At 41.1% G+C, this 218,127-nt stretch overlaps 6 protein-coding genes and 1 non-coding gene across 12 annotated transcripts; 5 read left to right on the top strand and 2 right to left on the bottom strand.

The window, feature by feature from the left end:
* Positions 1 to 9,047: 9,047 nt before the first annotated feature.
* On the bottom strand, positions 9,048 to 51,028 carry pth2ra (parathyroid hormone 2 receptor a). The gene is made up of 13 exons (XM_068734695.1): positions 50,970 to 51,028; positions 40,459 to 40,564; positions 37,820 to 37,930; positions 36,539 to 36,660; positions 35,090 to 35,187; positions 30,208 to 30,391; positions 26,807 to 26,960; positions 23,475 to 23,535; positions 19,390 to 19,456; positions 15,340 to 15,434; positions 12,104 to 12,242; positions 10,447 to 10,488; positions 9,048 to 9,425 (listed from the first exon to the last, which is right to left on the bottom strand). The coding sequence occupies exons 2-13, from the start codon at positions 40,562 to 40,564 to the stop codon at positions 9,048 to 9,050; spliced, it is 1,557 nt and encodes a 518-aa protein (XP_068590796.1). The 5' UTR covers positions 50,970 to 51,028.
* A 10,369-nt stretch (positions 51,029 to 61,397) lies between these two features.
* trnaq-uug (transfer RNA glutamine (anticodon UUG)) lies at positions 61,398 to 61,469 on the top strand. The gene has a single exon. It is a non-coding gene; the product is annotated as a tRNA-Gln (tRNA).
* A 6,136-nt stretch (positions 61,470 to 67,605) lies between these two features.
* mrasa (muscle RAS oncogene homolog a) lies at positions 67,606 to 84,137 on the bottom strand. 2 transcript variants are annotated; one of them, XM_068701778.1, is made up of 6 exons: positions 83,908 to 84,137; positions 76,753 to 77,009; positions 76,030 to 76,183; positions 74,699 to 74,798; positions 72,733 to 72,812; positions 67,606 to 71,168 (listed from the first exon to the last, which is right to left on the bottom strand). In XM_068701778.1, the coding sequence occupies exons 2-6, from the start codon at positions 76,943 to 76,945 to the stop codon at positions 71,069 to 71,071; spliced, it is 627 nt and encodes a 208-aa protein (XP_068557879.1). In that variant the 5' UTR covers positions 76,946 to 77,009; positions 83,908 to 84,137; the 3' UTR covers positions 67,606 to 71,068. The 2 variants fall into 2 exon arrangements, with proteins under 2 accessions (XP_068557879.1, XP_068557870.1); XM_068701769.1 differs by having other exon boundaries at positions 83,998 to 84,137.
* A 7,340-nt stretch (positions 84,138 to 91,477) lies between these two features.
* Positions 91,478 to 99,532, top strand: tmem177 (transmembrane protein 177). Of its 2 annotated transcripts, none has more exons than XM_068734682.1 (3): positions 91,478 to 91,547; positions 98,064 to 98,328; positions 98,611 to 99,532. In XM_068734682.1, exons 2-3 carry the CDS (start codon positions 98,128 to 98,130, stop codon positions 99,340 to 99,342), a joined length of 933 nt encoding a protein of 310 aa, XP_068590783.1. In that variant the 5' UTR covers positions 91,478 to 91,547; positions 98,064 to 98,127; the 3' UTR covers positions 99,343 to 99,532. The 2 variants fall into 2 exon arrangements, with proteins under 2 accessions (XP_068590783.1, XP_068590776.1); XM_068734675.1 differs by lacking the exon at positions 91,478 to 91,547 and adding an exon at positions 96,967 to 97,029.
* On the top strand, positions 93,800 to 96,738 carry LOC137890539 (zinc-binding protein A33-like). The gene has a single exon (XM_068734661.1). The coding sequence runs from the start codon at positions 94,087 to 94,089 to the stop codon at positions 95,503 to 95,505; it is 1,419 nt and encodes a 472-aa protein (XP_068590762.1). The 5' UTR covers positions 93,800 to 94,086; the 3' UTR covers positions 95,506 to 96,738.
* A 2,724-nt stretch (positions 99,533 to 102,256) lies between the features above and the next one.
* On the top strand, positions 102,257 to 162,317 carry ptpn4a (protein tyrosine phosphatase non-receptor type 4a). Of its 2 annotated transcripts, none has more exons than XM_068701759.1 (27): positions 102,257 to 102,770; positions 124,628 to 124,782; positions 132,219 to 132,326; positions 132,613 to 132,655; positions 133,298 to 133,376; positions 134,375 to 134,419; positions 134,700 to 134,752; positions 137,484 to 137,604; positions 138,264 to 138,351; positions 139,368 to 139,456; positions 143,196 to 143,259; positions 145,125 to 145,297; positions 146,104 to 146,172; positions 146,280 to 146,414; positions 147,104 to 147,268; positions 151,158 to 151,317; positions 151,875 to 151,958; positions 152,209 to 152,265; positions 152,815 to 152,971; positions 153,945 to 154,111; positions 154,469 to 154,559; positions 154,730 to 154,791; positions 155,503 to 155,649; positions 156,315 to 156,443; positions 157,892 to 158,040; positions 158,144 to 158,279; positions 158,375 to 162,317. In XM_068701759.1, exons 2-27 carry the CDS (start codon positions 124,645 to 124,647, stop codon positions 158,831 to 158,833), a joined length of 3,168 nt encoding a protein of 1,055 aa, XP_068557860.1. In that variant the 5' UTR covers positions 102,257 to 102,770; positions 124,628 to 124,644; the 3' UTR covers positions 158,834 to 162,317. The 2 variants fall into 2 exon arrangements, with proteins under 2 accessions (XP_068557860.1, XP_068557849.1); XM_068701748.1 differs by having other exon boundaries at positions 143,196 to 143,268.
* Positions 162,318 to 164,714: 2,397 nt separating this feature from the next.
* Positions 164,715 to 193,042, top strand: epb41l5 (erythrocyte membrane protein band 4.1 like 5). 3 transcript variants are annotated; one of them, XM_068701730.1, is made up of 26 exons: positions 164,715 to 164,888; positions 165,761 to 165,974; positions 171,219 to 171,323; positions 172,666 to 172,708; positions 172,898 to 172,976; positions 173,472 to 173,516; positions 173,998 to 174,050; positions 176,136 to 176,256; positions 176,411 to 176,498; positions 176,673 to 176,761; positions 176,925 to 176,994; positions 178,000 to 178,169; positions 178,887 to 178,993; positions 179,246 to 179,264; positions 179,947 to 179,992; positions 180,442 to 180,566; positions 185,733 to 185,884; positions 186,164 to 186,255; positions 186,396 to 186,530; positions 186,861 to 186,928; positions 187,779 to 187,901; positions 189,120 to 189,201; positions 189,437 to 189,517; positions 189,902 to 189,964; positions 190,183 to 190,322; positions 190,970 to 193,042. In XM_068701730.1, the coding sequence occupies exons 2-26, from the start codon at positions 165,792 to 165,794 to the stop codon at positions 191,037 to 191,039; spliced, it is 2,349 nt and encodes a 782-aa protein (XP_068557831.1). In that variant the 5' UTR covers positions 164,715 to 164,888; positions 165,761 to 165,791; the 3' UTR covers positions 191,040 to 193,042. The 3 variants fall into 3 exon arrangements, with proteins under 3 accessions (XP_068557831.1, XP_068557822.1, XP_068557840.1); XM_068701721.1 differs by having other exon boundaries at positions 186,161 to 186,255; XM_068701739.1 differs by lacking the exon at positions 190,183 to 190,322 and having other exon boundaries at positions 186,161 to 186,255.
* The last annotated feature ends 25,085 nt before the right edge of the window (positions 193,043 to 218,127 follow it).

The following is a 218,127-nucleotide window of genomic DNA, read 5'->3' as shown; positions in this document are numbered from 1 at the left end:
AGTGTCCGCTTTCTAAAATATCAAAACTATTAAAATACACCTTATATTTAGACGAAAAACACTCTTTTTACTATGGGTATGCAATAATCGAGGAGAGGCCTACAAATACGCTTAGGGCTTAATAGGTTTTAAAAGACAAAACTCACCCCAGCCACAATGTGTTCACTCTGCTGCCCTCTGGAAAGAGATAAAGTCAGCTGCTGTACCACCAGACTTCAAAATAGCTTCTGTCCTCTGGCTGTGAGACTCTTTAACTTATCCTCCACTTTCCATACATCATTTTTTATTATTTATTTTTCCTATGTAGCAAAGTGGGACAAAAATCTGAATTTCGTTGTGCAACCCTGTTGTACAATAACAAATTAAAAACCTTGTAACCTTGTAGCAATTAAAAGTATGGTCACTTCTTTGGTATACAAACCATTTAGCTTGCCTGTGGGGATCCTAAGGGATATTTAGAATCAACATGTATGAGGATTTGGTCTGATAAACTGACAAGATATGATGTATAGGTCTAATGTCTGGATATTTTGATTACACATCGTAAAGTATTAGACTTTTTGAGATATCGTCAGCATCCATACCCAAACGTGGTCGCTCTTCTTATCTTGGACATTAAGAGTATTTGCTATAAATGGGCTGTATGTCAACTTAGCATGAAAGTATCTAGCAAGTCCATTGTAGTTTGAGAATAAATACAGATTCTGTGTTTGGTTTCTGTGTGAGGTTTTGAAGAACTAATTTAAAAATGTTTAATCCTTATGTACTTACATAGAGAGAGAGAGAGAAAGAGATTGAGAAGATAAGAGTAGACGTGCTACCTGTTTTTGTGATATTAGGTTAAAACTTTCTTTGTTCATGAAGCCCAGTGTTACTCTACAGTTGATCTCTGGTTCATCACTGACTGGATTTCTCTACTAACAGTGACAGGGTGACGGCTGACTGGGTCCAACTTGCAGGTTTAATGCGCATTGGTAGAGCCGCTTTATATACAGTATATGTATGGTGTATGAAATGTATTTATCCTCAATGTGCTGCATTCTTATCAACAATGATAATCTGGTCTCATCTCTCATCTGCATTCAGGCGCTGTCTCACCGTCTCTCAATACATTACAACTAGCAAATAGCGATTAACCTCAAACACAAACTTTCCATAACAGACGCTTGATTTACTACGCCACTTGCTTTGACCAAATGCAAAAACGTCCACATTTAACGTATCCATGGTAGAAAAGATCGATGAAATTGACTGAGTATATTGAAAGGAAAGTGAACTTACTCATAGCTCATGACCTAAAGTGAAACACTGATGTCAAAGACAGAAGAATGGCATGCAAAAGAACATTAGGCCATTCATGTCTTTTTGGCACTTTTTATTGAATGGCAATGGAAGTCATTGCTCGACATACAAGCCAAAAGAGATCTTGTTTTCCACCTACAGTAGGTTTTGCTTCGGTGCTGGATGCTGATGTGTCATAAAAGATAGAAAGTAAACAACAGGAAAACTCTTAATTTCTTCAGAAACATTTCAAAGACTGAAATGCTGAATGAGAGATTGAATTGAGTTACAGAAGCTAGTGGTAGAGAGGCGAGCCCGACCATGACGTCAGATGTTGGTTTTCTATATGTTGGACTGTTCATGTTGGGTTTCCATATGTATTACTCAACCTGCAGCTAAATTGCTCAGTTTAATAAGTTCATTGCACCCACAAAAGCCATCTTGAGGGTCCTCATTGTTGGCTGGTTCACTTCTGAATTCTCACCATCATCCTGTTCCCTATTTCATCTCAGTTTGTCTTTTTATTGAAGCTCTCTATCTCCTACTCTTTTTGTCCCTGCCTCACTTTGTTTCACATCAATCGTATTAAGCATGGTGTATTTTTGCAGCTCCCTGCTGTTTCCAATTTTCCCCTCCAAGAATTGATCTGCATCTGTGTTTCCCCCCATTTGCTACCTCATCTGGCCTGAGGTACATGTCCACTTTTAAAGTAATTATCCTGAAGAGGTTCATCTCAAAAGCCACAAAAGTGAATAAATGATGGTAGAATATAAATTATATTTTCCTGATTAAATCATGTTTACTTTCATGAATAGGCAATGTTTTAATCAAAATGTACGAAAACAAGAAGTGATTAAAAAAAAAAAAAAAAATTCTGCCAGTGTGTGTGGGTGCTGCCTAATATCTACAAATTAAAATCTAGTCTATGAGTCTGTGTCACGTTGACTCTCAGAGAATAAAAAAGTCTCAAGGGAACTTGAGTTCAGAAATCAGCTTTGTTCTCACATTTCATCGCCACATTTAAAGTCCCATCCAAAGCAAAAGAATGCATATACTATGCACTCTGTGTTGTCCATGTAACATCACAAAATGTACCGTTAACTGCTCCCTACTTCTTTCAGTTTTGTCTGGCTCACTAAGGCAGAGCTACAAGTAGTGAAGGACAGTGTTCTAGGGTTGCGATTTATTAAAATCGGTATAATATCTGTGGTTCTTATTCTGACATATTTACTTGTCACTTGTTCTGAAGGGCTTTCATTCTGTTACTAATACGTTTTATGTTTGCACTGCTATACAATATATATATTAAAAAAGGAGTATTAGTGCTTTGGGCTTTTAGTGCAACAAGGTATTAAAATAACAAACAGTCTGGAAACTTGACTAGGCAACCATCCAAATTGAAATACCTTAGTCTTAAGTTTAAGTTAGTCTTAGTTCAGGCAGCACACATGAGTCTCACTTGTTTTGGATGATTGGCATCAGCTGTTTGCAATATGCGTTATAATGATCCAATCAAGCATCCAATCATGTTTTTATGTTTGTGTTCATTTTGGGGGATCAGCTCTCTCAGCAGACCTCTACGCTGTTTGGAATTATGGAGAGATCCCTTAAAGTTGAAATTCAACACCTTTTATGTGGATTTCCAATCAGGGCTGATGGTAAATGTAGTCCACCGAAGAAATAACTTCCCCAGTGTGTGTTATATTGACTGAGAATACTGAACACTGCTGCTGAGCAGCCGTACCGGATGGGCCTACGTGTACCAGGATGCATTGCTTACGAGCGCTGATAAATTAACAAAATGAACTTGCTAGACGTGAAGGAAATATTCTTACACATAATCTACAAAACAAAACTCTACTCCTTGAATTCAAGTTTCTCTCTTACACCGGCTTATTAGCTCATTGTAAAATACACCTCATTCACACATTGTTGGTCTTTCCACTGTTTCAACAATCAGCATTTTTGGTTTGATCAAAATAAATGCCTAATTCACAGAGTAAATTGAATAAATATGCCGGCTCTAAATGCTGTTCCCCCCCTCCACTGTATCTCTCTGCCTTGTCGGCTGTCCTGGCAGTCAAGTGCGTCACTGGGATGAGGAAGAACAAAATAATTTGCAGCTGCGCCCCAGAGACACAGAGAACGTCAGTAACATATGCAGGCTTTTCTTTTATTTTACAGTATATACTTATCTCAGATAGATATTTTTTTTAAATAGCAAAGTTAAGTGCCAAACGTAACCATTTGCTCTAAATGGTTAGTTCCTTCACATGTGATGAGGTTTGACAGGAGCCGTTTAAATTACGTATTCTCATTCTCTTCTTCTGCAATGGTTTAATGCATCAGAATGTATAATTAGCACCACCAACTATTCATCTATCGCAATACATCCAGCTCCTATAACAGTTATGGATGGAATTTGAATGGCATTCATCAGTTTTTCTTTTGTAGATTTTCTGGAAATGCTTTAAACATTCATGCTAAATTTGGATGCAAACTTGGTTTATGTAATTTGTGGATGAAGAAACAACCTGATCTGCATACAAATAAAGAGTTGACCCTCATACCCATTTCATAAAATGAGGAATTTGTAATTTATGGCAAGCAAACCTAAGATCACTATTGCTGACTTAAAGAATGTTCTTTGCCTATTCTGTTTTTACACATTTCAGAATATTGCACATTTAAATGCCGATATTTCAATTGAATGTTTCATATTACCAACCTAGAAGATGTTCACACATCTCATCTCACCAGGAGATTCCATTTGCTGTCAATCAGGTCACCTGATGATCATGTGCTTTAACTGCGCTGAGCTGCGATTGTTTTGTGTGTATGCCTAAGGGCCTGATCAGACTGTGCGCGTATTGCTGGTTGTCTGATAGTACAATATAAATTTATGGAAACAACCTACCTCCTAACTAATAGCCTCCTGCTATTATCAGCACCAACCACAATTAGAATAAACTCAAACAAAATTAGGCGGTTTTGAACTCTGAGTTGGTTATTTTTTATGCTAGGCGCTCAGAATAACAAATGCAGCGCACAAAACACTTCGCTCTCAATGAAAACAATTACCAAAACATGTCCTCATGTTTGTGTGTGATTGTGGGTGCTCTGCTTTTTCTTCTCAATGGCTGGGCTGCAAGTCTACAACAAACCACAAGGGAGGAGGACTATGTCTTTGAAATGAAAAAGACAACAAAGAGTGGAGGAGAAGGAGTAGTCATATTTACATACGGCATAACCTGCAGCAGTCAACAAACAAAGCATGGAGATCTGTTAGTTAACACAACAACTCTGCACACACTAAGTCAGATAGCAAACATACAATAAACCTTTGCCTCCTCTCTCTTACTGAGCAATAATTACACATGGAGAGAAGAGCAATGCACATGATTCCCCGATGGCTTTGTTTGGAGTCCAGATATGGCTGCAGACATAAATTTGTATGCAGGCATTTGATTTTCAGGAGCAAGCCCAATAACATTTTAGGCGTATTGATCAGGCTGATTATAGCTCACAATTATAAGCACAGCCTCCCTATTTATGTGCAATGTTCACAGATCTGGGAACAACACAGGTGAAGTCACTGACAGTTAATTTACCGGGTCAATAGAAAAGCACCCCACCTGGATTTTATTTTTCTTCTATTTTGATGCTTTTTTATGCACATAGTACCCTATTTACATAAATATATCTTAATCATGGAACAATGTAAGTGTGAAGCCTATCCTACTGCTAAAACTCTTTGTTACTTTCCAGATTTATGAATTTGTGATTTGAATTGTGATGGTTAAAACACACACACACACACATTTAGTTTAGAGACGGGCATTTATTTTGACAGGCTGTTGCGTATCTCAGGAGTCTCTTACAAACATTACTTTTTTCTTTCTTTTTTTAAAATATAGCTGCTCATTGGCCTACACTTAAAACCGTTCAGGAGCCCCGGCAAAATGAACTGCACGACACCGATGCCCGTAACCATAGTAACCCACTCTTGCCTTATTGTGCACGGCGAGATAGGAAAGGAAGGGAGAGAGCGGAATAAGTTTAGCTCTAGAAGTTACAGAAATATGCTGACAGTGATTCATGGGCACAGTATGACCCATGTCATCTACTTCAACACATGTCTCACTATAAGGGCCATTTATGACCTTATGACTGATATCTGGACCATTCTGTATATGACCCTGTTGTTTGAACTGAATAGTGACAGCACATACCATACAAAACTATATACATAACATTTAAAAACAACACTTTCTGAATGCATATTAACCATAGTATCTCTGTAAAATATTGGACTGTTTTTTACTTACATATTTATTTAATTGTATGCTTTTGCAATAACTTTGTTATTAATGACCAGTATGCATCAACGGATGAGGAAGTTATCTATCTATTGATCACATCATATTGATATATATATATATATATATATATATATATATATATATATATATATATATATATATCAAAATGTCTAAATAGTATAAATATTGTAAGTCAACAAGTACTACTCACCTGTCTTTTAAAGTGTCTCCAGTCTGATCTCCAGTACACAGCTTGTACGTGTAGTTACATGACGTTAAGAAACACTTGCTGTTAGGCCAAGGTGTCTCTCTGGGAACGAGTTCTCTTCCATCATTACAATTGTTGTTGAGATATTTCTCACTCAGCTTGACCTAATGTTATATTTCATTTAAAATTCAAATAAACTACTGTTTATTTAGTTGATTTAATGTTATTCTATTCACTGTGTATATAGTGTGCATTTTTTATATAACATCTTTACTCTATTATAATTGTATATATTGTGTATTGTGACATGTGTATTTTTCTTTTTCTTTTTTCTTTACATATAATATTAAGATTTTTATACCTGTAACCTATTGCTGCTCTGGAACCTATTGCTGCTTGTAACAAAATAATTTCCCCTCGCGGGATCAATAAAGTTAGTATCTATCGATCTATTTTCAATTCAATTTCAGGATTTTTTACAATTCAAATTTAGAATATCCGTTGACAGCCGTAAAGCATAAGGTACACCTCTGACTCCATTAGCCAACAACATGCTAGCTAAAAACAGCTAACAACATGCTAAGATGAAAACATCTTAAGCTAGCTAGCTTTCTTCATCAATTTAGTTAAAGATGAAATGCAGTCATTTTTAATAAACCAAACAAACCTCGTTCTGTTGCCTCATTCTAGCAAGAAGTATCTCATACACTTTTGTCAATATCATCACCAGTTGAGAGCATGTAAACAAGACAACTTTGGAGTAACCAGTACACAAAGTAAGATGCACACACACACACACGCACACACACACACACTTTAACATAGAACTCACACTATGCATATGGGAATATACAGTGGTGTGTATTATTCTAAGGGCTTCATAGAAACCATCAACATTTTTGGGGTCACTGACAAATACTGTTGAAAGCCACAAAAACAACATTTCAGTTTATGTTTTTTGACACACAGGTAACTTTGAATCAAATATTATATTTGCTAATGTTACACTGTGTGTGTGTGTGTTTTTTTTTTTTGAGGTGAATAGTAAAAAAACAATTTGTCCATTTCATTAATTGACAGCTGGAATACCAACGAGCAGATTGACAGGTTGTTGTTGCAAACATTCAACATTTATCATCACTGAATAGGGTAATTGGTAGGGAGGAAACAAAAGAGGGGGAAAGGAAATAAAGGAGAGAAAGACAAACAAATATCAAAAAGAAAACCAGCAATAGCATTTAGCACATAAACAAAGACATGATTCAAAAGACTCTACATTTTTTTTCAAGCTTCTGCTGGAGTAGGAGAGGCACATGCACAACAATGATCTTATTTTTGCACTGCATCTAATGCATTGACAAAAATGCATGCACAGACACAAAAACTTTAAGCAGCCTTAATGTAGCCCTTCACAGTCAGCAGGAAAGTTGACACAACAAACATCTGGATTTTACTGCAAAATACTTGTCTTAAGGGGACAGTTCACAGTACGTTGACATTAGATTTACATCAGATGGGGCTCGTGCTCGTGACAGCACAAGAGGTAAACATCAATGGTGTCCAGCTTGGCTGAGCTGTAATGTTAGCTAGCTCAGTTGTGCAAGGTGAGCTAGCAGTATCGAGTAGCTGTAAACTATAAACACAAGCATCTTGTCCATGAGTCAATGCACACTTCAGTCTGCATGGGGAAACAATTGATAAGTAGTGGGGTTTTTTTGGGGGGGGGTGAGGTGAGCCATCCCTTTAATGCCACATTTAATGTACCACAAATACTGTATGTGCTGCTGACTGTGACAGAAGGGTTAGAAACTGATGTAGATGGCTGTAAATTACATTTTGTATTTTAGCTTTGGACCATGTGGAGAAAATGACAAGTATGAAAACGTTCAAATTCAGTGAGCATTTTGGGAAGAAGAAATGGTCATCATGTCGACACATTCCAGGAGATGAGTTTCCTTCTACAGCTATCATGCTGCTGTTAACTTTTATTATAAAAGAACAAACAGCCTTTTTTCTTACCCCACGTTTCCCCTGTCCATATTATTTCTTTGTATTTTTCTCAAGTGTTTCTGTGCACTTTCTACTAAGTTTGGCTTATCACTTTCCTCAGTTGTGGTTCTCAAGGTCCCAGCAGGAGAAGTGCAGTTCACTGGAAACAGAATACATTTCCATAAAGTCAGACCAGCAAAATCCATGCAACAGCATGTTTTCTTTTATTGACAACAGAGAGCACTATGGCATTGCACTCCCTGAGAGCTTCTAAAGGTAGTAAATGATTGTCTTCAGTTAAAGGGACGGATGCAGCAACTACCAATACTGAAACATCAATTTAGATGTGTTTTGGTTGTTGAATAAGTTGTATTTCATCTTTTGGCACCTCACAGGTTCAAAAGACATATTAAACATGTCAGGTTCCATCTTTGTATTAAACTATCATCTGCATTGATGTTTTTTAGTTTCCAACCATTTATGTTATATTCTTTTTCATAAGAGGGTTCAAGACATGTTTTCCATTTTTGTACATACAGTCAAACATTTGTTTGCCCTCGTTACCTGCTTAAAGGAACACTGTGTAACATTTAGGGGGATTAATTGGTAGAAATGGAATATAATATTCATAACTATGTTTTAATCAGTGTATAATGATATGGAACTACGAATCATAGTGTTTCCGTTAGCTTAGGAAAAGGAATTTATATCTACGTGGAAGAGAACAGGTCCTCTTCCACGGAGTCCGTTATGTTGCACCACCATGTTTCTACAGCAGCCCGTAGTGGACAAACACTAACGGATACTATCACTAACGAGACCATTCTCGATTTTACGTTATCTGAAGGTAGGGATGAGTTCCGAAACTGGGTGACTTTGCTGTTGCTGCAGAGACAATATTTAGACATTTTAAAATTGTTCTAAATCTATTTGCAGATGGGTGTTTAGTTGGTTGCAATCTGCAACACCACTAGAATGTCACTAAATCTTACACACTGTTCCTTTAAGAATTTCAATGAGCGTGGGTTGTAGAGGATTCGGTTGGCACAGCTCCACCTACTCCACCTAGGAAATGGACTTATGACTTCTGGTGACTAGTAGATCTTTTGATTACCAATGTTGAATGCACTTATTGTAAGTCGCTTTGGATAAAAGTGTCTGCTAAATGACTGTAATGTAATGTAATGTAATGTAATGTACAAACGTTTTCATCGGTCTCTACCGCATGTTTTGACATTAGACGTCTGCTACAGTGTTTCCTCCTCATCCTCAGCTGTTGCACTTGTACTAAGAACAGGCACATTTTCCTTCAGCGAGATATCGTCCACCCGCTTGGGGCCGCTGTCCTCGGGTTCCTCAGGTATGGATGGGTCTGAGTTACTGATCACGTATCCTGGGAGGGTGCTGATCACAGGAGGACCTATGCTCCGATGAACACGGCTTGAAACGAGCGTGGTGGAGCGTGTGGAAGGACCAGCCCCTGCCAGGTGGGACTGGCTGCTGGTGCTGTTGTTGTTGATGCCAACAACGACAGAGCCATAACGGTAGCGGCCGCAGACCACCGGGCCCTCCCACTCAAAGGCCAGGTTCCAACGTGTCCATGTTTTCTTTATCTCTGTCTGGACCTGTGGGGATGGAAAGAACAAAGGATATAAATATCAATAATTATACTGCAAAATTATCTTGATTTGTTCCAGGCTAATTCTTTTAGTTTTAGGTTTCTACAAACCTTAAAACCTGGTTTATTTCTTTTGTTTCAGTGACGAGTGATGCTACTTTAGTTTGGACTGTAATTCAGCGTATTCAAAGTATAAAAACTTCTGCACTATGACAAATGTTAATACACGCAAACAATTGTCTGTTAGGAAACGCAGAGCAACAAAAGCATCCCAAAGGAGTCATGTTTTTGGCCATGTGACTAATGCAAGTAAAAGATTCACTCGCCTTTTAGCTCAGGTTTGGTTTCCACCAACTCCTGAGAAACATTAGTGCAGTTTTTAACTTGCTAAATCTTCAATCTTGCAAATCTCCCCGCTGTGGGACTAATAAAAGATTATTTTATCTAACCCTAACCATAACCCTTCCACATTATCTGAGTCATTTCTTCCAGTGTTAATAACAAAATGAAGTTGGCTCTAGCCAACTGAAAATAAAAATCATCAGATTGATTTTGAGCTGTTTGAATTGCAGTAACTCCTGGTAAATATCATGGAGGATGAAAGGAGTGCTGCCCAGGATACAATGTGGATCACAAAAGGCAAGCGAGAAAAGAACAGAGGAGGTTTTTGTGAAGCAAAAACTGGCAGAAATGTCTATTCTAGTTTTCAATTGAGAGTGCAAAGTGTATGAGAGAGAGAGATAAAGAGAGAATTACTGGTATCATCACAGCTCTTTTCATCACATTTCATTTGAGAAGGCAATAAACAAATAAAGTGAAAAAATGTCAAGTAGCTAATCGCTAATCTTCTTCAGCCAGACCCAGTGCCAGTGGATTAATTATGCCCGTGTTCAGTGGCTTCGGTTAATTTGAAATCAAACTACAGTTTATTTTAAGTGCTTGCCATTCTTTTTTTAATTTGCTTTAGATTTGCAGTGTTTGTGCTTCTTCTGTGCGATCAATGGCATTTGGAAAAGCGATCCACTCACCTCTCCGTTGCAGAAGCAATAGATAATGGACACAAAGAAGCCCTGAAAGGAAGATATTGACATACAAGTTGTGAGCTCAAATCTCTTGGAGCAAGTGAGAAAAAAAACGTCTCGAGAGCAATAATCACAATGATTCAAATGCCATTCTTATCTGAGTCCAATACAGACACAATCTATTAGCAAAGGAAGGATGTTCCAGGTCATCCATCTCTTGGCCTCATATAGTGCTTTTCTCATGAAAAAAAAGAAAGACAGAAATGGTAGACTCTCTGGGTGTTGCTGTTCTGACCTATTTCACCTCTTGTCTGTGCTTCTCACAACAATAAGAAGTTACAGGAGAGACACAGTGTCTTTGTGAAAATGGTGGGTTATGGGAAGATGTGAAGGTGTGTGTCTATGTATGTGTGTTTTTGCACACGTGTGTGTGTGTGAGTGCCTTGCTACATTTCTTTGCTGGTGAGAGACATCCAGACAGCGACTTCCTGAGAAGTATAAATCAACAGTGTATGCTGGTTCATCCTAATAATTGCTATTCAGTCCTCATTTAAGACCTGTGGGAGAAAAATGTATTTGTGTCTTGAAATATATTTGTGTAAAATTATATCCATAATTTGAAATGTATTGATGTATATTGACTATTAACTGTTCACACAATCTGATTTGTTCTAGAAGGTTCTAGTACAGTTTGAAATACGAAATCCAATATTCATATTCTATGAGCAAGATAAGAACTGTCTTATCTAACACCAATTCGACATTGCCTCAAAGGAATCACTTATGTCTTTTTTTTTTTTCATCAGTGTGCACATATGAGAGTGGGTACGTTAAATTATAATATTTTCATGAAGACGCATGCGGTTTTCATCTCTAAGTGTTTTGCATATGTTGGACAAAAGAGCTCAGATAAATATCCATCATGTGGCCGGTAGCAGAGTTGGGCACTGGATTCAATATAGCCCCAACATTTGGCTGTGATGGTGAAGAGAAGCATGTGAAGCAATTCACTCTTTGGTTTGCTTTTCATCACTATTAACATCTTTGCAAATGTTATGTATTCAAGTAACCCTGGCATCTGCCATTATATACAACCCACCAGCAGGATTTCAAGGCATCTTCATTTTCTATAGCCAGAAACTAAAAACAGAAATTATCTTTGTATTTTCAAGTTTATGAGTTTTTTGAATGAATCTTACAACATTCTTTGAAAAACATTATATTCTGCACTTGTCAGCGTAACAAGAAAGCAATGAATGTGACCAGAGACAGAAGTCCACACATGGTTGGAGTAGCTTAACAGTCCTCTGTTGGTAATGAAGGAATGTGTGTGTGTGTGTGTGTGTGTGTGTGTGTGTGTGTGTGTGTGTGTGTGTGTGTGTGTGTGTGTGTGTGTGTGTGTGTGTGATGGTGGTTGCTGTTGAATAGAGTTACTATGCTGACTTTGAGGTGTTGGGTTGTTTACACATTAATGAGTCAGCCACTACAGTAAAAAGACTGAACTGCTCTACCTGATCTGTGAATGTGAGGACCAACCTTGAGTTGGCTCATGCTTGTGGGAGTGCCTGCTGTAAAAGGGCATAGCGAGTTAAGTTTGAGGGAAGATTTTCACATAACTTATCAGCTCACTGCAGTGTGAAAATATGTGAAGAGAACTGCGTACCTGAAAGGAATTGAAGAACAGCTCACAGTACATGCGGACCTCCCAGCTCGATCCTTCAAATGTATGAGGCATCCCAACAAAGATGATGTAGTGGATGCCAAACACCAGCACTAACACAAGGGTGGACTTTGCCAGTTTCCTACGGAGACACAGACACATACAGAACGTAAATATGAAAGCAAAGAGCCTCGCATTGAAAAATGGAATATCAGCTGATTCTTTTACATTTGTATCCTGTGGCAGACTTTATTATTCATTAGATCATCGTAAGATAGATAAAGTTACTTTATTACTTTATATCTGTATACAGTACATCTCTCTCATGTTCAAACCAATGGCAGTGTCTGTGCCTCACAGCCATGAAATAATGGCAGGTAAAGCTCAGATGTGCATCCTGAGAAAATAATGCAAGGTTCGTCATTTCTTACATTTAATTCATGGAGAACATCGAGATTGTAGCAACAGCCCTGGGCTTGCAATCAACCTGACAGAAGTGAAGAGTCCTGATTGGAATTGTCTGCAAACAGAAAATTGAGATATCTACACTCCCTTAGAGTTCAGGTGAGGACTTCAGCTGCTTCTCTTCATGTAATGATCCATCCTGGAAATAAATGAAGTGCTTTGGAGTCTATTGCATCCATTCAAACTCTACTGGAGTCCAGGAAAATTTTCGCAAAGAAAATTCACTCCAAGAGGCTGACCATCCTCTTTACATGAGCAATTCTGACAACCATATCTGCAGGATAAACTGTAAATTACCTGAGAGTATGTGCATTCATTCACCATGCTGCTTCCAGTCACTGAACAGAACTGATTGCAGCAATTCTCTGCCTGCTGTTACCTTTGGTTGGGACAGGGGACGGATCTGTCTCCTACTCTGTAGCAGCTCTAAACTGTTTTACTATTAGCATGATGAGTGTTATCAGTTAATTATAATCAAAACATGATTTCAGCCAGGCCACAAAGCTAAATATGTAAACATTTAAATAATGCAAAATTAAAACTAATCATAATACTCTATGGGATACATATTCATGGTAATTTTGACTGCTTGCCCCAACAAACAAGAGGTAAAACAATGATCTCCTTCCCTGTCTCCTTCTCTTAGCAATTCTATCCTTACAGCTGAAAATGTGAAAATAAAGAATAAACAAGGTCCGGCCTGTGTAACAGAGGTGAATTGTCATGCAATCCAAAATGCAATTTTCAGTCAGCTTCAATACTTTTTAGAAATTGCATTTTTAAAATTGCTTCCAACGCATCCATGCTAAACAGGCTGCTTATTATTATTCGTCACCGGAACACATTTGGTTTGGCTTCTTATGAGTGACATATAAAATACTATTATACATATATATGTAAATTAAAAATTACTTAGAATATTTATAATACTGTGTGACGGCCCCAGGGCCTCCGCCGGGGGGGTGTGGTGTCTGTGTGTGTGTGGTGTCTGTCTTTCTTTCAGTGTCCCTGGTTTCGAGAGTGAAGCCATCAGGGAAATTGGAGGCAGCTGGCCACTGCCCTCGCCCTATAAGACCCACCCCATCCTGAGGGAGAGCTGGCTTCTTCCCACCTGACGTGCTGCACAGAGTGTTGGTAGCACTATTGCAGTAGTTGAACTGGCGGCACGTTGTGCCTACTGGCATTCATTACGAGAATGCTTATTTTTTGTTGCACATTTGAAATGTCCTGGCCTTTTGTTTATTAAAAGTATTTGTTTGGTTAACTCCTTGCCTGAGTTTGCATGACATTTGTTATGGTTTTGAGCCAAACCATGAAATATAAAGATGCAATGAAGTTCAGTTTTTGCTTTAATCTCCAGCAAGGTACGAGATATATCACATTGTTACTGGGTAAGTTTAATCAGCATTGAAATTCAGTCTTTGCAAGTTTTATTCACGTTCGCAGTTTTCTAAAGTCGGCAGTTATTATCCCTCACCTCTAACGTTATGTTTGGCTTACATTTATCTTCCAGCATGGATTCCAATTTGCTGCAACCAATCACTTTCATCTTTTCTGACAGTCTGCTTATCTACCCAAAGCAACCTCACATGCAGCATTCAATACAGTGCTCTTCTCAGATATTACACTTTCATTTTTTATCTGACACACTGATTCCTGCACCTGCGGAATAAAAGTGATAATTGCAGGTGTGTGTGTGTGTGTGTGTGTGTGTGTGTGTGTGTGTGTGTGTGTGTGTGTGTGTGTGTGTGTGTGTGTGTGTGTGTGTGTCCATGCCTTAAGCCTGTTTTGTTCACACTACACAACTTGCTATCTTGCACTTGGGAGTCTTGTGGTCGTTGTGGTTTTGACACTACAAGACTGACCAGCGACATTTGGACTAACAGTAATGTCTTTCAGCAGGAGGAATCCCTGATGAGTACGTCTGGTCTCCAAAATACATTTAGTCACAACCCGTGTCCCCTCAACCCATGTCTTGTGCTCTCATTGGCTGTAGCTCCACGACAGACTACCCTTTAGCTAGAACTTTGCATGTGTACTGCATGCTTAAGAGTCGGTGAGAAAAATGAACATTTTTATAAAACGTGGACACCACTGTGTATAATGTAATATAAAAATATAGAATAACACCATATCCTTTAAGTCTGAATACTACTTGCATCCCCACTATACAAAACTATCTGTTTATGAAAGTTTTTGGTTCACGCTGACCAGCTAAATCTCTTGTTTTCCTCTTCTTTCAGTGGGTAAACACAGTCCCATTGGCATGGAGGGTTGTGGTCTGCACACTGATTGCACACCATAAGCCCGAGTAAAATTGTATATGTGAGCCAATGTGAAGCTCGAATGTGAGATAGCTTGTAACATAAACAGCCTGTCAAAATAAATGCAGGTCTCTAAATGAGCTGTCTGGTGGTCAGCCCTGAGGGGAAACAGGTCACAACAGGAAGAGTAGAGGGGATTTGGTATAGAGCGTAATAGACATGCAGATGTAACAATGAAATGCATAAACACTCTACCAGTTGAGCTCGTACATTATGTTTACATTGAGCCCGCCCACGGAGTCATGTCTGCCGCCGGGTCATCTGGCAAAAACATATCCTGGTTTATCACCTTGGTCTCAAAAATGTAAACCTCACCTTTCTCAAATCACCACAATCACTTAACATCGTGTTGACTGAACATAACATTTTGTCCACAAATTTACGTCAAATTCCAACCCTGGACACAAAGTGGACCGCTGGTTTCGTAGAAACGTTCAGTTGAGAACAAACCTGTACTGTTTCCTGGTGTCGTATCTCCCTGCGTTTGTCTCTCGAATTTTGGTGGCCAACACTCGAACGATGTTCACAAACAAGATGAAATTCAGCTGAAACAGAAGAACAGAGATGGAAAAGCTCTTCATTTATGCAGTACATGTCAGTGTTCTTAATTGCTGTTACTATAATTGATATATCTGTAAAATAAATACGTTTTACTTGTTAATGACTTTAACCCTGTGGAATTAATCAAAGAGCATTCACGTTTTCAAGAGTGGATCCAAACATGTACAGTATACTTGTCATTCATTTCATATTCACAAAAGACACTTTTACTGCAATTCCATGAAAGTCAAGAAGAAGAAGAAGATCAAGATTTCCACATAGTCGACTGATGAATGAGGTAGGTTCAATGCAATCATTACCTGGTTCTACGTATCAAGTTACAGTATCTAGCAGAGTGAAATGTCACTAATCTGGTAACACAAAAACTTGTTTGTGAAAGCCAACAAACTGATCAAACATTTCTCACTAGAAAAATAAGAACTGCTTCCAATCACAAGCCAATTTTAGTGTTTTACTATCCTCCACTAAACAGATTGTAAACACACTTTTATCTCTACATTTGCCACAATATGTTCAATTATATTCATCACAAGGTAAGATGAAACAAATATTGAGTGGCTGAAGTTGAAATTTGTGGCTAACTATAGCAAAAAGTTTTATAGGCGTGCACATGTCCTAAAGTGACCTATTGGGAAGTTCTTTGGAGTCAATTATGTTTCACAATAGAAAAAACAAAAAAGTGTTGTTTTTTGTCAAGTGCTGGGATTTTGTTTTAGAGACGTTAACCCAGCGGAGGCAAAGTCATTTGAAAGATGCAAATTGAGGTTGACGTTTTCCACAGCCAGAGGCTTGAGCCCCTGAATCCACATCATCTTTTTAATCCTACCCTGGTTGAACCTGAATGAGAAGACGGTAACAAACAGAGCTCCAGAATACACATACAACGTGCCAACACTAACAATATCCAAACATGAAAGACTTTTCCTTAAACCCACAGCTCCTCTGCAGTTACATTTATGTTCTTCTCCTCATCTATCCTTTATTATTATCATACATTCATACACTGACAAAACTAAGAATTGACTGCAGTGAGTATGCTTGACAGTATCAAGGAGGACATGCTTCACTTATAATTATTATCCATCTAAGTGAGAAAGTGCAGTCTCACACTGAAAACTGATTTTGTGAGATCAGAGGAAAAAGCATTTAGACTGTGAACCCACCGACACCTCTGTAAATAAAATCAAACCATTTACTTGGTACACAGGGCTAATGGTATGTCTCTTCCGATATCTATGAAGATAACACTATGTGACAGGTTACATTTTAAATTGCCTGTCGATAAGTGCAAGTTTGTTTTCAGTGGTGGAAAACTGAAATAAAGATCTAAACATCTAGTTGTAAATAACTTGTAAATTTATGTTTTTCCATCCGTCACAACATCTTATCTTGAAGAGCTCGTCATGCAAACTTCACAGCAAAATATCAATTACAATTTTTGATACACACACACACACACACAGACAGCTACCCTTCAATATTATGTACAGGCTATCCACAGAAAATTAACCAAAATAAAGTATAAAGCATGTTTTTTATAAAGTTTTATAATGAGTAGGTTGGACTCCACTAGAATGCTTAATACAAATGTCAGTTTTAATTAAAACTTTTGAAAAATAAATAATAATTATATGTATAAATTTAATGAAGAAAAACATATTATGGTTTACAAATACAGAGCTATTGCTGAGCTGTGAATACTTGATAAATTATATTTAGTTTCATCTATTCCACACAAATTCCATTTTAGTCCATTCAAATATGCTGTAGGTCTGTAAGCATCCGCTAGTTCAATAAAAACAAGAGTCTACAGCTACGCTAGCGGCTCTGTAAAGTTGTACACAACAGGGCCTTGAGCAAAATTCTTACGCCAGCCTGCTAATATGCTAACATGTTATATGGCATTTGGTCATTGGAATAAAATTGTCAGCAGCTGGTGGTGCGGTAGGCAAAATCACTGGTCTGAAACTGGTTATGAAACAGAAAAACAGTGCCAATGTGAAAGAGCTGTTGACTAGCTAATCATACACAGCAGGGATTACTTATGATTTCAATCATCAAACTCCATGATTCATTGCAACTCCAATCAGAGGAAATGCATCATTTAACACAAATCTTAGCAGTAAAAGTGGACTGTCAGCCAAGAAACAAGAGCTCACTGGTCTGTCACTAATTTTGGCAAACTGCTCAGAATGTGGTTGAGACATGAAGAAAGTTCAATCCAAAGTCTCAGTTTGTTTTTGGAACAGATGATAACAGCACAGTCCAGAAAAGCTGTTCAAAGTTTATGTTTTGTAGATTATAACCTTTTTTCGTTATAACTATACTGGTGCCAGGGGATCTGCTAGACTGATTTCTAGACAAAAGCTACTTAAAGGTGAAATCCTTTGCATATTCATTCTCATACACAGGTTTACAAACAAAGTGGCAACACAGTGATGGCAGTGTGTCTACTTCTGTCTACGGCCTGGATTTGTCTGTATGGAAAGTTAATCACCAAATTTCATCACAATTCAACCTGAGGGAGACATAAATGTCTGAACCAACCCATGAATCAGAAGGATCCATCCTCTGAGGACCAAGAATGTCTGTACAAACATTTCATGGCAGTTGAAGTAGTTTTTGAGATATTTCAATCTGGACCAAAGTGGTGGTCCGACTGAGCGAGACCGATATTGAAGATCCTGAGTTGTTTAATGAGTTAAGGTGTTACAGCTCTGTCAGTTATTAGAAGCCCATTTCTCACCAATATTTTGCAAAGATGCAGATATAATAACTTTCCTGAAGTAAAGAGCTCTCAAAATATGTTGACCTATTAGAAGTGATTATAATTAATCCACCGCATTAGAGCATGAGGATTGTTGGATACCTACAACATAGCATGTGGTCTTATCTCAGCAGGTTGACACTTTCTGTAGCCTGAAGAGAATCGGTTACAGCGAGCAGTGCACTAGTCCTGATGAAGCAATGCTGTCTCATTAAAATCTGCAGGAGATTTTTCCAATCGCAGCTTGACAGCAACTTGACTCAATCAGCAGACAGGCCAAGACAACTCAAGGCAGTACATGTCAACAAAATAGTGTCATTTCTTTTAGTGGGTTCATTGTGGTGTCTTCACAGCGAGACGCTGCATGAACAAAACAAACTGCCTCTATCTTCTCTTTCCTTAATTTGTGCTTTTATGGCAGACTCCAATGCTAAAAGAATCCCCAGCCAGTAGAGGAGTTGTGCACATTAAAGAGAATAAAAGACAGAGCGAGACTGTGAATCCTTATTGATTTGCATGATATTCATTTGCAACAAATACTGTTGTTTCATGAAATAAAGCTCATTTGAATTTGAATTAGAGAACGATCAAGAAAAGGATGAGAAAAGCACTTTCTACATAATGAATATTTTAGTCAATCACTTGTGCTGCGCCTCTGTTTATAGAATAACTCAGAGATGATTAAAAACTTGCACCTTACTTTTTGTATTAGACTTAATTGTGCTCAGATGTTTGCTTTACTTGGTTATACCTTGTTTTGCAGCCTGTAGGTGTTGATTATTTCGTAATTGGTTCTTACTTACTCACAATGGCGTGGCAGGTCTTTTACTTTTGGCTCAGTATGCAATTGTAGTAGTGTTTGAAGTGGGTGAGCTGACTGTGGTCAGCAAACGTAAGCTAATGCAGGTCACAGAGATGACAAGAGTACACGCATTTATTTTTTACACAATATATACTTCAACTCTTGTTTGGAATACAGTGAAAAAGGGAAGTTCATACCAAGTGTAATGTCACAAGCTTAGAAAACTATCATTTGGATTTATACCCTAACTCAAACACACGCACACAAAATGCCTTACTTCATGCCTTAGTAAATTTCTTAACAACTTCTCAAGCTACAATCACACAAAGCGATAGCAACTGCAAACTGTATTTCACACTCACACTCTTACCCCGATGGCTGTCAGAATAGGAACCTGGTAGATCCACTTTATGTTACCAGCACTTAACTCCCAACACCTGCAATTAATACAAATACAGAGGTTAGATATTCAATTCTGAAGTAAGGAGTTATTCATATTACTTTGCAACCAGAAGGTACACAAGAGGGTGGAGCCAAGTACAACCCAATGCTGAATAAGATATTTTGAGTTGAACAAAATGTTACAATTACCTTTCATGAACTGAAAACACACTGTGAAAGGGTTAAAGCTGTAAGTCAAAAACACGGGCAAATCCCAGATCTTTGTAACACCATGGTAGTGACCTGTCAATCACAAGGTAGCCAGGCCCTAAAGCATACCCTGCTTTATGGTGAATTTTACTTTAAATAGACCATCATTTACTAAATGAGCATCATGCTGTATTGAGACCATAAACAAATGTTTACAATGTTTACGAAGAAGTAAGGTGTTTTTCTTATAGACTTCTATGCACTTTTTTTGTAGTCGCCCCCTGATGGCCATTAGAGAGAATGCAAGTTTAAGGCACTTCCTAATTGGAACTTTTCAGAATCGGAGGTTGCCTTGTAGGAGAGTCAAATTGTCTACTCTTTTCTCTTATTTACATTATCTCTTTACACATTACATCAAAAACATTTCATGTCGTCTCTATTCATCTTATTCAAAATTAAAACTAATACTGGTGTGACTATTCTATCGATACTATTGCAATGCTTGTTCAAAACTCGCCTGAATATGCCGATTGCTTTCTTGGATCCTGAGCAACACACCGGCTGTGACATAGTTGCATTCCCGAACAATGCAGCGAGAGCAAGCTGTACCCAACGTGCGGTCGGTAGTGCATCATATTCATATTGTTATTAACACATACATGTTAATATTGTAGTGAGCTCTTGTCTCATTCAGTTTCCGGTTATCCACAGACTGCACAATTAAAAATTAAAGCAAACACTTCCTCTCAGTGTGATGAATGCAAAATCTCTGAAGAATAGAGACACAATTCAATAAGATCTGGCTGCACATGATCTGTTTCATGTGAAACAAGCTAAATTTGACACTTCTTTTGTAGTCAAGCGTCCAAGTTATTTTTCATCGCATTTTTTGTTCATTTAATTTGGATACTATCTGTTGTATTTACTTTGTTTTTCTTAAATGCAAATGTAGACTGCAATCACATGTGCTTCATTTTGGAACCCTACTATAGTAAAACATACTTATCAAATAAAAAAAATGTAGCGAGCGACGGAGAGCGAGCTGTACCCAGCATGACATTTGTCGAACAGTTAATAGGGATCCCCTCTCATTAAACACAAAGTTCTCGATATATGTGAAGGACAGACAGAGATTTCTTGCTTTACAGTTAGATGTCATACTGAAAAGGGTGAAGGAGTTTGGCCCGGCATTGTCTTCATATGTGAACCATCACAAGGAAAACGTGCATCACAAACACAAACATATAGCTTCCCACAAAACGTCTGTTTCAGGGGATTATGCAAACATGATTATGCAAATATGTCGCAAATCTTGAGCAGGCGTCAAGTCTGCCAGAAAGTGTGCTTTGCATGGTGTCTAAACACAACCCAAATGTAATGGTGGTGGGGGGGGGGGGGGATTGCATGCAAGTAGAGTTGCTGTGCATTACACACAGAAACGTCCTAAACTGGAGTGTGGTGTCGTAGCCTGAACACTAGAGAATGTCAAATTGTTGTCGTCTCTACTGTCTCTTTCTTCAATGTATAAAGTTCCACTCTGGCAAAAGGCTGTGGATATCGTTAGGGATGATTCTCATCCAGAACCTCTCTTTGAAGACGATGCTAACTTGAAGGTTTTATGGACAGCTTTGCTTTAAATAGTGGTTCAAAACAAGTGCAGTATATTCCCTGAGGCTGTCAAGAGAGTTATGTGTGAAAGGTTGTTTTCACTGTTGCTCATTGTCTGTCTTGCTCCCTTGGGGACTGAGATAAAGAGATAAAGTTAACTCAATTTACCTAAACTCAGTATGCTAAGCATAGCTTATTGTGATTTACACAAACATGTATTATGATCACTTAGTTTCTGTAAGAGTCACTTAAAAGATCCACCATCAGGGAGCAACTACTCATCATATGTCACATTTGCTTCTAGTGTTCACTCACATACAAAATATAATTTAATAATATTTAGAAGTAGACCTTTTGCTGATGATCAACGACACTGTCTGGATGGCCTTTCAAGCTTAGAGAAAGAAAAATTGTTGGTGGAAATTATTTTTTGTAGAGCATTGACAGCTATGCTCCACTAAAACTGTGAAGGTCCATATTAAAGCTTCCCAAAATTCAAGAATATGGCACATTACGACTCAGCCCAAAGCCGTCTGTTCAACAGAAAAAACAGTCTCTAAAAGACAAAAGCTTAAATTTCAAAGTCATTTCTCATATCAACTCAATTGCCCTTTTTCAACTCTAGAATCAGCTTGAAAGGCTTCTTCTCAATCTTTGAACAGGAGTGAAATAATGAATGAATGTTATTGGCAGTTACTGAGAGGCATATTTGGCAGTAAATATTATCACATCAGAACTTATTGAAATCAGCGATGAACTCAACGGTCTAAACCTCTGATGATTTCACAGCAAATGGGGAATGGAGATGGACCTATGCAATAACACAAATGCAGTACAAATGAAACTATATTATTGTCCTGTCAAACTAATGGACTACACATACAATTTTATCTTTTGTGTTTCGGAATGACACTTTATGACCAAAAGTATGTATACATGAATACTTTTGTGTACATTTGGTCTGTTTTCATGGTTTGGTCTAGGCCCATCAGTTCAAGTTAGGGAAATGTCAATGCTACAACGTACAATGACATTACAGTGTGGTAACAGTTCTGGGAATGTCCTTTCCTTTTACAGCATGCAGGCATGTGATTGGCAAAGGTCCAAAAGCATTTTATACAGATACCGATGTCCTGTATATAGGTATATACCAGCCTTGTGTACTATTTAACTTTTTTGTTCTTGCAGAAAGCATTTCTACATCTCTAGCATCACACACTCAATATTAAGCTGTTAAAAGGTGTATTTGTATGTGTAGGGTAACTTTTGTCATAGACTTAAAACTATACAATTTCACATCATTTTGGACCACTATTATTGCTATAAATAACATCCAAAAAGTGTAAAGAGAAAACTTGCTATGGATCAATAATTATTTTATTATTTACACATCACAGCCTTTGTCTGAGCATTACATTTTTCTTGCAATGTTTTCCCTGTGAAATCATTTACTGTAAATCAAAAGAACGGATTCAGAAAACGTTTAAATTATTTGTTATTAAGTATATTATTCTCTAATAACAAAGTTATGATGAACAGTTCACTAATTCTTTTACAAAAAGGATCTTGCTAATGACAATTATAATAACTAGAAAATGCATTTTCTGCAGAAATGCAGTGTAAATGCAATTTTTATGCTTTGTCCAAAAAATGTCCAAATCAGTGGACTGCAAAACAGTCAGGAATCAAACCGCTGACTCTGCGATGTGTAGATGAGTAGACATGTTCTCTAATCACCCTGATTGTGTATGTTTTTGAGTTTTGATGTAGTAGAACGTCACTGCGCTTTACAGGGCCCTGACCTCAATCTCCATTAAAACCTCTGAGACAGCCGACTGGGAGTGGACCACACCAAAGGAGTGAAGGCTAATACAGCAGCATATTAATGTCCATGGTTTTGGAATGAGATATTTAATTATCACATACAGGTGTAAAGTCATTTTTAATATACCCATTTTTTCGGCCATAAAGTGTACTTGAAATGACACCTTTTAAATGTTAAGCTCCTCTAACTAAAATGTTTTCAGAGTTCTATTGCATATTAAATCATGCATATTTAACTAGATTTCACTGATGACTAAAATGTCACCACAATTATGCGATAATTATAACATCCTGAAATTCTCTTTGTGTCTCGTTTCATGTTTTTATTCAAACTTATTCTTCAGACTAGTTGACCTTTTTTATATTTTGGTGTCTTCTATTTTTTTGGGTTCAACAGAAGACATTTAGACACAGTACGACTTGCTTTCTCACCTTGCGTCTGCTAGCGTTGCCCTGACAATTGCCCACACTGCCACAAAAACAGCTGGAACACCTGGAATTAACAAAGCAAAAAACAAACAATAAGCTGTGCCATGATGTCACACCCTGTGTTTACCTGATTTATGGGGTCAGATTTCACATTCCCATTTCATTTCTAATAAATGGTATCAAGGAAAGAGGGGCATGATGTATGAAGACATCAAACAAGGAGAATCTGAAGGAGCATTGACTCCCTTAAGGATTGTATGGAAATCATTGGGGGGTGGAGAGATATATACAAAGACACAGACCCCATTATTGCCTCTGCCAAAGAGGTTATATCTTCATCTGTTTCTCAGCAGGATTAGAGAAAAACCTCTGACCCGCTCTTCATGAAAATTTGGTGGAAGGTTGCAGCATTAAATTTCAGGCGAAATGCCATGCGAGTGCCATTCCAGTTTTCTATGTTCTCACACACTGACAGCATTTACTGTACACAAACAAATCTGCTGTGCTATTCAACTGTATTCACACGTATTCCAGACAGCCACCATACAAAGACATGCATCGATTTGATCAGTCTTAATGTATCAATGTAGAATCAATTAACCCCTCTGGATCAATTCTGAACTTTTTAAGACTAAGTTTAGATTTCACTTATTTAGAGTGCACTTCAAAAAGCCAAAACATAGGCATATGGTGTTATTGATTATTTTAAAAGGCACGGTGGAGAAATGCTGTATCTGAAACGAAGAAAATAGAGCGTGACCCACTGTAACAACTATGAAGAGAGACTTCATATTTGCAAACATCTAAGATCATCAATAGTAAAAATGCACACATTCCACTTACTACTGGTGCAAGACCATCCAACCAGCTGAGTCAACGGACGGGGTACTAATGTTTTGACTGTTTTATAGTAGCTTGTTGAATTGTTCATTTTACATACGAATTCAGGTCAACGCCCAGGGAATGTGATAGATAATGCATGTGATTACTTATGTGGCTTCATGAATATATCTACAATCTTAAACAGAAGCGATTGCACAGGATCGGGATTGTGGCTGTGCAAGACCGACCTCTCTCCGATGAAATGTCCCTCTATCATCTGAATATGGCAGCTTTCTGAGAATCACCGTGATCAATCAGTGGAACTTAAACTGGATGAGACTTGTTCCCCCATCTTTCTTTCAATTGATAGTTTATTCCACCAGATAGACACATTTTAAATGAATGCTATACATTAAAAAAAAGAAGAAAAGAGAAAGAAGCAGAGGCTGAGAGAGCCTCATGTGAGTTTGAGAGTAAAGCGCAGAGATGTAACCATAGTCTTACGCTGATCTCTGAGCACAGCATGGAAACAGCAAGGAGTTATATTACTTGTTCCATGGGCACCTGATGACAGCTAATGATGATAATTAGAGCATTTTCATCGATATTACAGGCTAGTCCGAGGGTCTGGGCTTCTGCCATCCATGTTAACATCTATCAAAAAGTTAAAATCAAGTTTGCAAAGAAAAGCTATTGAAAACAGCCATGTCAGAGTGGCTACATTCATATTTTCAGCGGTTAGGGCGTGTTTATTATTGATTGGTGTCAGTTTTACATTACAGTGAAATCAATTGGCACAGTTTTTTTTTTCACCAGCTAGGAGATGATTCCCTTCTTACCACCAGATTAATTCACACTATCGAAGCCAAAGAAGCACATAATGTGTGCTGCAAAAATAGGTCGGTTCTTAGATCTCCAGGGAGTGGATGTATAGTTTAACAGAGCTGTTTTTAGACCTGTCAAGAAAAATGCATCCCATCCCAGAGTGTCTCGTGCTTATGAAAAGGAGATGATGACACAAAGCAGATTTAAGATACCTTGTGGATTTGTATGTCACTAATAGCCCTATGGTGCAATGTTTAATAAGAGGGTCTCCATTCTGAAAAAAATGTGTTTAATATGTATGTTGATTTGTCTGTAGAGCTCAAGAAAACACAAAATGTGCATTGGATAAAAAAAGAGACTCCACAGGGCCCCTTTAACAAACCTTTATCAGAATCCCCAGAACCAGACATTATGGAGATTGATAAAAGTCATAGTTGTTTCACTCCTGAAATTCTACATTCATAACTATTCAAGACAGCGATGTGCTAGCTAATGTCTTAAAAGGATATTGTTTTTTAATAAATTGTTGATGAAGATAGGGAATAAACAAATCACCTACTGCAGGCACTGAATCACTTCTCTTTTGTTCCCCCCTGTAGGTAACTTCAACCACACTGATCTAAAGCATATAGTCCATAAAAACAAGATGGAACATTCAGAGGAACAATTGTTGTATTAGACCATACGAAAGCACTGCAACTCATGCTGTTTATTTAGCCACAAAAACAAAGACATTGAGTTTAATTAACAGGACCTTGCCTCTGTCGGACATTAGACAATACTTCCCAAATGAGCAACCTGTTTTTCAACTATCATAAAATGGTAGACGTGGCACAGAAGGCTTGAAGATAAAGGAGGCAATAACCCTAAAACAATACTAACATAATATCTACTTGATGTTAGCAGTGTTTAAAATAGCTTTTCATTTAGAGAGTGTTGCAGATATCCAAAGTAAAAGGAAATCCTGTTACTCACAGCCCACTCACAGGCTACACAACTGCCCAGCATAAATTATATGCATCATTCATGTAAACCCGCAATCATGTTTCATTCTTGGTGCTTCTTTCTGTCATACAGAGCCGAGTGGGTTTTCTCAAATCTACATACAGCACAGTATAACACTTATTGAACACAGATCACACAAAGATCTGCCGTCGCTTTATTTTCCCCTTTGTGGGGATTCATAAACAAATCCTGATGGGGTCTGAAATCCTTTCATCTGTTGAAATAGTAACAGCTCTGTTGCTTCTGATCCCCAGCTAATTTCTTTTTATCCAAAATGCAAGTGTAGCACTTTGTAGAGACGGCCTTTAATTCCTCCAAAATATGCACCAAACATGAGCAGACAGTATTAATGACCACAGGGGAGTCACATGGGGGCCAGAAAGTGGTTTAATAAGTAGACTAGACTGCTGTGTAATATATTTACCTTCAAGTGTGGTTTGGTGCTGAGAGGATTATGCATTGTATAGAGTATGTTAATACATTGTATTTTCTGTATATTTAACCATATTGCTGATATGGCGATTATGACTGTATTGCAAGTTTACATCTGTATTAACTAAATCTTTCAGCATCGGCTATATTTAAGTTGGTGGAGAATTGTTTAGAATGAATGATTTAGTCGTGCTGCACCATGTCATTGGTGTTATGTGAGGTATTAGAATTATTACATTTTTTTTGCTTACCCCATCCGATAAGGGTGAAGCCCAAGAGGTATTTGGAGTCGGATCGGAAGGCCATGAAGATGAGACTGTGGAGGTAGAGGCCTTCTACCAGGATCCAGTAGTAGTTGGTGGCCAGAAAATAGATGAAGAGGAGCACTGTCACCTTGCAGCCAATCTGATAACGAAACATTATCACTTTTATCACATCCTATTTGTACCCGACACATAATTGTAATCACAGTACAAACTATTCTCACACCACAGCCGCCCCATAATAGAGTATATGATTTTAGCACCTTGCTGTATAAATTTGCACAACGATGAGGAAAAGTCCTCATCGTTGAATCTGTAATTACAAAGTTTATCAATAAAGGCCATCAAATCAGCTTCAATTTAACATTGTTAGCCCACACCTTTTACTAACTGACAACCATTCATTTAATCACTATAATTAATATGACTATAATTATTATTGATGACCAATTATACATTTGGCTGCACACTCATGATAATAAATGAATACATCTGCATTTCCTCTGATAATGTCTCAGTCATTCACAATTAATATCCTGATCACTATGAGGAATTAACTCAAGAAATTATGTTTATTTTAATGATTATTGTGTTTAATCTGCAAAGCTGTGATGTAGTCACGTTTTATACCTCACTTTGCCTTAGCTCACATTTCATAATCCATAAAGCAAGCATGAACAGCTATGTTTATTTCCAGAGGCACAGAACAAATGCAGTGAGGAGAGTATTTGCACTTGTGAGAACCCAGATAGTAAAATGGTTACTGTCTGCACATAATGAATGCAAGACCAACTAGTAACATGTAGTGACTCCATGCTCACTGCTCACTAGCAGTCCCCTAAAATTTTGCAATTCAAAGTCTAAATAGTTAAATGAAATACTTAATTATACATTTGTATTTTGTCTCCTAACTTTAAAATAACTAAGGGATGATGTGGACAAGGATTAAACAACATGGTTCAGTGCAAATCTAATTAATTGCTCTCACTCTTTGAGATTTGCAAATGTATTGGCAACCTGACACAATCATTTAGGACTCAAATCAGCTGAGTGAAAAAAGCAATCCTAACCTTTGATGCCAATTTGAGATGACTAGATTTATCTCTGAACTCGATTAAATAAGTACTTATTCTTCAAGAGCAACATTCAGATCCTCCCTGAATGTGAATGGGAGCGCTATTCCCTGTCTCAGTCAGACTCATGACTGGAGCTCACTGAGTCACTACTTCAATTATTTGTTTAATTAAATCTAACAAAGAACTACATTTTAGATACTGAAAATGTAATGTTTGTAATGTTCAATCAGAAAAGTCCCAGCAGACGATTTACTGTGGATTTGTGTGAATTCATAGGGATTTAGGAAAAGACATCGCTTAGAGAAGTCTGATGATTTTTTTTTTTTAGTAAGCAGTTTTATTTAGAACCATAGACTGTAAGAAGTCGTCATCATGACGTCACCTATTGGTTTGTGGACTGACGTTATGAATCCTCGAGTTTGGCGTTTTGGCCGTCGCTATCTTGGATTACAGCCATCGCCATCTTGCCTTATTGCAACCAATTAACGAAAGTGATTATATTTGGACGCAGTATACGGCTCTGGTAGGGTAGCAACTTGTCAGTCACAAGGTAGCCCCGCCCCAAAGCATACCCTGCTTTATGGTCTATTTTACTAAATGGGACCATAATTTAATGAATGAACATCATGCTGTATTGAAGAAGACTTGAAACTAGCGATTGAGACCAGAAACTCTTGTTTATAACGTTTACTGATCTAATAAATCAAGTGAGAAGTAGAGTCATTTTCCAATCGGACTTCCTTTTGCAACCGGAGGAGTCGCCTTCTGATATTTAGTAGAGAGAATGTTTAAGACACTTAACAAACTTGATGCAGTACAATTCAATCAAGGATTCCTGTCCAAAAGAGAATCACAGCTTCTAAGAAGGATGTTTTCAATTTATCCTGAATGTACAATTAAATTGCGACGGCGGATGTTATTGATGACTGAATGGTGCATCACTTTAAAGTAAGGAATTGTGGGACCGCATTATCTCATTTCCTTTCATAAAGGATGGTCCAATGTCCCCTATGCTAAAGGAGATGAGAAAGGAAGCACTGAATCACCTTCCCTTAGAATGTAGAGGATTTGACCAGCTCTCATGGTTGCTGCCACTTCGACACTTTGGGGTAATTTCACTCAAATGTAAAAAAAAAAAAATACTTTGTTGAGTAAGGGAGTTACAGTTAGTGTGATTTATGTAATTTGTTTTGCTCCAAATTGTCCAACATTTGTTTCTTATTCAAATAAAATGCAGAAGAAAAATGATTCACAAAATAACAGGATTTTATCCCATCTGGCTCTTACCTTTAAAAAAACACTGTCTCTTGCATCGACATCAAGTGTTGAGAGGACAAACAACCATAACAAACCATGTGCAATACAATACAGCTATTCTGTTTTTCGCAACTAATTTTATGGACTTTCAGCTACTGTCAATAATTCTAAAATGTTCCAAAGCAAGACGCTATAGACAGAGCACTGAAATAACTTAGAAAGAAAGAAAGTTCTTCAACAGCTTTAAAAAGTATCAGCAATAGCTCATCACTGTTGATGACAGTCATTCTTAAAGCGATATAAAAGTCGGTGGCGAGTTCTTTCTGATCTTTGCGAACCACTTGACCAAGTTGTGTTGTGGTCTTGTTCTAATTTTAAGTCTATATTCTCATTGTTACATTGGGGAAAGTTGTAACAATATAGGTCCTCGTATTTATCATCACTTAATTAATTATGCGATGTAGTTGGAGATGTTGTTATTTGTAGTAGACAAATAAGGGAACTTTCTGTTAAAATGTGAAAAAATTCAGGGAGTTTTGGTGCTCACACACAAAGTGTTACAACCATCCCTGGGCTCAGCCTATTTTGAGTGCTTCCTATTTTAGGTTGTTACTATTTGCCCAGCTGTCTTCATCTTTTTCCTCTCTCCCTGTGTTTCCTTTATGAGCTGGTCAGTAACCCTGTGTCTATACAATATAAGCTGACCTTCTAGTCCAAGTCACCTGTGTCTGCCCTTTCTCCAGCTTCCTTCTCTCCTCTGGTATCCCTCTTTGTCCACGGCGTGCAGCGTGGCGGTGCACAATCGAGCTCCGCGATGACTGGTGGAGTCAACGCGCAAGACTAGATTTGCATTATTTCCCAACTCGCATGGCTCACGCCAGGGACACTGCGTCCAGCATAAAGCTGCTCAGAGCAGCTCAGTGGGGTCATGGTTTGCAGTGACATGTGTCCTGGCGGAGTGAAAGTCTGACTTTACTCAGGTCTAATAGCCAAAGGTATAGTTGTTGACTCTGACAGGAAGAAAAACAGATTCAAACAAGTAGATCTGGTACTTACATACTGAGAATTGTCCAGTGGTGCCATGCTAACTGCCTTTAAGTTGTCCAACAGGGCAGAATCGAAGTCTTGCAATCCAGCACTGGAATGGACGACTTTGTCCTTCACAAAGATGCTGACTGCCCGTAGCATGAAGGACACAAACAGGTGCATGTGGATGTAGTTCCTGGTGCAGTGAAGACGCCTGCCGAGAAAACAAAAAGCATTTACTGGTATGAATTAATAATTAAGATTAAGCAATTAAGCAAAAATAGAAGTGATCGTTTAAATCTCAGAGCCTGAAACTCAGTTGTTTCTTTGGTTACATTTCTGCGCTCGCATTGCTTTCACTGACTCTGAAGCTCTCAGGGACTTTGTAACTCACATTATTGTACGTCTAAAGGTCTGGGAGCCACATTGTTGTCCCTGCAGAAGCCAGCACACCTCCCTCTTTCTGAGATGCGAAATGTAATTTATTGTTTTCAGTGGCTGCAGATGTATCCGAAATTGTAGTGGAGGTTGGCAGTTGCACTTCAGCTGAGGTTCCTCTGTACGAATCATACAAACATACAATATGTCTTCCTTCTAATCAGCACTAGTGTTGTTGTTGTTGCTGCTGCTCATAATTACTGTTTAAAAAATCCTCACAGCCTCCTTTTCAGTTAATGATGACACCATCTTCACCGTCATATGATTGTTTTATCCTTAATTGGGGCTTAAGCATCAGTTCATTATTGTTGACTGAACCTGAAAACATGTTTCTATATAATTTAGTGAAAAGCATTCATGTCCATACCATGGAAACCTTTTTTATTCATCTCATTATGCTGCATTAGGTATCCTGGACATCCCTTAGCTCAGCGCTGTAATAAGCTAATGGTTGACTGCGGTTTGCTACGGTAAATATGTTGTAGCTAAATGAAGTGTCATATTTGGTGATGCGCATTATTGTGACAGTATATTTAAAGACAATAGCAAAGAGAGAAGAAAGCTGAGGGAGGCTGAGGAATCAGAGATTTTTAAGCTGCTTTATGATGTCAAACACATAACAGATGCTGTATAAGACCTGTGTTTGTCAAAATGCATCTTGTCAGCTGCAACTGATCCAGAAAATATGCTCTGTTTGAAGTCCTCCTATTTAATCATGCAGCTGTGATCCCCTTTGGGACTTCTCCTGTCTGAGAGCAGATATTGTTGACTAACTTAGCTTTTGACTTACCTCTCTTCTAATGAAACCATGAAGCCTACTCTTGCTATGAAAATGTTGGGATTCAAAACGATAGACAGTTTCTTTTTACACTGAGTGCCAACAAGTCATTAACGGAGACACATTGTTTAGTATGATGGATTATCTTTATGTGGAATTTGGAAGAGATGCCTATAAAAGAAGTGAGAAACACTAGTGTGGCCCTAAAGGTATATATGGCCTCAAAATGAGTTTCTTGTGATCTCAAATCACAGTCATTAGTCTCTCCACAGCTGGACTCAACCTTCCCTCCCTGTAGCCAACACTTGCTTCTCAGGCTGTAGAGACAAGGAAGTCGTTTGTAAGGACCCATTAAGCTAGGTGTAATTGTGGTAAACATTGATTATATTTATTATATTTACATAAGCATCTGTGTTATGCAAAAACAACTGTTTTATTTTTGCTGAAAATCCTTTTTTTCCTCCTCTCAGTCTCCCGTCTTTCCCTGCCAGGTATTAAATACAGGGCCACTTCAGCTGAGTGGCCTGCACAGTTTCAAGTGGAAAGAGATTTCTGAAGCATTAATGGGATGATTACACCAACTGTAAAAAAAATCATAATAAACCTGGAGAGCCTTGCCAGTGGAATTACTAGATTATGCCAATAAAAAAGATCAGACTTTTCACAAATAAGGCTGTTTGTGGTGCCAGAGAGAAATTATGTTCTGTTTACTTCTCTCTAAGGAGCAACTGGATGGAAGTATTGCTTTTCTTCACATCAATACTTTTTTTCCCCTGATCTTTGAAGTATTTAAATTTGAAAATGTGGATTATCTTTACTCTTCTTTCACAGAATGGATATAAATTGATCTACTGGTATTGTTTTGTAATCCAGTTATGCACATAAAAAGTTGCTAGGTCAGAGGATTTGTAGAGAAACTGTACACAGTCTCGCAGCAACTTTAAGAATATTAAATTGAACCAAATATTTCAAATAAAACTGAACATAAATGCTCAACTCTTTTAAAAAACGGTCTATTTCCGTTTAAATCCTTACGCATTGGGTTTCTTCCCAACACTGAAAATTAAAGCAGCATTAAATTGCTTTCCTGATCCCAATGGGCAGCTCTGAGCAGTCACAGAGGTTCCCCCTGCATGTTGCCTTTGCTGTGTCCTGGCAATCACAAGTTGATTCATTAACTGGTTAGACTTGACAGAATGGCAACAGGCCAGTGAAGTTTTGGTATCAAGTATTAAATTAAGAGTAAACATGTGTTCCACTTGATGCTAGACACGTAGCACATTCATCAGCAACATGAATTATTTATTAAACAAAAAAGTTACAAGTCTTGGCAAAAAAGGTAATTATGGTGCAGGAAGTGGTTCCAATTTGTCATTCATTAATCATTGTGGTGTTGGATTAATTTTGAGCATGTAAAAAAGAAGTAATTTGTTTCTATCATATCTCAAATACACAACTAATTACACTGACATTTGGCGTACTGAGTATTTGTACTGTTTGAAACTGTTGACTCCACTGTTTGGTTCATTTACTCTACATGTTCCCAATTAATAGAATATTTAATAGACTTTTAAAACTTCTTTTTTTTAAATCCAATGCCAAATTTGTTACAGTTAATTAAAAAGTGAACCTTAATTGGAAGTCTGTGATAGAATGCAGAGTCCATACCCTTACTTATCTCTTTCCTGCACTGGCACTGAAATGATTGAGCTGCATAATTGTTGCTCAGTATTTCAATGAACTCCTCCATTAAACATTTTCTTCACTATTTCACAAGGACAGAGACATGGAAAAAATAATCCATGAAGCATGCAGCAGTGAAAAGGCCTGCCTGATGATGTGATGAACTGCAGCTCTATCTGCACTTTCAAAACAACGTAGAAAGTCTGTTAAAAGCTGCTCAGCTCTGTACTCACTGACATCTAATGCTTTTAATGACTTTCTTTTATCAGACAAGCATATATTTGTGATGCACTATTGTGTGTAGCTTTCTGATTGTGTCTCTTGTGTGTTCTTTCTTGCACAACATTGTATTATGTTTTTACACTGTACTGTTTGCTATTGCGTTCTCTTTGTGTTGACCTGCCAAGGGACTTTCCCTGAGCCATTACTTTTATACTGTGACTTAGCTTATGTGCCTTCCTGACTAACAAAACCATATATCTATGGGACATATGATTGTGTACTTAGCTGAATGGTAACAAGACCACATGGGGTATTTCTGCCGTTGCTTCCAGAAGAAGTAACTGAATGGGGGTGCAGTTAACCAGAGACTGTTCAGAAACAGAAACAGATGTCTTGGTGTGACAAGGTTCAGATTAGATAAGAGGAAGGGGCTGAATGGAGGCGTCACTGGTCAGCTAGAAACTGTTGACCAATTGTTTCACACCCTGTGCTCAGGCCCTTTATAAGCTATACAGATGCACCACTCTTGGCTTGTCCTCCTGCAGACTGCACTGCACTCTGTATGAGGATAGAGCCTTGGAACAACTATCTGTCCCTGAATGTCAACCAAACGAGAAAGATCATTCAGGGACAACCATCCAGATCACATGCCCACTCTACATCAATCAGAAGCACTAAGTTCCTGGTGGTGCACATCACTGACAACCTGACCTGGAGCCAAGAGAGCCCACCAGCGGTTGCAAGTCCTGTGACAGAGGAGGAGAGCACATTTCCCTCCGTCCCTCACCAAATTCTGCAGAGGCACCGTGTAGTGTTCTGACCAGCTACTTGTCTAGTATGGAAACTACCTCAGACCGGAAGACACACAGAGAGTGGTGAAACGCAGTTCTCCTTCACAAAATTGTGGAAAATGATCCGGTCTTCTCTCCCATCCATTCGGGACTTAGCTCACACACGGACCAAGGCCACGACAAAAGATATGGTAGTCTATGTGCAGAACTACCAGGTTCTTCAGTAGCTTCTTCCCTCATGTCATGAGACTCCATGACCCAACCATCCAACTGCTGTGACCGTCTATTATTACTCTGTCAGTTTGACCATGTGTGCAATACTCATGGTTTGTGTAAAGCATGTTTACATAAGTTGTTATTTTTATGACATTCATGAGCAGGATGCAACATGATTTAGTTTTGTTGTGCACTTCACCCTGTGAATAATATGAATGACAATAAAATGAATGTACAATGTTTGAAAAAAAGTTAAATAAAGGCTGAAAAGAGGAAAATGGTGCAGGTTTGACAATTAATATTTGAGTCTGTGTGCAAAATACAGGGGGTCTCGGAGGGTCCAAGACCCCTTGATTGTCACTTTAGTCCCCCTGAAAGCCTTTTGTGGGGTCTCCCAAATCCTAAGACAATTATTTGTCACTTGCGATTGTCAATAAAATGTCTTTTAAAAGCTTACTTAGTTGTCATTATTCAAACTGTATAACATTTGTTCAGAAATATGAAAAGACTATTTTTCGCCGTAAATGACAGCCAGCAAAAGCAGCAACAAATTGCCCGAAGAGAGCCTGTCTTCACGTCTGTTTGTGGACCTAAAGGGACCCCCTTTGGTGTCTAGTGTCTGGAATTAAACCATGCTGTTGTTTTGTCGTAACTGCAACAGAAACTTTTCAGGATAAAAGTTAGAATGTGAAAATGCATTTTATTAATCCACTGATGTGTGTGTTTGCTACGAGGACGACATTTTATTGTTGACTCATTTGAACATTAGACAATCCATTTTTACCTGAAGTATCCAATGATGAAGATGGCCACCAGCAGAGAGCTGAAGGACACAGCGTAGCCAGTGGTATACATGACATACAGCCGCTCGAAGAAGTCTTGCTGTGAACATAGAAATATTAGCTTTTCAGTCCACTCTTTCAAATGAAACAGCGTTGCAGAGGAAATAACACACCTGCTGGAATAAACAGGTTGTAATGAGAACAAGAAAGCAAGAGAACTCATTATTTTGAGGATGATGAGTATTAAAGCTAAGACTCATGCTAATGCTGCTATGTAGCCTGCACATAGCCTGTCATATTAAGAAATGGATCAGTAACTCATTCCCAGAGCTCTTACTAAGCCAGTCTAAGGTTATTTAAAAAAGACAGAAAAGGGTCGATTTATTACGTTTTAAAGTCTTAAATCCTTAATCTCTGAATGCTTACAAATTGGAGACAACAAACAAATCTGTTCAGGTTGGTTAGAGTAAGATAAAACCATAAACAAAATGGATTTGGAACATTTTTGTATTTCTATAAATCCCTGCTCCTGAGTTTTTATCTCAAAACATCCATGCACTCTGCAGAAAGACTTCATTTTCTAGACTGAAGAAAAGTTACACGTTGGAGGCTTCTAATTAAGAGATTGCAAATCAGCATGAGGATAGTATCCACTTCAGCCAGTCCTCCATCCTCTTTGGAGTCTCAAGTGAAGTTGAGCCCTCATGCACATCAAGTCCCAAAAAAGTCAACCCCATCGTGTCCAAGCCTCATGTCTAGTTCTAATAAACAAAAGATCAACTATCCACAGCAGGCAGCTGTGTTCAGTAACAAAGATCAAAGTTACAGTTTCCATAAAGTCTCAACAGTACGCAGATGATCATGGCTCCATGGCCAACTAAGACTTGATGAGTGTTTATTCTTAGTATCCTGCGATTGAGTACATTTCTTTAGAGCACTGGTTGAGGATAAAGATGCAAGAAAACTTTTGGGTCAGTTTGCTTCAGCAGAATGCGAGATTAGCAGCGGACAAGCACAGGCACACACTCACTCAGTCACGCACACGACCGAGCACATAACCTCTCTCCTGGCTTAACCCTGGCAGAGATAATAAGAAAAAACACAGTTCTCCTTCACAAAATTGTGTTAAATTTGATGGACAATTATATGGTAAGATGTGAGTTTGAACTTTTTGAACCACCAACAGACTCAAATGTGTTCGTACATGAGTTGAGGCACGCACACACAGTTGCCTAGCATCTGATTTCAGTCAAGTCTTCTGTCATCAAGTTCCCTGTCAGATTGTCGGCCTCCACATTAGCTTGTCTGAGAGTCCTGTGAGATTTAGAGCTTTGACGTCTACATAATGCTAATAACCTGTTTATCTATTCATGCGTTTACTATGGGAATGAAATCGGTTTCGCTAGTTAACCAAATCAGCTGCTGCCTGAATATTTTACAGTCATACTCACCCTCCCTTCCTCACCAGTGGGCTGAAGGAAACGCAGACACTCTGTGTAGTTGGTCCATGTTTTGTTCCAGTGGTCCACAAACACCCAGGAACCGTTGATGTCACACTTCCTGTAAGCATGTCCTGTAAACAAACGCTTTAACATGATTTTGGTCATTTACAACCCAAACAAAAAAATTGGTGATGATTAAAGCATTTCATGCAGGTTGATTTTATGGATTTTAGGCATTTGCCCACCAGTCTAGTAAAGTGAAGTTTTCACCAACCTTGATATATTAAAGAACCTGCACTCCCTAAACCTACACAGGTGAATTAAATTATTATCTTTTCAGAACTGTGTGTGAGCGTAGAGACAGGGCTTGATTGATATGTCTCTAACTCTACTGATAGCTTTGTTGCAACTGTTAGAGTGGAGCAAACTACCCCCTTCATCATCTCTATAGGCATTCTTTTACAAAAGACATTTTGACATAAGAGAAAAGGCCTTTACACACACAAAAATGCTAAATACTGAGCTGCAAATATTATATGTCTTGAGCTTTTATTGTGAAAGGTAAGAACAGAGGGAGTGGATCTGGTATGCGCTGCTTTTATTAAGGCTGAAAGGATTAAATGAATACAGTGTGCCGTCATGTTTGGGACCACGTAGCCTCCTTGTTGTTTTATAAATAAATGCACAACTCAACCCGTTTGCACACCGTTTGGTTGATGCCTATATTGGCATAACCTTGAAAAAAATGTTGCTTTTTTGTTGTGCAACATTCCTGTTTTGTGTGAAAGTATTCATGATAAAAACAACAGTTCAAAAATATATTGATGTGTAAATCTATTGCAAGAAAAAATATCCCCTCGGTGTGTAAAGGCCTTAATACAACACAGGTATAAATGGTCAAATGAATGACGGAGCCATCGTTTAATATGATTGGAAACACCTGTGCTTTTCCTACGGCAAGTCGAAATGTCTGTTGTGAAAAAGTCCTATCAGTGCACAAAGTCCAGTAACTTCACATAATTACCATCATAGCTCCACCCATCGTCACCCTAAGAAGTCTAATTAGCCAGAATCATTGAAAACACCTGTGTGAGAGTGTAAGACCTCAACAAAACAATGTATAAATATATGGTATTCATTTTTTATTGATTTTGAATTATTCAGGTAGTTGCAAGTAAGTCATGCAGAAACATACTCATATTACAATATATCACCAGCATAAACAGCCTGAATCTCTATATTTAAAGTCACTTGTATAATCTTATAGTAAAAAAAAACAAAAGTGTTCACCTTTGTGATTGAAGTCATAAATGTAAGCCGGGCAGGGGATCTTAGTAACCAGCCCAGGGGAGCCATTGGGCCAACAAATAAGACCGTCCCACTCTGGAGGGCACACCTCATCTACAGTGAGCAGTTAACAAGTAAGAGGAAGTCAACATACAATTCACAGACTGTCATCTGGTATCTGGTCAATATCTTTTTTCGTTGTAGCTGAAAAGCTGTTTTGTTATTCGTATTGACTATTCATAGATCCTGTGGCTCAATTGGCAATCAAAATACTTTACACATATATTTTTGAAACACAGTACAAGTGGTTATTTTTATGTGCATTCTTTTCAGATAATAGTTAATTCAAAAAACGGAAATAAGTTAACACAAATACTACTGCTACTACTATTATGGAAAGCAGGGGGCAACAGATCAGAGGTTGACCAGGCTGTGTCCATTCTGTCCATGTGAGAGAAAGACTGTGATGCATCATTTTGTTTGTTTGACAAAAAAGAAAGTCTGCAAAAGAATAAAAACATTAGTTTCTGTTACTCTTTTAAATTCCATGTTGATCGTATATCATTTTATTTAATTTTCATCTTTATCTGATGTCTAAATAACAGGTTCTGAAAGCTGATATAGCTATTCATAGTTTAAATATCACCTAATCAAGACTGGGGCCATTACAACAGTCTTAACTAGAGGGGGGGAGGAAACAGCTTACAGTCTGTTGTGAATCTCCCTGAAGATAAATCTTGTGTTATCAATCAATAAGATGTGAGGAAGTTTAGGATTTATTTGAAGCCACTGTCATTGGTCTTTAAATCATTTGAGCACTGATGTCTGAAAGGAAATTATACTTTTGTTATTTACATTGTGAATAACAAATAATAGTCACAATATTCCCTTCAATGAGTATTCTCCCATATACTAACACACTCAAATATCTTGATAACATATTGCATGTACTGAATCTTTGCTCTACATTGATGTTCTATAGGAAAAACATGTTCCTTTGCTTTTTGCCAACAAAAGCCATAAAGAGGTAAACAGAAACCAATGGATGTAGGTGGATTTCATTGTGTAGGATGGTTACAAAATCAAAAAAGATTAGTCTGGTGAAAACTGTGAGAGACAATTATGGACATCGAAATGGATGCCCCAAACATAAATGTGCACTTCTGCTGACTCATCTGCTCTCTGCTCTTACTGCAAAATTACTGTATGATTGTAAACATTACAAAGTGCAACTTTCAAAAGCAATGCTCTTTCTATTCTACCAAGTCACATATTTTAAAATGAACCGCTGAACTTTCTCTCGAGATAAACATGAATCACTGAAAAAAGGCTACATTTGAAAGTAGTGATTGTTCGGCTTCTGGCTGCCTCTGTGATTATTTTATGCTGCATCGTAAAGATTTATTAACAGTTGAAAACAATTTTAAGCTCACAGTGTTTTTGTTACAAAGTAACTGCAGCTTTGATGCCAAAGTCCCCCAATATTAATTGTACATCAGGTCAGATCACACTTCTTCAGCTGACCATCTTCTAAACGTCTCTCCGTGGGCGACGCGGGAAATGGAAGCAGCTAAAAGTGAGTGTGTCCATTAAAATGCAGCACAGGTGATGACGGAGAGCAGGACAGGACGGAGGTTTAACCAGCTGACACTGTCTCCTGCACTTCTTAACACACCATAGCTGCTATCAAAAACATTTTGTTTTAGTTTGCTGAACTAAAGTAGAACAAGAAAAAAAGATTGATAGTAGCCGTGGTTTTCCTGTGGTCGCTTCCCAGCGCTTCTGGCAGAATACGACCGACCAATAGAAGAGCAGTAGAGCCGCTCCACAAACTCTGCCCAGAGAATCTGTCCATTTACTGTAATCACCATATTTGCATATAGTAAGGTTTGCTCTTAGAAGTTCAAGTGACAGAGCTGCGGGACAACAAATGGAGCGCTAAGGTTAAAAATGGGGTTAATCGTTAACTCAGTAGGTTACAATATTTTGAGAAGTAACAGCTTCCACTAAAAAAGCCGCCTTCTAGCACATCCACTGTGCAGCGTTTCCCCAGTGTGTGGAAGTCAATCCTGGAAGCTATCAGCGATTAGGCTAACGATGACAGTTATGTCTTTTCCCATGGTGTTTTACTGGTGTTTGCCAAACACATTGGTTGATACTCATTCTAATAACCTTTTCTCTTGTAACATTAAAATTAAAAAAACATACTGTTTGATGATACAAATAATGATGTACACTAAGCAGCAAAGGGTTTTCAATCTGCTAATAGAGCTGACTTTAGCTCAATTAGCTAGCTGGGGACAATCAAGTGACAGTTGTTGTTTCAGCCAGCAAAATCAACAGTCAGCAGCTAGAAAAGAGAAGTCTGCTTAAGTCTGCTGTTATCAAGGATATTGATGTTAAAGAAAATACCAACAATTTTGAGTGATTGAACTGCCATGGTTGCTGGCGGAGCAACAGCAACTAAGGGGGGCAGGTTTGAGCAAACAGTCAATTGTTTACATACATCTTCTGATCATATATTTACTGTATATGTTGTATATTTGATGATCACTTGAAATTGCATTGCTTCCACATAAACATGAAGAAAACTCAGATTAATTGTGTAGCGTAGTATGACAATGTAACTGCGCGTTTTGTACCTGTGGACTCTGGCTCAGTGTTGGAGAGGTTCTGGTAGCACTGCAGTTTGATTTCATAAAGGATGTACATCTGCTCCTGTGCAGACAGAGGCCCATCAAACCCCATCTGTGGAGCACAACAAACAAGATCAGATCTGTTACCATCTATCTATATGTGTTTAAATTACCCTTTGCTTTTGGCTTCTCAATAACATTTGGGACATCTTTTCATATTCCATCTGCTGTGGGCCAGGCCAACATTTGTGGCCTCCAGTGGAGGAAAACGGAGGAAAGACGTGACAACAAAAAACAATGGAAGAAAGCAGAGAGAAAAAAAAACATGTTATTGCGCATTTTTAATTTGAATGTAAAATTCTTTATATTTTACCATTACAGAAGGTTATTTGTGGGTTAATTAATATTTTTTTCATCTAATCTTAATTGGATCCCTATCCATTAATCATGTAGTTTTACAAGTAACATTCAAAGCACTGCTCGGCCTGACACAAAGATAAACAGATGCGCCAAAATGCTGTTTTCTGCTTCGTAATGACTATTACATTTTCACGGGGCTGCCTGTGTGATTCAGGTTATTGCATAACAAATCAATCAGGAAACACCATATGAATTATTTAAGTAAATTGTTGGCCGGCAAAAACCCCATCGTCTGTTGACAGAAGCATTTATTGTACTAACAATCTTTTCAAACTACCATCAAGCCAAAGACACTTTTTGGCTTTGACTGTAACTTTTGAACCCTGTCAGGTAATGATCAACAGTTGTTGCTCTATTTAAGTTTTCTTTTTTTTTTTTACTTCAGCTAGGTAATATTGCCTGTTGGTCTGTTGGTTTGAAAATACAAACATAGATTCTTACAGTAGATGAATAAAGTAAAAGGTAACTGGATCTGCTGTTTGAGTATCAAAGACATGTTTGCTGCTCATCCAAGAGGCTGCTTCACTTTGCGGGGTGTCGTAGTCATTTAATCTTTGTGTTTTTACAACTTGATGTAATTTCTGTCACCATGCAGTGAGTTGGAGCCATATGATTTGAAACGTGAAAAAGCAGGGCATCTGTTTTCATGACAACTCCGTCTGTTAAATCTGACACTTTTAAAGAGGTGCAAAGGAGAAATGGCACCTGTACAGACAGTTTTCCTTTATTTCATATTGAACTAAGAGAAAACACAATGCGGTCTACGCGGTTGTATGTGAAAGACTTGATTATACAGCCGCAAACAGTGCTGTCATCCCTCCTTGATTACCTTTGTGTAACTAAAATTATGTCACTGAAGCCATAGTTAGAATCTCAAAACTAAAGAATACTTCCTCCATTTAACACCTGCACATTATGATGGAAAACTGTTCCTCACTTCCAGCTATAAATCAGCTGCTGTAAAGTGAAGGGCGACATTTCTGGAAGAGTGAATTACGTTTATTTTGACTTTTCAAACATTGTTCAAACGGAAATGTCCATTTTATTAACGGGCATTAAAAATGTGCGTGTATTTTTTTAAAGGAAATGGTGAGAACTAGTCCAGTTCTGATTATACAACTTCCTGAGAAATCCGTGTGCCAGACCTCCATCTAGAATGAGAACTTTTAATGTGAGGTCAAAAGAACCAATCTGCAGCCCCATTAGGAAGACAAAGTCAGTCACTTCTCCTCTTAACCACATTCTGACTCACCAGTACTGTTTCCTGTGTTTCCCAAAGATAACCAATATACTGTAATAAACTGAACTCTAAATTCAGGGATCTTTCCCAAACCTATTACAACAGTTACTGTATCGTGAAAACAAAAGTGCTGATGTAAGCCCTTAAAAAGCCAACAATGAAGCATCTGTTTTTCATCTCAGGAACACGGCTGAAGTTAGAGGTTTCCTACATGTATACTACCCTACTGTTGTTACAGGTGTAATGTGGAATGTTCACAAAATCCTTGTTATTACCGTTTTTCTCAATTGCTAAGACACATTTCTTGAAACTGTCACCCATTTTCTCAGAACTACAAACACAAAACCACATTGTCCAAATTACGTTCCCAAAACCCCTGACTCTTCTGGCAAAATTAAACACTCGCCCCTAAACCATTTAACCTGTGCTCAAAGTCAAGCAATGCTTTCAAATCACAAACACAGTACATAAATATTCAAACACAGTAGATCAATCATTAGATACAACACAAAAAAATGGAGAACACAGCAGCCAGGGCATGTAGTTAAAGAAAAAGTGTTTATTATACACAGTAAATGTGTTTTGGTAAAGAATAGAATACAGTACCCAACTGTCAAAAAATTGTATAGTAATGAAAAACAATTCTAAATGAAAAGCATATTACAATGAAGTCAATATCAGTGTTCACTCTGCCTCAGCGTCTTGTCTTCGTGCTGGGTCTGGCCAGAGGACTTCATCCACCTGACAGGCGATGTTCTCCCTTGCCAGGCAACGGGGGAAAAACCCTCTGGTGTGCCGGACCCAAGCTTGGCAAGACTCCACAGTGACGTCACCACAAGCCAATTCCATGGCTTGTATTAGATTCACCCTTGTGTATGGGTGTCTGTCATACACCTTCCACCGCCACGCAGAGAAAAATTCTTCAATGGGGTTTAGAAAAGGGCTGTACGGTGGAAGACTGACATTTAGGAAATTTGGGTTGATGTTGAACCACTCTCTAATTCGGATACTTCGGTGAAAGCTCACATTGTCCCAAACTACCACATAGACAGGTTGCACTGCCTGCTGGTGAACCTGGTGCTCACGTAAAGCATCCCGAAGACCATCCAGAAAGGCAAAAAGATGATCCATGTTATATGGCCCCAGGGTTACATGATGGTGAAGAACCCCATGGTTACTCATGGCTGCACAAAGGGTGATATTGCCACCACGCTGGCCGGGAACTTCCACAATGGCACGTTGGCCAATTATGTTCCTGCCTCTCCCTCTCCTCTTTGCCAGGTTGAACCCTGCTTCATCCACAAAAATGCATTCATGCGGCGTCTCCATGGAATCCAGTTCAAACATTCTCTACACGTGAAAAAAGATACATACACCAAGTAGTGTAGTACATAAGGTATACAGAAATACAGACTCCTGAGTGTTCTTTATGCACACTTTATGTGCAGTAAAGTACAGTAAAGAGTGTACACTTACTTGAACATACTGAAATCGTAGTTCTTTGACCCGTTCTGAGTTACGCTCGAAGGGTACTCTGTAAACTTGTTTCATGCGTACCCTGTTGCGTTTGAGCACACGATCAATAGTTGAAATGCTGACACTGTTGATTCCTTCAAAGTTGATATTGTCCTCAACAACTCTTTCCTGGATTTCACGGAGTCTGATGGCATTGTTCTCAAGAACCATATCTACAATCAGAGCCTCTTGCTGCTGTGAGAACATAGCAGCCCTTCCACCCGCATGTTGTATTCTTGTAGTTCTGCAAGAAGGGAAAATGCACAGTAATCTAAATCAAGTATACCGTAAATAGCAATGGACATCACAATACAGTTTTTCTATGCATGTTTCCCCCTAGTCTAGTTCCCCCGTTTTTCTGTTGACAAAAGGATGTGCTGACTTACAGTACACTGTAATTACTAGTTATTGTATTCAGTACTGTAGACAGTATGTACCAAAATGAAAATAAACATTTACCTGTTTTCTTGTCTGAATAACCTGATGATGGTGGCCACAGAGAACCTGCTCAAATTAGGTTGAACTCGGAGTCCTGCTTCCCGCATTGTCATTCCATGCACAAGAACATGGTCAATTATAGTTGCTCGAATTTCATCTGAAATGACTGTTCTTGGTCTTCCTCGTCGTCTTCCTCTACCTCTACCTCTACCTCCTCGTCCACCACCTCTAACTCAAACTCTTCCTCTGTCTCTTAGATTGTCTCTTTACATTCTTGCATCCATCAAACACACCTGTGCCACCAGTGCACTCTGACCTGGCTTATATTCAATCGGTTTAATCACATCATTGGAAACAAGTGTGAACAATTTTGAGGTGTTGTGTTTTATCAATGACAACTGTGTTGTAATTGTGGTTATTGTTTGCAGCATGTGTTTACCCTTTTGGAACACAAGTGCACATACAGTGCCTTATGTTTTTAGAGAATGAGATTGAGTCAAAAGAGTGCCTCATTCGTAAAATGAGTTTAGGTCACTGAAAATTTAGTTCAGAGAATGTGATTTAGTGTCTTAGCAATTGAGAAAAACTGTAATGACACCGGTGGCCTTTAAGTGAACTGCAGTCAGCATTCTTTTACTTGCACTTAAGTGTTTCCTGAGTGCTGGCGCTCAGTAGGCGCAAGCAAGCATCAGCCAAACCGTGACACAATACTACATTACAATTAAATATCATATTTAGAATAATGTTGTAACTCTAAGCTTCCTGTATTTAATTTAGACAATTAGTGCTATTATACCAATAAGCAACGAAGACAGTCAGGGAAAGTCTCAGTTATTAAGTTGCGTCACAATCCATTCACACTTGGCTATACGAAGTGATTAATACAATTAATAAGTTATTACATATAGCACCATTTAATTGCTGTGGCAGCCCTTTAGACCTATGAATGAGACTAAGCGTCTACAGCCATGCTAGCTGGTTTGTGAGGCTGTATTTCTAGGCACAATGGTGATTGGAGCTAAAAGCTAACAGCAAAATAATGCTAAATATGCTAATGTTCAACAGGTATAATGTTTACTATGTTCACCATCTTAGTTTAGTACGTTAGCATGCTAGCATTTGCTAACTAGCACTAAAGTACAGCTAAGACTGTAATTAGTTTTGCAAATATCTGGTCATGATCCAAAGTGTTAAACAAAGTAATGGTGGCGCTAGAGGAAAAGTCAAGGATTACCAAAGTCATTACCAATCGTTATCTGGGGACAATGAATCGTTGTTAGGAGATAACAGTCGGCCTACATTGTCCCAGTGCACTGCACTACATACATCTTTTGGAGAAAAAAAAGTAAAGTCCTTTGTCTGATATCAATTCTAAATAACTTCCTTATATGGTGTGAGAAATTTTAAGTTTTAAAGCATTTCTAGTGCTGGATATTATGTGTCACAGTGTGTTTACTTAGGACATGTTAAACCAAGGAGTGTGGTCATTGAATGTATATTGAGTGTCTGTGATGGGGGTTTGAGGAATGTCAGAAGGTGTAAATCTGCGGGGGAAGAGGGTAGTTAACAGAGGTGTCTGCCCAGGACAATGGGTCAGGATCCAAGGAGGAGCTCATTGGACTTCAGCCAATCCTGGAGCTGATCGATAGGTTGAGGAATGTAACTCTGGGGGGACAAAGGAGCTGTTTGTCCCTGAGAGAATCAGACTTCCTTCGTACCATGGGGCAGATACATCAATCTGTCCTGTGGTGTGAACGAGGTCTCATATTTCTTGAAATATTTTACTATCGATAGTGTAATTTGGTTTGTGATTGTTTTAGCTTCTGTTAACAATATTAAGTACTTTTGATTTTGACCTGGACCTGCTGACTCCTGCCCTGCTTGCTGATGGAACAAAGAGTGCAAAGGGGGGGGGGGCTGCTGCTTCTTCTCCTCAGTGGCCTTCTTCTCCTCTGTTTGAGAAATTTCTGAACATTACAATGGTATTTCATTTTAAGTCCCAGCAGATACAAACCTGCCTCTCCTTTCATTCACATTTTTTCACACAAGGCTACTTGGTGAAAGCTGTTAAGCCCTTCAAGTGTGGAACAACCCAAGACTGGATTGTTTGTTGTTTGTCAGTTTACTCTCTATCAAAAGAAGCAATTACACTCAAAATACTTGTTTGGAATAATGGGACTGCATGTCCATGGTTTTCATGTTTTATTCTCTGATTTATCAGTCTTTTATTTTTTGTTGATGTTTCCAAACTTTTTACTCACTGTTGCTGGCTTATTGTTCTAATATTCTGCTCAAGTCGTTGCACCTATTTACTTTTATTACTGGAAGCAGAAGACCAAAAACTATGTTGTCTTATCAAGATCTTCAAAAAGGTTATAAGGATATTGATGAAGTCAGTTCAAGCTGTAATACCGTGAGTCACCCTTGTGGGAGTGCATGAGCCCCCCCTCTGATGTCAGGTCAGATGTAGAAATGTTAACAAGCAAGATATTTTTGAATTAAGCACCACATTCAGAACTACTCAAAAAACTTCTTGTATGCATTGCCTCTAAGTTTTTACCATACTGTATTGACTTGTCTGTAGAGATGGAAATAATTCCAGACATTTTAATTCCATACATGCACTGAACATTTGAATAAAGACATCATTATGAATTCATACCGTCTCATAACCTGTCAGCCTATCGTGGAGAATGACATTGTGTTTATACTACCAAGTCAAGATTGCTGAACCGTGTAAATTGATCTCTGGCAGACCATTAAGCAGACCGATCAGGCATACTGAATATCCTCTAAAGATGTTAAGACATGCATGCTTATAAGTGTGGGTGCATTAGACTCAATGGAATAGGAGGTTGTCTGCCATTTGCTTGGACTGTTTATTGTAATAAGTGATGTCTAATGTCCCTCATTTCCATAAAACTGGGTCAAGTAAAATAGATCAGAGGTGAAAAATTTTACTGTTTACTTTCTCAAGCAACGTCTATTTCATGAAAAGGATGAAACAGTCAATGCAATAATACAATGCACTGATTGGACAGTACATGCACTTTAAAGGAAGCCATGTGTCGAGTGCCAACAAAGTGCTGAATATATCAACTCCTGTTCTGGCTGCCATTAGACGGCCACTGATGAACATCTCAGCATTCAGAGAGCTGACTGTGTTCAACAGATCGATAACTTTCAACACCTTTAGACTGTTGCCTAACAACATTATTTGACCCTATGTGTAGAATGATGGTTTTCACAGTTGAGTGTGTAGCCACAATAGGAAGGATCCTTTATAAAAAAAATCATAGACCATATCCTTTGGAAAACAGAGTATCTTGGTGTGTTTTTACTGCACATGGTTTTTTACATCTTTTACAGCAAAGTCACCCACAATCAGAGTTTGAGGACCAGTTGTTATCTTTCCATGCAGCCTTTAGCTTTCTGGGTTACTTTCAGTCCTTCACCTGCTGTGTGAGGATGAGAGGTTATCCAGGTCATCAGGGTCCTGCACGGTGGAGCTGTCTTCTAGCTGCACACTAGCTTTTTGGGGGAGGTTTGTCGCTAGAGCTCCTTTTCACAGCTGTCAGTTGAAGAGGCACTTTGCCTGCATGATAATGAAGGCCAGCAGGTCACATCACAAATCTCAGGGAGCTAGACTCTGTTACTCGTCCTCCCAATTCCCAGGTCTAGGATTTACTCTCAGGCTTTGCACCAACGGCGTTCCATGCAGGAATATCACTTTCATTCATTACGTGGTACACAGCCTTCCTGTTCCATGGTAATCTTGTTGATGCTAAAAAGACATGCGTTTGCGTGCTCTTGTCCACTGGTTTGAGTCAACGTTAAAGTGGTTTCGATCCCACATAGTTCCATGTTCACGTCTAACAGGTGAATTTTCGGTTCCGACACTACTATCTTTTTCAGAGGTTTGTGGTAGTAAACCTTGAAAAAGGGCAAAGGCAAACTTGCTGCTTATTAGCTTTAGCTAAGTACTACGTTTCCAGTCACTGCAGTTTAGGCTTGTCTTGTTGTTAGGCTATGCTTATATAGTGAGGTCCTCATAAAAATGTTGAAATATGTCAATAGCCTATCATATCCACAAAGAATTACAGTCCCACAGATTTATAAGTATCCAAGCGACCCTGCATATAGTTTCTCATTATTATTTAACTTTTACACTAGATTAATGGCTGAATATGTATATTGAAGAATGGCACTGACGTTTAAATGGGCACTCTTGGTTTGATCCCAAGTGCTATTAATATGCATATAGCAATCTGGCATTTCCCTTGCACTGCTGTACGTGTGAAAGTGGTATGGATTTACATTTCCCTGTTCTTGCTGTGTGATATATTGTGTCGGCGTGATGTTAAAGTTGTCTTTTGTATTCTGTTTAATATGAACCCTGGCTGCAACACAAATCCCACCTTAACCTTGAACCTTGCACAAGACAGGACATGTTTTGTTCTTCAATACAACTAACCACCATTTGTCCCTGAACATTTTTGTTAGCATAAACCTTACCACACATGCCCACTCCAGCCTCTGGGATCAAAGTTGTGTGCTGTGTACGCCCACCCTCCAACTCAACCGTCTCCCTGTGTCTTCTGTGCAACAGAACGCAACACCTAATTAACTGGAAAACGTGCTTCTGGTGGACATAATCCAAGCAGCAACAACATTTCCTCCAAAACATATAAATGTAATCTTTTAGGCGACAGGGCTGCATAATGAGGTATGGAGAGAGGAGGAGTCGATAGCGACGTTTTAATTACAGAGATGAAAGGCTATTATTTCTTTACAGTAATCTATGGTTGTGCTATCACGTACAGCAGTGGTACATTCCTTTTTTTTCCACAGCAATTCCCTTGTTTTGTTTTCTCAGAATGGACATAGATGTGTTGATCTGGCTTTCTAAATTACCCAACAGGTCGATGTTGACAAGCTGCCTAAGTTAAAGGGTCAAACTGTATTTGTTCACTCCACACATTTTAGCTTCTTTCACTATTAAAGACTCCCTCCATTTCAAAATACTTTGCATTAAAATGTTGTGCAATACGAATGTTTTGTTGTTGGTTTTGTGAAAAATGGTGACTTGAAAAAACGTAAAAGCATGTTTCTTCTCCCACACTGACAATTCGGCAACTATTGATGTGCAAACATGAAGATGTCTGGAGGCAAGTCCTGAATATCATTTTATAGAAGTAGTCAAGGTGTGTTTTCCAGATATGAGGCAAGGTTACGTCTAGCTTTAGAATCCTGCTCTTTCCTCAGAAAGCTAAATCAAACACGCATGCATGGTGTCTGCACAACACATCTAACCTTTTATCAGCGACACATCTAAGCCTGCCGCCCCTGCAACACGGCCTTGGATAAGCGGGAACAAAAACTGATGGATGGATCAGATTTCACGAGCCATCTATCAACAGGCAGCTACGTTTACCAATGACTGTCAATGGTAGCGGTATGTTAAGAAGCCAATTAGGATATTAGTTGCATGAAAAAAAAGACTTTCACACAGCAGCTGTTGCTGCTGCGAAACACGAATTACAAGTTGTCATATAGTCAGAAGCTTCGGAATCAGTTTGTTAAAAAAGAAACTATAAAACCTCTTAGCGCAAGGTTCCTTGGTAATATGAAGAAAGAAGCTTCCTTCTCTGGTTTGTAACTAAAGCTGCACAATCGATGGTGGCTTTTTTTTTTTTTAAATGTCACCACTCAACACAGACTTGTCACTCCACTGTAAAGTAAATTTTCTGTCAGCATACACCCATCTGGAAATGTCAGATTCCATTAAAATAAATATATATATATATATATATATATATATATATATATATATATATATATATATATATATATATATATATATATATATATATATCCACGTATATATTCGTATATATTCCAACAATACAAACTAACTAGTCATTATTCTGTCATTTACAATTGCATGGCAGCACAATGTTTTTTTACACTGAATCCTTTTCATTCAGTATGTTTAGTGGTCCTGGTGCTGAAGGCGCTGTCCATGGTGCTGATAATGAAAGAAAACTCTCCTTCCTTCAATTCAAAAGATAACACAACAACCATTTTACACTATTCCGAGCGACACACAGGATCATTCACAGTTCAGTGACAAAAAACTCTGCATGTCTGGTGATTCATTTGCCAGAATTGTACTCATTAAAAGGCTGATGGTGCACTCTTTCAGCTGCCTCAACCCTCTTCTGTTGCAGCTCATCACGGCCAACGTGTTAAATGAATCATTTGAAATCTAATGGTGTGAGAGTAAAGCACATTGACCATTTAGAGGGGCTGTTTTTTGGGATTGGACCCAGATCTCACTTATCTATTAAATTAGAAGCAAAATCAATATGGGTGTGTGAACAATTGGCAGATGATGACTATTGACACATCTCCTCAAATCAGGAACAAACAGCTCCTGAGATGTCAAGCTGATTATAAACGCAAAAAGACTTACTGCAGTACCGGTGTTGCACCGATTTTGTGACTGAAAAAAGGTCAGGTGTGATGAAAAATACATAAATGTTGGCCAGATATCAACAGGTCAGACTGTTACAAAGCTGATGAGAAACAATAATCTGTAAAGGCAGCCAGAATAAAGCCTTCTAGTGTACCTTTTGTGTATTAAGAGCAAATACCTCAGCAAATATTCAGGACATTTACAAAGCAGATGAGAAGTAGCCTACATGCTATAACTCCACAGAGAAATATTCTTTACAGTATCTGTATACTCAGAGTTAATGTGAGCCACGTTACAGCATGTTGTGGTCATGTTCTAATCCCAGCTTTAAATAGGTTTATATAGATCGTTGTTATAATGCAAAAAAACAGCGACTGTTATAGTGTCAAAGATTTTTGCTTAAGTGGGTACACAATGTGTCCTTACCTGTGCGTCCACAGAAGCCGAGCACAAGAAAAAGTTTAAGACTAATATCCACACAAGCAAGTTCATAGTTCGTCTTTCTGCCTTCATCTCCAACAATGTTTAAAAAAAAAATACATGAACTATGCGTTCATTTGAATTTAAGCAGCATTATACGCTCGAGATAAACACTTCCTTTGTCGCCGTCGCATCATTGAGTTAGAGCTTCACATTATTATAGAAAGTTCCATCGCAAGTTGTGGTCCAAAACTGAGCCGCCCGGCGCGGTGAGAGAGATCGCAGCAGTGGACTTCATCAGATCACAAATTCCACGTGTTGTTTTTTTTCCCCCATTCAGTTTTCATTGGGTTCTCGTGATTGAGTTCCGTGACATCGCTGCTCGCAGATCTCCGCTAGTCTGGGATGCGTGCCGGGTTGAGGAAAAGTGAGCCTCACGTCCAGTGTCGTCACAGTACGTCATGATGAACCCCCTTCATCCTGTGCGCGCTCCCCATCACGCATATGAATGGAGCCTCTACCTCGCGCTAGTCGTCACCATGTGATTGTGAGATTTCCTCTCTCCTCGCGCAGTACATCACGGGACAGGGGACGGGGCACCCTTTAGGCAGTGAAATGTTGGTGACGCACAGACACGCTTTTTAAAGATATAGGCCAACTGTAAATGAATATGTTATTAGTTTGTATTCATGGTTTTTCCCCCTTTTTTAATCAACTGAGCATGTAAAAACCTGCTAAAGTTACTGTAACAGTAATTATTCAACATATAACTATTACTTGGGGGACATGAATTCTAACAGTGAAATGTCATAACCTAAATGCTAAAGATTCATATTTAAATGTGAAAATTGCATATCAGACTGAATTCTCAGTATGCTTTGTAAGACAGCCAGACTTGTTCAGTTACATGATTTCATGTAAGAATAAACTTACAAATCAGAGTCAAAAAAGCACACAGGCAAACAAAAACTCCAGCAAAACTTCATATAGCAATGAAGACAAACTGACCAAGAAACAACAGAAGCACTCATGCACAATGGGAGCAGTGGGATTACCCACAGAACAAATCATGAAGGCGGGAAAACACACAAAGGCCAGAAGTAAAACCAGACACGACACAAAATAACAGGGAAATAAACAGGAAAGTCTAGACCATGACCGATTGAATATGAAAGGGAAATATATATATATATATATATATATATATATATATATATATATATATATATATATATATATATATATATGCAGCAGGAAATAATGACCTATATTGTTTTGGCTTTTTGCTTAATAGCATCGTGAACAAGTACATACCTGACAAAAAAATAGTAAATAATTGATATTCTGTATTACTTTATTTGTGGAGGATAACCATATCCATATACTTTGCAGAATACTACATTTGCTTGAATCAGGTGAAGCCGAGAGCACAGTAGTCTGTGACTGTGTTTGGCATGTTTAAGATGCTTCAACTGTGTGGATTTATTGCATCACTATGATTCATTTGGTAATTTTTGAAGAGTTTTTTTTTTTTACTAAAGTTTAAAACAAGAAGCAAGGACCTTTATAGACATGTCAACTATTAGGCTAAGTGTAAGTGGGTTTTTGAGACGGAGCCACACAAACAGTATTATAATAGTTAGAATGAATTAACGCTTTGATCCAATCATTTACAACATTCCATTCGACTTAATAAGCTTCATAGTGCTGACAAGGCACAATACGGCAGCAGCTCAATTCCAACGATGGAGCAAGCATTGGTGAGACACAAGCCTGTTTTCTAACAGTATCACATTCTCATCTCTTCTTCAGGTCTAACTGTTTAAGAAGCACATTGAGCATTCATTTCTACATGCCTGGACTGTAGCACAACACACATGTGGGCAGAGCCTGTCTAATGACTCAGTGGTGAACTAATGCATTCAGCGCATACACCACAGAGTCACACTATGCCACATTCCATTTAAATGGAAACTGTTGATGGCATGCAGCTGTTAAATTGACATTGGCAGGCCATCATTTACCCAGCATGTAATGGGTGTAAAATAAACCACTTTACAACCTCGTAGTAGCAGTGTAACAATGGAGGAGAGACAGAAGCCGACCGCGAACAAGAGAGAAAATCACTACATTTATAGTCAAAAACTTTCTGAATGCATTTTTGCAGAACTACAAAGAGATCCCGGTGCATGCACCCTCTCTCAACGAAAGCGGTTTGAATAGGCTGTGATTATTGTATGATTTCACATCCAAGCGCCTGTTGTTTCTCTGCCCAATTAGTGGGAAAAGGGCATCTGCTCATGCTTTCACATGATTTTATCAGCATCTCTTAAAGGCCTCCTCACAGAGTCAAAGGCCTGCTACGTTCCATCCATTCACCTTTATGAAACCTGAAGTGAAACCAGTACTCATCCTCATACGTAAACCCGCTGTTAAGGCTCATTTAGTTCAGACCGACTCAAACTGAACTCTATTGCCCATAGCTGCTTCCTCTCACCTTCGCTAAGCCCCTTCCTAGAACAGCCAATGTCCAATTCTTCTTTAGCAACTGTAACTAGGATCAGGAGGCCTGTCGAGCCTTTAGCGGTGTGTGTGGAACCTGTCAGTCAGTCAGTCAGCAGATATCCTCAAAGTTTAGATGAGTGTTTTTTCTCTTCCTGAAGCCAAAAGAGGAGAGAAGATGTCGGATATATGGATTGAACATTCAGGAAGACCAACATGAAAGCAAAAAAAAAAATGGCTTTGGAATATCCACAACTGATATAGTTGAAAACGGCAAATTGACATGTCAAGGGAGGAGGGGATAAGCAAACAGTCAGCTAAGCATAAAAAGGGCTTTTTGGACATCTGAAGCAATTCAATTTAATTTATACAGCGCATCATAACAGACGTTATCTCAGGGCACTTTTTCGCACTGACCAGATGTAGACCATACCGTGTAATATTATTCATAGAGACCCAACAATTCCCACACTGTTTCCCACCTTAACCCATGAGCAAAAGTGGAAAATAAAAACTCCCTTTTAAGACACAGAAACCTTCCTTAGTGAGAGAGTTAATATGTTTAAATATTTAATAAGATAAGGAAGTTACATTCACTTTTTCATGTAATTTCAATACTTTAATTGAGCTTAATGTCCCCTCAAAATGAATATACTCCTGCCCAATATGTTTTAACATGCCATAACCTGAGAGACAATGAATGACTCAGACACACAGAGAGATACCTGCAGAGAGGAGAGAGAGACTAGACAGCACAAAGCTATTTCAGAGAAAGAGAGAAATGTCAGTGTAGTTTTGTAACGCTGCAGGCACAAACAATTCAAGCAATGTAATGTTGTGACATTCTGACATGATTGGCAGGGCCGGGAAAACAATTTCACATGTTGAATGTATTCGTATAAAAAATGGCCGTCTGTATCATGCTTAATGAGCCTTCAGCAGTCGAAACCAGCAGCTAGTTAAAGAAAGGTTTTTAATTTACACTGAATTTTTTTTCCTATTCCCTGTGGTGATTATAGCGTGTCTTGAATAGGAAAGTGAATATGAATACGATGTTGTATTTCATCTGTGACTTCCTTTAAAGGTGCCCTCACTGGTTCATTATCTTCACCTCCCTCAGAAGCTTCAATCAAGTGTATTATCACCATGTTTCCAAAGCCGGGCCGTCTCAGAGGACACTGCTTCACTATGTTCATTTTGGACCATGAGTCCTTAAATGGAGATATAATGAGATGTTTCGAACATCGATGTTCAAAACATCGAGTATCAAAATTGTAAACAAGGACACGCGTGACTCAGTGTGTGAGTCAGTTCTAAACAGGGAAAGACAGTGTTGCATGTATAAGAGGCTCACATATGAAGGCTCAACCTGCTGTCGTGTTTGGTGCTGTGAGCTTTTGTTGAAGTTGTTTTGCTCTCCAACTGATTCATTCGTTCGCGGCTCCCGTAGAGGCTATTGACATTTCTACAGTGATTCGGTTTGCTCAGTGGAGCTGAACAGAAAAAAAGGTGAAGAACAGGCGTCTTAGCGTCTTATTTGATGGCCAAAAGAAAAAAAAGCCCATCAATCCATACCGTTTAAAAGTCTTATTTTAAAATAAGACACAACTGTATAGATGTTCTTCTCAAATTAGTCACGAAAAATGTGATCATTCATTTTAAGAAAGCTCAGTTTGATAGCTATATAGCATTGAACTGCATAGCTATAGTCAACAAATCTGTATTTGTATAGCATATTTAAAAACACCAGCAGTTGACAAAGTAATGAACAAGAATAAGATACAAATGAATACAAGGTAAACAACATTAGGAACAGAAAATCAAAAAAAGAATGTGCATATAATAGTAGAAAAAGAACTGCAACACCACAGAAGATGAAGTCAAGCTCACATCAATCAAACACCAATGAGAAGAGTCTTCATCAGCGACTTTAATGGTTCGTTACGGTTCTTTAATGGTTTAATGGGAGTCGGGGCAGCTTTTATATGAATAGGTAGGCTGTTCTAGAGAGAAGGGGCGGCTGGGTCACCACTGTATTTGTGTCTAGTTCTCAGGACCTCCAGGAGCACCTGATTGGTTGACCTCAGTGCTCTAACTGGAGTATGGAGATGCAAAAGTTCTGCTATATAAGGTGGCGCTCGTCCACCACAGCTATACGCTTCGATGACAAAGCTGTAAGTCGGGGCCAGCTGGTAATAAGGGATGGTTTTAACCTGTTTAACCTGTAAAGCTGGCTTTTGTTGTCTGTTAATGATCGTCAGAATCGGTCGGAAACTAAATTCACTTAGCATTCCTACAAGCAACCAGGGCACAGTATCACTTTGTTACCTTACCTTACATTTTACCTTTTTGTTTCCTCAGAAGTAAAGTGATACTGAAAGTGCAAAGGACTAAGACGTCAAAGCTGTGGTATGTGGTTATTACGTCACGGCTATGGACCAATCAGATTGCTTGATTTGAGCTACCGATTTTATAAACAGAAATGAACTTTAGCACATACCTTGCTTGGAGACATTACCTCAAAAAAGGGTCACGTTTCTCACCCATGTAGACTACTGCAGATGAACATCAAAAGGGTGTAGATGTGTTTTTCCTTACTGTAAGTAAAACGCCAAAGATTCACACAAAGTTCACACTGCCAGAAGGGTGTAGCTATCACAAAAAAATGCTCTTTGGCAAACTTGTGTTTAGTCTCTTAATAAATTGACAGTCAAAACACTCGAACACAAATGACAGACACCCAGAGAGTGTGGTTGCTCTGCTGCTTCTCTTCTGAGAGCCTGAGTTGAGGGGGAGCTGATTGAGGCAGTGACTGTTGCCATATTGCTTCCCAGCATGACGCTTGTGTCCCGATGATGCTGGTAAACACTCTTCAGTTCGTTCGCACGGTTGTTCGAATGTTCCGATGCGTGAATCATCCGTAATTCTAACACTCTAACCACTTTGTTACCGTTCTTGTCTAACTCTGTTAAACCAGCGTGTCGTAACAAGCCGAATAATCACACACGTGTGTTTTTAATTGGAGAAAAAACCCATGACCATGTGTACCGCTGATTGACTCAGAACAGACCCACAACAATGACTCAAGACAATAAGATTAAGAGCAAATCAAACATCTTCAAACAGGCCGGTCACATGCGAGTAGGCAAACTTAAGGGGCAGGCGGAGAATCAAAGTCCAGGAAATCAGGCAGGCGGGATCAGTCGGAGCAGGTGAGTTAGTGGGAGGAGCAGGTCAGGTGGTTAAACTAGTGGGGGAGGGGTTAATAGGAGGGCAGGAGGGAGTGGCTGGGTCTGAAACAAATCAGTTAGTGACCGTGTAAATCTGGTAGAATGATTGGATGAGTGTTGAGGTAAAATTTGTAACGCCATGACCTCATCTAAAGCCGTTAGATAAAATAATCTTTGTCGATCAAACGTATGTAATGCATTGTAACTGAAAAACAGATGTACTCACCGCTATAATAGGTAAACAACACACATGAATCAGACTCCTTTGTAAATATCCTTTCATCCCTACTGTTCTGTGTTGCACTGAAATCATGTCGCAACACTCACTGATGCATTGAAGATGTTCAAAGCACAATATAAAATTATCTTTATACATTTGCCAAAACCTTCAAATTAAAGTCCTAGTTCTTAAAAATAGTCACAAACACAGTGTCATGTTTGCACACATATAGTGTGTGGAGCATTTTCTTTGTATACAATCAAAGATTTGATAGTTACATCAGTGGTTCTAACAAAACAATAATTTTATTTTAAAAAAAAAAGACAGACATGCATTTTCCTCACTTTAAACCATGTGGTTTTAGTTGCCTAAACGGTGGATGAAATTGAGGGTTTTGTTCTAAACTGGCAGACACAGAGACATTTCAATTGGACTTGATACTGAACCCTGCTGGATACTGGAATAGCTATTACAAAATCTGCTGTGTTTAATTAAAAGTGAGTAAATATCTGCAGCCTTCGTCATTGACTTTCACTTATTATAACCCCATCACTCCAAAAGTGAAACTTTAGTATTATCAGGATGGACTATTAAACCCGGAGTAATGACTGGAGTTGGAGTAAGATTGTGTCATAATGTTTTTTGGGAATCATTTTCTGATGCTGTCTCTTTTTCCATCTTATCTTGTTGGGGTTTTTTTCGATTTGCAAACCCAGACTCTGGATCTTCTGAAAATGCATATTTCATTACGGTGTTCTGTGAAAATATTATGAAAAACACTATTTTAGCTGCCAGTCATCCCACTTGTATTTCAACCAATTATTCACAAGTTGCAACAGGGTGAAGGTGTCACAGTTCAGTCATCCAGCCATCAGTAATTTTCCATTGATCCTGCCTCTGCCCCACTCAACCTGTCAGCCACGCCCACCTCGTCAGTTCACTCCACTCACCTGTGCACACAGCTGCCTCTCATCACATGCAATCAGCCCAGCATATAGTCACCAGCTCCACACTCACTCCTTTGCCAGATTGTTCTTTGCCATGCGAGTCTTTCCAGCGTTCTCCTGCCTGTCTTCCCGGTACCGACCTCGCCTGTCCCTGATTCCCTGCTTCATCTGCCTCCTGGTTATTCGACCTAGCCTTCCGTCCCTGACCAAGAACTTTGCCTCTCCTCTCCTGATTCCTGTTTGCCGGTTTCTAAATCGTTTGCCTGTCTGCCGGAGTCTAAGTAAAACGTTGAACTTTCTACCTCTGTCTTCTGAGTCCTTTGTACTGCAATTGGGTCCATACACCACCCGTTACAGAAGGGAGGTAATCATTTGTTGACTTTTACAAAGGAGGAATGTCTGAATGCATGAGAGAGGAACGCCATAAACATCTTAATGCTTTGTATTCTGGGGACAGGTCAAGGTGAAAGACCACTTACTGTAACATTCACATAACTCTATTTCTGTTTTTAACAGGAATTTAAAAGTACAACAACTCAGGAGCATCATGACATTAAAAAAAACTAGAGGATTGCACTTCAAAGCATTACTAAAAACTCGATGGAAACAGCAAACAACACATGAAAACATTCAAACCAATGGAAAGAAAGTAATTACGACATAAACCTTGTCATTTCCCACAATTTATTGTCAAAATTGCCTTTATTTGGCTTTGCTCCATACGAAGCGGAAGGTTGTTCCTCACGGAGATCCCAGAATAGAGAAACTCACTATTTACTTTTAACAAGGAACACTGCATGACATGGTGCTGGCCATGTCACTTTGACATTTCATATAATCTGTGCCCCTTTTGTGAATTATATCAATCATATGATTACGTCACAGTTGTTTAACTCGATCCAGCGTGCTTCATTACTACTGGTCCAATATGAGTCCTGAGAGGAGCATTGAGCGTGTTTCTGATCACATTATTCATAGTCGAAGGGGCACTGGATTATTACGTTTCTTCACCTTGATATTCATAAATAAACAAGTGAGATATTTTTTAAAATTATGCAATAGAATGTTATTTGCAAGCTTTGTTGGATGCTATATGCTTTTGCACTACAAACAATGATTATAGTCTTAAAAATGAATGATGAATTAAAGCCTTTGAAAAGGTTTTCATTTTCTGTTCGTCTGTCACTCTTACAATTGTTAAAGCTTTTATTCTGATCGTGATCTCGAACAGAATACTGAGGGGTACTTTAGTTTTGTTCATTTTATGTTACTTAATACTTCTAATTCATTAAGGAAATTGCTGAACTTTTATCAACACCATTTATATAGGTTTAAATTACTGTGTGGATTCAGAGTTTACATGCCCAATAGTTAATCAGTTTACAGAATGCATTAGCATAGATTACACTACAATACTAAAAGGATATCAAGTTAGATCCACTCGACCACCTCTCTCTCTTAACATGAAAGACACTTGACTGTTCATCTATCCAGCGTGGGATTTAATCAGAGCTGAACGGAGTCAATTTCGAACATGTCTGGCTCCCTGAACATTAAACTAAACACAATGACGCCGTTAAAATCATGGTAATGAATGCAGGCCAGAGCGCCGCACTGTTTCTATGAATACAAAAAGCGTCCAGTTTGACGTGTGCTGGACGCTGTCCTTTTATTGTGTTGGACAGCATTCAGTTCCACTGTTTATTTTGCTTCCCATCACTCAACATAAATGTGGTCTGCAGCTAAAAGTCACTTCTTTAAGTGAACATGCAGAATGCTGCTCATGCATTATTGCGAGTAGGCCTGCTGCTCCTCTTGTTTTTGCGATGAGCAAGACTGTGCACTCTCCAGATAAGTTAAGTATTGAGTTGTACATGTTCTGCACTGGGAACACTACTGTGGAAATCAATATTTAATCAGCTCAGAACAAAGGCAAAAGGAGGGCTTCTATATGTGCGAATCCTCTCTGAACACTACGACACCATTCCCTTTGGAGGCGAAGAAGAGAAGAGCTCCTGCCGCATGCAATGCAATGATATCGTTATGCACATCTCTGTATGCCTCTCTTCTTATATGATTCCCCTTTTGTTGCTATTATGTATTGGCCGTGTCGTAACGTGGAACTGTTTTTATGTGAAACTGCCGCCTGCGAGCGTGCTTAAAATGTTGACATGCAAAATCAGATTTTCGAGTGTGTTGTGGGTGAACACTGTTGTCCCAAAATAACTCCAGCAGCAGAAAAACAAGTGGAAAACTAGCAGACGTACGTGGTCAGCCAGCTGCTCAGAAAACAAAAAATTATTATGTTCTAAAAGTTGCAATTAGTAAGAGGCCTCTGAGGTCACATCACACATCTAAAGTCCTGTTACTGTCAGCAGAAGATGCTTTAAAAGTTAATAGTTTTAAAATACCAACTGCCAAAAGAATGCAGTATAAGGACTTGTTGCTTGTACTGCTGGACTTAAGGCAGACGCTGCTTTTTATTTGCTACACTCGTGATGTCTCGGTTTACACTACATGATGCATGTCTCCTGAAGGAATGTGTTTAATCAAATTACCACAAACTAACTGGTTGGTTTCTGGAGCTTTAGGCAAAGCATGATTCAGTTGCCTCACCTTCAGGTGTCTGCTGTGTGCACTGGATTTGATGGGTACATGGAGGCGACAGCCCAGGAGGCGGAACAGCAGGGAGTCATTCAGGGACAACAGGTCTCTTGGAAAATGAATTTGACCATGGGGTGCCCTGGTTTAGAGCGTGTTCCAAGAAGAAGGCTGAGTCCTTACCTCAGGTTTGAGTCCAGCCCAGGGCCCTCTGCTGCATGTCATCCCCTCTCTCTACCTCAGTCGTTCCCTGTCTGTCTCTGTCACTATTAAACAAAGAAATGATCTAAAAGACAATTAATCTGACTATTGTTTTTACAGTTCACTGGTCCATTCTGCGTCTGTCTGTGTGCTGATAACACCTTCACTGACAGTTGAAGATGTATATGCTTTTATTGATATCATTAATATTTTATCTTGAAAGTATTACATACTGTCACTTTCTGTTCATTGAGTACGCCATGGACAACAGTAATTTTGGATTTCAGTGTTTACACGCACACACACACACACACACACGGCCAATAAAGCTGATTGCGATTTTGTATAACTCTGAAACATAAATGCATTTTGAGGCCCAAAATGTAATATCTAAAGAAATATTTCCCTAGTTTGTTAGCCGACATCGCTTTTTTGTTTTGTTTTGCATTTTTCATTTCTTATACTAAACTATAAGTACAAGACGTCCTGATCCACACTCCATACCAGTTGGTGGCGGTAATGCACCAATTTATTGTTTGCCAACCGCCAATAAACCTCAAAAAAGAAGAAGAAGAACAAGAGGCACCGCTTTCTGTACAGTAGACTTTCAGAACAATGGCTTGAGTGTCCGTTCATCAGTGTAAAGCCTGTCTGTTTGTAAAGCATTATCTAGGTGTGTTCAGCTGTGGTCACCACTTTGTTTTCTATGTAGTTGTGTTGTGATAACTTTAATGGTTTCATGGTGTAATGGTTAGCACTCTGGACTTTGAATCCAGTGATCTGAGATCAAATCTCAGTGAAACCTGAATTTCAGTGATGGCTAACAACTAGCTTGTTGGTAAATGACTTTATATCCAGTGATCCATGTTCACATCTTGGTGGGAACTTATTTTAAGCTTTAGTGCGGGTTAAAGAATGCAACCTTTCCACCTTCTTCATGTTAAAGACAGTAACATGTGCATTGTTGGAAAATCTGCTCTCTTGTCAACTGTGCACGCTTAGTTTACACCCAAGACCGAGACAGTGAACACTTTAGTTTGAGTTTCTAAAATACTCAATCTTACGTGTAAGCTACTTTTCTTGTCTGTTGAATACAGCATTAGCATTACAGCCTGTGGTCACTTGGTCATGATACTGTCCAGTAAGAAGTACTCAAATTACAGTGTGGAGTTCTCCTGGAAATAAACAGGAGTTCTGAATATTTGTCCTTACCAAAATTCACAAAACTCAGTTCAAAACTCCATAGAACCAGATTTAAAGCAGGGTTGCAGGTGACAGGCTTCTGTCTCAGAAAGATAAATATATTGGTTCACGGCAGTCAGGATGGCAGAGCGGTCCAACGAGATGCTCAAAGTGGTTGGAGTCCAATTGATCTCCTGGCGAGTTCCCACTTTGCCCATAGACTTAACATTGTGACGACGTGATCGCTTTTAAAAGAGCTTTCCTGTTCGGATAAAAAATTCATAATAGCAGACTCATAACTGACCAGGTTTGCAGTTTGATATATCTTAACCGTCTTACAGACGTTTCTTATATAATTTAATGGAAGCAAGGCAGAGTGGCAGTGCAGTATCCAGTTCTGATTATACACCCATGGTCCACTCCGGAGTGTCTAACCCCCTCCTGTGTTTGTACTCCCAAAATGCACCTCTCCATACAGCACGAGTCAATCAGAGTGCGTGGTAATTCAGACGTGGGAGTTGTTAGCTGTGACACGTTCGACTTACTGCTGCCTGTCTCTCTCTGTGAACACGCCAACAGAATGTCTGCACAGCAGTGCAGGTACAGAGTGAGGAGTTCAGGAATGGGATGTGTGTGTGTGTGTGTGTGTGTGTGTGTGTGTGTGTGTGTGTGTGTGTGTGTGTGTGTGTGTGTGTGTGTGTGTCTGCTACTTTATACTTCTACTCCACTCCATTTCAGAGGCAAAAAATGTACTTCTTACTTACTAGTTACTTAGCAGATTCAGATTAATAATGCAAAATATATTCGTAGTATAGAGTATTTCAACACTGTGGTATTAATACGTTTGCTTAAGTTCAAGATCTGAGTACTTCTTCCACCTCTCCCTTAAGTAAGACTACGGTGGAAATACATCATAATCTAAGTGTCAATTTTTGTTTTAATGCAGGAAAAATGTTTAATATGTGTGTCAGCATCTGCCTCAAAGATTCCCCTCCGGTCAGGCTCTAGTCACCAACAACTACTGTATGTCGTGGACTTCAGAACAATTTTGAAGTAAGGAAGTACTTCATGCTACTTTATTTCTCTGCATCACTACAGATATTACTTTCCTCTACTACATTTATTTGACAACATTCATGTCTTTGCAGATTTAGATTTTGAATACAAAATATAAATCAACTGATAGATTATGAACTTTTGTTGTATGTTAATTTACCCAGAGAAGCATAGAACGTAGTTGAAATGATGTATGTATGTGGTGATTGCAATAAAGTTTTGTTTAAAGTTTTTGAAATTTTTAAAAAACTTTTATAAACTAAGAATATTTTGATGCAAAATCTTTTGTACTTTTACATAAGTGAGATTTTTAAAAGAGTTTTAGTCTTTTAAGAGAGTGTTACCACTTTTACTGTGGACCTAAAGAGAGTGGAGGATAGACACACACACACACACACACACACACACACACACACACACACACACACACACACACTTGTAAAATTAGACAGTTTCCACAGAAAACAAACATCTTATCTTGTTAATGTGCTCCTGCACCAGAATATATTCCAATAAACAAACTGAAAATAACAAAATTAACTCTTTCATTCCCTCTTAAAACCCCGCACACATCTGTACAAAACCTCAATGAGATGAATACTGCAACAAAACTGGTTTTATTAACGTGGAGCGAGTTTCTCCTGTGTTCCATATGTGACAGCTATTTCAGTAGAAAGAGCGAAAATGTCATCAGTATCCTATTGTGTGGGAGGAAAATTGAGTTGTCTGTATGAGAGTGAGTTTTAATGTAGTTTTTGCAAGTCCAATACCCTGAAAAAGACTGTTGTGTCGAAACATTGGTAAATTATGAAATCATTTTTTTGCATTGTTGCTGTGATTGTGCGACTATCTTCGCTCACATGTGCTTTCTTTCATTGCTGGCAGCACCTCTCCTCCTCCTCTCTCTCCCTCTCATCATGGGTTTTTGCAAATGCCATTAGCTTTCCAACCCAGAACTCAAGTATTCCAGACAGGGACTTAAACGTCATACAAATCCACATTTACTCTGCTACCAGGATGTACCAGCAAAACCTGTGACAGAAGGACGTGCTTTGAATTTAACAACAATACCTGGATACTTCAGACTGTCAAAAGACTTCCTTTAAACACAATAAAGACCCTAATTAAGAATCCTGTCATCATGAGTTTTCCACATAAAATTACTTTCATTATGAGAAAATTGAGGTCAAGTCAAATAATGGAGCCACAGTTAATATATTAATTCAAATGAAAGTAACACTCCAAAAATTTAAATTGGGACTTTGCAGGTAATGAGACACTTTACGTGACAGACATGCGAGAGGAAGGCGACGACATGGCTCTCTAAAAATGCTCTTATCTCTGTCACAGGAGGGCGTGTTTGTCTGGGAACGGATAATTGTCATTCGACTTGGGGTCTTTTCTAAAGAGGATAATATGTTTTTGAGTTCATTCATTTTTATTTTCATCTGGTTTTCATTAGCAGCGTTAACTGGGTTGTATTGGAAACATTTCACCTTTGTTACAACACAGGCAGCTCATTCTGTCCAGTCTGCAACAGTTTCTAATTTAGGACATCGTCTGACTCGGCATCAGTTCTCAGAAATCAGATGAAAGACATCATTTCTTTTAAGGCCCAGTATTTTAAAGTTGCAAAGTAAATTGCTGTGAAAGGCAACATAGACCTGACAAACCCATGTAAATCTCATTCCATTTCTTTGGCCTCCGGGTTTGTTATTTCTCTGGCATGGAACCTTCCTATAACTTGACGTTTGTCAAATTAAAAATCAAATTAAAATGAATGACCCTCAAAGGCATCTTAACAGCCCAGTTTCATTTCTAGGGAATCCGATGCATGAATGAATTTAAACTTTAGACCAGAATTTAAGATCTTGGACAGGTGTTCTGTTCTGTTGCTGCAGGTCTTCAGGGACCAGGTTTCTCATCACACAAGCCAGTTGCCAGTAAGCTTCTGCAAACTACGGGGTGTGTTGAGTGTTGACGTTTCCAAACCAAAAATACATTTCATCAATACATATCAACCTTGAACCACGTGTGTAGGAACAGGCAAAGACAAGTGGTTAACGTTGTAAAATGGCGAGACAACGTGGCGAGACAACGTAGCGAGACATCGCAGCGAGACAACGCAGCGAGACATCGCTGCGAGACAACGCTGCGAGACATCGCAGCGAGACTGGGCTGCTCCACACTGCCTGTCTGCAAAGGGATGGCACTGAAAACATCAGCATTCAGAACCACCAGTATCTTACGGACCAATTAGCCCGTATCATCTGGTTGTTCTCACATAGAGCAGAATGCATTACCGTGTTCCAGAAATACATTTCATTACATGGAGGGAAAAAAAAGCAACACTGCCTCCCTATCGTGATCCATAATAAGAAAGAAATGACATGAAATAGCTACATGTGAATTATACTGCTGGCTGATAATAACCTTACGTAACATGGCTATATTCTTCATTAAGTTTTGAACCCTCTTCATAATACGATAAGATGAAGTAACAGAACAAACAGGAGTAAAAATACTTTGCTAAAAGGTTGTGCTTTTTAGATCGCTTGCAAATTTGCAGGCTTATAAAACTCATGAGAGGCCGAACATAACATATAACGCAAAATAAAAGGCTGTCTCCACGAGGAAATACATAAACAACTGGGTGTATTTGACCATGAACATGCACATGAGAAGAACGTGCACACATATCACACGACAGGTTCAAACTTCCCTTAAAGAATGAAATGGGGAAAATGAGTCGGTACTTTAAGGGATTAAAACAAACGTATCCTTAATAAATTAAAGGAAGCAACACAAAGACAACCAGGGACGTTTCCAGATAATTAAATTAATATTGTTTTACATTGGTAGAGTTACATAAATGCTGTTTCAATCCGGCATCATTAACTGCACATTAGATCAAGTCTGTCCAAGTTCACTTGTTTTATACCTTATAATACTTGTATTTGTTAACTTCAAAATGTGAGGTCATCTTCAAAACAACTGCTCTCTCCCTCCGTACTTTTTTGCATCAATATACCCATAACCCATTTAATCACACATGCATGCTCAATTAGGCGTAGCGGCTAATGGATCCGCTGTTGAGCTGCTTGAATGTTGTTCTGAATGACCCTCAAATTCTATAAAACTAAGCTCCCTCAAAATTATTTTAAAAAAGAAAGGCGGACTAATAAATAAGCATATACGGCTGCACTTAGTGGCCAGGTTCTGCTCCTGAAAAGCTTGTAAGAGATCGTGAAAGTGAGACTCCGACGGATGTCAATAGCACGTACAGCACAAGGTGTGAAATAAAATAATATATTGAAAAGAACCCTGATGTGGGTTGCTATGTAGTAAGAAATGAGAACAGTGGGTGTCTGCATTGTGGAGGTAGAGCCTGTAAAGAACACGAGGCGTGCGTCATGTGTGAGATGAATGCAGCGAGTCTACTGCACACTAATACTCTTTAGGGACGATGTCATTGAAAGCGCTGTAAGAGGTCGTGACAGCTGTGACGTGATCGTAGGAGTCATGAGCCGCTGATTTCACACGACATGCTGTAACGGCGATGCGACGTGTGGTGGTCAGAAACAGCTGGGGAACATCAGCGTTCATTTACATGCGTGGCCTAAAGCTCGTTAGCCAGTCTATTCTCCTCCAACAACAACAACAACAGCTGCTCCCGTCGAAATGCATTCACCGTGCTTCTTAGTTCTGATCAAGTCCTTTTCCACCTTCTGCTTATTTACATTTGAATGAGCCGTTTGTATTTAACAAACGATCTATTGCAGAAGACCTGCTGAACATTTTGTTTTGTTTTGTTTGGAATGCAAAATGACTAATCACTGAAATAGTTTCTCTGAAAATTGCATTGTATTAAGGAGACATTTACTTTTTTTTGTAAGGTAGTTTTTAGCACATCTGTTGTGTTTGTGTTTCTCTTCTCATTTGGTTTGATGAAAAGTGCAAACGTTTGTGTATTTGAGAGAGGATTAGTAATCAGCACAGTGCTGACCCCCAGTGGTAAGACCCTCAAATGGCACAGAAACCATTTGTTACGTCTCTGTCTACATCCTGGTACATCTTTTTCAAAAGGACTCTGGTTTGGCTCTGCTGACCCTCAGCTGCTTCACATTACTGACGATGATGCTAATGTGGCAACTTTCCCTGATCAACTAAAGGTTGAACTGAAGCGCTGCTTAATCTTTCAGCTGATTTACATGAAACATGAAGCTCTGACGACGGTCAGATGGTTTCCCTTGACTCACCGCTGGAGGGCAGACATTACATCCATCTTTTTAATAACCCTGACCACCATCTTGCACCTCTTTTGCTCCTGGTTTCATGTTGAGCACCTCTCCTGACCGTTTCCTCCTCTTAAAAGAACATGAATGTAAATCAATAGAGATGCAGACCCGGTCCGTGCGTCTGTCGGCCTTCCTCACGTCCCCCCTGAGGGCTTGAAATCAATGAGGCAAAATAGAGATTTCAGCATTCTCGGTGTTGAAATCAATGGACCTTGGCGGCTCTGAAGATTAATGAGCGGCGCTTCTGCTGAACAAGCAGGACGACTCTCAGAACACGTGTTGCCACGTTCACCTTTTGATCACGGGAAGCTCAGCAGCGAGTGCGCGGCTCGGCATTTTAATATCATGGATACGCATACCTACCATCCATCAAAAAAGAAAAAGAAAGCAGACAAACGCGTAAAGTCACAATACTTGTATCTCTTTATTGAAATATAATCGACCCCTGAGGCTAGATGGAAAAAGGCCACAGCTTGTTTTGTGCCTCGTCTAGCTCCTCAGTCTGACACCGCCAGTTAAAACACAACAGACCTGTCCAAAAACACACGTTACACAACTGGTGTGACTAGTCCAAAAGTCATTAAAACCTAAAGTTCACCCTCACTGCCACATACTGACAACGTTTCAGGACAAACAAGACTCAAATCAATTGCATAACGTCAACAATACTTGGTGTCTATCTGAAAAAAAGAAGGGTTCTACGTCTCCAATACATGAAAGAAAAGTGCTCAATTTAGCTCACATGTAATCCAGGGTCAAATAATTGATACATTATATTCACTCTCAGCATTTGTATTTGGTCTGCCTGAAATGTGAAGACGGTGCAATACATCAGCAGGTTTCTTTGTACCAGCCACAATGATTCTTTCAGGAAAGGGAACCTTCTCATTTCAAACGGTGCTTTGGACCTCAAACCAAAAAGTTAAAAAGAGTCAACTAGTGGACACCTGCCGGGAACGTAAACTCTGTCTGCTTTAAGGAATTGTGTGTGACAGTTCTTTGGAAATATGCTTATTCACTTTCTTACTAAAAGGTTAAATGAGAGGATCGATACCGCGCTAGTCTACGCTAAACATGAAGCTAGCCTGCATGCCTGTTGACTTAGACTGGCAGCATAAAAGTCTGGACACAGCTAGCCTGGCTTTGTCCAAAAGGTAAGAAATAATCCAGCACATAAAGCCACCGTTTGTATCGATTAAACAAACTAAACATGACATGTTCAGTGAGCTTCAGAGGCGCTGGTTGGCTGACATTGTTACCTAGCCAGACTAGCGGTCTTTACACGAAGGTGTAAGATAACGACCGATGTAACGCTCGGCAGCAAAGTGAAAAAGCATATTTTCCAAAGTGTCCATCTATCGTTTAAGAAATTTCACATTGAACAAAGAAACATTTCAAAGTTACATATTGGACGACAAACTTTCCTTGTTTTGACCCGTGTGTGATTTTCTCTTGTGAGGCTGTTCACACGAGAGAAGAGAGATCAAAGCGTTTCTTCTTCTTGGTCCACGACACATTAAACGTCTCTTCATGTGGAGGCTCAAAGGCAAACGGCCTCCGAGCCCCAAAGACATGAAGAAGAGAAGGAAAGGGGGGGGGGTTAGCTTTTTGTCCAGGTCTGGGACACGCTGAGGTAACAGAGACAGTAATAAATTATTCAGTTGTTTAAAAAACACTTTGCAAGAATCATATCAATAATACAAAATGGTATCAAACATACATGATGCAACATTTTCAAACACATTCAGGTTTTTTTTTTTTCTAGTTTTTGTTTTTCTTGGATCCAGAGTCTGTTGCTCATCGATCAGCACTTCTGTCCCTTCAAACAGGAGATGGAGATTCTTTCGCTGAGGTTGATGTTTTTCCACTTTCATGCTGAGGTGAATTTGTACGCCATTCAATAACTGAGAGTAACATGGAACTTTTCTTTCAATACCTTTCGAACGATTAAATTCAAATTCACTTAATCTCTCGTCACAATCGTCGCTGAGGCAACAGGCGTACACAGGCACACAGGGCTACAGCGCTAATTGCCTCTTTGCGTGTTTTGTTATTCGATTTTACATTCAAATCATGTTTTGACCGTGCCAGGTTTGAACAGAAAACAACATGCCAATAGGAAAGTCAGAAATCGTATTAAAAGTGCAAAAATGTATTCCTTCAAGAGACGGTATTCTTCCAGACAAAAGAAAAAGTTGTCCACCGAAACTTTAGTGCGTTAACAGTACAAGCCATTTCATAGGTTATTAAATTGTACATTCCTATCTACCTCCCGACTACAGACGTGAATGTACTGAATGTCTTGTTGCTTCGAGTGTTTCCTACAACTAGGCGGTCTGTAGCGAGGTTAACATGGCTTTGAGCCCCAGGAGCGTCACGCTGCCCGGTTCACACAGGCGGTCTAACTCGGATGTCTTCCCAGGGCTACAGTATGTATCCCCGAAACTAAAGGAGTGCTCTTCTTCACTGGGCACGATTCATTGTCCTGAATTCAGCGGTGCGGTCGGAAAAGCCCCTTGATTGAAATAAAGTGACATCACATTATTTTGGTTAGTGGCCAGTGCAAATCAGCTCCTCCAGCCGGCTTCAGATCTGAAACATGAAGCTCTCTTATTCCCTTATCTATTGTACTTCATCCTACGGATCTTTTGTAAAACAGCATTGAATTTGTTTACATTGCCTCCTATAATTAGATTATTTTTAATATCACAAATATAATTGTTTTGATATTTCTTTTCTTTTAGATAAAAAACAAACAAACATGGAAAGTAACTTGTTTTGAAGACAATCTGTTAAGACTACAAAGACACAGATTATATCAGGGCTATTGTCCATACAGTACTGGTGAAGCTCTCATTATGCCATTGACCATGACTGAGGAGGCAACCGAAATAAACCATCATTATTTCCAAACACTTGCTCCGTGTCGTTATTATGAGAAAATAATAAGAGTGTCCGTAAACATGGCCGCCGACACATCGGTGTTGGCAAAAACCCTGTTATGTTTACATGAAGTGTAACCACGTCTCACTCTCCTTTACAATTACTATATTTAAAACACTTATTCAACAAGCTGATGTGACCACAGCGCTCACCTGTCGACCGTTACGACACCTTTCCTCAGCGCCACGTCTCTCTCGCTTTCCCACGACACGTCCTCCCTTCCTTCCTCTCTGAACCGACACTTCAAAACCCGAGCGTCACATGACCACGAAGTTCACGCTACGCCCACCAAACCAAAGCACCGCGCAACTTCTACTTGCACTACCAAAATCACCGTCGCCCACTCTCGCATTCATCCGACACGCCTTTATGACGTCCGCTCTACAAAGAGAGAACACAGCACAACATTTTCTAAAAGATCACACAGGTTTCTTCTATTCCACAGATTGTGAGGAGCGCAAGGACAGAAAGGTGACGACCAGCAGGTTGCTGAAAAACGAGGCTCCATTTTGAGCCGGGTCCTCCTTTTTCCTCCCTTTTCTCAAGAAGACAAAAGTTCCAATGTCAAGGGGATTGTGATCTCCTTCCCCCCAGGGTCTCTCGTCTCGTGCCACATTTGAAATGAAACTGATGGACTTGATTGAGAGACAGTTGGGGGACGCTGTAGTTCTGTGTTGAATAGAGACGGGAGGGACGTTTGAAAAGGGACCATAAATTGAGGAGAGAGGGCTCAGCTCTCACTCAAAGGCATTGTGAAGGGTGAGGGGACGTCGGTCCAACGTTTCAGATTCACTTTGTCAGCCATTCATCAGCGACCCTTTTGTGCTCCAGTAGTTAACCACCGCTGGGGGGTTCCCTGACATCCAAAAGGTGTGTGGGTGTGCGAATGTGTGTATGTTACGAATGATAAACAGGACGAGGGAGGTCACAATATGGCGCAGTGGAACCTGTGGGAACCTGCCGAACGCTCTGCTCTCCACTTCATCTTCTTCTTCTTCTTCTGGTTTCGCTCTGGCACCTGTTGTCTGTGAGTGTGGAGAAGGAAAAAAACATGAAAGAAACACTTTTACTAAATAATCTTCACCAGGGTTTCTGCAGGTTACATTTGAGACTTTTTTTAAGACCACATAGAAAGAAATTTGTTTGTATTTTGCAGTCATTCTGGCAGAAGCATGAAGGAAAAGTATTATAAAAAGGAAAATAAGTCCTAAAATTACAGCGTTTAAAGTCAAGAGCACCTCTGGTTTCAGTGTTGATGTAAACGCTGTCTGGACAAACTAGCGGCGGGTTGCTGTGGGACTGAAGCTGCGGGACTGAAGCTGGGGGACTGAAGCTGCGGGACTGAAGCTGCGGGACTGAAGCTGAGGGACTGATGCTGCGGGACTGAAGCTGAGGGACTGAAGCTGAGGGACTGATGCGTCGACCCTCCTGATTATTGGCAGAGCATTAATTTTAAGATAAATCATCCTAAAGACAATTTTAGACCTTTTTAGGCCTACATTTCAGACAATTGAATTTGCAAAATTGTATGGTTTGCTTTCTTGTGAGCTGGACGAGCAGATTGAAACCTATCTGAAGCTTTACAGAGGGCTCATGTGCTGGACTGTGTGTTGGCCGGGCGCTGTGACTTACTGGAGTCCTGTCATCACCACAAGGCTGCAAAGCAAACTAGAGAAACTGCTGCTGATTTTAGCTTCACATTTGCCATTCAGACATGAGAGTGGTTTTGATCTTCTCATCCAACTCTTTAATGCTCGTCTCCTTTGTTTTGTGGTTTTTCCTTCTTTTCTCTTTACAACTACTGCAAATCACAATCACAAAGGCAGCTGTACAAGTGAGTCATACTAAGCTTAGAGCCAGTCAATAGTAAGCCTCACCTCTTAGAGATTTTATATTAAAACGTTATATAAGCAGCCATACACCAGTATGAAGATAATGGACACTTTCTGCCTGAACTGCTGATGCAGCAGTCTGAAAAAAGCACAACCATGACGTCTGGATCCACCTCCTGTATGACGTACCACAGTCTGACCACTAGAGGGCAATGTTGATTCATCAGTAGACTCCTCTTTTTTCCATAAAGAACTCTTGCTAATCTGGAGTCATTATTTTTTACAGTTGTGTATTTGTGGATCTGAGTTAAGGCCTTAAAACAAAGTGAAATGTCTGCTGGATGTTCGTTGGTCCTTGCAGCGAGAGAAGACCTTAAAACAGGATATGACCACATTCGAAACGTGGACACAAATCAAATTCTTCCGAAATGACACGTATCAAGACAGGAAATAGCTCTGGGATTTTTTTTTTTCTTCGCTTTTCCACTCTTCCTAAAAAACACTTTCACTGCCCTCACATACCAGGAGCACAACACTCTCTCTGTGCCACTCACCTCTGAAGAAGTGAAACACACACACTGGGGGGGGGGGGGGGGGGGGGGGGGTGACACTTCTATTAGATGTTTTATTGCTGTATTTATGTTTTGTAAAAAGGCCAATCACTACTGTCCTCACTCACTTTAACAGTAAATCTGTGAAAGATTTGTTAAATGCAAAGATGTGACATTAACATAAACAAAAGTTAACCTGGAGTTACCTTATGACACGAACCAGCTCGTGAAAGGCTTTGTCCACGTTCATCGGAGGATCCTTGGCACTGGTTTCAATATAAGTTATCTGTGGAAACAACAGAAATGTTCCCAAATTAAGCACAGATGGTATAAGAGTGGTAGGAGTCTTTTGCTGAAATATGAAATGACCACACATAAATATAATGTATAAAGTATAGAAATATGCAGTATAGAGAGACATAATATGACAGCATTGAACCCCAACCAAGTGCTACGTGGTTAAGAAACTATAAAGGTTAAAAAAGTTGCCCGATGAGATGAAACAGACAGATCCCGTATCCGTGACAACACCAATTAAAAACACGATTGCCCACTATTATTAAATGAACAGATGTTTCCTGACACATGCCTAGCAGCCATGGAAATGACTGATGAATCAACCGAGTGTGATGCTAGTCAGTGTGGAAACAGCCCCGAGTGTTGGACTCTTTGTCCAGGCTGCAGATGATCACTTCAGAAATGAAAAAAATGGAAAAAGGGGCCCTTGAATCCAAAATGGAAAAGAGAGAAAGAAAAAAAAAAAGCATGACATAAAAAGTCCCAAGATGTCATAACCCTGGAATAAATACTGTCTGTGACAGAGAATCCATCCGGACCAAACTCATTGGACATCACAGGGCGATTGAAGAAGTGCTCTCAGATCAGTCAACATGGTGCATTCTGTGTGGAAGTGATTCTATATAACAGATTACAGTGAGCACAGTCCTGTTTCAATGCTCATGCTGTGTTCACTGAGAGGACAGCCCCCATTACCAGTTCAACTTGTAAACACATATTTTTCTCTCCGTCCACACTAAAAACGGTGCTTTTTTTCCTGACAAGAGCTTTTTTCAAAACATCTTCCAGAGAGTGAAATCCTTAAACAGCAGCTGGATACATGGAGCTTTTGCAAAACCGTGACATAAACTCAGTGATGTTAGGTTTACGTTTGCTGTAACGAAGTCGCCACAAACATCATGTCACCTCAGCTTATCGTTGTTGAGACGCTTAGTCGTGCACCTCTGAGTTTTGTCACCAGGAGACACGACGGTCACAAATAGCTCACTGATGAAGACGCTATTAACATGTCTTTACAAAGACTTCCAATTCGTTTTTAAATGCTTAATAAACAAGATGCCAAAAAACATCCACATTTGTGTAAGTATTTGGCAGCCAAATCCAATAATTTAAAGGATATTCAACCTTTGTTTCATTCTAATGCATTTCATTCTTGACAGGGATTATATAAAGGTGATAAAGTAGGTTCATCAACCTGATATTTGAGTTTACAGTTCTCCTCCTCGACATTATGGAAGTGGGTTCACTCTTTGTCTTCTGGCTTCTTCTGTAACTTTTTGACAAAGCTTAAGGGTTGAGGGTCGTATGGCAGCAAAGTTAAGAAGACAACATTTAACGGCTTCTAACTTTCACTGCGATTCTTCATTTTAAATGCCAATATAGCTGAATATAGAGCAGAGCTGTTGTCAGCAACCTGGATTTATGTTACTTTCTGACGCATTTTAACTGCTGATCCAACCAATCACAGAGCATAACTGCTGTCATGTAATGATTTGGTCAGCTGGGCTGTCCCGCTCCCTACCAGATGTTAGCTGTGATGCCACAGTTTTAGAAGGCGAAGAAAGAGCCGTCTTCATGTAGACAGCTACATTTTTTAATTTAGACAGCTTAATGTAGTCATAGTGGTGAGTCTGTGTCTTCAAGGTGTTCTTTTTGTTCGCTTCAGAAGTGACAAAAGTCTATTTTTCAGCTGTGGAAACAGAATGAACCATTTGAAGTTGATTTAGTTTTATTGTGATTTTTGTTTGGATGGTTTCAGGTACAAGGACACACCTCTGTGAGCAACGATCTTTCCTCTCACCGTTGCTTCAAAGATGCCTCCATTGTCTTTAGTCTCTGTAGTGCACACAGGCACACGTAGACCTCACCACTTACGTTATGTTTTGCAGCCATCTCTTGGCCCTGGTCAGTGGTGATCTTTCTCAGATGGACCAAGTCCACTTTGTTAGCCACCAACACCATGGGGAAGGCCTCCCTGAAAAGAAACGGACAAACACACAATCTCAGGTATCTCTGTAAAACGGAACTGTGCATTTTCAAAGAGTGTTTCAAAGTGTGTCGTGGTCTAAAGACTATTTTAAGGAGCTGATAGGTTTAACGTCACATGCTTCACAAATTGTCTGAGAGGTGTCAGGTTTCTGCAGAAAAATGAGCTACAGTAGAGCACCACTAAATATGGACATACGGCAACTTGCTCAGTTCCAGTTTCTATTTTTGTAACATCTCAAGCTCAGTTTTATTGGCTACTGTCAGAGAACAGATGCGTCTCTTCTCTCACAGCTGACATTTCACAACACGACTGATTAGAATTTTAGAAACAAATCCGACGGTCCGCCAAATTCGTCTGCAGCTTGAGGAGAGTCAAGCGGGTACGAGATCCTGATCCTTAACCACTCTAATGCTGAAACAAGACAACCGAGTCAGCAAAACTCAAACTGCCCTGACTGAGGCGGACAAAGTTTGGCCTGATATGAGGATAAATATTCTTTTTTTAATTTGAGTGTGTGTGGCGTCCTTAAAGTTAAGATGAGGAACTGGTTATGAAACAGTCTCAATTAAGTGCCAATGCCTCTTTATGACCCACATAAGTAAACGAGATCAGTGAATCTTGATACGAACAACACAAGCAAATAAAGAAACCTCCTGCAGAAAGAGCTGCGAATACAGAAACGTGGTGCAAGAAGATCACAACACAATGGGAACTGTTTCCAGAGGACACTACAAAGTGATGCGCACGGCTGTTGACTTTTTTTAGGAATTACAAAGTTAGTGATGTCAGCCATCTGTCAGTGTTGGAATATAAAGAAAAGATTATTGTTTTTTGGCTCATTTTATCATTGTGATGACAAGATTCAGATATTATTGCAGATATCTGCTGTTAACTTAGCCTTTCGCTTATTATCATAATATCTGATTAATGCGATCACAATGACGGATAGCAGACTTCAATAAATTCATAAACCAAAAACAACAAGCGTGTCCCAGTCACGTGCATCACTTGCTTGTGTTGTATTTGCGTATAGTATTATGCGTTTTCTGAATTTGCAGGGCATTGGGCTATCAGGGCAATTTGGGAAGATAGTTTTTTTTTTTTTTCCCAAGAGGAAATATTGACCAGGCATTCTGTGATTTGATTTTCAGCAAGAGCGTAAACAAGAGGTTTACATCAAAATCACAACGATAACATTGCCATCATTCCCACCTACCTGTCTTTGACCCGTAGTATGAGTTGATGGAATCGGTCCACATGTTCGAAGCTGGCCTTGTCCGTCACGGAGAAGACGATGAGGAAGCCATCTCCTGTCCTCATGTACTGCTCCCTCATCGCACTGAACTCCTCCTGGCCGGCTGTGTCCAGCACTGGAGGGACACCACTGTATTACTCTCTTATACTGACCTTTTTATTTAGAAACACCCTGATGATGCACTTGACATGGACTTTGAGCATACTCTACTTTATATCTTGTCTGAATAAGTAAGTATACAATCTGACTACTTTTACAATTAAATATATAGACTAGGTTCTTTTAAATGTTCTTTTCAGCTACAGTCACAAATTGGCAATTAGGCATTTTATTTTAATTCTTGTTGCACCACCACACATCTGACTCATACTTTCCAAACTAAATTAAATACTTTATCGATGGAAGGATAAAATCATAAAATGACGCATAATAAGTCTCACACGCAACAGTGCCCTTTTTCTAAATGTCATTAATTCTTTCAACTATTTTATAGTTAGCTCCGTGGAGCAAACAGCGACCACTGGAATGCAGTTAAACGCTGAAACATCTTGTTAAGAACAAATACAAACGTTCCCTCATGAGTCAATGAAGGACGTGTTTCATTGAAATCAAAAAACACAAAATAAGACAGAAGATAAGAGAGAAGATGAGCATGGAGGGAGAGGATGTGACGTTTCTCCTCACCATCCAGTATGGCCCACTGTCCGTCTATCTCCGTGTGTTTGAGGTACGAGTCCTCTATCGTGGGATCATAGTCGGGCACAAAGATCTTCTGGAAAAACTGGATGGTGAGGGCGCTCTTCCCGACGCCACCGTCCCCCACCACCACCAGCTTGTACGTTGGCAGGTTGTCACTGGGCAGGGCGCTGGTCGCCATGGCTACCTCGACAGTGGTGGTGAAGGTGAAAAGTAGGCTAGGTAGGGCGGCTGAGGACACACACCTGGAAAGGGGGAATAGACAGAAAAAAGGGATTGACATTAGAGAGGGGAGGGGAAAACACAAACACACACACAGAGAGAGAGAGAGAGAGAGAGAGAGAGAGAGAGAGAGAGAGAGAGAGAGAGAGAGAGAGAGAGAGAGAGAGAGAGAGCGAAAGAGAAAGAGAAAGAGAGAGAGAAAGAGAAAGAGAGAGAGAAAGAGAGAGAAAGAGAAAGAGAAAGAGAGAGAGAAAGAGAAAGAGAGAGAGAAAGAGAGAGAAAGAGAAAGAGAGAGAGAGAGAAAGAGAGAGAGAATTTTATTTTTAAAATTGTAATAACTCAAAATTTAAATTAGGAGGAGATAGGAAGTATCTAGCTGAACAATATGTCTTAACATGCCACAACCTGAAGGACAGTGAGTGACCTACACACACTGTATATATAATTAATAATCAATCTAGATGTTATATTAATGATAATGTGTATTAATGTTATTGTATGTTTAATTTTGTTGATGCTTTGGCAATACTGTTTCTAAACTTTCATATGTGTGAGTGAGTGAGTGAGTGAGTGAGTGAGTCAAAAGAAATAGTGCAAAAATAGAGAGAGGGGGGCCAGCAGAGAGAGTCCAGCCCCCTGTAAGACCACCTAAAACATGTTGTCAGAGCTGGGCAACAGAAACCCAGATTCTAGGCTTCACCCACCAGAGAGAGACAGACAGCCCACTGAGTGACAGCTGGACATGGCTTTACAGTGAAGCAGAAAAGAGCTTCAGCAGAAACATGTTGAAGTGGAACAATTGACTTTTTTTTTTTTTTCCCCCTTCCAGAGAAGCTGATGTTTTTCCCCTTTAGGACAGTTAGTTGTCTTGGAGCCAACGTCGACCAGTTTTACAGGAACTGCATGTTATGGGACGACAGTATTGACGCGAGTATTTATGCTGAATGGGCAGAAATGAAACCACAGAACCGTGCAGAGTTCTGTGGTTGCCGTCAAGACTAGCTCACCTCTATTGTGGAAAGCATCGTCCTGTTTGTTTGTCAGCTGACGTGTTGTAAACAGAAGGACGAATAGTAAACCAAGCGGCAGCCACAATGAAACAGGTAGTTCAGACAAACACTTGCGCTGTCCTCGCGTCGTTGGACAGCGCCACTGAAAGCAGACTAATGACGTCGACTCTCAGGAAGCCAGTACAGAAGCAGCAGAGGAAGATGATGGCTTCCACAAAGATGGATAACCGTAGCTTGTAATTATGGCTTTTTGAAAACAAAAATAAACAACCATCTTGCTAAAATATGAGAGGTTTAACAGATTCTGTTTTTCCTTTTAAGTGAAGTACAGTAGAGGATAAAAAAAATAGATCTATTTAAAACATTTGCAAATGATTAAGATGCATTCACACCTCAAGGGAACAGTGTGTACAGTAGTTCTTTGTAACAGACTGGCCTTTCATAAGAGACTTACATTAATACGCTTATACTGCATAGTTCAAATCACTATGCGCAATCAGATGGCTTTCATTTGTTTGTATGTATGCACTCTTATGCTGTTGTTGCAAAAAGCTCACACCAAAGCTCACCACAAAGAGGGGGAGCTACAGAGGGGAGGAGTCAAGGGAGGGAAGCAAGAGAACAGAGCAGGAGAGGGGGGGGGGGCATAGGAACAAGAAGAGAGAGGGAGAGGAAGCGAGGGTACGCGAGGACAGAGTTGATGAAAACGTTACAATATGGTGGAGCCGACACAACGGACACCACTGCTTTACTGTGTGCGCCCACATTCTCCTTCTATGTGATATTGACAGTTCTGCTACAAGCCATACAATAAAAAGTAAAACTGTTATCATGAGCGGGAAAATGATTTAACACGGGAATGGTTCAACTTAGTCAAACCGCCACTGCAAAACATCTAGGTTTATGTCTAATTGTCGATCAAATCAAGATAACTTGTAGACTTTTGACCGAGCGGTGCTATTGGGCAATGTTTTTATGAGTCACCATTTTGTGCACGTGCCTTTGAGGACGCACGAGCACGTGAGCAAGCACTCGAACGACACAGAACACACTATTCTGCAAGACGACTGCAAGCTAGCATACGTGGATGTGCACTAATCAGGATTCATAATATGTTTATACAATGCTTTTGGAGGCAGGAAAATGCATTCAACACGTTTGTGAGACTGTGGTGGGAAACACTGAATTTAAATGTATGCCACTTACAGGAAAACTAGACAGGTACCTTTAAAAATCTACATACAAACAAAAAAAACTAAATAATAAACACATTTCATATCTCAAGCTAGTTTCTGCATTCTGTTAGGTAAGTGTTAAGCATATGCAATTTGTAGTGAATGGGTTAAAAACCACAAACCACTGACAACCATTTAAGTCAAACCACAGTGTTCATACACACTGTAAATTGGAATGTCTGAAATCAAACTAATCTGCTCCATCTTCCTGTGAATCCTTCAGCGAGCAAATTCCCATTAAAGTGTAGCAACAGTCAAAAGCAGAGAAAAAAAAGAAAAAGAAAAAAAAAAGCACATTCACAAACTACTAACACCACAACACCACCACCATCACCACCCACGCACCCATTCCTTCTTCATCCACCAGGAAACAGCTGTCAGCTGGCTACGGTCCATCCTTTCCTGCCGAGCACAATGGAGGGAAGGAAGATGTTTCCTTCCTTTCCAAAAAAACCAAGCCAGCCAGCCGGCCACTCAGGTTGGGCACAGAGGATCCGAGACAAATTTCCGATGTTGAAACGCCTCTTCGGCTGGCTGGCTGGCTGGCTGTCGGGAAGCCACAAAGTAAATGTCTACGCCATGATTTCACCACCTTAGACAGATTTGTCAGCGCTGTGCAGAAAGAAAACAAGACTTCGACAGCTTGAGAAGCCGCATGAAATCACAGTAGCTGCCACCAGGTGTGGTTCTCACACTCTCGCTGAAGCCAGGTCAGGTCCCAACCTTGTGTGGCGTGTCAGCATTTATCCGAGTCTCACTCGGCGGAGGCCGCGGTCCTCTGAAACACCGCTCACTGTTCCGTGAGACAAAAATAATCCACAGACACCAAGTTTAAAGCAAATTCCTTTGGGAGTGGAAGCTTGGTCGAGGAAACGTCATTATGTGCCCGACCAAAGTTAGTCATCTGCTCGATGTGGCCGTATGGCCCTGATGTTCCAGCCCTGATGTTTCAGAGGGTCGACCAGGGCTGCTTGAGGACACGCTTACAGTACACAACGCTCGCTGTGTTCACACGAATGCCAATGAATAGAAATCCTTTCCTCTCGGATTTGGCCTTTCATCCGCACTAAGCCAGCGTTTTCCACCCCTGACAACTGAGCTTTACGAACCCCCCCCCCCGAAGAGCTGAATCTGAAGACGTTTGTCGTGTGTTATACGGAGCTCCAAACACAACCAGCCTTCCTTTCAGAATAAACAAAACACACTTATTAATTTATTTTTATTTTGTTGCCTGAAACTGGTGTCAATGTTCTGCACTTTATATCCATAACCCAGCTGATAATGACACGTAAACGGTAAAAACTATCGAGTAATATATCAACGATTTCTAGGAGACAGGGTTGGAATAAGAGATGAGTGTAGGAGACAACAAACTGAGATGTAATATTCAAAATACTTTATCTGGCCGTCAACACATAAACGGCAATTATCCACATTAGGACGTAAACTTTATTAAAGTATTGAAATGTTCATTAATCAGAGAAACCTAGATTTCAGATCTAGATGTCTCAGCGAAACATTGCATCACAGCAGATGAAGCTATTGGACGCCCTGTTGCACACACCGGATGTGCAGCAGTGTGGCACAGCGACAAACTGCAAAGCATGTAAATAATGATAGGATGCTTCTTTTGTATGTTGGTTCACTTTCACAATCTCTACAGCTGTGGCACAAGAATACGTTTATCCTCATCCATTGTGATAGCTAGAGGACCGGTGACATAGTTTATGCTTTAGCTCCACTACAGGTGTGTGGTTTCACATGTAGAATAACAGAAGCAGCCGGTGTGTTTTGGACTTCACCGTGACTCCGTAACGTCTCTCTGGGCTCTTGAGAAGCGGTGAGTCGCTGCCTTGGGAAAGGATGAAGGGACTTCCCTCTTCACATGGGAACAAAGCAGCAACACGTCTCACAGAGCAGGAACACAGCGGCGCACACCCCGGCCTGAACTGTAGCACCGATATCAACACTCATCCATCACTCCAGAGAGGTGTTAAGGCACAGGTCGCCGAGTTCACACAACTCTAGTCAAACTCCAAACCTTTGTTTCTTTGTTTGAGAGACTTTTTTTTTTATTTTACCTATGACTTATGAGCCATTTAAGAAATGGACAATTACAATTTGGTTAACCAGAATACAAACACTTCTTAAAAACTGAAACCCTGAGTTTGTTGTCACCAGGACAGCTGAAGTAAAAGCGATGATTAGCTTGCGGGCTCTTTGTCTGTGAGCTGGCAGATGCTAAAAAGGACCCCACCGCTTCTTTAATATTGTCAATATTCTCCAGTTATTAATGTGGTCAAAAATCAGATGCACATCGATATATTATTACTCATACAATGATTCAATTATCCTGGCCAAAATGATTGCGATTCACAATATTATTCGATCAAAATATGGTCGAACAAAATCTAACAATTTTTAAAAAGGTGGTTCATAAAATCATACGTAAACAAAGCACATTTCTGACATCATTTCTATATTTCCATTCTTCACTTCTCTACCATGATAGTGATCGCTCGTGTGACGATATTCACGATTATCCCGATAATGGAAATTCACCATGATTAACTTGAGTGGGTTCCTATATCGTCCCATCCCTAACTCATACAGCTCTTAATTATCCCACCATACCATTAAATGTACGTAAAAGATGTTTTCCTCACAAAATAATATGGCTCCCTGGATGAAGGTGCACATCTGCTTCCCACAAGTACAAACTCAGTGTGCACTGCAGTAACATGCACTCTGCACAACTGAGCCACTGTCTTAATGTACAGAGTAGTTTCCTTCCTGGGACAGTGTTTCAAACCAATAGTCATTTGAGCAACAGTAAGCTACGCTAATAAAACTGTGTACAAAGATGTCTTTCACCTTATTTCAACAAAGTAGTGTGCTGTGTACTGACTGTGTACTGACTGTGTACTGGCTGTGTACTGGCTGTGTACTGGCTGTGTACTGGCTGTGTACTGGCTGTGTACTGGCTGTGTACTGACGTCATTTCTGTTGATCTATTTCAGAAAATGAGGTGAGCCGAGTCAGCTGCCCTCCTCATCACATTTCCCCCAGTGAAATGATGGACTTCATGCTCCCATCTTTTAGACCTTGTGCAACATTTTGGCTGAGAGAACAAAGTGCAAAGAGCCTAATGGAGGCCTTTATAGCGGCTCACATGATGGTGGGTCATCACCAATGACTAACTTGCCACAGTCTGTGGCTGAGATTTGTGGAGGCATTTCCTACACTGACCTTTCCATTCATTCATTCTAAAGATGTGTCCATCTCAACCAGGACTCAGGATGTGTGGATGAGTGAACCAGTGACACTAAATAGACGTTGAAGTACTCGATTTCATCACGTTACTAGTGCACTGAAACACGATGAATTATCATAATGAATTATCGCCATGCCCCATGTGAAACTTGAATACAACACACTCTATTTCAGCTGTTGTTTGCTTGTCTATTCATCCAGGTCTGGAACGCGCTCTGGTTAACACCTTGTAATCACAATCACCACAACGGGCCAAGCTTTGGCCTCACTTTGAAATATCAGAGGTGTCACCTACAGTAGGTTAGACTTCATTTACATGCAAGTGAGAATTTGAATGTCACGGGAATCAATATTTAATAACGAGTAGGAGAATATTACCAGGCCTCGTACACACACACACACACACACACACACACACACACACACACACACACACACACACACACACACACACACACACACACACACACACACACACACACACACACGCCTGGGTGGGAAACCCAGCGTCTAACATTTACAAATCCTAAAGAAGGTGATTTCTTCTGGTCAAAGCTCCAAATTAAACTTAAGGAGAAATTGTCATGCAAAAGTCAGCTCACCATTACTCCTCTCACAGGCAACGTGCAGCTTCAGCAGCAGCAGGGACTGACATTTCCATTGAGTTATGATGGAAGGATAAAGGGGTGTCTGTCTTCAGACAACCAAATTATCTGGTGATTTCACTTCGCTATTAATAGTGATTAACGTGTGTGTGTGTGTGTGTGTGTGTGTGTGTGTGTGTGTGTGTGTGTGTGTGTGTGTGTGTGTGTGTGTGTCTCGCTCTCTCTCTCTGCAGACTGGGGTGCTTCTGAATGATCTCATCCTATGATTTGATACATGAAGAATCTCTCTGTTCTCTCCGTCCAGCGGTTCAATCTGCACACCGTGTCTGCTTCAGAGCCCCGGACACCACTGTGTGGTCAAATACAGTGGAAGTGAGCATTTCTGACATATGAAAGAAAAGCCAAGCACTGTGTATTTTGGGACATTTTTGACACACAGAGGCAGGGCCCGTCTGTGTGTGTGTGTGTGTGTGTGTGTGTGTGTGTGTGTGTGTGTGTGTGTGTGTGTGTGTGTGTGTGTGTGTGTGCGTGTGTGCGTGTGTAAGCGGCCGTGTGGAAAACCGACAGAAGCCGCCCCTGAAAAATAACGGATTTCGGTTGCTTCATCCTTCTCTTTAAGTTTGCAGCAAAAAAAAAAAAAAAAAAAGAAGGAATTTCCGCCAACTGACGCCAGTCGTCGGTTTACTTAATTAAAGCGAAGCTAACTTCCCTCGACTGTTTACCGTGCTGTCATTGTGACAATGTAGCAAAGGCTGCAGTGTAATTGTTGATAGACTGAGTGGTCGGTTTTACACTCACGGTAGGTGTTGCCTTCACTGTCCGTGAACACAGACGCCCGCATTCACGACCTCTTCTTCCCTTTCTCTTGTCAGCAGGAAAGCCACTTACCGAGATGAGTTTTTAGCTGTCGTGGACACAAAGAAACGTCCTCACGCCGACATATTCCTCCTCATCTCTCTCTCTCTTCCTCGGCTTCTTCAAACCGCCGCCGCCCTTTCGCCACAGACGGGAGAGCGCTGCCCACATCAGCGAAACAATACGTTGAATAGCTAATCTTTGTATTGCAACAGCTGATGCTATAAATAGAAAAGCCCCAAAGGGGTGAACGCGGTGTTTTGTGTGAAGACGTTGAACCGTTAAATGTCGGTTTTCAGTGTAATATGATATTCATGTGTGAGAGCAATCTGAACCTAACGTGTTCGTTTCCCTTCATAGTGGATTTTTTTCGTGGAATTTTTTAAAAATCTCACGAAGCAGAGACAGAGTTCCCCTTTTAAGTGAAATGGACTCTTCCTTTTTTTTTTTTTTTATACAGCGGACTTCTTTAAAGGGATAGTCCTGTCAAATTAGTCGTACCTAATTTAAGAGGAGGTAAACGGATTAATTGAAGAAAATGTGCATTTTTATATATTAGTTGAATCGTGGACAACAACTCATTATAATCAAATGATTGACCCATTATGTCTAAATCAGCAATAGCATGAATCAGGTTATGATGTTTCATACTTTTCAGATGTTTTTGACTCCTGTTTGCTTTATTATGAGCAAAACCTGATACAACCTCTCATCAAATCAGTTAGAGCCATTAGTGCAACGACTAGCGACAAAGAGACCCACACATCTGTTTACGTTTGTAATGTACTCTCAGCAACAGGTGAAGGTTATCAAGCATTCAAAGAAGTCAAATTTTCATTTGTGCTTCTGGTTCACTGTTGTATCCTTTTGTAATCATTTATTTAAGAGGTTCTTTAGTGATCCTCCCCACAGCTAAAACAAAACCGTTTTTCTTTCATTTCTTTGTTTAAATAGTTCATACTTTTATTGAAATAAATACATAAATCAGTACAACCACAACATGTCCAATGTACTGACATGTATTTACAATTATTATATATGTATACACCCAGTGATACAAACAGAAAAAGAGACTGAGAAATAAAAGAGGAAAAAAAAATTATATATATATATATATATATATATATATATATATATATATATATATATATATATATATATATATTGTTCTTTCTCTCTCTCCAGTATGTTTGTCTGGTTATCTTTAGTTTGCATAAATAACACCCTTTCATTCATGTATGTGGATGTAGGTTTATCGCATGCATGAATGTATGCACATATAAATGCAACCATTTTCATTCGCTGACAATAGGAGTTGATAAGTTAAGCAGGCCTTAAGGATGCACTAAAAAGACTGATGTGCGAGAGAAAACAATAGGCCTTTTTTCACAACTGACATTTTGACTTGTGTGGTGGAAAAAAAATCCTATACCCGCTTTGCGTGAGTCTTCTAATGCTGAAATACATAATACCAAAAACCAGGTTGTCTTTTAAGTATTTATTCTCTGCGCAGAGAAGGTTCAATCATCACAACAGAATGCGTTCAGTCTCAGGGAGGAAGAACCAAGAACAAAGTGAACAAGCTTTCTTTATACAGAATGAGCAAAGGTGGGGGCCGATGGCCAACCTTACAGACATTTTGGTCTCAGACTTTTGGTCTCAGACTGATAGGAACAACAAGTGAAAACAAACGGCCAGCAACCAAAACAAGCAGCCCAAAGGCCTTGGCATGGAACATTCTCATACAACACAGTTAGTTATCTATGTGAACAGAGAGGGAGAATTCTTCTTCTGCACAACAGAGACACAGTGAAGTTCAACAAAGTCCAGAGCAAAATTACTTATGCATGAATACAATATACTGAGTAGAAATATATATTACGTAAAAAATTACCATTACACTTGTCATAGTAGGAAAAGCACAGGTGTTACTTCATAACATCAACGCTGGCTCTGTTCTAATCGAGTGTCCCACTAAGTCGTAGTGACAGCGATCCAGCGCGCGCAGTAGGACCCTGAAACTGAAGCAGCTAAATGGAATTCAGCCATCGTTATTTTACACCTGTGATTTTCCTACTGTGGCGTTCAAGAAAAAAGCTGTGATTAAATTCATCTGAAATGAACACATTAGATGTTTATATGTGAAATGTAGAATGAATTGCATGTGAAAATGACAACCCCACATATACGATCATATGTTAAGCACATGTGGTTTGTAGAGAGGCACATTCGTTCATCACAATGAATAAATTGGAGACCTTTTCACACAAGTATCTCATTATTGCAAAATCTGTAGCTCGTAATTGTGACTCATGATTATGAGATAAGATCTCATAATTACAAGATCTCATAACTGTATGGTTTGCTTGTAATTATTGGAGTTTTTGTTCTCTTACATAGTGAGATACGTCTTGTAATCATGAGAACGAGTACACAAGTCTTATTTACAGTCGAACAACTCCATTTTTCACATAGGCACACGTGTTATTTTAGCATTTTACGTGTAAAAACATGAATTTCACATATTTTTTGGGAGATAAAAGGACAATCATTTCACATAGAGTGAATGAATCAACCAAGAAATAAGGATAAGATGATACTGCACCCTTGGTTTGTTTTAGCTATAGGTCAAAGAGACAGATACGTGTGTGATCAATCAAGAGCAAAAAGGGAGGTGTGTGTGTGTATGTGTGTGTGTGTGTGTGTGTGTGTGTGTGTGTGTGTGTGTGTGTGTGCGTGTATATGTGTGTGTGTGTGATACAAAATGATTGAGAGCAAAAGGGCTTGGTGATACTGAGAATAGATTAGGGAAGATGCTGTAGGCTACAATTTGATTTTGGTTAGCAGTAAATCTGCATGTACCGGACTGCATTCTAACAGATCTGTGAAGAAGGAATAAAGAAGGTGTTGAAGTATTTATTGTTGTACAGATTAAAAACTGATGATAAATCACTGCCGAGCAATCGGGTTCCTTTTTTTTCTTAACTTATTCAGTAACAGGTCGACAAATAACTTGAATATCTGAAACACTGCAACTCCAAGGCCTGATGGTCCCAAATTCAACCAGAGGCCTTCTGACTGACTTATTCATTTGTCACACTGGCAAGTAGCTAAAGAACTGCTTCCCAGAAACCTTTGTTTGCGATCATGATGAGTACATTCTGGATTTCAGCTCGAAGCCACAGAGGGCCGGGTGCAAACGCTAACGCTAAGGAATGCTGATATCTCATGAGATGTGATATATTATTTAAAGAGAGATTTGACTTAGTGTAGTTAATAAGTGCACACATGCTCAAAAAGAAAGAAATCACACACACACACATTTTCCACATTACCGGCAAGACTGTTTATGATGTAGCAGTCCATTAACGGTAAGAGGTGCGTGTGTGTGTACACGCATGTGTGTGTGTGTGAGAGTGTGTGCGTGTGTGTGAGAGAGAGGGGGTGAAAGATGTGAATAATTCAATTGAAATGCGGAAGCGGGAGCTTGCTATGAGTTTTACCTCTGTAAATAATCCAGACATTAGGCGTTTAGAACTCACGTTACAGTAAGTGATATAGGAGATGAAGTGCTCCCTCATCTCTGTGGGTTTGTCCAGTATTTCCGGGAAAATCTTCTTTTATTTAATAGCGTTTGCAAATGCACACACTTATCCATACTCTGTAATTCTTTCCATACATTTTGTGTGGCCTTAACATGTCTTTCTCTTGATTCTCAGCACAAAAAAACTGATTTGGGAAGACAGAAACAAATAAAAGAACACAAATATGTCACATTTAACATTATATACATTGTGCCACAATAGGAGGTTGTGATTGTTGACTCCAGTGGCCAAAAATAGAGGTACAAATAGAGATTACATTTTGATCCACAATAATGGAGCTACAGATTAGGGTACTGTCCAGTAGTTAAAGGTGCACATGCACCAAAAGTACAGTAGCATCCTTTTAGCATATAGCCTCGCTATTCGTAATGACGATTCAACTTTTAGTTATCGGAATGGTTAAATTGTAATAACTTTGGTGATCCCTTTACTTTTCCTCCTTTGCCACCATTAGCACCATTTTTTAATTTGCTAATTAGCAAATGTTAGCACGCTAATGCGATTATGACAGTGAACATGGCAAACATTTCCATCTTCACATCATCATATTGACAATGTCATTGTGAGTGTTAGTATGCTGACATTAGCCTTTAGCTAAAAGCGAAGAAGCACAACCTCACAAAGTCGCCAGCAACAGCACTACAATACTATAATGTCTGACATAAATATCATAGCAGTGCATCCAACAAGACATTTAACTCAAAAACCACAAATGCCATTTTGCTAGAGATAGAGTCAGGGGATCACCAAAATCATGAGGATACATTCTTTTGGAATCAGAGATATCTGCACAAAATTTCAGATATTTCAGGCTGGTCCAAAAATCGGTCATCTGACCGACTGACATTGGTGGGTCATGAAATAGTCCAGAAGTGTGTTTACATGGACACGAGTTGTCCGTTTTTTTCATGTTGCACAGGACGAATACAATGCTAATGGAAAGTCAATTAGGAACCTATTTTTGTGGTGGACACATGAATTAAATGCATCCATGTGACTATGCAACGGTCGGAGTATTAAATATTGAGAAAGACCACTTAAGGTGGGTGGGAGGGGAGGGGAGGGGGAAGAGTCCAACAACCAGGACTTTCAACCACGAGACCGATGTTCAACACCCCGTTTCTCAAAGTGTTGTTGTAGTTGTGTTGCCTAAACCTAACTGTACATAGTTAAAGATTTAAAGACCACGCTCCCTACTGGACTGTGCCAATGTGATGTTATTATCAGAATCTAATTTGACATTTTTTAACTATTCTTCAGGAATGGGAGAGATTGTAAATCAAAGGTGAACAGGATGGATACAGTTTTTAACAACTCACCAATGACTCATTTGTTTCTCCTGTACGTCCATCTGGGATGCCAAAGCTTGCTCCGTTTGACGTAAGAACATATTGATTTCTGCTTTGGAAGACTTGTAGGAAGCAATCAAGAGGTGGTGAATTGATTGACTGGGTTACTGATTTATTCATCCATTGAGAGGTCACTCCACTGGATTGGACGACAAGTTGATGGGATCTTAATTTGAGCATTGATTGCTTTGTGTCTCTTGCGTAAGTCCTCATTTTTCTCCAGATGCTGCAGGCGTTTGGAGGGCAGGGTCGGTTAGGGTGAGCCTTTCTGATGGCAGCTCTGCACCTACAGTCACAGGAGGGCCACTGTCCGTAAACACAATAATAATACACCAAATCATTTGCTCAAAATTGTTTTTCTCAGGAATTTTTTTGTAGCATTCTTACAAATTCTTAAAGGGACATCAAAAAGCCCACAGTGTTCATCACGTCCATGTTGAAAAGTGGAATCTTCATTCGTTGTCAAGGATCATTAACACCAGTGACTTATGTGTGTTTGTCAGTACGGATGCACTGACACTGAATGCTCAACAATGTCCAGCCTCCTTGAACTCTACGTACAGGACGCTGCCCTCCAAAACATCCGACTCTTTTGCCACTTGACTTCGACACATGGACGCACCAACATGTCACGCAAGGCTGTTTTATATCCAGCATGCATCGTGTAGAAGGCAGAGAGGAACATTCGGAAATGCTTCCAGTCCATCACAGGACTGACATATCTCTGACACATGACTGTCATGAGCACCCAATGCTCCCCTGTAGTTGTGCACATTTTTATTTGTGATTTACAGCTAAGAATAGAATAGAATAGAAAAGAATAGAATTGAATAGAATAGAATAGAATAGAATAGGGGATTTTTTTCTGTCTCTTTCCCTTCAGAAACACACATATTGCACACACACACACACACACACACACACACACACACACACACACACACACACTTCCATCGCCTCTTGCCTGTTTCCATGGCGACAGTAGTGAGCTGTTTCTTCACTTGAATCACACCGTCTGACTTGATCACAATACATATGCACACACACATGCGTGCACTCAAATACACTGCAAAGTGATGAATTGTTCTTTTTTTACCCTAAAATGACCGTGTGGCCTACATAGGCCGCATCACTACATGTACACGGTTGCATTAGTGATGCATCATCACTCTACAGGTGTTATGTAGACGACCATATGAATCTAGTCCTCTCTGTGGAAGGCTCTAACTTGCATAGTTTCCCTTTTTCCAGGTTGTGCAGAATCCATTTTTTATGTGATAAAAGTATAAATATTTGTGCATGTTAAATGAAGAGCATCAGTTTTTAATATTTATATTTGTTATGCTGTTGTACAATACTATACGTTATACTATATTACTAGCTTTCACCTCATACTATATCTCATATCCCAAATTACAGTATTATAATTTACAGTTTTACACTATATTGTGTTAATGCGTTACACAGATTTTTGTATCATTAATTTCACTATTTGTCATTTTAAACACATCACCGTCACTTTACTTTGTAATTTCTGTCTCCAAATGCTCTTGTATTGTGCTACTTTGTTTTATTTTGGTGAGACATACCTCTCACTATATATTTATTTGACTTTCTCTATTTATCTGCATTGCTGTCCTTGTGTGTCCACAACTGGATATCCCCGCTGGGGATCAATAAAGGTTTATCTTATGAAGACTTTTTATTAAGAACTAGTCAGTGAAGCAAGAGTGAATTGCCTAAATAAATAAAATAAAATGAATAAAAACACTGGCATTCAAAAATGGGTCTGAGTGATCACTTGATCACAGTCAGTGGGTTTAAAAAACTAAAAAGTACACCCACTCCTAATGTGCTCCATGTGTTGCTGGGCCTGTAATCTACAAGTCACACATTCTCTTAAAAGGGTGTTAGGTCACCCGACCCCATCACACCTCCTGCTCAAAACCAGCACCATACTAATTTGGCATTTCAATACCAACGTTCATCTACGGCCCCATGCTGATGAAAACCCTCAGAACACAAAAACATCTTTACTGTTCCAGCAGTTGCAATCTTACATATTGTAGTTAGAAGTTCAGACAGTATAATGCAAGAAGATGCTCTAAAATACTGACAGTTTTCTCACTGCTGTCTTACTGCACAACTTTCACTTCCTCCTCTACCACGACACCACCACCATGTGTGCAGCCAGTCAGCACATTGAAATCAGCTGTTTTGTACCCGGTTCCACCGTTCATTTGCATCCTGTGCATAAGCACCAAGCTCGGCTACACTATTACAATTTTACAGCAGCTCACGGGCATGTATGCACGTCTCAGAGCTCCTCAAAGAAAACACACATCGGTACAGATCAGCAGCAACCACACATACAGTATGGACTCGCCCCCTTCCCCTTTTTTCTAATTTGCATGGGATTGCGTGCATGTTTGACTTGATCTAGAGAAATGTGGCGCTTTGAATATATGCATGTGTGCAACAACACACAGTAATTGCAGCAGTCTCTTGTAAAATACCAATAGGGCTGTAATGAACCATTCCCATGTATTCATCACACCCGCAGATGACAGCGGCAGCTCGAGAAAAAAAGAAAAAAGATGTGAGGGAGACCGGCTTTAATGTTATTCTGGTGAGTTCCACCTGATTTGTTCCTCATTTTTCTGTTAGAATAATTCAGTTTGTTTTCCACCAATTGATACTCATGGATGGATTACTGAACGAGCCTTCAGAGCACAGGCCCAGGAGCCCAAAGTGTTGGGTGTCAGCTTGTTCGGGAACATCAGGGGAGGGAAGAATAATCCCAACCCTCCATCCTGGATTTCCTGATAAAAAGCACATTCACACTTGTCTCCGCAAATGTTCACTCCATCCCTCATTCACTTCAACTGAATCCTGTTTGACCAACAAAGTCAAGTGTGCGTTTCCTGCTTGAAAGTTAACCTTTGTTCAACTGTGACCTGAAAAAATGGGGGTTTTGATGCAACTCACTTTTAAAAATTGAGAAGTAAAATCTTGCAGTGTGCCATTACCATATTTAGTTTTTTTTTACAGTATCTAGGAGAGTGCATTATTGGTCTCATAAACAGTTTACATGTCATGGTTTCACTATTTTTATTCGTTTCATTGGATGGAAGGAAAATGATGATGTTGAGAGGAACAACAGAAAAACGTCATGCAGCACAAATGCATGACTGAGCAAAGCTTTGAACAGTTGCAGCAACATCCTCTTCCTGTCCTTCTTGAAGTGAAACTAATACTTAAAATAGTTTGTTCAACATAAATGTAAAGCAGTTGCAGCTAATGGGAACTCTTGGACATTCAGACTGCAGTGGAGAATCGATGCTCTGGTGCTGAACGTTACAGTGAAGACTGTCACAAAGAGTAACTCTCCATTCTCCTCTCCTTCATATACGGGATTCAGAGCACCCACCCTTCAGCTCCCCCTCAGGTAAACACTGTTAGCTCCGTCAGCACTTAGTGCTGTTAACGCTGTTAGCGGCAACCCGTTGCCTCAGCTGTCGCCATGTTGAGCTGTTGAGAGGAATTAGAAATGCTCCCAGGGGCAACACTTTATTTTCCAATAAACCTACAGCAGGAAACATGAGCACAAAGAAGAAGTCAGATAAATAGAGTACTTTATTAATCCCAGAGGGAAACTGCAGCCATGACATAAGGTCCCCTAACTAGTTAGATAAGAGAAGAAAAGCTGAAACTCAACACTAACAGTAGGGACCATAGCTAATATATAATAACAGCACCTGTAATATGCCTTGTGTATAGTGTAAGGCCACTGTCCCTGTATGGCAAGGTGCTGCTTTGGAGTTTCATTTCAGATGAGTTCAAATACAGTGGGTTTATACTATGCAAAGATAATATGCAGGTAGCCTATATTGAGAAGAAATCCCCACAAATGCACAAGGAGACTGCAAAATACACACAAATGGTGGATGTTTTATATTTCTGTATTTACATATTCATCAGTGGCAGAATGAGCACTTTGATATCACTGGTTCAGCAGAGGTCAAAGCAGCTCAAGTTGTCAAAAGTCGGGTGAACTCGAGCTACACATGTCATCAACTGAATAGCATTGCGTCTATTTTCACCACAGCCAATGGGATTATAAGACTCGCTTCCCGGCTGATAAAAAGATTTGCTGGATAAAACCATAGACTGTAGGTTAAAAAAAATAATAATTAGCATTGATACTTAAATCGGCCAGATATACAATGAATTTTGATTGCGTTTTTAATGTTAATGTTTCTTATTGTGCTGCCATAGTGACACAGTTGATAAAAAAATTTAAAAGTTTGGTAGCTATGGCTAGCAACCGCTGTAATGGCCGTATTGGTGACGTAGTCGTGCGAGACGAGAGATGTAGTTCACCGATCGGTTTCACACAAAACTAATGATACTTCAACAGATCTAAGACAAACTGGGACTTTCTTGTGTCGCAAAATTATCATTTAAATCTTATGTGTGATTCAAACGGGATGAAAAAAGTATTTGGTCCAATCTCAATCTCCACACTCACAGACTCACAGACTTTGAGGCGCGCTCACGCAAAGTTCCGTGAGGGTTTAGGGCTGTCCCACTGTGATATTAAACACATGGAAGCATGGAGACGTAAAAAAAAAAAAGGTAAACAAAGAGGACGACACATTTGTGTTCAACCTTGTACTCAAAAACATTAAGGATCAAAGATCATTTTGTCATTGAAGCTGTTTTGACGAAAACAAGTAAATTGATTATTTGAAATGATCTTGTGAGGAAAGAGCCTGGCCGACATTCAAATCAGGGAGTAAAAAGGATAAAATAAATACCCACAATTGTACATTGTACAATATTTTATGTTGTTTTCACGGTAACGTGATATGTTGTCCCTTTCTTATTTACATCATTTAAAGCCCTCACAGTCTCTCACACTCAACCATTTACCAGGTGACGTCAGGAAGTCCCTGAGGGTTCAGGGTTTAAGGCCTTAAGGGGGACATTGGGATTGGGCAATTTTTTTTTTTATCAAAATAAGATCCCGTGGGACACCGGAAGAGGCGTGACTTCACCTCACTTTACATCCTCGAAGTTGTTGTTTACGGCAGCAAACTTCAAGTGTGTCACGAGGAGTCTTAAAAAAAGAAAAGTGAAAGAAAAGAAGCGACACAAAGAAGAACATGGCTCCAGCTTGGTCAGCGCCCAGGGAAGAGCTCTCCTGTCCGATCTGCCAGGACATCTTTAAAGACCCGATTCTCCTCCGCTGCAGCCACAGCTTCTGCAACGTCTGCGTGCAGAAATGGTGGGGGACCAAATCGAATCGCCCTTGTCCCGTTTGCAACACAGTGTCTTTCACCAAAGCGCCGCCTCGCAACCTCGTGCTGAAGAACCTGTGCGAGGCGTTCCTGCTGGAGGTGGAATCCGGGCACGTGTGCCGCCTGCACGCGGAGCCGCTCAAGCTCTTCTGCCTGGACCACCGGGCGCCCGTCTGCGTCGTCTGCAGAGACTCGAGACTGCACACGAACCACAGTTTTACCCCCGTGGACGAAGCCGCGGAGACGTACAGAAACGACCTGCGGGAATACGTGGGTCAGTCACGGGAGAAAGTGAAACTCTTCACTGACTTGAAACTTGAGTTGGAAAAATCGGATGAAGCCATTCACAACCAAGCTGTTGACACAGAGATGGAGATAAAACAAGAGTTCAGCGTGCTTCAGGACTTTCTAAATCTGGAAAAGGAGCTCAGGATCCACGCACTGAAGGAAGAAGAGACGCGTAAAAGGAACGTGATCAAGGACAAGATTGAAGGTCTGACCGGTGAGGTAATCGCCATGGAAAGTACCATCAAAACCATTGAGGACGGGCTGAGAGATGACGACACGTCACTCCTCCTTAACGTCAACGCGTTAACGAGAGCAGCTGAGCGCCCCCTGCCTGACGACCCGGAGCGGGTCACGGTGGCCCGGTTCGACGTGGCCAAACACCTGGGGAACATGACCTTCGACGTGTGGTGCAAGATGAAACAGATCGTGTCGTACACCCCTGTGATCCTGAACCCCGACACTGCCCACCCTCAGCTGCTGCTGTCTGAAGGTTTGACCAGTGCGAGGTGTAGACCAAAACCGCCTCTCTTTGCGACCCTGGAGAAGATGGAGGGCCACCGCAGCGTCCTGGGCTCTGAGGGCTTCACCTCGGGGAGCCACAGCTGGGACGTGGAGGTCGGGAGCAACCGCGTGTGGGCTCTGGGGGTCATGGCACAGGATGCCCGGAAGACGGGAGACATCACGTCTGGGTTGTGGATGGTGAGGTTCTGTAAAGGTAAATTGTCTGCGTTCTCCCCGTCATGCCCGGTGTCTGTCCTCCCACTGAAGAAACCCCTGAAGAGGGTCAGAGTGCAGCTGGACTGGGACAGAGGGACGCTGTCCGTCCTCGATCGAGACGCGAACGCACCCATTCATACCTTCACGCACACGTTCACCGACAGGCTGTTCCCGTACATCAACACCTGGGATGCCCACCCGCTGAAGATACTGCCGGCGGATCTCACCGTGACGTTAACTCGGCCGGTGGACAATTACCAGATCAAAGCGGTTTGGTGAGGAAGCTGCTCGCCATCCAGCTGTCAAAAGAAAGAGGAGACTGTCACTTCATTTATTTATTATTTGCTTTTCTTATTTTTCTCAAGACAGGGAACTTGTTGTTTTGTTGTCTCTGTGGGGATCACCGTTGAAGCAACCAAAGTAAAGGGATACAATTTAAAGAATAGTCAAATTAATGAAGATTGTAAAAACCAGAAAGCTGAACACAACCTGAATGCACACCTGCAAATATGGGTCTAGATTGAAGCAATACTGGGAACAATGAGTAATATACATTGTATGTTTATTTATGTAGATTTGTGCAATGTAAAATATAGTGGTCTTAACGATGATCATGATTGTGTGCTGAACTGGGGACCTTTTCTAGCTGACCACATGGTAGCAGGGCTTTACTTCATTTTCAAGTTACGTATTTGGCAACTTTGTTGCTGTTTTTGTGTTTGTATTTTTCGTTGTCTTGCACTTTGCTAAGGTAGCGTCAGGGCGGTGGCACCTCTGTGGTCACATACTGCTGCGTTGAACAGTGAAGTTTTGATTGATCGTATTTTCTTTTGTTGCATTTATCTGCCACACGTTTGGAGTGCCTTTGTTGTAGCACTCTGTCAAAAAAGAACAGATGTCTTTTGATTTGTTTTTCTTCTCTTTTTTTTATCAAACACAAGATATCGTTGTTTTTATCTAGGTGGGGTCATCACTGCAGCAACACAAGTAAAGATAAATACAGTATATGCAACATGGGCACAACAGAATGTACACATGGGAATGATAAATACATTTAGGTCTAGACTGCAGCAGTAATGGGAACAATTAATGATAGAAATGTGTATGTTCAGAGATGTGTGCAATGTAAAAAGTACTAAAAACTAAAAAAAATGTGTCAGTAACTGAGAATGTTATGCAAAACTGCATGAATACAAGTGGTTTTAAACATGATCATGATGGTGAACTGAACCAAGCGGTCACAGAGAGTTACTCAAATTTGAATGTACACAGTTTTGTGTTTGTATTTTCTTAGTCTTTTCTTAGCACTTTGTTGATGTACCATCAGGGCGGTGGTACCGTGGTGGTCACATATTGTTGTATTGAACAGTTACGTTTTTCATTTCTCTGCCACACTGTTGAAGTGCCTTTTGTTATAAACACTGCCTTTATATGCAACTTTGTAAGTGTGTAAAAGGAATACACGTTTTTGTTTTTTTTGTAAACAAAAACAATAAAACACTTTGAAACTCTGAAAAAGATGTGCACATTTATAATACATTTCATCAGGATGTGTGACGGTGGAATCTGCTATTGTTCATTATATTTAGTTTCTGTATTATATTATTACATCTCACGAATGCTGCCTTTTGTATTAATATTCCGTGCTCCTATATTCAACATGCTCTCTTTCTGAATACAGCTGCTCTTCAAAAGCTTCTGTCGTAAAACTGTCGTGCAACACCGTGACGACAGCTGATCGCTTTACGGACAGGACTTTCTGTCACGTAAGAACGGCTGTCCTTGCAGGGATGTGGAGAGCATGTGAGTGTAGTTTAATGGGTTTTATGGCTTTAAAGACAACAATTCCTCTTGTTTTTAGCCCCAACGTGTTTGCATTCAGTGAGCTAACCGCTAAACCGTTTGGAGCATTTCTGGTTGCTTTACGACGTAGCGATAGATAAGGTGGAGTAAACTAAACAACACACGGTACAAACCCGGTGTGTCAGTGTTCATCAGTACAGCTCGTTAACGGAACTTTGGAGGCATTTTACTGTTTTCTGGTGTTTTTTTTAGCGACGTTGAATGCCTCGAGATAGCGATTGGCATGCTATGTTAATAATAATAATACATTTTATTTGTATAACGCTTTAAAAGGTACTCAAATACACGTTTACATGGTAAAAACAGAAACAATGGAAGAAATTACAATAAAAAACAACTTTTAAGTGCCGTTTTGAAACTATTACTGGGAGGCTAATTTAAATTCAGCATTAGTAATGACCTGGTCTTAAATGTCATCTGGACTTCAAACAGGAGATTCATTGGCCTTTTCACTCCGAATATAAAATCAAATAAGTTCAGAAAGTTGTGGTGAACTGAACTTTTCAAGACCATGAAAACACAACTGAAGCCAAACCACGATGTTCTGTCTCTTATCCTCTGTTGTTATGAGGCTACATCTCTGCAGGCTTCGTCTGTGGACTGGAACAAACAGTAATATATATATATATATATATATATATATATATATATATATATATATATATATATATATATATATATATATATATATATATATATATATATATAACACACATTAGTTGTGTCTGCTGTTATCTCCTCCGTCTGTCAGTTAATCTTTTTTGTTAACCTTCAAACACAATGACCAGGGGCTGTTATGTACACCTGTTAGCTGGGGCCATCTGAATATGTGTGCTGAAGGTGGTGTTACCGAGGCCGAGTGGTTAAAGAGAAGATTCCTTCAACAGGACAACAAAGGTTCAAATCCCCGCCTGAAGGGTCCTTGAGAGAGACACTTAACACGCTCTACCTAACCTTTTATGCCTCCTTCACAGATGCCTCCTGTTGAAGCCTGAGGCGCCCGACGGACACAAAGTCAATCAAAAACAAAGACGCGTCATGGCGTCTCGCTTCCTCAAGTACTCCGTGCTTCTTCAGAAGTACAGGACTCCGCTGCTTGTGGCGAGCTGCGGCGGGGTCTTCGCGGCCAACATGTTCTACCACGTTTTCCCCGACATCTCCTACCGTCAGCTCTATCAGGCCTGGTCCAAAGGAGAGCCGGTCACGCTGTCTGAGAAGCTGGAGAAGGTTTTCCAGCAGGTAGTGTTGTCCAATCTACCTCTATGGTTACATTTAATAACAGTGGTTTAGCTAAAATAGATTTGTACATTTGCTTGCAGATGGTTCAGATGAGTTAAAAGCAATATATTCCAGCAATAACGGTTATGACGTCAGGGTTACTGGCATTATATATGGATGCACAACCTTTTCACAATAGTTGAAGTAAGAAGAATAGTCAAATTCAATAAATCACAGCACTCACAAAGCATACCTTCCATTCACAAAACAATAAAATCTAAATTCCCATGTTGTCATTCGTAGGTGTTGAAGGACAGTGGTATCGGCTCACCTAAGAACTTCTCTGCCTTCGCCTCCTTTGGGTTTCATCCGGTTGGTGCTGGTGTCCCTTGGCTTTCTACCGGGGCCCAAATTGGCATCCCAGCAAACTTTAACAGCACGCCCGGCGACCCGAGCGGAATCACCAACCGCAACATCTTCATCAACGGCAAATTGGTGGACTGGAGCAGCGACACCGGCTCGGCTCTGCAGGAGGCCCTGGTGTTTTCCCTTGATGCGCAGAAGTTCGCCATAGCGCGGGAAGTGGCCCGCTTGCAGTCCGGAGGACCTGTAATGAGTGCTGCTGTGGCCCCGTTCTGCCTGGGTGGGGTCTGGGTGTACAGCGTGCTGATGAAGCAGTTGTTTGGGATCCACGCTGGGCCTCCACTGCTTCGCGGCGGCGTGAACGTTGTGGCGCTGGGGCTCGGAGCCGTGTCCTACTTCCTCACCTCGGATGCCGTCAGCCAGTGGATCGACTACAACTCAGACCGGCGTGCGGCGGGGCTGTCCCGCGACTACGCCAAAGGAGGGGTGGAGTTTTACGACAAGATTCTGTCCAGAAACAAGACACTGCGCTCCCTGATGGGGCAGAAGGGAGAAGAGATGTATGCTCTGAGTGGCAACTTGTTTCCCGCTCACCTCCTTCAGCTGAAACACACACCGTACACATCCAGGAGGGAAGGCATCCTCACTCTGCTGAGAGAGGAAAAAGCTTGAGAAGAAGTGGGAGGAAGTCACCTGAACCTGAAGTTTATCGTTTTAGGAATCCTGAAGTAGAACAATAGAAATGACAAGACAAGAATTTCAAATATTTTGTGACCAGTATGACTGGTGACTTATTTATACAACTAAAGACATGATTTAGTTGATTACTCAATGTAAAAGAATAAACATTTTTGAAACCTAATTCATATTTGTGATAAAATATATGTTGTTGAATAGACGTGAGTGAACAGTCTTTGTCACGCAGAATAAGATGTCATTGTTCTTTGTCTCTAGATATTACAATTAGAACCTGTTTGATGAAACAGGTCGGGTCACCCACATGACAACATCTTTCCGTACATATATTTATTGGTGTCTAGCCACGTGTGGTTCTGTTTGGTTTTATTTGGCCAGATGTTGAGATGTCCAACAACCCCATTACAAGCAGGGTGAAAGGAATTGTGTCATTTAATCACAGCACTGAAAATGAACAAACAATGTTCCGGTTACTCGATTATGCGCACATCTTGGACCTTGGTGAATTATCCAGAGTGACGGGCACATTGTTTCCAGCCATGCACTTGTTCTCCCTGTAGAATCTGTTGACGGGCTCTTAGGGATGGAAAGGGAAGCACAGATCAGGATAATGATCACGCAGCCGAATGATATCTCAAACCTTGTGTGCAGTATCCTCAGGTGTGGGACCACTCAATGAAAGTCAGGTAAATCCATCACGGAGGGAAATATTTTGGATTGTCATGAAATGGACTAGCGCTTATAATATCTCCAAGTCTTAGTGTGTAAATATGGAAGCAATGAACTCAACATAGTTGTATGTACTGTACGTATGTCCACACTTACAGTTGTCATGATATGGAACTGGTTAATGCAGCATGTTCCCAGTAGATCTATATAAAAGCTCTTCCCCTGGTTTATTTACCTATAGCGGCCCACTTGTCCTTATATGAAAAAACATTTAATTGTGTTCATTATAATGAACATCAGCAATATTTTATTCCTCTCAGGTCAGGTCTCAAATAACCTTTAAGTAGAGTAACACTCTCTGTACCCACACATCATTTGCATGACCCTAACTAATTTATTTAGCGATAATAATCTTAATATGCAGCTTATTGTGGCTCAGAACTCATCATATAGTTCCCTTAGGTCGTCTTTCTGCATATTAACAAGGTGCAGTGTTTTAATTACAGTTCCAATCTTTACCCTGCGGACTGATCTAAATATAGACGCATATAATTAATAGTGTTGTAGACATACAGCGACTTTTTACATCATTGTCCTCAGCTAGACCGTGCCGTAGAAGTACACACTAAGTGGAATCTACAACCCGCTGTGTTTTCCTTCAATGGATCAATGGAATCAGAAGAAAAATGTTCAGATCAAATCTGGACGTAAAAAGCACTCAGACAGCAGCACTGGTGGGGTGGAGGGACTGCTCTTAATCAGGACAGCTTGGGTTCAGTGTTCGCTGACAGCAAGTCAGACTGCCCTAGAGCAAGATGCAGAATTTGTTCCAGATCCACGATCATGCAGCAGATTGTGGGCTTTGACGCCCTGCACCCTTCATCAAGAAATGCTCAGTGTGTGAACTAAATATATATATTTTTTGTTTCCAAAATAACCCCCTTATAATATTATACTGACAACAGAAAACATCAATGAATACATCGCGAAATAAGGATGTTAAAAAAAGGTGAGCGCTCTGAGTGTTTTTAGGTCTCCATCTATTCCCCGATTATAAAGTGGCTTTTGGGATATGCATATCAACAACACTGGGCTTATTGTCTCGCTCTCACTACTCCGCTTCATCTGCTCACTTCATTGTATGCCAAACAGAGTTACTGCACAATGGCCCATTGTTAGTTGCATTGTAGGCTGTTTCTTTTTCAAGCCACTTGAGGTCAGTACAGCCCACAACAGCACTCTCACAGCGCATTACTCTCTTTCCTTTACGGTGTCTCATGAATGACAGGGCTGCACATTCATTCGGTCTGAATGGACAGGCTTGGACTTGAAGTGAATGAGAACAAGAAAGAAAGGGTTGAATGTCACTTTCATTATTATATTAATTTGAAAAGTTACACAATGATATTCATGCTGAGATTAAGACTCCCGTAGGGACAGGGCTCTTTAAAAAAAAGAGAAGGAAATTCAAGTTAAAAATACATTCCAATTAAGATAGGAATCCAAGTGTGTGTGTGTGTGTGTGTGTGTGTGTGTGTGTGTGTGTGTGTGTGTGTGTGTGTGTGTGTGTGCAAGTAACAGTATCAGCCATAATATGAATGACATCAATTCCCGCTGCCAATGCCATCTGCTAACACTAGAAAAGACAGTTGAGAACATTTATTCTAATATATTTTATTCCGGTCGCCTTTAAAAAAAAAAGGAAATCAAATTCTATATTATTATATAGACATGACATATCGTTATGCAATGTGTTTGACCTGTAAACAAAAAATAGAGCGTTCAAACATATTCAAGGTACACAGAAGGATTATTATTATTATTATTAGAATACACATGCAAACTGCATTTTCAATACAGCACCTAATGTTCTACTAGTCAGATTATTACTGTATGTGCACTAGCAAATAACTGCCTAAAAACATGGCAATATTTAATTTTGTTTACAGAATGTGAACATAATTGCATACTTAATACATTCTGCAATATATTATACATGTTCTACACGAGCTGCAACATAACTGTCGTTGTGCTCTTCATAAGAGTTACAATGCAACTACATGTGGGATTATATTTCAGATCATATTTTGGAGAAACTCTACCTGGGTGTGCTCACAAAAAGAAACCAAACAGCGCGCCTCACGCTCGGTGGCCCCGCCCCTCTGCGCTCGGTTTGCGCCATTACGTCGCTATGCTGATCGCTGCTGTGCTGCAAGGCAGGCAGGCAAAGCAGCTGCGGAGAGACCACGGAACGCTGACAACAACGGAGAGGCTCACGTTAGGAAAGTCACAAACGCAACATTTGCCTATTTTTGTGATTCGGTGTCCAAAGATTTTCACGCGTAACCGTTTCGCCGATCAACATCTCCTTCATTTTTACGCATGCGTGGGGATATATTTTTCATTCTCTCGACCTGAAATGACTGCTTAGTCGCCGCGTCTAGCCAATGGTTACCGCGGGGGCTCCTGTCTTGTGGATTATCCGTCGTCGCCGAGCCAGTCGCATGGTCGAGCCCGGAGGAGGCCCCGCTCTGCTGGATGGACGTGTGTGAGCGCAGCGCCGGACTCCGAGTACCGATGAAGACGGTGATAGTGATGATGCTCGGGTTTCATCGGCAGCGGGTGAACTGATCTTTGGATGTTCGGGCTACGTCGCCCCTACTCAAAACATTTCCTCATACGGCAAAACAATTATATTCCTTAAAAACTGGACGCCCCTGGAGCAGTTTATGACGGTAAGAAAAGACTCGATCGCAGGCCACCAGCTGACGTTAGCTCGCTAGCTAGCTAGCGTAGCGCTGTCACTTTTATCCAAGTTGGCTAAAATGCTAATATTGCGAAATAACACCGGGATAACGCTTCTCCAAACGGTCCGTGTTGTTGTCACACGTGTGTGTGTGTGAGAGAGCGAAGCCTCGCATAAATACACAGAGAGCCGTTATTTACATGTTATTCCATAACCTTAATAAACCAGTGGGTTGTGTGTAGCTCGCTTCTTAGCTAGCTGCTCCTCAGCCCATTCAAATGTCTTTGCAGCTTACTTTAAAGCCAGTGTGCGCAGTTTTGCTGTGCAGTTCAGTCTGTTGAATTAATACAGCTCCGGTCGAGCTTCTTTAAGTCTGAGGTATTTATATTGGAGTTAAATAGGCCGTTAACAGCTCATTCACCATCACAGTGCACAATAAGCCCTTTAATGACAAGAGTCCAGTTGGCGTTCAATGGAAGCGCTGCGTAAAGATGACATTCCTTTCATCGTGTAACCGAAAAGCGATTAATTTGTGGTTATTGAGTTATTTCGGGGGAAGTGTTGTTTGACTGAGCCCGTTGTGTTTCTTTTCTATCGCCGTCAGCGGTAAATAGACACAGCGAGCACAGACCCCTTCAGGATCGAATGGATGTAAAGGTTTTGCCATTCATTGGTACATGTTTGGGTGAACCACCGTTTTGTTACAACATGCTCTCATGTACGTGTCACATTCTAGAAATGTCACACGAGAGGCCCCCATGTGTCCGGGATCAGAGCCTGCTCTTTAGTCGCCCCGTGCATCCAAAAAATAGCATCTTTTTTTTTTGTTGTTGTGTGTGAAGTAGATGGTAGAAAAGGTGCCGTTAACTATTGTGGTGCCAAGTCATAAATGTGAGGGTTCGCTGTGATGAGCCGTCCTCCTTTTCTGTCGATGACGTAATCCCCCACCATCCTGTGTGCCACATCTTTTGGGTCGCAGTCGGTTCCTCTCGCTGCCTGCTGCTGAGATGGTATGGGCCTCTGGCTCCGTCCGGTTTGTCTGGTCTCCATCTCTCCTCTCCTCGGTCCCTTTTTCTCTGTCTTAACCGCACAGAGTCGTAGCTTTTTGTTTTTACAGTCACAGTTGGTTCTGAATGGGATCTCAGGAATTGTGAATGAAACTCAGTAGTTTGGGGTTATCTAAAAACCAGCAGCCCCCCCAAAAACTGTGGTTTGGGGGTCCTCCAGGGGCACACCCCAACCCACAACATACTGTGTACATCAGGTGTCATTTTATTTTTAGACTGTAGCCATTTAAAAAAAGAAAGAAAAAAAAGAAGCTTTTTCTGCAGTACTTCTGAAGGAATCTGCATAAACAAAAAACCTGAGCAGATGGGGGTCCAAAAAAATGGTGTCTTTGACCTCATGTTGGTTTTGACCTGAATACGTTTGGGAATCCTTGTCTGAGGCTGAAGCTGAACTACTTATCTTGGGAATTAGGCCCGTCGTGTTGCACTTTTAAACATTTTTTTTTTATTTGGGACACCATAGGCTGTTTATTACCATTATATATTAAAGCTGTGGTAGCGAGGATTATTTTTGCAACAGTGGATTTTTAGCTCAGCTAAAGTTAAGAGTTCTTTTAAGGCACAATCCCATCTCTGATATCAGAAGTAGGATTGGAGGCTGTGCTGTTGGCACTGAAACGCGACTAAATAGTTTCTTTTCATGATTTTTGTTTTAAGTGCAGTGTAACCATTTTTATTTACATGCACATCATAAATTCCCAAATGGTGTGCTGAGGAGAGTCCTCGAATGAGCCGCTTCGCTTTTGCCGTCTCCAAACCTGGAAGAAGCCTCGAGTTTTCGGAGTGGATGGACTCAGCTGGTGAGGATTAAATTGCCTGTGGCAATGGCCCTGGTTCACTCGAGCTGCGCACCTGAACCTGCCATCCCCATGGTGTACAGCAGAAGTGTGTGTGTGTGTGTGTGTGTGTGTGTGTGTGTGTGTGTGTGGAACATGGAGAGAGAACAGATAGTAAAAAGTGAGGGGAGGATATGGAGACACTGGGAGACAGAGGAGGCCCAGGTGTGGCAGGGTTAATGGGGACAATCTGCACCTGGTAGCAAGGGGCAGGGGATCCTATGGGAGCAAATTGGGAGTTTGGTAGTATCATCAGATCCCAAAGCAACTTCTTCAACTTGTACTACAGTATATGCACTACAGTTTGAGAAACTGTTGGTCAACATTGCCTGTAGCTTGACAACAAAGACATACATTAGGTTTTTGCGAGGAATTTCTTCTTTCTTCCTTCCTCTCCGGGCGCTTCTCAGGGGCAGCCCACTGCTCCCTGTATATACCAGGGATGGGTCGAAAGCAGAGGACAAATGTCCCCACTGCGGGACTAATAAGGGATTGTTTAATCTTTTATCCATCACTTGATGATATTACTGGAACTGTAGAAGCTATTAAGTGAGGAATGTTGAATAATTCAGTTTTACTGCTAGCACTATACCTTCAATACTGTGGTTGAGAGGTGTATTAGACTGTTTCATGTGTGTTTATTTGGTATGTTAAGTAAGGGCAGCAAATTCATGTCCACTTTGATGTCCATTTATTTTATTTTTTTTTACAGATGTGTCAGCCCAGGTTTTTCTGGTGCCTGTAGAGAAGATGCGTTAAGATGCCGGCCTTCGGTTAAACCCCATAAACCAGCCTACATAGCGAAGTAGTCAAAGGTCGACCATTGTTCTCGTCTGCTTGAAGGGCTGAGATGTGTACACACTGTGGGATGGGCTCAGAGGAGCGCAGAACAGTAGAACGTAGGACATTATGTGCCAAAAAGATCAAACAAGAAGTCAGTGTTTTGTGTCTCTGTTGTCTCATAACTGTGCCGGTCCAGGTGGAGGTCGTCTTTTATGCTCCCTGAGCTTCACTTTCTGTCTCTCTGATGTTCTGTCTCTCCGTCACTTCCTCCTTTCTCTCGCTTGCGTCTCACCTCTTTGCTTTTTTGAGTTTTCTGCTCTTCCTTTTTTTTCTCTATCTTATGCCGACACCTTACGTCTGGTTAGTTGGAAGGACACACCCTCCCTTTCAGCGTGGGTCCGTACCGCTGACGGCTTAGTATTGGTGCTAATTGAAAGTGTTGGTAAGAAGGCGACCGGCTGGGAGGGCTGCAGGCGAGATATATATTATCAGACTTCAAAGATATGCATATCTTACAATATTAGGCTTGGATCCATTGCCAAAAGAGCTATGCAAAAAAAAACCTGTTCATTCACTTTAACTTGTATCATCTTAAATGTAGGTTTTTAATTTTTGTCAATGTAACACAAACAAAGTAGCTTTTTTTTCCCTCCTCATGAACAAGTTTATGACTTTAATATTAAGGCTCACTCTTGTGTATGTTTCAAACTGAGTGGTACTTACCTTTTTTTAAGATCCCCGATTAGATCGTCCTCTTTATTTGAGTGAGACCAGGCTCGCTGTGACCCACGCTGACTGCTGGTGACAGGCCTGTCAAAGAGCAGCCTGTTCATGTTTAACCAAGAGGACCAGCTGCCTGCTCATTCTATTATAACCCTTTGGAAAGCTCGCTGTCCTATTTGCAGTTGGGAAGCGCAGTAAGCGGAGCCATTGACAGACTAAAGTTTGGCCACTTGCAGTTAACAGCGGCTGCACAAGCGACCCGTTGCCAAGTTACTGGTGATTTTCATTTTTTGCCAGCTTATTCCTTGAATGTTGTGCATCTTGAAATGAAATTACTGCCATTAGGTCATTCTGAAAAAAAAATAGCAGAATGTGCCTAATTTGGTAAAGAATGGAACAAATCCAATTGACCTAACGTGGCACATGCCGGAAGCGGCCTCAGCTCGTCATCATTGTCCTGAGCTACGGCCGGCGGTCCTCAAGTGAACCAGCCAAACAGCCCTGCGTTCACATAAACATCCAGCCAGATAGCTCTCAGAAAGGCAGCTAGTTAGCGGTCTGTTGCTGGGGCGGATATGGCGCGACTCTTTAGCGAAGAAACCCCGTTTCCCAAGCCCCAAACACAGCTGTGTTTATTCTGTGTAAGATACCACACGCTGCAGAATGCCAGGACCAAGGTGCCTCCACAGATTCAGGCTCCCGGAAATAAAAAGCCAGTAGTGCTATTTTTAATGGCGACATGTACGTTTTGATTGGTCGTAAGGAATAATCGCATAATGGGGTTGCTCCTTTTAAGCCTTTAGCATCGGGCTGAGTGATACGGCCCAAATGTTCTGTCACGATGCAGCTCATTTCATATCTCCATGGATATATATCACGACATAAGTAGTCTATGTGAAATAACCACGTGGTTTTGTATACTCTGGTGACAAGTAATGAGTATTTTCTCATTTAATTAAGAAGTTATGTGCAAAATAATTTGATTATCTGAGAAATTTGAGTTAGAATGTTCTTGTTATTAATTTAGGCGATGTCATCGTGTATGACGGTGACTCGGTATATAACTTCATTAAAAGACGATAAATTATTATTTTGGATTTGGCCCAGCCTTCCATAAGCATCATTCAGAAATAACACTCACACAAACATTACAGAGGCTCTCTGAATTGGGTGTAGATGAGTTCAGTTCTAGCAGGAAAAAAGCTGTTATTATATTTATTAACAACATTTATCCATAGTTGGACAGTGGTAGTATTGTATTGAATCACAGTAATTCTTCATATGTAACAATGTTCTGAGGAGTCTTGAAAAAATTGAGTTTTTAGTGGTTGTAGCTGTTCAATTTTAAGATTTCATGTTAGACGCATGTTTTTTATCAGATCAGGGTCTCTCTTTCTCTCTCTGTCTCTCTGTCTCTCTCTCTCTCTCTCTCTCTCTCTCTCTCTCTCTCTCTACCCAGTGTTGGCGTATCTGGATCATGCATAACTAATCAGATGAAACTGCACATTATGGTAATGGTGTAATGGTGTTCTCCGTTAGTGGGCAGTAATAATGGTTTGATTAGCTGAGACAGCATGTTCTCCAGCCAGAGAGAGGAGCTAGAGACGTACCCCTTACTTCTTACTCTCTCACACAAACACACAGAATAAATGATTTGAAACCATCAGTTACATTCAAGTTCTAATTTTGCCACCCTTATTATTAAGTATAGCAGAAATCATGTCTTGTGGTCCCGTATTGCTGTGTCGGCCAGAACAAATTCTACAGGTTTGTAGAGCACGTCGCATTCAAATGAACTCTACTTTCTTTTAATCTACTGATACTGATAGCGTGGACTATGGTGGTCCGTCTTAATTCTTTTCTCGGACTTTCACCTTTTAAAACAACTCAAAACATACTGGCCTTTAGGCCTTGGCAACATAAGCAGTGGTTCTAGATATTTTTTGCAATTCATCACCGGTGTCTGCCCCGTAATAAGTCACTGGTGTGTTCTAACCCAGTTTCTGAAAAATGCAGAGCTAGATTATACCAGCAAGAGCCAAGTGGTAAAGCTTGCTAGATTATAGTGTGTGAGATGGATTTAGCTAGCCTTGCACAGGTTGGATTAAGACAGCGCAACATAAAGACATTAAAAGATTAACGTGATCATTGATTAGTACTGGATATGACATGGGTAGACGCAGAGGTGGCCTTCGGATAAATGGAGGATTGGGAGACGACTGTGGCGAGACCGGTGGGCAAACAGCAGGGGACGTGGGGTAACTGATTGGCATCAATGCGTGGATGGAACATACAAAGCAGTAGTAGATGTTTGGCTGCAATAATACAAAATAATAAATGCAGGTTTAGTTGAAATGCAACCGATGCCATTCATTTGTGGTGTTTTGGATATTCTTAGCAAAATGGCTGCTGCTCCACTGTCAGCGTGTCCGCTCCCTTCAGCTCAAGTATGTTAGCAAGTACCTCACAAAGTGATGATCATATGCGACTTTTTGAAGAAGTCCCCTGTTGGATTTGGACTCAGGGAATAGGGTTTTAATGCACAAGTGTTGGGAATTAATGCATTAAACCTGCGTTACGCGTCTAAAACCAGAGCAAGTCATTCAGATGCAAACTGAAGGGGCAAGATGATGAGATCAGTCCTTTCCAGACCATCACTGCGCCGTGTCTTATTGTTATAGAACAACCACTGGATGATTATACCTGAACATTTCTCATCTGAAAGGGAGGACTCCTCTCCACTGCGGCCCCACCCCCCACATTTACCCTCCTCAGGTATGTGAGTACAGCTGGCTCCCGACTCTTTACTCAAGAGTTATGCTCCGGTGCGTGTTTTGGCTTGTCCTTTCCTTCGCTAACATCCTCGCCACTATCCCCAAAAGGCACACAGCAACACATGCCCTTCTCTGTACATTTACACACCATTTCCTAAAAGGTGTATTCTGATTTTCCTCAGCAAAGAGTTGGGGACCTATAGCCATGTGCCCTTTTATAACCTGCTGCTTGTGCAACCTGAGCTTAGCGTGTGTGTGTGTGTGTGTGTGTGTGTGTGTGTGTGTGTGTGTGTGTGTGTGTGTGTGTGTGTGTGTGTGTGTGTGTGTGTGTGTGTGTGTGTGTGTGTGTGTGTGTCAGCTTCAGATCCTCAGGTCTGCCTTTTGAAACAGCTGCTTAAAAAGCCTTGAATACCTCCGGAGGTCAAAGGACACAGTTGCTTAAGAACGGTGGGTCAGGGACAAAAATGGATGCGTTCCTTTTCCTGCTGTCGCCCCCTCATGAGAATCAGCTCAGCTTCATTGTTTTTTGATCTCCGGCTGAGATGTGACCAGTTTAATTCGATGAAATTACCCACAATCGTGTGTCTACAAAGTGGTGACCTTAGAGGTAATAGAACCTGTTTCCATCTTAAAATAATTCCTCTCTCCAAGTCAGAAATAGGCAATTTAGCAGCACTTAAGAGAGACTCTTACATTGGTTACCATGTCTCTAAACCTTTAGTTTCCTGCCTTCTTTTTCAGACTTGCAGACATTTTTGTGTGACATTTGATGGGGTTATTTCTGGAACATCAACAGTTTACATGGTATAACCTTGTTTTATCCGCTGCCTGTTTTGCTTGGAGATGTGTGGAGGAAGCGCAAAAGGATTCCATATCCAACTCAAACAAGGACATAAAAACACAGGACATTAGTGCTGCTGTTTTTATTTCATACTGCTTCCAATTTCTCCACTTTCAGGCTTGTTTTCTATCCATCCGTCCTTCTCCCCTTTTTTTTTTACCCTTACTTGTCTTGAATTTTAGTCTACATGACCAGCTGTTTCAGGACAAAGGTGTTTTATAGTTTCAGTTTCTCCGTAACTTTCTCTTGTTTAGTTTTAGACTGTCGTCACAGTGCATGTGAGATGATGCAGTGGAAAAAGCAAGAGGGAAATGATTGACAACATGCGTAGAGATATCTGGTTACAAAGGCTGATGGGCATGCTTTTTTGGAGGGTGTGTCCGCCCATGTGAGCTTGGAACACTCTCACAAACACACACAAACACACACGCACACACACGGACCTCCCTGTGCTCTGTTGTTGACATCAGGGCCTAACCTTTCTCAACTGTAACTCAAAGCCTGAGGATAGGTAAGATCCTCTCGTCAAGCTAACTCACAAAGTCCCCTTTAGTTGCATTTAACAACCATGTACAGAAACACTGCAACAACATTTTATAACAGGCTAATGTATGTTAGAATAGAACCATTACAGAACATTCTTATGCTCTATAATAAAAAATCAGCTAAACTTAGCAAGCTAACGCTCGTTGACCATTGTTAAATTTATCATTATAAGTAACTTAACCTTTGCAAGCTAACGTTAGTTTTCCATTGTTAACTGTAGCATGAAAAGTCATCTTACTATAGCGAGCTAACTTTAGTTGTCCATTGTAAACTGTAGCATGAAGATTCAGCTAACGTTAGTTTTCCAGTGTTAACTGTAGCATAAGAAGTCAGCTAACCATAGCAAGCTAACGTTAGTTTTCCAGTGTTAACTGTAGCATAAGAAGTCAGCTAACCATAGCAAGCTAACGTTAGTTTTCCAGTGTTAACTGTAGCATAAGAAGTCAGCTAACCATAGCAAGCTAACATTAGTTTTCCAGTGTTAACTGTAGCATAAGAAGTCAGCTAACCATAGCAAGCTAACTTTAGTTTTCCAGTGTTAACTGTAGCATAAGAAGTCAGCTTACCATAGCAAGCTAACTTTAGTTTTCCAGTGTTAACTGTAGCATAAGAAGTCAGCTAACCATAGCAAGCTAACATTAGTTTTCCAGTGTTAACTGTAGCATAAGAAGTCAGCTAACCATAGCAAGCTAACTTTAGTTTTCCAGTGTTAACTGTAGCATAAGAAGTCATCTTACCATATCAAGCTAACTTTAGTTTTCCAGTGTTAACTGTAGCATACAAAGTCGAATTGTTGCAATATATGCTAAATATGACTGTAGCTAATAGGGGTGTAAGGATACAGCAATTTGGATCAATATATCTATTCAGTGATCAACGATTCAATAACATCAATGCAAAGTGATCGTGACGTACACCCTTAGTATCTAATTGTTGTGGTGAGTTAAACAGGGACTCGTGTAAGCTTACTGTATGATGGTAATTGGGTAAGATGGATAGATCTTGTAGCTATAGATGGCTAAAGTGACATGTAACATGATTTAGATTAAAACATGTTTGGCCTACTAGCTAATAAGTTAATTTGTTATAGTTATTTCTACAACAACCTCTGTCCCTGTCCATTCAGCCTTCTGTAACTCATAAATGTACAGCGTTGAACATCACATACGCAACTATCTGCAGCTTCCTTTTGATGCAAGAAGGTCTTGTGAAATGCACTTGTTGTACGTTGCTTTGTGCAAAGTTATGGGAAAACAAATATTTTAAAGCATTGATCAGCAAGACAAGTTGCTGAATCTCAATATGTTGGACAGTGTATCAGTGGGTCAATCTTTTTCATATATTGATCTATTTTACTGTGTGTCTGCCGGTTAGTTATGTTCTGTATCAGCTAGTTTTTTTTCTGTGGGCCATGGTCCAGATGTTTCTACGTGTCTGACAGCTCTGGGTTTGCAGCAATTCTCAGTTGGAAAAACAAATTGCAGTCTATGTGATTTCGCACTGTCAGGTTGTGTGTGTGTGTGTGTGTGTGTGTGTGTGTGTGTGTGTGTGAGTGAGAGAGCTTATACAGGACTACGGTATCTGTGTGTGCAGAAAGAAAGCGCGCAAAATGGACAACCATACCCTGAGAGAATCTGTGTGTGTGTGTGTGTGTGTGTCAGAAATGAGAACCTGAGAACAGGAGTGTGTGTGAGAGGGAGAAACAGGCTGCCTTGCTGCTGTTTTCTGGGGCAGGCTATCAGACAGCGAGACAGCAGGGAGGGATAATAACAGAAGCTGTTACATTCTTGTGGTTTCTCTGATTTCAGCATGAGGCAGGGGGCTGGCTCTGGCTGACTCTCTCTCTCTCTCAGCCTATTTGCCAGCATGGAAGCTACCAGCTAGAGTACAATACATGACATTTCTTGGACACTTTAATCTATGACACATTAATTAAAGGACTATGAATCTTTTGCATATTTTAGCACCTCTTGCTCAGGCATTAACCTAGCAACTGAGTAATACAAGCTAAGCTAGTACTGTGAGCAGTGGCAATCATTTTACTTTATAGTTTGCTAGGTTTGTTATTCAGGCCATTCTGGGGCCAGTTCCTGATGCTCCAGCTGAGGACTGGCCTTCAGTCAATACATTGTTTGTCATAGCTATCTGAAAGCAACACAAGAAGTCTAAGATATGATAACTCCAACACTAACAACAACAACAACCACAACTATAATACAGCTCTAGAGAAAAACACACCTTGAGCAAGGTGACAAAACAAACACTATTAAGAGTAATTTCACAGAACAAGTTTTATGTCAATAAGCAAGTATTTGTTCATCTAGTACTTAAACTGTAACTTTAACTGTCCAAGCTGGTCCAGTGATTTCTGGACATTGGAGTCCGGAACATTAAGACCTGACAAACATTGTGGTGTCTTTAGTAGTTTGCATGTTTAGTGGAATGAAAAAAAGGGAAACTTAACTATTAGACATAAAAATATGTTGCACAAATACACGTTGCTCCACAGCCAAACATTACAACATCACCAATGAAGACACGCCCAGTCGGTGTGCATTACTAATATATGACATACTACTATATAACAGCGTTACTCAGGAGTTGAAACTGTTTCATCGGATCATTTAAGCCTCCACTTAGGTCTGGGGTTGCACTAATCTTCTTTTGTAAAATCAGATTAATGGGCTGAATCAAGCACTGTTTAACCCGTGTTTGTGAAACCCGGTTTGAGGTTGCTGCATAATATCAGGTCAACGCTGCAGATGAAATGCCATCTGCTTGGTAACACTTCCACAAACATCAACTGTGCTGGCCTACATATGTAACCTTACAAAGCTTCAAAGAACGTGTTATGCATCTACATTACCAATGAAATTTAAACACGCTAAATGCTACAGAATAAACAAAATCATCCCAATAGCAATAGCTTTCCAAATTCCATCAATGAAACGGTTTTGATCAAGTATTTGTACATGCAGATATACTCGTGTTGATGTTTTGGTATGTTTTGAACATGTAATAATTATTAATATTAATATTAGTTTTTTTTAAAACATTACTGTCTGCACTAACGGCAATGTTTAACCTCATGCTCAGTAAGAGGAGACATGCACAGTTAGGCATGCTGGAGTTCTAGTTTGGTGAACTGCACCATGTTATTGTCTCACTGACTGTATTGTGTATCAAAGATGATTCAGCTCTGTGAGAACAGGACATGAACAGTGCACTGTGATGCTAGCAGAAATATATATATATATATATACGTAAAAAAGCCCGGTGATGCTGGGAGATTTGTATCAGCTGTTTTGAGTTTCACACCTGAGCATGCACCTTTTTGGTATTTTTGTATGAAGCAAACTGTGGCCTTGAATGGGATTAAGGGATTCTGCCTTCATACCTCAGGACATGCACAAAAGCAGCTAATTAGTGTCTCAAGTCTTTCTTTTCACCGGCAGCTTAACTTATTTTTAACAGCGTGGAAACATCGAGGTGATTGTCAGGAGGGCCCACGCTTTCCTGTTTTGGCCCTGTTTACCAACCACAATGTGTTCCACCCACATCCATCTCTTCATCTTCACCTCTTCATACAACCGGCGGTGCAGAGCTATCCCCTAACGCCTCTCCCACACACATGCTTCTTGTTACATGAGCTACTTAATGCATTCAATCAAACTGTTTAATCATCAGCTCCGCTCTCCAAATCTTCCTCCTTTTGAGTTGCCTGTGTTGCAGCAGGGCCTGCGGCTGTTCAGCTTTGCGGTTTTATAGTTTGCAGTTAATCCACCTTAAGGTTATTAGGGTTATTGATTTATTGATTTTTATATTTGGATAGTTTATAGGTCTTCTATCTTGAGTATTCACAGTGCTGCTAACCACACATTTTTTCTTCGCAACACAAAAAATGTAAAAATGACTCCCCAACTGCAGAAACTTCTAGGTTTGAACCACAGCGGGTCAAAACCTAGACCCGCCTGACGCGTAAACGTGACATAAAAAGCACCGCGGTAGACCAAACGCACGTCGAGCTGCAGCCACCCTTACATTAAAGCGTGGGGTTTTCTGAAATAAGTCACAAGCAGACGACCATGTCTGTTTTTTGAGAGATTACTGTTGAAGTCATTTTGACTTAAAAAGACGGCGATAATCACAAAATACCAAAGAGGGAGAGAGTGCTGTAAAACATAGTGTAGAACGTACGCAGGGCTGCAAGTTTCCTGAATTGTGCATCATGCAGAAATCCTTTTATAAGCAAAATAGAGCAGATTATGAGCCTGCAGTGTGTCCCATCCGTGGACACACACACACACACACACACACACACACACACACACACACACACACACACACACACACACACACACACACACACACACACACACACACACACACAGGATTTCTCTCAGAAGTGAACATTTGTGCTGAAGACACCTGGAAAATTCATTTTCAGATGTTTTAAAGCAGCAGATGTTGTGCGTGAGTGTGTTTTAGCACCTCGTACTGCGTGTATATACTGATCTGTATTTATGTTTTTGTATTTTTGGTTGTAAATGACCAAAGTTTGAAGCGGTTTGTCCTCACAGCGTTGCTAGAAGTTGTGGGTTTATACCACTCGGCTTTCAATTGACACTTGCATGAAGGACGGGGTTAGGCAGTTGCGTAATAATGCAAATGTGTGTTTGCATACGTAGCATTAACATAACACACTGTACATTTCTAGCCAGAGGTAAGAATCCTCTGGATGCATCCAGGCAGGGAATTAAAGCACCTCTTTTCTTTCCCGTCGGTTGCGGTGTTTGCATATATTTCTTTTGTTTCATTGGTATATCATATCGTGTTACTCTCTCTTCATCATTTCGTTAGTTTTTAAATGTTTATAGTATAAATAGGCCTGCAGGCTGGTGGCGAAAAATGAATCGGGCATCTATTTTCAGTGCCTGAGCAAGCGACCTCTCGCAGAGTGCACAGCATTGATAATATGGACACATTACAGTAAAGCCCCAGAGTTTCCTGGAAAACGACTGTTGTATTACCTCTGAAGGATTAGGCTGATGGGGAAAAAAAGCCTTTTCCGAGTACTCTGTCCTCAACTACTCGCTGCCGATATCTCATTTTAAATGTCAGCCGCGGTCTAATTCTATTTCTCTTCAAAGAAGAAGAATAGAAAATCTAAGGCTTCTTCGAAAAAAAAAAAGTCTCGGATAGTGTTGGGGGAGATGAGTAATGAACGAGGCGGGTTGAAATTTGATGAGACGAGTTCTGATTGGTTTAGTGTTTGAGTATCACGGCCTGAACATCTATAGCTTCTAAGAATAGCAATGCAAGGTTATCCTGAGGGTGCAGGGGATTAAGTAAGTCATGTAGTCATCATGACTTTGTCACATGATGCGATCCTCTCTGTTTCTAAGACGCCTGACAGATTTTGTTACTTCAATGTTGACAACAATCATGATAGTCACACTTATCTTTATTAATATTGAGATCATGGTTATATATCACGATTATTCATTGATTTTTATGTCAAAATGTTTATTTCAACGGAAGTTATTTTGTCTAAAATCAAATGATTCTGTCTTCTTCTCCCCAAAACTCTGTGACGTTGCCCCCCTGGATTAGGCAGACAAGTGCAAAGTTCCATACTTCATGACAATCGGGCTCTTTCACCGTGAGCCCTGTGTGCTGCATTCAGGCTAGAGCCGCTTTCACATGATCGGCATCAAAGCGCTTAAGGCTGCGTAGCTCCTTTGTTATATTTAATGTTTGGATCGTTGACGCCCGACTCAGCAACCGCTCACGAAAATCACTCGGACTTAAAACTTTGACCTAGTTTGACAAAGTACACAGGGGGGAAATTTTATGTGAAACCCTTTTAGTTAAAGTACATCATACGCCTGCAAAAACTAATCGAAATATCATAATTTCAAACCAGATATTGATTTATTTTTGAGCTTTCACCAGACAGAGAATTCTTGTTAGCTTAAACAATTAAGACGCAAAAGAGCCGAGATCAGCTCTCCCACACACACACACACACACACACACACACACACACACATTCTTACGTGCGCGCGCACATAAGTATGCATGTGTGTGTTGTTTGTTCTTTACGGCGAGTTGTGTCAAGGGAGCTTTTACACTCCGGTGATGAAAGGCTGATTAACTCACTGCTTGTATTGATCGTACACACCGTTAAACACACAGTTGCTGAGAGCCGGTGGTTAAAGAATTGATACCACATGGATAGATCGTTTATCATGAGAACACCACCGGGTACAAAGAGATGGCTAAAGTAGTGGTGAAAGAGAGCAAATTGATTAATCTCACATCACCTCAACTAGTCACTGTAGTTACCCAGAAATGGTCCACGGTCTACATGCATGTTACTAGAAACAATGGTCATAATTCACTTGTTTCTGTCAGGTGTCAGTGTGGCTGTAGACCTCAGCCATGTAGCCGAGATGTAACGCAGCTAACCTAGCCTTTAGCAGCAGTGTGTGTGTGCACAGAACACCTGGCCTCCCTGCTGGTGGGGCAGGAATGTGCAGGGTTGAGGTGGATGCAAGGGGGGGGGGGGAATTTGCAGCGTGCTCAGAACACGACCCCGGGTAACATTGAAAGGTGCTGGCATCAGCAGAAAAAGGAAAAATCAGGGGAATGTGCTGCTTTAATCAAACCTGCATCTCTGTTTCTCTGCTTGCTGTTTTTCCGTGTGTGTGTGTGTGTGTGTGTGTGTGTGTGTGTGTGTGTGTGTGTGTGTGTGTGTGTGTGTGTGTGTGTGTGTGTGTACATTACTGTAGAGAGGGCCTCTTGTTGTATAAATGAGGTAACACTGTCCCACCCCTCTCATGTTTCCAATCTGTGTGTTCAGTTGAAATTCCTTTACATTCTTTCCCTCTTCTTTGCTGTAAATAATTGGGTAAAGTTAACACTTAGGTTACGTTGCTTTTTCTTATTAAGGACACTCTTGCAAATGAAGCCGTGTAACAGATGCATGGAGACTGTCACATCAGCACGCTGCTGTCTGCACACGTGTCTACAGGTTTCTTGCCTGTGTGCTAGAATAAAGCTCTGTGAGATGATTCAGAGAAACACAAACTCAGTAGACAGTCAGCTGTGAATTAAATCAATGATTGAACCGGCTTGTGTGCCGCAGACGGTCGGTTGAATGTTCTAAGGATTCTCGTCGCACAGCACAGCTTGATCACTGAATGAATCATTTTATACGTTAGCGTTGGATGGCTCATGAAGCTGCTGCTGGACGATGGGAAACCGATCGTAATCTGATAACGCCCTATAACGGATGAATACCTTAAGTAGCGTAAAAAGAATGTTATTTTATATTTATTGCATTTGTTATGTTTTGTGCTGGTGAATTTACGGAGGATGTTCGGAAGGAAAACCTTTTTTAAAATGTGTGTTTTCTCCACCGCTGCTAAGCAGTTTCTAAGGGGAAACATGACGTGAAGCCAACCTGTGCGTTTACGTGGCCTGAGGGGAAGAAGCTGGGCGTGTGTTCACTGTGTTCACCGTGGTTACTGTGGTGCTTGCAGCACTTATGATCATAATGCTGTTGATGTAATCGGACGCGAAGGTTTCCACAGCTGGATTGTTTTCTATTCTAGGATGCATCTAAAGGATGTGAGTCCAGGAGTGATATTAGACCAGAATGAGCTGAAAATCTCCATTATCTGCATCTTTGATTCAGTGGGAATCTCTGTGACAGGTGCTACGTTTTTATCAATGGCTCTGTTTTGTGTGTGTGTGTGTGTGAGTAAGTAAGTAGATGGCTTCTGCCTGCCGCTGATGACTATAATTTGCATAATGGCCTCACACAGGCCGTACTGACAGTTAAAGGCAGGAGGAGATGAGGGAGGGCAAGCGAGGATAAAGGAAAGGTGTTATCAGGAGAAGTCTCGTGGAGTTTCTCTGTTTTGTTTTGTTTTCGATCAGTTGTTTTTTTTAATCCTAGAAATTCATAAGCTCAGGATGACGCTCCGGTAGGGTTACAAACATGTCGTTGTGCTGGAGCGTTTCTGTCGTTTAACGTCTGTGGCTGTGTCACACGCTGCCTTGTCGAGCACAGCTGTAACTAATCACATGACGAGTCGCTGCGTGACACTACAGTAGTTGATGAGCCAGAGGAATGTTATTCCACCGGTGCTTTATCCGCCATGACAAGTCAAAGAATACTCTGACGATACCAAAGTCATGGGTGTAAAGAAACACGCCGTTCATTTTTGTTATATGTATTATGTTTTCCCTGATGTATCAGAGGAAAAAAACACCCTCGTATTGGAAGTAAAGGGCTTTTTTCTCCCCAACATGATAGAGAAAGTTTTGAGAACCACTTAGCCTCCCTGTAAATCCTTTAACCTTCCAGCTTACTGATTGACTCACCTAGTCTGACCCTCGTGGCGTTCGATTGGATAATGTCTACTGTTTACTTGTTCTGGCGTCAGCCCTCTAAACGCCACAGGAAGCCTAATGGATCAACCCTGGTATACAGTAGAACTGTCCATCTGAAGCTTCACCACCATCACCAGCATACATACATCACCAGCATATATACATCACCAGCATATACATCACCAGTCACACTGGTTCTGGATTTAAGTTCACTCTTTTGTATGATCGGTTGGAAGAAGAAGTTGTGCTACATCTAAACGACAGTCAGAAGCTGCAGGAACAAGTTTATCAGACAACAAAGTTGCAAAGCAGAAAGAAATGCGCTAAAGTACACCAGCTAGAACGCTCACGTGGTTTTGTGTCTCAGGCTGTTAATCAGTGAAAGTTGCTGCTTTTCCATTCACTGTGTTGAATTGTGATTACGTTGAAATGAAAAGGTCTGTAAGCAGCTGGGAGCTGAATGACCGTCTAGTTTCTCTGATCGATGCCGTCGGACATGCTGACTCAGGCTTTTCATTGAAGAGGCTCACTCCACGAGGAGTCGATGTTCAAGTTCACGCAGACGTTTGCGACTCTGTATAGCTGAGTTATGATGAGTGTAACACCGTGAGAAACCTGACTTGATATTCTCTTTTCATAATAATCAGTCGTTTTAGTTATTTACACTAAACGTGTTTTACACTGGCTCTTTTTAAAACTTCGTCCGTGCTGTCAAAACCAGTTATTCACAAAGACTGGGTCTGGACCCACAGGAGGGTTGGCAGGAGATTTTGTTAGGCTCACCAAATAAAATGTGCAGAATTTCTTCTGTAATATTTAACATTTATACCTGCATTACACTTTTGAGCTCCATTGGGGATGAGTATTTGTGTTTTTCTGATAATTGTGGTAAATTTCTAACATTGCATCAAAGAAAAGGTCAGCGTACGTTCAGTTTGTTTTACTGACGACAGGACAAAACGAGAGTCGTCATTTATTAAGTATTCAACATGTTTATGTTTTTAATAACGCATGCATGAAACAAAGTTGTGATTCATCAAACGTATTTCTCTTCAACATATCTGGTTTATCTATTCAACATAATGTAAGGTGATGTGGAAACAATAACGTTCATTTACTCACAAATTCAAATATTACGAATTTACCACATTTTTAAAAAGTGGGTCCCAAGAAGAAACACAAAGCACTGGAATTCAAACTTGAACTTGAAGTATTAGAAATACAATGCAAAGTTTGAGTACTGACTCTACTGTATGTCTGCTGTTGTTTTCTTACACACATGCTGGCGGCATGAAATCTGAATTTTCTTACTCAAGAGACAATCAGATACTCAGCTGCACTGTATGACTCTACCGTCGGCCAGGTCCACATATGGCTCACCCTAAAAGAGGTCAGGGGTCATTCGCTGCCCACATTCCTTAAGCTGCAACCCCCCCCCCCCCAATGCTTTGTTTGAATCTGTCAGCCACACACACACAAGCACAGACATGAAACAGCACTCTGTCTGCTGCTGTTGTTGCCCTACATAGAATAAGTAGAATTAAAGGGATGATGGGGGGAGTGGTCGGGGTGGGAGGAGGGAAGAGTGTAGGTGGAGGAAAAAAAGGGTGCAACACCGAGCACTGGGAGGGAAAGGGGGGGAGAAAACCGGGTGAAGTCCAATGAGGGCGGGTGTAGGGGTCTGAAGAGGGAGAGATAGACGGAAGGATTGGTGGGCGCAGAAAGAAAGAAAGATCTGGAACAGGAAGTCTTATTTTTCTTCCAGGTTCAGACGAGATCCTGGGCTTCCCATTCCTCTGAAGATCGCATGTTTCATTTATAGGTTCCTTTTTGAAATGTCACACGCAAAAAGAGAGATCTATGACGCTTTTAAAGTAGTTTTTTTCAATCATTTATTATGAAAACCCACAGCATTCACAAGCTGTCTGCACACACACACACACACACACACACACACACACACACACACACACACACACACACACACACACTGGCACACATTTGTAATTGACCACCTGTTTGTCTGTGGCCTAGTTTCCGCTGTATGAGACGCTGTGGAGCGCTGCTGTATATAATTCCTTTGGGATCCTAACTGTGAGCCTCTTATTTCAGTTGTTTTAAAGCAGCACAAAGGGACACGCATACATAGCATGTATTTTGGGGTTTCTTTTGAAGAAAACTCACAGTATAAATAGAAATGTATGGGGCAAATGAAGTTCATTAGTCGTCCCTTATACAAACTGGGAAAAGACGTTTCCTGTCGTGTAGTATTTTCCTTTGAAGACTTTTATTCTGTTGGTATAAATAAGACATATTGGGAGAATCATAGTTCAGTAGGAAATGTTTGGATAACTTTTTTTTTTTTGTTTGCAAGTATGTATCCGGATTCAGTGGAGCTATACACGACCTGATTTGGATTAGATGTGAGATGACATATTTGCATGTATGTGTGTGTTGAATGTAGTTGCAGCGGATGTGTGTGTGCGTGTGTGCGTGTGTGCGTGCGTGTGTGTGTGTGTGTGTGTGTGTGTGTGTGTGTGTGTGTGTGTGTGTGTGCGCATATGAAGGGTGTGTGTTCCTGCGTACAGACGGGAAGGCTCCAGGACCGTCTGTGTTTGCAATAAGCCGAGAGAGCCAGAGGAGCCCACCACTGAGGGGAAGCTTTAGGGGTCAAGACACACACACACACACACACACACACACACACACACTCTCACTCTCCTGCCTGTTTGTAAGCTCTGCTGACTACAGGAAGCAATAATGGTAGCGTGCTTCCGGAGTTCCGGAGGCTTCTCTCAGGGGAGTGTAGCTGTCCTGTCCAGCTCAGCAGAGCACAACTGAAAAGGAACACAGCCGAGCAGAAAATGATAGAATGTTTGTGATGGAACACGACAATGATACAATAGAATGAGAATACAAATAGGAATACAGCAGAGCAGAGCAGGACCGAGGACAATGTAATGGATTGAAAACAAAATGCAGCGAAACTGAGAGTAATACATGACGTCATGATGTAGAAGAGCAGCACAGACGATACATCACACTGAAGCAGACTGTATAGCTGAGTGATCTCTGTGTGTTTTATAGAACACTTTGACTATATTTACCATTAGTGCTGTTTTTAACGTCACGTACAGACGTTTTATTTCGGGGGGTGAAATTATGATTTATGTGGTTGAGCACGGCAGAGACGATCCGGCACTGTCTTTAAATCGTCTTTAGCTGGACGGCCGACAAATGTTAGGAACAGGAGGAGAGCAGGGAATCCTGTGGAGAGAGAGTCTGTGTCAGACCTCATCATCTGTGTAGCCTGTAGCGGTTCCACAGTGCGAGCCAGTGATAGCGTCCCTCCCTCTGTCTGTCCTCCCTCCCTCCCTTCCTTCCTTCCTTCCTTCCTTCCCTCCTTCTGCGTGGCTTGATCTCGGCGCTCCTCTCTGCTCATCTCGCTGGTCCGTTCGCTCCGTTTCCCCCGAGCTGACAGTGTGTGTGTGTGTGTGTGTGTGTGTGTGTGTGTGTGTGTGTGTGTGTGTGTGTGTGGTCGTTCTGTCGGAAAACCTTTCTCTCAGGGTGACCTACAGCGCGACCACCATCACGCCCGGTTGGATTTCACCTGCTAGCTGTCAGCCACTAGATCCCACACTTCCTGTAGTGCGGCTCACTAGCCTCTCCCTGTGAGAGCCTCTGAATGTACGAGCTCCACGGCCCCCGGTGCGCCACACAGGCCGGGGTTTCCTCCCGCGGAAGGCGTCGATAGAGGTGGAGATCGCTGACACCTGCCGATCTGAATCAGACGGACGGATGCAGCTCTTGGTTCAGTTACGAAATGACGACATCGTCCATGCCGTCTCTCTCATGATACGCTATACGCTGTGTGATGTAACCTGTGTCGGTTAATGCTGTATTTCAGACACCGTCAGAGCATCGGATTATAGTGTATAAGTGTTTTCACAGGCTAAGAAGTATTCCCCTCAGTCATGAAACTTATCTTGATGTTTAAAACCGGTTGAGTGCTCTTTTTTTTTTTTTAATATATGTCATGTCATCACGTACCCCAATATTTAAGAATTATGAGTGTTAATCTAAGATATTTTCAAATATCCGTCATGGATGTTTTCCCCCCAAATCCTATGAGCCCGCCTCACAATTGTGACTCTTTCTGAAGTATCTGTACTTTCATGTGCTTGAGAATCCCCCTTCATATGTTGCTGAGTGAGAATAACATGTTTAAGACGCAATCACACAACACACAGAGTGAATATGCGCTTATTGAAACCACCTGTTGAGGATGTGAGTGGAGCTCGAGTGTGCTGGAGGTGACGAGGCGTTTTGCTGCCGTTAGTCGTGGCCTCCTCAACTATACATTTGTGTGTGTGTGTGTGTGTGTGTGTGTGTGTGTGTGTGTGTGTGTGCGCACGGTCACAGGGGGTTTGTGCTGATGTGTAGTGACAAGCAGCTCAGACATGCAGAGGGCCCTCCATATATACTATACACACACACACACACACACACACACACACATATACGCTCACACAGAGCCGTCGTTGCAGATACAGCAGCTCCTGATGACGGGGCCGTGACCCTTGTGGGGTTATTATGTCTCCTGTCAGGACAGATCACCAAGGAATAAAAAAAAAAAAGAACACAAATCCCAGCGCAGCGGCATATGTTACCCAACAACATAACAGCAGAATGCAAACACTGCTGAGACAACAGAAAAACAGAAAGAGCTAGCTGGCATGTGAAGCACACGGTCGCTCAGATCGGAGCATGTCAGCCACTATAATCAAATAACATGAACATGTTAGTTGCCGTTGAGGGCGGTGCGCTTATTTGCTTTCTTGCTGAGAAATAGATGATAAGACTTATAATGTGCAGCATGTTAGCTTAGCTTAGCCTGAAGGATGAAAAATGGGAATCTCAGCTAGCGCCTGTTCAAAGCTAACAAAGTCCGCCTACCAGCACCTCTGAAACCCAATAATGAACACTTTATATCTCATTTGTTTAATCTGTACTAGAAGCAGCGTGTAAACACAGCACAGCGTGGCGTTACGGTGGGTTGTGTGCTGGACTATTTCTTCAGGCGCAGTAACTTCCTGCAGTTTTTGTCATCATTGTGAAGCAACCAGTGAAAACATTTCCCAAAATGTTGAATTATTCCTTTAAGGAATAGATCAGATGTGTACAAAAATAAATAAAAGCACCCTATTGAGTGTTTGTACACAGTATATTCCAATACCAATATAACTATAATAATACTAAGATTGTTATTCACTGTTCTGCTGCAGAGTGAAGATGTACTTCTCCGTGTCACATGAAGGAGTAGATCTCCTGATTGTTGGTTCTGCTGACTTTTCACATGCCGTATTCCCTCCTGTCGAATAATAAACACAGTCACGTTGTGTCATAATGAAACGTGGAGGAGGATTGCACACATTTGAAGCTCTTTTCCCCTTCTCGTCGAATTTTATAGTAGCTCGTGAGTGATTTAGTGCCGGGCTGCTGTATAGTTTCCACATCCCCTGCTTGCCTACTCATTGACATTCTTTTCTCATGAAGCAGTCGCTCTCCGCTGCCTCGCCGTGCTTGTACAGGCTTGCCTTGCTGCGTGGCTTCCAATTCTTTGAGGCAGTGGGGAGAAAAATACATTATGTTGTACTGTACAGTACTTATTGTGTTCTTTACAGACAGATTGAGTCCATTTCTTCCTCCTCTAGCTCACCTACGTTGTCTTTAAGTACGTGTACACTACAAGCATCGACGCAGTGACGCTCTGTTTATATTCCTGCTTTACTCTTTTTTATGTTTTCAGTTTCACCTCTCGTTTCCCCTCACTCATCCTCTGCTCCTCTCCGCTGTGTGTTTGCTTGCTGCAGACCCTGGTAGGAGCGTGATGAGCGCGCGCTTCCACTTGCCTGCTGGCAGATCCTACAATGTCCGGGCGACGGAGCTGGAGCGAGACAGGCAGCACACACAGGTTGTGTGCAACATACTGCTGCTGGACAACACCTTCCAGGCGTTCAAAGTCTGCGTAAGTATCCCGCTCTCCCCGGTCTACTACTATCTCGCTTCATTGTTAATTTAAGATATTGCAAACGTGAGAATCCACAGTACCCATGTACTGTGGGTTTGGCATGACTCACATGATACATACTGTGTTTTTTAAAGGAACAGATGCTTTCAAACTGTGAAGCGCACCTCCCCAGGGGGGCGCGGGAGCACCGGGAGCCACAGTTTGCTTCAAAATCCGTACTTCTTTTTGGAGTCTTATACTTTTCAGTCAAACCTGAACACACAGGCATGATACACACACTTTTATATTCAATAATATAAATATATATATATATATATATAAATATATAAATATATATATATATATATACACTTCCCAGGAATATATAATTTCCTCTGATGTCAATCATCAATAAACCTTACAGTAAAGATGCTCCTTATAAATCTAGAACTTGCCTAAGAATCTTCCTGTTTTTAAGTTTTCTTTTCTTTTACTTTAGTTTTAAAGTAACCCAGTGATAGATGTCTGTACATTCATGGGTACATTATCAACAGGAACTGACAATAGCAACTTCGGCTTGCTTTTAATTGTGCCAATTTACCAGAATGTGAACAAATATAGGCAAAAAAACCCACAGGGCTCATGTTGTAACCCACAGCTAACTGACTCCACAGCAACATTATACTTCCTGTGTACATCCCCCTAAACCCCACATGATGCACTAAAGGTTACAGCGCGATTGTGCCCCAGATCAAGGTATTAATAATAATAATAATAGTGAGATGGAGGGATGGAGGGAGGGGGAATGCTCAGTGTCAGACTTGTAATATATTATATGAATTTACCCAATAATTATTAACACTGACTTCTGTGATACATAACATAATATAGGGACGCTCATTAAGCCATGAAGTGAGCAGGAAATGAGCCCTCAAATAATCGGAGATTAACCCAAAAAATAAAAACCCTTTCAAAACCTCTGCGTGTCCCTCCGTTGTTTGCAGACATTCAATAAGCACAATATCATTTTTCCTGTAATATTGTGATGACACTTTTCTCACACTGGCTTCCATCAGCAGCCGATCAGGCGGTCGCTCTTTATCTCGTTTTACAATCACACGCAGTCGCACCTTGAGGGGTGAGGAGGACAGAATGCGTCTTTTATGTTTTGCTCAAAGCCGGATGACGAGCCGGCTTGTGACCGACGTCTGTCGCCTCGCGTGATAACACATCTCTGTCTTCACGTCTCTCTCTCTGTCACCGTGTGTTGGATCAGACTTCTGACGGTACGAGTAGAAGGGAAATTCCTTTTTGTGAGTCAGAAAATATAATTCCTCTAATAACTTCCCGTCTCTGACAGATCACATCCTGTTGCTGTTCAAATCTGTGTGTGTGTGAATGTATGTGAACACATATATATAGAGAGAGAGAGAGAGAGAGAGAGAAATACACAAATATGCACACTATGACTTCTGTCATTCAGATATTTGATTTTTGAGAGATTTGTTTTTGTCACAAGCTAGCTTGTAGCTGGTGTTTTCATTTCACTTCCCGTCATTCTTCTGCTCTTTCTGCGGTTCCCACCAAATTTGTGTGTGAACCGTGTGTGTGTGTGTGTGTGTGTATGTGTATATATATATATATATATATATATATATATATATATATATATATATATAAAAAATATATATTTTTTGGAGGAATTCTCAGTGATTCAATCAAACGACCAGTGAACTTCAACTTGCATCATACATCCTGTTCTCCTCATGGACGGATAATCACTTGAGCCATTATTGCGACTCGCCATCCTACACACTCTTATTTTATATAAACTTTCTCCTCTCCATTTTCTTTCTTTACATTTATTCTTGCGCTTCTCTCTCCCTCTCTGCTTCCTGCCCCCCCCCTCCCCCCGCCTCTTGAATGAATGGATGAATGAATGAGTCGGTCTCTGTCAGCGTCATTGATCAGAACCCCGGCAGCAGCAGCAGCAGCAGCAGCAGCAGCAGCAGCACTCACTTCCTGGAAAGACAAGCCACCCTGAGCGCAACAATACTTCTATTGATCCTCTCTCTCTCTCTCTCTCTCTCTCTCTCTCTCTCTCTCTCTCTCTCTCTCTCTCTCTCTCTCTCTCTCTCTCTCTCTCTCTCTCTCTCTCTCTCTCTCTCTCTCTCTCTCTCTCTCTCTCTCTCTCTCTCTCTCTCTGGCCCCGACCAGCCTTGATTCTAGCGGAGAGTGAAAATCCAGAAGCGGTCACTTATTGTCATGGGAACCGAAGCGCTTGTGGTGCAGGAAGGGGGGGCGGGGTGTGTGTGTGTGTGTGTGTGTGTGTGTGTGTGTTGGGGGGGGGGCTTCTGCTGATGATCTTTATAGATGGGAAGCCTTGGGCTGAAAGGAGAATCTAGTGTAGCATTAAGGCTTGATAGATGATGAGAAATTTAAAAAAAAAGTAGCCCCAGCCCACTACTGACCCACCTCTCTACTGGCACAAAAGCGAGGTCAGAAGCAGGATTTATTTGGAGTAAAGTGACGTGCATCTGTAACGATGGTAACCGCTAAACACCACGTAAACATCCAGCTCTTTGGTAGTGGAGTAGCTCTTAATAATGAGCAGCAAGAGGCGGAGGATAAATGATTCTGCTGTAATTTACTGCTGATTCAGACCTCGGCAAGTTACGTGGTAGAAATGATTTAAAAGTATACTTCTTCTAAATAATTACACTTCTGCTTGTAACACTTAACTTTAACCGGTGACCTTGAAGGCCAGGCTTTCTTTAAGATAGCTTACCTAAAAGAATACGAGCTGTACAGTCATGTGAAGCTTTCTCCAGAAGCTAGCTGCATATTCTTTCCACTCCATATATTACTCTCCCTTCAGCTGACCAATGACCCATCATCCCATTATCTCATTATTCTTTTAGTGCAGTCCTGATATTAAATGCTCCAATAGTTAGCACTGGGTGAGCCAAAAATACAGACTTTTGCTGCTCCGCGTGTTTCTGTAAAATGATTTCATTTTAATTATGTGTTCGGCTTTGTGTGAAAACTGGAGAATGTCTCAGCGAGTTATTTGTGTCGTGGGATAGAGATCTCTCGCTCTCTCTCTGTCCCTCTCCCTCTCCCTCTCCCTCCAGAAGTGGGTAGTAGTTCAGGTGGAATATGCTGAATGTGCTCTACTCAAGTTATTTCCTCTGTACATTTTTTTTGTATCCATAAATATATCGATGAAGATGATGTTTTCTGTTTCATGTGACATGTGTCTGTCAACACGTACGTACGTTCGGTCCATTCTTGTGAACGTGGTGTGTCAGGAGCACCTTGTCACAAACGTCCACCTGGACCTGAGGATGAACTTATTCGATTTTGGTGGTCAGAGGTCAGAGGTTAAGGTCTTTTTTTTTTTTTTTTTTAACATCACGTCCGTCGTGATCTATTTTCTGTTGTTGTGAAAACATCCTCTATCAGCTGCATTTATTCAAGTTTACATAGTAACGTTATTTACTTTTGTCCAATAATAAGACTTTTTACTGCACAGAGCCTGAACACGTCGTAATGTAACTGAATGGAACCTCTGGATGTTAGCTGTTAGCCGTTAGCTACGGTGCTGCCGGCGTCACTAGCTCTCCTGCTGCTGATTTCAACGCAGATCTTGTTCTTCAAAATGATCAGTGATCGTTGACTGAAAAGCATTTATGCCATTCTCCTGCAATCATATTTGTTACTGAATATCGTCCGATATGACATTTTGTGAGTTTTTGGACACACACTTGGGGAGAGAGAGAGAGAGAGAGAGAGAGAGAGAGAGAGAGAGAGAGAGAGAGAGAGAGAGAGAGAGAGAGAGAGAGAGAGAGAGAGAGAGAGAGAGACTCTTCCTGTCTGAACAAGCTGCCTCACGCATTCCTGAATTTCCATCATTGCTTAACAGGAACACGTACATGCAGCACATTCAGCTGTTTCCAGTGGAAGGAAATGAACATGGAGGGAAATAAAAGTGACACATTGTTGTGGCTTTTGTTATCCTGCTGTAAATAAAATAAATAAAAGAACACTGTGATTTTTCCCCTCAAGCACCACTTTGGATCCCTCCAGTGTGATTGATGTTCGGGACTCTTTTCCCCTCTAACACTTTAGATAAACCCTCAGGGTGAACAACTTATCAGAGCATTCCCCCCCCCCCCCTCTCTCTCTCTTTGACTCTGATTGCACTCAGTCACCAAGTCTCCCCCTCTTCACTCTCTCCTCCTCTCCTCTCTCTTCCCTCTCCTCTCTCTCTCGCTTCCCTCTCTTCCCTCTTCTCTTTCTTCTTTCTCTTCCCTCTCTCCTCTCTCTTCCTTCTCCTCTCTCTCTCTCTCTCTCTCTCTCTCCCTCTCTCTTCCCTCTCCTCCCTTTCTTCTCTCTCTCCTCGCTCTCAGGCACACAGACACTATTTCAGTCAGTGGTGCTGCTGGACTGATGAAGATCAACACAAAGAGCGTTTGTGTCGCACAAACGCATCATCAATCACTCCCTTTCTCTCTCTCTCTCTCTCTCTCTCTCTCTCTCTCTCTCTCTCTCTCTCTCTGTCTCTGTGTTGGTTTCTCCTTCGGTCTGTGTTCAGTTACTCTTTCTATCTTTGAGTGTGATAGTCCGTGAACCAGCCGCAGTGTTGAGCTTGCTGCTCTAATTTGTTGTGCAAAAGTTCAGAGACAGAATGAAAGTGTGTGTGTGTGTGTGTGTGTGTGTGTGTGTGTGTGTGTGTGTGTGTGTGTGTGTGTGTGTGGACATGGACATGCCCCCCCTGTGTGCATGTTGAGTTTTAACAATGGATTGCTGTTTGCTCCTGCACTGGCACCGATCACACACTTGGCTGGCATGCTTTAAGAATACCAGAAGAGACACACACACACACACACACACACACACACACACACACACACACACACGTATATAAACGGACACACAGAGTGGCGATGGGTTTCCTGGGAGCACAGTATGAGAAGTGCACAGAGGGCTCCCACATTCAACTTGAAAAGCTGCTTCATACAAAGGAAAAGCAGTGGACACACACACACACACACACACACACGCACACACACATATGAATAGCTTTACATGGGGAACATCATATTAGGCTTTTTTCCCTTCCTCATTTAGTCTACAAACCGGTCAGCTGGTTGAGTCGTTACACTTTTCCGTCACTTTTTTTTAAAGGTATTCCCAATTTAAAAGCTTGGTTGGTTTTGACTCCATTTTAAAAGCGAGGGCAGTGAGTCTGGTTGTCCATTTCATAAGATTTAGTCAAATTCCTTCGCTTAACACTTCCAAAATACAGAAGTATGAGATCATTCCAACTACAATCATTCAAACATAGTTATTGGAAAGCTGTAGGGAAGTGAGCAAGAAGGGGGGAAGGAGCACAGAGGAGATCAGGGTTGAGTCACTCTTAACTTAACTAAGGCTTTGACAGCAGCTGATTGCTAGCAGACACACACACACACACACACACACACACACACACACACACACACACTGCGTTAAAAGACTGCCGGTGATCCTAGAGGGCTGCCATGTCAACATGTCTACTATCATTCCGTACACACACACACACACACACACACACACACACACACACACACACACACTTTACTCACACATGCTGGGCTGTAAAAGTGTGTCACCAGGGTAAAGGGAAGAGGTGGACGAGAGCTGTGTGTGTGTGTGTGTGTGTGTGTGTGTGTGTGTGTGTGTGTGTGTGTCTGTCTGTTCTCCCATGGGAGCTCTGATGGAGTTAGACACCAACACCCCCCCCCTCAAAGTGGCGGGCAGGATCAGGTGTGAATTTCTGCTCCACTTGTGGTCCCACAGTTTATCCTCTCGTCCGTCCTTCTCTCTCATGAAACGATCTGATATTAATGATCCATTTCATAAATGATTCCTCACCCTCTTTCAGCCTTTCATCCCTCTTTTCCCCTCTGTCCTGTTTTTCTCAGCTGGTCCGGGAAATTCCTTTTTCTTTCTCTTTACAAGCTCGGTTGGTGTGAAGCCTACTGATTCCATTTCAATGATATACAACAACAATCCTATTGTTTTTAAAGTAAAAAATAAAGAGTAAGACATCCATAATGTACATGATAGTCATTCATTATACTGTAAGACTTATTAGTATTGTTGTATAAACAGTCCTCATCAGTTATTAAGTGAATAACCTAAAGCAGGAAGCAGCACTGAGCACTTCCTGTCCGAAACCTTTGAAAGCAGAACTTCACCGTGTTGAAGCACATGGTCATTGATTTACTTTAATTACGTCGGCGAGCTCTCAGCCTCTCGCTCTAGATGTTCCTCTTCTTCATGTCTCTCTTTATGAAAGAGTTAAGACAGAACAGTGGAACCACTGTTCTGTCTTAACTCTTTCATAGCAGTGCTTCCTCCTCACTAAACGTCTGACTGTTCCGTCTCTAATCTCGTGGCGGTTTTCATCAAACAGTTGCCCACAGCCTCTCACGTCTGTGTTTATCGATCCGTTTCAGCAAAAAAGTTGAATTGTGAGGATTTAACAATAAATCTTCACTTCATTGCGTCTCCATGTTTCTGTGTGGATGTAAGACGATATATTACGATCAGATGCTCGTCCAACGAGCCGTGTCACGAAATGTTACTGTTTCTTTAAGACAGCTGGTGAATGTGGCAGCTGACATATGGATCTGTATCCATATGTTAACGGATTTAAAAGTCATTGCGGCTCCACTCGTCTCTGTACGTACATTTTTAATGTACAATTTTCATGCTAACAGTGTTTTATATGTTGTTTTTTTGGGGCTGTGTAAGTTGATGTCAGATGGCGTTACACGGTCACTGAGCAAACCATGTAGCGAGATAGATGAATATGCGACAATAGCCCAAAGCCACTCATCAAATGAATTTGTTGTACACGTTCCTCCCTACGTGGTTAGAACGATAGAAAATAAGGCTTAACGTGGATTTATTTTATTTAACCAGAATAAAACCATTGAGATATTGAATCTCTTTTTTAAAGAGGTTCTGGGCAAGAAAGCAGTCTAAACCACAGATAACAACAGAAAGTTAAAAACCAAATAAAACAATTAAAATCATATAAAAGAGACGACAGACTTAAAACAAGCCAGCAAATTGCATCAATTAAATCATTTTCATTCAGTCTAAGAACGGTTACGTTCAGAGCTCAAATGATCCTTAATCCTGTTTTTAAAATCTTGTACGCTTATTAAATAATCTAGTTCCACGGTTCTAGGAATAACAGCTGCTGATAGTTTTTGTCGTCGGTAGGGAACAAGGGCAGAATCTTGGTGACATATTTCTGTAGAAATGTGAGCATTTCAATTATTTACACGTGTATTCACTGTGACTTTCACTGTGACTTTTCACCGTCTCCGAGGAGTCCAGAAGCCGCAAAGAGGCGAGGATTTGATCGATTGTGTGTTTTCTGTCCCTCTGTGCAGAAGTCGGATCATGGCCAGGTGTTGCTGGATGCTGTCTTTAAGCACCTGGAGCTGACTGAGAGAGACTACTTTGGCCTGCACTTGGCTGATGACTCCTTAGATGCGCCGGTCAGTCTGATGTTTTTGATCTATAGGAGTGTGTTTATGAGTGAAACACATCTATTGTGTGGGTGCATTGATCTCAAACCTGTGTACATTTACTGCATGTCAGTGTGTATAGTATATGGAAGTGTTTGTACCCATATGAACCGTGTTTGAGTACTTCTGTCAGGTGCGTGTGTGTGTGTGTGTGTGTGTGTGTGTGTGTGTGTGTGTGTCCTGTGGTGAATAATTTAGGATGTGTAACCATGCTATGGAAGGTGTCTCTAAGTGTCTCTCTATCAATATTTTACAGCGCTGGCTCGATCCCAACAAGCCCGTCAGGAAACAGTTAAAAAGTAGGTGAAATCCGCCTTAACTAACAAGTCCAGGTCATTTTCCAGGAACCAACAGAAAGCCGTGAAGCCAAAGCGAGTTCACTCGAGTCCAAGTCGTTGCTTAAATCTCGCTATTTACCAGCTGGTTGAGGCGCTAGTGTGCCGTCCAGCCCCCGAGGTTAAACATCCACAAGCAAAAGTCTCCCGTCTACACTGCGATTTAAAATTCTGAATCCGCTGTGAGCAATTATTAAACTTCATTTCAACTCGGCTCTGTTTTTTGGATAATGAGTAATAGAATGTTGTAACGTGTAGAGGAATTAAGAAGTAGACCGAGTGAGAAACGCAGTCGTCCTCCAGCGACGATTGAACTGTGTCTCAACTGTGTTTCTGTGCTGAGTGATCGATTCATTGAGGAATAACCACAGGATGTTATGTATGACATTATGTTACAGTACATGGAGCTACACCGACGGATGTGTTTGTACACATTTTACGCTTTGAGTCATTAAGTCCGCTTTGTTTATGTCCTGTAACAGTTTAAAAATGAAATATAAATCCGGTCTTCCAGTAGAAAAGTGTACAGTTCTCTTACAGTTTGTGTCCTCTCACAGATCTGCCGCGTTGTGTTTTCCTCTAACTGTTTGTCATCGTTTCTTCCAGGAGGCTCTCCCTATAGCTTGAGCTTCAGAGTCAAATTCTTTGTGACAGACCCCAGTAAACTTCAGGAAGAATACACACGGTAAGAGTCTACCGACTGGTAAACACTGACTATCACTGACGTGAAGGGTGGGATTTTTGGAAAGGTGTTTATGAAGAAGGATGTATTCTTGACACAAGCGGTGAACGGGGGTCCAGCCATAGATACCTGTGGCGTGGATTATGCTTTATAGTTAGCAACACCACACCGGTGTATCATGATGAGGATCTTATCGCGCTTTGATGTCGAGGTTATTCAAAAACGGACGAGATCATGTCCATGAAGTGTACGATAACGATAATGGAGAACGGTGATCTCCATGAGCATGAAGTTGTTTTTCCTCTTTGTTTCCTGTCGTATCGACTCTAAATGAGCCAGAGTAGAGAAAAATACTAATTGTTGAGTTGAATTAAACGGGTTTATTGAGATTAGTTTACTGTCCTAAGTGCCACATCATGATGCAAATAGGATACATAATGTCTCTAAGCTCATCATGCAAGAAGGAGCATATTGTACAGCTATAAAATGTAAAGGTATTTCTATTCTGGGAATCTTAAGTAAACAAGGTGATTATATAAACGACGGTTATGAAAAGAGCTTTTGGGATCTAATCATCATCAGGACCAGAGCTTTGTTCTCTCGCTCATTAACGGAAAAATTAGAAACCAGCGTGTGGTGCATCGAGGCTGTGATGTGGACTCCAACCCACACTCCTGCAAACATACGGTCTGACAACACTGCGCTCTGCATCAACAACATGCAGAGGAGGCGTCACAGCGCCATGTCGCCTTTTCCGCCTGGTGTTTATTTCAGCCTCTCAGCCGTGGCCTCGCTCTCTCTCTCTCTCTCAGCCTTGTCAACACTTTCTATGCATTTCATAACTGTGAACCGGGGGGGGGGGGGGGGTCCGTTAACATCTGACCAGCAGGCTTCTGTTGGCTGCTTGTCTTTACGTAATATTGTACACGATTTAAACAGAGTTAACGGTGCACTGGTGTCTTTTCTTAATGCGCCGTGTTGTCTCCCTCCTACATCCTCAGGTACCAATTTTATCTTCAGATCAAGCAGGATATAATAACTGGAAGGTGAGTCTTCACTTGTGTTTTAAATGTCTGTAAATCTTGCTACAGATGTATTATCCTTAGCATTGGTTGCAGCGGAGTGAGTTAGTTCTCACTACCAAGAGTTGCATGACTGGAGGAGATATGAGTTTATGTACACACCCATCATTGTTGTTTTTGTCAGTGACGATCACCGTTACATCTTTATATCTCATTTTTTTTCTTCTATATTTCCACGATTATCAAAGATGAGTAATTGCTCTTTTTGCATTGATCCAACACGTGTTGTCCCTGTGCTTCGCAGACTGCCCTGTCCACACAACACAGCCGCTCTGCTGGCGTCCTACTCCGTTCAGTGTAAGTAGCTCCCTGGACACATCCGCTCTCTGCAGCGATTCATTAGGCCTCTCTTTAGCTACACTCTCTGTTAAATGTAATGGCTGCGGTTGCTCCAGTGCATTCATTGCTGGTGCTCTGAAGCCATTATGATTCAATTAAGATCCAAGTGTGCTGATATTTGATAGCATTTGCAGCGATGTAAATATGCAATGTTATTGTGGTTTGTTTGTTTGTTTTTTTACAGTCGGGGTTTAGTAACAAAACAAAATCCTTTCTTATTGGTCAAATATGGTACAGCGGCGAATGGAAATGTGCTGTTGTGATTGAGTGTTTGTGCTAAAGGCTGACTGAGCCCCTCTGTCATCAGAATAATGACACACTGGTCCATCTGTGTCACTCGCTCTTTCTCTTTTACTGCTGCTCATTGTTTTCACGCAGCCTGTTTAGCCCTCTGTCTGTTTCTTTCTTTTATCTCTGTTTAGTCTGTCTCATCCCTTTCTGCTTATCCCTTCTTTTTTTTCACACTCACAAACCTCCCCCCCTCTCTCTCCCCTCCTCTCCGCTCTCTCTCTCTCCCTCCTCTTTCTGTCCTCCACCCCCTCTGGCATATTTCGTAGGGAATTTGCACTGCTGCAGTATATAGGTCAGAGAAGAGATTTGGCCCAGACTAGCTCCACCGTCATGACACCGCTGCTTTTAACCCACGCAGACACACACACACACACACACACACACACACACACACACACACACACAGACACACACACAGACACACACACACGCACACTCTGTTGCTAGGTCCATGTTGTCACTCTGCTCGGTGCCAGCCCAGATTATGAAGATAAATGTTTGCTTTGGGGGGAAATAAAACTGCTTGAAGCAGCTGCTATGCTGCTAATTCAGTTAGCTTGGCCCGAGTGCCGGCACAGATCATTGTAAATCCCACATTAAAGCTTGCATTCTCAAAACACCACAAATCCCACCCAGTAGATATAAATTATTCCTCGGAAATAAGGCATTTTGATTAAAAAAAAAAAGAAAAATCTTGTAATAACAGATTTTTGTTTGTTTAATTTAAAGGCGCAGATGTGAGCTTTTGTAATGTAGCTTTTCATATATTCAAAAATATTGCATCACCACACGTTTACATTAAAATCTGGGTTTCATTGAGTTGTCCAGTGTTGCTTTTGTTGTTGTATTCATATTGACAATGGTGGATGTTGGATACAATCAGGCTTTTTGTCACAGGCGCACACACACAAACACACGCATGCACGCACACAAATGCACGCATACACACACACACGCTTGCGCACACACTTGGACTAAATTACCCACAATGCATGTTAATCCATCATCACAAATGGCGAGTTGAATGTCTCGTTTGTGCCTCGTTGGTCAATAGCATCATTATAGGGAGCCTGAGCTCGAGCTAGTATGGATTTCACATCAATAGATGAATATATAAAGAGAGATCAGGTTGTCGGCTCGCCTTTGAGCCTCATGTGTGTGAACATCGGACCTTGTTACAGTAATAACTGCAGCATAAAGTAAAACCGACCTTGGCCTACTGTTCTGAAACGTGAGCTATTGACTGTACATAAATTTCTCCCTGGAGCCGTGGGCACGTCAATAAGCGGGTGAGCTTGGATTGATTGGTTGGTCAATATGTTTAAGCTACCGGCTAGTAGGTTAGTCCAGGGACTACTTGAGTAAATTGATGCTTTTGAGCTCTAACCACGAGCTAGTGAGCCACCGGCTTTGAGCTCCTTCTCTCTGAGGGCTCTGAAAGCTTTTAGAGATCTAAGAGTCATTTCACTCTGTGTCTTCCTGTTCTAACAATCACTTCTTTCTTCATCTTTGAGAGAAAACAGCTGTGTTTTTGATGCTGCTGTCTTTTGTTATTTTGAGCCACTTGTAATTACCTCTGGCCATCTGCTTTATGAAATGCATTCATTAGGAAAGAAAAAGAAAAAGATCTATACTTGCCAGTTTTTCGACATGTTCCTTAAGATGGTATTATGTGTTCACACAGTCTCACCACGTCTTTGGCCTGTGTTGAGGATATCATGTATCGGATCAGCTCGGAATATGTTCACACACTGAGGACTGGTCTGTTAGTATGATTATATGAAAGGGTCGCATTGCCTGTTAGCTCTGTTGAAAATCTGCAAAGAAGCACAAACACGTGTGTACAACAGCACGCTCAAAAATAATGTGATTGCATAATACACACTCTCTTAATACAAGAGGTTTGTCAGTGGCTGTGAGCATTTTGTAGATGAGGTGTGAAAAGTCATTAGTTGTTTTTTTTCCACCATTGTGAGTGTGATTGTTCCTTTGCCGTCCTGTGTAAACAGATGTTCATAATGAAATAAGATGAGTGTGCGATAAATCACAAGTCAGTTAACAAGTGTCAATTTAAATGAAAGGTTTGGTTTTCCTAGTTTTAATAATCAGCCAAAGCCTACAAATGTTCATTTCTGGGAGATGTTTGTCAATGAAGATGATTATAGTTTTCTTTAATATGCCACATTGGCAATTGAAATATATTATTATATGTACATCTGCCACAAGTAAGCTTTCAGATCAAGGACAGACTATGCGTTTGTGTAAAACTATTTGGCTCTTCCAGTATATGTTTATTAATTACATGTTGCGAGCTCTTTATTTGATGACTCTCTATCGGCCTGGTCGTCGTCTCGTTAGCTGTGTGCCGTTGACATTAAATGGATCTCTCCCTCTGTAGCTGAGCTGGGGGACTACAGCGAGACGGAGCATACGGCGGGCTATCTGTCGGAGTTCTGCTTCATGCCCAACCCTCCGCAAGACTTCCACAAAGAGGTCGCCAAACACCACCAGCAGCACAGGTACGCACGAGCGCATCGGTGATCCCACGCACATTCAAATGCAATGTAAAGACTCACAGGAACTGACGCATTCAGCCGTGCGCGTGGCAGGAAAATCACTCAAAAATGAATTGGATTCCAGGCCTTGAAGAGATTACTCTATGTCCAGATAAGGGCTGCACAATATATCTTTTTTTTATCGCGATGTCAACGACTGCTTTATTGCACTCTGGGATTTTTTTGAGTTAGTATTTTTTTATTGCTGCCTTTTGTATTCAGTTCAATGTTCATTCAATGCTTCCATTTTTTTAATTCAACATGCATTTTGTTGTGTGATAGTGTATATTGTGTTGCAGTAAACTATATACTGTATATGCCACAGTTGATCTGACCTTTTCCCTGCTGTTACTTTCATGTCTCTGATCGCCCATTTCTTTTGTTCCTTTTTGTGCCCTTCTCGTCCTCTCTTCCTCCTCCATATGCCTCTCTACCACACACACACACACACACACACACACACACACACACACACACACACACACACACACACACACACGCACACACACACATACACACTCTCTTTCTTCTTCCCACCCCGTCATCATCACTCCCTTTGCTCCGACACACAACCTCCCGTCCCCATCTGTCTTTGTACCTGTCCCTTCCTCTCTCGCTCTCAGCGGCCTATCTCCTGCCCAGTCAGAGTTTAATTATCTGAACACAGCACGCTCGCTGGAGCTCTACGGGATAGAGCTGCACTATGCAAGGGTAAGTAAGGTGTTATTCTTGTTTACACTCGAGTCTGTTTTCGATGCGTTGCTGTGTGTACGTTTTGAGTCTCTCGTGCCTCATAGTTTTTTTCCCCCAGCAAAAAGCAGACGCGGCCTGTTAGACGTATCTGTGATCTCACGCCGGCCTTTTTTCGTTCCATCTTCTCCCTAAGCGGTACAAGATAATTTAGTCCCTAACCTCGTACAACTGGTGGTATCAGAATTTGTATCAAAAGAATCCCAATCTGCACCCCACTGTCACAACATGGCTGATTCAAAGCTGTGTTCGTTCCCTCAGCAGCTGAGGAGGATAGAGAAGCGGTTGGAGGAGCTGCAGTGTGTACGGTGGATGTTGATGCCCACACCCTGCAGAAATGCCACACATTGGCATTCAGCTGTCACTGAAGTGGCAACAGATAGTAGGAGAGCAGCCAAGTCACCATTTAGATTTCTTTCATACGAAGTATTTCTATTGGATAGTCGTGTGGAAAAACATCACATGAATCTCAATCATTACCGATCTAATCTACTCTGCTGTCTACCGTGCTACAATAAAAGCTGCTCTGCATCATTTGGTTGCGGAGCATCCGTGCTTACATCTATAAACCTGGTTTTCCAGGTTTATAGATTCATGATTATTGATCAAAAGTTTATATAAAGCAGCACAAGACAAATCAAACATGTTTCAGCACTCATCATCATCAGTATCACATTGCACATACAGGATGTCCAGTGCAGTACAGTATAACATCACATTTCTTAATTAGATAATCAATTAGGACTAAAGTCTATCGGATGCTGACCTGTGGTTTTTCCTCAGTGTCTCATTAACCTCTCCTCTTAGTTTCAGTCTGTTTTCATCAACTGCTCTTTTAATATGTCGTACTCCTGTTGTGTCTCTGCCTCATTACAAACTCTCTCACACACACACACACACACACACACACACACACACACACACACACACACACACACACACACTCTTTCACACACTCCCTGTTCTCCTCTCTTCAGGACCAGAGCAACACAGAGATTCTTCTCGGGGTGATGTCCGCCGGCATTGTGATTTACAAAAACAGGGTACGGATCAACTATTTCCCATGGTGAGTGACACACACACACACACACACACACACGTCTCTACTGATGAGGCAGAAGTTGTGGGTGGTTTTGGTGAGAACTTTAGGGCCAGTGATGATGGTCTCAGCTTTGAACCAGTCCGGTTTTAGAAAGTTGGCTCGCTTCCATGATTAACTTTCAGTGAGGCAGTTTTGGAGGGAGTTTTAGTGCTGATGGATTTAGCGGATATGTAATCATCGGCGCAGCAGTGGAAGATGAGACCACGAAAACCAAATGAATCTCAGAGGGGAAGCCGGTAGAGGATGAATAGGAGGAAACCAAGTACTGAACCTTGTGGGACGCCCTGGAACTCTGGGGCAGTGGGAGAGTTGTTAAGGCTTGGTTCGATTTTTAACACATTTCCACCAGTAGTTTCTGTTCTGTGTGTCGGTTTGAGGGCAAAGTATAAAAGAGATGAAACATAAAGCGTACATGTTTTTTGGAACAAGCATATAACTAAAGCGTGTAAGTGCGAGACGTGAAAGAAGCTTGTGGTCAGAAGTTGAACAGCTTCAGTTGCACCTGCTGGAAGCCTACGAGCAGGGCAGCTGGAGACCAACCGTTTCAGTGAAGCTGAACCCTGGCAGCTTTTAGATGTGAACGAGCAGAACACAAGACAACATAAAGCTTTCTCCATGGATACTTTTGGTCTAAAAAAACATTCAGTATTAGCAGTTGAAACTTTGCTGCCTTGTTTTCGGTGGCCTAAGACGGCGCGTTTCTGTCATTTCCAAAGCCAGATTTCCCCTGAGCCGGGGAATCAAAGTGTGGATGTTCTTGTCACAAACCTCTCTGTCCATCAAACGCCAGCCAGCTTCACTTGAATGGCCTCCAGGAAGCCTTTTTGCTGAGAAATGTGCTGTGTAATGTTGTGGTAACCTCACACATGGTGATTATTGACACAGCATGTAAACGTTTAAGCCTCAGTTGATCTTTGCTGGAATTATGCAGATGATTCCACCAGATATTTCTAGGGGGAGGGCTTTGAGTTGAACTAGGTTTCCTGGAAATATTATAGGCATCAAATCCGCTCACTCTCCTTCTCTCTTTTTTTTTTTTTACCTCTCTGTTTAATTCACTTACTCTCATCGCTCTATGTCTCTCGCTCTCGTTCTCTCCAAAGCATCGATTCTTGGAAATCTCCCATCCTCTGCTGCTGCACTGTGGGAGGCTAAATGTTAATGGGTGCCGGGGGTGGGGTAATAACAACTCAAATCCCTGTAACTCCGGAAGATAATTCACTCGTGTGTAGGCTTAACACACACACACACACACACACACACACATACACCAGCTGCTATGTGCATTTGGTCAGGGTGTGTGTGTGTGTGTGTGTGTGTGTGTGTGTATGTCTAATACAGTAAGATGTTTGTGATAAGATGAGTTAGTGTGTGCTCATGAAGGGATTCCAGAATGAAGGGTTTTGTGTTACTGACATTGTGGGGAGCTGAAGTCATAAATCTGGGGACCCGCATCCCATTTAGGGCCAAACCATGACATTTTTAGGGTAAAGACTTTGGTTTTTTTAGTTCGGGTTAGGATAAGTCTCCTTGGAATCGGTGCAAAATCCTCCTAAGTGGAGGAAAAAAAAAAGTTTGCGTGCGTGTGTGTGTGTATGTGTGTCTTCATATCCTGTCAGCTGAGCTAAATTTAGAGACCAACAGTGGTGTCCACAACAGCTGTCCGCGGCCATGTGTGAGAAGGAGAGAGCGACACAATAGTCCACAGTGTCTCTCAAAACCTATGCTCACGGATTTCCTTCTCTCTCCTTTTCATGTTTTCTTTCTTCATCCTCTCTTAAACAAAGGCTCACAATGTCCTACATGGCCTACAGTCCTGTCACATCTCCCGGTCTCTCTCCTCTCTACTTGTCTTTATTCCCCTTAAGCGAATAATAACTGGAACTGTACGATACAGTAAGGAAGGGTCAAGAGAAAGAGAGGCATTTTCCCCCCTCTTTTCCTATTTCTGTTCACAGCAGCCTGACAAATGAGCCACACTTCGATGGGGCATGACTCACACTCTGCCTAAGCATGTGTGTGTACGTGTGTTTGTCCATGCGAGAGTGTGTGAGTAAGTATGTAAAATATATTTAGCAGCGAGCGATGAGTCACAGCAGCAACAGAGCTCTCGGAAGGGATTATGTTACTCCGTCAGCAGACCTCGTACTGTGTGTGGTCTTCTGATTCCAATATTATTTCATACCGTTTCTGCCTCTTTGGAAGCATGACTCGATATTACGCGGATCGATGAGAAAAGATTGGCAATCGTTGAACCGCTGGGAGGCTCCAGTGTGGTCACGTTCCCGCCCTCCAGCTATGGAAGGAGGAGCGGGTCGGAGGTTAAATGAACAGTTGGGACATGACTCATGGGTCGGCTTACTTGAAGAACAGGCGATTCATGGAGGAGTGTGCTTTTTCAATTCTATTTATCGGTTCCTGAACGGGAAGTTTGGAATGCAGTACTTCCATCTACATTGCCAGTTATGAATGTTTTAAGTCACCTGTGTATTGCTTAGAATATGGCTGAGTATGGCTTCAACTTGTGCATGGTAAAATTAAAAGTTATCTTTACTTCAACCTCCCAAATACCACTGATATGAGCGAGTGAGAGTCGATCATTACAAAGTGATGCTGTGCATCCAAACATTGTTCAGGCTCTTAATCTCAAATTCCAGTTTCTTTCTTCGTGTTTTGCTTATTGGCGGCTCTTTCTGTATGTTTGAGATACAGTCGACCAATTAGAGCTTTGTAGGCGGGATAAGGAACGTCAACGTTATCTCCCTGCACACCCAGCTAGCTACCTTGTTACATCCATGAGAAATAGTGACAGAAAAACATCCTTAAAAATAGCGAGAAAGGTGGACAAGAATGATAGAACTGTACAGGATATAGGTTATCTTCCAGATATAGCAACTGTTATATTCAGCCATAAAGAGGTTGGGATTTTAATATTTCACTCGCATCATAAAGCTTCAATGGATGATGTAATATCCACAACTTTAAGATGACTTAATGGGGGGAGAGAGGGATAATTAGATGTTGAGGAGGAAGAATCACAATAGTGTGACAAATGACTGTTCACATCAACCTGAACCTTTCAGTGCATTTGGTTTCTTTTCCTACTCAGACAATATGACAAGTAATCAAACACGAATCAGTGCTACTTTCTTCTTGTTAAATTATTGTATTCAACTAACAGAATTCAATGAGGCTTTATATCTAAATATACCGTATCAATGATTATATTTGTGCTAAAAGAAACATTGAATAATATCACAATAGCTGGCCATGGCCACCAGGAGCAAACACAATGAAATTAAGAAGCAGTGATCATAATGTGAAACATTAAGTATGACATTTAATCGCACAACAACTTTTAGTAATATACATTAACAAACAATATTAGTAGATTTTGTTACTGTATTTTTATTTGGCTGTTGGCATGACCAAAAGACATTTGTTATCTACATTCCAGTAAAACAAATGTAATACACGTTTTAAAAAAAATCTAAGAACTGTTAGTACTATACAACATACTATAGTCATTTTGTTGGAAGATTATTACCTTGTTTTGTATTGGGGCATGTCCACTAATGATACTTACCAAAGCACAATGACTGACCTTTTTTAAAAAGTGTAAACATTTAACGCCAGTGTCCCTAAACAGCTGATTGGCTCATTAACTGTAGAGACACTAACTTTGTTTTTTTTCTGCTTCCAGGTTGAAAATAGTAAAAATCTCCTTCAAGTGCAAACAATTTTTCATCCAGCTGAGAAGAGAGGCGGTAAGTACAGTACGTACACACACAAGCACAAGCACGCACTTCTTAACCGCTACCTACCTCCCACATTTGTGACGTTTGAACAGATTACCCTGTGTGTGTGTGTGTTTCTGTATATACTGAATGTTAAATGTGTGTATACTGTACATGTTATCTGAGCTGTGTCTGCATGTGTGTGTAATCAGTGTCAGATTAACCCCCTGCCGTCTGTGACCTCGTTGACTCTGCTCTCATCCCCCACTGTGTCCTGCATTTCTTGTTTGACACGTGGATCTTTTCTCATTCATAATGTAACACACAATTACACAGACAACTGACCTGTCTGTACAAAATGTGTGTAAAAAAAGTGAATTACTGCTGTTCCGTTAGTTTAATTTGTAATTCTTTCTATTGCATTTCCTGTCTCGTACACCTCCCTGAATGCATCTGGAGCACTGCACTGGCCTTAAACATATATATGTGTATCTGCACACAACCTGCTTTCTTCTGTTACACTAACCTATTTAAATAAATGGCATCAACAGCATCGCCAGCAGTTTAAAATTCTGCGATTTCCAACCCTGGCTACCTCTGCAGCTGCCAGGGTTTAAGCAAATATTGTAGAGTAGCTCAACGGATTATATAGCTGGAAGTTATGATTTGATTTGGAAGATATATCCACAAATTGAGTCAGCTGCAACACCCTAAATGAAAGGAAAAGGAAATGGTTGTAGTAGATAACTAAAAGTAATGTTTAAACAGTTGAAATGTTAGCTAAAAGTAATGTATAAACAGTTGAAATGTAAGCTAAAAGTAATGTATAAACAGTTGAAATGTTAGCTAAAAGTAATGTATAAACAGTTGAAATGTTAGCTAAAAGTAATGTACAAACAGTTTAAATGTTAGCTAAAAGTAATGTATAAACAGTTGAAATGTTAGCTAAAAGTAATGTACAAACAGTTTAAATGTTAGCTAAAAGTAATGTATAAACAGTTGAAATGTTAGCTAAAAGTAATGTACAAACAGTTTAAATGTTAGCTAAAAGTAATGTATAAACAGTTGAAATGTTAGCTAAAAGTAATGTACAAACAGTTTAAATGTTAGCTAAAAGTAATGTATAAACAGTTTAAATGTTAGCTAAAGTAATGTATAAACAGTTTAAATGTTAGCTAAAAGTACTGTATAAACAGTTGAAATGTTAGCTAAAAGTACTGTATAACAGTTGAAATGTTAGCTAAAGTAATGTATAAACAGTTGAAATGTTAGCTAAAAGTAATGTACAAACAGTTTAAATGTTAGCTAAAAGTAATGTACAAACAGTTTAAATGTTAGCTAAAAGTAATGTATAAACAGTTGAAATGTTAGCTAAAAGTAATGTATAAACAGTTTAAATGTTAGCTAAAGTAATGTATAAACAGTTTAAATGTTAGCTAAAAGTACTGTATAAACAGTTGAAATGTTAGCTAAAAGTACTGTATAACAGTTGAAATGTTAGCTAAAGTAATGTATAAACAGTTTAAATGTTAGCTAAAAGTAATGGCTTTACAGTTGAAACACTTAGCTAACAGTTATGGATGAACAGTGGAAATAGTTAGCTAAAAGTAATGGTAAACCATTCATATATTAAGTAGCTAAAATGAATGTATAAACAGTTGAAACAGTTAGCGAAAAGTAACAGATAAACAGCTTAACGGTGAACTAAAAGAAATGGATAAACAGTTAAATGGTTAGCCACACGCTGCCTGTCTTTAATGTATCTTTACTTGCACTATGCCCACCGTTGGACTCGGATAAACTGAATTCTGGTCACCCACTGTCACTTCACATGCTGAATGCCAAAGTCTTATTCAAAGGCCCGCTAACCATTCTCTCTACCTCCCTGCACACAGACTGAGACCCGGGAAACGCTGCTGGGTTTCAACATGGTGAACTACCGGGCCTGTAAAAACCTGTGGAAGGCCTGCGTGGAGCACCACACCTTCTTCAGGCTGGATCGGCCCATCCCACCACAGAAGAACTTCTTCGCTCACTACTTCACCCTGGGCTCCAAGTTCAGATACTGGTCAGAACAAGATGACACACACACACACACAGACACACATATCTACAAAGCAAGACAGTGAATTTCCGAACGGCCTTACCCTGAAAGCCACACTTTGATAGATTGACTTGTACACACACAAATACATGGACCAGGCTTGTTGATGCTTGGTCTACATTTCACTCTGTCTGACTCTCAGTAAACATCAACAGAAGTACATGTTTGTTTGGAGGCTGGTGCAGTTGCTTCCCTGTGGGTTAAGAGGCTGAAACACTGGAAGGCCAGTGCCTCTCATGCTATCTTCCCCCAGAAAACCACAACTTAATTATTCATGGAGTCCATGTGCACCTCTCCAACAAACTTCTACTTCACATATTGGTGATGTTCTATACATTTTGGGGAATTTTAAGTTGGAAAGGAGGAAATAATAAAATCACTTTAACAAACATTTTACTATATTGTGCCTTGTGACATCTTAGTTTCCCTTCATTGGCTATTTCCCTTTTCCATGAAATGAGAGTGAGGGGTGAACGGAGAGTTTGAGGTCTTGTGATGCATTATTGAGCAGCAGTGATGCAACCCCAGCAGGCTTTGCTCTGATGTTTGGCTTGACGGTGTGTCTGTGTGTTTTTGCTCTTCAGATATTGACTGACTGTCCAGCATGATACACCTTTGAATTGAGCATTTGCATTCTTAACATGTTATTAACAGTGTATCATGTATTAATTTTAAGGCAAATATACATCAATATCTAAGTTGTTTTTTTTACTCCAGTTAAAGATGAATTTGTCAAGTCCACTGACAGTTGTTCTTGTTTGTGTCTCTAGCGGGCGGACAGAGGTGCAGTCTGTGCAGTATGGAAAGGAGAAAGGCATCAAAGACAGAGTGTTTGCCAGGTAATAGACATCTGTTTTTTTGATTAGTTCAATGAACTACATGGACGTGTTTCATTATTATTGTTTTTCTTTTGGACACAACCAAATAAATGCCTCGGTCTGCGCAGATCACCCAGCAAGCCGTTGGCCAGGAAGCTGGTGGGCGGAACTGACTGGGAGTCGGTCAGCAGGAACAGCCTATCGGATGAGAGACTGGAGACCCAGAGCCTGCCCACTCGCTCGCCACCTGGGACGCCCAATCAGTGAGTCCCAGATTCAGGCTTCACGTTGGACAGCTGTGGCAGTGGAAATATACATGTTATAATTTTCATCGTGGGGAATGTTTCAAATTACTGTTTTACAGGAATTTAATTAGACAAATTAAGTTCACGGAGTTAAGAGGGAAGCCAAGTATAGTTTGAGATTTTAGTTAAGATGTTTTTATTAATGTTTCTAGAAAAGTAAAAACATTGTGATTTGTACTTCACGTTATTTTGAAACCAGATCTGAAAAGTTGACTTCTCTTTGTCTGCCAGCTGCAGAAGAGACCAGGGAGTCATTTCTTGACTGTGTTGGCAAACATTTCTGCTGCAGAAGTGTCCTTGAGCAAGTCTCTGAAGGCCAACCATGACCTCTGACCTATGACTTGATTATCATTTCTCCCCAAAAATATTAAGAAAACATTGCACAAGTTCATATCTATTGATACGCTTTACGAGTCCTTTGTCTAATCAAAATACAATCTAAAATTGTGATTTAAATCAGAAACCTGAAGAACAAGTTAGAGTAGGGCTCTGAGCATGTATTGAATGCCAGCTTTCCGTTACTTCAGTGTTTAATAGCCGAAGCAAAGAACACATTTTGGTCGGTGCAAAAAAAAAGAGAAGGTTTTGAGGTTTTGTGTTCTCAGCGCTTTAACGCCGTGTGTCTTTGCATGCGTTTGTTTCGTCAGGAACTCACTGTTTGTACAGGAGGGTACACGACTACGCCCTTCGTCCGTCGGCCACCTGGTCGATCATGTGATCCACGCTTCACCCAGCCTGCCTGTCTTCTCCTCCTGCAATCACAGGTCGGCGTCGTCCACGCAGGCCAACAGCATCAGCTTAGACTCCACACCGTAAGTCTCCAGTCTCAATCAACTTGTCACTGTCGTTTTTCTTTCACCCGCTTTCTTTCATGCTGTTTGTCTTTAGGTTAAAAAAACAACAAAAACCAACCTTTGACTTTGTGGCAGGGAAATACTTTTTAATTTAAATGAACTGCCACATAAATAAAGCACAACCCCTCCTTTAATTTTGAAGTTTAATTTTGCTCATCGGTGTTAGTGCCACCCTGTCTGACTGTGCTGCTGAGTTGACTGGTTTTTAAATGTCTGTCTGTGCCTGTGGCTTCTCCAAACAGTTCACACCCTCTCCCAGTGTCACTTAGCTGGTCCCATTGAAAGATGAACCCTTTGAAACCCAGCTTGTAAAATGTGTTTATAGCGGGTAGCAGGGCGGAGAGGTTAGACAGGGCTGAACTAGGAATTAATGCGTGTTTGTTTTCGGCATGCCTTTATTGTGCTCCCACGTTATAAAATGTCTGCCAAAATCCTTGAAGTTCCACATTTCTGTTTGCCTAACAGCCTGTGAGTAAACGTTAAATGAGTTATGAGTGACTTTTGTATAGATCTCCACTGAATATATCTTATTCAGGCCTTCCAAAAGAACGGCGGGATATCAGAAAAGGAAAGAAAGCAAGTATATTTACACAGTATGAGAACAGTTATGTGTTTCGTTAACTTCAAAGCATGCACACATGTTCTAGCAGAAACCCAAAATACAAGTATGAACCTAAAAAAATGAGTACATTCTTAAAACGTCACGTTAATATGTTCAATACTCCAGATGGATCATTTTGCTATACTGAGCTGGAAATGAGCCACGATTGTAAGCTGCACATATGTGCTGCTGAGTGAGGCTGTAGGTGCGGCAGGCTTTTTTCAGTTGCCACAGTAGGAGTGTGTGTGTGTGTGTGTGTGTGTGTGTGTGTGTGTGTGTGTGTGTGTGTGTGTGTGTGTGTGTGTGTGTGTGTGTGTGTGTGTGTGTGAGTGAGGTGAGAGAATACGGATGGAACATTTCTCAGCTGGACATCAGAGTGGTTAAGTAACATTACAGCGGTAGTTCCGCTGCCTACAAAGCTAAACACTCGCCAAGCTGTTGTCTCAAACCTCTGTCACAGAGCCAAGCGATGACGTAATCACCTGCTCTCTCCTCCTCACACAGCACACGTTAGCCGTGCATATGCTGTTGAATTGCCTTTGATTTGTCCACTGTGATGCTCATTCAAGTGTTCAATGCCCACACCAGCTTTACTTTCTCAGAACATGATTCCTCGAATTTCTGTTGAAACATAAAGTTCACTTCTCTTTGTCTGCCCCCTGCAGAAGAGACGAGGGAGTCATTTCTGCTGCAGAAGTGTCCATGAGCAAATCATTAATAATAATCGTTCACTTTGAAGCAAAACTACTTGGATTCATATTTGACTAGTCAGATGTTTCAACATCTTTTGTCTTTCAGTTTGTTGACAGATGTGCTTATAGCACCGTCGTCATCCTCCTGTATTCATGCTTTTATTGTACATAAGCAGCCTGATGATGTTATGACTAAGTTGTTTACATAACTCCTTGACTTGATAACTTTTAGTAAATATAGTTCATTTGGACAAGCACATTATTGCAGGAAGAGGGAACTTGGTGAGCAGTTTTAGCATCAGAAGTTTACAATCTCCCAATTTTTAGTCTTTAGTGAGAGTCAGGCATCCCTAATCTTAAAGAATCATATTTACAATAACTGTATATCGTCAATCACGTTTTTACGTCTGTCACTTCGCTCAGACCCATAATCCAAATTTCCCAAATGTTCCTCCCAAGTATTTCCTCCAATAAAAACTCATTTAGAATCTGGTTTCTTTCCCACGGGCCAAAGTTATACGCCGTGTCAGCGCCACACATCAGCAGTACTACAAAGCCATAACCCTCAGACACTCTCTCCATAATGTTCTGTTTTTAGTCAAAAGTATCTGTTCGGCTAAACCACGGCACATTACAGTGATGGGGTTTCAAAATGCACTGTTTGTTTTCTTCACGGTGTCGGGGAACAAAAAGGGACAATTGTATCATATATTGTACCACGACATTGCATGCAGCTGTTTAGTATGTCACGATCACTTACTTTGTATTCTCAGACATCTTTCTTCACAGATGAGAAGCAAAGGTTGGCTTCAGAAAAACAGTTTTTAAATGTGTTTTTTGGTTTTGAATGCAACTGCTTTACAGCAGCTTGTTTAAGCCTTGGTCACTGTGCACATTCATGTCGGGCTATCCTAACTCGATTTAGTCTTCATCTTAAACTTTAGACAAAAATGTTAGTACTTTTTAGCCTTCATAGTTTTAGTCTAATTTTAGTCGAAGAAAAGTCATTCCATTTAAATCAACTTTGAGTCATTACTGCTGACAACATGTTTTCTCTCTTCATTTTGTCAGCTATTTATTTTTGATCTACTCTTAGTCATCAGTTTCTATTATTATTATTATTAGTAAAATTTCAGTCAATCCAGTCTAGCCAAAACCAATTATTTAGTCATTTTAGTTTAGCTTATTTGACATGAGAACATTTGATTCCTTGCAGTGACAGTGACAGGCTGAGGGCAGCTGCTGCTGTGTGTTAGTGTGTGTTTGAAAGAGACAGAGAAAGGGAGAGAAGGTGGACGGTGGCGTAACTAAAGAGAGAATTTGGTTACGTTTTTATTCTTTAAACTACAATTTATTCTAACGACATTGCGTTTAATGACGGCGCAGTCCCGTCATCGTCTCGACAAATGAAATGAACTCTGCCTCTCTTAAGCTTTCAAAGCAGAAGGAAAACATTCTGTCACCTTCAAAGCATTTGACAGAAGGAAAACTCAAAAGCAGGGCTCAGTTATGTCCCGTGTAGAAAAGGGTTAAATGTCCTTATCTCGGGGCCTTGGCTACGTTGAAGACCCCTTAATATCCATTTCACCCGTCTGTGTCGTGTTGAGCAAAGTAATGCAGGAGGATGCTCCGTCTTGGCTCCGGCCTGCTGTGTGCACTGCCCCCCTTCTGAGAGCCTGACCTGCTTTTGACCCATAATACATGTTTGTTTCCCTGTGTGTGTTTAAGACACAAAGTGGCACCAGTAGCAGCAGCCAAAACAAAGGCAATGCTCTTTGACTGGTGCTCTCGTCTCATGAGTGCCTGCACACACACACACACACACACACACACACACACACACACACACACACACACACACACACACACACACACACATTTACGGACTCCGAATGAAATGACTTGCTGTTACCCCCCAGAGAGTGAGCCATGGTGCTGTTGAAAGCCTTACCTGGCTGCTTGTGTTGTTCCATCGTACACACTGACTGCCTTTTACTGTCTGGATGATGGAGGGGGGTGTTTTCCTTCCTCTTGCAGCTCTTTTATTGAGGTTAATGCATTGTGACTAACACAGTGCTATTAAGCCTCTCTGTCTCTTGCAATCTCTTTCTCTCTCTCTCTCTCTCTCTCTCTCTCTCTCTCTCTCCCCCTTTTATCTGTTTTTCTACCATTGTCTCCGTTTCTTCTTCTACTGAAGCGCTCGCCTCGTTAACAAACGGCACAATCTGTAGCTCGACCATTAGTCTTGTCTTTTCCTGTGCCTGCATGTTTTTTGTCTTTGGTTTCCCACCGTGTTTAAAATGCCAGGCTGTGGTTTCATCAGCAGTTGTGTGATTCATTTTGAGTGTGACAGTTGTAATCAAGTAATGTGTGAGCATGTACAGTAGTGATGCAAAAGAGAATCCTCACCACAGCTGGAACACGTGTTCGCCCAGGTCTTAGGAGAAATATTTGCGTCATTGAAAACTAAACTGATCACTTTTCTCTCTCCCTCTTCTTCATTTCCGTCCCCCCCCCCCCCCCCCCCCCCCCCCTCTGTCTTTACCTCCCTCAGGTCTCCAGAGGGGCTAGACGGCCAACCTCCAGCTCTGCCCCCCAAGCAGCTGAGCAGGAAGACCTTGAGCCAGATCATCCAGGCCCACTCCCAGCAGAGCCTCCTGGACAACCACCTTAACGAGATGTACGATGTCCCCGTCAACGCCGACAAGACCACGGTCAGTATGTCAAAACGAGACTGCAGCACGCTTTGCATATTTATTTTGAGCGATACCCGGTTCCATAAAGCATTTTATACTCAACCTAGTAGTCCTTTTCTGTGTCTTTGACAAAATGTGTTGCACAAGTTCTAACGCATGTCCTCAGGCAATTTTATTAAATAGATTTTTTTTAATATTGATTTGCATTTTGAGGTTCTAAGCATATTTTTTATTCAGATCATTAGCCATGAAAATAAATTACAACCTAAGCTGCCTTCAGTTAAAGCAGTTCTTTATTCTGCTAACAAATTTGCAATGTTTTGATGTTTTTTTTCTGCCCCCTAGTGGCCAACAGTTTTTATTTGCCGCTTTAAATCTTGATCTTATATTAGTCTGTAGTCGAGTGCAAATGTACTCTTAATTCAACAGTAGAATAGGGTAAAAAGTTTACCAACTCTATCCACAAGTAAAATTGCAGAGCGTTAGAGCTGGAGCCAATCATCCAGTGCCCCAGAGGTGGATGTTGTGGAGGAAAGTAGTCTGTCAATTTGATTAATCTGTGTCCAACTTTGCAGCTAAATGGAGTTGTCCCTCATGATAATCTGGTCCTGATCAAGATGAGACCTGACGAACATGGACGTTTTGGCTTCAATGTCAAGGTGAGAGCTGATAGTAGTTTGAAAAAAAAGTCTGTTCATTGTCCCTCTCTCTTATTCACCACTTCTTTTTCACTCCAAGTAGTCAAAACCTCTATCACAGATTGTACGTGTGCACCATGACCAATTCCTAGAAAGCTGTTAACTGATCTTACCTGTGTGTGTGTGTGTGTGTGTGTGTGTGTGTGTGTGTGTGTGTGTGTGTGTGTGTGTGTGTGTGTGTGTGTGTGTGTGTGTGTGTGTGTGTGTTCAGGGTGGAGCTGACCAGAAGATGCCCATCATTGTGTCTCGAGTGGCTCCCGGAACATCAGTAAGTCAACAGCCACCGCATACTGTTCTACCGATTAGGCCAAAATGTAGCGTGCGGTATGCCCAGAATACCCAGATGTCATACTGATTTGGAAAAAGCCTCCAGTATGCATCAGACCAGTCTGCCTTGCTGGTTGTATCCCATAATGAAAGGCCTGTAACGGCGCAGTCACAGGCATGTTTTATGTAATTTTTTTACAATGTTTGTCTGCTATTTCATCTTTAAATTAATTTCTGAGAGTTTGTGAGACGAGAAATCAACCGTGTGGATTTAGAAAATTGATTGCAAATCGAAAATTTGTTCCAAAGTCTTCGAAGTTGCAGAGCTGTTGAGGGAACACAAACGCATGTTAAAATGAAGGGCGACCTTTGGTAATCTGCCTTTTTGGAGGTGTGCGACCAGTTAGAGTGCAAATTATTTAGCATTCTCATATCTGAAGGTTTTCTCCCCTATTAGTAACATTTTATCAAACTAAACAAGTTGCAATTCTACTAATGATGCTATCTCACCATTCTCATTGTGTGTCTCTTCCCCCCCCCCTCCTTTCAGGCCGACCTGTGTGTGCCTCGCCTTAACGAGGGCGACCAGGTGGTCTTAATTAATGGACGGGACATCTCTGACCACACCCACGACCAGGTGGTCATGTTCATCAAAGCCAGCTGTGAGAGCCATTCCGGAGAGCTTATCCTATTGGTCAGACCAAATGGTGAGTTGTTCCCATTGGTTGGATCTACTGTGTCACTTTTATCTGACTTAAATTTAATTTTTTCTTCTTTCCTTCAATAATGGGTATTTAAACAAGATAAAAAAAAAAGTATAATTTAGACATTAAATATTTTATTTACTTTTTAAATTGTTTTCCCCCCAAATGATTCAAACTTCCGTTTAGTTGAAGTCCCCACAGTGTTTAACGTGGATTTGTTATGCAGCCATCTGACTGGACCCAATCAAGCTCATCAAGCTGGGGGGTGGGCAAACATGTGGTGCAACCCATTTTAATGTAGCAACGCATTAATCTCCACTTGTTCAACGCTTATAAGTGATAACCAGGCAAAGTGTAACACACGGACAGCTGCGGCCCACTCTTGAAGATTAACAGCTACACATCTGGTCACCGGCCTTGATTCTTCTTCCGGTGTTTTCTGGACTGCTCAATCTCACTCTTGTTATTTTCGAAGGAGATGTGTGAAGTCACATCTCAGCCTTATATATTCACCGTGTAGAAAAGATGGCAAATCATTTCCTTTAATCGGCATCAGTGAAGCAGCAGGGGAGCTTTTAAAGATGAGGGCAATTCTTGGTATTTTAACTGGGTCAAAGAGGGTTTTATGGATTCTATCCATGTATTAAATTCCTGTCAATTCATTCTTTTTTTTGCTGTTTTCTTAAATGTAGGCGTATAGATATTTGCCGATAGATGAACTATATGTTCCTATCGTGCAGTGCTTTGGTTGAGACTTGAAGCGTTTCTCTATCTTGCATGTTTTCTTTCGTCATGTACTTAAAGGTAAATAAACTTCTCCGGGCCACAACCTACATAAACAACTGTGTGTGTGTGTGTGTGTGTGTGTGTGTGTGTGTGTGTGTGTGTGTGTGTGTGTGTGTGTGTGTGTGTGTGTGTGTGTGCGTGTGTGTGTGTGTGTGTAAACTGTGACATATTTCCTCTCTGTCCCACTCAGCCATCTATGACGTGGTGGAGGAGAAGGTGGACTCGGAGCCAGATTTTCAGTATATCCCTGAGAAGTCCCCTCAGGACCCCACCCAGCTAGACCAGCATGCTTTGAGGGACTCCATGGTCACGCTGAAGGAAGGCCTGATCAGTGGAGCCATACTCGCTCAGTTTGACGTAAGGAGAAAGTGTTACAAAATAAACGCACCTAAATAGGTACTGTGCATGTATGCTTACACAGACACAAGCTTGGGAAATACTTTGAAGCCTTTGTCACACGTTTCTTTCCTCCTTCACATTCCCGTAGCTTCCTGTCCTTTGTCATAATCACTTCACAGCTTCCTGTTTAAGCCCTGTGTTGTGCTTTTTTACTGAGGAGGAATGTTTGATGCAAAATGAACCTAAAGATAATGTACGCAAGTTGCTCATGTACACAAAGTCAAAGAAGTTTGCGCATATTTACATACACGAACGGCGCCAACGAATATTTGGAGGTTACAACGTTAATATGGATTTGTGTTCCTTTTCTTACAGCAACTGTACAGGAAGAGGCCCGGGATGACCATGCTGTGTGCCAAATTACCTCAGAACGTTTCCAAAAATCGCTACAGAGACATCTCTCCTTGTACGTGACTGCACACGGTCGTCTATTTCTGCCGGCTTGTGTGTTTACATATGAACTGATACTCTCTCTCTCTTCTCCATGTTTTCCCCTCCTGAAATCTTTTCTTTCAACGTTTGTCACTTGTTTGTCTGTCTCTAATCTCACCCCCTGTTCTTGTCCCTTTCTCCCAGATGATGCCACGCGGGTCATTCTGAAAAGCACAGATGACTACATCAATGCAAACTACATCAACGTGAGTTTGTTTCTCTTTTATCTCTCCTTCACTATCTCTGCGTTTTGCCTGAGACGTGGTGGGTGGTCTGCTTGGCTAACCATCAGAACACATGTTGAAACACTACGGTTGCCGTACTGGTGAATGAATTAACCACATGAGCTTTACAAGCCAATAACATTGTGAGTTCCTGTTTTGCACGTTTTTTTTTATTTTTTTTAAGTCAGCCATTTAAACTATCATCAGGTCATGGATGTTATTGATTTAAGCCTCTTTCAAATATATCTTTAGGTAATGCATGTTTGGAAGTCAGTCTTAGGCCTTGTAAATGCCCTGTAATGACTGTACTGAACGTGATACAACCTCTACGGATGTAATAGCACAGCAAACTGGAATGAGGTGGAAAGTAAAGATACAGCAGAAGAAGTGTTCTCAGTTTTCTCACAGGCTGCATCAAATTAAAGATTAAACACTTATTATTTATCTATCCATTTATTGAAACTTGTGCTGCTGTATTTTTGGCGTTATGGGATGGCTGTTATTCAAACAGAAGACCAAACGCTGCTAACTTGCCGGCACGTTAAAGTATTGAAGAGCATGTCTTGATTTAAAGTGGTTCTACCTTTTTTTTTAAGAGTAACCTGAGAACGTTTAGCTCTCTGCACTGCTGAAAACAAGCTCTAAAGGGAAATCCTTGCAACCGAATATCTCCGCGTCTCTCTCTCTCTGTAGATGGAGATTCCAGCCTCGAGTCTTATAAACCGCTACATAGCGTGCCAAGGCCCGCTGCCCAACACCTGCCCCGACTTCTGGCAAATGACATGGGAGCAGGGCTCGTCTATGGTGGTCATGCTGACTACGCAGGTCGAGAGAGGACGGGTACGTAGAGGAATTCTTCAAAGACGAGGACTGGAAACCACATATGGACTGCAGCATGTTCGAAAAATTTTTTGGGGGTTTTTGCTGTCAGTGAGTCCACTGCAAAAAAATATATAATCTCAAACCTTTTACTGTACGTGTGGCAATGCTTTGAATTCTGCTCACCAAGTTTCCCATTTGTAGATGAAATACTTATTGTTTTAATTCTTCTGTCAAAATATTTCATCATTTACAACATACTGCTTTCGGGTAAATTGTGTCTTTTGTTCATTTGAACATTTTTCATTAAAAACACAAAGTAAGTGAAATTGGTGTTACTGTGAAAAAATAAAAAAAAAAGAACCAAAATTAATTAATCATCAAACTAGGTGGAATTTTTTTAATTCATTTTCATTGTTTGCTAATTTCTCTTGACATTAAAAAGAAGTGTTTAGTTGCAGAAGGGAAGGTCTGTGACGGGACATTTTAAGATCAAGATCTATACACACCACTGCAGGTTTTATGTATTTATGAATGTCTATGCTATATGTTGGTGTATTAAACAGAGCAGTGAAGATAAATAGCCCAGGTGAGATGCTCTTCTGTAGCAGAGCATGGCTTCTAGTGACATGTTAAGTGTATTATCTGTTCAGTTGTAAACAGAATACTTCTGTCTGTGTTTATAGGTGAAGTGTCACCAGTACTGGCCCAATCCAGACAGCAGCGCCACCTACGGAGACTTTACAGTAACGTGCCACAATGAAGAAGGCAACACCGCCTTCCTGGTCCGGGAGATGACTCTCACACACACACAGGTAAACACACACACACACACACACACACACTCACACAGGTAACCACAAACACACAGACATAGGTAACCACAAACACACAGACATAGGTAACCACAAACACACAGACAGGTTTGCTTCGGTCACTTTTAGGGACATCATATGAACTTACATTCACTTCCTGGAGAGTAACTGTAACCCTCACCTTAACCCCGCTGACCCAGAAATCAGCTTTTCTTTCCCAAATTACCTGGTCTTCATTCTGATATGTGTCATCAAAGATAGCCTAAGTCAGGAACACACACACACACACACACACACACACACACACACACACACACACACACACACACACACACACACACACGAGAGGACCTTGGGAGTGAAGGGGAGCAGGATAGAGAGGAGGCCGAAGGGTCCAAATCAAAGCAAAGGGACCAGCGACCCCCCCCCCCCCCCCCCCCCCCCCCCCCCCCCCCCGAAGGTGTGTTGCCATGGTGACCAGTGTGGGCTGTTCTTTTTCTGGCTCCCGCTGCTAGTTACCATGACAACCCAACCACCCTCAGTCAGTCACATCGCTGCCGAAATAAGAGAGAGAGAGAGAGAAACCAAACGGAGGGAGAGCGGAGCAGAGAGTGGGACGAGGGTAGTTTGAAAAACAGAAAAATGGAAAATGTAAGTCTTATTTTCCATGTTGAAGCCCTTTGACGCTCACAGAGTTAAATGTCACCGTGTCATGTGATGTATGTGACACAACATGCCGGTATTTAGGACAAAATGAACTTTCAATGGAGGATCGTGTGTTCCTGCTGTTTCCTCATCGCGTCCTGCCGTCTGTGTGTTTTCCTGGTTTAGTTATCTGTGTGATGCCCGTGCATCCATCGTGACCTTTTGAGATATACGGCTGTAGGAGGAGGAGGAGGAGGAGGAGGAGGAGGAGGAGGCGGCGGCAATTAGCATTCTCCTCTGCCTGTGATTGTTGCTATGGCGATAGATGTGTTACCATGGCGATGCAGCGGGGCAGTATAAAAGAGGAACACGGGGGCTCTGAGTCGAAACATGAAACAGTGTCGTGTGTGTGTGTGTGTGTGTGTGTGTGTGTGTGTGTGGTGTGTACATGTCTTCTTCTCACTTACTCTTTATTTTCTGAATGAACAAAAGAGAAAGTGTGACATATATTTATTCATAGTTCACATGTACATTTGGTCTTAAAATCTTGTCTTTAATATCTGTTGTTTTGATGTGAAAGAACAACATGAATCACCAAGTGGTCCGGCGGAGTGGAGGAAATAAAACCCACTGTTTGTTATTCACACACACACACACACACACACACAATTTGTCTTCTTCTTTTCCCTGTGTGTGTGTGTGTGTGTGTGTGTGTGTGTGTGTGTGTGTGTGTGTGTGTGTGTGTGTGTGTGTGTGTGTGTGTGTGTGTGTGTGTGTGTGTGTGTGTGTGTGTGTGTGTTCAGAGTGAGCAGCAGAGAGAGCTCACCCAGATTCAGTACCTGGCCTGGCCAGACCACGGCGTACCGGATGACTCCACTGACTTCCTGGACTTCGTGGCTCTGGTACGGACCAAACGCGCTGGACAGGACCAGCCCATGGTGGTACACTGCAGGTACAGTCGCCCCCTTTTTTGTGAATTGTGTGGTTCGATGTCGATAGACTGACACGGTCGACTCACTTCAACTGTAATTCTCTGTGGTCTCTATGCTTTACAGTGCGGGGATCGGTCGGACAGGGGTTCTGATCACCATGGAGTCGGCATTGTGTCTGATGGAGTGCGGTCAGCCAGTGTATCCTCTAGAGATCGTCAGGACCATGAGAGACCAGAGGGCCATGATGATACAAACACCTGTACGTAGACGCATCCCTTTGTCCGTCTAGCTGCTCTCATCCTCTTGAATCCATCGGCCAAAATATCTCTCTCTCTCTCTTTATCTCTCCATCAGAGCCAGTACAGATTCGTGTGTGAGGCCATCCTGAAGGTCTTCGAGGAGGGCCTGGTCCAACCATTCAGGACCGTCGTCTACCAGCTGAGAGACAGAGTGGACGAGGAGAGGGAGGACGAGACCATGGAGCAGCAGAAGGCCGGAGAGGGAGCCGAGACGGCAGCGCTGGAAGAGGGGGAGGCGGCCGTGGTGGAGTTGCTGGAAGGAGGTCTGGATGAAGAGGACGACGACGATGAAGAGGTGGAGGTGCTGGATGTGGGGGAAGTGAAAGAGGAGGAGGAGTATGAAGATGAGGAGGAAGGGGAGGAGCCAAGTGTTGCAAGTGTCACGAGCGTCGCAAGCATCGCAAGCATCGCAAGTGCTGCAAGTGCTGCAAGTGCTGCAAGTGCTACGAGCGCCATCAGCGAGACCAGCGTGAACCCTGACCCGGACCCTGATCCTGATCCTGCTGACCCGTGACGTTTGACCTTTGGTTGTCATGAGGGTTTCCAGGAGGAGGCCAGGTGGGCCGGAGGAGAGAACAAAAGCACTGTTGCACTTTATGCTGACAAAAAAACGGGAAAAAAAGACACACAAACGAACATACGTGGAAGTCATGGACGAGCTAGAATAAAAAAAAGAAGCCCAGCTGTGTTGAATAGGTACCATTAGTGGATATTGTATGTTCAGGGTAAAGAAAAAAGTCATGAAAAGCGAAATGAAAAGTTAAACGTACGAGAGAATAAAACGTGGATGGGGAATTGCTGTAGTGCCATAAGTACGGAGGAGAAGGGCTGCCCCCATGGATGGAAAGGTGTTGTTTCTGCGGAGGGTCGCCCTGTCCCCTTCTGAGCGAGTCTGCCAGACGGACCTGCCTTTTTTTAGTGTCCTTTTAGCTGATAAAGAGATAAACCTTCTCTTTTGTTCCTCAGAAAGAGTATTTATTGTGTTTTAGTTTGTGTCAAACCCTGTCCACTGAACAAAACAAAAAAAGACTTGTATGTTTGTTTGTATGAATCTAGAGCTTCATGCTTTCCTGATTAAACCCTAGGTAGTGAAGTAGTGCGATTCCTCTTCTAACTACTTCTTTATTTCTTTTGCTTTTCGTGAAAAAAAAAAAAGGAAAAAAAAGAACTGATTTAATTTATTGTACTTGGTTTTTTATCTTTCTCAGCTTTCTCGTCTAAGTTTCTGACAGCACAGACTGACAGATGGACAGCTGAAAGCACTTTGTGTCTCACCTCTTGTTCAATGCTGTGGCAAGTAGTGCTCTGGATCCTTCTTTGTGCTGTGTTTTTGAGCTCTACAGACACGCACGCTCTGAGGCGAGCCATCGTTTGGCGTGGTGAAGAACATATCCGGTTTACAAGCCTCCGTGTTTGGCTGGGCACCTCTCTTTCTCTTTCACTTCCTGCTTCTCTACGACCGCAGAGTCAGACTTCCCACTGGAAAGACATAATGAACTTTCAGCGGTGATCCATTATTCAAATTCTGGTCACTTTGCGTGATGCTCAACATTATGAAGACGGTGTCATAAAGAGAGGCGACCAGTAGACGCACGGCCTCGCTGAGTTACAATCAAACAAGGCTGAGGTCAGTTCATTTCTTTAATCCACACGCAGTCAAGTTGATATTTAAATCAAACCCCTGCTGAAGTGTCCTTGAGCCAGACACTGACAACAAATCCTCATCGTGAGCTCTGTGGCTTCACTCTGATTGGTGTCAATCACTCAAAGACACCGGTATCATTAACTAGTTCTTGAAAGCTGCTCTGGCGATCAGCATCTGCTTTTTAGAATTGCGTTGACAGTGAACTGATCTCAGCCTTAGTGTGACTGAAAACGTGACTTCGAAAGCTTCCTCCACTGACCTCCTTTCTTTTTACACAAACATTTAAACATCAGAAACAGGAGCACACCTGGATCTCTCCCTACACATTTGCAGCTGTGACCGGTGCGTCGTAGACTAGTCAAGTGGTCACTGGAGCGAGGCTTTAATCCAACCGTTGCTGTTTCATTTAAGTTGCTCAATCTGCTCGCCTGCCAGAGAACAGTTGTTCAAAGAAGCAGCACAAACAGAACATTCAGCCCATACGTTCCCATTGGTACTTCATTTTAAGGCACATGTTTGTTTCTGTTTTCAAGCCGAGACGATGACGTGTTCATGAGAGAGAGAGTGTTAATGAGACTAAGTGATGACTTGTATTTTTAAATTCACAAAACCCAGCATCAAGTTGCCTGTTGAGTCTTCTTTTGTGTCAAAGTACAGGCTAAGCTGCCGTTGTACTTTACATAGTGGTATGGAATGAAGTGTAGCCTCTTCACCATTTTAGATATTTTTCTTATCGGATGCTTCTAGTACCTGCTGTTAAAGAAAAAAAACAAAACAAACACCTACTGCTGTGAGTGTGTGAGAGTGTGTGTGTGTGTGTGTGTGTGTGTCTTTCTCTTTCTCTGTTCCTCTCCCTCCTCCGTTATTTCTAACGTATAGTTTGTTAGCTGTCTGGTCTAAGCCTGCTTGTCCGTCAACTGGAACGAAGGGTTGTGCCATAAAGCCACAAACCTCATCTAACCTGATCTCAAGTGTTTGTTTTCTGAAGAAACTCAGATAGAGCTTTCTTGGAGAGCTTTTTTTTTTTTTTTTTTTGAAAGTCTGTCGTTAGAACCAGGCTGAATCTTTGCTTGTGAAACATTTCAAACCATGCTCGTACCTTCCTTTGAAACAGCCGAATCACACTTTTGACACACAGAGAGGTGGGATGAAGAAGAGTATAGCTTTCCTCTTCTCTCTCTCTCTCCCTCTCCCAAAAATCTGCCCAGCTCCTTCTCTCAGGCAACATCAGTGATTTCTGCAGAGCCCACGCAACATCCACAGTCCATTCTTCTCATCGTTCTTCCCCAGATGCCTCTCTTTTGGATCGTTTTACATGGAACCCACTCTCTCTGCATGGCCTCAAGGCAAATGACACATCTGAGCAGAATGCCACGGGTACAGTGGACACACTGTGGGCAGCCGGTGAATGAGCGAATAACTGGCTTTATTGGCAGACCCCACATGTATGAGCTTTTAATCAAAAGAACAACCGTTCAGCACTTCAGTGGCTTTTTCTCCTCACATCAGGGCCAACCACATCCAATTGAATTAACTGTAAAGGCCTCGTGACAAAGTGGCATCAATAACAAGTTACCCCCCCCAAAAAAAACAAAAAAACATGGACCCCTGCAGTGCAAAGTTAATAATTGATAAATCAGGGCTGCCAGTTTCCATCTGCACAAACGATCCAGCGACGAGCTTTCTGTGTTCAAAGTGTTTTGTTGTGTTGACACATAATTGGTACACTCTGTGCGTTTAGGGTACTGATCAAAGGTAGTTTGGAGGGGACCAGACGTGGGGGGGGGGGGGGGGGCTCGGGCTCGGGTTAGTTGTATTTTTGTAAAGATGAAAACGGCTCTAGTTGGATAGGGAAAGGACAGCACTTTGTAGAAGGCTGAGTGGCAGGTAGTGCTACGGGGGGGGTAATGACGCATTGTTAAAATGAGTTTTATGGGGGGGGATTTGACTTTTTAGTTTGTTTAAAAATAAGATATGTAGGGAAAAAAAGAAAGAAAAGAACTCCTAACTACACAGTGCCACTTGTTAATTTTGTGTAAATAATACTAGACCATGTAAATACAATGTTGTATATGAAAAAAAATCTTTAAAATAAAAGGGAAAATCATTTGTGAGCAGAAAGATTTTGTTTTTATTTTCCTTTTTTTGGATTTTATTTTCTCTTTTGGATGATTCAAATGTGACACAATTGGTGTGTATTTCAAGACTGCTATTTCAAAATTCTTTTGTTTTATTTGAGACGTTATCTATTACAGCGAGTGTATATACAATGAACCACAAAACAATGAGAAATGTTTTACCGTATTATACCCTTGGTTAACTCCTACCTGTGTCATAAAAACCTTTGTCCTCAGTTGCTTGTTTCTTTCTGGTTTTATGGTTTATGGTGCTTTGTCTAAAAGCTTGATTGTGAACAATTAAAGCTTGTGTGTCGAAGCATGGAGACGTGGCCTCAGATCACCTTGCTTTTCCACACTGTGAGGTTGGGCAATGAGCAGCCAGCGGATGAAAAAGAAGACACCAGTGATGAAGACCGTGGTCAGAATCACCTATTTTATATTTTTGATGTTTGAGGTTTAACCATAGAGTGAAGCCATCAGTCACATGAGGTAGCAAAAGTGCTAAATCTCCGTTATCCCAGACTTGCATTGACGGAAGAAGACTTTCCAAGAGGAAAGAACATAAGTTCTGAGTTGTGAGGAAAATACTGTAAAAGTAGGTTTTCTAGGGAAAACAATCTGCTAAACAAACATCATCTGGAAATAAGCCAACCTTAAAGATTTATGATGTTGTCAGATGATTTGATGGAATGAGGTAGCTTGGATCTTACCATCTCTTTTTCTAATGGTATTAATAAGTCAACTATGGGAGCTATTACTGCACATTAAAGCCCTCAAGCAGGAAGAGAAAAGATAAATTACTGAATTTTCTGTAATGAATTCCAAACGCACACAGTTTTAAAAGTGGTGTAAATGCATTTTTAAAAGCGGTGTAGTCTTGCAATAATTCAAGGAGGCCTACTTAAATGCAAAGACCACAGCTGGGTTAAATACCAGCGTGTTACTGCATTAGTATTGTGTGGCAGAGCTTGGGCAGTATAACTAGACCAAGCCAAATATCTGTGCGGTTTATACACCATCCACATACATTTTAGTGATCATAGTATTTTTTTTTTATTTATTTGCACAATTTAAAAATACACAAACATAATAGTGATAAACAATATCACTGCAGGAAGAGGCACTGGGCTTATTTAAAGCCTCCTGAATAATATATATATATATATATATATATCTATATATATATATATCTATATATATATATCTATATATATATACTGTATGCAATAATAATTTTACAATATTGTAGAGAACACAAAATATATACATAAGATATAACTATGTAATATTGATGACAAAGAATTTGAACAAGATATAGAATATATAATAAGAATAATCATCATGGCATAGTGTTGCATCACATTTAATTCAGCTTTATTTCAGACACAGGTCCATGTCACATACAAAAGTAATAATACAAAACTAGGACAACACAGAGGTATTATCATTGCAGTTCATAAGTCCTCAGTGATTAGAAGACATACAAACATTTGTACTAACAATTCTTCAACACAACATTAACATTACTCGTCACAAACGTGGATTGCAATTGTCCTTCTTGGGAGCTTGAGCAAGATTCTGAATGAGTCATTTTAAATGCCACCTGAATCTTTTTACCGCTTTACTGTAACTGCACAATACGTGGGCTCTAAAGAGAGCTGGTTAACATCCTCTCGAGTGGAATTTCATGGCATACTGCACACTCAATTTGAGCAGACTGAGCAGTTGCTGTAAGCCAGCCATATAAGAAGACAGGACGACTAAGTCATCAGTCGCATTAGATGCTTAATAAGACTGTCCACCGCCATACATCCAGTCTTACAATCTTTTAACTTTTTAGAAAGATCATTCATGTACAGATTGAAGAGAACAGGTGACAGCATTCTACCTTGTCAAACCCCAGTGGTCACTAAGAAGGGTGCAGATACACTCTTACCCCGTCTAGCTTGGGATAAACTTGAAAGCAGTGTCCCTGTTCCTGGCACTGATTCCGTTTCATCAAAAAAGACACTTAAAACATTAAAATGCTTGTTGGCAGGGGCAAGATACTAATGTCTTTGTCCACACAATGCTACCCTTCTATGATAACCTCCAAACCCTAACCAAACAGGTCCTATCGTCTCTGGTCACATGTTCTAAACCATTATTCCCAAACTAACCAGAAGGGGATGCTGCTGTCTAATGGCAACACCGTATGGCAACCGTATGGCAACACCGTATGGCTCAAATTAAGAAATTGAATAACGAGGCGTTTTAAATGGCATGCCAACTATTTTATGAATATTATAAATATACGTTACTGTTTATATAACACTATTATGTGTATAATCGATTATAAACCGTATTTTCTCTGGCCTTGTATTAACAAAGTTCATCATAACTGAAAATATTAAATGTACAACTCGCATGGGCAACAATACTTTAAGTGTGTGTGTGTGTGTGTGTGTGTGTGTGTGTGTGTGTGGGGGGGGGGGGGGGGGGGGGGGGGGGGGGGTTTAGGGAGGGAAACCCCACAAAATAATATTTAATTAACTCTGCCAGCTCAAATAAAAACGACTTGTCGCTTTAAATATGCTAATTACGTTTTTTTGTGCAGGGATTTATCGTGACGTCACATCCGGAGGAAAGCTTTGCCTCCTACTTTTTGTTGGGACCTGGGAGAGAAAATTATCCCGCAGAGGGAACGAGGAGGGGAGAAAAAGGAAGAAAAGAGGAACAAGTTACAAACCGCAGACATGGACAAGGTTGCTGTTTAGTCGTCTACGATGCAAGCGGACGTCCTTTCGCCGTGAATTAATTATTTTGTAAGTGTGCCTTCTTTATCCACAAGTGACTGCGGAGCAAGTGTACGTCGGATACAGCTTTTCCGAGCAAACGGCGGCGTTTGTTTTGCTGTGCGGGGACACCCTCGTGCGGGCGGAGTCTCGTGTGTCGCGTACGTTAACTACTAACGGTTAGCTCTTGGTAATAAAAACAAGCGCACACCTGTTGCTTTTGCTTACATCAGTTAACGTTACACTTGGGCCTCAAAAATGAGTACAATTGTGAAGCTATGGGTTAAATTGTTCATTTGTTTGGTTCATTAATATTATTTTAGCAGAAGAATGTTGTAGTTTTCTAGCCTGTCTTTGTAAGGGGTTTTGTAGTTTGCACATCTTTGAAGTCGACTCGTTAGCTAGCCTAAGATTGTAAATTAATGTTCTTTGTACTTTGTTATTGTTGTATTCGTTGAATAGAGTAACACAGTAACGTTAAAAGCAATGCTAAAATTGTAATTCATATTTTATTATTATACTATTATTTTTTTTATTTTGATCCTCGCTAGTTTTACGAACATATACACATTATATATAATATATATCATTATTATAATGTATACATTATTAAATATATATATATATATATATATATTATTATAATATAACTTTATTATATATATATAATTTATATTATTATGATGATATCTGAAAGTTAATACAAAGACATGGGTGCACCTGTTAGTTGGTAGTTTGTCAGGTATCCATGATGGAGATCTAACTAGCTGCCAGCTGACATTACAACAGCCAACTAAAAACAATACATCTCATGTATGTTTCTGTGGTCATAGTAAACAACTGTTGTCCACCTTACATACTTGTATGTTTCACTTATTCACATCTTCTCTCCTCTCCCACAGGTGTGGCCGTGTAACCCTCCCTCTCTCTCCCATGATGCTGAGTTTCCTGCGCAGGACGCTGGGCCGACGTTCCATCCGGAAACATGCAGAGAAAACTCGGTTACGGGAGGCCCAGCGCGCCACGACGCACATCCCCGCTGCTGGGGATGCAAAGTCTGTCATCACCTGCCGCGTGTCCCTACTGGACGGGACGGACGTCAGCGTTGACCTGCCGGTGAGGAGGGTTGAGGGTGTTCATTATGCCGCAACAGTGATCACCACCCGGGTGGTTGTTGATCTACAGGCATCATTTTGTTTGTGTGCATTCTTGTGTACTTAATTGTAGTGAGCAGCTGTGTGTCACACAATTTGGAAGGACTTTTTAAACAACATTTCACTTAACAGCGCTTAAGAAACCCGTAGGAACTTTTAGTGGCTGCATAAGAATGTTTAGTATATATACTGTGTGTGTGTGTGTGTGTGTGTGTGTGTGTGTGTGTGTGTGTGTGTGTGTGTGAGATCACCTGTAATTCCATTATCCTCTCTTGGGAACCAAGTTGATCACATGACATGTAAGACTGATCACCAAGTGGACACACAGCAGAACTTCTCTCTCTCTCTCTCTCTCTCTCTCTCTCTCTCTCTCTCTCTCTCTCTCTCTCTCTCTCTCTCTCCTGTCTTTCTTCTCCTATTCCTCCCTCCTTTTCTCCCTCCTTTTCTTTATTCTCGTGTTAGGTTAATTGTTGCTTTGTATCGACATTTCCAAACAAACACACAGAGATGCCCATGTGTGATTGTAATGTATCATTTAAGAACTGAGGGTATGCATATATGGGTGTTTTTCCCTCATGCGATCTTTATTTTTGCGTGGCTCACAGAGTTTTGCTACTTTGTATTTCCTCTGGCATTCCATGTGTTGAATGCAGCATTCCTGAGAGGCCAGTCTGGTATCTAACTGTCCTGTATCAATCTTATCTGGAAATTTAGCCATTTGGAGTAAATTACAAGAAAGAAGTCTTGAATATCTTGTCTCATTATTATTATTACTATTAGTTAGACTCCAAATGTTGTTGGTTTCACTCTTCTTTTTTATTTATCCTCTCATATTCTGAATCAAATGAGATTATTCTCTACATATAGGTCGTTATGCACGAGACCAAGCAGTGATACTTGGTAGTGGTAAATGAAACCAGGATCAAACAATACAATTCGTTAGCAGCTTATTGGGCAAGAATGCATGAACGTCTTCTATTCAGCTCGTCTCACAAGTGAAGTCACACATTTTTGAGTCCGTCATAGTCTAAGAGCTGCCAAATCATTAACTTGTAATCCTTCCTGTCAGCTCAGTTTGTGTGCGTAGAGAAGTTACACTTATTCTCTCTCTCTCTCTCGCTCTCACTCTGTCTCTGTCTCTGTCTCTCTCTGTCCCTGGCTCTCTCTGGCTCTCTTTGTCTCTTTATCTGTCTCCGTCTCTGTCTGTCTCTGTCTCTCTCTCAGTCTCTTTCTCTTGTCTCTGCACAGACACGATTACTAGAATTTGTACAAAGCTATTTCACCAGCGTCAGTTATTTATTGGGAGTTTTCGTGTTTCCTCTTTCCTTGATGGAGTTAATTGTCTGTGAACTAGAAAGTGTGCTTTCATGCCTTTTTTTTTTTTTTTTAAAACTCTCCAGCATGTTTTGCTGTGTGTGCCTGAAGGAAGTTTTAAAAATGTGATTGGATATCTGAATGCATTCCAGCAGAGTCCTGGCCTTAAGTTGTGTTTAGGTTTCAAAATGAGCTTTTATTCGTGCTTCCCGTCCCCCAGGTACAGGTAGCCTCTGCACACCCTGCTGTCTTATAATCAGTCGCTCTATCTCTACGTGATAGGATAATGACAAAAACCCAGTTAGGAGCATTGCTCCGTTTGCCTTCTAGACATGCTTTGCACTAACGACAGCATCGCAATCGCATTTCAACACAACCGGGGAAGAAGTACTGTAGAAGAGAAGACGTCAACCTATGTTTTAGTCAACCTCCGTCATTTAGTTATGCTGTAGCATCTCTTTCCTTAACAACTTGATCAAAAGGTTCTGCTCTCCGTTGTGTCAGTGTTCTTGCCCTTTATTACACGAGAGCCTGCGTGTGTTAACAGATACTGTAGTGCTACTGGAACTGGAGGCTTCACTTTGTTGCAGCACCATTGAAAACGTTGTAATGCTCAGTGTTTTCGGCTCTACTGAGGTTGTAAGGGAGAATCTGCCAAAGCTGTAAGAAGCGGAGTTTTAACATGTTTAGAAGATCCAGATGGAGATCAGTTTTCTTCCCTGCAGCAGACCTCGGCTGGGGGAAATGTCAGCTAGACCAATGGTGCTGTGAACTGATTCAAAGTAACTTGTAGCACCCTTGGGGGCATTGCTAGCTTATATTGTTGTTGTTGTTGTTGTTGTTGTTGTTGTGCTATTCTGTCTGAACTGCTCCTAAATGCTCTGGATTCGATGGACGAACAGTTCAGACTCTGGCTGTAGAGCAACTTTGCACAAAGCAGTTGCAGCTCTCCACTATCAGTGTTTTGGCCATGCTTATCATTTAGGTAAACTTAACACACTACTGTCTATTGCTGGGAGTCTTTTCTTTGCTTAAGCACATGGTGTAAAAGGGTTGGAGCGTTCATATCCGGAGGTGTAATCCAGTCTGCTTGTCAATTACAAAGACTTTTGTTTCCTCTGTTGTAGTTTGGATTCATGTTTTAGTGTTCTGCAAAATACTTGAACAAATCTCAATGTTGTTGTTTGTTTTGGGTTTAACAAAACTTCTGTTACACAGTAAAGAATGTAGCTCCATCAAAGGGTTCATGTAGTAGTGGGTGTCAGCTAAATGCTTAATTCAACTCACGCTTGCATACATTTGGGGGACCCCCTGCCAAATGGTGCCGTTTTTCTTGTTTCTTTTTAGATGTTCATGCGGTTATAAATAGAGGACTACGATCCAAAACTGAAAAGGACTCTTTTACTTGCTTAACTGGCATTCCAGCTCTGTGTGTGTGTGTGTGTGTGTGTGTGTGTGTGTGTGTGTGTGTGTGTGTGTGTGTGTGTGTGTGTGTGTGTGTGTGTGTGTGTGTGTAACTAGTATGTAAGGCCACCCAAAGTTGACTCCTAGGGATACCTTTGTTCTGCCGCATCCATGTCCAAACATAATTCCTACACAGCCTTATGATTCACATTCCTCCCTGTTACATTTATTTACTTCCTTGTCTTTTCCCTTTATCTCCCCCCCCCCCCATTCCCCACTCTGTTGCCACCCACCCTGTCACCTCCTCCAACTTCCTTTTCTCTCGCTGTAGATTTAAAGCTCAGAGCAAAAGTTAAGCACATGCAAGCTTCATTTATTGTTACACAAAACAGGTCATTCTGTTGCTGTTGGTACATCATTGGGAATGATATGCAACAAAACAACATTCTTAAAGCCACATCGGTTAAGTGGTTTAAACTAGCCCTCTACATCTCAAATAGTTTTAATGTACGCAAGTATTTAGGTTAACTTTGAATCTGTACGCTTACATTATCCTGAAATCTAGAGTCTACCAAAAACAGCATCTACTCGATGTTATCACCGAGTGTGTGTGTGTGTGTGTGTGTGTGTGTGTGTGTGTGTGTGTGTGTGTGTGTGTGTGTGTGTGTGTGTGTGTCGTCTTCAGGGTACTGCAGGTTGACTTTGCAGTGGTTGAGCGACTTTGGCTCGGATGACTGCAGCCGTGTTTAGATACCTTATCAATTGTTTAACATCGGCATGTGAATTGATGGTCATTGAGGACAAACGGAATCTTTTTTTAAATCTTATCTCTTGCAGTGTAATGGGTAAACAATTTCCCCAAAATGATAGGTTAAGGTGTGTTGTTGTCATTCTTTGACAGCCATACTGTAAATGAAACACAAACCACACGGTTTACCTCCTTGAAGTGCCCTAGTCCTCCTCCTGCTCTAGACACGGTGTCTTGGCCGTTTCTAATGGGTGCATTACTACGCTGCTTGGTTTTTAGCGGACTTGTAAATTGCAGTAGATAAGAGCATCAGCTAAATACCTCAATGTAACCGAGACGCAGAGCTGGATGCTCACAGGCGGAGAGACTGCAAACAGCCGAACAATACCGCAGGCAGTGTAACAAGGCCTTGGGTGCAGCACACATGCACAATGAGCCCTTTGTGCTCTCTCTCCCTGGGTACTGTATGCCTTGTCAACTATGCCAGCTAGCATGGGGCCATAGCCCCCCTGAGCTGCCCAGGAGATCTCTTGGGGTCGGGGGGGGGGTGAGAATGTGTGTGTCTGTAGGACCACTGTAGAGCACCCTCGCCCCTCTGCTCACCTCATGCAATTCTGGCATGTTTCTTTTTTTATATATCGTGTGAATTGTTCCCGTTTCCTGTGGGTAAAATGTTGCACATTGTTTACAAAGTTTACCTTAAGAGTTGCTGTTGGAACTCGTGCTGCAAATGGAAAAGATGTGCTAACTTCCTGTTTCCAAGAACATGAAAATGAAGACTCGTCTTTACTGGGAGAACACATTTTGGATTTAGAATTTATTGATTTAGAATTTATTGATTTTAAAGTGAAAAGTGAAGTGCAGCTGCAACCTGATGTTAGATGGCCGGATCTTTTCCTGACGCAGTGAAGCGCCCACAGAGCCAGATGATCACATGACGTGTCCAGCCACCACACTTCCCTCAGCTCCTCGCTGTCTGGGGCACCTCTCTCTGTGTGTGTGTGTGTGTGTGTGTGTGTGTGTGTGTGTGTGTGTGTGTGTGTGTGTGTGTGTGTGTGTGTGTGTGTGTGTGTGTGTGTGTGTGTGTGTGTGTGTGTGCGCGCGCGCGCGCATGTGAGGGAGAGATATCCCAGACAGAACACAGGCAGTAACTGGTACGGCCTGGTCAGAAAGGGAAACACCTGTTACAACTTACTTTATGAGTACTTTTAGGTTCATATTTTCTCATATCTCTGCATGTACACTTAAACTTAATCTGCTCAGAACAATAGTTTTGAGAGGTACAAAAAAGAGTAACAACCATTCTTCTTGGGCCAGAGTAAAGTTGGCCCAAAGTGTTTGGTATCTCTCTTGATTTACTTACACAGAAATAGAAGCTAGGAACAAGGACAACAAAGCTAGAAAGATAAAGGTAAGAATAGACAGGACTGTTATGTTCACAACTAATCAATAAAATAGTCGTTATATATATATTTTAATATTGACAGTGACCGATGGTATTCACATACTAAAGACCCCTACATACTATGAGCGTACAAATTGTTAATATAAGAAGCACAGCTATATTGGAGTTTCCTGTATTATAATGTAACGTGAGGTTTCAGATGACAGTTTCTTCACGACTCTTAATGTATTAACCATCCTGAGACTCTGCATCGCCTCCTTACCTAGTGTTCGTGTCGAATGACACTCAGATATTTGTGTGTGTGTGTGTGTGTGTGTGTGTTTTTTCCTGATCAGAAAAAAGCAAAAGGAGAGGAGCTGTTTGACCAGATCATGTACCATCTGGACATCGTAGAGAAAGACTACTTCGGACTGCGCTTCATGGACTCGGCACAAGTGCCGGTAAGAATGGAGACACACAATAATCTCTGTTCTCTCTCTTTTGCTTTTTTTATGTTTTTGCATCTTTGCCATACTGTGTGTCGCCTAATTTGTTTGTTTGTTTTGTGTAACCATGTCTCAAGATGTTTCTTTCATCACAATATTTACTGTACTGAACTCATCAGAATTGTATCCAACTGTCGTTTTACACTTCACCATGCCGTCAGTCTTCTCAGCTGCTGTTCACAGCCAGACTTAAGATTTCAGTGGAGATCACCAGTCACCCATTTGAAGGAAGGCTGTAGGCGGGGACTTCCCCTCCCAGTGAATGGGCTAAAGGGATTGGTTATGGGACTCTTGTCAGCTCTGGGAGTCAGGCTGAGGTCTGAGACAAACCGTTTTAAGCCACTGGTCTGCCAGTGACCCTGTTCCTTCACGCTGATGCACGGTGAAGGCCGTGGAAGGAGGGAAAGCCGGTGTGAGGATGTAACTGAAGGAAGCGGCACCAAGGAGAGGGGCGGAGGTAGAGGTAGAGGTAGAGGTAGAGGTAGAGAGAGAGAGGTAGAGAGAGAGGTAGAGAGAGAGAGAGAGAGAGAGAGAGAGAGAGAGAGAGAGAGAGAGAGAGAGAGAGAGAGAGCTGTGATAAGGAATGTGGGGGAGAGGAGACTGGAGAGGCTACGAGTCCCTCTGTTATCTCTCTTTACGTCAGACACAAACACCACCACTACCGCCTCTCCTTGACATTTTTCATGCCTCATAGAGCCTGAACTTCCAAGAAGAATTACAGCACAGAACACTGACTTTAGTCTGTGTGTGTGTGTGTGTGTGTGTGTGTGTGTGTGTGTGTGTATATGTGCTTTAAGCTTTAATACCTTCAGAATGAGGACATTTTGGTTGGTCCACACTTTGGGACAGACCTTCAAAAAGGCCGGTTTGAGGGTTCAGACTTGGTTTAGGGTTTGGGTTAGAATGAGATTTAGGTTAGGCTGAGTGTTTGGGGTCGGGCACTTTGTTGTGATTGGTTAGGGGCTAGGTAATGCATTATGTCATTAAGTATCCTCACAAAGACAAGCACAGGGTTGTGTGTTTGTGTCATTTTGTCTGTGTTGCATTTTTGACGAAGGAACTCCCAGAATTCAACTTTTCATGAACGTAACTCAGCACTCAGCTTTTGTGCATTCATTCAGTTGCGTATATAAATATTTAATGTTTGTAAATTGAATAAAGGCAAGTATAATAGTTGATTATACTTGAGAGCTCAAATTGCCATTGGTATTGATTTTTTTTACTACACCTAACCTCTTCTCTACATTGTTGAAGCTGCTGTGTTTTTAAAAATGTCATCACCTTCATGTTGTTTCAGCACTGGCTTGATGTTACAAAAAGTATCAAAAAACAAGTGAAAAGTAAGTATACCTCCACAAACATGCATACTTACTTGCCATGTTCATTTTTAAGTAAAACCCTGTTTGTTTGAGTGAGTGTAAATGAATGTGGTGCATCTGGTCTTTAAGACAGTTTATTAAAATAAAATGTCACCCTGGTATTTATGTGATCACATTAATGTCCATAATATTTACTCGGCTGTCTTCTAGTTGGCCCACCATACTGCCTTCACCTGAGAGTTAAGTTTTACTCTTCAGAACCAAACAACCTGCACGAGGAGCTCACCAGGCGAGTTGAGCCACAAACACTTGAACTAATCGTCTTTCTTTTTAACTCACATTTTAAAAAAAGAGGTGAAATGGGTCATTTGAGATTGTTTGTTTTGTCGAGCTGTTAATCTCATTCACCTCAAAGACAGTCAGCTATGTCCTCTGCTCTAACAGATATACAAGTAGGTTGCTTTGTTGTGTGTGTGTGTGTGTGTGTGTGTGTGTGTGTGTGTGTGTGTGTGTGTGTGTGTGTGTGTGTGTGTGTGTGTGTGCGCGTGGAGAGAGAGAGAGCTAAAAATAGAAATGAAGTGAAGTGCTGTTTGTTTATATACAAAAATCATAAATGTAGGTTTGCTACAGAGAAAGTACTTTGTAGGAAGTACCTTTTGGATATTTCTCCTTTTGATTAACAAAATGTCATTTACTTTGATGTTCCATGCTGCCAGTTTTGCGTAGATGATTATTATCATTCATTCACATTTCATCACCATATCTAACTGTGTTTTTCTTTCAGATACCTATTTGTGCTACAGTTGAAGCAAGACATCCTCAGTGGCAAGTAAGTAGTTTCCTGTGTTTTAACTTTTGACTGCCATCCATCTAAATGAAGAACTATGCACAGAATATTGTGTTTATGGTTCTCTAAATAAATGTTCAGTGAGACAGACGAAGAGATGGTTAACTTTCCATTAAACAGACCTGGCAGCAGCACGTCAGTCCACACAACCAGTTATTTCACACAACTTTTAAATCAGTTCTCCAAGACAATGCACTGTGTTGCCTTTCTTCATCAGTGTCTATCAGAGGCATACAGGATTACATGTTGGGGAACAGAAGTTAATTATTAACTGTAGTCAGTAAGTGGACTGGGAATGCTGTGAGTGTGAGGTTTTACTACAAAGGAACAGCTTTTGAATTGTTTGGCTGATTAATAATAGGAGCCGTAGGCCTCGGTGAAGATCATAAGGGAGTTGTAATGCCCTATGGCCGTGTTTCAGCTTCATTGATGTTGCTGACTCTCACCATGTCTGTACTTTCAGGCTAGAATGCCCGTTTGACACCGTGGTGGAGCTGGCTGCCTTCTCGATACAGGGTAAGCACAGCAGGTATCCAGGATTCTCTCCAACTCTGCCTTTTGTTAATTGGGATCACATTTGTAATGGCTGCCATTATTTTGTGCGTTGCGGTGCACACTCCTTTTTGGAGGGTTGAGATATGTACTGTGTTCACAGCACAGAGTCCCAAAAGGCCTGTGTTGCAAATATCCAGCATGTGCTTATACCAGTTAGAGTGGTTAAGTCAGACAAGCGTTTGTCAGCTTCAGGCTGGAGCGCGGTACACTCGCATACCAAGAAGCCTGGTATGTTTGCAATCTGCAGCGACTGAGTCCCTCTCCTAGGATCTACTTTCTGTTTGTCCACACAGCTCGAATCCGTTTCAACCTCGACACATGCCCAGCAGACATTGCACCAAACCTCTACACTTACTTTAAACTGGTTGAACCCATAAAGTAATGACCCCACATCTCAGTTGAGCTGTGTCTCAGTAAGGTGCTCACCAGAGCCATGTACTCTCAAGCCCAGCCGCTGGAGTGGACCTGGGTCCTTGTTCCACAACAGCTTCCTCCAGATCTTTTTGAAGCGGTCATGGCTGTCTTCGTGAATCACCGTCCTCTTTGACGGACCCTCCTGGAACCACAGCTGCCATGTGCTCTGAAGCCAGAGAAAGCCCTCCACTACAATGCGACTGCAAAACAGGGAGTGGCGTAGCTTCGGGTAACGGCGGAAATAATTAGATGGCCGACACATGTGGCTGAGACGAATTGAATGAATTTATTTGAGGACAAATATGTTTTAATTATCCTCAACCCAAGGACAACACGGTTTTTTTTTCTTACTACTTTGGCTAGAAAACTAAATGGGGAAAAAAAAAACCTTTTTGTAGGACATTTAAATTCTACCAAGGCGTTTCTTCTTCTACCGTTCCTCTCACCTCTATTAATTCAGTAGTATTGTCAGTCAAAAGTCTACATGCAGCAGCAATATTATCTCCAGTTTCCTGCCAATATTTGCTTATCAAACCTTCAGTTGGAACGTTTAAAATAGGCCAGCCTGGTGTCCATTTCAGGCAAATTTCCATTGCTACATACAGTACATTTAATAATGCACTGATGGAGCAGAAAGTGGTCTCCTACCACAAGTTGAACAGTAAAGGGCCCATACCTTTTAAACTACACATAAATACTGTTTGTAATAGTTACAAATGCAGCATTTGATTCCAAGAGCAATGGAAAGAGTGCTGCTTCAGAGGAACACAGTGTGGATCATTAGAGACGTTTATTGAATGGGATAGCGTGCACAAACTCTTGAACACACACACACACACACACACACACACACACACACACACACACACACACAGTCACTGTGGGGTAAATGCCAGCTCATTAGTGCTCCATCCTCTCCGGAGGCCCCCTAATCCTGCACCCTTTCTGTCTTCTCTCTTTCCTTCGGTTGAGCTTCCTCCCTTCATTTTCCCTGATTCAAAATTATGTTTTGGTCCACTGACAATTGATGGGGTAGGAATGGAGTAAAATAATCTTTTCTCTTCTCTATATCCTGAGGCTATCCTCACAGCTGGACTAGCTAAACAGTGAGGTCCTAATTGCTCCTATCTACCCGAATGCAATCAGAACCAAGGCTTTTCAGTCTCTGTCCTATTTCTCTACACCACAGTACCAGAGATTAGGTTTTCCTCTTTTTCTACTTTGTCCTCTTTTCAACACACTATTCTCATTTTTATTTGGTGAGGATTTATGTTTTTTCTTGCCTCCGTCTCTTTTTTCACCCGATTAAAATCTATGACCTCTTGCCCAGAGAGAGATCAGATACCATATCAGTCATTGTTGTGTGCGGGGACATTGAGTGCGGGTTTGTTTATTATATTGTACATTAGGAATACCTACTACCACAGTATTAGACACACCTTTCGGGCTCCTCTTCCAGGGGTTGTGAACACAAAAGGATTATTTCAAGAATGTTGCTAGTCTTCACTTTATTCTACACTGAATTACCAGTTAGTATTGGATACATCTGTACAGTCCACAACCACAGCGCCTCAATGTAATGTGTCTTGTGAGGCTATGTTGCTCACAGTGTGTGCACACCTGTGTTTTCAGCTGAGTTAGGTGATTGCGACCCATTAGAACATCATCGGGACCTGGTGTCAGAATTTCGCTTCATCCCCAACCAGACAGAGGACATGGAGCTAGAGATATTCAACAAATGGAAGGAGTGCAGGTAAGATATCTAATAATAATAATAATAATAATAAAAGGAAGTACTGCGGTCTGTAGACTGTATGCCGGCCTTCTGTTTGGCTTGGAGCTGCAGTTATGTTTTTCATCATGCAGACATTTCTTTCTGTTTTGTTTCACCTCCTCCTGTCTGTCAGAGGTCAGATGCCAGCCCAAGCTGAAATTAACTACCTGAATAAAGCCAAGTGGCTAGAGATGTATGGGGTGGACATGCATATGGTCAAGGTAACTGACACACACTCTTTCTCACTAGCATGTACCGTATACCCTGAATAGGAAGTGTCCTTCATGATTGAGAGAGATTGGTGAGAATGTGCATATAAATATGTGAAAAAATCATAATCTTACCTCTTTTGCTGTCTCTTCTTTACCTTCTTTTATTCTATATCTGCTATGCAGGCAAGAGATGGTAATGAGTACAGTCTGGGTTTGACACCCACTGGAGTTCTGGTGTTTGAAGGAGAAACCAAGATCGGGCTCTTCTTCTGGTATGTTTGGTTGTGTCACAATTTACTGAAATATTTACTTCAATGATTTATAGAAACATCTTTGAGTTTTCAGTGTTCTTCCCTTTGTGTGTGTGTGTGTGTGTGTGTGTGTGTGTGTGTGTGTGTGTGTGTGTGTGTGTGTGTGTGTGTGTGTGCTTTGTAGGCCCAAGATCACTTGTCTGGATTTCAAGAAGAGCAAACTGACGCTTGTGGTAGTGGAGGATGATGACCAGGTGAACATGAGCACAAACACACTCAAGATACTTGTGCATAAAGTGGAATGTTAAAAATGCACAACATGCATTCAGTCTCCCATAGTAATCCCTCCTGATAACAGTTTATCAATGACCCAATCTCAATACTGACTACAAAGAATGTACTGCACCTGCCACACTTTGCTCCTGTTGCAAGGACAAAACAATACCTCACCGAAGTGTGTTACCAGTTCATTGTTAATTATTAGTTAGTTAGTTAATGGTGGTATCATAACACTTCATGCAGGTGTGGGCTTGTGAATGACATATTCACGTATAATATACAAACAACTGTTCCTATCGCTTCTGTCCTCTTACAAAATAGGAAACAATTAAAACTTTAAGGTAAATCTCAACATTTTACCAAATATCATAAAGTAATAACATTTGCTGACAGAACGAAGACAAAATCATTTACAAACCATGCAAGATGCATTTTTCTCACTTAAAAGAAATGGTCAAACAATGACTATTGCTCATAAAGCTTTTGTTAGAAGCGGAGCCTGAGCCCCAAAAGAGGCTGCTTCCAAGTCAAAATGAAACAAGGCTTAGTATTGTCCTACCCAGAGGCTAGTGTACATGAGAGGGAAGGAGAGCCTGTTTGTGGCCATCCTGGAGGTCTGTGAGTGAGGTTAATAAAGAAGCCTGCCCCCTCTGGTATTTCTGGTATGCACCATTCTCCAACTCCTACACACACACACACACACACACACACACACACACACACACACACACACACACACACACACACACACAAATCTGTCCTAAACAGTTATATGCTGCATGCTAGTCTTTTCACCACAGGCATTTACTGTATGTACTATAATTCTCAGCTCTCTATTGAGATGCTTGTTTGACACAAATCACTTATTACTGGTGGTTACGCTTACTGGAGATATCCATTATGCAAGGTAGACGTACGTACTGTGAACTGGTCCTCTCCTCTGACTCGCTCTAATCTAACCTCACACCTGTCCTCCGCAGGGCAAAGAACAGGAGCACACCTTTGTCTTCCGGATGGACCACCCCAAGGCCTGTAAGCACCTCTGGAAGTGTGCTGTGGAGCACCATGCTTTCTTTAGGCTGAGAGGGCCGGTACAAAAGAACTCCGCGAGCTCTGGATTCATACGCATGGGATCCCGCTTCAGATACAGGTAACGGGCCGATGCACTGGTTAAAAGATGCTTTTCAATGAGGCACCTTTTTCATGGCAGACTTTAAGCTCCTTTAAAATAACACACCGAAATCATCACTGGGGACGTCAACCTAAGTCGTATTATAAATTGAATCGAGAACAACTTTGCACAGAAGTTCTACAAGCAGTTCTAGTAAATTGTGTGTCAAACTGTTCTCTTAAACTGTTGATCTGTACCAAAAACTTCTGGTGTGGTCCAAATGAGTCCTCCAGTGAGTGACTTCTATCTGAAAGAGAAACGGGGGGGGGGGGGGGTTGTTTCTGTACGATCTGTTGGAACATATCAACAGAGATAGTCCTAGTTTGCTGCACAGTATCATTCTCTGCACATGTGAGTACACACAGATACTTTAGTGGCACAAGACAGGCACTCAATGTCAACATGCCGCAGCAGCCAGCTAGTTCCCTTCTGTGTGTGTTTAAACATTAACCAGTTGGATAAGCACTGGCAGTATTGTTGGTTTTACGCAGAGGTTACAGGGTTTGTTGTTAATAGAAGGTTATCGCTTGGATGAGTCCAGAGTTCAGCTGGGGTCACCGCTGTGACTTTTGATTTATACAAGAATCATTAGGAAACGTCTCTTTTGTGTTTCATGGTTTGGCCTGCGTTGATCTGTCTGGGAGCAAACGGAAGTCCTCGCATGTGTGAAATGTATTTTTGTGTTTTTGTGGCCAGTGGAAAGACAGAGTACCAGACAACCAAGGCCAATAAAGCCAGGCGGTCCGCCTCCTTCGAGAGAAGGCCCAGTCGACGTTACTCCAGGAGAACCATGCAGAACAGAGGCGAGGACAACTCTCTCCCAGTCACACAGCAACACAGCATACATACACTGCCTAAATACACAACAATCAATATCACAACTTTAAATACATAGCAAAGGAATATACAAATGCATGCACAGAGTGTATATACACATGAGGAATGCATGCAGAAATGGAAATATCCTACGTGATGTAAACATGCACAAACCCATATTTTTGTATTTTAGGATCAGTCTGAACTTAACAGTGACTCTCTGTTCTGTGTTTTTACAGGAGCGTTCCATCCCCAGGAGTGAGTACACTGATATTTAAACAGTGTGATTGTGCCTTTGCCTGATTCAATTACTTTTATCTAGCCTTTATTTTTAGGGTGAAATTTTATATTGTCATAGCGCCGCTGCTGTGTGATCCTGTTTGATAAATAACAACAATGGAAAGGCTCGCACTGGAAATGTCTTATTTTAACGCCACTTAGAGTTCTCAAGTAGCGTTTCTTAAAGTGCTGTGACTCACACTCTGTGAATTCTCTCGGTTCCACCATGAGCCTTGACTTGTAATCTCGTTGCAGAAGTAGCCTTTTGTTTGTGTGTGTGTGTGTGTGTGTGTGTGTGTGTGTGTGTGTGTGTGTGTGTGTGTGTGTGTGTGTGTGTGTGTGTGTGTGTGTGTGTGTGTGTGTGTGTGTGTGTGTGTGCGCGCGCTAAATACATGATGTCAATGGTAGTTTTAATCTGTCATGGGACCAGTTGACTCAAAGCATTGTGATGATTATTGTGTGATTTGCCCCCCATGGTGGCTGCTCAGCCACATTAACACGAGCAACGTGCTCTGTGAAAAGCATTATGGGAGACGTTAAGAGTCCCTGGTTTATTTCTTTAGTGTCCTTAAGTGTTCAGACGACACAGAAAACCAGTTGAGTTAAAAGTGTTTGCTATTTTTTTTATTTTTTTTAATAATTACTTTCTTTCTCTGCTCAGACTTCTTTCCTCAGGCAACGGAGTCAGCTCCAGCAGAGGCAACAAGGTGAGGAGAAGAAGTGTGTGTGTGTGAGAGAGTGAGAGAATGAGAGAGTGAGAGTGTGTGAGAGAGAGTGTGTGTGTGAGAGAGAGAGAGAGTGTGAGAGTGTGTGAGAGAGTGTATCCCTCCTCCATTATACAGGAGAACAAAACAGAGTAGAGCAACAGACTGATGCTTACTTGATGCTTTGGGTGTCATTGACTCAAACGACAGGGAAGGATGAGTCAATGGTAACTGTTTTCACACAAAACAAATAGTTCATTTATATGACTAGATGCAGCTTAGAATATTACAATGCATTGACAATGACAATAAGCTTTATTGATGGAGAGATTGCAACTTTTATTTCCTTCATTCCTTCTTCCTTTTCTCAACATTCTCAATACCTTCCGATCTCATCCATCTGTGCCGACCATATATGGTCTCTCTCTCTCTCTCTCTCTTTGCGCCTCCAGGCTTCTCCCGGTAGAAGTGCCTGGTCAGCAGTGCCCGTGGTCAGCCCGGTGGCTGCTGCTGCTGCTGCCTGTGCACCGATGGAAATCGAAGCTCTACCCAGGAGTCCTGGAGGAGAAAAGAGGAGGTTGGTACCTGAGTGAATTCTTCTGGAACATCTGCCCATTTATTTAATTTTCATGGATGGATGTTTTTAAGTTAAATGCCAATTAATCTGTCATGCCAGTGGCAGCTTACTACAGTGTTCACTGATGAGATCCCTGTGGGGTGCTGAAAGACGTGGGTGGATAGCTAGGTGTGTTTTTCATGGTCTAGTGCCACAAGAGTGGGTTGAAATGGCTCATCCACTGACCCTGTTCTGCTGTGACCAGGGATGGCAGGAAAGAGTAAATCTTTGAATGCAGTTGTGTGACGCTTTTGTGTGTGTATGAACAAGCAAATGTACATGCAAATATGTCTGCTCCCTCCTCTGTTATAAACCTGCCATGTTCCCCTGTGTGTTCCAGTATTAAAATGTACTGAGGACATAGTGGTCTTTGTCTGGAGGCAGACCAGGTAGGTACGTCAAACACTGAACCCCGCCATCGCTCTGGCTTTAACCAATCAGTCGCTGTGCAGTGGCGGGCTCTCTGATTCTGGCTTTGGAGAAGGGTTTTCTTCTGACCAAACGGTTTCCTGTGATTTGCTATTTGTCCACTTGTAATCAGCATGAAAAGCCAACCTAATCGGTGCAGTTGATGTGATGATTTGGGGTGCGGTGCTGGGATCTATTACGCGACACGATTTCAGCTTTGGAAGTTTTTCTGTTCGAGACTTTTGGTGCGCTCCAGTGTGTGTGTAGACGTCTTTACTTTCAGTCCTCTAATGTCATGTTGTGCATCTTGTCAACCACCTTAAACCCTTATTTATCTTCCAAACTGTAGAAGGGTTCACAAGATATTTGAGGATGAGTGGAAGTTAATAATTCTAATTAGTGATGCTAAGGACTTACCAAAAAGATCTCAGGTGTTTGGTGGTGAAACCAAAATAATACATTTCCTGCCTACGTGTGATTTTTTTTTTTTTCCCAGTGTAAAGTAAGGCTGGCTTCTGTGGAACAAAGCTCAGAGCTGATCCCGTTTCTAGTAAAGTAAATTTCTGGTAAGTTGTACTAAGAGGATTGCCTGGCTTTAGAGCAGACGCCTTTATTCTTCATTTATTACCCTGAAAAACAGGATGCACAGACATGACCGAGCGATGGCCTATCACAGCCATCATGCTGTATACTCCTCTTCTAAACCTTGTTGCTCAAAGGGTTGACGGTATGTCCTCAAGGCTGTAAATACTTTCTACCAGGTACGGGCCCACGTTACTCTGCAGTAGGCCAGTGTTGTCAAGCTTTTAGAAACTTATCCAATGATATAAAAAAAAAACATGCTTTATCAGCAATCCCAAAAACCCACGCCCTGCAAGTTATTGTGTATTTTGATAAGACATTACGCTGAGTTCTGGTTCATGCTATCAGCCCATGGCAACAGTTTACAACTGACTCAGTGGACCGGAGGAGGATGCTTTGAAAGAGACGATGCCACTAATACTTCACACTAATCCCTTTCTCCTCCCACTCCTTTCTCCCTTTCTTTTAGCACTTAGCACTTTTAATTTAGCATGGAGCACTCGAGCGATCAATCTCCTCTGTTTGTCATCCTCCGACTTCACTCGGCACAAAAGAGAATAAACACTAATTTGCTTAAGCCTAATGCTCATACATGTAACGGTGTGATATGATGCCTTCATACTGATGATATAATTCAATTTATATGTGAAACATAATGACAGATCATTCAGAAAATAGTCAGTGAGAGGAGCTACATTTGTTTAAGAGAAAACAGTTCTGAAGTGTTAACCAATAAGAATGAATTAATGGTAATTGGTAATGTAAATGGCCTGTATGCTCTCTCGTTGTTTGTATCTGTTGCCTTCTCTTCTTTACACTTTCCTCTCGTTTCCTCTCCCCTTCTCTGCTTCTCTCCTCTGTAACGTCATCATAAGTGAGATTAGATAGCTTGAAGATTAATGCCATTTAAATACATTCATTGCATTTTATTCTTCCATCGCTATCAAGAGAGTATATGGGAAATAATGAAAGGTCAGTAGGAGTTCAGTCTGCTGTAAATCTAGTCGCATCATCGAGTCGGTCACTGTTTTACAGCAGCAGAGGGAAACTGTGCGCTCCCTCGCCTCCTATGCTCCCAGAGGAGCTGTCATCATGAATAACGGCTTCCGGCTCGCAGCCTCCAGCGCTGGGAAAAAAAAAACGAAAAAGAAAAAAAAAAAAAAAAACTATACATACATACATACATATATATATACACACACACACACACACACACACACACACACAGATTTGACATAACCCATCAGACCTCAGCCGCTAGAGGTGCAAAGCCAGGTCAAGGAAGCTCCAGAGACACCCAGTCCACTTCACTCAGCTCAAGTGTGCAAGTCACAACACTTGTCACAGCATGTGTACAGTGTACCAGAAGCAATGCGCCATAAGTTGCATGGCATGTTCAGTATCCTGACACCGCCAGGCTTATCACAACCACGGACGCCTTATTATTTATTCATGTTGTTCAATGTTCACTGAAACAACTTTTAATCAGCAGCAGGATTTCTCTTGCCAAGCGCCTGATTTAAAATGACATCATTTCCTGTGACGATATAAAATGGAGCTCTTAGCACGACTAGAACGTCCTCAAGGAATCCTGTTTCTCATACATGAGGACAGACTGCATGTTAACCTGCACGTCAGTCCATATGCAATGAATTACACTTCAAAGGATGCTCCTCCTCTTTCAGACTCATGTTATCAGCTCCCTCAAATTCTCTCCTGCTCCTCCCCTCTTCTTTAAACCTGTCAAACTAGTGGTTTCTCCTTCTCTCTCTCTCTCTCTCTCTCTCTCTCTCTCTCTCTCTCTCTCTCTCTCTCTCTCTCTCTCTGTGTGTTTTTCATACAATGCTTCCCTTCCTCTCCCGCCGGTCTTGCTTGTGGTTTACCTACACTCCCCCCTCACTCACTCACCCCTCCCCGTCTCTTTACATCCCCTTCCCCTTTGTCCTTGTCCTCCACCCTGTTTTCCTCAGGTCTCCTCTCCTCCACCCTTCATGCTCATGTCTCATCAAAGCTCCCCACAAGGAGCCGGACAGATCCGAGGAACTGCCAACGGTCGTGCCCTCTGTACTGTCATGAATCGGACGGAACGCTAGTAAAATGCGACCGGCTCGGCAGTGACTCGCCCATGAAAGACTTCTGTGGTGGTGGCTGCACCACATGGAAGGACACATTTGGTGTGAATGCAGTCATGTCCTTTTTTTTAACCGAAACGTTCCTCGACACAAAACCACTCAAAGTATCACACATTCCGTCACAGACTGACGCCTCTCCAAGCGTGCCATCACACTTGATACCGCCCTTCTCAATGTTTCACTCAACTCCCTCCACTTGTCCTCGACCCTTCCTCCGAAGACAATCCTGAAAGTTGTTTTTGCTTCTTTCCTCCACTTTCCCCCTGTCACCTTCTACACTTTCTTTGTCTCTCTCATTCTGTCTCTCCTCGCCCCCTTTCTTTCCTCCGTCCTTCACTTTTAACCTCGTGGTGAAACTGGCTGGCTGGGGGGGAGATGGTATCAACGTGAGGCTTAGGAATTCAACTCCACTCTCGACTCCGTCAGGAAACAATAAGTCACATAGTTCCTGCCTGGAGGGTTTCACCAAGTCCTCTTCTGTTCCCAGTGTCAGTCTCTCAAAATTAGTATTTCAAACGCTGTTGCTGCATTAGTTCCATCAAATGATTTTTAAAATGTGATTTTCTCTATTTTGTATTTAATCTGCACATTTTATGGATCTGCTGCTGTTTTTAAAAGGTATTTGGATAAGAAGGTCGATATCTTTCTCGTCTGTCGTGTAGAGATGTTGTTAACTTGGCACAAGAAAGTAGAAGCAGGAGAAGAGAGTGACTAGCTTCTTGTTCCTGGACTCTTAACTTAAATTCAAAATGACCTTCTCATCCAACAGTAGGCGAGAAATCCAACAAGCACGATCCCATTAAAATGTCCAAAAGTGAATCAAAATGTAATGTAAGTTGTTTAGCTCCACAGCTGCAGTAGTGTGGAGACAGTTGGGAGGGTTTTTATGAAATGACGCAGCCACCAAGCTAATGGTGGGTTTGACTGATGTGTGTGATTTCTTACCTACACCGCTGTAACAATGTGTTCTTGCACAGTTCAACCAATGAAGATGATTTCATAATATGATTGCTTAGTTAAGTGTTTACAACATAGCTCCGACCAAAGGATGTATATCTTTCTGAACTGCGTTTAAAATCATTCCAGAGAATAAAGACAGGATTACTCTTGATTGAGAAGACGATGTAGTTTTCTGTGTGTTTGATCAATATGAAGCAGAGTAACAAAGGAGGTCTAGACACTACTTTTAGGATTGACAAGAATTACTTTAATGCTCAGAACCTTTTGTGTTGTAAAGATTTATCATCTCTCAACTACATGTGTTGCATTTATTCTAAATACACAATACAATGCATTGTGTTTACTGCCCACGTAAGGGTTGGATATGGATTACTTAACATATGGGAGTGTTTATGTACATTTGGTTAGTGAGTCCTCTGGAAAAGCGTTGTACTTTTCTTCACATCTGTGTGTGTGTGATGTGCCTAAGCTGCTGTGTTCTCAGGCAGTATAAGTAATAATAAGTAATATATACTTCTCATGTTTCACTGTGTCTTCAGGCTACAGAAATATGAGGTAATTACTCGGCTGCTAGAAGAGCTTCCACCAAAATCCACGTATCAAATGTTCTGCTTCAAGTCGCTTCAAGTCCTCTCAATATTACACCACATTTTTTCCCCTCAAAGGTTATTGTCTGCTTTGCTGACGTATTTGCATTGACTGAATCATGCTTCTTTACCTTTTTATTTAAAGAGCTTCCCTCTTAAACACACGGGTCCTTTATCTTTCTGGTAGAAGGAACAGTTGTTATCAGGAACTCAAGAAAGTTACATTTTTTGTAATGTTTGTCGGAAGTTATTCCAAAAATCTTCTGATGTATCATCATGGGCCAGTTTTGACATCTTTGCAGAGTCCATTCATGTCTTATGGATGTCGCAGGTAAGTTGCACAGCTGTATAATTTAACACTTGCATTATCTCCTCCGATGTTTCTGTTTTTGTTTCAATTTAAACATGATCATGCCGCTTCTTTTACATCCTCCTCCTCTGCTGTTTCCTGTCTCTAGTATGCCCACGGTTGCTGACCTGATGGAGACGTGCATCGATGATGTCCTCAGGGCTCCTGTTGCTTCCCCGGAGACCGCTGCAGACGAGGCCGGACCCAGCTACGCCTACGCTGCCACCGGTGCCACCGGGGAAGATCCTCTCAGCCTCGCTGGTGAGGCCGCAGAAAACCTAGAATACCACACAGTGAAGAACAATGAACAATGATATGGAAAATAAACCACTGTAATCCTATGAATATCCCTATAGTGTATATGAACATGTACTTGTTAGGATAATACGGTATAGTGATAATGTGTCCGAATATGAGACACTGGCACCACCACTTAGACTCTCTCCCGTCTTATTCCCGTCTTTATTTTGCATGTACTGAATGATTAAAACGCAGTTATTTGGGTGTGTGTTTAAGTTTGACGCTGTGTCTCTCCAGAAGCAGCAGCTCGTCTGAAGCAGCTGGAGTTGGAGAGCAGTCCGCTTCTTGGTACTCCAAAAAATGTCAATATTAATATGGCCATGAATAATCAGGTGAGTAATTGTTAATATAGTTTTATTTGCTTCAAGCCCCAGCATAGAGACGTTACAGCAGGGACAGCATCGCTATGTTGTCTGGTTTGCTCAGACGTATCAACCATATTTTGTGTGTGTGTGTGTGTGTGCTCCATCAGGAGGACGTGGTGAAGCTCACAGAGAAGTGTGGTCTGAGCAGCACAGGAAGTAGTCCAGCTGTCACTCCACTGTGCACCCCAGAGGACCTGAAGAGTAACATCCTGAAAGCACAAGTTGAGGCTGCTGCCCTCAAGGTGAGGAACAGACCCCACACAACTGGATGCATTTTGTTCTTTACTGATCGCACTTTGACGCGTCTAATTTGTGTATCTGAAATAATGGCATTCAGCCAGGGCCTTTCTGACTTTCACAACAGCCTTCTCGAGCTCTAACAATGAGGGCTTCAGTGTCTGTGTCGCAGCGGAATGACAGTATGTCAGTAATGTGCAAAACATCCATGTGAATGTCACAGTGGCGATGTCATTCTGCTGTCCTGTGAGTCAGAGATGCATGGCTGTATGAGTCCCCCCCCCCCCCCCCCCCCCCCACCTGATTAATGTCTCCCTCCCTGCTCCGCTGTGTAGGGCTCTTTGGAGGAACATGTCCTAACTGTCGGAGATAAAAACTGTAACTTGCAGGAGGCTTCAGCCAGGTATGACCACACACTGGAATAATTCATTTTTAGAAGTACAGTCTGTAGATACATCATTATAATGAATGTGTGAATTTCATTTTTTTTTTATATATATTTCTTAAACTTAGCTCCCTTATGTCATTGAAATTATGAATATAACAATATGTTTCTGCTCAGGCTCCCAACTTAGTTTTGTTTATTTAGAACTTTGAGCTTCAAATCCTCTGTCCTTCAGAAACAGTCGGTCAGTGCAGAGGAAGCATGGACAGGAGAGCAGCTATTGTCGCTTGTGCTCTATTGTCTTGAAATGTGGGCCTTCTTCCCTCCTCCTCCGTCTGCCTGAGTCATGCCAACTGTCAACGCATTGTCTCAGCCAATCTGGGCACTGCCTGCTGCTAGAGCTGATCGACCGCTTGAATATTCATGAGGATTATTAGCGTTGCTCAGAAAACATTACATCACCTTCAGCTCGTTCTTACAAGCACGGCTCCACAGCTTGTCAAGCAAATCCCTGCTTTGTATCAGAGGCAGTAAGTGGCTCAGGATGATGATGGGGGGATGAGCCACGCAAGATTTGTTAAATGCAGTGTGTGTGTATTTATATATATATATCCATCCTCCAGTTCTTATTTTAAAAAAGCCATTTAAATGTTCTTCCCTGTACCCCTTTCAAATATAGATTCTTGATGAATTTGCTTATTTTACTGTGATAATATTTAACTTTTCTGTAAAAGGATTGGTTTGATTCAATCTTGAGGGTTTCATTTTGTTCTTTTTGTTGAGTAGTTTATGCTGAAATTGCGCATCGAGTAGAAACACAAAATCTCTGGCAGAAAACATGCGCATCAAATGTTCCGTCTCTCTTCAGGTTGAAAGTGCGCACGGGGCGGATGGGCAGTAACTCGTCTCTGTCCGTCAGCACTCGCCCTGAAATCCAAGACTCCTGGGACCTGCTCAAGTCGGCCTCACTGGTCTCATCAGCAGGAGCCAGGTCAGTCTGTGTGTCGATATGGACTAAATGCTTTAAAAAAAAAATATATATATATATTTGTGTGTGTGTGTATATATATTTGCGTATATATTTGTATACGCAAAGCTAAAAACTACACACTGGGATTTGTCTACCTGGTATATTCTGAATATATGTGTTCATTATTCGCCCTGTGGCTGAAGAAAATGAGAGAGAGAGAGAAACTGTGAGAGAAGCTCAGCTAAGGAGTCTTTGACACGGCAGATTCCTAATCCTTCTAAACAAGGACGCACGCATTATATCAGTTTTCTCCTCCCATTTATCCAACTTTAAATCAAACAATGGATTTAGTGATTACTACACTGTCCAGATTAAGATGTAGTACATTGATATTGCTCACTGTGCCTCTAACTTTAAACACATCTTATGTAACGATCATTGCCATTTAACCTACTTCAGCTGTTAGGACTTGAGAGTAGGAAGAAACAAAAGGCTTGGACCACTCGGATGTTAACGAGGAATGAATAAAGGAGAATAGAAAACCGTTGAAAGTAAGGGTATAAAGATTGTATTTGGAGAGTAAAAACCAGGGTGCATTCAGATTACGGTGCAAACCTGGTTTTCCTTCAATAACATCGACTTAGCCGCACAATTCCTGCACCCTCACTGTACTGTTTATGCAGACCTGCGCCCTGACGGAGCAGACAACAAATATAATACTCACAACATCAGTCGAAGACAGAAGGGTTGCTCCTTCTTAGTGGTCTTTGCTGACATCTGTTGGCATGTTTTAGCAGTGTGTGTGTGCGTGCGTGCGTGTGTGTGTGTGTGTGTGTGTGCGTGATCACATGACTTGAGTTCTGCCTGGATACTTCTGGCGTTTAAGCGTCTGCTCAATAAGTGTTTACAGTAGGATGACACAAAATGCAGACGCTTGACCAGACGATTGACAGAGGCTGCATGGCCTCAGGCTCACTGATGCAGTTTGTCTCCTACTGTCTGCTGAATGTACACTCATGCTGGGCTGAAACAATACATCGATCAATCAATTAGTCAATCATAGGACATCTATCAAGAACAATTTTCATAATCAATCAAGAGATTTCTTTAGCCATGTGAACATGAAATATGTGTTTATAAATGTACCAATGAAATATGCTTTAAATTACTATTATAGCAAGGAGGAGGAACTTGAAATGCATTTCTGTAATTGTTTCTTTCTCTTTCTCTGCTCGTCAGTGTCGAGAGGCTAGCTGAAGATGTAAACCCCTCTGCTCCCAAGATGCCCTCTGAGTCGGCCGGCGAAGGCACGGCGCCAAAGGTGACTCATAACGTTGAATGTATCACACGTCATGAGGGCACTCATAACTGTTTTACTGTGACAGCTCTTAAAGTGGCACAAGATAACTTTTCAACTTCTCTCCCGTCACGTTTCCAAGTGACACCATTGTTTGTGCCGCTGTTGCAACGACAATCGCATGCATGCTGCTTTAATGTGTCACGTTTGTATAGGTTTCTTCTTTTATAAGTTGTGGTGCGTTTGTGTCCGTCTGCAGGTTAAAGCAGAGGAGGTTGACCTGCAAATCGTCGCCCCACTGTCTGACAACCTGATTGATTTCACTGATCCAACTCCTATGGTCAGTCCCAGTCCTATTTGTGTGTCAGCACCTTTTGTAAAAGGACAGGATTCATTGACTTGCTGAAGAACATTAGTCACTGCAGGGAGTAAACCACTGACCTTCAACTCAAGACAAACTCCGTCTCACCTCCCACCTGGACTGTAACAATACAACAATCACAACATTGTTTTAAGGCTGGTTTGTGCATAACAGTCCTGCATTCAACATATTTCCGTGTCGCATTTCTACCCCTTGTGACTCTGAGGGGTAAGAATACAACAAGAAATGTGATTGGCCCGAAGTGTGAGAGTTAGCAGTTATCTATTGAAGTGATAGAATGCACCACCTTAAATTAGTATGGTCAATATAGTGTGACATCGGTCTGATCCTTCTGTCTCACAGCTACCGGCAGTGCAGCAGCCCAAACCTCCCATCACCCCTCGCTGGATCATTCCTTCAACCGCTGTGAGTGATCTCTGTCTTCACCTAACAACGTTTCCTCACGGAGGTTTTCATGTGCATTTGATGACTTTAATTTGTCTCCGTTGTCCTGAAACGGATGATGCAAGCCTCACTGTTTATTTTCCCACATGCACTTGCATAGCTGCTGTTCACACTGGCTGATGTAGAAGCTATGTAGCGATTGACCTCCTTTCCTTCTCCCTCATCCCCGTCTAATGCAGCCTCCTGGCGTCTTTACTAACGGCCTCCTCGACCTCGACCCCCCTGCTAAGATCAACCCTCTTCTCCCTGCAGACGGGGGAGCCGCTCTCACCCCGGTCCTTTCCCGCCTCACTCACACACGTAACGCCATCTCCGCCAGGTGAGACTCTTCACATTCGCCTGAAGCTTGTTTTTAAAGCAAGCTTGGTAGTATGCTGACCCCTGCTGGTCACGCAGGACAATGCCTCCCTTTTTAGCTGAAATCCAGACGCAAAAGAGTTCCAAGTGGACCGAATCACTTGCGATCCTTGCTTGGTTTTGCTATTTAGAGAAATCATGAGCTCACTTTGAGGCTTCAACATCTGTCTGTAGTCACTGCAGAGGCTTCAACATCTGTCTGTAACACACAGCTAGTCACTGCAGAGGCTTCTTATCCTGGAGGAGTTTCAGCTAGAGAAGTCTGTTTACTGAAGAAGTTTTAGGTACTTACATTTTATGCAACTTTATACTTCTACTCCACTACAAGTCAGAGGGAATGTTGTACTTTTTACTCCGATACATAAGTAGAATTAGTTAAGCACTTCACCATGTGATGGATACCTTTCCTCTGTTCCTTATCTTAGCTGTATTTCTGTGTGTTCTATGAATGCATGAATGGAATTCATTCCTCTTAAAGCATAATGTTTCAGGACCCATATGCTCATAACTTCTCAGTCAACACGATCGTGAATGTTTTAATGCTTTTACCGGCAAAGTAGTCTCCATCTGTGATGCGGTCGTTCTGCCATCTATCACTGTGTCGCGCAGCACTGTGGGTCAGCAGCCAGCCTCGGAGGATGGAGCCAAACCCAGAGGTCTCCTAACCACTGAGCTCTGATGGAGAAAAGAGGAGCGGCCATCGCCACATTCCCCCCCCACCTACCCCCCCACCCCCACCCCCACCTCACCCCCCCCCCCCCCCCCCCCCACACACACACACACACAGTGCTGAACACTGAGGGCTCAGAGGGAAGTTGGACCAGGGAAGAGGCAGCTTACAAACACCACAGAACCGATTGCACCCAAAAACAGATTGGACAAACGGAACACAGTACTCATGAAAATTATAGGTAACGGCAAGATAACATGCGTATTTTTTGTAAAACAGTTAAAACAAACAGTTAGCGCCAGTATTAACATCTTAAGAACACCTAACCTGTGACTCTCCTGTATGAGTTCACTGACAGGGACATGCAGTTTGCTTAATCCATCCAGTCAGCCAAACCTCTGTCTCTCATAACGGACACCACTGTTGATAAAACATGATGAAACGTCTTTTTATTCAACTTGTTTGCTACAGAGGCTAAGTTGGGGCTGACGCACTAAGATCTCTCGACGCTGTAAGGTACGATGCGTAAAAGCATCCGGCTTCTGACTCCAAGAGAAGTTTGTGTCTCTTGTTTTATTCCCGGTCATTCACACCACTGGATCACTGCTACACTGAGCTCGTCTGGACACGCACAGGTCACAGAATGTAGCGCTGCTGTGCTGAAGTACACTGGATGAAGGACTAAAAGAAATCTATAAAAAGAAAAAAAGACGGTGACTTTAAATGTTGACACTGAGAGATGAAAACCTGGACTCTGAACATGAAGTATCGGTGTGACACTGTCCTTGTATCACACGTGAAACTCGTCTGTTGGCAGCCACTGGATATGAAAACTTCACTGGATTATTTTTGCAACACTGGACCTTGAAATTGACATTTTGCATCGGATGACAATTTAGTTGGCCACTTTAATGTTTTTTTTTTATTTTTCATCCTGCTCTATCGTTTCCTTTTTGACGTTTTAATTTGCTCATAGCAGGACTTTTGAATTCACACATCGTCGTAGCAGCGTGATGAGGGATTGACCGTCACTGATGAAAGTTAGCTCTGTTACTTTGTAAACTGAAGTTGAAGATGAAGTTTTAACATTTTGTGTAAAATGTGATCCTATACTTTTGTTTTCTTTTGAAATCGCTGCCTCTACGCGCGGCCATTTTTTTTAAATTTTATTTACAGCAATTTTAAATTGTCAATGTGAATGCAAGAGGCCGCTCAGTAGCTTTTGAAAGGTTTTTGTACATCTGAATTCATTTACGACCGTAATCTCCCCCCATTAGAGAACATGGCTCCTGGACTTAACATGCTGTAGCTACTACCCTGCCTTATGGAAATGAATGTATTCACATAGTCTCATCTGAGAATGCTGGAGACGCCACACTATGAAAACTGTTTTACGACTTGTTGAATTCTCAAATGCTGATATGGTTTATGACTGGAGGAAATTTGTGACGTATGTTAAAAGCTGATTTTATACGTGTTAAATTGAGGCCTAATTCTACATTTATCTACAGTTATTAATGAAATGTATCACATTGACTCTTAAAAGATGGGCTTTTTTTAAAGTCTCAAATCATCATAATCACTCAGTCTAGACTCACTGAAGTTATGTCTGTAGGTTTTTCATTGTGACGGTGATTCATGAACAAGGGAAGCTGACTGTTTTACGTCTTCTTAGCCGCGGCGGTTATTTATGCTACTACTCGCTGTTCAAATATTACATGTTGTCCAAAAGTGTTGTAGCGTACAGTTTTAATGTATTGTCGGTGTAATGGCATCAGCTGGCTGTAGATATGAAGTAGATTTATATATATTTTTTTGAAAACGATGTTGGCAGTATTGTTACTACACACTGAGAAGATGTTCTCTGACTACAAAAAGACGTATTACTGCTCGAGCTGAATGGAAGAACACAGATTGTGACCTTTTTCAAATGCAATTTTATATAAACTTTTATTTTTTTTTCTGGAATACCTGATCATGATTCAGTAAAGCTTTGCTACAGTAGGAGTCAATTGTTTTTCATTCATTTTTACTCTTTATTATTTACTTACAGCTTGATTTACTACTGTGCTGTGGACCACATGGGATGTTTGTCTCGTTAAACCAGCGATGGAACAATGACCTGGTTCACTCTGAGGTCAAAAACACAACAAAAAACAGCTTCAGTCCTGTTTGAATGAGAAGTACCTCTTGTATCTTTATCAGAAATGTAGCAGTAACCACTGACTCAGTAGAAGTGTATTCAAAGTGATGGACCGGATCTGAGGGTATTTACTTATGTCATCTAATGAAGTGCAATACTTCAGTGACATATTTTTTTTTAAGGGGCCAACTTTTTAAGTGCATCATCCGAAAAAACATCCATATGGTCTTCTTAGATCTTGTTAGAAGAAGGGATAGTTTGGATGTTTTAAAGTGGGGTTGAATGAAGTAAGCCTACTTATCCACAGTCGGTGTTTTACTGCATACACTAGATGACAGTCGGCACGACCCCAGTTTGGAGAAGCAGACGGGTGTTCAAGCTCGGAAGCAAAGCAATGGTCCGCTGAGGACGGCGGCAGCAGCAGAATGTGTTTTACACACTTAAAGGAAAATTTAAGTGTACGCTTTATTTATTTAAGATAGTTTACATTGCCAGGAGATTGCTGTTTCCAACGGGGAACTGAAGCCGTCTGCATGTAGTGATGTTTGTTCTGAAACAGAAAATGGACCCATGTACTCAAAAACATACTTGTGTCATCCATAACATTACCAATGTATTGTCTATAGAGAGCAGTTCCACGATTTATTACAAATGAAACTATTTTGTTTCACATTTACTAATATTTCTGGACCGTCTTCCTCTAAAGGACATTCAGCCTGGTGAGCGGACCAACTGTTTTGTTAACGTAAAAAACGTTAACCGTGAAAAAATTCAAAGTCTCAGTGATTCACGTTTCATACAGATTTCAACAGTCTATATGTATGTTAGCCAAATCACCACTGGATGGCAGCACAGCACTATTTTTATGTACTATTTTCCTCTTAACATCTCACCTCATAACTGCTACGTCTCATGAAAAACTGATATCTAAAGCTACTGCAACACAAAAGTTGGTACTATGAAAGTAGACTCTTCCAAGAAGCTATTCTGCCCATGAATGTCATCAAGCTGAATGAATACCCTTTAAAGATGGCACGGTTGATTGTGTTTTACATTAATAATCAAGGGGCAACATTTCCCCATTATACTATCACACTGCAGCACATTGTAAACCATGACGTTCTGAGCCCACACTCTGTCTTTGTGTTTCATTTTCAACTGGTAAAGGTTGTGTTTGCTCATTTATTTGGGCTTAGGCTGTTGTACTAAATAAGTCTGATCTCAGCTTATTGAAAAAGACCAGAAGTTACGGCGGCGTGTGGTTTATCTTCTGGTGAGATAAAATAGCTTATATACAGAACTAGATTGCTAACCTCTATTTGAATGTACTGGCTCAGCAGAAGTGGATCTTTTTTTTTTTTTTTAAATCAACAAATCATCTTCTTATCTGATAGATTAGAAAAAAATCTACACAAATGGAAGCGAGTAGTGTAAGTAAACAGGTTTTCACTGAATATTTCCCCCTGCAGGTACTTTGCTGTGACTATAAATCACAGTCTTAATACCTCCAGGTCCAAGATTAGTGTCTCGTTTGCACAGAGAAGTCTATTAATCAGATTCGAGATGAGCGATGCTTTAGTGTGATAGTGGATTGGTATAAGAGGGGTGAACAAGAAAAAAAACCCCAGTAATGTTTACACACGCTTCTCATTATCTGAGAAGTTTAAGACGCTTGTTTGTTTTTTTTACAAATGAACTGCCCGTCATCTCTTCAGCTGCTTCATTTAAAGAACCAAACACATCATCTGCTTTTGAAGTAAGATGAATAAACTTTTAATGACTCGTTGTACTGAACCACAGTTCAGTGGCTGTTGCCTTGTTCTTTCAGCTAGAACATCCTCAATAAGTACCAGAATAAAAGCAAAGACGTTTGCTGTTATTTGTCAATTGCCATATTGGTTTACATTTCAAACTGCAGTGATTTGAAATTGATTGACTGCGACTGGTCCATGCTACAGAGCAATACATAGTTGGACCATTATTAAACAGCAGACAGCATACAGCTCAATAACTCAGCCAGGACTGCTCCCCTCAGCAGATGGGCCGACCCCCCCCCCCCCCCCCTCCAAATGAATAATTGATTACGTACATGGACCTTATGCCAGGTCATGATTGCTTAAGCATGCTCAAAGCTCTGGGTGGATTCATGGAGATTTGGCGCGGGGCCCGTGCCCTGATGTCACCGGTTCAGATCCAACTAAAGCAAAGATAAAGTCCTCTCTTAAATTTTAATATTCTTTCAGGATGGATATCAGTGCTGCTTTTTTAATTATCAGCCTTGTTTATAGTTTGATGACCAGCTGTTAAAGATGGATTTATTAAATTTGAGGTTATAACAGAAGAACTTCAATGTAATGGGTGTCAAGGTTTTAACCCAACAGGCTTAAAAATCTTAATAAAAAGGTAAGATGTTAGCATAGCACCAATACCAGTGTATCTGTTATCTTAGTAATTCAGTGTGGCTTTGTGGCTCAAGGCAGTAAAACTGCCTGTGCCAAAGCACACTGACTGTAACCCTGCAGGCTTATTGTTAAGTATTGTTCTTCAAATCTTTATTCAACTTCTTCCGGCTAAATGATGGGAGCGTTAGCTCCAAAGGCTTCTCAAACAAAGATGTATATCTCCAATACAGAAATGACGGTAGCCATTTGTGGACTGTCCATGACGAACACAAGATTCAATCCAAGAGTATGAATCTAAAATGCAGAAAAGACTTTATGCAAATTATTCTGTGCCAACGCACTTGTGTGTTATCCAGACTTTATGTCTTTAGTCTCTGTCTGTCTGTCTGTGGTTTCACTTTTTCAAGAGTATGAATCTAAAATGCAGAAAAGAGAGAAGCGATATCTCAATCTAACCTCAACGATACTACCGGTAATATCGGCGTGTATATATACACATTGCAACGTCTTCGGGCAGTAGAAGCCACACTGTCAAAATTTTCTAGTTCCACTTTGTTGTAGGTTCATTGTTGGTTATTTACTTGAGACAAGGTATTTGGTGCTATCAAGTAAATGCCATTGCTTGTTATACTTTCTACCCATATACATATTAATATCGGTTTTGTGTTTCCAAATTGTAATTCCTCAAAATGGTTATTACTTATAGTCAGTATAATCTATTTTTGTTCCCAATACTTGAACACCTTGAATAATGTGTATTTGATCCTCCATCTCTAAGATATTATGCACAGATTACAGCAGCGGGACCGCTAACCTGAGCGATAAAGATCCACCCTGCAGCAAGTGAAAGAAATTACCAATATCCACAATTACAACTATGATTGTATTGATTATGTATCTTAACATGTTTGGCTAGCTAGCAATGTAATGTGATTTACCATGCTTAACGGTTCACGTTTCTGTAGCATAAATCAACCGCTAGCAGTAAGTTCATTATTTAACTGGACCTTTCCCGTAACCCATAAAAAGAGAAAGAGGGGAAAGTCTATTTAATTTATTTACATCATGTTTAATTGTGTTTGTATATCTGTCAGGCGAAGTCTTGACTCTCAATCAACACACAGTCTGCTAGTTACCAGCTAGCTTACAGCTAACCTCGGTACGGTACATTGGTATTGGGGGGTGAATAAACCAGACCGCACAAATGTTTCAGTGGTCACATTTGCTTGCTTTTCGTATGAACACGCCTTTAGCAGAGACTAGTCAGTATTGCTCAAGAGTTTCCCATCAAACCTCAGATCTGAGATCGGTCTAGAAACTATATCTATATCTATCAAGCTGGATTCTTGTCTTCCTAATTAAAACCCGTTTTCACATTCTAGGTAAAAACCCAGATGCTGATGAAACATACTCTACAGCTGCCCTCGCATCTGTCCCCATTGTTTTCTCTGTTCCGACTGTCAGATCCTGATGAAGTTTCCTGTTGCTGCAGGATAAACTGACCTTGGTGAAAAAGTTTCATCCAGCAAAAGATGAACAAATGGCGGAGCATCTGGACGGCGGGGAGAAAGTGAGAGCTAACGATGTTTGTGTGGAAGGTTTTCTTTGGAGGGAGAGCTTTTAGAGACCGAACAGATCCGTTGGCTTTTCCTGACGATGAGCGACACAGATTCTGTTCTATGTTAAATGTCTCACCTTCCCATTTGCCCATGCTGGCTCTTAAAGAGGCCATCTGTAAAATCACAGGTAGCTCACATTAATAGTTCACTATATCATGATTCTGTGTGATGTTTACTTGCATATGAAATACGGTATAAAACCTTTAGAACCGTAATGTTTCCATGTTCTTCATGCTTTGTCCTGATCTGCTGAAATCTGTTTTACACTGCTGGTACAGAAGCTAACAGACTAATTCATGTTCTAATTGATTTCAACTGGTATTATCACATAATATTCAGTTAATAAAATTAATTTCCACGTATCCCTCATTACGGCACAGACCTAAATACAAAGCTTGAGTATAAAAATTAAATATGCCGCATCAAGTTTTAAGCTGTGAGAGCCATAGAATGTGCAGTTGTCACGTTACGAATAAATTTGTCAAATTCATTTATTAGAATAAAACGTCTTGAGATGTATTTCATCCATCTTGTTTCAAAGGGGTCCCAACATTTCTCACAATCCATACATCACAATAGGGACGGATTAAATAAGAAAATAGAAATACAATTATCGGTATGGCAACATACAGACAGAAAACAGACGAAAAAACAAGACAATCTACAAATATATATACATATTAACAAAGATACACAATTGTTATCTCCCAGCATTCCTCTCATACCTTATTTGCTGCAACAGTGTTGCTTTTTGCTGTAACTTTTGTTTTCATATTTTTCATAGGTGGAAGTAGACAGAATGCGATCCGTCCATTTTATTGGAGGAGTCAAATGACGGGGTAAACGCCCCCTCTCACTGGAACACCACGAGGCAAAGGACTTGCTTCAGGGTTCACCACTCAGGTCTAAAGTGTATCGAGAGGTCCTGAATATTCAACAGGTAAACTCTGGTACAAAGAAAAGACTCTCTGTCTCTCTCCTTCCCCTTACACACACACACACACACACACACACACACACGCACACACACACACGGATGAGATTCTCTCTGTCAGTCATTACAATAAAGGCTATTGTGCTGTTTGGCGAGCTGTTGCAGGAGATAGCATTCTCTGATGGCATTTTGAAAAAAAGCTTATACATCTCAACTATCAAAATGGCTTCATAGCCTTGCTCTGTGTGTGTGTGTGTGTGTGTGTGTGTGTGTGTGTGTGTGTGTGTGTGTGTGTGTGAGAGACCGCGTGTCTGGTTGGTGTGAGGAGGTATTCATAGTCAAAGCTTTGAGATGATAAAGACGTGAGTGAGGGTAATTGATCCCTAAAGGGCTGCATTGTGTCAGTAAAATGTCTATTATATGCATTTGAATGTGTGCGTGTGAATGCCAGGTGAGGTTACAAACACACACACACACACACAGTAATTGAATGTTGTTGTTCCAGCCATAAGAAAAGGTGAAATCCCTTTCCAGCATATTTTAAAAGATGGATGGCAAACATCACACAATATGTGACGAGTTTGGTCCTGAGAATCATATTTATTGATCATGATTTAAACTACTTAAATGCATTTCTAACATTATTTCTGTACTTTTATCTGCTGGTTGCCAACTGGACAAGACGACCCTGTTTGTCAACGCTTTACACAACCTCACGTCACATGACTGTCACCAATATATGATTTGTTTTTCCTGATCACTCACCTGTATTGTTTGAATCTTCCAGCTGCAGCTGTAAGTTGTTTCAGTGGAAAAGCTCTGCACCGTATGCTGCTTTCCAATCACTTAACAGAAGACGTAGTTAGCGACTAGCTGGAGCATTTATCTGCTATCGAGACATTCAGGAGTTGGTGGAGACCAACAGAGCTAAAAGGAGAATGAATGTTGGACTTACATGGTCTGGTGGCCTGAAACACAACTTCAAATGAATGCAGATGTTGCTCCACGTCTGCTGGATGTGTAAATAGGGAACTGTTTGCTGTCATATTTGCTACATTAGCTTTATGACGTGATCAGATGTTTGAAACTAGTTCCACTGCCCCCAGTTGACAAGAGAATTTAGTGTAGAAACCTAAACTGATAACTGGTGTTATGAAAACAGCATGGTCATGGTTAAATGAATCATTGTTGGTAGGAGACTGCGTGCAAATGGAAAAGACAGAGGCTTTGTACGCCAAACATCGTTCCAGCTACCCGCCTAAGAGGTTTTGCTATAACAAATACTGCTCCCTCTCATTATGCCATCATTGTTGGATTAATGCTGTTGCTTTGTGTCTTGTGTTCCTACATAGAAGATACCAAACCAGTGCTTCAAAAACCTCTCCACTCCAAGAACGTTAGATGACAGAAGATGTCAGCAACCGGGCAAAGAGTGGCACTGAAATCATTCTTCCACTTTAAACTAAAACTCGGCTGCATACCACGAACACAATGTGAACATGGCAAGTATTGAAACGGAACTTCCCTTTTTCCAATTCTCTATTGCTCTATTGAAATATGCCGCTCCAAATGTCAGCCTGGTCTTTTCAAGCCGTCCACAAACAGGTGACAGAGATTTCCTGACGCATCAAAAGATGCATATGAATGAGACTTTCTCTCCCTGCAGAGGAGAAAGCTGTTGTTGCTGTTATCAGTATACCAGGTTCAATGGCTGGCCACAGGCAGGGCTGACAGGTTGAGTGTGTGTGTGTGTGTGTGTGTGTGTGTGTGTGTGTGTATCAGTGGCGGACCGTGCATTTTATACCTGGGCCTTCTGTGCTGTCCTACTAGACTTAAGCCATGTCCTAATAAGCTCATTATGACGCCACAGCTATGGTTATTTGTTTCTAGGGGTGTAATAATACACGTATTTGTATTAAACCGTTCGGTACGAGGCTTAAGTTAAGAACCGAACCATGCATTTGAATAATACTAGTGCATTTGGAAAATGCAGAAGCTTAAATTGTGGGAAATATAATGTTTTCGGTGGACTGCGCTCACGTAACAGACACCAGGCTTTGTGACCTCTGAACCCGGAACAATAACAAAAAACAGCTGAGGCTGCGGCACCAGCATGTGTCTTCAGAGGGGCTAAGCTAACTAGCATAGCGGGGAAACAACAGCCCGAACGGATTCAATGGCTCGTGCTAGAGCTCGAGCCATTGATATTATTCATAAAAACAACACGATAGACAAATGAACTGTAGAAACGCTACTGCAGATGTAAAGACGCAAAATCAGTTCACTTACCACAGCTGCTCTTCACCTAAAAAGTCCACTCAGGTCTCTCCAAAAGTTATCCAAAGCACGTAGCTTGTGCGTGTCCTCTCGTGTAGCTCCCTTGGTTAGCGTAGCGTAGCTCCAAACAGCTCCAAACACCAAGAGCTCAGTTGCAAATGAAACACATTCTTAGCCATAAAATGTGCAACGCTTCTCCGCCGCTGTCAGCCAGAATTACCGTTTGTACAAATCCTTCTCCATGCTGGGTCAGGGCTGCTAGCTGTGGGCTTGACCGACCCTTTGATTCGATGTCCAGCTTTTCTGGAAATGTCCTTCTCCAGAAATCCATTTAAAAACACAAAAAATGTCATTTCAATGTCATAACTTCTTACATATGTTTCAACTTGAACTCTTACTAAACACTAAGATCTGCTAGCTAGTTTTCTGTTTGACAAAAGTCACACTGGCCCACTGACCAATCACGGCGCATCTTAATGCTGACGTACTTAGCAGGATACCGCGGTAGCTCTGGCACGTCAAAGAATACGCCCAACATGTCAAACTAAAGATCTGATTGGTTGAAGATGATGACAATCAACAATATCGTCCCCATATACTTTAATCTGCAAGGTCTACCTAGAGGACCTCGGGCCTCTCTCCTTACATAGAGACATAGAGGCTGAATCTGATTGGATAAAAGCTCTCCTTAAAACAAGCTGCACTGGAAACAGTGCTGCAGGCTGGAAGCAGAGCAACTGAGGAAGACAGGAGCTGTGAAATGAAAAAATAAGCTAATGGGAATTATAATACATGTAGTGTATTTGTGAAAAATTATTAAATTATAAAATAGCTATAACTTTGTGATTCTATTTAGGCCAGCAGAGAAGGCTTAGCTGGCCCTGACGGCCCACCGCTGATGTAAACTATTGATTTCATATTAAGAAACAGCTTTACATGGCACTCATATACTTTATTAAAGATGATGACATTGATGTGTTTTACCTGAATCCATATGAGACTCATTATGGACCATTCAGATAGAGAAAACTAGAACAGATGACATACAGTAAGTAGTCTCGTTCAGAGATTATCAAATCAGTAGGTTCTTTTGAAGGTTATTGCGCTCAGTCTGTTCAACTTCTAGATGTTTCTGTCACTTTCTGACCGTAGCCAAGTTTTATAGGTCTAGCTTTTGTTTCATTGATAAACAGTTTTTTTTCCTCGATGCATTTTGTAAAAATATGCATATGTCACATTGTTTTGATAGCTTGTTCAAGCACAGACTTGTCATTAGCATGGTGCCAGTCCTTGACCATACTCACCAAAAGGTACCTCTTAAAATATAATCTACGTTTTAAAAAGTACTCATTGCAATCACATCATGTTTATGACAACATATCCAGTTATTTGTGTCCCGTTTCATCGCATCTATAATTATGACCAAAGTAGTATTCGTAACATCTTCACCTCCAAAAACCTACATCCAAATACCAATACCAGTTTGAATGGTTTTACAAATGCGCACAACATAACATGATTAATATTAATATTTAACGTACATATTTTTAACTTCAACTTCAAACTAAACTTATCAGTGGGCACTCATTAAGGCAACAAGCCTTAAGAAAAGGATTTTTCGAGATCTGTTTTTGAGGGATACAATGTAAACCAATTATTTTTGGGGGGTATAGAGTGGTGTAGGGATGACATACGTTTGTAGGCCAACCAGGAATCTCTCCTGTTCCCTCAACAGAAAGCCAATGGGATTTATTGCGTTGGAATTCAATCTATTGCAGAAAATAAGATCCGTGGCAAACACAAAGTTTATGATACACATTTCATTCAGCAAGGTAATCTTTACAAATGAGCACCGCTTTAATGATTTTGAAGCATAAATGCAGTAGCCAAAAGTAGCCACCAAGTAGCAAGCAATTTGAGTACGCTCGAAGGGACCCTTAACCAAAGGTTGAGGTGTTGCCTCCTGACCCATGGCAACAATTGCTTCACAAGACCCAACTGCCCATGACAGGGGATCTAGCCTTCTTTTCTCGCACCAGCGTGCGTGTTTAGTCTTGACGAAACCGGAGTCGGTCTCTTGACCGAGATTGGCTCTCAGTCTGGCTCCGGTCTGTGTGTGTGTGGTGGCGGTGATGCTCAGCAGGGTCTTGGCTGCTGCAGGTGGGTGGAGCTGGGTCATTGTTTTTAACCCGCTTTCTCTCTTGACGGTCATCAGAGTCGTCCCTAGGGGTCTTCCTCTTTAGACTTCAAGAACTGTAGCTGCTAGAGGTGGCCGGAGCAGCATGGCTTCTTCGGATCCTCTTTCTATCAGCGCTACGTTGATGACCCACATATTCAACATCAGGTGATTTTCTCTTCTTTCCTGACGGAGCCCGGCTCTCAGTCTGGGTTCTGCTTGAAGTGTGGTGGCGGTGATGCTCAGCAGGGACGCTCCTCCGATCCGGTCGCACACGGCGATCGTCGGTATGATCTTGACTGCTGCATGTGAGTGGAGCTGGGTTGTTGTTTTTAACCCGTTTTCTTCCATGACGGTCGTCAGAGTCGTCCCTATCAGCAGTCTTCCTCTTTAGTCTTGGAGAACTGTAGCTGCTAGAGTTGGCCGGAGCAGCATAGCTTCTCCGGATCCTCTTTCTATCATCACCACGATGATAACCCACAACAGCTTTCCTCTTTGTCACTGGCCTGATGCAACATTGCGTCTGCGTGTTTGGCCGTGCCTGGGCCACAGGGGTGCTCACAGCTGTGCTAGCCGGCCTAGAAGCAGAAGGAAGGTTCTGCTGGATGAGATGGGCGGTCCCAGAGGTTGGCTGCTGCAGAGATCCACACACAGCTTTCCTACTGTCAGTAGTCGTGTTCATTAACTCACAACAGGACCGTACACTGCAACAAATTAAGCATTACATGAATGAACTTCCTTTACCAAGTGTATGAACAAACACATTCAGATAAAGTAAGAAACAAAAAATGTTCTCTTCTACACACATCAATGAAATCTTAACATGAACTTACTAGGAGCTGAGTTGGTACATCCAGACCATGTTCTGCATGCTGGTGAACCGATGCTTGAGCACCTGACGAGGTGTAAGTCTCTTGGCAGCATCAAGCTGAAGCATCCCTGTGAGGAGGTCCACAAAGTCTAGCACGTCACTCGATTCTGCAGCTCTATCAGCCGTCGTTTCACTGTCGATGGCCCGGATCTGTAAAATGAAGAAACGATAACAACAGCGGTCAGGGATATCTTAAGTCACCTCCAGAAGTGAATGCTTGAGAAATATATTTTTTAAGTCAATAACAAACAAACAAACAAACAAACACCTACAAGCACGAGATCATACAGCGAGCTGAGCTTCATGACCCTAGTCTCCATCGACTGAACTCCACTCTCCCTACAGAACTGTTCTGGTGTCTGAACAGACAGAGTTATTGTTAGTGTGACAATCTGAGTACAGTAAACTTGGACAAATAGGCAGACAGACCCTAATATTCTACAGTATGTTAGAAATGCAACATGGACAGAATTAAGCAGACACAAATTCTAGGTCAAAGAGCAACTCAGTTAGGTCAGAGTAGCGGTGAAGTGGTGGGTACCTTGAGTTTCCAGGAACTGTTCGTGGAGTTGTGGTCCTGCTGGAAATAACGGCCAGTTTTGCGTTCGAGGGTGAGCATGGTGTCCGGTGGCTGACCCTGAGTCTCCACTATGTACCTCATCTGAAGATACAACACAACGTCAAGTCACAACGGGATAGAGGCCTGTCATTAAGTTTTAACCGATTAATTTCTATATACGCCAGAGCAATTGTTCCAATTAAAAAAAACAACTAACATTTAGCAACAAGAACAGGGGGGAAAATGAATAACTAAAGAGGTTTAAGAGTGAAGAAACATTTACTATACACACACACACACAAGTAAATCAGATGATCAAACGTCAGGTAGTACTTACCACATCATATTCACTCATGCCGGGGTAGAGTAAGACGCCGAGGTAGAGTGTGGCAATGATGGCGCCCAGAGACCACATATCTATGGCCTCGGTAAATGGTAGACCCAAAATAAGCTCTGGAGACCTGAGAGCGGAAAAACAACAATTATGACAATTTCCACTGTTTTGACAGGCACCTGTATCAATCACAACTTTAAGCATATGACCTCTACTTCAACTGCACTGAAACCCCTGACTGATCAAATGTGATTTCAGTCACTCACCTGTACGGAAGGCTCTGAAGGTAGGAGCCCAGTCTGGCAGCTGACACATCACAGGCCAGGCCAAAGTCGATGACTTTAACTCTGTAAGGCTCCTGTGCATGGTTCACCAACATTATATTTTCCAACTTGAGGTCTGCATGTATTATTCCAGCAACCTTTAAGTGGTCAAGTGCGTTGGCGAGCTGAAAGGTTATTAAAGTCAGTCATTTCATAATAAGGGCAACGATATTTTATCAGCATGCTTTAGTGCATTTACTAATGCAGGAAGAACTGCAGTAGAAGGTACCTGCTGAACAATGGGTCTGATTTCCTTCGGATGGAGAGGTTGGCCACCTCTGTCCTCCATGAAGTCATGAAGACTTTTGTCCAGGTGCTCGAACACCAGACAAATGTGTTCATTGCTGATGAAAGACTGGTACCATCGAACCAGGTTGCATTTGTCAGAGTCCAGCAATTGAAGTTTTAACAGGACAGCCACCTGGGGATAGATAGCAGGTCACAGATTTTATATTAGCTTGACCCACAGTAACAAACCATTATATTGTATTTTGTATTGTAGATATTTCTTCAAATACAGCTGTACAAAAGCATTGTCACACAAATTTCACAAGTCAGACTTTGAGGAGCATGTCTAGTTTCCTCTCCTACCTCAGCTTTTGCCTGCTGGTCCTGATTTTTCATCATTTTGATGGCTACAGTCTTCCTGTCGGCGATCCTCCTACACTTAGCAACTGTGCCGAAGGTGCCCTGCCCCAGGACAGACTCCACCAGGTACTCGGAGAATCTAGAACGGAGCAAGGCTCCAACAACTACCAAGTTACAACAGGATGGTGGAAGGTTGGACATGTTTGAAGGCATCAGATGTGACACCTGCTGCCAGGAACTCAAAGCTGAAAAGAATGCAGATGTGGAAACAACATTTAGTCACAATGTAACACTATAACATGTTGATAAAAGAAATTAAAGTTATGATGTGAGAACAATTACTAAAGTAAAGATACTTACAAAGTGTGGCAGCTGATGTCCCTGGGATTTGTTTGGGATTTTCTCCGCAAAACGTTGGAAATAAGTGTGTAAATCACAAGTTTGGACAGCTAGGAGTCTGTGCACGAGTATGTTTGAAATTCAAAAGTAAAAGTTTCAAGGTTGGGATAACTCTTGTCTTGATGCTTCTCTCTCTGAATCTCTGAAGGTACTAATCACTGATACTGGTAGTGCTCAGCATGAGCATTCTGCATGGGCATTCTAAGTTCTTCAACCTGACGAGTTCTTGACAGGTTGTGTTCTATGACACTTTGTGTTCCATTTCAGAGCATCACAACTTGCCTTGTCACAATTACATGCTCTGAATGAACCACAATGGTTAAATAAAGATTATTATGATATTATAAGCCAGACTGATGCATAGTCAGTGAAGGGTCGTTGGTGGATGCAACTCTTTACTCGTACAGAACACACAAACTTTAATGTCATGATTTTTAACAGCCGATTCAGACACATACTATAACTATCTTTAATGTAATGTTAAGTCCGCTTTTATATTACTCTAAGCGATAAGTAGGGACGAACACACGACAACCAAAGAAAATCCAAAGTGGAAGTAACAATTTAACAATATTTAGAAAACAAAAACATGGCTTTAACTGCTTCTCTAAACATTTCTTTACCTAAACAAATACAGACGGGGCATCGACCAATAAGCCGAGTGTATCAGATCTGTGAAGTTGAAGCTTAAAATCTACACATACAATCTTAATATTTCTAAAAATGATGCACAAATCACATTTGTAAATCTTGTTTTATATTTGTAGATCATGTAATACACATTTGTGACCATTTTGAGATCACTTTTGCTCCATAGCATTCAACATTATGCCATTGCCAACACCATGTGCAGACATATGCTCATGCAAAACGTGTGGAGGTGTGCATGTCTCAGGCGACATCATGGGTTGAAATGAATTATGAGATGCACATTTCTGCTCTATATTTAAAAAAGCTTGTTCAAAATGCATTAGTAAGACCATTAACAGAGACTATATATATGTGCGTGTGCACCTCTGTGTCTGTCCACAACTTATCTCGCATTCTGCTGCAGCAAACTACTTAATATTTTGGGGGACCAGTTATGGCTGCATGCTCAAGGGCCTCTAGTGGTTGCGGTGACACACACTTTCTCGAAACACCTTTTAGCGCCTGTTCTATACTGCCGTTGACTTCTAAACTCCTCACTCACTCACCTTACGCTCTGTCTCTTTACCGTCCCCTACCGTAAAAACAGTTTGCACCCTCTTGACACAGTTATTCTGTGCCTTTTTACTGGGCATCAACCCCAAATTTACTTGTGTATTGTTGAAAAAATAGAATTCATAACTAAATAAACGCTTCAAGTTGCTGCGGATACGCCTGTGAGACGGAGGGGGGGTTACGTGCGCCTACACAGAGCTGGCGCGGACATCTGCATAGATTAAGATGAGAGTGAATCTGTTGCGTGAGACGTGCCAGTGTGATACACTTGTGGTTACTGACACACCTTTGCAGAGATCTGCACTCTAGTGAGTGCACCTTTCTAGTTTATGTCTGTGTTTTATCAAATCTCTTTGTAAAGCACTCTGGTCACCGTTTGTTGTTTTTTAAATGTGCTCCATGAATAAACGTGACTTGACTTGTGTGAAGCAGAGACAAAAGGAGTGTGTGTGTGTGTGTGTGTGTGTGTGTGTTTGTGTGTTTGTGTGTGTGTGTGTGTGTGTGTGTGTGTGTGTGTGGGTGGGGGTGGGTGTGTGTGTGGGTGTCTGACGGGCAGACAGCTTGACAGAGCTCATCTGTGGCAGTCGCCCTCTTGTGTGTTATCAGCGACTCCCAAACGGGCGCTGCCAATCACCCCTCATGCCGGTGGGACCGCACATCTACCCACCAAGCCAGACCAGACACGCACACACACACACACACACACACACACATACATACATACGCATGCATAAACACCTGGCACCTAGTCTACAGCAGTGCACACACTGGAATACACACACACACATATGGTAGGTGATGTAGCATGCTCGTTCCCATCACTCTCTGTTCCTGTCATTTCTCTCTCTCTCTATCTCACACACACGCACGCACGCACGCACACACACACACACACACACACACACACACACACACACATACACACACTGGGAGCAGGTGTTCCTCACACTCACATTGGAAAGACTCGCTCCATCTGCACACACACAGCAGAAACACTGCCCCCCCACACACTCTAATACTCACTAGCTATCTATTTCAGGCACCGGCCAATAAGCTTTCGCTCTCCTCGTGCTCTCAGCTCTCATTAGTTGCGGCACACCTGGTGAAAGTATTGGACTGATGTCACACTGTATCAGATGATGACGGACAGATTACCCCACTTTCCCCTCGTTAGACCGTCTCCTTGAAGTCGTGTACACAACCTGAATAATTTCAGAACCACATTGACATTTTCAAGTCTAAGTGTGCACTAGCAGGGTGGCAGAAATAACAAAACGATTTGAGATTGTATAGTTTTCACAGGGAACTCTGCAGAATGCCAGCATAACATTAATAACCACTGCATGTAATCCACATTACAATAACTATATTAATTTTAGGGCTTTAACTATATTTTAATTATTATTTACTCTACAGTTTTTAAAATGAAATGCTTTTATGAATTAATGAATAAAAAACAGCAAAGACCTCCCAGAAACATTGGTAAAGATGTTTAATATAAAAATATATAAAGATAACTTTCTCACTATTTTTAATGAAGGGAATCACATGAGTAGTAGTAGTTTCTTTGGGCCCTTAAAAATGTGGCTTCATACCGACCTGGATTCAGTTTAAAGCTGATCAAAGCCTGAGTCACTACAGTGATCATTAAGCCAAAACATTTTGAGTTAGTGTCAACTGTGTAGCCCAGAGCGGACTAACAAGCTCCGAGAATGTCACTGAATGTGCCGGCAGGGGGTCACATTCATACTGTTAACAAAAGGGGGAAAAAAAAAATCAAAAATCAAAACTGCAGAACAAAATAAAACCTGACAGGATCAAGCCCAAAGCAATTAGGAGAAATCAGGCCCGGTACACCAGGACCAAACCTGTCTGGCCCAATCAAATGTGGGCCGAGAATCAAAGGATGCAAGGAGGCACAGAAAAACACAACAACCCCAAAAAATGCAGCTGCAGCCAATTTTCCAAAACGAGCTGTGGCCAAATGTTTGTTGTCCATCCACACACACCGTCCACCGGCTCCTGGTAGGGAAGTAAAGCACTTGTGGTGACTTGTTAGATGTGTTGCTCACGTTGTTAAGCTTTCGAACTCTTTAGCTCTTCCATCTTGACATTGAATGTATTGGATACCATGAATTAGTTATTGAGTAATCCTGAGTTCGGTCTGTTGAATCTGTTAACTGGTTTCACAGTAAGATTAATATCAATCAGTAAAAGTTCCAGTAGTCCTCTTTATTGCCACATTTACTGATGAAGACATAGTTCAGTTGAACTCAGCTACAATATTGTTTATATTTACACATCTCAGTTTAGCCTCCTAAAAATCACATTCCGATACAACAATACGGCGTGGTAAAGTACGTTTCATTAGGGATGTATAATTTACGGATTACGTTTTGTTTTTGACGGATCACAATTATGTTTCTTATCAAAGTCTGCATAAATCCTCGTGGGAATAAGGTCGACAAACCTTTCACTGCTGTCTGTGTCCCGTGTGAAACTAACACTCAATATTGACTTATTTTAAGTTACGTAACACAAACCATCTTTTACTTTACCAAGTCGTTTTGTTTCCTTTTTCTTTTGTTTTGTTTCAATTCCCAACGTTAACCACATGTTTAAAACTGCAACCTTCATCTGGGGCAACATATTTGTTTCCTGGAAATGTAAATGGGATTGCAGTTTGGTTGTGAATATACGTCATTTTTGGTTTTGGCTAATCTTCCCAAAGTAATTAGAATATCACAGGAGAAAACCTTTTCTTAATTGCTCTTGGGAATGATAATATTTACCCATATTTAAGACTTTTTAATCAGGTGGAATAATAATGCAGATTGAAATATTCATACCAGTTAGTTGGCATTTAGTGATCCCTTTTTTATTTTATGAATGTGTTCATCCACGGTGTCCATTGTGATGATTCTGCATTGTGTCCTTATTCTCTGTATTGTTTGGCTATCTATTTGCAGACTTCATCCAAATCCATGTGTGTCCCTCGTGGTTTGCCGCATCCTGATCTGCATCTGTCACACCAAACATCGTTCCCATAACAACCATTATTGAGACGGCCAACTGCAGTCTGTGCAGAGTGTCAATTAACTCAAAAAGGGAAAGAGACACACGCCTTTGGACACACATACTGTCCACGCAAAACACACACACACACACACACACACACACACACACACACTCATAAATATCTCCAGTGACAGAATGGGTCACATTTGCTTCACTGAAGATGTTATTATTCCTCCAATTCAAACCGAAAGAAATGATTAGTTACTCATTACCATGTCGTCTCCATCACTCTTTTTCTTCATCTCTCCATCCCTCTCTCTCTCTCACATACACACACACACTGACTGATAGCAGTGCATCACTATCTGGGTAGAGTGTCAAGCTGCCTTATTCAAGTTAATTAGCGAAGTGTAATTCTGTCAGTCTGCAGGCCTAAATACAGAAGGGTCCCTCTCTCTGTGAATGTGCCATAGAGACACCATCTGCCGAGACAACAGCAAATTATATATATGTGTTTTTGACTCAGTTTTATCTTTAAAAAATAACAATGATACGGAAACAGGGCTCAAGGGTTCATCGTGCAGAAGCAGCTCGTTTATTCAAGTGTTTGTTCACAGAAAGCATCCGTGAAGTAAAACAATTTAAAATTCAAATTCAAATGAATATGAATGACCATGAGTGTGTAAGCTTCAAAATAAGTTGATGGTATTTTACAGTAAGGTTTTTGGAAACACATGTAAGTAGAGGAGTAAGACGTGTGCTAACAGAGCGCTATTCTTATATTTCTATGGCAGTTACATTTTGTACAGAGATTAATGTTTCATACAAGAAGAATTGTTGTAACTTTGCTGATCCCAACTTTTCATCTTTCACTACCATTAGATCCGAATCTCAATTAGTCCATATAAATTACAGGACTAATTACATTCCAGTGAGCCTCAGCTGGAGTTTGGGTTGAGCGCTAATCAGGCTAACACGCTATAATGCAGCCAGGACTTAATTACACCGTGTACTGTCAGTCTTCTTACAGTGTGATATCACAACATATTCTCATTTAACGGGTTTGTATGATGTCTTACGAAAAAGTAACTCAAATGTATTGTGGGTTTTCCTGTGAAAGTCCAGCAACACGGGTCAATTTACGCTTGTTACATGCATACAGTCTTTTCAAAATATATATATATATATAGCATCTTTTGGACAAAACTACTACTACTACTACTACTACTACTACCAGTTTGGTTTAGGAAAAGATCTTGGTTTGGATTGAAATAACTAGTTACGACCGCAAGTTACGTGACAAATAAATCAACGTTGACTTCTCGTTTCACATGCGGCACAAACAGCAGTTTTTTGTTTGAAACGTCCACCTCCACTCCTGCCTGCCCCGTGATGGTTTTGCAGTCTTTATGCTTCCTGGTTCATAATTACGCTGATTACATACTGATTTATTTTGTGGGACACCTACGAATATTGGCGCGTTTATTTTTCCAGAAATAGCTACAAAGGCTGTATGAAAACTGAATATTGCCTGAATATCGCCATATGAATTAGTACATATAATCTTATGAGAACCTCAACATGTGGAGGGTTTTTTGTGCCTTAACTGCCTGAACAGAAACAGAATTGGGTGGAGAAAGTTTATCACAAGAAGGAAACCTCCAGAAACAGCATAGGAACTGATGTTACTAATATAAAATAAGTTTGTAAATTGAAAACCCATCTATAGCCACACAAAGCTGCTAGCATAGCTGTAGACCAGGGGTCGTGGAAGTAGTGCGGGTAGATCGCATGCCATTCAAAAAAAATGAGATGTCCTCATGGCATTTGCCACTTGATTGACGTACATGGCAGCCAGTCTGAGATCGCGTCTTTTCTAACACACGGGTCACCACGTATGCGCGGTCAACCGCACAACTCCGGCGAGCTAATTAGTTAGCCTCCCAATTTATTTCTACGACAGAAGCTAAAGCTGCAGCGCCGTGATTTGGGGAACTTCCAAAACCTCGCGTCAGAGCTGGAGACGCAACGGAAGCCGTGTGCGCAACTCCACAGTGCGCGCTACACAGAGCAGACTGACAAGTGTCTGCTAGAGTTTGACAAACGCTTTCAAGACTTTGTTTTACTCGAGCCAGTCGCTCCATTTATGTGCTGCACATTTCGGGAAGATATTGAGGTTGATTCAAAAATTACAACACTGTTTCACCTGAACTCGTCTGGAGTGGAGGATGATGTTTTGACACTACAGGCCGACATTCAGCTGAAGTCCAGGGCTCATGGACGGTTTTGGAACTTACTCACAGAGGAAAAGTACCCAAACATGAGGAAATGTGCTACCTTCTTGACTGCATTATTCAGCTCTACTTATTTATCTGAGTCAGCCTTTTCCCACATGAAGAATATTAAGTCCAAATACTGTTCCACCATGACTGATGATCATTTGAAGTCTGCTTGAGGCTGGCTACCAGCAGCTACTGTCCGTTCTATGCAACCCTGGTTGATTCCATTCAGTGCAAATAATCAGAGTAAGGTATGACTAAAAATGTACAGAATTGTATTATGCCATAAGGATTCATGCAGTTATGCAAATTACGCCAACATATATTGTAAATATAAAGTATACTCAGTATACTCAGTCTTGTTATGAGACAACTGTTTGACTGCTGTGCTGTATGTCAGAACTGCACCAACAGTTTAGTTTCCCTAAGAGCTCCACACAAACAGGCTATATTTAAAACACTTTACCCCTTATTACAGGCAATTACATGCACAGTTATTCCCCAACGTCACAGCACGTCACACTTCTGAAGGCCGTGCACAGCTACAGTATGGTCCACCCACACAGGTGCTTCATTTACACTTTCATTCACACCTGTAAGGGCGGGACAATAGATTTTATTACCAGCATGGCCTCACCCAACTCCAACTTTAACCTGAACAGAGGTCTAATTAAACCAAAACATCGCAGAAAGCTGTGCAGTGGGTTAGCAAAGAATGATCCCATGAAAATGTACTTTGTTGAGACTCATTGAGAGAGACTGAAAAATGGAACAGAACAGGAAATGGAAGGTCTTTCAAAGAGTAATTGTCCATTTCATCCTTACACACACATGTCGGCAAACATTTCAATGAAAATCTTTAAAGGCTTTCCTAGAAAAGAGGACAGAGGATATTAATCATTAGACCCATGAAGAGAAATACGGGCAGATGAGAATGAGTCAGTCTGAACGTGTGTGTGTGTGTGTGTGTGTGTGTGTGTGTGTGTGTTTAGACAGTGTTGTTGTCCTTGTCATGTTTTTGTTTTTGTGTTCAGATGCCCCAGTTAAAACTCAGCTCTTTGTTCCTCAAACTAATACCAGCTCACACAAGTCTCAAAACAACACTCATACACACAGATTTTACATATGCAAATGTGGTTGCATAAACAGCGTTAGTCAGGGATTTCAGAGTTAGTTTATTCACCAAGGGCAGTACTAAAGTAAAGTTCTCTACATGCACACACCACTGAAAATCACTGTTACATCACTTTCTACCATTGACTTACCATTGACTTACCAACTGACGCACGTCACTGAAACACAATGTTCATCTCATTTGGTTTGAAAATACACAATATGATATGATCGGTGTGAAGAGTGTGAATGTTTTAAGATCAGCTGACTCTCCAAAACATCACCGCTGTTTGCTTTATGTCATGTCTTTCATCAAGAGGCCGAGCCAGCTGTCAGTCATAGAACACCCAGATAAGCCAGCTTTCTGCTGCAGGAAGACATTATCTTTTCTGTTTACATGAACTCTGACTGTGATGGACCAGTCATAAAAAGGGGCACTGAAAATGTCAAAATTGAATAATCTTTTTAATTTAGTCGGTGTGTGTGTAATGGTGAGGAACACACACGGAATAGGGCAGAATCAGTGGCATGAATAAAAATGATTGTCTTATTAGAAAAAAGCCAATGTAAGGGCAATCTCTACATTTCCACGAGCCCATACTGCGACAAAATGCATCATAATTCAGTGACATTCAGATCTATTGCATACAAGTACACATGCTTGCGCATATATAGCATCATTTTTCTCTATGAAAACAAATGCCAGCTATGTCCAAGTCTGTAATCAGATCGCAAGAAACGCAAACACGACAAGAATAGAAAAGTTAGAGGAAAGAATCTGAAAAAAAGATGCATCTTTAACATCTTTAACTAAAAAAACGTTTTCTTTGTGAACCAGGGCCCTTATGTTAAACTAAAGAGAACATATAAATCAAACACAACATTTCATTTAGTTTCACATTGATCTATACACCAGAATCATCATTAAATAATAATAAAATGGTTATGAATGAATGTCTGTCTCTATTAACCTTGGCAGTTTTCCTGTTTCATTTCTGCTGTGCGGAGACACTTTTTCTTTTTTCTAATAACACACTGAACTCTATTATTCAGTACAGTTTGATATAGTTTTGTTTCAGAGAGTCCATATCTGCAAACTCCCAACAGAATGTCCTGAGACGGTAACAGTCCACGGTTATAAGCTCTCACGTATACAGACATGTCAATCATGAGTCCATTTAAAATGTCTGTTACGACTTGGTTGATATTCAAGTGAAATATTTGACTCCATCAGAATCTTGTTTTTACTATTTAGATTGAGGTAAAAAAAAGCTTATTTTTGGGTTCCTTACTCCTCCCTGCAATATCTCCATAGCTGTTAGATGGACATCTCATACAGACAGTCGTGGTCCCCAGTGGATCAACCTTTTTATCCTCTATCTCCATCATCAGTTTCAAATTTCAATTCGTCCAATATTTGATTTATACCAGTAAAACTTATTGCTAAATAGCGTATGTTAGCATGCTAACATGCAAAACTAAGACGGTGACCGTTGTAATCATTTTACCTGCTAAACATCAGCTTGCTAAGATTGTCATGATTTGGCTCAAAGCACAGCTGCGTCTAATAACAGATATAGATGCAGACTCTTACTCTTGTTTTCTTAGGCTACAAACTCCAGTCCACTCTCCAGCTTGCTTTATTCATTCTAATTATAGAGTTTGCATGTCCATATTTGTGGTTTTAGCATGTTCTGGGTGCATACAAACGTGTTTTTATGAGATGGACATCACATTTACAATGGTTCCTTAAGGACCTTTACCAAGGAGAGCGCTGTTCGTGTCCTGTGTGTCAAACCAAAAGTCAAACAGGAGAGCAGGAGTCTTAATAACATTGGACCTCAGGTTTTGGTAAAAAAAAAAAAAAGAAATGTTGTCTGTGTGCGACCAGTTGTGAATGATAACTGCCTTAAATGAGATCACGTTTCTTAATTCTTCTTAGCTTGTGCACTCCCATGCCACACACATGTCATCCACCTATTCATGCGGTCGGGGGTTGCGATCCGAGGCGAGCCAAGCAGCTTTGTGAATAATATCAATTCTCCATGGGAAACTAATGAGTGGTGGACATGCCCACCGGCCACGGGGGACACAATTCATTCCTTCACACAGGGCGTCTGTCGGAGACTGTGTTGTGTCTCCCCGTCTGAGTGTGTGGAGCTGTTCGCTCAATGCTCTGCCATATGGCCACTGTGTCACAACCCTCCGGGGCTTTTTGGAGAGTCACCCTGTGAGTCCTTCCTCTCTGTGCCCAGACGTGGCTCACTCATGCTGGGCCAAAAAAACGGAGAGACAGGGAGCTCCCTGAATGGGGGAGAGAGGAGGGTGAAAGTGGAAAAGAGTGGACTAAAAAGAAAAGTCACATTCGTCGCATTTTACTGCTATTATTACTGCTTTTATTATCATCATTACTCTATTATATCCACTGCTGTGGATATAATTGTTCTATTATTATTTCTGCTATAATTAGTGCTACCACTGCTATTACTGCTCTCATTATACGTATAATTCTGCCAGTTGGATTGACTATGTTGTAATTTCATTATGTTATTCACTTTGTACACATCTATTGCACTTCTGTCCTTCCTGGGAGAAAGATCCCTCCTCAGTTGCTCTCCCTGAGGTTTCTTCCTTTATTTAAGGTTTTTCTTTTTTTTGGTAAGTTTTTCATTTGCGAGGGTCCAAGGACAGAGGATGTAGTACGTTGCACAGATTGTAAAGCCCTCTGAGGCAAATTTGTGATTTGTTATATTGGGCTATTCAAATAAAAATGAATTGAGGAAATTTAAATATTTGAAGGGACGACAAATGAGGAATCTGAGTTAAACAAGAAAGATTTAGAGATTATGTTTGACATAAAAAGAAAAAGTCAGAGGGAGAGAGAGGAAGGATTCGAGGATGCTGAATGCACCAATAGCGGAGCTGGAGACGCTGTCAGATGCAGAGAAGAGGCAGATTGAGGAAGACACACAGCAGAGAAAGAACTATTCAATTGCAAAAAAGGGGAGAGAGGAAGAGGAGGAGGAGGGTGAGACGGCGCGAACAGAGCAGAAAGAGAAATGATGAAGGGGAAGAAAGGAGTAAAAGAGAGGAAATGGAGTGAGAGAAAGTGAAGAGGCCAGGTGCAGTGGCAGAGCAGATGGAGGGAAGGCAAGAGGGAGGGAGAGAAAGAGTGATGGCAGGGGGGGAAACAGAGAGAGTAGAGAAGTTAATGTCTCGACTGTTGTGTGATGGGGCGTGTCTGCTCCAATGCCAGGCCGCTTTTCTACACACTCATTTAAAGACCCTGTTTTTTTTTTCTTCTTCTCCTCTTTCGCTTTTCAAGCATCCCCTTTTCTTTGCTCTTTGTCTCAATTTCTTGCTCTTTCTTTCGTAGATTCAATGCACTGCACTGGCATGACTGTACATCACAAAAAAACACTAAACTGTTTGCCAAAATGTTACTTTCAAACAGCAGTTGAACCGCATCAACACAGAAAATCGTTTGGTTTGAAATCATGGAATTGTACATGGTTACCAATATATGTATTAGCTGATAATAACTATAATAACTTACTTGGTCTAAAAGTATAGTTATGTCAAAACAAGCTGCTCAAAAGCGCAAAAAAGTTCATGTAAAACATTGACAATTTGGAAAATATTCTTATTCACTTTCCTGGAGGGAGGGAGAAGATCAACACATTTCTTATATTTGTTAAAATAAGGCTGCAGCCAGTTAGCTTAGCTCAAAAGCAGGAGAAAAACACTACCCTGGTTCTGTTTAAAGGTAACGAAATCTACCTACAAGCACCTCTAAAGCTCACCAATAAACACGTTATATAGCAGGTTTAATTTGTTAATAAACAAGCTCTTGGTCTTTTTATTTACATTTTAATTTATATTTCTTTGATGATGTATTTCCTGGTAAGCCGCAGTAACTTCCTGAGTTGTCAATTAATAAATGAATTAATAATAAATTGAATAAGCTCATTTACCAAAATGTCCAACTTGTTTTAAATATCTGTGCTTATATTTGATGTTTCCAGTACCTCTATGTCTACAGACACACACACACACACACACGCATACACACACACACACACACACACACACACACACACACACACACACACACACACACATCTGTCCCGACACTGAAGTCCCGGAGACGTTTTTTCCGTCACAGAGAGCCGGGTAGAAAATAGCATGAACAATCTCTCTTCTTTTCTGTCACAGGGTCACTGGAGCGGCGCGAACATAAACATAATAATCCCTTTGAGTACCGTGGGGGGACAGGATGCCCATATATGGAAGCGAGGAGAAAGGGGGGCGTGGCGGGCCCTGCAGGGTCGCGTTGGGGAACTTGACATGGTGGAACGGCTGAATTATATTGGAAAGCCTGAGAACATTCGAGCATCCAGACTGTTGGAGTGGAGTGACTGTCTGTCTGAGGCTGGTACACACACACACACACACACACACACACACACACACACACACACACACACACACACACACACACACACCCACACACACCTACACACACACGCACACGCATAAACACACACACAATCTGCTTGTCTGTCTCATTTTCCTCTTTCCATTTCCCCCTCTCCACGCCTCTGTCCTTCGTGCCTTTTCTCTTTATAACACATATTTTTTTTCGAACCCATCTGTCATCCACGGCAACTTTTACTTCCTTTTATTCTTTCGTTATTTGTGACTTCTCTTCCCTCCCTCCAGTCCTCCCACTGTTTCCACTTCCGTGTCCCACACCTGTTAGCTCTCTGTGCAGCGTCCAACATCTTACACCGTTATCGGCTAAACACTGAATGATCACATTTCTCCTGCCAAAACCGTTTCACCTCCCTCGCAGTGCA

The sequence above is a fragment of the Cebidichthys violaceus genome, unplaced genomic scaffold (assembly GCF_023349555.1).
Source record: "Cebidichthys violaceus isolate CVI_PGR_0920_01 unplaced genomic scaffold, fCebVio1.0.p SCAF_11, whole genome shotgun sequence".
NCBI classification, from domain to species: domain Eukaryota; kingdom Metazoa; phylum Chordata; class Actinopteri; order Perciformes; family Stichaeidae; genus Cebidichthys; species Cebidichthys violaceus.
This window is presented reverse-complemented; position numbering and strand designations above follow the sequence as displayed.

What these genes read in the sequence shown, in the direction of transcription:
- LOC137890539 (XM_068734661.1), top strand. Translation starts at nt 94,087, where the DNA reads ATGGCTCCAGCTTGGTCAGCGCCCAGGGAAGAGCTCTCCTGTCCGATC.
- epb41l5 (XM_068701721.1), top strand. Translation starts at nt 165,792, where the DNA reads ATGATGCTGAGTTTCCTGCGCAGGACGCTGGGCCGACGTTCCATCCGG. An exon ending in TGGACATGCATATGGTCAAG is followed by an intron (nt 176,499 to 176,672) that starts GTAACTGACACA and finishes TCTGCTATGCAG; the next exon opens with GCAAGAGATGGTAATGAGTA. An exon ending in TAGTGGAGGATGATGACCAG is followed by an intron (nt 176,995 to 177,999) that starts GTGAACATGAGC and finishes TGTCCTCCGCAG; the next exon opens with GGCAAAGAACAGGAGCACAC.
- pth2ra (XM_068734695.1), bottom strand. Translation starts at nt 40,564, where the DNA reads ATGGGGTTTGATGGGCCTCTGTCTGCACAGGAGCAGATGTACATCCTT. An exon ending in GCAACGCTAGCAGACGCAAG is followed by an intron (nt 19,457 to 23,474) that starts GTGAGAAAGCAA and finishes TATTAATTGCAG; the next exon opens with GTGTTGGGAGTTAAGTGCTG. An exon ending in TGTTCTTCAATTCCTTTCAG is followed by an intron (nt 10,489 to 12,103) that starts GTACGCAGTTCT and finishes TCTTCCTTTCAG; the next exon opens with GGCTTCTTTGTGTCCATTAT.
- ptpn4a (XM_068701748.1), top strand. Translation starts at nt 124,645, where the DNA reads ATGAGCGCGCGCTTCCACTTGCCTGCTGGCAGATCCTACAATGTCCGG. An exon ending in CGTCAGGAAACAGTTAAAAA is followed by an intron (nt 132,656 to 133,297) that starts GTAGGTGAAATC and finishes CGTTTCTTCCAG; the next exon opens with GAGGCTCTCCCTATAGCTTG. An exon ending in GGCGTCCTACTCCGTTCAGT is followed by an intron (nt 134,753 to 137,483) that starts GTAAGTAGCTCC and finishes CTCCCTCTGTAG; the next exon opens with CTGAGCTGGGGGACTACAGC.
- mrasa (XM_068701778.1), bottom strand. Translation starts at nt 76,945, where the DNA reads ATGGCGACCAGCGCCCTGCCCAGTGACAACCTGCCAACGTACAAGCTG. An exon ending in ACAGTGGGCCATACTGGATG is followed by an intron (nt 76,184 to 76,752) that starts GTGAGGAGAAAC and finishes GTGTCCCTCCAG; the next exon opens with TGCTGGACACAGCCGGCCAG. An exon ending in AGATGGCTGCAAAACATAAC is followed by an intron (nt 72,813 to 74,698) that starts GTAAGTGGTGAG and finishes TTGTTTCCACAG; the next exon opens with ATAACTTATATTGAAACCAG.
- tmem177 (XM_068734682.1), top strand. Translation starts at nt 98,128, where the DNA reads ATGGCGTCTCGCTTCCTCAAGTACTCCGTGCTTCTTCAGAAGTACAGG. An exon ending in TGGAGAAGGTTTTCCAGCAG is followed by an intron (nt 98,329 to 98,610) that starts GTAGTGTTGTCC and finishes TGTCATTCGTAG; the next exon opens with GTGTTGAAGGACAGTGGTAT.